Here is a 288,358-nt window from a genome sequence, read left to right on the forward strand (position 1 = left end):
ATAATAAATGAAATATCAAATAAGAAAATCCGTCACCTCTCTATCTCTCTATGCTTCCGCTGTCCAGAGATGTCATAGCTATTTTTGCACAAATACTTTTTTCCTCTATAAATTGATTTATATTTACATTTCATATAAATGGAATCCTATATTATGTTACAAAATACATGTAGGCCATAGTAATGCAAGGTTCCTGTATTTATCCTTTGGGTGTGGCTTGCTTCACTCACCATACTGTCCTCTAGGGTCATCCATGTTGTCACATGGTTTATGACTTCATTTCTTCGTACCACTGCCTAATATTCCAGCATGTGAATACATCATAGTTTGTTTATCCATTCATTGGCTGATGGACATGTAGGTTGTTTCTATCTTTTGGCAATTGTGAATAACGCTACTATGAATGTAGGTGTGCAGATGTCCGTTCATGTCACTGCTCTCTTTATTTCTGGGTGTATACCCAGTAGTGGTGTTGCAGGGTCACGTAACAAATCTATATTCAACTTCTTTAGGAACTGCCAAATAGTCCTTCACCGTGGCTGTACCATTCTGCATTCCTACCAACAGTGAATAAGTGTTCCTATTTTTCCACATCCTCTCCAACACTTTAGTTCTCTGACTTTTTAATAGTGGCCATTCTGATAGCTGTGAAATGATATCTAGTTTTGATTTGCATTTCCCTAATCATTAATGACATTGCATATTTTTTATGTGTTTTTTGCCATTTGTATTTCTTCTTTGGACAAATATCTATTCATGTCTTTTGCCATTTTATAATTGGATCATTTGTTTTTTTATTGTTGAGTTGCAACATCTCTCTATATATCCTGTATATTAAACCCTTATTGGACATGTAATTTCTTTTTTTTTTTAAAGATTTATTTATTTATTTTTAATCCACCCCCCCCACCCCCGTTGTCTGTTCTCTGTGTCTGTTTGCTGCGTCTTGTTTCTTTGTCCGCTTCTGTTGTTGTCAGTGGCATGGGGAGTGTGGGCGGCGCCATTCCTGGGCAGGCTGCACATTCTTTCACACTGGGCAGCTCTTCCTATGGGGGCACTCCTTGCGCGTGGGGCTCCCCTACATGGGGGACACCCCTGCGTGGCAGGGCACTCCTTGCGCGCATCAGCACTGCGCATGGGCCAGCTCCACATGGGTCACGGAGGCCTGGGGTTTGAACCGTGGACCTCCCAAGGACATGTAATTTCTAAGTATTTTCTCCCATTGAATTAGCTGTCTTTTCACCCTTTTGACAAAGTCCTGGGAAGTGCAAAAATATTTAATTTTGAAGAGGACACATTTATCTAATTTTTCTTTGTTGTTTGTGCTTTGGATGTGAAGGTCTACGAAACTTCACATACCACAAAGACTTTAAGATGCTTCCCTACATTTTCTTCTAGTAGTTTCACGGTCTTTGCTTTTATATTTAGGTTCTTGATCCAATTTGAGTTGATTCTTGTATAGAGAGTAAGATAGGGGTCCTCTTTAATTCCTTTAATTATAGACAACCTGTTCTCACAGCAGCGTTTGTTGAAGAGTGTTTTTCTCCTATTAACACAGACTTCGTAGGCTCGTCAAAAACTAGTTGACCATAGATGTGTGAGGGTTTATTCCTGTACTCTCAGTTCTTTTCCACTGATTGATGTCTCTCTCTGTATGGCAGTATCATGCCGATTTGTCCACTGTAGTTTTGTAATATTTTTCAAGATCAGGCAGTGAAATTCCTCCTATGTCTCTCTTAATTTTAGATTGCTTATGGGTGTTCACGTGTACTTTCCCTTCCAAATGATTTTGTAATTATCTCTTTTGATTCTTTAAAGTAGGCTGTTGGAATTTGGATTGATATTGCAGTGAATCTATCAATCAGTTTGGGTAGGATTCACATCTTTATGATATTTAGTTTTCTAGTCCATGAACATGGAATGTCTTTCCAATGATTTACGTCATTTTAACTTTATTTTGGCATTGTTTGGTAATATTCTCCACATAGGTCCTGTACTTCTTTTGTTGAATTGATTGCTATGTATTTGAGTCTTTTTCTTGCTATTGTAAACGGAATTTTCTCCTGGTTTCCTCCTCAGATTGTGCAATACTAGTGTAGAAAAATATTACTGATGTCTTCATGTCGATCTTATTGCCTGCCACTCCAGTAGCTTCATTGTAGACATTTCAGAATTTTCTAAATATAAGATCATGTTATCCACAAGTAGAGTTTTACTACTTCTTTTCTTATTTGGATGCCTTTATTTATTTTTTGTTTTCTACTTGCTTTACCTAGAGCTTTTGTTACAATGTTGAATAACAGTGGTGCTGGTGGGCATCCTTGTCTTACTCCGGTCTTAGAGAGAAAGCTTTCAACCATTCCCCACTGGGTAAGATGTTAGCTGTGGGTTTTTCATCTGTCCTTTTAATCATATTCAGGAATTTTCCTTCTATTCATCTCTTTTGAAATTTTTTTGTAAGAAAGGATGCTGGATTTTGACAAATGCTTTTTTTGCCTTGATTGAGGTGATCATGGTTTTTTCCCCCTCAGTTTGTTAACATGGTGCATTACATTGATTGATTTTCTTATGTTGAACCAGCCTTCCCTAACAGGAATAAATCCCACTTAGTTGTGAGATATGTCTTTTTTTTTTTTAAGATTTATTTATTTATTCATTTCTCTCTCCTTTCCCCCACCCCCCACCCTCCACCCCGGTTGTCTGTTCTCTGTCTATTTGCTGCATCTTCTTTGTCTGCTTCTGTTGTTGTCAGTGGCATGGGAATCTGTGTTTCTTTTGGTTGCGTCATCTTGTATTAGCTCTCCGTGTGTGTGGCATCATTCCTGGGCAGACTGCACTTTCTTTTGCACTGGGCAGCTCTCCTTACAGGGAGCACTCCTTGCACATGGGGCTCCCCTACGTGGGGGACACCCCTGCATGGCAGGGCACTCCTTGCGCACACCAGCACTGTGTATGGGCCAGCTCCACATGGGTCAAGGAGGCCCGGGGTTTGAACCGCGGACCTCCCATATGATAGACAGACGCCCTAACTGCTGGGCCAAGTCCGTTGCCAGTATAAGTCTTTTGATATGCTGCTGGATTTAATTTATAATTACTTTGCTGAGAATTTTTGCATCAGTATTCATTAGAGAGATTTGTCTGTAATTTTATTTTCCCTACAGTGTTCATTTTTGGCTTTGGTATTACGGTGGTGTTGGCTTCCTAAAAAGTGTTGGATTATTTTCCCTCTTCTTCAATTTTTGGGAAGAGTTTAAACAGGATTGGTGTTAATTCTTTTTGAACTCTTTGGTAGAATTCACCTGTGAAGCCAAATGATCCTGGAGTTTTCTTTTTTGGGAGATTTTTGAAGACAGTTTCAGTGTCTTTAAATGTGATTGGTTTGTTAAGTTCTTGTCTTTCTTCTTGTAGTGTCATTGTAGTCTTCTTGTAGAAAATGAAGGTTGTGCATTTCCAGGAATTTGCCCGTTTCATCTAAGTTGTTTAGTTTGTTGGCATACAGTTTCTCAGAATATCATCTTATGATCCTTTTTAGTTCTGTGGGGTCAGTCATAACTTCCCCCTGTCATTGGAAATTGTATTTATTAGGTTCTTTTTTTTTCTTTGTTAATCTTGCTAGGGGTTTGTGAATTTTACTGATCTTCTCAAAGAACCAGGTTTTGGTTTTGATTTTCTATATTTTATTTTTCTCAATTTCATTTATTTCAAATCTAATCTTTATTATTTCTTCTGTTTGCTTTGAGGATTGGTTTGCTGTTCTTTCCTAGTTTCTCTTGTTGTTCATTTTATTCATTTAATTCTTTGAGTTTAGCTCTTTCTTTTTTAATATAGGCTTTTAGGAGTATAAATTTCCCTCTCAAGATTGCTGTTTTAGTCAGCCAAAGGGGTGCTGATGCAATATACCTGAAACTGGTTGGTTTTGTAAAGAGTATTTATTTGTGTTAGGAACTTACAGATACCAGGCCATAAAGCGTAAGTAACTTCCCTCAGCAAAGTCTATTTTACGTGTTGGAGCAAGATGGCTGCTGATGTTTGCAAGGGTTTAGGTTTCCTGGGGTCCTCTGTTTTCTCCACAAGGTCAGCTGTAGACTGTGAGGCTCTCTAGTCTTTGCCTCTCTCCACAAGGTCAGCTCTACACTATCAGATGAATGGCTCTGTCTCTGTACCTGGGGCTCCAGCTTCAGCATCAATCTCCACCATCCAAACTCGAATAATAAAATCCCCCATCTCTGTCCTTTTCCATGCCTTTGATCTGTGAGTTCCCATCCCCTGGGTAGGGGCCATGCCTAATGACATGGCCAAATCAAAGCCCTAGTCATAACTTAATCATGTCCAGGTACAGACCAGATTACAAATATAATCCAATATCTATTTTGGAATCCGTAACTGTTGGAGAAAACAGCGCTTACTGGGACATGGAGATTGATATGACCATAGGCAGAGAAAGAATTTACTGGGAAGCTCTTCCAACAGAGGGGGTCTGAAGAAGAGACTTCAGCCCCCCACCAGCATGGTGGAGTTCTGAAGAGAGACTTCAACCCACTCCTGGAAGGGGGGGACTTGAATTTATACAGACCTTTTCCAGGTGGGGACATGGTAGTTGGTGGGAGGGGATTGAGGGTGGGAGTGAAGTGCAGGGATCAATAGGAAGCCTTAGAGATGAAACTTTTCCCTGATAGTGACTAGGAGATAGTGGGTTAGGGAGTTAGGGAGATAGTGGGTTAGGGAATGCTGCAGGAGCAGATGTTTCTTTGATTTGTGGGGATTTTATCTCCCTCTGATATGCAAGTAGGGAAGGTTTCATTTCCCTTTACTCCTGTCTCTGCTTTCTTCATTTAACCTGTGGGGAAATGCCATGCCCTTAGACACATAAGCTTATGGGGGATGGGGTTAGCCTTTCCCCAGAGCATATCAAGGGAAACTGAGCTATAGCTTGCTAATTATTGGAAGCCTCTAATGTTTCTAACTCTTTATATATATATATATATATATGTATATGTATATATATAATATGTATATACACATATATATATATAGGGATACCTCGGTTTTGGGGTATGTGGTACTGGGCAGGATGGGAGGGTGAGGGGATTTGGGGCGTCGGCTTGATCTGGCTACTTCCTGCTGTCAAGGGGTGGAGAAAAGACCTTCCCTTCCATCTTGTATAGTGGGCTGTCGTTTCAGGTCCCGTTGGGGTTGATATTTTTCATGCAGCAGAAAGACACCATTTACATATTCCTAGGTTGTTGGCTGTTAGATTCGGGGTATGAATCAGAGAAGAAGATGATCATGGGTGACATCTTGGATGGCTGTCTGGATAAACTGAGTTATTGCATGGAAGATGTATGGACCTGCTGATAGGAGGAGTATGAGAGTTAAAATTGTGGAAAGGTTAGGAATTAATTAGGAAATTTGGGTGGTCTGTGAGGTTATTGCCTTCAGGAGTCTGAGGAGAAGGGATAATAAGATTATACATTCAGTATTAAACATTAATGGCATTAATGGTTGACAGTGAAATTACATGGTTTGATGGGCTTATACATATAGAGTTTTATTTGGAATAAAAGACTTCAGATTATTAACTGTGGTTTCATAACAGTGATTTTTTATGGATTTAAGAGTCCCAACCAGTAGAGTGGCATAGACCAGTACGGTGATCAAAATGACCACATTTCCCGCAGTTTATATAGTTTGAAGCATAGGCAGCAACAACAATTATTACTTTCCCTTTTGGGCTTGGAGCAGCTGGCACTTTGACTTGTAGGTTAGACTTAGTTTATTGCTGTAAGGATCTGGTTACACGAGTCCTGTGGCAGTGTTTGCAGCACTGAAAGCATATCTTGCGCCTTCTGAGAGAGGGAGGGGACGGATGTCATCCACTTGCCATCGTGCTGCTGGAGTCTGTGCTCGGCCAGTATGTTTCATCCAGTGAGGTGATTGTTACAGTCATTGGAGTGAGCACGATGGACACTCGTGGGTGCTGTTCATGAGCTGCTGGCAACTGACAGGCAGTTGGAACTGCTGCCCTAGGCACTGCCAGGTCTGGTATCCATGATATTTGTTTTTTTTGGTGGATTCACTCTGCTGCCTTTGGGTTTCAGTAGTATGGCTCTGGACTTTCACGAGGGCATCTGCCTTAATAGTCTCAAGAGATGTTAGAGGAGGGACAGGGACATGGTAGACAGTTGCCTGTTACTGCTGGCAGGTGTTTCAGATGTTTTTTCACAGATTTTTCTTTTCCACAGAGGGCAGTTTACAACAATTCATTGTTCTTGTTTTGTGCTTTGTTTTCCTCTCGTAATTGTGACTAAAACTCAAGTGGTATTTGTTTAGAAAGTTGCCTTTGCCACAAACCCCACCCAAAGCTAATATTGGTACTGGCTCCATCCAGTTCACAGGGTAGGTTAAGATCCACCCGCTTGCTGCTTGAGCCTCTGTTATTGTTTTAAAAGCAGCCTGCTGAGGAAGGGGTGGGCTTTCATTTCCATGCACAACTTTTTCTGATTAACACTTACAATGGTTTTAATATCTGAGCTGAATGAGGGAGGAATTGTTTTCATTACCTTAATACGAGAAAACATTGTACTTCATCAGTTACAACAGAGGGTACAGTTTTTTTGTTTTATTTAACTAAACACCATTTAAGAATGTGGTAGACAGGACTTTGTAGTTTGTTTTAATTATTTGCCTATTTAAGGCTCTGAAGATCCTTATCAATAAAATACATTCTATACACCCTACTTATATAAGTTACTAAATGATTTTGGAAACTGTTTTAAAGTAAATTTTTTAGAACATCTAATTATCATGATTACATTTACAGGTACTTTATTTTAGCAGTGCAGAAAAAAACTCCATTTTTATTATTTTATGAAAACTTAAGATTTTTAATGGAATTAAAATTATTTTTCCCTATTACCACTGTAATATGCAGATTGAGGTGGCTTTTAATCATCAATTTAGTTTCTGTTTAGTAATGATTTTTTGCAATTAGCCATTTGAATATTTCAGTTTTAATAATGCTTTTACAAACTTTCTATAATTATTTATAACCTCATAGAGTATAGTTACTTCATTTCAAGACAAACTCTGCCTTTACAGAACACGTTATTTTACTTAATGCTACCACAATACCTTCTACAACTTGCCTTGTGCATTCAACTTTTGTCTTACGTACTTCCATTCTGATTTCATGAAAACCAGCCATGTTATCTTAGGACAAAACACACTTTCTTGAATAAACTTACTAAATTTCAGTCAGCATTCCTACAAACTTTTTACTTCTTTTAATACCTTACATTTTATTCTTTGAAGAAAAATAAACTTCCTTTTAATTTATGTGAGAACCATTTTTCATGAAGAGATTTGTAGCAGTTTTATCAGTTAAGACTTAGAATTTTCATTACTTATACCTAGATATTAATATACGTGCTTGTTTAATTTTTGGCCATTTGAATAGAGTTTTTTTAGGAATTAACATTACCATCCACAGGTATTAAAATATATATTGCCAGTGAACAAACAGACAAACACAAAAAGAGTTATGGAATGCAGACAGAAACATAATGGTCATTAATTTGACTCATAATTTTTAACTCCTTTGGTATGGCTATTTTTACTGTTTTCAAGATTTTTTTGTAATCAGTGTTGCTTGTAATATGCAATCTTGTTTTTGTAAACATGTTTATTAGTAATCAGCAACAGTTAGGAATATTTGAGCACAATAAATGCAGTTGTCTGCTCTCTCTGTCCATTTGTTGTATGTTCTTCTGTGACCACCTCTATCCTTATCAGCGGCACCGGGAATCTGTGTTTCTTTTTTTGTTGTTGCATCATCTTGTTGTGTCAGCTCTCCGTGTGTACGGAGCCATTCCTGGACAGGCTGCACTTTCTTTCGCTCTGGGCGGCTGTCCTTACGGGGTGCAGTCCTTGTGCGTGGGGCTTCCCTACGCGGGGGACACCCCTGCGTGGTACGGCACTCCTTGCACGCATCAGCACTGTGTATGGGCCAGTTCCACATGGGTCAAGGAGGCCCAGGGTTTGAACTGCAGACCTCCCATGTGTTAGGCGGACGCCTTATCCATTAGGCCAAGTTCGCTTCCCTAGATAGTTATTTAGCACATGTATTTTGGATTATTACTTTTTTAGGAGGGCACTTAGATTTAAAGTTCAGGAGTAATCTAAAGGTTTATTTGTAAGAGGTAATTGTAGGTTTGATACTTTGCAGGGTATCATGAGCGACAGAATATTGGGGTTTGAATGGGATGTGGGTAGGATTTTTTAGTTGAACTGTGAATGGTTTGTGATGGGCAGCAATGGTAGGAACTTTAGTATTTTAGATTTTAGGACTGACAGTTTGATGGAAAAAGGGGGAGCAGAGGAGGGAGTGAGTGGGTCAACAGGTGACTTTTTACTGGATTCAATAAAAGATGGGTTGTGAAACTATTGACTTTCACCATTGAGACTGAGGAGCGAGTTAAGGGTTTAGGGATTTTGGGAAGGGCAGAGTAAGTGGTTTTCATATTAATAAGAAATGAAATTGGCTTACCTGCTACCACCAGAGTTACCTGTAGTTCTGCTGTGGAGATGGGTGTGGGGTCTGCACAGTTTCTAGGGTACCTTTAATCATCTGTTGCTGGTTCCAGAAGGTCTGGGAGGGTGAAGCCAGGGGTTGGGTTTGACTAGGTAACTGATGCCCTTTTGCCTTGAGAGGCCTGGGGACAGTCAGACTTTCGGTGGATTTCTTGCTTGCACAGCGGGAACGGCCTTGGAAGAGGCGCTGCTTGGCTCAGTGCCCAGGCTTTTGGCCTTTGAAGCATGGCCTTGGTGGATTTTTTGGTACTTGCCTTGAGTGGAGTGTGTGTCAGGAACTCTGGAGGGTGGAGGATGTACAGCTAGGTTTTTTGTGGGGGACTGCTGTGGCTCTGACAGGGCTGTTGGCAGCATTTTGTTGGTTTAGGGTATTTGCAAGGGTTTGGGCTGCAAATCAAACGCGTCCTTTTTTCTGGGGATACACAGGTGGAAAGAATGATGTAGAGGTTACAAGACAAAGATATTAGTGGGCTCTGTATCAGGGCTTAAATCTGAGAGTGAGAAAGGATCGTGTATTCTGCCTATTCTTTCAGCTCCCAGAGAGGTGAGAGAGGAGCTGGCGTCTGGTGTGGAGTTAGGAGCCTGCGTGCTGATGGAGGTGGGGGGCTGCGATGCAGAATAAGGGGGGGTATTCTCTGCAAGCACCTAAGAGGAGGGGAGAAGGCAGCATCGACAAAGGGAGGGTAGGAAGAAGGGGTGCAGGGTGAGTCCAGACATAACCCTGGAGGATTATATGGAGGCGGTAGGGGTGTGTGTGTGATCTAAGGGATCAAAGTTGGAGTTTTCAGAAGTTTTAGTGGTTGGAAGTGATGAGGAAGATTTCTGAGGAGGTTTTTGATATAAAAGAAGAATTTGGTAGGAAGAACAGTATTGGCAGAAGAAGGAAAAGAAGGAAAAGGAATGAGTGAATGTAAGGGATATCTGACCATCTGCCAGTGCACTGGATAAAGTTCTCTAAGTCTAGGAGAACTTGGAAATTGAAAGTGCCATTTTTTTGGCCATTGACTTTCATTGTCCAATTTGTATTGTGGCCACACAGAGGTTGAATAGAAAATGAGTTTTTAGGTCTGATGTCTCCTTCTGGGTACAGAGTTTTAAGGTTAAAAAGGAGACAGCCCACAGGCGTGGATTTGGGGGGGGCCAAAATTGAATTCCCCAGTTTAGGTAGCTGGGACGAGACTAAGGGTCTCTAGAACAGAGGAGATAATGAATGAGACAGGCATCCCTGAATCCGTCACGTATCTCCAAGGAAACGGGAAACGGCGCTTGGAGCCAGAAGTCTCCAGAGCCAAGGGGTTTCTTCCCACAAGGATGGAGGTATACTGCTCGCTGTGGCCCTTGGGAAATGGTGAGGATCCTGACCTAGCACTAGGTTTTCCCCTGGGTTGTCCTGGACAGTGGAAAAGGAGAGAGATCGCAGGATCCTCCGGTGGACAAATCCTTAACTCACCTAGCTGAGATTCGATGTCCAGTGTTGGATGAGCATTCAGCCATGGCAGAGGGGAGATTCCTCACTAGTCATTCGGTCTCAACATGACCCCAGTCCCGGGCTTTTGGCACCCAATGTTGGAGAAAAATGGCGGTTACTGGGACACGGAGACTGATAAGACCATAGGCAGAGAAAGAATTTATCGGGAAGCTCTCCCAACAGAGGGGGTCTGAAGAACAGACTTCAGTCCCCACACCAGCATGGAAGGGGGGACACTTGAATTTATACAGAACTTTTCTAGGCGGAGAAATGATAGTTGATGGGAGGGGGTTGAGGGTCCGAGTGAGGTGCAGGGACTAATGGGAAGCCCTAGAGGTGAAACTTTTCCCTGATAGTGACTAGGAGATAGTGGGTTAGGGAGTTACGGTTTCTTGGCATGCTGCAGGAGCAGATGTTTCTTTGATCTGTAGGGATTTTATCTCCCTCTGATATGCAGGTAGGGAAGGTTTCCATTTCCCTTTACTCCCGCCTGTATGTGGTGTCTTTGTTTATCCTGTGGGGTAGTGCTGTGCCCTTAGACACGTAGGCTTATGGGGGATGGGGTTAGCCTTTCCCCAGTGCATATCAGGGGAAACTGAGTTACAGCTTGTTAATTATTGCAGGCCTATAACAATAACCATATCAAACTGCTACAGGTGCCTTGGCTGTATCCCATAAGTTTTGATAAGTTGTGATCTCCTTTTCATTTGTTTGAATACATTTACTACTTTAACTTGTAATTTCTTCTTTGACCCACTGATTATTTAGGAATGTGTTGTTTAGCCTCCACACATTTGCCAATTTACCTTTTTCCTGTCTGTTATTGGTTTTCAGTTTCATTCCCTTATGATCGGAGAAGATGCTTTGCATAATTTCAATCTTTTTATATTTATTGAGAGCTGTATTGTTCCCTGACATGAGGTCTATTCTAGAGGAGGATCTGTGGGCATGTGAAAAGAATGTATAACCCACTGAGTTTGGATGCTGTGTTCTGTATATGTCTGTTAGGTTTAACTTATCCTATTGTTTAAGTTCTCTATTTCCTTGTTGATCTTCTGTCTAGTTCTACCTTATGATGTGAGAGGTATGTTGAAGTCTCCAATGATTATTATAGGGATACCTATTTCTCCCTTCAGTTTTCCCAGAGTGTGTTTCATGTATTTTGAGGTAACTTGGTTAGGTGCACAGATTTTCTTTTTTTCCTCTCCCCTTCCCCTCCCCAGTTTTTTTGTTCTCTGTGTCCATTTGCTGCGTGTTCTTTGCCCGCTTCTGTTGTTGTCAGTGGCATGGGAATCTGTGTTTCTTTTTGTTGCATCAACTTGTGTCAGCTCTCCCTGTGTGCGGCACCATTCCTGGGCAGGCTATACTTTCTTTCGCACTGGGTGGCTCTCCTTTCGGGGTGCACTCCTTGCGCATGGGGCTCCCCTACACGGGGGACACCCCTGCGTGGCAGGGCACTCCTTGCCCGCATCAGCACTGCATTTGGGCCAGCTCCACAGGGGTCAAGGAGGCCTGGGGTTTGAACCGCGGACCTCCCATGTGGTAGACGGACGCCCTAACCACTGGGCCAAGTCCGCTTCCCAGGTGCATAGATATTTATGTCTGTTACATATTCCTGGTTGATTGTCCCTTTTATTAATATTTAATGGTCTCTTCTGTATCTCTTCTGACTTTTTTGCATTTATAACCTGTTTTGTCCAATATTAGTATAGGTAACACTGCTCTTTTTTGGTTACTATTTGGATGGCATATCTTTTTCCAACCTATCACTTTCAGCCAGCTTGTATCCCAGGGTCTAAGGTGGGTCTCTGGTAAGCAGCATATGAATGAAACATCCTTTTTTTAAATACATCCTGTCAGCTTATATCTTTTGATTGGTGAGTTTAATCCATTTATGTTCAATGATTTTACTTTATTTTATTTTAATTTTTTAAAGATTTATTTTTTATTTATTTCTCTCCCTTTCCCTCCCCAACCACCCCCCCTATTGTCTGCTCTCTGTGTCCACCTGCTGCGTGTTCTTCTTTGTACGCTTCTGTTGTCAGCGGCATGGGAATCTGTGTTTCTCTTTGTTGCATCATCTTGTGTGTCAGCTCTCCATTGTGCGATGCCACTCCTTCGCACTGGGCCGCTCTCCTTATGGGGCGCACTCCCCCCATGTGGCACGGCATTCCTTGCGTGCATCAGCACTGCGCGTGGGCCAGCTCCACATGGGTCAAGGAGGATGGGGGTAGACGGATGCCCCATCCACTGGGCCAAGTCCGTTTCCCTGATTTTACTTTAAATGCATTATTAATTACTAACATTTTCTTCGTGTGTCTTGTCAGATTTTAGTCTGTCTTTTTACTCTTGTTGTTATCCTTTCTGCTATTCTTTCTTCTCTGCTCTCTTCCAAGCCTCTCCCTCCTGTCTTTTCTTTCAGGTTCTAAGGCTTTGTTTAATATATCCTTTGAGATGGATTCTTTATTATGAAGTATCTTAGATTCTCTTTGCTTGTGAATATTTTATACCCACATTCCTATGCAAAGGACAGTTTTGCTAGATGCCGAATTCTTGATTGCCAGTTTTTCTCTTTCAGTCTCATAATTGTGTCATTCTACTGTCTTCTCACCTCCATGGTTTCTCATGAAGAATCTGTATGAAGTTTTACTGGGTGTCCCTTGTAAGTGATGTTTCCCTTCTCCCTTACTGCTCTCAGAATTTTCTTTTTATCTCTGACATTTATGACCTTCTGAGTAGAATAGACTAGGTCTATTTGGATTTCTTCTGATTGGGGTACAATGGGCTTCTTGGACATGTAGGTTCATTTCTTTAATAAGAGTTGGGAAATTTTCACCTATTTTTTCCTCAAATACTCCTTTTCCCCATTTTCCTTTCTCTTCTCCTTTTTGAACTCTTATGACATGCTTTTTGAGTTGTCATTCTACTCCCTGATCTCATACTCATTTTTTCCCTTTTTCTCTCTTCTTCAGTTTCAGCTGTTCTGTCTTCAGTATCACTTATTCTTTCTTCTGTCATTTCAAGTTTGTCGTGTGTGCCTTTAATGTGTTTTCGATCTCACCTATTATGTCTTTCATTCACATCAGCTCTTTTTTTTTTTAAAGATTTATATTTATTTTTATTTATTTCTCTCCCCTCCCCCCCCGGTTGTCTGTTCTCTGTGTCTATTTACTGCGTTGTCTTTGTCCGCTTCTGTTGTTGTTGGTGGCATGGGAATCTGTGTTTCTTTTTGTTGCGTCATCTTGTTGTGTAAGCTCTCCGTGTGCATGGCACCATTCCTGGGCAGGCTGCACTTTCTTTCTCGCTGGGTGGCTCTCCCTATGGGGTACACTCCTTGCGTGTGGTCCTCCCCTACGCAGGGGACACCCTGCGTGGCTGGGCACTCCTTGCGCACATCAGTACTGCGCATGGGCCAGCACCAGACTGGTCAAGGAGGCCCGGGGTTTGAACTGCAGACCTCCCCTGTGGCAGACGGATGCCCTAACCACCGGACCAAGTCCGCCACCCACATCAGCTCTTTTTACTTTTTTTTCCCTGAATTTCAAATATTTCTCTGTGCTTGTTCAGTATCTTCTTGATCTCTTCATTTCTTTAGCCCTATTGTCTTTCATCTCATTAATTTCAGAAATTTGTACATCTTGTTAACTAGTGATCTCAAATTGTGCATCTCTTCTGGGGCTTTGATATATTCCTTTTCCTGGGCCATTCTTCCATTTTCTTAGTCTGGCTTGAAAAGTTTTGCCTATGTCTAGGCATCTGCTTAGGGTGCAGTTTACTCAAATGCTCAGTTTCTTTCTCGTTTTGGGATTTAGTGGTAGGAGGCTGTGAGTTAGTCCTGCTCTTTGATTCTTGGTTCAACCTGGATCGTTAGGGTTGTCCATGTTAGTTGTCAAAACTAGGGTCTGGACCCAGTGTATTAGTCATCCAAAGGGGTGCTAATGCAAAATACCAGCGATGTATTGGACTTTATAAAGGATATTTATTTGGGGTGTAAGCTTAGTTACCAGGCCATAAACTGTAAGCTACTTTCCTCATCAAAGTCTTTTCCAACATGTTGGAGCAAGATGTCTGCTGATGTCTGCCAGCGTTCAGGCCTCCTGAGATCCTGTCTTCCCACGGTTCATTTCTCTCCAGGATCAGCTTCTCTGTTTTCACCAGAAGGTCAGTTGTAAACTCTGAGGCTGTCTAGGCATTGCCTCTTTCCACAAGATCAGCTGTAGACTATCAGGCAAATAGCTCTGTCCTCTCCTTGGGGCTTCTGCTGTGTCTAAGGGGCTGTCTCTATTCCTTTGGTGATGTTCTCCTGTGTGTTCATTTCCTGGGCTTCAGCTCAAAAACTCCAGCCATCTTTTCTGCCATGTCGTTTTCTCTGTGAGTCCCCGTCCCAATGGGGCAGGGATGCAACATCCTACTGATGTGGCCCAATCAAAGCCTTGACCATTATTTAATCATGTAATCCTCTGAATCCAATATAATCTAATATGCCCAGAGAAAAAGACCAGTTTACTAACATAATCCAATATATATTTTTGGAATTCATCAGTAGTATCCAAGTGCTGGACCCAGTAATGGCTTGCAGACTTGCTTCGTAGGGCCTTGGGAGGGAAGCTATAAAGGCCAACAAAAGCCTCTCTAACATGCTTATTTTTCATTTTCTCCTGTGTACTACCTAGTTCTGCTAGCAGATGGCACTCTTTGGTAGCCCTTTCAGTTCAGTGCCTGGTTGGAGTGTTCTTGCTGTAACACAGACTGGATCAATGTGATAAAAGTTCATGCCTGGGGATTTTTCCTCAGAAACAATTCTCCAGCCTTCTCTGGTAGCCCCCTCCTTTTTCCTGGGTAGGAAATGATTCCATTCCCCTCTGTGTCCTCAACAGTCATTCCTGTTTAGTAGAGAAGTAGAAAGAGAGGGTCAGATCTCTTTAGTCCTTTGCAGGCTCCCAAGGCCAATGATGGCATGTCTTCTCCAGCCAGGTGGGGCTCATGGGACAGTGCAGACCAAATTTGTGGGTCAAAAGCTGAGCCAGCCTTATGCTGTGTCCCCCTCTCTCATTTCCTGCAGAGGTGCCTCCTCAGCAATCAGTCCTGGCCATAAGAGAGGGAGACTGAGTGTCAGATTTCTCCATTTCAGTTAGGGTCCCAAGGTAAACAACGGGGCTTTTTCACCCAGCCTGGAAAGGGTGGTGGGATACAGCAGACCAGATTGGTGGGTCAGAAGCTGTCAGCCCTAGGCTGTGTCCCTCTTCCTCCCCTTGCCAGGAGTGGTAGATCCCTGGAGACCCCTTTGTGGGTGGCCAGCTCAGAGCCTGAGTATTCTAGTGTCTTTAGTGTGGGGAGGTTCCAGCAGTAGTAGCCCCTCCTTTGTCCCTCTCTGTTCTGGGTGGTGTCCGGCCTTCATCTGCTGTCCTAAACCCTGGAAGATCTTTTTCTAGTCCATTTCACTCTGTCCTCCACCTAATTTTCTGGAGGAGGAGAGAGTCCCATGTCTTTCTAATCCACCATGTTCCCTGAAGTCCTCACTAGTATCTTCTTTTTTTTCCCCCGTCCCCTGCTCCCACCCTGCTGTTTTTGCTGTCTGTGTCCATTTTCTGTGGGATCTTCTGTGTCTGTTTCTGTTTTTGTCTTCTCTTCTCATTTTCTCTTCTAGGCTTCACCAGGATTCAATACTGGGTACCTCGGATGTGGAGAGAGGTTCCCTGTCACTTGCGCCACTTCAGTTCCTGGTTTCCTTTGTGCCTCGCCTTGATTCTCCCTTCATCTCTCTTTCCTGGCATCATCATCTTGCTGTGTGACCCACTTGCTCAGGCCCTTGGCTTGCTGCATCGACCCTGGCTCACCATGCGGGCACTTGGCTGGCTGCATGGGTGCTTGAATTGCCACGCAGGTGCTGGCTTAATGCACAGGCACTTGGCTCCAAGCACCGGCACACCTTTACCAGGAGGCCTCAGGGATTGATCCCAGGTTCTACCATATGATAGGCAGAAGCCCTGTCACTTGAGCCACATCTGCTTCCTGCTAGTATCTTCTTGACATCGCCAGTGAATTCATTCTCCATGGATCTGCGTAAACTGACACTGCATTTACCATATATACTACAGGAATTTCTACTTGATTAGAAGCAACCTTTTTTTGGTGGAATCAGTTCAATCCTAGGCAATCCATTCTAACACATTTATTCACTAATGTTTGTATTAAATATAATAATTACAGGTATGAAAATATTCATATCTTACCATTTAAAAATGGTCCCTTAATAATAGTGTATTTTTCCATCCAATCTTCCTTTCTTCTACCATGTGTGTTTGTTCATTGAATTACTGGCCATTAAAAGTGGGACAGTCATTATGGAGGGATGCAGAGGGTCAATGCTGACTCCCTCTGAAGTTGCTCTTTAGTTGTATTTCAACCAAGGTTTTGGACACTAGCTTAAGAACTGAATGGAGGGAAGCGGACTTGGCCCAGTGGTTAGGGCGTCCGTCTACCACATGGGAGGTCTGTGGTTCAAACCCCGGGCCTCCTTGACCCGTGTGGACCTGACCCATGCACAGTGCTGATGTGCCCAAGGAGTGCCGTGCCACACAAGGGTGTCCCCCGCAAGGAGGGCACCGCATAAGGAGAGCCGCCCAGCGTGAAAGAAAATGCAGCCTGCCTAAGAATGGCACCGCCCACACGGAGAGCTGAGACAAGATGACGCAACAAAAAGAAACACAGATTCCCGTTTCGCTGACAACAACAGAAGCAAACAAATGAAGACGCAGCAAATAGACACAGAGAACAGTCAACTGGGGTGGAGGGGGAAGGGGAGAGAAATAAATAAAATAAATCTTAAAAAAAAAATGAAGAACTGAGTGGAATCAGAATTCTTATTTGTCACAGACCCTACTGTGTGACTCATAGCATTTTAACATCGAGAGGGTCCATGGCACTGATATAATCCAGTGCACTAACTTTTCTTCCCAATACCTATTTGCTGTGGCAGAGCTCCTGGCTGTGACATCAGTGTGAGCGTTGACAGGTCATTCTGTGTGATGCTTCACAACTCTCAGGATTTTGATCTAACCCAGAGTCCTATGAGTTTTCTTTTCATTTTGGACATCAGGAACTATGCTAGAGTCTGAGGTGATCTGCTCAGCTAGCTTCCCTAGGCCCTGTGATCATGGATGGACAGTTTGGTCTCTCTGTAGAGTCAGGTAATTGTAAGCACATGCACAGATGGTAGAACTCCCTTGCATGGTTTCTTTTTTTTTGCTGTGGTTGTTTTAATGGTTTTTTGGTTCTTTTTGGTGATTTTTTAAAAAGATTTCTTTTCATTCATTTATTTCTCCCCACCCCCTTATTGTTTACACTTGCCATCTCTATGTGTCTTCTGTTGTTTCCTTAGGAGGCACTGGGAACTGGACCTGGGATCTCTGATGTGGCTGGGAGGCATCTAATTGCTTAAGCCACATCAATTCCTTGCCATTGTTGTGTCTCTCATTATGTTTTTCCTTTTGTGTCTTTTGTTGCATTGTCTTGTTGTGTAAGCTTGCCATGCCTGCCCAATGTGCCAGCTCACTGTCTTTTTTAGGAGGCACTGGGAACCAAACCATGAACCTCCCATATCATAGGTGGGAGCTCAGTCCCTTGAGCCACCTCCACTTCCCTGGGTATTTGCTAATAGTCCCGTGACTGAGTGATAACTGCAGGTCTGTAGTGCAGAGCATTGGAGCCACATGCCTGGGTTCACATTAAGGCCAGTCCCCTTGGAGCACCAGAGCTTGAGCAGTCCATCTCACCTGGGAGAAATGCACACAGTCGACCCACAAGCTCACACACAGTCTCACAGTCACACCACAGAGAATCACACATGGATTCCCTTAAGCCTCCACACAGCCTAACCTGTAACTCCCAAAAGGAACAGATACACTCCTGGGGACTGCTAGGAAGGACAGAAGTCCTTAATTGAAAATCTTTCATCATATCCCATATCCCCATTTTACAGTGAGGATGGGATCAGGCTAGGTCTACAGCCTAAAGCTTGCAGGAAGCCCCCTATTTTATGTCACCTTTTCCCACATTATTTCTATAAGCCCAGAATACCTACCATTTTCATTTGCTCTCAAGGTCACCTGCAATGGCAGAAAAGAAAAAACAGTGAGGATAGGATCATGTTGTGTGTTTTCAGGTCTTCATGATTTTAAAAAACAGATGGGAAGCAGTGGTAAATTCAAAGACCCCATGAATAAGCTTGGAAACACCTGTGGGGAAGGCTCCAGCTCTTCCTGGAGGATGCGATTTCCAAGTCTATTTACCAAAATAGGCAATTACAAAAGTCTTAGTCAAATAAGAGAAAATGTTGCTCTGATAACTAAAACAACCTTTCTATTTGGTTTATAACCAGATGCTGCCATTTTTAAAGCCCTCTTGTGTCAGGGTCTGTTCATAGGATTCTTACTTTCAGTTCTTCCTTCCCCAAAACAGCAGCTAATGTCTATAGCTATAACATATAGTAAGATCTCTACTCAATGTGAAAAGGAATGTGAGAAAGAAACATTTCTGTCTTAGAAAAAAACAGATGGCCTTACCTCAGCATTAGAGGGAGTCTCCTCATCTGCTCTGTCACTAGTGGGCCCCTCCATCAGGTCTTCCATGGGACTAGAGGGACACAGAGTAGCCGTCAGTACACTGGTGCAGTTCATGCATTACCTGGGGAACTTTAACTAGGACAAGGGGCTACAGTGATCAGGGCTGGTTGGGTAGAAAGCACATGTGATGCTACTTAGACTTCCTTTGTGCAAGAAAGAGAGACTGATGAGAACAAGAAAATTAGAAGTAGAGTCCTTGGCTTCGGAGCATAAAGGCAATCTAGTGAAATAGTTCATCTAATATTGGTTCTAAATTACACACTGAGTCAAACACAGAGCCCCTATCCTTCTGCCCATTTCGAAGCGCAACTAAATTTCCATTATCTCCTTGACATCAAGTTCATTACTGATTTGCCTGTCCCATGTATTTTATAAGATTTTGTTAAATTTCATAGGTTGACATAAGCATAATGAAAATTCCCATTTTAACCATTTTCTACTGGTACAATTAACTCATTCACCTTAATTACATTAACTATTTTTAATATCACCATTAATCTCCAAAATTTCTTCATGACCTGAAACAGAAGCTCTTTATCTATTAAATATTAATCTCATTGTCCTTTCCCCCAAATTCCTATTAATAATCCTTAATTGCCTTCCTTCTTCTGTTTTCCTTTTGTAGATGTTTCACATATGCAGAATCATGCACTCTTTGTCTTCTGTGTCATCTAATTTCACTCAGTATAATCATGTGGATGTCATCCCTACAGTAGGATGTCTCAGAACTTCCATTGCTTGCTATGGCTGAATTCCATTGTATGGATGTAGCCGTTTTTCCTTTTTTATCCATTCATCTGTTGATGGACACTTGCATAGTTGTGAGCATTGGCTGTTGTGAATAATGCTGCTGTGAACATTGGATTGCAAGTATGTGTAGTCCCGTTTTCCAATACACAGATATATATCTATGTGTATATATGTATGTATATAGATTTGTTAAATTGCTGGTTATATGGTTACTCTATATTTCACTTTTTGAGGGATTGCTCAAAACTGTTTTCCACAGTACAGGACAGTATGCCTTGGTGACAGCCTGCAGAGCTTTTAACAGATATTGAACCTTCCTAGGGATGTATTGATACTGGTGCTTGAATTGTGCTTCCAACTAAACAATGAATGCAGTATGCTGAGCAAGAAGAGGAAAGATGGGAGGGGAGGATGCAGGAACCTCAGAAGTATCTTTTCCTTTTTATGTGACTCTAAAACTGCTCTACATAAAGTCTGTTAATTTTTTCAAAGTATGGAAGCATTATTTCAGGACGTGTTTTAGTCAAAGGGATGCTGATGCAAAGTGCCAGGATTCTGTTCTTGCCATAACCTACGAAATTGTAGGAGAGAGTGTAAACTACAATGTGAACTATATTCCATGCTTAGAGAGAATGCACCGAAGTGTTCTCACTTTCATTCCTTAAATAATTATTTGCTTCTCTCTCCTTTCTCTTTGTCTGGATAAAGGTTTGTCAATTTTATCAGTCTTTTCAAAGAACCAAATTTTGGTTTCATTGATCCTTTCAATTGTTTTTCTGTTCTTTATCTCACTTATCTCCACTCTAATCTTTATCATTCTAGTAATGTTAAGTTTGGCTTAGTCTTCTTTCCTCAGGATATGAAGTTAGGTTATTGATTTGATATCATTCTTTCTTAATGTAGGAATTTATAGCTATAAGTCTCCCAATGAGCAGTGCCTTGCTCCTTCCCATAGTTCTTGGCATGTTTCTTTTTTTTTCCTCTAAGAATTTTCTGATTTCCCTTGTAGGTGGATTTCAGAAAATTATCCTATTGTTTATTTAAAATGGGTCATATATTTTCCACTTAATAATACAATTCCAGTTTTACTTCTGTTATTGATTTTTATATCATTTAATTGTGGTAGGAGGGAAACTTCATGTGATTTCAATTTTTTCACTTTTATTGTCTTGTTCCCTAACATATTGTCTAGCCTGGAGAAGGACCCATGGACACTTTAGAAGAATGTGTGTTATGCTGTTGTTGAGTGATGTTCTGTATGTTTGTTAGGTGCCGTTTTTTTTTTGTTTCTTTTGTGTTATTGTTCACATCCTTATTTTTCCTCCTGGTATTCTGTCTTGATAATTGATTCATTCTTGAAAGTGGTGTTTTGAAGTCTTCAACTATTATTTTACAAGTATTTCTTCTTTCAGTTTTGCCAGTGTTGTTTCATGTGTTTTGTGGCTCTGTGCATATGTGTTGATGATTGTTATACCTTCTTGGTGGATTGGCTCTTTTATTAATATATAATTTCTTCCATTTTCTTTTTTTGTAGTTTCATACTTCAAGGTTATTTTTTTTTCTGTTAGTAGTATAGCCACCCCAGCTCCCTTCTAGTTACTTTTAATATGTAATATTTTTATTCACCTTGAAACTGTTTGTTTCTTGGATCTAAAGTGAGTCTCTTTAAAATAGCATAGGTATTCCAAATAATTTTTTTAATATGTTCTGTCAATATCTGTCTTTTAATTTGTGAGTGTAATCTATTTTTTAAAAGATATTTAGATTATGTGATATATAAAAAACATAACAGATTGCCATATGCCCCGCTCTACATCTTGCACATTTTCCCACATTAACAACATCTTTCATTAGTGTGGTGCATTTGTTGCAATTGATGAACATCCTTTGGTACATTCCCTCTAAGCATGGAATATAGTTCACATTGTAGTTTACACTCTCTCCTAAAATTTTGTAGGTTATGGCAAGATACATAATGGCCGGTATCTGTCACTGGAGTGTTATTCAGAGCAATTCCATGTCCCAAGAATGCTCCCCCATATTACACCTGTTTTCCCCTCTCCCTTTCCTCAGAACCTCCAGTGGCCTCTGCCTCAACATCAGTGACACAAGTTCTTCCATTGCTAGAATCACAATAATTCTATAGTAGAATACCAGTAAGTCTACTTTAATCCATAGTTCATTCCCCAATCCTGAGGATTCTGGGATGGTGATTCCCAATCCACCTTTTGTTAAGAGGGGGCTTCGGGAAGCGGACTTGGCCCAGTGGTTAGGGCATCCGTCTACCGCATGGGAGGTCTGCGGTTCAAACCCTGGGCCTCCTTGACTCGTGTGGAGCGGGCTCATGTGCACTGCTGATGCACGCAAGGAGTGCCCTGCCACGCAGGGGTGTCACCCATGTAGGGGAGCCCCTTGCACAAGGAGTGCGCCCCGCCTGCCCAGGAATGGCGCAGCCCACAAGGAGAGCTGACACAAGATGACGCAACTAAAAGAAACACAGATTCCTGTGCCGCTGACAACAGAAGCAGACAAAGAACACGCAGCAAATGGACACAGAGAACAGACAACTGGGGGCGGGGGGAAAGGGGTGAGAAATAAATAAAAATAAATCTTAAAAAAAAAAGAGGGGGCTTTGATCCCATAGAGTAGATGGATGGGACTATCTTGTTTGCATTTGCCGACTCTTTCTGTTCCTTGGGGTAGGCATTGTGCATCATCATCTCCTTGTTGTTTGTCCTGGGTGAGTCCAATGAACTGTAGAGTAGGTGTCGCAACTCTGATAAGATTCAAAGCCCAGCTGGCACATGGACAGCCCAAATATTTAAGTGCTTGTATGTACCCCTTTAATATATTTATTTCCACGCAATTACTTTGAACATCAGGATTTATTTAACCATTTTAATATTCATTTCCTGTTCATCTTATACTTTTTACCCCTCTTTTCCTCCATTGCTGCCTACTTTTGTGTAGAGTTGATCTTTTGTCATAGAACAGTTTGATCCCATTCTTATTTCTTTGTATATTTTTTAGATATTTTCTTTGTGGGGTTATATTGTAGTTTATATTTAACATCAGAAATTCATAATAATCTTGCTTGAGTTGACACAAACTTACCTTCAATTTCAACACTAACGAGAGAAGCTAAAAGTTAATAATTCTTAGATAAAAGTTATTAAACAAAATTTAATCCAGAAATGAATTAGATTTTAAGATATATAAGTGAAAGTGCCTTTAAAGCTAATTTATTCTGAAAATACATGTGCATTTAAAGGCAATGACTAGGGAAACGGACTTGGCCCAATGGTTAGGGCGTCCATCTACCACATGGGAGGTCCGTGGTTCAAACCCTGGGCCTCCTTGACCCGTGTGGAGCTGGCCCATGCGCAGTGCTGATGCACGCAAGGAGTCCCCTGCCACGCAGGGGTGTCCCCCGTGTAGGGGAGCCCCACGCGCAAGGAGTGCGCCCCGTGAGTGCGCCCCGTAAGGAGAAGCCGCCCAGCGCGAAAGAAAGTGCAGCCTGCCCAGGAATGGCGCCGCGACACTTCCCGAGCAGCTGACAACAACAGAAGCAGACAAAGAAACAAGAGGCAGCAAACAGACACAGAGAACAGACCAGACAACCGGGGTGGGGGGAGGGAATTAAATAAATAAATAAATAAATAAATCTTTAAAGAAAAAAAAAAGGCAATGACTAGATTTTGTCAAGGTGGTGGCATTTTTTTCCTTTCATAACAGGGACTTAGGGGTAAAAATTAATAATCAAATACAGAATGAAAAAAGAAAAGGACAGGTAAAATAGAGGTAATGTGAACGAAGACCCATATTTAAGGTTGGGAGAGGTACAAAACCAGGAAATACCCAGAACTAAGCGGCCATATTTTTGAGCATTTTACAGAAAGAACAGGAGAATCAGCTTTGTGAGGTTTGGGAACGCGCTTCTGAATCACAGTATTACCTACAAATTCAAGGGAAAAAAAATCATATAAAATAACCAATAGGAAAAATACGGATGTCAGTTGGCATAAGGCAAAAATGGAATAATTGCAGAGTAACAGCACCACAAAGAAATGAAAAATCATCATTTTGATGTACTTTTATGCAGTACCTTTTGAAAAACAAGGTATAAGGTGTTCAGAAAACAAAGGTGGATGTGAAAAGACATCAGATAAGAAATACTCAAAGAATGAAGGGACAGGAATGAGGAAAGCATATGAAAGAAAAGGAAAATCACTTCAAAATATAATGTAAGACTGGAAGAAACACAGTGACTGATAATGCTTTATAAGAAATAGAAGGTGAAATGAGAAAAAAAATATCCAAGAGAAATTAACAAAGATTGTAAAGATTTGGGGAAAAGTGTCAGAAGTTAAGGATAGGTACAGAAGAGCCAATATGTAAATAGCTGGAGTGCATCTAAAGAGAAAACCAAAGCAGAGACCCGAAAGAAATTTAAAAGTTATCCTTTTTTTTTTTCTGGAAGTGGGACGAATGTGTTGAAGCCATTTAGGAAAAGTGCAAACTGAGCACTGGAAGAGAATGATTATAAGGGCAATATATATTCTAGTCAAATTGATGGGCTTGAAAGAAAAAGAGAAATCCTTTGTGCATCTAGGAAAAAGTAAGTGGCATGAACAGAACATTAGAATCTCATCAAGGATTTTGAAACCATGCATCATATCGAAGGAAAATGGAGTCATTAGTTTTGTATCAAAAAAAATTGACCTGCAAGTATGAAAGTCATGGAAGTTCCAAGTTTTATAATCAGACCGTGGGCCATGTGTAATATTGTTCCAGTGTTCCCTTCCATGTGAGTGAGCAGCAGAGTTCAGTAAAGGAAGTGTTTTAACTATGACTAAATGAGGGTTCTATGAGAGAGGGAGTGTCCTTGGTGGAAGCCACTAGGAAGACTGACTCGGGATAATTCAGGAAGTTCTAACTCTCTTTAGGTTGCTTATCTGTATTTGTGTTTATTTTATTGATAAATATTAAGAAAAACAACTAGTAGGGCCTGTTTCTAAAACTCCCTTTACTCTATCAAACTAAAAACTAAACTTTCACTGAATTGGCTGGTTAGAGAAAGGGTATAAGGGGTTGAGTCATGAGACATCTCCATTTCTTTGCTTTTATGCCTTCTTTCAGTCTCCAAACACCAGCTCCTCTGAGGCTCCCACAAAGACCTTCAGTTCATGCATGGTTTTTGTAGCTGTCAGTACTAGGACCTGAGACACAAACACAGGTTCTGGAATCTGGAAAGGCAGAGAGATGAATGGAGGAGGAAGCTGTACATGTTGACCCTACAGACATCTATAAGCCCTCTTCTCTATATTGAGGAGCTCTTGGATGTATGACCAAGCACCCTAGGGGCTTGTATGGAACGGGTTGCTGTCCCCGGGTAGAAGTTCTCAGGACATCCTTCACTTCCTGTGCCTGTTTTTACCAGCTAGTTCTTATCTCCACTTCCATGCTCACATAAAATATTAATTGCAGCCACCCTTGTGTTCCCCTCAGTTTTGCTGAATTTCCTGAAGTGCCAAAAAGAGAGCTAGAAGAGCAGTGGATTCCATATGCACTTGTTTCCCTTCCCCTCTTCTGACCTGCTCCACATTTCCTCTTCTTTCTCTTCAACTCATTTTAGTTCCCAGATCTCTTCTCTTGAACCTAGTACAGGATAATTTCTGGAACCACACTTGTTCTGAAAAAGTGTTGACAGCTGGCAGAGGGAGAGAAGGAAACATTTATGCGTGCCCCAGTTACCCAGTGCAGGAAAACACCCAGTGGCCTGAGGAAAGCTCACAGGGAGGGGCATGAGTAGAGTTTGGGGGACAGGGCAGACTGTCTCACTGGAGCTGTGGGTTCTGAGAGAGGAGGGGGCCCTCAGCCCTGTGGTCCAGAGATGCTGTGGTGGGCACGGTTGATTCCAGGAGACCAGGTCAGCAGTGTTGTGGAGCCAGTGTGTGAAACAAGGCAGTCAGTAGCCCCTTCACCAAGTCCTCCAGAAACCCTGCCAGGCCTTGGAAAGTACTGGGGGGCAGCTGGACAGCAATCTCTCTCAAATGGGAGCCAATTCAGGTTTTATTCCTAACCCTGGAATTTTGGATTTGGGTGAAGAGCGGAGGCTAGAAGTGAGCTCAAGGATATGCATCCCCCTGTCCCGCACCAGGACACACAGTCACACCCCTCCCCTGCCCCGCACACTCACCAGCACACTACACAGACTTACACAGACTCCCCAGTCCCTGCACACAGAATCCATGCCACCTTAGGGGAACACTGATGCTTACAAGAACTGTAATTCTTTAACTGGAAAATGACTTTCTTTAACCATACTGGAACCATTGTTTCTTCCAGGAGATAGAACCAGAATGATTCTCCAGACAAAGCCAGCAAGAATGCTCTGATTTTCTTATGCAGAATTTTCCTCAAAAGTGAGTGATTTCAGAAAATGTACTGTTTTTGCTTGTTCTTAAGTCATACCCAGTTACAGAAAGGAAAACTCCATGTCAGATCATTCAGTGTAGTGTTTGCTCAGGTACTTAGTTCTCTTGGTGCTTTAGAAGAATAGATGGGAAATGGTGGTCAAGTCAAAGGCCCAGTAAGGAAGTATAGGGACTTCTGTGGAAGGGCACATGCTTTGCTTGAAAATAAATCTCTCAAGTCCATTTTGCTTTGCAATTGCAAAATTCTTAATCAGTGGAGAAACAAATGCTGCTGAGGTAATGATCCTTACCATGTAGTTAATAATCTGTTGCCTTTTGTGATGCCTTTTTAAAAAAGGGGTCAATTTGAAGACCCCAAGCACATTGGGGTTTTAGCCATGAATTACTCAGGGAGTATTGTGGCCTTGGACAAGAGGGTAGAGTGTTTAGAATGTGTGGTTTAACAAGTACAATATAAGCTGCTGCTGAGCCATCCTTCTTACTATAAGAAGAATAGCAAAGACAGTAGGATGAAAGAATTGTGAATCAGAGTGCTTGGGTTTGTAGTTAATGGCAACCTAAAGTAACTTGTAATAAGCAGTTTACAAATGGTACTAAAATTCAGTGACAGTGTCCCTTGGTGCCTCCCATTTGTTCTGTATCTCACCTAAATTTCCAAAATTGCCAGTGTTTTCTTGACGTCTTTGAGATCATTTCAATCTCCATGTATCCACATATGCTGACCAAGCATTTACCATATGTTCTACCATTTTGGCGGACTGAATTCAATCCTGGGCAACACAAATGCTCTGGATTTGAAATCATCTCGTTTTTTTCCCTCAAAACTGAGTGTTTCCATAGTATGTACTGATTTTGCTTGCTCTTGAGGCATCCTGCATTTACATAGAAGAAAATGTTGTGAGAATTCATTCTGTATAGTGTTTGCTCAGATCTTGGTGATTTTAGAAAACCAGATTTTGGTGATTTTAGAAATAGCGGTAAAGTCAAAGACCAGAAGAATAAGTGTAGAGCTGTTTCTGTCCATTTGGTGGTAATTATAAAAGTCTTATTCAAGGAAGAAAAATTACTTCTGAGGAAAAGGCTCCTTACCATACAGTTTATAAGCGAAGGCTGCCTGTTTTATTAGGAGTTCCCTCTCCAAAATTTCTCCTCCCTAAAAATGGTAGCTAGCATTGTAGTACGTCTATACTCAATTGAAAAAGAATGAATCCGAGGAAGGAACATATCTATCTTAGAGAAAAACAGGTGACTTTATCTTGGCATTAGATATGGCCTCCTCATCTACCCTGTTAGCCCGAAGCTCCTCTAATATGCCCACCAAGGGAGCTGGGAGGCAAAGAAACTGTCACCTTGCTCAGGGAACTTGACTTGACTTGGGCCAGGAAGGGGCCTGAGTGTATGGAAGCTGTTGGTTAACAAACGTGGACTGACGTCCTACTCAACATTGCATCATAGAAGAAAGAGACCAAGGAGAGGAGCAGGAAAGAAATAAGAAATAGACTTCCTGGTTTTGTAGTTAAAGACAATTCGTATTAGTGTAAAATAATCAGCAAATAGTCCTGTGGTGCTGTGCTACAATGATTCAATGACAGAGTCCTGTTACTCCTCCGGCCCATTTTGAAACCCAGCTAAATTGCCAGTATCTTTTTTATTCCATCTAAGACGGTTTCTGCCAACATTGCATTTCTCATATATTATATAGGATTTTAAAGAATTACTAAGGTAACATTTACATAACATAAAATTTGCCATTTCAACCACCTTTTTTAGATTTATTTTATTTCATTTATTTCTCTATTCCCCTCCCCCGCATTGTCTGGTCTCTGTGTCCATTCACAGTATGTTCTTCTGTATCTGCTTGTATTCTCATTAGGCGGCTCCTGGGACCTTCCCGCGTGGGAGAGAGGCATTCATTCTCTTGCTCCACCTCAGCTCCCTGATCTGCTGCTTCTCTTATTGTCTCTTCTCTGTGTCTCTTTTTGTTGCTTCATCTTGGTGTGCCAGCTCTCCGCATGGGCCAGCATTCCTGCATGGGGCAGCACTCTGCTCAGGCCAGCACTCTGCTCAGGCCAGCACTCTACATGGGCCAGCTCACCACATAGGTGAGCTTGCCTTCACCAGGAGGCCCTGGGTTTTGAACCCTGGACTTCCTATATGGTAGTGGAGGAACCCAATTGCTTGAGCCACATCCACTTCCCTCATCAATTTTTATGCGCGTAATTCAGTGGGATTAATTACATTTACACATTGTGTTTCCATCACTACCGTCCAATACTAAAGCTTTTTCATCACCCATACATAAACTCCATATATAGCACTCCATTCTCCCTGACCCAATAATTTCAATCTGCTTAGAAGTCTTTGTGAATTTATTCTAGAAATTTCCTATAAGTAGAATCATACAATATTTGTCCTTTTGAGTCTACCTTATTTTACTTAGTATAATGTTTTCAGGTTCATTCATGTATTAGCATGTGTTAGAATTTGATTATTTTCAAAGGCTGAATAATGTTCTATTACATGTATAGAACACAGTTGGGTTGCTTCAACTGTTTGGCTTTTGTGAATATTGGCTAGGGATATTGGTGTACAAATGATTGTTTGGGTCTCTATTTTCAATTCTAATATACCTATTAGTAGGGTTGTAGGTCATATGGTAATCCTTTTAAGTTTTCGAGGAGGCGCTGTGCTGTTTCCAGAGTGGCTATAAAATTTATCATTCCCACCAGCAATGTATGAGGACTCTTATTTATTCACATCCTAGCACTTGTTATTTTCCTTTCATTTTTTTATATTGGCTATCATAGTATAACTCATTTTCATTTCCCTGATATATAATGTCTTTGAATATCTTTTCATGTCCTTATTGGTCATTGGTATATCCTCTGGAGAATTATCTTTTCAAGTCCTTTGCCCATTTTCAATTGGGTTGTTTTTCTTTCTGTTGTTGTGTGTGTTTTTTTAAATTTTTATTCCCTTTTTTTTTTAAGATACATAGATCACACAAAATGTTACATTAAAAAGTATTAGAGGTTCCCATATACCCCCACTTTCCATCCCCCCCATTCCTTCCACGTCAACAACACATTCATTGCATTTGATGAATACATTTTCGAGCACTGCTACATAGCATGGATTATAGTTTACATTGTAGTTTACACTTTCTCCCAGTGCATTCAGTGGATTGTGGCAGGATATATAACATCCTGCATATGTCCCTGCAGTGTCATTCAGGACATCTCCAAGTCCCAAAAATGCCCTCATGTCACACTCATTTTCCTTTTCCCTGCTGTCAGGAACTCCAGAGGCCACTGAGTCCACATCAGTGAGATAATTGCTTCCATTGCTAAAGTCACAATAATTCTACAGTAGAATACCAGTTAAGTCCACTGTAGTCCATATTTTATTCCTCTATCCTGAGGACCCTGGGATGGTGATGCCAACTCCTCTCGATTGAGAAGGGGCTTCTTTCCCACATGGCTGGTGGATGTGACTTTCATGCCTGCAGCTGTATGCTCTCTTGGTTCCTGGGTGTAGTGGTTGTCCATCCTCACCTCCATTTCAACTGACCTGGATAATTCCAATGAACTGGAGTGTAGGTCCTCCAACACTGCTGAGGCTCAGGGCCCAGTTGGCACATGGACAGCCCAGAGATCCAAGTCCCGTGGGCATATAGCATTCACAACCCAAACAGAGGTTCAATAAAAGGGACAGAAGAGGCATGTGTAGAAAGTCACATCTGAGTCCAACTCCATTACACTTAGGAGAACAAGTTCCCAATTAGGGCCCACTGTTAAGGCATTGATCTCTTGAGCTATCTGCCTTGACGATAGGATCAGGGTGTCTTCATAGCCCTCAGGAGCACCACTACCTCGGGTTGTCTAGTATCATCTTTGGCTGTCTATGAGACCCTTGCTGAGACATGCATAAGCACGATCCCTCTGATGACCTCTCAACTCATTTTGTAGTCTCTTAGTCATATAAACTCATTTGTCTTTACCATTTCCCCTTTTAATCAAGGTCTTTTTCCAGTTACATCACCAATCTGCACTTGGTTGTAATCCCTTGGTGCCAGGGAGCCTCATCCTGGGAGTCATGTCCTATGCTGAGGAGAAAGTAATGCACTTATATGCTGTTAGGTCAGAGAGTGGCCATTTTGGAGCAACATGGAAGCTCTCAGAAGGTAAGTCTTAGGCACCCTGCAATACTAGGCCAGGTTGAAATTTCAATGACAAGAGGTCCATAAGCATAAGCATCAGTATCAAGGTCTCATCATTGGACCATCCTTCTTCACTGGTTATTGCCCTTGCCCTGTGGGGATTGTTGGTGTTCCATTGGGGAATGTGTCAGAGCTCTCCAGATGGGAACCCAGCACTCCCTCACTTGTCGTGTGAAACTCTACCCACTGTGTCAGTACCCAATGAACGTACAAACATATCTATACCCTGTATATCCATGCCAAGGTGAGCTCCCTCCCATACATCCCCCATCAGTGACACCCAACACCAGTGTTCCTCCGCTGCCCTACTTGAACCCTGTGTGATCCAAAAGTTCTTCATAATGAAGCCTAATATATGGCCAAATTCAATTAATAGGAAAATGAAATAGTAATTCTTAGTTTAAAAATTAGAAAGGAAATGCATGTTAGTTTAGAACTAAAAAAAGCTTAAAATTTGGGGTATTAAAAAACGGAAAATATTGCAAAAGTATTTTTTGACATTTTGCCTTTTATCACTGTAATAATAGGTGTTGTCTTATATGTACAGTAGCAAGGTTATCTTTTCCATTTCTTCCTCAGTGTCTTACCTCTTTTTTATATTTTTTTCGTTATGTCTTCAAAGAAGTTTTAGGTTACATTAAAGTCACATACAGAATATAAGGGACTCCCATATACCCAACATTCTCCCCCTTCTCTCCCTTCCCCACCAATGATATTTTTACATGTGGATGTTCCATTTGCTACAACTGATGTATAAATATTGAAACATAGCTACTAACCATGGTCAGTCGTTTACATTATGGGCTACATTTTAGAATGTACACTCTTTAAAAGTTTTTAGTGAAATTCAACATGGCCTTTATCCATCGTTGAATGATCATGCAGAACACTTCCATTGCCCCCCAGTTGCCCCTCTTCCATCTAGTCTATTCCTCTCTTCCCCTCCCCTCCTGGCGCACAGTGACAACCAAGCTTCAGTGCTTGAAGAACAAGATTCATAGATACTTGTGACAATGCTGAGGGCTTGACATACTAGCCTGTCCTCCCCCGTTAGGCGCCACCTTGTTCTTGAGAGACAACATCCCCTCTGAAATCATCAGCCTCCCCAGGATGGGGATGCAACACCTTCCTACTCATTGTGTGGCTCTCCATCCATTGATATAACACACTGTGACAAAATGAGCACCCACACACGCCCTAGAAGCCTGCTCCAGGTGCATCCTTTTTCAGATGTCCCACTTCCAAACCCCTAAACCAATAACCCTTCATTGTCATGTTGCTAAAAGGTTTTCTGAACATTCCTGCTGATCTCCTGTGTTCACCTGTTCCCTCTGCCAACATTCCCCCTAGTTCCATGGACTTCCGACCCATCCTCCCCGCCTTAGACCCTGTCAAGCTTGCATTGCCCAACCCGATAGTATCCCAACATCCTTCATATTCCTTCATTGCCCAACTACTCACTTCCTCTTTATCTGGATTTTGCCTGTGTGGGTATTTGCTCACAACCACCTTCTACCTTTCTATTTCCTGTAAGCCTGTCTTCCAGACTCTAGCTCTCTGAGTTGGCTGGATTTGCCTAATTCACATCAGAGTGGTCATGTAATATTTCTCCTTTAATACCTGGCTTCCATCACTCGACATAAGGTTCTGAAGATTCATCCATGTTATCCCGTGTGTTTGTACTGTATTCCTTCTTACAGCTGAATAGCATTCCATTGTATGTGTATATCACATTTTGTTTGTCCATTCGTCTATTGAAGGGCATTTGGGTTGACTCCAACTTTTGGCAGGAGTGAATAATACCACTATGAACATTGGTGTGCATGTATCCATTCGTTTTCAATTCTTCTGGTTATATAGCAGATCTATAGTTAGTTTTTTGAGAAACCACCAGTCTGTCCTCCACAATGACTGGACAATTCTGCATTCCCACCAGCAGTGGAAGACGGTTCCTATTCCTCCACATCCTCTACAACACTTGTAGTCCTGTGTTTCTTTAATAGCCGCCAGTCTATTGGGTGTAAGATAGAATCTCATTGTAGTTGCATTTCTCTAATAGTGATGTTCGGCATCTTTTCAGGTGCTTTTTGTCATTTATATTTATTCTTTGGAGAAGTGTTTGTTCAAATCTCTTGCCCCTTTTTAAATCGTTTTGTTTATCTCTTTATTTTTTAGATATAGGTTTTCTTTATATATGCTGGCTATTAGGCTCTTATCAGATATATGGTTACCGAATATTTTCTTTCATTGAGTAGGCTGTCTTTTCACTTTCTTAACAAACTCCTTTGAGGTGCAAAAGGCTTTAATTTTGAAGAGGTCTCTTTCATCTGTTTTTTTCTTTTTTTTCTCCCGCTTTTAATGTGAAGTTCATGAAGCCATTTCCTATTACAAGGTCCTGTCGATGCTTCCCTACATTACCCTCCAAGGTCTTTGTGGTCTTGGCTTTTATATTTAGATCTTCGATTCATCTTGAGTTGATTTTTCTATAAGGTTTGAAATGATGCTCCTCTCTCATTCTTTTGCATATGGATGTCCAGTTCTCCAAGCACCATTTGTTGAAGAGGCCATTCTCTCCCAATTGAGTGGGCTTGGTGGCCTTGTCAAATATCAGGTGACTGTATATGTGAGGATCTGTATCAGAACTCTCAATTCGGTTCCATTGGTCAGTATGTCTATTCTTGTGCCAATACCATGCAGTTTTGTAGCTTTGTGTAGTATATTTTAAAGTCAGCTAGTGTGATTCCTCTGATTTGATTTTCCTTTTTCAATATGTCTTTGAGTGTTCAGGGCCTCTTCCCCTTCCAAATAAATTTCATAGGTAGTTTTTCCAATTCAATAGAAAGTGCTGTGTCGATTTTGATTGGGATTGCATTAAATCTGTAGATTAGTTTGGATAGGCTAGACATCTTAATGATATTATTCTTCCTTTCCATGAAGAAGGAGTATTCTTCCATTTATTTACGTCTTCTTTGACTTCCTGAAAGTGTTGTGTAGTTTTCTGTGTATGTCGTTTACGGCATTAAATTCATTCCTAGCTATGTGATTTTTTAAAGTTACTACTATAAATGATATTTTTTTCTTGATTTTCTCCTCAGTGATCTTTACTGGTACATGTGTTAGAATTTTGCACAAGTGGTGTTCCGCTAGCAAGTCCGAGAGCACGTGATTGGGTGCTTGACGCTGTCCGTCAAGGGTAGGGCCCCTCCCTCTTGGGGGCGCGGAGTCCCGGAGTGGGGCGGGCCCTCATTGGCTCAGGCGCAGGCGCAGAAGCTCCGCCCCTCAAGTCCCGCCCAGTGCACTGTGAGGCCCCTCTTTTAAGAGCTCGTGGTGTTTGGGGAGCGCAAGAGGACGTGCCGGCGTGTTTCGGGGCCGCAGCTGGGGACCCCGCGGGCAGGAGGGCATGTGTAGGCCGGCGTGGGGGCTGCGGGAGCGCTCGGCCCCGCGTCCAGGGACCCCGCCCGTGTCCCCGGCCCACGGGTAGCAGTTAGTTTGGGGACCCGACTTGGCGTCGGGGCGGGGCGCAGGCGGGCGGGGACCCCCAGAGGCGCGGAAAAGCGGGCGAGCGAGCCTCCCCTTGCTGCGTCGAGGGGGCGCCCGTGCCGCGCCCCCTAAAGTTCCTGCTGGCTCGCCTGCGGGGCGCGGGGGGCGGAAAGTTGTGCGCGGCGCCCGGGGCCTGTGCACCCCCAGGGCCTGTAGGGGACCAGGCAGGGCCGCACCGGGTGGGGGCGCTGCTTCCGCGGGCGGCGGGGGGCGCAGGTTCCAGTCGGGGGTCCCTGCCCAGCCCGACTGGCCTGCGGCGTGGGGCGCCGTGTCAGAATAAGGGTCCCGTGGCCCACGGGAAGGGTGGCCCGCCCCTCCCACAGTCCCACCTTTGCCCCACCATGGCGATATTTTCCCCCACTGTACCCCCTGCCCCCCCAGGGTCCTTCCTTCCCCCCTCACAGTCCTCCTGACCCCCATCCCCAGCATCCTCCTGTACTCCACACAATCCCTCCTACCACCCGCAGAAGGGTTCCCCCCCACGGTCCCTCCCATCCCCGGAAAGTCCCTCCCCCATAGTTCTTCCAACCCCGAGGCCCTTCCTATGCCCACACAGTCTCTCCTGCTCCCCCATAGTCCGACCCCCTGCAAGGGCCCTGCCCCCTCCACCTTTCCTCCCCCCCACTTTGGGGCCTTTCCTGCCCCAACAAAATACCTCTCCCTGCCCTAAGGTCCCTCCCTGCATATGGTCCCTCCTAGACTCTTATGGTCCCTTCTCCCCCCCAAAGTTCCTCCTCCTCGCTTACTGTCCCTCCCCCGCATGATCACCCCTCCCCTGTCACCGCCCCATGGTTCTCCCCCCATAGGCCGTTCTGCCCCTCCCTTGGTCCCTGTGCCTCCAAAATCTGTCCTTTCCCTCTCCATCGCCCCCCCCATGATCCCTCACCCCCACAATCTCTTCTGCCCCCCCATTGCCCTTCCTGCCCCCCCCACTCCTGTTCCTGGATGGTCCCTCCTGCTCCACCATGCTACCTCCACCCCCACAGTTCCTCCCGCCTCCCCAATGTCCTTTGTGTCCCCCCAAAGTCCCTCTTCCATCCCCACGTTCCCTCACTCCCCACAGTCCCTCATGGCTCACAGTTCCTCCTGCCCTCATGGTCACTCCCACCTCCGGAAGGTCCCTCCCACCAAGGTCTCCCCCTCAGGGTCTCTCCTGCTCTTACAAAGTCTCTCCTTCCCCCTTACCTTCCCTCTTCCCCCACAGTCCCTCCTGCTTCCCCAGGGTCCCCCCCCTCTCGGTCCTTCCTCCTCCCCATGGTCCCTTCACCCCACTGTCCCCCCTTCCTCCCCATAGTCCCTCCTGCTCCCCCCACAGTCTCTGCCCCTTGTCCCTCCTCTCCCCCAGTCCCTTCCCCCCAAGGTTCTTCTGGTCCTCTCCAACATCCCTTTTGTTCCCCCCCCATAGTATCTCCCCGCAAGGTCCTTCCTGCTCTGCCATGCTACCTCCAACCCCCACAGTTCCTCCTGCACCCCTAAAGTCCCTTCTTCACCCCCATGGTCCCTCTCACCAATGGCCCTTTCTGCCCCCAATGGTCTCTGTTGTCCCCCACAAACCCTTCTGTCCCGCTCCCCCCCCCCCCCCAGTACCTTCTCCCTGCCAAGGTTCCTCTTGTTCCTCCAAGGTCCCTCCTATTCCCCACAGGACACCTCCTGCTCTGCCATTCTCCCTCCACTCCCACAGTTCCTCCCGCCTCCCCAGGGCTCCTCCCCCCACGCTTCCTCCTTACTGCTCCGTGCTCCCTCTTCCACCCACCCTACAGCACCTCCTGTCCCCCGGGTTCCTCCCCCCCACTGTCCCTTCTGTCATCTCACAGTCCCTCCTCACCACCATGGTCTCTCCTGTCCCTCCTTGTCCCCTTCTGCCCTACTCTGCCACCCCCCCCCCCCACATTCCTTCCTGCCTCCCCTTGGTCTCTCCTGCTCACCACAGCCCTTTCTGCCTCCCCCCCCCATGACCCCTTCTTCACCCCTTTGGTCCCTACACCCCTCCAAGGTCCCTTCTCCCCCTCCACAGTGCCCCCTCCCTCCCTGCATTCCCCTGGGTCCCCCCCATGGTCCACCCCTTTGCCCTGCCCTCTGCCTTCCTGATCCTCTGAGGTCCCTGGGTTGCTTCCCCTTTCAGCACCCCCTTCCCAACCCCTGCACTCCCACCTGGAAAGGTGAGGCTCCCACCTGGAAAGGTGAGGCTCCCACCTGGAAAGGTGAGGCTCAGGGCCTGGCCTGCAGCAGCTGGCTCTTAAAGGGGTTACTGCTGAGGGGAATTGATCGCTCCCAGGGGAAGGGCTCCTGGGAAGGCCCAGGGGGAGCGTGACTGACATCCGGTGTGTGCCTGCAGGGAGCCCAGTGAATGGGGACCCCTGCCTGGAGGGGCCTCTGGGTGCAGGTTTGTGTCCAGCCCAGGAATTTTTTAGGGACCACACCAGTTTGCAACTAAAAGTGTGTGTCCTGCCTCAGGTCTGCAGGTGTGGGCCCATCCTCATCTTAGGGACTTTGCATTCTTTGGGTCAAAGCCCTGGGGGGTCACTGGAGCCTTTCATTTTCTGTCTTTCCTGTTTTACTCCTTTCTGCTCTCTGAGATTACACAGGGCAGGTGAGGTCTGGGTTCTAGGGCCCACTCACACTGTGTCCCCTCCTGGCTGTGGCTGCACTAGAAGCCCTGGGACAGCTTCAGCCTTGGCTTCCCTCAGAGCTCCCCATGGTCCCAGGGACACTCTTTTCCTTTTGGTAGTGGTTACATACCATATAATTTCTCCAAAGTGTTATGATCCGTGACTTTTAGTATAATCACAGTATTGTGCATTCATCGCCACAAAAATTTGAAGACATTTTCAGTACTCTGAAGAGAAAAACCCCACGCTCCTTAGCAGTCCTTCCCCAGCCCTACATAACCACTGATCCAACTTCATCTTTATAAACTGATTTACATTTACATTTTATGTAAATGAAATCATACAATATGTAGTACTTTGTGTCAGGTTTCTTTTACTTAACATAAATGATATTATGATAGTAATATTTTTTAGTGTTAACATATTTGTCCAATTTCAAAGAAAACGGTTATATATGCAGTTTTATCCCTATTTAAATAATTTATTCACATCTTTAAAGATAAATAGATCACAAAATGTTCCATTCAAAAACATAAGAGGTTTCCATATACCCCACTCCCCACCCCCCACCCCCACTTCTCCCACATCAACATCCCCTTTCGTCAGTAAGAAACATTCATTGCATTTGGTGAATACACCCAGTGAATGCCCCATATCACACCTTTTCCTCCCTCTCCTTGCCATCAGCAACTCCCATGGCCATCGTCTCCCTATCAGTGATATATTTTCTTCCATTTCTAGAGTCACAACAGTTATATAGTAGAATACCAGCAAATCCACTCTAATCCTTAATATATTCCTCCATCCTGTGGACCCTGGGATGGCAATGTCCACTCCACCTCTAAATCGAGAGGGGGTTAGATCGCACATGGCCAATGGATGCGATTCTACTGCTTGCTTGCAGTTGCAGACACACTTGGTTCCCTGGTGTGGTTGTTGTCCATTCTCATTTCCCTGTCAGCTGACCTGGGTAAATCCAACGAACTGGACAGTAGGTGTTTCAACTCTGCTGAGGCTCAGGGCCCAGCTGGCACATGGACAGCCCCGAGATTCAAGTCTCCTGAGCATACACCAAGCTCAGCTCCAACCGCAGGTTCAGTAAAAGTGACAGAAGAAGCATGTGTAGAGAGGTCACATCTGAGTCCAACTCCATCACACTGAGGAGCACAAATTCCAAAGTAAGGCCCACTGGGAAGACAGTGAACTCTACAGCCAGCTGTCATGACCATAGAACCTGTGTGTCTCTGTAGCCCTCAGAAGCACCAGTACCTGGGGTTGTATCTACTTTGGCTGTCTCTGGGATTCTGCTGAGCTGTGTGTAAGCGTGACCCTGCTAATGAAGCCCTGACTCATTTTGAAGTGTCTTAGCCATGTAAACTCATTTGTCTTTACCATTTACCCCTTTTATTCAAGGTCTTTCTCTAGTTGAATCAGCAGCTGGTAGTGATAGAATCCCTCTGTGCCAGGGAGGCTCAGGGTGCCTGAAATTAGGTAGTTAAAGGTGCATGTGTATTTATGGATGTACCACCTTTTATCCGTGCACCAGCTAATAGACATTAATATTTTTTTTCCAGTTTTGGCTGCCAGCAGTTGCCGTAGGAATCATTGCATGGGCACAATTTCATTTGTCTTGGATTTATTTCTTGGAGTGGAATTAGGAAGAATTATGGTAAGCTTATATTTTTAAGAAACTGACAAAATGTTTCCCAAAGTGGTGGCAACATTTTGCATTCTCACCAGAAATGTATTAGGGCTCCAGGTTTGCCACATCTTCTTTAACAGTTGGTATTATGTCTCTTGGTTTTAACCATTCTAGTATGTATAGCAGAGGTTTTTTTTTAAGATTTATTTATTTATTTACCCCCCCACCTTGTGACTTGTTTTTTTTTTTTTTTTTTTTGCTGTCCTCTGTGTCAGTTCACTGAGCGTTTTTTTTTTCTTTTTCTGTCTGCTTGTCTCTCTTTGTTGCGTCACCTTTTCTGTGTCAGCTCTCCATGGCGCACCGGCTGTCAGCTGTCTGTGGTGCATGGGCCAGCTGACCTTCACAAAGAGGCCCTGGAATGGGAACCCAGGGTCTCCCATATGGTAGATGGGAGACGGGAGCCCAACTGATTGAGCCACAGCTGCTGCCCTGTATGGCAGATTTTGATATGTATTTTTCTAGTGATGAAAAGAATGAAATGTTTCTTCTTTGGTAAATGTGTATTTACATGTTTTCCCATTTTTTAGGAACTGTTTGACTTTTTTAAAAAAAAACAATAAAACAAATCAAAAACATATAATTCATCCAAAGTGGTCAGTCAGTGGTATTCAGCACAATCACATAGTTGTTCACTGATCACCTCAGTCATCACTAGATCATTTTCATTATTTCAGTAATAATAATAAGAAATGAAAAACAAATAAGAATTCCTCCCCTCTTGATCTCTCTATGCTTCCCCTGCCATCAACAGGTTCCATTTCTGAATACTTTATATTTCCTCTAAAAATTAATTCATGGTTTACATTTTATATAAGTGGAATCATACATTATGTTACACTGTATTTAGGTCGTAGTAAAGCAAGATTCCTGTATTTGTCCCTTTGTGTCTGGCTTGCTTCACTCAACATACTTTTCTCTAGGTTAATCCATGTTGTCATATGCTTTATGACTTCATTTCTTTCTACTGCTGCATGATTTTCTATTGTGTGAATACACCACAGTTTCTTTATCCATTCATTGGCTTATGGACACTTGGGTTGTTTCCAGCTTTTGGCAATTGTGAGTAATGCCATTATGAATGTAGTTGTGCAGACGTCCATTCATGTTACTTCTCTCAGTTCTTCTGGGTATATACCCAATATAGGTGGTATTTCAGGGTCACGTGGCAAATCTATATTCAACTTCTTTAGGAACTGCCAAGCAATTATCCACAGAGGCTGTACCATAATGGTCCTACCAGTAGTAAATAAATGTTCCTCTCTCTCCACCTCCTCTCCAACACTTGTAGTTCTCTGACTTTTTAATAGTGGCCATTCTGATAGCTGTGAAATTCTATCTCGTTTCGATTTGCATTTCCCTAATCGTTAATGGGGTTGAATATTTTTTCATGTGTTTTTTGCTGTTTGTGTTTCCTCTCTGGATAAATGTCTACTCGTGTCTTTTGCCCTTTTTTTTTTATTCCCCCCTCCCCTTGTGGCTTTTTGCATGCTGTCTGTTCTCTGTGTCCATTTGCTGTGCTTTCTGCTGTGCCTGTATTTATTTTATTTATTCCGTCCCACCTTGTGACTTGCTTGCTGTCTGCCCTCTGTGTCCATTTGCTGCCCGCAGTGATTGTGGGCTGGGTGGCACTCTACAGTGCCCGGGCCGGTGGCTCTTCACAGCGTGTGGGCGAGCCTGCTTTCACAAGGAGGCCCCAGGACGTGAACCCAGGGCTGCACATATGGTAGATGGGAGCCCAACTGATTGAGCCACAGCCTCTTCCATTTTGCCCATTTTTCCATTGGGTCATTTGTCTTTTTATTGAGTTGTAACATCTCTCTTTATATCCTGAATATTAAGCCCTTATCAAGCAGGTAGATTTCTAAGTATTGTCTCCCATTGAGTCAGCTGCCTTTTCACCCTTTTGACAAAGTCCTGGGAGGTGCAAAAGTTTTAAATTTTGAGGAGGTCCCATTTATCTAATTTTTCATTTGTTGTTTGTGCTTTGGGTGTAAGGTCCAAGAAACTACCATGTAAGACAAGATCTTTAAAATGTTTCCCTACTTTTTCTTCTAATAGTTGTATGGTATTTGCGTTTATATTTAGGTCTTTGATCCATTTTGAGTTGATTCTTGTATAGAGAGTGAGATAGGGGTCCTCCTTAATTCTTTTGGTTATAGATAACCTGTTCTCCCAGCAGCATTTGTTGAAGAGTCTGTTTTTGTCTGATTAACACAGACTTGGTAGGTTTGTCAAAAACTAGTTGACCGTAGAGATGAGGGTTTATTTCTGTACTCAGTTCAATTCCACTGATCGTTGTGTCTCTCTTTATGGCAGTATCATGGTGATTTGTCCACTGTAGCTTTGTAATATGTTTTGACATCAGGCAGTGAAATTCCTCCTATGTCGCTCTTCTTTTTTAGAATACTTTTGTCTACTCATGCGTACTTGCCCTTCAAAATGATTTTGTAGTTGTCTTTTTTTTGTCTATTTTTGTAAAGTTGACTTTTAATTTTGATTGGTATTGCTGTGAATCTATAAATCAGTTTAGGTGGATTCACATCTTCCTGACATTCAGTCTTCCAGTCCATGAACATGGAATGTCTTTCCAATTGTTTAGGTTTTTTAAAATTTCTTTTAGCACTGTTTTGTAATTTTCTCCGTGTAGGCCCTGTACTTCTTTTTTTTAAATTGATTCCTAGGAATTTGTTTTTTTGTTGCTATTGTAAATGGAATTTTCCCGATTTCCTCCTCAGATTTGTGCACTACTAGTGTATAAAAACATTACTGATTTCTACATGTTGATTTTGCTGCCTGCCACTTTGCTGAACTCATTTATTAGCGCTAGTAGCTTCGTTGTAGACCTTTCAGAATTTTCTCAATATAAGATCATGTCATCCAGAAAAAAAATTTCTTAATTCTTTTAATTCCTTTTTCTTTTCTTATTGCTCTACCTAGAGCTTCCATTACAGTGTTAAATAACAGTGGTGCTAGTGGGCATCCTTCTCTTCTTTCCGGTCTTAAAAGGAAAGCTTTCAACCTTTCCCCAGTGGTTATGATGTTAGATGTGGGGTTTTTCATATGTGTCTTTTATCATATTAAGGAATTGTCCTTCTTTTCATCTCTTTTGAAATGTTTTCATAAGAAAGGATACTGGATTTTGTCAAATGCTGCCTCGATCGGGATGATCATATGTTTTTTTTTTTTCCTTCCGTCAGTTTGTTAATGTGATGTATTACTTTGATTGATTTTCTTATATTGAACCAGCCTTGCTTACCAGGAATAAAGCCCACTTGGTTGTGATATATAAGTCTTTCGATATGCTGCTGGATTCAATTTCTAAATATTTTGTTGAGAATTTTTGCATCAATGTTCCTTAGAGAGATTGGTCTGTCATTTTCTTTTCCTTGCAGTGTCCTTATTTGGTTTTGGTATTATGGTGATATTGGCTTCTTAAAAAGTGTTGGGTTATTTTCCTTCCTATTCAACTTCTCATGAGAGTTTAAAGAGGATTGATGTTAATTCTTTTGAAGTGTTTGTTAGAATTCACCTGTGAAGTCACATGGTCCTGGAGTTTTCTTTGTTGGAAGATTTTTGAAGACAGAATCGGTGTCTTTAAATGTAACTGGTTTACGTTCTTGTATTTCTCGTAGTATCAATGTAGGTTGGTTGTGCATTTCTAGGAATTTTCCCATTTCATCTACGTTGTCTCGTTTGTTTGCATACAGTTTCTCAGAATATCCTGTCATGATCCTTTTCAGTTCTGTGGGGTCATTCATAACTTCCCCCCCTTTAATTTAAAATTTTATTCATTTGTTTCCTTTTTTTTTTCCTCTTAATCTTGCTAAGGGTTTGTGAATTTTATTGATGTTCTCGAACCAGCTTTTGGTTTTGATTTTCTCTATTTTTGAAATTCTCAGTTTCATTTATTTCTGCTCTAATCTTTATTATTTTTTTCTGCTTGCTTTGAGGATTAGTTTGCTGTTCTATTTCTAGTTTCTCTTGTTGTTCGGTAAATTATTTGAGTTTAGCTTTCTTCTTTTTTAATACAGGCTTTTTAGTCTATAAATTTCCCTCTCAAGACTGCCTTTGCTGTATCCCGTAAGTTTTGATAAGTTGTAATCTTGTTTTTGTCTGAATACATTTACTGATTTCACTTGCAATTTCTTCGACCTCCTGATTATTTAGGGGTGTGTTGTTTAGCCTCCACACATTTGTGAATTCACCTTTATCCTTCTGTTTTTGATTTTCAGTTTCATTCCCTTATGATCTGAGAAGGTGCTTTTTCTAATTTCAGTCTTTTTATTTCTTGAGAATTGTATTGTGCCATAGCCTATGGTTTATCCTGGGGAAGGATAAATGTGCATGGGAAAAGAATTAATAACCCACTGAGTTTGCATGCTGCATTCTGCATATGTCTGTTAGATCTAACTCATTTATTACATTGTTTAAGTTCTCTAGTTCCTTGTTGACCTTTTGTCTCATTCTATCTAATGATGTGAGAGATGTGTTGATGTCTCTAATGATTAAAGTAGAGATGCCTATTTCTCCCTTTAGTTTTCCCAGAATTAGTTTCATGTATTTTGGGGGACCTTGGTTAGGTGCATAGATATTTATGTCTCCTATATCGTCGTGGTTGATTGTCCCTTTTATTAATATTTATTGTCCTTCTGTATCTCTTATGACTTTTTGGCATTTATAATGTTTTGTCCAGTATTAGTGTAGCTACCCCTGCTTTTTTTTGGTTACTTTTTGCATGGAGTATCTTTTTCTAGGCTTTTACTTTGCGACAGTTTGTATACCTGGGTCTAAGGTGTTTCTCTGATAAGCAGCATATGGATGGCTCATGCTTTTTCTTTAATACATCCTGTCAACCTATATCTTTTGATTGGTGAGTTTAATCCATTCACATTCAATGATATTACTGTAAATGCATTGTTTATTTCCACCATTTTCTTCTTTGGTCATCATATGCCATATCAGATTTTGGTCTTTTTACTTTCTTGGTTATCCTTTCTTCTATTCTTCCATTCTTTCATCCAAGCCTCTCTCTCCTGTCTTTTTCTTTCAGATTCTAAGGCTTCCTTTAATATATCCTTCAAGATGGATTCTTTATTAAGAACTGTCTTAGTTTCTCTTTGCTTGTGAATATTTTATGCACACCTTCACATTTGAAGGAGAGTTTTGCTGGATGCAGAATTCTTGGCTGGTAGTTTGTCTCTTTCACTATCCCAATTGTATCATACTACTGTCTTCTCACTGCCATGGTTTCTTTTTTTTTTAATTTTTTAAAGATTTATTTATTTATTTTATTTCTCTCCCCTTCTCCACCCCCACCCCAGTTGTCTGTTCTCTGTGTCTATTTGCTGTGTGTTCTTCTTCGTCTGCTTCTGTTGTTGTCAGCGGCACAGGAATCTGTGTTTCTTTTTGTTGTGTCATCTTGTTGTGTCAGCTCTCTGTGTGCGCGGCGCCATTCCTGGGCAGGCTGAACTTTCTTTCGCTCTGGGCGGCTCTCCTTAAGGGGCGCACTCCTTGTGCATGGGGCTCCCCTACGTGGCGACACCCCTGCGTGGCACAGCACTCCTTGCGCACATCAGCACTGCGTGTGGGCCAGCTGCACAGGGGTCAAGGAGGCCCAGGGTTTGAACCGTGGACCTCCCATGTGGAAGGTAGACGCCCTAACCACTGGGCCAAGTCCGCTTCCCTCCATGGTTTCTTATGAGACATCTGTACTAAGTCTTACTGGGTGTCCCTTGTAAGTGATGGTTTCCATCTCCCTTACTGTTCTCAGAATTTTCTCTTTATCTCTGATGTTTGACCTTCTGAGTAGTATGTGCCTTGGAATAGGTCTACTTGCGTTTATTCTGTTCGGGATATGGTTGGCTTCTTGGAAATGTAGGTTCATTTCTTTCATGAGAGTTGTGAAATTTTAAGCTATTATTTCCTCAAATACTCTTCCCGCCCCCCCCCTTTCCCTTCTTTTCACCTTCTGAAACTCTTATGACATGTATGTTGTTGCTTTTTGTGTTGCCATTCCACTCCTTGAGCTCCTGCTCATTCTTCTCCATTCTTTTCTCTCTCCAATTTTAGCTCTTCTGTCTTTGGTATCACTCATTCTTCTATCATTTCAAGTTTGCTGCTGTATGACTTTTATGTGTTTTTTTAATCTCACCTATTGTGTCTTTCATTCCCATTAGCTCTGTTACTTTTTTTTTTCTGTTACTTTTTAATTTCGGATTTCCAATTTCCTTTGTGCTTGTTCAGTATCTTCTTGGTGTTGTTCATTTCTTTAGCTGTGATTTTTTTCATGTCATTAATTTGATTTCAGAATCTGCACGCATCTTGTTAATCAGTTCTCTCAAATCCTGTATCTCTTTAGGGGCTTTGATATATTCCTTTTCCTGGGCCATGTCTTCCATTTTCTTAGTCTGGCTTGTAAATTTTTGCTCATAAGAGACATCTGATTAGGATGCAGGTTAGTCAGATGTTCAGTTTCTTTCCCTTTTCTTGGGATTTGGTGGCAGGATTCTGTGTGTCACTGCTGCTGTTTGATTCTTGGTTCAACCTGGATCATTAGGCTTGTCCCTCTTAGTTGCTCAAAACTGGGGTCTGGACCCACCGTTTGTACTAAAGGAGTGCTGATGCAAAAAGCAGAAGTCTGTTGACCTTTATAAAGGGTATTTATTTGGGGTAGAAGCTTATTTATCAGGCCATAAAGTATAAGTTGCTTCCCTCACCAAAGTCTTTCCATGTGTTAGAGCAAGATGACTGCTGGTGTCTGCAAGGGTTCAGGCTTCTTGGGTTCCTCTTCTCTTGGTTCATTTCCAGGATCAGCTCTTCTGTTTTCACAAGGTCAGCTCTAGACTATGAGGCTTTCTAAGCTTTGCCTCTCTCCACAAGTTCAGCTTGTAGACTATTAGGCAAACAGCTCTGTCCTCATACTAGGGCTTCTCCTGTGTCTAAGGAGCTGTCTGTCTTCCTCTGGTGATGTTCTCCTGTGTGTTCACCTCCTGGGCTCAAGCTCAAAAGCTCCAACCATGTTTTATGTCATATCGTTTTCTCTGTGAGTCCCACCTACCAAGGGGCAGGGATGCAACATTCTTAATGTGGCCTAGCCAAACCTTTGATCATTATTTAATCATGTACATCTAGGAATCCTATATACTCTAATTGCCCAGAGGAAAAGACCAGTTTACATGCATAATCCAGTATTTCTTTTTGGACTTCATCAGTAATGTCCAACTGCTATACCCAGTAATGGTTTGCAAACCTGCTTCCTAGGGCCTTGAGAGGGAGGGTATAAAGGCCAGCAAAAGCCTCTCTAACTTACTTATTTTTAATTTTCTCATATGTACAACCTAGTTCTACTAGCAGATGGCACTCCTTGGCAGCCCTTTCAGTTCAGTGCCTGATTGGAGTGTTTTTGCTGTGAGACAGACTGGATCTGTGTGGTAGAGGTTCTTGCCTAGAGATAAAGAGACTTATAATTTAAACTTTCTCAGAAACAGTTCTTCAGCCTTCTGTCAGCCTGCTCCCTTTTCCTGGGTAGGAAATGATTCCATGCCCCTCTGTGTCTTCAACGATCATTCCCACTTAGTAGAGAAGTAGATCGAGAGGGTCCTGATCTCTTTAGTCCTTTGCTGGCTCCCAAGGGAAACAACGACATGACCCCATCCAGCTTGGTAGAGCTCATGGGACACAGCAGACTAAATTTGTGGGTCACAAGCTGTCAGCCTTAGGCTGTGTCCCTCTCCCTCCCCTTTCTGGGGGTGGTGGATCCCTGGAGACCCCTTTTTCTAAAGTTGGTCAGAGGCCTGAGTGTTCTGAAGTCTTAATGTGGGGGATGGTGCCAGCAGCAAGAGCTGCTGCTTTCAACTCACAGTTTTGCTGTCGCGATTCCCCTCCTTTGTTGGTCTCTGTCCTGGGTGGTGTTCAGCCTTACCCTGCTGTCCTAAACCCTAGAAGGTCTTTTTCCAGTCCATTTCAGTCTCTTCTCCAGCTGTTTTTCTGTAGGAGGAGAGAGTCCCATGTCTTCCTAGTCTGCCATCTTCCTGGAAGTCCTCACAGGTGTCTTTTGACATCTCCAATGAATTCAGCCTCCATGGATCTGCATAAACTGACACTGCATTTACCAAATATACTACAGGAATTTCTACTTGATTAGAGGCAACCTTTTTTTGGTGGAATCAGTTCAATTCTAGGCAATGCATTCTGTCATGTTTCTTCACTCATCTTTGTGGTATAAGATAATTATAAATATGAAACCATCGATATCTTACCATTTAAAAATGATCATTTAATAATACTGTATTCTTCCATCAGTCTTCCTTTTCTCCACGAGGTGTGTTTATTCATTGAATTACTGGCTCTCTATCTTCAGTCTTTAACAGTGGGACCGTCATTATGGAGGGACGCAGAGGGTCAATGCTGACTCCCTCTAACGTTGCTTTCTAATTGCATTTCAACCAAGGTTTTGGACAGCAGTTTAAAAACCAAGTGGAATCTGAGTTCTTATTTGTCAAAGACCCTCATAGGATTTGAGCATCTAGAGGGTCCAAGGTAATGATATAATGCAGTGCACTAACTCTTCTTCCCAATGCCTGGGTGTTGTGTCCAGGCTCCTGGCTATGACATCATTGTGAGAGTTGACAGGTCATTCTATGTGATGCCTCACAACTCTCACGATTTTGATCTAATGAAGAGTCATATGGGCTTTCCTTTAGTTTTGGACACCAGGAACTATGCCAGCATCTGAGGTTATCCTCACAGTTAGCTTCCCTAGGCCCTGTGATCTGGAGGCCACCTAATAAAGATGGACAGTTTGGTTTCTCTGTAGACTCAATTGTAAGCATGTGCGCAGATGGTGCAACTCCATTGCATAGTTTCTTTTTATTGTTTTTGTAGTTGTTTTTTTGGTATCTCTTTGGTTGTTTTTTTGTAAAGATTTATTTTATTTCTTTATTTCTCCCTACTCCCGTGTCGTTTACACTTGCTGTCTCTATCCATCTTCTTTTGCTTCTTTAGGAGGCACTGGGAACTGAACTTGGGACCTCTGATGTGAGAGGTAGGTGCCTAGTCACCTAAGCTGCCTCTGTTCACTGCTTTGTTGTTTCTCTCATTGTTTTTCCTCTTGTGTCTCTTGTTGCATCATGTTGTTGTGTCAGGTTGCCATGCCTGCCTATCATGCAGGCTCACCGTCTTCTTTAGGATGCACGAAGAACCAAACCACGGGCTTCCCATATGGTAGGCAGGAGCTCAATCTCATGAGCCACACCCTGGGTTCACATTAAGGCTTATCCCCTTGTAGCACCAGAGCTTGAGCAGTCCATCTCACCTGGAAGAAATGCACACAGTCATCTCCACAAGCTCATACAGTCTCACAGTCACACCACAGAGACTCACACATGGATTCCCTTAAGCCTCCACACAGCCTAACCTGTAACCCCCAAATGAACAGATCCATCCCTGGGGACTGTGGAAGGAAGGACAGAACTCCTTAATAGAAAACCTTTCATCATATCCCATATCCGCATTTTACAGTGAGGCTGGGATCAGGCTAGGTCAACAGCTTACAGCTTGTAGGAAGCCCCCTATTTCATCTCACTTTTTCCCACAATATTTTGATGAGCCCAGAATACCTACCATTTTCATTTGCTCTCAAGGTCACCTGCAGTGCAGAAAAGAAAACAGAGTGGTGATAGGATCATGTTTTGTTGTGTTTTTCCAGGTCTTGGTGATTTTCAAAAAGAGATGGGAAGCAGTGGTTAATTCAAAGGCCCCATGAATAAGCTTGGGAGACACCTGTGGGAAAGGCTCCAGCTCTTCCTGGAGGAAGTGACTCTCAAGTCTATTTACCAAAATAGGCCATTACAGAAGTCTGAGTTAAAGGAAGGAAAGTGGTGCTGAGATAATTAACACAACCTTTCTATTTGGTTTAAAACCAGATGCTGCCATTTTTAAAGCCCTCTTGTGTCAGGGTCTGTTCATAGGATTCTTACTTTCAGTTCTTCCTTCCCCAAAACAGCAGTGTGTGTCTATAGGTACAACACGTAGCAAGATCTGTACTCAATGTGAAAAGGAATGTGAGAAAGAAACATTTCTGTCTTAGACAGAAACAGGTGGCCTTACCTCAGCATTAGAGGGAGTCTTCTTATCTGCTCTGTCACTAGCAGACCCCTCCATCAGGTCTTCCATGGAAATAGAGGGACACAGAGGAGCCGTCAGTACACTGGGTGCAGTTCATGCATTACCTGGGGAGCTTTAACTAGGACAAGGGGCAACAGTGATCAGGGCTGGTTGGGTAGAAAGCACATGTGATGCTACTCAGACTTCCTTTGTGCAAGAAATAGAGATTAATGACAACAAGAAAATTACCAGAAGTAGAGTCCTTGGCTTTGGAGCTAAAGGCAATTTAAATTAATGTGAAGTAGTTCATCTAATATTGGTTCTAAATTACACACTGACTCAAACACAGAGCCCCTACCCTTCTACCCATTTTGAAACCCAACTAAGTTTCGTGTATCTACTTGACATCCAGTTCATTACGGATTTGCCAGTCCCATGTATTTTATAAGATTTTGTTAAATTTCATAAATTGACATGAGTATAATGAAAATTCCCATTTTAATCATTTTTATTGGTACTTAACTCAGTGACATTAATTACCTTAATCTTTAACATCACCATTGATCTCCAAAATTTCTTCATGACCTGAGACAGATACTCTTTATAACTCTTAATCTCATTGTCCTTTTCCCCTAATTCCTATTGATAAGCCTTAATCTCCTTCCTTCCTGTTTTCTTTTTGTAGATGTTTCACATATGCATAAACATACACTCTTTGTCTTTTGTGTCACCTGATTTCACTCAGTATATAATCATGTTGATGTCATTCATGTATTAGGATGTCTCAGAACTTCCATTGCTTGCTGTGGCTGAATTCCGTTTTATGGATGTAGCAGTTTTTCTTTTTGTATCCATTCATCTGTTGATGGACACTTGCGTAGTTGTGACCATTGGCTATTGTGAATAATGCTGCTATGAACAGTGGTTTGCAAGTATCTGTAGTCCCGTTTTCCAATACATAGATACATACCTATTTGTATATATGTATGTATATAGATTTGTTGGATTGCTGGTCCTATGGTTACTGTGTTTCACTTTTTGAGGGATTGCTCCACTGTTTTCTACAGTACAGGACAATATGCGTTGGTCATAGCCTGCAGGACTTTTCAACAGATACTGAGCCTTCATAGGAATGAATTGATGCTGGCCCTTGAATTGTGCAAACTAATCGACTACTGTAGTATGCTGAGCAAGGAGGGGAGAGATGGGAGGGGAAGATGCAGGTATCTAAAGTATTCATTTGTTTGTGAATCTAAAACTGCTCTGAATAAAGGGTGTTAATTTTTTAAAAATGTGGAAGCATCATTATATCAGGTGTATTAGCCAAAGGGGTGCTGATGCAAAGTACCAAGAATCTGTTGGCTTTTATAAAAGGTATTTATTTGGGGGAGAAGCATATAGTCAGAAGGCCCTACCTAAAGATCCCTCTCAAGGTACTCTAAGAAGTAATTGGTCACCTGAAGTCATTTACCACGCGTTGAAACAAGATGGTGGGCACGTCTGCAAGGGTTGAGCCTTCCTTCTTCCCTTAAGGCTCCATGATCCCAGCTTCCTCCCATCTCACCTGTAGGCTGGCATGAGGCTGAGCTCACAGGGCTTCTCAGCTCCTCTGTTCTCTTCAGCGTCAAACTCTCAGGCTCATCTCTGTATTCTTCTCTGCGTCTTATTCTGTGTTCTCCCTGAGCGAACATCTGTCTGTTCTTGATTCAATAAAGTGAAAGTGAAACCTTCGAATTTAATATAATCAGAGGGGTATCACGTCCACATTAATAGACCAGTTTACAACCATGATCAATATCTCTTTTTGGAATTCATAAATAACATTAAACTGCCACAGGAAGGATGTTTTTCATGTAATGTTCAAAATTAAACTAATGGCCAAACTTTAGGTTGAAACACTGGCCACTATTAGATGTGAAGAAATCTTGTGTTGTAAATGTATCCTTAATTCTGTGATTGTGGCACTTCTGATTTAATTAGTAAATTAAAATGTCCACATGTAAAAAAAGAATATGGCTTAGGCATTTTATGGATTTTCCCTATATATGGGACTGAATGAACTGCAGCCATTATTCTTGAATCGACATGATTTTATTTCCATATTACCATCGGTAGGGCAGTTCCTCGGTGATATCTTCCTGTGCTCCCTCTTCTTGGGCAGGTAGTGATTTTCATGCTACTGATGAACTGGGTGTCATGGTAGTAGGTTTTTTAACTAAGAAACAAATTTTCTCTTTTTAACCTTGAGACAAAAATCTGGGAAAATCATTCAGGATTGAAAGAGCTGTTGACAACTTACAGTCAAAGGTAGGAACATTATTAATACTTTATTTACAGTGAAACTTCTGATCCCCTTATTCATAAGTTGCCTAGTGGACACATGTGAATTAAAGTCAGAGTTCAAGAAAATCTTGTCATTTTATTTTTACATAAAACACCCAACAGATCGATATGAAGGCATGTGAAATTTGCAATAGGTGATGTGCCTACTTAGCTTACCTTATAATTTGGGGCAGTATTTGGAAACTGTAGGCTTGGGAAATTTCAGCAATATGCACAGATGCTAGATCTCCCTTGTACAAAATCTAATACTCCCATTTCACAGTTTAAGGAAAGGCTCCTTGTATCAACATTGAGGTTACTTGATAGGTGTATGTTAGACTGTTCACATGAGTATGGGAACATTTGTCTCTGTGCCTGGGATCCTCCTTCTGAGTTGTGTGTATAATAAACAACCCTGCTACATATGGCTGATGAGGACTGAATGAGTTCCTGTATGTAAACTTTGCAGTGGTAAGATTATTTTCTTGACGTAGTTGACAGTGGCAGTTGTCCTGTGTAAATAAGACCTATGTTTAGGATAAATACACAGTAGCACATATACACACACATACATGCACAATTATACTACTTAGACTTCAACACTGACAAACTGCAACTCCAATTTATGGTAAGCTAGACTCCCCAATGGGAATCCAGCTGATTCCAGGAACTGTAGTAATGTGATCAAAGATCTCTTCCTGAAAATCAGTTTCTCTCACCACATCCATAATCCTCACTCCATGAGTGAAACGTTATCACTGTGATATCTACTCTAAAGCCAACAAGGAAACCCCATCATAGTCCTCTGGATTTCTTTCCACAGCCAGGAGATAACAGAATTTCCTCTGTACTTGAGGCCACCCATAATGAAGGAAAAGAAACGCTGTGAGGTTTGTCTCCTGGTGGGTTCAGTTTCCATGGATTTTTTGCTCTCTTTCTTGCTCCAGAAAACCAGATGGAAAGCAGCGGTCGTGTCAGAGAACACAAAAGCAAGATCAGAAGAAGTCTCTAGAAGAAGCCTTGAGGAATTTTATTTCAAGTCCATCTGGTTGACTATTACAAAATTTTTAATTGAAAGAGGATAATGTCACCAATTAAAAGTCCTTATACCATATGCTTTCCTGTCTGGTCCTATCGACATTGAATGCCCTTGGAACCAGACATCAGCTAGTAAGGGATTCCACTCACACACACACACATGTACACACTACACACACAAGAGGATGGTACCTAAATTCTATGATCTACATCATGTTTTCAAATCTGAACTTGACTGAAAACAAAAAACAGGAAAGCCACATAAGTATTTCAAGCAATAAAAGTAATCCTTATCTAAGAATTGGATGGGTTTTCCTCTTCTGCCTGGCAGTCGGAAGCTTCTCCAGTGTGTCCCCAGCGGGAACTGAGAGGGCACAAAATAACTGTTAGTACATTGGTGGTTTTGCTCGTGAATTACTCAGGGAAACTTTCTTGTTGAGAAATGGCCTCTGTTTATCACTGTTGTTTAACAAGTATGAATTGAGCATTTTATCTTCAAAGAAGCTTTACGTTATAGAGAAGTCATGTACAGAATAGAATGGATTCCCATATACCCAACATTCTTCTTCATTACCCTTTCCCCTTTTAATAACATTTTACTTGTGTATGGTATATTTGTTACAATTGATGTACAAATATTGCAACATTTGTCAATATTTCTATTATGGTTTACATTGTAGACCATACAATTTTATAAGTTTGATGAAATTTAACATAGCGTGTATACATCATTGCAAGATCATGTAGAGAAAAAGCATAAAAGCACAAAAAATAAAAAGGAAAAGAAAAAAGATCATGTAGAACACTTCCACTGCCCACAAAATGCCCCATGTTCCATCTAGTCTGTTCCTCCTTCCCCGCCCCTAGGTACCCATGGCAACCACCAAGCTTCACTCCCTGAAGAACAAGATTCATAGTTACTTGCAGCAATGTTGAGAGCTTGACATACTGGCCTGTCCTACACTATTAGGCCCTGCTTATGCTCTCAAGAGTCTCCCTGCCCTCTATTTGAGAACATAGCAGTACTTCTCAGGATGGGACTCCATCACATTCCCACTCATTATGTGAGTCCCACCCATGACACAACACACTGTGACAAGGCGAACACTTACTCCCTAGAAGCCTGCCTCAGGTGTGCATTCTCCCAAATGCTCTCCAGTAACTGTCCCCTACCTTACTGCCAAAACAACATTCTGAACTTTGTAGTTTCAAGCAGGTACCTTCAGATACCCAGATGTTACCTGGTCCCTCTCCAAATGTCCCCCCTATTCCATGAATAGTCCAACCCACCCTCCTCACTCTACCTCACACACAGACCATCCCTGTAGTGTCACTTCACCACTGACATGCCCATCCACTGAACAGCTACATACTTCTACCTTATCATAGATTTTTTCCCATATGGGCATTTGCTCACAACTTTCTTTTCCCTGTCTCTTGTAAACCTGTCTTCCAGATTCTAGCTCTGTGAGTCTGCTCAATTTATTTAGTTCACTGAACTAAAATTTATTTAGTTCACTTATTACACTGAGGTCATATAATAATTGTCCTTCAGTGCCTGTCTTAGTTCACGCAACATAATGTCTTCAAAATTCACCCATATCATCCCCTGTGTTCTTACTGCATTCCTTCTTACAGCTGAGTAATATTCCATTGTATGTATACACCACAATTTGTTTATCCATTCATTGGTTGATGGACTTTGGGTTGTTTCCAAATTTGGCAATAGTGAGTGATGGTACTCTCAACATTGGTATGCATATATCTGTTTGTGTCTCTGCTTTCAGTTCTTCTGGGTATATACCCAGCAGTGGGATTGTTGGATCATATGGTTGTTGTATAGTTAGCTTCCTGTGGAACAGCCAAAATGTCCTCCACCATGGCTGTACCATTCCACATACCCACCAGCAGTGGATGACAGTTCCCATTCCTCCACGTCCTCTCCAACATTTGTAATCCACTGTTTTTTTTAAATCATTGCCCGTCTAATGGGTGTAGATGATATCTCATTGTACTTTTGATTTGCATTTCCTTAGTAGTGATGTTGAACATCTCTTCAAGTGCTTTTTAGCCATTTGTATTTCTTCTTTAGAGATGTGTCTGTTCAAATCACTTGCCCATTTTTAAAACGGGTTGTTAATTTTTTTATTTTTGAGGTGCAAGAGTTCTTTATATATGCTGGATACTAGGCCTCTATCAGATATATGGTTACCAAATATTTTCTCATATTGTATAGGCTGCCTTTTCACTTTCTTGACAAACTCCTCTGAGGTACGTAAGTTATTTATTTATTTTTTTGAGGAGGTGTAGGATTCCTTTATATATGCTGGATACTTGTCTTCTTTGATGTCCTTTAACAGTGTTGTGTAGTTTTCTGTGCGGAAGTCATTTCCATCTTGGGCTGTGCAGTTCGTCTTTCTTCTTTCATCAATGTAGGCTGCCTGTCTGTTTCTAGGAATTTGCCCATTTCCTCTGAATATCCTTTTGGTTGGCATAAAAGTTTTCAAAGTATCCTCTTATGATACACTTTATTGCTGTGGCACCAGTGGTGATATCTCCTTCCTCATTCTTATTTTATGTATTTGTATCTTTTTTTTTTTTGTTAGTGTAGCTAAGGATTTGTCAATTTTATAGATTTTCAAGAACCAGCTTTGCTTTTGTTTATTGATTCTAGTGTTTTTTCCTAGTGTTTTCTTATTTTTTATTTCATTTATTTCTGCACTAATCTTTGTTATTTCCTTCTTTCTACATCATTTGGGGTTAGTTTGTTGTTCTTTTCAAGTTTCTCCAGGTGCCTAGTTAGGTCTTTGATTTTAGCACTTCTCTTTTAATACAGGCATTTAAGGCTGTGAATTTCCTTCTCAGTATAGCTTTTGCTGCATACCATAGGGTATGGTACTTTGTGTTGTAATTTTCATTTGTTTCAAGGTAGTTACTGATTTCTTTTGGAATTTCCCCCTTGACCTACTGATTGTCTAAGAGTGTGTTGTTTAACTTCCATATCTTTGTGCCTAATCTGCTTCTGTGCCCCTCGCTGATTTCCAGTTTCATTCCATTGTTGTCAGATAAATTATTTTGTATAATTGCAGTCTTTCGGAATTCATTGAAAGTTGTTCTGTGGCCTAGCACGTGGTCTATCCTAGAGAGTGATCCACGTGCACTTGGGAAGAATGTACATTCCAGTGTATTTGGGTGTAATGCTCTGTAATTGTATTTATTTAACTTTCTTTCAATTCTTTGAAAACTAATACAGGTTGAACATACTTTGCCTAGATAATACTTTAAAAAATATTTTTTATTTCCTTTTCAAAGACACATAGATCACACAAAACGTTACATTAAAAAATATAGGAGGGGGAAGTGGCTGTGGCTTGCTTAAACAGTTGGGTTCCCGTCTACCATATGGGGGGCCCTGTGTCGGCATCCCGGGGCCTTCTTGTAAAAGCAGGCTTGCTGGCAAGCTGGGATGTGCTGCCAGTCTGGGTGCCGCAGTGTGCCGCCCAGCCCGCATGGCCACGGAGTGCCACCGGCCCCCAAGCGCCACAGAGAGCTGACTTAGCAAGGTGACACAAGAAAAAGGGAGACAAGCAAAAAACCAAAAAACCAAAACACAGAAGAACTTGCAGCGAATGGACAGAGAGGAGACAGCAAACAAGCCACAAGGGAAGGGGAATAAATAATTAAAAAAAAAACACAAGTTAAATACCGACCCAAAAGTACACACTGTGAATGGACACAGAGCAGACAGCACACAAAATGCTATGGGGGGTGGAGATTAAAAAAAATACATTATTCTGAAAAAACAAAATAGGTTCCCAGATGCCCCACTCCCCACTCCCCCATCTTTCCCACATAAAGAGGTTCTTTCATTAGTGTGGTACATGCATTGCATTTGATGGATACATTTTGAAGCACTGCCACACAGCATGGACTATTATTTAGAGTAGTTTACACTCTCTTCCAGCCCATTCAGTGGGTTATGGCAGGATACATAATGTCCTGCATCTGCCCTGCAATATCATTCAGGACATCTCGAAGTCTCAAAAATGCCCCCGAGTCCAGTCAATGACATAATTGCTTCCGTTGCTAGAGTCACAATAATTTTATAGTAGAATATCAGTTCCATTCTAGTCCATATTTTATTCCTCTATCCTGAGGACCCTGGGATGGCGATGCCAAGTTCTTTTCTTGATTGAGAAGGGGCTTCTTTCTCACGTGGCTGGTGGATGTGACTCTCATGACCGCAGCTGTAGGCTCTCTTGGGTCCTTGGTGTGGTGGTTGCCCATCCTCACCTCCGTTTCAACTGACCTGGATAATTCCAGCTGGAGTGTAGGTGCTGCAACACCACAGAGGCTGAGGGCCCAGCTGGCACGTGGGCAGCCCAGAAATCCAAGTCTCCTGTGCATACTGCAATCCCAGCACCAACCACAGGTTCAGAAGAGGCATGTGTAGAAAGTCACATTTGAATCCAACATCATCACACTTAGGAGTACAATTCCAAATTAGGGCCCACCATTAAGGCACTGATCTCTCGAGCTATCTGCGATGACCGTAGGACCAGGGTGCCTTCATAGCCCTTAGGAGCACTACTACCTGGGGTTGTCTGGTATCATGTTTGGCTCTCTATGAGATCCCGCTGAGACATGCATAACCACGACCCCTCTGATGACCTCACAACTCAGTTTGAAGCCTCTTAGGTCTCTCAATCTATCTTCCAGACTCTAGCTCTCTGAGTCGGCTCAATTTGCTTAAGTCATATCAGAGAGGTCATGTAATATTTGTCCTTTAATACTTGCCTTGCTTCACTCAACATAAGGTTCTCAAGATTAATCCATGTTATCCTGTGTTTCTGTACTGTATTCGTTCTTAGAGCTAAGAAGCATTCCTTTGTATGTGTATACCATATTTTGTTTATGCACTCATTTGTTGAGGGGCATTTAGGTTGATTCCAACTTTTGGCAATAGTGAATAATGCTCCCATGAAACATTGGTGTGTATATATCTGTTGATATCCTTGTTTCCAATTCTTCTGGTTATATACCCAGTAGTGGAATGCTGGGTCACGTGGCAGATCTGTAGTTAGTTTTTTGAGGAACAGCCAATCTCTCCTCCACAGTGGATGGATCATTCTACGTTCCCACTGTCAGTGGATGAGGGTTCCCATTCCTCCACATCCTCTCCAACACTTGTAGTCCTCTGGCCTTTAATAGCCATCAGTATATTGGGTCTAAGATGGTATCTCATTGTAGTTTTGATCCCATATAGTTAATGATGTTGAGCATCTCTTCATGCACTCTTTAGTCATTTGTATTCCTTCTTTGGAGAAGTTCTGTTCAAATCTCTTGTCCTTTTTAAAAATGGGTTGTTTGTTTTCTTATTTTTGAGATAAAAGATTTCTTCATGTATGCTAGATATTAGGCTCCTATCAGATATATGGTTACCAAATATTTTCTTTTATTGGATAGGCAGTCTTTTCACTTTCTTGACAGACTCCTTTGAGGTGCAAAAGGTTTTAATTTTGAGGACTTCCCTTTTATCTATTTTTTCTTTTTCTGCTCCTGCTTTGAGTGTGATGTTCATGAACGGATTTCCTGTTACAAGTCCCTGTAGATGTTTCCTTACATTATTTTCCAAGGTGTTCATGGTTTTGGCTTTTGTATTTAGAGCTTTGATCCATCTTGAGTTGATTTTTTAGTAAGGTTTGAAATGGTGTTGTCCTCTCAGTCTTTTGCATATGGATATCCAGTTTTCCACCCACCAATTTTTGAAGAGGTCGTTCTCTCTCAGTTGAGTGGGCTTGGTGTCCTTGTCGAATACCAGGTGACTCTGTATGTGAGGATCTGTATAAGAACTCTAAATTCAGTTCCATTGGTCAGTATGTCTATCCTTGTGAGAATACCATGCAATTTTTGACCCCTGTTGCTTTATAGTATGTTTTAAAGTCAGGTAATGTGAGTCCTCTGATTTGATTTTCTTTTTTCAATAAGCCTTTTACTGTTCTGGGCCTTTTGCCCTTCCAAATACATTTCATAGGTTGTTTTTTCAATTCAGTAAAAAATGCCGTTTTGATTTTTATTGGGATTGCATTGTCTGTAGTTTAGTTTGGGTAGGATAGCCATGCTAATGATATTTATTCTTCCTTTCCATGAACAGGAAATATTCTTCCATTTATTTACGTCTTCTTTGATTCCCTTGAACAGTCTTGTGTAGTTTTCTGTGTACGTCATTTACAGCTTTAGTTAAAGTTATTCCGATATATGCGATTTTTAAAATTTATTATTTTAAATCATAGTTTTTTTTCTTCATTTCCTCCTCAGATTGGTCATTACTGGTGTACATAATTGTGATTTTTGTACAGGTGGTGTCCCGCGGGCAGGTTCGACAGTACCATGACTGGGCGCCTGGCGCTGTCCGTCAAGGGTAGGGCCGCGCTCTCTTAGGGGCGTGGAGTCCTGGAGCGGGGCGGGGCCTCATTGGCCCAGGCGCAGGCGCAGAAGCTCCGCCCCTTAAGTCCCGCCCAGTCCACGTTGGTGCGGCTCCTCTAAGAGCTCGCGGTGTTTGGGGAGCGCACGAGGACGTGCTGGCGTGTTCTGGGGGTGCCCCCCGGGACCCCGAGGGCAGGAGGGACGTGTTGTCAGCCGGCGTGTGGGGCTGCAGGAGCGCTTCAGGGCCCCGCCTGTGTTCCCACCCACGGTAGCGGTAAGTTTGGGGACCCGACTTGGCGTCGGGGCGGGGCGCAGGCGGGCGGGGACCCCCAGAGGCGCGGAAAAGCGGGCGAGCGAGCCTCCCCTTGCTGCGTCGAGGGGGCGCCCGTGCCGCGCCCCCTCAAGTTCCTGCTGGCTCGCCTGCGGGGCGCGGGTCCCGGAAAGTTGTGCGAGGCTCCCGGGTCCTGGAAAGTTGTGCGCGGCGCCCGGGTCCTGCGCGGTCTCAGGGCCTGTTGGGTCGCAGGGCCGTGCCGGGTGGGGGCGCTGCTTCCGCGGGCGGGGGTGCGGCTCAGGGTGCAGTTGGGGGTCCCAGCCCAGCCTGGCTGGCCTGTGGCGCCGGGCGCCGTGTCAGAATAAGGGTCCCACGACCCACGGGAAGGGTGGCCCGCCCCACCCCCGCCCTCCTTCCTGCCCCCCCCCCCCCCACACGGACCCTCCTAACCCCCCCTCCTGTCCTCCCCATGTCCCCTCCTACAACCCCTCCCCTCACTGTTCTTTCTCTCCGAAAAGGTCCCTGTTCTCCCAAGGTCCCTCCTTCCTTTCAGGGTCCCTTCCCCCCTGAGACCGTCCTGCCTTCCCCATGGTCCCTCCTCACCCCCAAAGCCTCTCCTGTCCCCTCCAAGGTCCCTCCTCTTCCCCCCACAGGGTCTCTTGTTCCTGGATGGTCCCTCCTGCTCTGCCATGCTACTTCCACCCCTACAGTTACTCCTGTCACCCCCACTGTTCCTCTTGTCCTCCCCTCTAAGGTTCTAGTAGCTCAGAGGTCCCTCCTGCCCCCCTATGGTCCCTTCTCCCCCCTTCCCTCCTGCCTCCCAGGCTCCCTTCACCCTCATGGTCACTCCCACCTCCCCAAGGTCCCTTCCCACCAAGGTCTTTCCTCACCCTAGAGGTCTTTCCTGCCCCTTCCAAGTTCCTGCTCCACCCCTACCTTTCCTCCTCCCCTCAGTCCCCCCTGCTTCCCCAGGGTCCCTCCTGCTCTTCCACCATATCTCCTCTTGCCTCATGGTCCCTCCTTCCCCTCATGGTCCCCCCCCCATTGTCCCATCTGCCCCCCACAGTTCCTTCATTCCCCAAAGGTTCCTCCTGTCCTCTCCAACATCCCTTTTGTCCCCCCCCCAGTCCCTCTTGCTCCCCCCAAGATCCTTCCTGTTCTGCCAGGCTTCTTCCACCCCCACAGTTCCTCCCACCTCCCTAGGTCCCTCCCTCTGCCCCATGGTCCCTCCCTCCTCCCCATGGTCCCTCCTCGCCCCAAAGTCCCTCCTCCAGCCGACATTCCCTCCCACCAAGGTCCCTCCTGCCACCCCATGGTCTCTACTCCCCCCCCCCACCAACCCCATAGTATCTCGAACCCCCCGAAGTCCCTCTTTTCCCCCCACCAGTACCACCTGCCCTGCTGCAGTCCCTTTATTCCCACAGTTCCTCTTGCCTCCCCATGGATCCTCCCCCTCAAGGTCCCTCCTTCCACCTCCATGCTCCCTCCTTCCCCCCAGTGCTCCCTCCTCTCCCCCCATGCTCCCTCTTACACCCCACGGCCCCTACTGCCCACCCATGACCCCTCCACACCATGGTCCCTCCCGCCCCCCGCCACCCCCCATGTTCTCTCCACTCTCACATTCACTCCTGCCTCCCCACAGTCCCTCCTTTACATGGTCCCTCTTCTTGCCCAGTGCCCCCTCTCCCCTTCCAAAGTTCCTCTCTCTCTCCTGTGGTTCCCCTCCTCCATGATTCCCCCTGATTACCCCACCCTAAAGTCTCCCCCCTAAAGTCTTTCCCCCCCATTCCCTCCTGCCTCCCCTTCCTGCCCCCCACAGCCCTTCCAGCCACCCCATGACCCCTCCTCCCCTCCATGGTCCCTTCTCCCCCTCCACAGTGCCCCTTCCCTCCCTGTGTTCCCCAAGGTCCCCCCATGGTCCACCCCTTTGCCCCTCCCTCCGCCCTCCTGACCCTCCCAGGTGCCTGGGTCCTTCCCCTTTCAGCGACCCCTTTGCAGGTTCTACACTTCAAATTTTCCTCTGGAGCCAGGCAGAGGTTGTTTGACTTTCTTCTGCACCTGGGAAGTTAAGGCTCAGGGCCTGGCCTGCAGCAGTTGGCTCTTAAAGGGGTTACTGCTGAGGGGAATTGATGGCTCCCAGGGGAAGGGCTCCTGGGAAGGCTCAGGGGGAGCGTGACTGACACCTGGTGTGTGCCTGCAGGGAGCCCAGTGAATGGGGACCCCTCCCGGGTGGGGCCTCTAGGTGCAGATTTGTGTCCAGCCTGGGAGTTTTGCAGGGATCACACCAGTTTGCAACTAAAAGTGTGTATCCTTCCCCAGTGGTCTGCAGGTGTGGGCCCCTCCTCCTCTTACAGACTTTGCATTCTTTGGGTCAAAGCCCTGGTGGGTCACTTGAGCCTTTAATTGTGTGTCTTTCCTGTTTTACTCCTTTCTGCTCTCTGAGATTCCACAGGGCAGGTGAGGTCTGATTTCTAGGGGCCCACTCCCACTGTGTCCCCTCCTGGCTGTGGCTGCACTAGAAGCCCTGGGACAGCTTCAGCCTTGGCTTCCCTCAGAGCTCCCCATGGTCCCAGGAACACTCTTTTCCTTTTGATAGTGGTTACAGCCTTTCTTAAAAGTTTGATTTCTTGGAGTCATGCTGGGTGGAAATGGTTCCTGAACTCCTGCTAAGGTGGTAGCTTGCTAGGGCTGGAGGAGGGCAGCTGGCCAGTGGGGGCCACTGGATTTGGGTGCCTGCTAGGACCCTCTGCACAGACTGGGGAAGGGCGCCTGCTGGTCAGGCCACCTGCCAGAGGCTGCTGAGGGAGCCGAGGGGTGTGCTGAGTATTTCCAGGAGCTCCAGGGAGCCTCTCCTTGGCAGGGAGGTGATTGGGTGACTTGGGAACACCATTCTTGCCCTGCTTTGTCTGCCAAGAGCAATCACCCACCTGGCCTTAAAGGACCCCGGCTGCAGAGGAAGCCTCTGTGTTTACTGTTCTCAGCCTCTTAGAAGAGTTGTTCTCATTCTAGGGGAGCAGTTGAGGGCTGTGGAGCAGCTGCTCTTAGGACAGATGGGCTGGACCTTCTCAACCCCCAACCCCTTCTTTTGTCCCCTGCCCTTCCCTCTGAACTTCTGCAGGTGGTTTTCACAGGGTTGCCACCCTGGAAGGGGGAGAGCCAGGCAGGGCTGCTGGGTGCCCTGTCACTTCCATGCAGATGACCACACTGTTCTCCCAATGCACTGTCACTCAGCAGACCCTGAGTATGACGAGGAAGAATATGATGCTACCATCAGTGGGGAAATTCAGGAAGGTTTTATACCAGAACCTTAGCAATGAAATCTTTGGATGAGGATTAACAGTCCTTTTTTTTTTTTCTTAAACAAAATAATTTAATGATATATGTGTATATTTTTAACAAATCAGTTTTATTGATACTTATTAATAAAGCATACAATTCTTTCAAAGCATGCCACGCATAGTATTTGATATAATGACATAGATGTGCATTCATTACCTCAGTCATCATTAGAATATTTTCATTATTTCCATAATAAGAAAAAGAAACTAGTAAGACAGTTCTTTAGCCCTGTATCTGTTTACCCTGCTAGAAATCACTTCTTTTTCTGGCTGTTCTAGCACAATTATTTATGTATTAAGCAGTTTTATTGAGACATATTCACATACCATACCATCTATCCAAAGTGTATAATCAGTTGCTTTTAGTATAATCGCAATATTGTGCCTTCATCACCATAAAATTTTTTAGAACATTTTCAGTACTCTGAAAAGAAAAACCCCACGCCCCTTTGCAGTCCTTCCCCGGCCGTCCATAACCGGAAATCTAACTTCATTTTTATAAACATATCTACATTTTCTATAAATGGAATCATGCAATATGTAGTACTTTGTGTCAGGTTTCTTTCCCTCAGCATAAGTGATATTAACATTTTTGTAGTGTTAACATACATTTGTTCAATTTCAAAGAATAGAGTCTTGTATATGCAGTTTTGTCCATATTCATATTTCACACATGGTTTTACAATGCTGAAAAATAACTTTTTGGTTACTCTTACCTCTTTTTTGTTACCTCTTTTGAGTAACAGATCACATGTTAAGGCTCCAATTCTCAACTCTTCAGTGTAACCTCACTTTTTAAATTTTAAACCTTATTTTGTAAATTTAATAATTGAATATGTAAGCAATAGTTTCTTAAAAAAGAAAATACTGTTGAATGAAGATATACATTTCTAAATTAAATATATTGGATACATATAAATTTTTTTCAGTCATACATTACAATATATTAGGTTCATAGTAATCCAATCCAGTCATATAGTATTTGTCCTTTTGTGTCTGGCTTGCTTCCCTCAACATAATGTCCTTTAGATTCATCCATGTTGTCACATGCTTTCCGACTTCATTTCTTCTTACTGCTGCATAATGTTCCATCATGTGAATACCTCAATTTGTGTATCTTTTCATCAGTTGATGGACATCTGGGGTGTTCCCAACTTTTCACAATTGTGAATAATGCTTCTATGAACATCCGTGTGTGGATGTCTGTGTCCCTGCTACAGTTTTTCTGGGTATGTACCCAGTAGTGATAATGCAGCATCATGTGGGAAGTTTATATTCAACTTCTTTAGGAACCACCAAACAGTCCTCCACAGTGGCTGTATCATTCTACATTCCCACCAATAGTGAATAAGTGTTCTGTCTGTCCACGTCCTCTCCAGTACTTGTGGTTCTCTTTCTGTGGCAGGGGAGGATCACTGGAGAGGGATGTCAGTGACAGGGGATAACATGGCAGGAGGCTCACCTGGGCATACGTATAAGGCATGTAAATTTATGTTCATGGGGCATTGCCATGGTGGATGGAGATTCATAAAGTAACTGAAGGAATATCAAATTGCCATCTAGGGAGCTCTGCCACATTCTCTAAGACATCAGCCAGAATCCCCCGAGTACAGGAGCAGTGACTAGTGAAGGAGGATGTTCTACTAATGGACACTTGATATTGATGACTGTGCTTATGAACCTTTACACTCGAAATCAAAACTTAGCCTAGTATTATAGGGTGTCTAAGAATTGCCTCCTGGGAGCCTCCTTGTTGCTCAAATTGGCCTCTATCTAAGCCAAACTCACCATGTAAATACATTATCTTCCCCCATGTATGGGACATGACTCCAGGGTATGAGACTCCCTGGCACGAAGGGATTACTACTAAGCACCAGCTAGCAATGCAACTGGAAAAAGACCTTGGCCTAAATGGGGAAGAAATAAAGATGAATGAATTTGTGTGGCTAAGAGATTTCAGAGTTAGGTGAATCAGAGGTCATCCCGGAGGTAATGTTCATGCATGTATCAGCAGGATCTCTTTGACTGCCAAAGTAGATTCTACCCCAAACAACTGGGCTCGTGAGGGTTCTGGAGGCATCGAGACACTTGAGTCAGGGTAGATAGCTCAGTAGTTTAGTGCCCTGCCAGTGGTCCCTACTTTGGAATTTATGTTCCCCAGAGTGACAGAATTGGACTCAGTTGTGGTTTCCCTACACATGGCACTTCTGGTCTTCTTTTTGAATCTATAATCAGTACTAAAGTTAGTCCTGTAGAGGCTTGTGTACCCTGCAGGTTGGTTGTGGACAGGCCCGGTGGGCTGCTTCCAATGGCGGCGTGGGGGAACGGGGAGGTTGCCTGAAATTAAATAGTTAAAGATGCAGATCTATTTCTGGATGTACCACCTTTTCTTATCCATGCACCAGCTAGTAGACATTCGTATTTTTTCTAGTTTTGGCTGTCATACAGTTGCCATAGGAATTACTGCACAAACACAATTTTGTTTGTCTTGGATAGATTTTTAGAGTGGAGTTAGCAAGAATTATGGTAAGTTTATATTTTTAAGTATCTGACAAAATGTTTCCCAAAGTGGCAGCACCATTTTGCATTCTCACCAGAAATGTATGAGGGCTCCAGTTTTTCCACATCTTCTTTAACAGTTGATATTATGTCTCTTGATTTTAACCATTCTAGTATATATAGCAGATTTTAATGTGTGTTTCTCTAGTGATGAAAAGAATCATTAGTTTCTTCTTTGGTAAGTGTGTATTCACATTTTTTCCCATTTTTATGTGCGATTTGCCTTTTTTTTTTTTTTAAAGGCATGCAATTCATGCATAGTGCACAATCAGTGGTATTAGGTACAATCACATAGTTATGCTTTGATCACCTCAGTCATCATTAGAGCATTTTTATTATCTCAATAATAATAAATGATAAAACAAATAAGAAAATCCATCACCTCTCGATCTCTCTGTGCTTTTTCTGCTGTCCACAGATCCCATTTCTGGCTATTTTTGCACAAATACTTTTTTCCTCTATAAATTGATTTATGTTTACATTTTATGTAATGGAATCATACATTATGTTACACAATGTACTTAGGTCATAGTAATGAAAGCCCCCTGTATTTGTTCTTTTGTGTCTGGCTTGCTTCACCATACTGTCCTCCAGGTTCATTCACATTGTCAAATGGTTTATGACTTTTTTCTTCTTACCACTGCATGAGATTCCATCATGTGAATACATCACCGTTTGTTTATCCGTTTACTGGCTGATGGACACCTGGGTTGTTTTCAGCTTTGCAATTGTGAATAGCACCACTATGAATGTAGGTGTGCGGATGTTTATTCATGTCACTGCTCTCAGTTCTTCTGGGTGTTTATCCAGTAGTGGTATTGCAGCATCACATGGCAAATCTATAGTCAACTTCTTTAGGAACTGCCAAACAGTCCTCCACAGTGGCTATACCAATCTGCATTCCTTCTGACAGTGAATAAGTGTTCCTACCTTTCCACATCCTCTCCAACACTTGTAGTTCTCTGACTTTTTAATAGTGACCATTCTGATGCTGTGAGATGATATCTCCTTTTGATTTGCATTTCCCTGATCATTAATGATGTTGAATATTTTTCCATATATTTTTTTCATTTGTATTTCTTTCTTTTTTTTTTAAAGATTTATTTATTTATTTAAATCCCCCCCCCCCCCCCCCGTTGTCTGTTCTCGGTGTCTATTTGCTGCGTCTTGTTTCTTTGTCCAATTCTGTTGTCATCAGCGGCACCGGAAGTGTGGGCGGCGCCATTCCTGGGCAGGCTGCACTTTCTTTTCACGCTGGGTGGCTCTCCTCACGGGCGCACTCCTTGCGCGTGGGGCTCCCCTACGCAGGGACACCCTTGCGTGGCATGGCACTCCTTGCGCGCATCAGCACTGCACGTGCGCCACCTCTACACGGGTCAAGGAGGCCCGGGGTTTGAACCGCGGACCTCCCATGTGGTAGACGGACGCCCTAACCACTGGGCCAAGTCCGTTTCCCTCATTTGTATTTCTTGGACAAATGTCTGTTCATGTTTTTTGCCCATTCTATAACTGGATCGTTTGTGTTTTTATTGTTGAGTTGTAACATCTCTCTCTATATTTTATATATTAAACCCTTATCGACGTGTGATTTCTAAGTATTTTCTCCCATTGAATTGATGACCTTTTCACCTTTTTGACAAAGTCCAGGAAGGTGAAAAAGTGTTTAATTTTCAGGAGGTCCCACTTACCTAATTTTTCATTTGTTGTTTTTTCTTTGGATGTAAAGTCCGAGATACCACCCTGTACCACAAAGTCTTATGTTTCCCTACATTTTCTTCTAGTAGTTTTATGGTACTTGCTTTTAAATTTAGGTCCTTGATCCATTTTGAGTTGATACTTGTACAGAGAGTGAGGTAGGGGTCCTCCTTAATTCTTTTGGTTATAGATAACCTGTTCTCCCAGCAGCATTTGTTGAAGATTCTGTTTTTTTTCCGATTAACAGAGACTTGGTAGGCTTGTCAAAAACTAGTTGACCATAGAGGTAAGGGTTTATTCCTGTACTCTCTATTCAATTCCACTGATTGATGTATCTTTCTTTATGGCAGTATCATGGTGATTTTTTCACTGTAGCTTTGTAGTATGTTTCAAGATCTGGCAGTGAAATTCCTTCTATGTTGCTCTTTTTTTTTAGAATACTTTTGGCTGTTCACGTGCACTTTCCGTTCCAAATGATTTCGTAATTTTCTTTTCTATTTCTGCAAAGTAGGCTGTTCGAGTTCAGATTGGTATTGCAGTGAAATCTATAATATAATCAGTTTGGGTAGGATTCACATCTTTATGCTATTTAGACTTCCAGTCCATGTACACGGAATGTGTTTCCAATTGTTTAGGTCTTTTAAAATTTCTTTTGGCATTGTTTTGTAATTTTCACCATGTAAGTCCTGTACTTGTTTTGTTAAATCAATTGCTAGGTATTTGAGTCTTTTAGTTGCTCTTGTAAATGGAATTATCCCCTGATTTCTTCGTCAGATTGTGCAACGCTATTGTACAAAAACATTACTGATCTCTCTGTTGATCTTGCTGCCTGCCACTTTGCTGAACTCATTTATTAGCTCAAGTAGCTTTGTTGTAGACATTTCAGAATTTTCTAAGTATGAGATCATGTCATCCACAAATACAGTTTCACTTCTTCTTTTCTTACTTGGATGCCTTTAATGTTTTTCTTCTCTAATTGCTGTACCTAGAGCTTCTATTAAAGGTTGAGTAACAATCGTGCTAGTGGTCATCCTTGTCTTGTTCCAGGTCTTAGAAGGAAAACTTTCAACCTTCCCCCACTGGGTAAGATGTTAGCTCCAGGTTTTTCATATGTGCCTCTTTTATCATATTCAGGGATTTTCCTTCTCTTCATTGATTTTTTTGAAATGTATTTATAAGAAAGGAAGCTAGATTTGGTCAGATGCTTTTTCTGTCTTGGTTGAGATGATCATGTTTCTTTTTTCGTTCAGTTTGTCAATGTGGTGTATTACATCAATTGATTTTCTTACGTTGAACCAGCTTTGCCTACCAGGAGTAAATCCCCTTTGCTTGTGGTGTAGAAGTCTTTTGATGTGCTGCTGGATTTGATTTATAAGTATTTTGTTGAGAAATTTGCATCAATGTTCATTAGAGAAATTGGTCTGTAAGTTTCTTTTCCTTCCAGAGTCTTCATTTGATTCGGGTATTATGGTGATGTTGGCTTTCTTAAAAGTGTGGGTGATTTTCCCACCTCTTCAATTTTTTGGAAGATTTTAAACAGGATTGGTGTTAATTCTTTTTGAACAGGGGTAGAATTCACCTCTGAAGGCATATGGTCCTGGAGTTTTCTCTGTTGGGAGATTTTTGAAGACAGATTCAGTGTCTTTATATGTGATTGGTTTGTTAAGTTGTTGTATTTCTTGTAGTGTCAATGTTGGTTGGTTGTGCATTTCTAGGAAATTGCTCCTTTCCTCTAGGTTTTTTAGTTTGTTGGCATACAGTTTCTCAGAATATCCTCTTATGATCCTTTTTAGTTCTGTGGGGTCAGTCATAACTTCCCCCCTTTCATTTCAAATTGTATTTATTAGGTTCTTTTTTTTTCTTCTTTGTTTATCTTGCTGGGGTTTGTGAATTTTATTGATCTTCTCAAATGATTAGCTTTTTTAAAATTTTTAAATTTTTTAATATTTTAAAAATTTCCCCTTCCCCCTTGCTTGCTGTCTGCTCTCTGTGTCCATTCGCTGCATTCTCTTCTGTTTTTGCTTGTCTCCTCCTTTTTTTTGTTGTGTCACCTTGCCGAGTCTCCACTCCGCGGTGTCTCTGTGCCAGGCCGCGCACCGTGGTGTCTGTGGACTGGGTAGCTCTCCTCTGCACTTGGGGGCCCAGCGGCTCTCCACAGCATGCAGGGAAGCCCGCCGTCACAAGGAGGCCCTGGGACGCGATCTGAGGGCCTCCCATATGGTAGACTGGAGCTCATCTGATTGAGCCACAGCTGCTTCCCTCAAATAACCAGCTTTTGGCTTTGATTTTCTCTATTTTTTTCTTTTCAATTTCATTTATTTCTAGTCTTTATTATTCTGTTTGCTTTGAGGATTGCTCTGCTGTTCTTTTTCTAGTTTCTCTTGTTTTTCAGTCAATTTTTGGAGTTTAGCTTTTTCTTTTTTTTTCCTATAGGCTTTTAGGTCTATAAATGTCCCTCTCAAGACTGCCTTTGCTGTATCCCATAAGTTTTGACAAGTTGTGATCTTGTTTTATTTGTCTGAATACATTTACTGATTACACTTGGAATTTTTTTTTTTTAATTTTTAAGGATTTATTTATTTCTGTATCCTTTCTCTGCTCCCCCCTCTGTGTCTATTCACTGTGTGTTCTGTGTGCACTTGTATTCTCATCAGGTTGCACTGGGGTCTGTGTCTCTTTTTATTGCATCATCTTGCTGCATCAGCTTTCCGTGTGTGTGGCACCACCCCTGGGTAGACTGTAGTTTTGCTTGGGGTGGCTCTCCTATCCCAGTGGTCATTCCTTGCATGGGGGGCATTGTTACACGGGGGCATCCCTTAGCGGGCCAGCACACCTTGTGCGCAGCAGCACTATGTGTGGACCAGCTCACTCTATGAGCATAGAGGCCCTAGCCATCGAATCCTTGGACCTCCTATATGGTAGGTGGACCCTCTATCAGTTGAGCCACAACCACTTTCCATATGTCTTCTTTGACCCACTGATTATTTAGGGTGTGTTGTTTAGCCTCCACACATTTGTCAATTTACCTTTTTCATGTCTGTTAATGATTTTCAGTTTCATTCCCCTATGATCTGAGAAGATGCTTTGTGTAAAGTTCAGTCTTTTTATATTTATCAAGAGCTGTATTATGCCCTAACATGTGGTCTCTTCTGGAGAAGGATCCATGGACACATGAAAAGAATGTATAACCCGCTGAGTTTGGATGCTGCTTTCTGCATATGTCTGTTAGGTCTAACTTACTGGTCATATTGTTTCAGTTCCCTGTTTACTCGTTGATCTTCTGTCTAGTTCTGTCTAATGATGTGAGAGGTGTGTTGAAGTCTCCAATGATTATTGTGGAGATGACTATTTCTCCCTTCATTTTTCCCCGAATTTGTTTTATGTATTTTGAAGGATCTTAGTTAGGTACATAGATATTTATGTCTCTTTTATCTTCCTGATTGATTGTCCCTTTTATTAATATTTAATGGCCTTCTGTATCTCTTCTCACTTCTTTGGATTTATAGTCTGTTTTGTCCAGTATTACTCTTTGGTTATCCTTTCTGTTATTCTTTCTTTTCTACTCTCCTCCAAGCCTCTCTCTCCTGTCTTTTTCTTTCAGATTCTAAAGTTTCCTCTAATATATCTTTCAAGATGGATTCTTTATTACGAACTGTCTTAGTTTCTCTTTGCTTGTGAATATTTTTTACCCTCTTTCATATGTGAAGGACAGTTTTGCTGGATGCAGAATTCTTGGCTGGCAGTTCTTCTCTTTCAGTCTCCAAATTGTGTCATACTACTGTCTTCTCACCTCCATGGTTTCTCTTGAGGAATGTGCACCACATCTTACTGGTTGTCCCTTGTAAGTGATGGTTCTCGTCTCTCTTATTGCTCTCAGAATTTTCTCTTTATCCCTGACGTTTGACTTTCTGAGTAGTATGTGTCTTGGAATAGGTCTATTTGGATTTATTCTTTTTTTTTTTTTTTAAAGATTTTTTATTTATTTCTCTCCCCTTCCTGCCCCCTCCCCCCAGTTGTCTGCTCTCTGTGTCCATTTGCTGTGTGTTCTTCTGTGACTGCTTCTATCCTTATCAGCAACACCAGGAATCTATATTTCTCTTTGTTGAGTCATCTTATTGTATCAGCTCTCCGTGTGTGCGGCGCCATTCCTGGGCAGGCTGCAGTTTCTTACGCGCTGGGTGGCTCTCCTTATGGGGTACACTCCTTGCACGTGGGGCTTCCCTACGCGGGCGACACCCCTGTGTGGCAGGGTACACCTTGCATGCATTAGCACTGCGCATGGGCAAGCTCCACATGGGTCAAGGAGGCCTGGGGTTTGAACCACGGACCTCCCGTGTGGTAGGCGGATGCCCTATCCATTGGGCCAAATCCACTTCCCTGGATTTATTCTGATTGGGGTACAGTGGGCTTCTTGGCATATAGGTTCATTTCATGAGAACTGGGTCATTTTCACTTATTATTTCCTCAAATACTCTTTTTACCCTCTTTTCCCTTCTCATCTCCTTCTGAAACTCTTATGACATATATTTTGTTGCTTTTTGTGTTGTCATTGCGCTCCCTGAGCTCTTGCTCATTTTTTTTCCCCTTTTTTTTCCTCTCTTCAATTTCAGCTGTTATGTCTTCCTTATCACTTATTCTTCTATCATTTCAGGTTTGCTATTGTATGACTTTAATGTATTGTTTTTTTTTAATGGTTTATTCCCCGCCCCCTTTGTCTGTGCACTCTGTCCATTCCGTGTGCGTTCTTCTGTGTCTGCTTCTATGTTGTTAGGCAACTCTCAGAATCTGAGTTGTTTTTTTTTTCATCGTGACACATCCATTGCACCTGGTAAGTACATCTCTGAGCATCACTGCACCCCATAGTCAATGGTCCACATCATAGCCCACACTCTCCCACGTTCCATCCAGTGGGCCCTGGGGGGATCTACAATGTCCCGTAATTGTCCGTGAAGCACCACCCAGGACATCTCCTTGTCCCGAAAACGCCTCCACATCTCATCTCTTCCTCCCATTCCCCAAACCCAGCAGCCACCATGGCTACCCTTCCCACACCCATTCCACATTTTCTCTGTGGACATTGGATTGGTTGTGTCCATTGCACATCTATGTCAAGTGGGGGCTTAGATTCCACATGGCTACTGGATACACTCCTCCTGCTTTCAGTTGTAGACACTCTAGGCTCCATGGTGTGGTGGTTGACCTTCTTCAACTCCATGTTAGCTGAGTGGGGTAAGTCCAATAAATCAAAGTGTAGGAGCTGAAGTCTGTTGAGGCTCTGGGCCTGGGTGTCATATTATCAGTCCAGAGATTCAAATTCCCTAAATATATCTAAAACCCCAGCACCAACTACAATTCCAATAAAGTAGCATGCAAGTCTTGTGAAAAGAGATCCCCTCTGAGTCCAATTACATCACGCAGAAACACCAGCTCCAAAGAAGAGCCATCTGCCATGGCAGTGAACCCCATGTGCCATGACCATAGAACCCGTGGGTCTCTTTATTCCTCAAAAGAACCAGTACCTGGGGTTGTATCTACTTTATCTGTCTCTCAGACTCTGCTCAGTTGTGCATAAGGGGATTCCTTCTGACAACCTCCAGACTCTTTTTTAGAGACTCATAGCCTTAGATTCTCATTTCTCCTTTCCATTTCCCCCTTACATTAGGTCAAACAGCATTTTGAAGTCATGTTATTATATGTAGACAGGGATATTCTGCTGATCCGTGTTGAACCTTTAATTCAAGGTCCTTTTCTAGTTGCATCTTCAGCTGGTATGTGGTAGTGATCCCTCGGTGCCAGGGAGGCTCATCCCTGGGTGTCATGTCCCATGCTGGGGGGAATGCACTGCATCTACATGCTGAGTTTGGCTGTGAGAGTGGCCACATTTGAGTAACATGAAGGCTGTCAGGAGGAAACTGCTACTCTAGGCCTTATTCTTATTGCAGGTGTATAGGCTCACAAGCATAGCCATTAGTATCAGGAGCCCACTGTTGGGCCCTCATTCCTTCCTGGTTCTTGCCGTTGTACCTGGGGGACTGCCTCTGCTCCCCCAGGGTCCATGACAGTGACCCCCCGGCCAGGGGCCCAGTACCCCCCCAGCTGTTGTTTTTAATTGTTTCCACTATGAGTATATCTAGACATTACTATATACCCTGGGCATATGCCCTGTATAACTCTCTGTCAACCATATATATCCTGTCAATAACATCCTATATCAGTATTCCTCCGCTGCCATTGTTGAACCACTCTGTGATCCAAAACTTCCTGTAAAGTGAATCCCAACATAATGTCAGCTTCACAAGAGTCTTAGATCACCGAAATTCATATATACAATATACAGTACTTCCCCAGATTCACCATAAAACCTTTTCCCTTCCACAGCGATAATCTCTTAACTGTTCATATCATATTTCCTGAAACTGATGTACAGATTCCGAGACAATAGCTTTCAAACCAGATGACATCTGTGCTTACTATGTGGTCCATACTTTAGGTTGTACAGTTTTCTAAATTTTTTAGTTATCCTATGTTTTGCCTTATGGTTTACATTATTAGTCTGTCGTCCCCTATATGTTTTTGGTGTAATATTACATGTTTTATATTCATCTTCGTGTACTCTCACAAAACTCCTCTCTTGCCCCCATATTTACCTTGGTTCCATCCATTCCACATCCATTTTCCCCTCCCCTTGGGGCCCACACCACCAGCCAATCTCCATTTCCCGAGAAGCCATGTCCAGAGATACTTGCAGCAGTATTCAGGGCCTGACTTTCTCAACTGCCCTAATGCCCTGGGAGCCATCCTTTCTCACTAGAGATACAGTTCTCTCTATTTGACGGCAGTAGACCTCCCCAGGATGTGGGTCCACCCCAACTCTAACTTCTTGGGTTTCTTCCCAATGGTACAACCCACCTTGGCAAAATGAGCCTTCAGCAATTCGCCCAGATTCCGTCGCACATCAGACCATATCCCCTGAGCATCCTAAACAGGTAACCCTCCTACTTATACTTTGATACGATTTTCTCAACATTTTGTTCTCAACGTACACCTGACACTCTCCCATGTTCGTATGTTGCCCCTCCCTCCCCCCAATTTTTTGACAATATTACCCCTCTGCCCCTCCTCAGCCCCCCTCAAACCCACAAAGCCCCACCCGAAGGTAACCTCTTGCCCCCATTTTGTCCCTTCTTTGTGCTCATACTTACCGCCTGCTCATCAGAGATTCCACCCCTACAGACGATAACTCACATCCTTCCTCCACCCCCCGATTTCCTGTAAGCCTCTTTTCCAGACTCTAGCTCTCTGAGGCAGTTTGTTTATTTCATATCATTGAGGTCATGTAGTATTTGTCCTTCAATGCCTGGGTTGCTTCAGTCAACATAAGATTCTCAAGGTTCATCCATGTTATCACGTGTGATTGTAGTGTATTTGTTCTAACAGCCGAGTAGTATTCCATTGTGTGTATATACCACATTTTATTGATCCACTCGTCTGTTGATGGACATTTGGATTGATTCCACCTTTTGGCGATAGTAAACAATGCTGCTGTGAACATTTGTGTACATATATCTGTTTGTGCCCTTGTTTTCAGTTCTGCTGGGTATATACCCAGCAGTGGTATTGCTGGGTCATATGGCAAATCTATGGTTAGTTTTTTGAGAAACCGCCAAACTGTCCTCCAGAATGGTTGTATCCTTCTGCATTCCCACCAGCAGTGGATGAGTGTTCCCCTTTCTTTACATCCTCTCCAGCATTTGTATTCTTCTGTTTTTTTCATAGCTGTCAATTTTATGGGAGTAAGATGGTATCTCATTGTAGTTTTGATTTGCATTTCCCTGATAGCTAGAGATTTGGAGCATTTTTTCATGTGCTTTTTAGCCATTTGTATTTCTTCTTTGGAGAAGTGTCTGTTTAAATCTTTTTCCCATTTTTTAAATGGGTTGTTTATCTTTTTGTTTTCAAGATTTATGAGTTCTTTATATATGCAACTTATAAGCCTCTTATCAGATATATGGTTGCCAAATATTTTCTCCCATTGTGTGGGTTCCCTTTTTACTTTCTTAACAAACTCCTTTGAGGAGCAGAAGGCTTTAATTTTGAGGAAGTCCCATTTATCTATTTGTTCTTTTGCTGCTTGTGCTTTTGGTGTGATATTCATGAAGCCATTTCCTATTACAAGGTCCTGTAGATGTTTCCCTACACTGCTTTCCAAGATCTTTATGGTCTTGGCTCTTATATTTAGGTCTTTGATCCATGTTGAGTTGATCTTTGTATAAGGTGTGAGATGGTAATCCTCTTTCATTCTTCTACATATGGCCATCCAGTTCTCCAGGCACCATTTGTTGAATAGGCCATTCTCTCCCAGTTGAGAGGGTTTGGTGGCTTTATCGAATATTGTATGGCTATATACATGAGGTTCTATATCTGAACTTTCAATTTGATTCCATTGGTCTGTGTGTCTCTCCTTATGCCAATACCATGCTGTTTTCACTACTGTAGCTTTGTAGTATGTTTTGAAGTCAGGAAGTGTGATTCCTCCTATTTCGTTTTCTTTTTCAATATGTCTTTGGCTATTCGGGGCCTCTTTCCTTTCTAAATAAATTTCATAGTTAGTTTTTCTAGTTCCTTAAAGAAGGCTGTGTTGATTTTTATTGGGATTGCATTGAATGTGTAGATCAGTTTTGGTAGGATAGACATCTTAATAATATTCAGTCTTCCTATCCATGAACAAGGAATATTCTTCCATTTATTTAGGTCTTCTTTGATTTCCTTGAACAGTCTTGTATAGTTCTCAGTGTATAAGATTTTACCTCTTTAGTTAAATTTATTCCTAAGTGTTTGATTTTTTTATTTACTATTGTGAATGGTATTTGTTTCTTGCTTTCCTCCTGATCTTGCTCATTATTGGTGTACAGAAATGCTACTGATTTTTGTGCATTGATCTTATAACCTGCGACTTTGCTGAACTCATTTATGAGTTCTAGAAGCTTTGTTGTAGATTTCTCAGGGTTTTCTATGTATAGGATCATGTCATCGGCAAATAATGAAATTTTGACTTCTTCCCTTCCAATTTGAATGCCTTTTATATCTGGTTCTTGCCTCAGTGCTCGTGCAAGTACTTCCAAGACAATATTAAATAGGAGCGGAGACAATGGGCATCCTTGTCTTGTTCCTGTGTTTAGAGGAAAGGATTTTAGGATTTCTCCATTGTAAACAATGTTGGCTGTAGGTTTTTCATATATACTCTTTATCATGTTCAAAAAGTTTCCTTGTATTCAGATCTTTTGGAGTGTTTTTATCAAGAAGGGGTGCTGTATTTTGTCAAATGCCTTTTCTGCATCTATAGATATAATCATGTGATTTTTTCCCTTCAGTCTGTTTATGTGGTGTATCACATTAATTGATTTTCTCATGTTGTACCATCCTTGCATACCTGGAATGAATCCCACTTGTTCGTTGTATATTATTCATTTAATGTGTTGTTGAATATGATTAGCAAGTATTTTGTTAAGTATTTTTGCATCTAGGTTCATTAGAGAAATTGGTCTGTAATTTTCCTTTCTTGTGGTGTCTTTGTTTGGCTTTGGTGCTAGGGTAATGTTCGCCTCATAGAAGGAGTTTGGCAATGTTCCTTCTGTTTCGATTTTTTGGAATAGTTTCAATAGGATTGGTGTTAGTTCTTTCCGGAATGTTTTGTAGAATTCACCTGTGAAGCCTTCTGGCCCTGGGCTCTTATTAGTTGGGAGATTTTTATTGACTGATTTTATCTCTTTGCTTATGATTGGTTTGATAAGATCATCAATTTCTTCTTTCGTCAATATGGGCTGCTTGTGTGTTTCTAGGAATTTGTCCTTTTCCTCTAAATTGTCATTTTTGTTGGAATATAGTTTTTCAAAGTATCCTCTTATGATAGTAGTCTTTATTTCTGTGGGGTCAGTGGTGATATCACCTTTCTCATTTCTTATTTTGTGTATTTGCATCTTTTCTCTTTTTTTCTTTGTTAGTCTCGCTAAAGCTTTGTCAATTTTGTTGATCTTCTCAAAAAACCAGCTCTTGTTCTTGTTTATTTTTTCAAGTGTTTTCTTATTTTCTATTTCATTTAGTTCTGCTCTTATCTTTGTTTTTTCCTTCCTTCTTCTTCCTGTTCGTTTACTTTTTTGTTGTTTTTCTAATTCCGTCAAAAGTGCTGTTCTTCAATTTTTACTCTTTCTTCTTTTTTGATATGTGAATTTATGGATATAAATTTCCCTCTCAGTACTGCTTTTGCTGCATCCCATAAATTTTGGTATGTTGTGTTATCATTATCATTTGATTCAAGGTAGTCATTGATTTCTTTTGAGATTTCCTCTTTGACCCACTGTTTTTCTAAGAGTGTGCTGTTTAATTTCCAAAGTGTGGTGTGACGTCTGGGCCTCCATCCCTTGCAAATTTCCAGCTTCACTCCACTGTGATCAGAGATATTGTTTTGTATGATTTCGATCTTTCTGAATTCATTAAGCCTTTCTTTGTGGTCTAGCATATGGTCTATCTTGGAGAATGTTCCATGTGCGCTTGAGAAAAATGTATATCCTGCTGTGTTTGGGTGTAATGATCTATATATGTCTATTAGATCCAGCTCTTCTAGTATAGTGTTCAAATGTTTTGCTTCTTTAGTGATTCTCTTTTGAGATGTTCTGTCCAGATTTGATAGTGGTGTATTAAAATCCCCACTATAAATGTAGATGCATCTATTTTTTCACTTAGTTTTTCCAGCGTTTGTCTCACGTATTTAGAGGCACCCTTGTTAGGAGCATAAATATTTATGATCGTTCAATCTTCTTGACAGATTGTCCCTTTCACGAAAATGTAGTATCCTTCTTTATCTCTCACAATTGTTTCACATTTAAAGTCTATTTTGTCTGATATTAATATAGCTACTCCTGCCTTTTTTTGGTTGTTGTTTGCTTGTATGATTGTTTTCCAGCCATTCACTTTCAACCTCCATGAGTCTCTGGGTCTAAGATGTGTCTATTGTAGACAGCATATAGATGGGTCATATTTCCTTATCCAGTGTCCCAGTCTGAATCTTTTGATAGGTGAGTTTAGTCCGTTGACATTCAGTGTTATTACGTTCAGAGAATTCTTTGTGGTAGCCATATTTTGGTTGGATTTGTGTTTGTTATATTTTGTTTGTAATATTTTGTTTTCCCCTTCTATTTTTGTCTTTTTTGTTGCTCTTACACTCTCCTCATCTCTGACTGTCCTGTTTTTTCCTTTCTTCCTGCAGACCTCCCTTAAGTATTTCTTGAAGGGGAAGTTTCTTGTTGATATACTCTTTCAGTTTCTGTTTATCTGTGAGTATTTTGAAGTCTCCATCATTTTTGAATGCTAGTTTAGCTGGATAGAGTATTCTTGGTTGGAACTTTTTTTCTTTTAGTACCTTGACTATATCATACCACTGCCTTCTTGCCTCCATCGTTTCAGATGAGAAATCAGCACATAATCTTATGGAGCTTCCCTTGTATGTGATGGTTTTCTTTTCTCTTGCTGCTTTTACAATTTTCTCTTTGTCTTGAGCATTGGATAATTTGACAAGTATATGTCTTGGGGTGTGCCTGTTGGGGTTTATGACCAGTGGAGTGCGCTGTGCTTCTTGGATATGTACATCTGTCTCTTTCCGTAGATTTGGGAAGTTTTCAGTCATTATTTCCTGCAACACTCCTTCTGACCCCTTTCCCTTCTCTTCTACTTCTGGAATGCCTATAATACGTATGTTTGAGCGTTTTGCATTATCATTCAGGTCCCTAAGTCCTATCTGGATTTTTTCTACCTTTTTATTGACCACTTCTACTATCTGTTTGATTTCCAATGCACAGTCTTCCACATCACTAATTCTCTGCTCTGCCTCTTCTAGTCTACTGATATTTGCTGCAAGTGTATTTTTGATTTCTTGAATTGTGGTGTTCATTTCCATCATATCTGTTATTTTTTTGCGCATGTCTGCAATTTCCCCTCCAAGTGTTGTCTTCATGTTGTTAACCTCTTTCATTACTTCATCAAATTTGTCGGTGATAAATGTTCTGAGATCTTTCATTGCTTGTGCGAAGATCTTCTCCCCTTCCTGATTTTTAGTTTGTTGATTGGATTCAGCCATGTTTTCCTGATTACTGGTTTGGTTTGTAGATTTTTGTTGCTGTCTTGTCATCATTTTTCCTTGATGGGTTTAATCAGTTCCTTAGCTTCTTTGTCTAGTCTTGGAGATTAATTAGCTGTTGTTTTTGTGTAAGTGTTATATCTTCTCTTTGTCCCTTTGTTCTTCCTATTCCAATTTCTTATTGCTGGTTAAGTTCACTTTAAAGGAAAGTGTTAGTGCTGGGGAAAGGCAATTGTGTAAGGAAGGAAAAAGTGTAAAGTAGTATTGGTGATATATGTTAACAAAGCAACAATATGAGTTCTGGGAGGATGGAGGTTAGATCGTGTAAATTGTGTGGAGTTATAGTACCTTTAATGAGTACCTTTAATGAGGTAAGTACCTTTAATGAAGTAGACGACTGAATATGGGAGGAATATGGTACGTACTAAGAAGCTATTGTTTTCGTAAGAGAGGGAAAGAGAAAAGAGAGGTAATAGTTTCAAGGACGGATACCAGATGGAAAACTAAACAAAGGTATTAGAAATTAAGAGTTAGACACTTTGTGGGTCAAAGAAAGGGAGGTGGAATATGGGAGAGATAGCAGATGGTGGAGGATATCAAGTTGTAGGGGAAAGGGGATAGTGTAGATAGCCTAAATCTATTCACAGAGAAATGAGGCAGTGGAGGATGAGGAAACCCAGCAAATGTGAGGTGTTTCCTGCAGGACCTATTGTATTGTTAAGATAAAATAGAATAAGAAGAAGATCAGGGACAAGAAAGAGAGGGGAAAAAAAAAAAAAAGGAGACTTTGGGGGAGCCGCTGGGAGAAAAGACTAGGGCATAATGCAATGCCAGGAATCAGAACATTAAAAAACTATAATAAAAAATAGAAATAGAATAAAAATAAAAACAAAACAAAGAAGAAAAAAATGCAAACGTTGAGTGCTAGGACATTCAAGGGCCTCAGAAGAACCTCAGGGCGTGGTGGATTCAGGGATGGACAGTCTGAGGTATTGAGGCCTCAAGAGGTGTGAGTCTCTTGCGTGTGGGCCGTTAGAGTCCAGGGAGCTCAGACCTGGCAACCTTGCGTCCAGTTAACAGGAAGCCTGGGAGCACCACAGTGCATCACTGCCTTCAGGGATCTCCGCAGCTGGATGCCAGCCCTATCGGTGAGGTCTCATCCACAAGCTCTATCCTGTGTTCTGTGTTCTACAATTCACTTACTTACTAGGGTCTGTTGTGTGGATATATCACCAATTGACTTCAGGAACCCTCCCACCCTGTGGTCCCCGGGAACGTCCAACTAGGGGCTCCTCTAGGCTGCAGCCAATTTAATGACTCAGATCAATATCCAGTTCCGGGGGAGGGGCTCCAGCCAGAAATGCTAATAACAGAGTCCAAACCCGAAATTCCCACGCTTCACAAAATATTCCCCTAATCAGCTTCCAAACGTCTGCCACCCCGCGAGACCCTGGTAGCGTCTCTTTGTTGCTATCCCTTTGAGACTGCTGTAGGTCAGCATCCGGGCTTGGGGGGGGTGTGTGGCTCTAGGCGGAAACGCTATTGTTTGTGTCCGCAATCAAAAATTGCCCCCACTTTGCCCTAAAATCCCCGTCTGTCTGCCCAAATTAGTCCACAAGCACTTCCCTTCCCACCAACCCCCAATAGGCCGCCCAGGGCCCATGAACTTCCCAGTACTGCAGAGCCTCCAAAAAAAAAAAAGAAAGAACAAAAACCCCACCGCCGGGCTCGGCCCAGCTCTCTCGGCCGTCGGCGCTCGGCCCGGCTCGGCACCCACCCCCCCGGACGCGGCCGCCGCTCGGCACTCGGCCCGGCTCAGCCAGCCGCCGCGGCGCCAGACGCCTCAGCTCTGCCTACCCAAGGAGGGAATCCTCCACACGTAGCTGGGATGTCCGTATATATTTCACAGACGGATCCTCTCTGTTACCTTCCCTCCAAATTGATGTCCAGACACCTCTGGACCAGCAAAAGTCCCGAAACAGCCCGGTCCCAAAGAGTCTCCAATGCCGCCCAGCCAATTCCCCACAGGAGGTAGTAACCGGGAAGTTCACTCAGCCGCCATCTTGCTCTCCTCCCTCTCCTGAGTTTCTTTTTGTTGCATCATCTTGCTGCGTGTGCTCTCTGTGTGGGTGGCACCACTCCTGGTGGGGCTGTACCTTTGCACAGGGTGGCTGTTCTTGGTGGGGAGGCACTCCTTTGGGGGGCACCCCTGTGCCAGGCAGCACTGCTTGAGTGCAGCAGCACTCCACGTGGGCCAGTCACCACACGGGCCAGGAGGCCCTGGGTATCCAACCCTGGACCTCCCATATAGTAGGCGGAAGCTATCAATTGAGCCACATCTGCTTCCCTTTAATTTGTTTTTGATCTTACCTATTGTGTCCTTCATTCCCATTAGCTCTGTTAATTTTCTTTTTCTGGTTTCACCTTTTTCTTTTTGCTTATTTCAGCAAGTCCTTGATCTCATTCATTACTTTAACCACATTGTCTTTCATTTCATTTATTTGACTTTGGGAATTTGTATACATCTCGTTAATTACTTCTCTCAAATCCTGCATCTCTTGGGGGTTTGGTGTATTCCTTCTTAGTATGGCTTGTAAATTTTTGCTGATGCTAGGCATCTGATTGGGATGCAGTTTATGCAGATGCTCAATTTCTTTCTCTTTTATTGGGATTTGGTGGTGGGAGGCTGTGTGTTATTCGTGTTCTTTGATTCTTGATTCAACCTGGATCGTTAGGGTTCTCCCTGTTAGTTGCTCAAAACTGGGTTCTGGACCCAGTGTATTCGTCAGTCAAAGTGGTGCTAATGCAAAATATGGGAAATCTGTTAGCCTTTATAAAGGGTATTTATTTGGGGTAGTTGCTTATATACCAGGCCATGAAGTATAAGTTATTTCCCTCACCATGCCATGTGTTGGAACATGATGGATACCGATGCCTGCCAGGGTTCAGACTTCGGGGTTCCTCTCTTCTCAGGGTTCCTTTCTCTCCAGGATTAGCTCCTCTGTTTTCTCCTCAAGGTCAGCTGTTGAATGTGAAGATGTCTAGGCTTTTTCTCTTTCTACAAGGTTGGTTATAGACGATCAGGCAAACAGCTCTGTCCCCTCCCTTGGACTCCTGCTGTGTCTGAGGAGCTGTCTCTAATCTCTGGTGATGTTCTCCTGTGTGTTCACTTCTGGGCTCCAGCTCCAAACTCCAACCATCTCTTCTGTCATGTTTTTTCAGTGAGTCTCCACCCGCCAAGGAGTCGAGGATGCAACGTCCTAAAGATGTGACCCAATCAAAACGCCTTGATCATTATTTAATCATGTAAATCTCTGAATAAAATATAATTTAATATGCCAGAGGAAAAGACCAGTTTACAAACATAATCCGATATTTCTTTTTGGAATTCATCAATAATGTCAAACTGCTAATATCAAACCCAGTAATGGATTGTAGACTTGCTTCCTAGGCATTGGGAGGGAAGCTATAAAGGCCAGCAAAAGCTAATTGAACTTATTTTTAATTTTCTCATGTGCACTATCTAGTTCTGCTAGGAGGTGGCATTCTTTGCAGCCCTGTCAGTTCAGTGCCTGGTTGGAGTGTTCTTGCTGTGACACAGGCTGGATCAGTGTGGGCAGAAGTTCTTGGCTGGAGATTAAGAGCTTGTAATTTCAACTTTCTTAGAAACAGTTCTTCAGCCTTCTCTGGCAGCCCCCTCCCTTTTCCTGGGTTGGAAGTGATCCCACTCCCCTCTGTGTCCTCAACAGTCATTCTGTTCAGTAGAGAAGATTGAGAGGGTCAGATCTCTTTATTCCTTTACAGGCAAATAATGGCTGGGCCCCGGGCTCATGTGACACAGCAGACCAAATTTGTGGGCCAAAAGCTGAGTCAGCCTTAGGCTGTTTCCCTTTCTCTCCTGTTTGCTGCAGAGGTCAGTCCTTTTTTTTTTTTTTGTTATTTATTTATTTATTTTTTATTGACTTTGTAATAATATTACATTAAAAATATATATGTGAGGTCCCATTCAACACCACCCCCCCCACCCCACCTCTCCCCCCCCAACAACACTCGTTCCCATCATCATGACACATCCATTGGATTTGGTAAGTACATCTTTGGGCACCTCTGCACCTCATATACAATGGTCCACATCATGGCCCATACTCTCCTCCATTCCATCCAGTGGGCCCTGTGAGGATCCACGATGTCCGGTGATTACCCCCGAGGCGCCATCCAGGGCAGCTCCACGTCCCAAATACGCCCCCACCTCTCATCTCTTCCTGCCCTTCCCCATACCCATCGTCCACCATGTCCACTTTTCCCAATCCAGTGCCACCTCTTCTATGTGGACATTGGATTGGTTGTGTCCATTGCACCTCTATGTCAAGAGGAGGCTCAGATTCCACATGGATGCTGGCTGCCATCCTCCCATTTTCAGTTGTAATCACTCTAGGCTCCATGGTGTGGTGATTGTCCTTCTTCAACTCCATCTTAGCTGAGTGTGGTAAGTCCAATAAATCAGATTGTAGGTGCTGGAGTCTGTTGAGGCTCAGGACCTGGCTATCACATTATCAGTCCAGAGATTCAAATCCCCTAACTATATCTTAAACCCCAACGTTAACTGCACCTCCAGCAGATTAGTATGAAAGTCTTATGAAGGGAGATCCCATCTGAGTCCAGATTCATCACACATAAACACCATTTCCAGAGAGGGGCCATCTGCCCTGGTAGTAAACCCCATCGGCCATGACCATAACTCTCATGGGTCTCTTTAGCCTTCATAGGAACCAATATCTGGGGGTTGTATCTGCTTTATCTGTCTCTCTGACTCTGCTCAGTTGTGCATGAGGGCAATCCTTCTGCCAGCCTCCAGACTCTTTTTTAGAAACTCGTAGCCATATAAACTCATTTCTCCTTTCCATTTCCCCCTTACTTTAGGTCAAACAGCATTTTAAAGTCATGTTGTTTTATGTAGACATGGATATTCTGCTGATCCGCATTGAACCTTCCATATAAGGTCCTTTTCCAGTTGCATCATCAGTTGGTATTTGATAGTGGTCCCTCGTTGCCAGGGAGGCTCATCCCCGGGTGTCATGTCCCACGCTGGAGGGAAGGCATTGCATTTACATGCTGAGTTTGGCTTCGAGCCTGGCCACATTTGAGTAACATGAAGGCTGACAGGAGGAAATTCCCAGGCACAATGTTGCTCTAGGCCTTGTTCTTATTTTAGGTTTATCAGCTCACAAGCATAGTCATTAGCATCAGGGGCTCACTGTTGAACCCTCACTCCCTCCCGGTCCCCCCGCTGTACCTGGGAGACTATCGCTGCTCCCCTAGGGACCACGACAGAGCACCACTGGCCAGGAACCCAGTACCCCCCCTGCTGGGTTTTTAATTGTTGCCACTATGAGTATATCCAATCATTACCATGCACCCTGGACATATGTTCTGTACAGCTCCCTGTCAGCCATATATCACCTGTCATTGGTATCCCATACCAGTATCCCTCCATTGCCATTGTTGAAACACTCTGTGATCCAGAACTCCCCGAAATTTGAAGCCCAATATAATGTCATGGTCCCTTACTAGGGAATGGCATATAGCGATGGGTTTAAAGGATAGATAAAGAACTTGGATAAAGTTAGATAAAGAACTTAGATAAAGAATGTTGACTTGAAAAAATTCCACATCCTATCCTTTTCCCCCCCCCCCCAATTATTCAGCGTTTATTCGTAGGAGTCCTAGACCACAGCAATGCATATATATAATATACAGCACTCCCATACATCCACCACAACACCTTTTTCCTTCCACAGCGATACTCTTACACCCTATTCACATCATATTTACTTAAGGTGATGTACAGAGTCTGAGATATTAGCTTTCTAACATGGTAATATCTGTGCTTACATTATGGTGCATACTTTAGGATACACAGTTCTTTACATTTTTAGTTCTCCTATGTTTTACATTATAGTTTACATTATCAGTCTGTCGTCTCCTATATGTTATGGTGTAATATTACATGTTTTATATCCATCCTTGTGTACTCTCAAGAAACTCCTCCCTTGCCCTCCATTTACTTTGGTTCCACACATTTAACGTCCATTTTCCCTTCCACCTTGGTGCCCACAGTGACAGTCAACCTCTGTTTCCTGAGGAGCCACTTCCAGAGATAGATGGAATAGTGTTTAGGGCCTAACTTGCTCATCTGCAGAGGTCAGTCTTTGACAATCAGTCCTAACTGTAAGAGAAGGAGATTGGGCCTGGAAAGGCTGGTTGGAAACACAGCAGACCAGATTTGTGGGTCAGAAGCGTCAGCCTTAGGCTGTGTCCCTCTCTCTCCCCTTTCCAGGGGCAGTGGATCTCTGGAGACGTCTTTGTGTAAATTTGGCTCAGAGGCCTGAGTATTCTCAAGTCTTCAGTGTGGGGGAGGGTGCCAGCAGTAGTAGCCTCTGCTTTCAACTCAGGGTTTCACTGTTAGGATTCCTCTCCTTTGTCCCTCTCTGTTCTGGGTGGTGTCCAGCCTTCACCTGCTGACCCAATGCCTAGATCTTTTTCCAGTCCATTTCAGTCTGTACTCCAGCTGCTTTATTGGAGGAGGAGACAGTCCCATGTCTTCCTAGTCTGCCATCTTCCTGGAAGTCTTCACAGGTGTCTTTTTTTTTTTAATTAATTAATTTCTCTCCTCTTCCTCCCCCCCCCCCCCAGTTGTCTGCTCTCTGTGTCCTGTGTCCATTCGCTGTGTGTTTTTCTGTGACTGCTTCTATCCTTATCAGCGGCACGGGAATCTGTGTTTCCTTTTGTTGTGTCATCTTGTTGTGTCAGCTCTCCATGTGGGCAGTGCCATTCCTGGGTAGGCTGCACTTTTTTTTGTGCTGGGCGGCTCTCCTTACGGAATGCACTCCTTGCGCGTGGGGCTCCCCTACGCGGGGGACACCCCTGTGTGGCAGGGCATGCCTTGTTCGCATCAGCACTGCGCATGGCCAGCTCCACACGGGTCAAGGAGGCCTGGGGTTTGAACCGCAGACCTCCCATGTGGTAGGCGGACGCCCTAATCACCGGGCCAAGTCCGCCGCCTTCACCAGTGTCTTTTGACATCTCCAATGAATTCAGCCTCCATGGATCTGCATAAAGTGACACTGCATTTACCAGATATACTGCAGGAGCTTCTGATTGATTACAGGCAACCTTTTTTTGGTGAAATCAATTCAATTCCAGGCAATTCATTCTATCACATTTATTCACTAATCTTTGTGGTAAATATAATTATAGGTATGAACACATTGATATCTTACCATTTAACAATGACCACTTAATAATAGTGTATTTTTCCATCCAGTCTTTCTTTTCTCTATCATGTTTGTTTATTTCTTGAATTACTGGCCCTTAACAGTGGGACTGTCATTATGGAGGGACGCAGAGGGTCAATGCTGACTCCCTCTAAGGTTGTTCTCTAGTTGGAGTACAACAAAGGTTGTGGATACCAGGTTAAGTACCAAGTGGAATCTGAGTTCATGCTTGTCAGAGCCCTACTGTGTGACTCGTAGGCTTTTCTTTAAAATTTATTTTTACTTCTCCTTTCCCCCTTGCTGCTTGCTTGCTGTCTGCTCCCTGTGTCCATTCCTTGCGCATTCTTCTGTGTCTGCTTGTATTCCTTTGTTGCATCATCTTCCTGTGCCAGCTCTCCACGGATGCAGGCTGTCAGCTCTGTGCAGGTGCGGGTCAGCTTGCCGTCTCAAGGAGGTCCTGGGAAGCAAACCCAGGGCCTGTCATATGGTAGATGGGAGCCCAGTTGACTGAGTCTCATCCTCTTCCCTGACTCATAGGATTTTAGCATCTGGAGGGTCTGTGGTAACGATATAATCCAGTGCACTAACTTTTCTTTCCAGTGCCTCTGTGTGGTGGCAGAGCTCCTGGCTGTGACATCAACATGAGGGTTGATAGAGGATTCTATGTGATGTCTCACAACTCTCAGGATTTTGATCTAACGCAGAGTCAAAAGGCCTTTCCTTTAGTGTTGGACATCAGAAACTGTGCCAGAGTCTGAGGTTATCTGCACAGCTAGCTTCCCTAGGCCCTGTGATTTGGAGGCCACCTTATAAAGATGGACAGTTTGGTCTCTCTGTAGACTCAGGTAATTGTAAGCACATACACAGATGATGGAACCTACCTTGCATGGTTTCTTTTTTTGTTATTTTGGTTTTTTTTTTTTTTTTTTTAATATTTATGTCTATTTCTTTATTTCTCCCTACCCCCTCATTGTTTACCTTTGCTGTGTCTGTCTGTCTTTGTTTTTTTAGGCAGAAGGACCTCTAATATGACAGGGAGGTGCTTAATCACTTAAACCACCTCTCTTCCCTGCTTTGTTTTTTCTGTCATTGTTTCTCCTTGTGTCTCTTGTTGCATCATCTTGATTTGTCAGCTTGTTGTGGCTGCCCGCCGTGCCGGCTTGCTGTCTTCTTCAGGAGGCACTGGAAACCTCTTCTCTCTGCTTTGTTGTGTCTCTTGTTGCATCATCTTATTGTGTCAGCTTCCCGTGTCTGCCCATAGTGCCATCTCACTGTGTTCTTTAGGAGACACTGGGAACCAAACCACGGATCTCCCGTAAGTAGGCAGGACCTCAGTCTAATGAGCCTTATCCGCTTCCTTCTGTGATTTCTTCTGGTCCCATGTCTGAGTGATAACTGCAGGTCTGTAGTTCAGAGCATTGGAGCCACATGCCTGGATTCACATTAAGGCCCCTCCCCTTGGAGCACCCGAGCTTGAGCAGTCCCTGTCACCTGGGGGAAATTCATACAGTCACCCCCCCACAAGCTCACACACAATCTCACAGTCACCCCACAGAGACTCTTACATCGATTCTCGTAAGACTCCTCTCAGCCTAACCTGTAACCCCCAAATGAACAGATCCTTCCCTCGGGACTGTGGATGGAAGGACAGAACTCCTTAATGGAAAACCTTTCATCATATCCTCATTCTACTTTGAGCCTGGGACCAGGCTAGGTCTCCAGCCTACAGCTTGCAGGAAGCCCCCTATTTTATCTGTTTTTCTTGTTACATACTTTGATGAGCCTAGAATAGTTACCATTTTCATTTACTTTCAAGGTCTCCTACAATGGCAGAAAAGAAAATACAGTAAGGATTGGACCATGTTGTGTTGTGTTTGTTCATGGCTTGGTGATTTTAAAACACAGATAGGAAACAGTGGTAAAGTCAAAGACCCCCTGAATAAGCACGACAGATACCTGTGGGTAGTATTGGTATTAGAATAATATTGAGTCTTACCATCCATGGACAGTGGATGTCTAGACATACATTTAGGTCTTCGAAAATATCATTCACCTATGTTTGCTAATTGTTGAATTGCTTCACCCTTTCATTAAATTCATTGCTAATTGTTGAATTGCTTCACCCTTTCATTAAATTCATTCTTAGGTGTTTTATTTGTTAGAGGCTAAATGAATGGATTTTCCTAAAAAAATCTATTTCTTATTATTTTCGGCTGTATGAACAAAACTGACTTTTGAGTGTATGTGTAGTACAATTCAAGTTTACTTAATGTCTTCACTTGTTCCAGTAGTGTTGTGGATTCTTTGGGATTGAGTATTTAAAACTCTATGTCATCTGTGTATTAGGACAGTTTACTTCTTCCATTCCAATTTGGATGACTATTTCTTTTTCTTGCGCGTTTGCTCTGGCTGAAACTTCCAGTATAATGTTGAATAACAGTGATGAAAGTGAGCTAACATCTTGTTCCTGACCTACTGGGAAAGACTTTCAGTCTTCCGCTTTTGAGTGTGTTAGCAGTGGGTTATGTCAGTGCAGCTGTGAACAGAGTGGAATGTGTTCCCCCAATGACTGTCCACTCAGAGAGCAGCAGAAAGCCCCCAGGATGTGGGGTGCCTGTGAGTGCATTTCTAAAATCCTGGAATAGGAGCTAATTGTCTAAGACCTACATTTTTGTGGTTTTGAATTACATATTTCTTACTAATATGCATGTGTTCCAGTTTTAATAATAAGATAATGATAGTATGCCTGAAATGTTTGTGTTCTTAAACTTTAAAAATTCCGAAAACCCTATTAAATGAACTTTTCTTTTTACAGGTTATTTATAAAATAGTACTTTAACTGGAGCAAGAACCAAGTACTCACCGGAATCCTTGAGGACCATGAGAAGTATAAAGATTATTTTGCGGGATGTTGGTGTATTTTCCTGATGATAGATATAAAGCCATAAGGTGGTAATATTTTATTCCAGATATTAATGACATTGAACCTATGTGATTGTGAATCTAAAGCAATGGAAATTTTTAAAAAATTTGCGGAATATAAACTGCCGTTGCAAACACTAAGTATGTATGAAAAGATTGATATAAAATTAAATAGAAATTTAATCACTCTGTAGGCAAATGACTCAAAGTATAAAAACAAAACATTTCATCATAAAATAAATATAAGAAACTAAAATCTAATGATTGTAGGAATACAGTACATATATACACAAAGAACATAATTTAGAAATGAAATCCAGTGTAACTTACTGAAATAACTTAGATAATTGATTTTGAAAATATATGGACCTTTAGATTTTGGTGATGTGGTAATGTTCTCTTCAAGGGAGGAGTACATATAAAAGAAGTGTCAGTTGGAGAAAGACAAAATAGATAACAAAGGGTGCAATAGAAGTAATGAGAGTGAGGGCCCGTTTATAAGAATGATAGAAGTACAGAATCCAGAAATATCAGGAAGAAAGCTTTCATCCGTCAAAACCTTTCATGAAAAATCTAGAAAGAGAAATCTGTGTTGTTGAGAAAGCTGTTTTGAATCTCACTTTAATCCACAATTTTTTAAAAGTGTACGAATACCAACAGAAAAAAATGCATGTTACTTTCAAGTACCTGTGTAATACAGGGAGAAAAGGAGTAAGTGAAGAGTATCTTACCGCGAATGAAAGCTCTTCGTCATGACTACATGATGTTCTGAAATATACTTTCTGAAAAGAAGATAAAAGGCATTAAGAAAATGAAACAATGTATGATAAGACATCATAAGTTGAAAAAAACTCATAGTGAATGAGAATACCATAATAAGAACAATGGGAAAATAGTTCAAAAGTGAAATGTAATCTCTTAAGAAATAGGGTGACAAGATGATACTTAAGTACAAAGTGAAGGTTAAAAGAATAGAAAGAGCTAAAAAGAAATTAAGTGGAGAATGTTAAAATTCGTAAAAAAAACCTTTCTGAAAAGATGAGGAATGGTACAGATGGTCCAGTATTTGCACTCTGGAGTGCCTGGACCAGGAGGCGGGTGGGGCCATCCCAGTCCCTAGGCCCTGGCTGGGCCCTGTGGTCTGGGTGGGCCTGCATGTGGGTGGTCCTGGAAGCTGCCCCCTTCCCTTTCCTCCCATGATGCTCAGCTGCAGGCTGCAGGCCTTGGCAGTTGGTGGGTGGTCCTGGAAGCTGCCCCCTCCCCTTTCCTCCCATGATGCTCAGCTGCAGGCTGCAGGCCTTGGCAGTTGGTGGGTGGTCCTGGAAGCTGCCCTGCCTCCTCCCATGATGCTCAGCTGCAGGCTGCAGGCCTTGGCAGGTGGTGTCCAGGCTTCAGTAGCCAGGCCTTGGGTGATGGCTGTGGCTCCCCAGGTGCCAGGCCACCTTGAGCTCTGCAGCCTGGGGATGTTTGTGGTAGGTGTTAGTCCTGTGCGGTGAGGAGGGAGCCGACCCTTCTGCTGAGTTTCTTGTCCTTTACTGCACTGAACGTCCTGTGGCAGGAGTGGGAGGTGGTGCATTTGTCTGCCGTGGACCTGAGGGGACTCCAGAGCACTGATTTGTAAATTAACGTGGTGTGTTCCTGCTTGTCCAGGGCAGTCCTGGTTTATGTCTGTTGTCCTACTTTTTCATGTCACTCCCTCTCACTAAGAATATCCTGATGTGACTTTATGTTATATGGTCATGTTATTGGGTGTATAATGAAATTTACTTAAGAAAGTTTGACTTAATGGCTGAATAACTTAATAATTCAGGTAAAAGTTTAAAAATAGGATGTACGATCAATCACAGATATATATGCTTGTACCTGGCTGGCCTATTCATTCAAGGAGGTGAGAGAAATTGTAAGTGGATGTCTAGGAGGGGGTAGAACTGAGGGAATGGACTGGAGAGAGAGTGGCTTACCTTTAGTTGTGTACCTGTTTCAACATTTGATTTGTTTATTAATATGAGCATGTGTTTATTTTCCACAAAATACAAAATAATAAATACAGATTATGGGGAGGGGTCACTCCAGGCATTTGAAGTATGTCCTGTTATGTGCATTTTCCTTCCAGGAGGCCCCTAGTCAGCTGAACATTCCTAGACAATAGGACAAAATTTTGGTTTTATATTCCTGTCCTTTGTTTTTTGAAATGTCATTAATTATTGATTCAAAAAATTAATGACTATAGGGTTATTCTAATTATACTTTTGTTCCTGTATGAGTTTTGTTAATTTGTATCTTTCAAGGAGTTTTGGGTCATTACATGTAAGTTATCAAACTCTTGGACATAGGGTTGTTCATAGTCTTGTTTGAGTATCCTTTCAATGTGTAGGGAACTAGTAGTGATGACCCCTCTTCCATTCCTGGTATTGGTAATTTGTATCTTCTCTGTTTTATGTTTGATTAACGTAGAGGTTTATCAGTTTTATCTTTTCAAAGAACAAACTAATGCTTAATCTGGGCTTAGTTTTCATTTTTTGCGAGTAATGTGAAGGAGTGCACTTGCTGGACTGTATGATAAGTGTATATTTAGTTTTAAAGAAACGGGTAATTTTCAGAGTGACTATCATCTTTGAGCACTAAAGAGAGATCCAACTTCTGTGCATTAGCAACAGCATTTGGTATTGTCACTTTACATTGTCTTAATAATGGTGTAATTTGCATTTCCCTAATTGTTAATTATATCATTGCATCTCTTCATGTACTTATTTCCTATCTGTGTATCTACTGTGGTGAAATGTTTGTTCATGTATTTTACTCACTTTCTAATAGTAATGTTTTTATGATTGAAGTTTGGAAATTCTTTTATTATATTCTAGATAGGAATTTTTTTTTTTTTTTCCTAGAACCATGTCTGGAGTTTGAACCTGGGATCTCAAAAGTGGGAAGCCAACATTCAACCACTGAGCCAAATTGGCTCGATCAAGTTGTTTTTTTTTGTTTGCTTGCTGGTTCTCTGTTGTTTTTTTTTTTTTTTAAGAGGTATTGGAACTGAAGCTGGAACCTCCCATATGGGAAACAAGCACTCTCGCTTGAGCCATATCCACTCCCAATTTTCTAGATATCTGTTCCAGATATCAGCTCTAGATTTCCTAGATATGTGTTCTTTCTTTGTCATAAGTTTGCAAATATTTTTGCCTGTCAGTAGTTTGCCTTTATAATTTATCATTTGCAGATCAGTATTTTAAAGTTTGTTGAAGAACGATGTGTCATTTTTGTTTTTTTATGGATCTCTCATTCAGTGCACTCTTCCTTAGGATTCTGTCTCCATGTTTTCAAATATCAAATAGTTTTGATGATGCCCCAGTATTTCTATTGCCTATTCTGACCACTCCACTGATTCTTCTGCTTCTATGTAAAAATTAAAAAAAAAAAAAAACTTTTTTGTTTTTAAAGTAGCTTTAAATGACATAAATGTTCCATCATAAATATAGGGGATTCCCATGTACTCTACTCCTTCCCTCTACCACACTTTCCCCCATGAACAACATCTTTCATTAGTGTGGTCCATTTGTTACACAGCTACTGCTTTGTCTAATCCACCATGTATCTTGCCGGGACTACTGTGAGAGCTGCCTACCTGGTCTGCATTTTGATCTGCTTGCCACTGTGGTTCTTATCTTGTAGCCGTTCTTATCTTGTAGCCAGAATGAGCCTGTTAAAGCCTGAGTCAGGTCCTGTCCCTTGTTATTCTTTACTGAACCCCCATATATTCCCAGCTATAGTAAAATATGAAGTTCTTATACTGGACTACAATGTGTGCACCAAGTTTTAAAAACAGTTTTATTGAGATATATTCACATACCATACAATCTATGGAAAGTGTCCACAGTTACTTTTAGTATAATCAAAGAGCTGTGCACTCATCAACACAATCAGGTTTAGAACATTTTCTCACTCCAAGAAGAAAAGCCCCATACCCCTTAGCAGTCACCTCTCAATCCCTGTCATCCCTCAACCCCATCCTTAGCTAACAACTAATCTTAGTCCATCTCTATAAATTCCTTTATCCTGACATTTTATATTAATGAAATAGTAGAATATGTTAGTACTTTATGTCTGGTTTCTTTCACTTAGCCTATTGCTTTCTTAAATTGTTGAAAATTTTTAATAGTGAAGTTGTATGTTTATAGAAAATTCATGTAAAAAATACAGTGTTCCCATGTATCTCTCTATTGACACTTGGCATTAGTGTGGTACCTTTTTTAGGATTGATGAAGGAAAATAAGATATTACTGATACCTATAGTTCATAGTTTTCATTAGGTGTTTTTTTCCATATACCATTCTATTATTAACAACATATAATAGTTTCATACATTTGTCATAATTCATGAAAAAATAGCCTTGTATTTGTACTATTAACCCCAGTCCATCATCCACAACAGTGTTCACTTAAACAATCCCGTGTTTTGGCTTCTAACTTTCCTTTCTAGTAAAGTACATGACCTTAAACTCCTCCTTTCAATCTTACTCATAAACATAATTCTGCACAGTTAACTACATTCCCAATAATGTGCTACCATCATCACTATCCTAAATAGAAATTGTGCACAATTCAAGCATCAACTCTACATTTGCTATACCCATTCTGTCCCTGGGTAAGTTCTATTCTAGATTCTAAATCTCTTGAGTTTGCTTATTATAATTAGTTAATATCAGTGAGATCATACATTATTTGTCCTTTAGTGTCTGGCTTATTTCAATGCATATAATATCCTCAGGGTTCATCCATGTTGTCACATGCATCTGGACTTCATTCTTTAATAAAGCTGGATAATATTGTGTTGTATGTATTTACCACATTTTGTTTATCCATTCCTCTCTTGGTGGGTATTTGCTGTTACCTTTTGTATTTTGTGCGTTAACATTGGTACACAAATAATTGTCTTAAATCCTGCTTTCATTTGTTTTCGATGTATATCTAGAAGTGGGATTGCCAGGTCATATGTTAATTCTAATTTAACTTTTTGAGTTACTGCCCAACTGTTTTCCATATTTGGCTCCATTATTTATATTCCTGCCACCAGTGTATAAGGTTTGCTATTTATATACATCCTCACTAGCACTTGGTATTTTCCAATTTTTAAAATAATAGCCATTTTAATGGGTGTGATGTGATAACTCATCATACTTTTAATGTGCCTTTCCCTAATGGCTGATGAATTTGAGCATCTTTTCATATGCTTATTGGCCTTGGAGGTTAGCTGGTGACTGTCTTCCTTGTCCCCTTGTCACTGGCTAATTCTTTGATGTGGAAATACCTCCTCACCACTTGGCTGCTTCCTCCTCCTTTGATCCCCAGCTCCAATCTCGTCTCCTCTGACTTGGGTAAAATAATTTTTTTGGGGATTCCAGGGCTGGACATTGAATCTGGGACCTTGTTTGTGGGAAGCTGGCACTGAACCACTGAGTCAGTTGGTTTATTCATTTGCTTGTTTGTTTTTAGGAGGCACCAGGAACGAAACTTGGGACATCCCGTATGGGAAGCAGGTGTCCAACTGCTTGAACCACATCCACTGCCAATATCTTTCTTACCTGCTCTGTTATCCTACCACTGACCCCTCATGTTGTATTTGCTGATTCTTTAGCTTTTGCTCCCTGGATTGTAAATGACTCCTATAAGGTTTACATTCCTCTCTCCCTGCCCTGGGCCTAGCACAGGGTCACATATACAGTCATCACTCACTCACCATTTAGTAGAGTGAAAAGAGTGGAGGACAGTGCCTGGTGCCTGGCTCTTTCCACCATCTGTACGATGCCTCTCCTGGCAGGGGAGGTGCTTTCAGACCATCACATCTGCAGGACTTGGATGTAGTTGAGACTCGCTGTGGGCTATGAGGTCAGCCCAGCTTGGGTGGAATTGTGACTCCTGTGAAGTCATATTCACAGGGTGTAGCCTAACGTTAGACTTCCCTGTACCTAGATCCTGACATGTACTTGCTGGGTCACTTGAGGGAGAGTACTTGAGATCTTTGTGCCTGTCGCTCATCTGTAAAATGGTGATTAATAAACATACCTAAGTTTTAGACTTTGTTTTATAATTAAAATCTAACGTTAGCTTGCCTGCCTCCTCAAGCAGTCTCCTTCCATCCTTTATTCCTCCGAAAGGAGAGTCATAGACTCAGTGGGTCCTATGCGTATTTTAAGAGAAATTGTCCAGAAATATGTCATATCTTAGGTATATGCATTTTACTATACAGAGCAGAGGTGACTTTTCATCCTTTGTTCGCTCTGGTCCTAGGGCCTTGATGTCAGTCCCACACTCTCTAGGTGAGCTGTGATTTGTCTAAACCTTAATTCAAAGCAAAAATAATCACCAGCTTCAAAACACTAGATATATCAGATGTGTTTTATTGTGTGTACTAGCGATGACTCTGCCCGTTCCACTGTCAGACTCCCCTTCCCTGGGCCCACCCTCTTCACCCCAGGCTCCCCATCTACCAGTACCTTCCCCGAGGCTGCTTTTACCCTGGGCACCCCATCTGTCCTTTCCCTGGATCCACTATATCTTTTTTCTTTTTTTTAAGATTTACATTTTATTTCTCTCTCCTCCCCTCCCACCCTTGTTGTCTGCTCTCTGTGTCCATTCACTGTGTGTTCTTCTGTGTCTGCTTGCATTCTTGTCAGCAGCACCAGAAATCTGTGTCTCTTTGTGTTGAATCATCTTGCTGTGTCAGCTGTGTGTGTGGCGCCGCTCCTGGGCAGGCTGCACTTTTTTCATGCGGGGCAGCTCTCCTTGCAGGGTTGTACTCCTTGTCCATGGGGCTTCTCTACACGGGGGACAACCTGTGTGGCAGGACACTCCTTGCATGCATCAGCACTGCGCGTGGGCCACCTCCACATGGGTCAGGAGGCCCTGGGTTTGAACCCTGGATCTCCTGTGTGGTAGGCGGACGGTCTATCAGTTGAGCTAAATCCCTTCCCAATCTTGAATTCCCATCCCTTAAAGTCAAAACACATTTTTAATATTTCTGGGTCAGGTTTCTACTCAGGTTTCATCTGTCGTGCTGCTTTCCTCACCATATTAACTGGGACATCAAAACTTTAAAGAGTTAAGTCTGGCTTCATCTGTCTCCAATTCTACACATCAGTGGCTTCTTTATACTTGATTTACAGAGAATAGATAAATTATATAAAAGAAAAAGAACCAGGTTTTTAACATTTATTTCTCTCCCCTCCCCCCCCACCCTGTAATCTGCTCTGTTTCCATTCACTGTGTGTGCTTCTGTGACCACTTATCTCCTTATCAGCGGCACCGGGAATCTGTGTTTCTTTTTGTTGCGTCATCTTGCTGTGTCAGCTCTCCGTGTGTGTGGCGCCATTCTTGGGCAGGCTCCACTTTCTTACGCGCTGGACGGCTCTCCTTCATGGGGCACACTCCTTGCGCGTGGGGCTCCCCTACGCCAGGGACACCCCTGCGTGGCAGGGCGTTCCTTGCGCGCATTAGCACTACATGTGGGCCAGCTCCACACGGGTCAGGGAGACCTGGGGTTTGAACTGTGGACCTCCCATGTAGTAGGCGGATGCCCTATCCATTAGGCCAAGTCCACTTCCCAGAACCAGGTTTTATTTCTAAAATGTCTGGAAGACTGACAAGAAAAATGGGAAGGGCAGGAGGCACCTGTGGGCAGCAGTGGACTCTGCTGGCTCCACGTCTGGAGGGGATAGGCCGAGGCTTCCTCTCCTGTCTGAGTAATCTGACTGCTGGGATCCTTCCAGATGACAGCCCCAACCCCCAACTTCTGTAACAAAACTGCAGGAAACAGAGAGGAAATGGAAACCTTAGTCTTTGGGGCTCCATTTGGCTCTAGGAGTGCAGAGAACAGGTGTTGATTTGTATAACACTTTTAAAGTTAACAACCCCTGGTCCAGCCTGCAGGAAAGTGGACAAGGCTGCTTCTTGAGGTTCTGCTGCCTCAGGCCAGCATTTGTCTCTTAAAACTTGTCATGGTAGAGCCGCACGTGGAGAGAAGTGAACGGGCTGAGGGCCCAAACAGTTCTGTCTCCTGCAAAGCCCTGACTCGTGGTGACAGAACCCTGTAGGCAAGGCTCCTCCTAGTGGGTTCATGAAATTAAAGGCTGGGATGGATGTGAATGTAAATCCAGTATGTCTCTGAGAGGTGCCAGGTCCTCCACAGGAAATAAGGGGGCCCTGCTGGGGCACACCCCTGGGTGTTGGGCAGCATGTAGGGCATTAGTGCCTTCATCCACAGGGTTATTCTTAGGGGTGCTGGCCCCTATGTTGGCCATCGGGTGCTTTGGCTCCAGGGCCCCAGGTCTTTAGGCCTAAGCTTACCCCAAAGTGATATGTGGTGTGGGGGCCCCACTCCTTTCTCCTCTTATACTGAGTGCATCAATGTTGGAGCTCAGATCTGTGATCTCCACTTGGCTCCCAAAGCTCTTATGGGCTGCTGAAACCCGACCTGGAGACGACTGGAGTGGTACTGCCGAATGTTGAGCATCGCTGCTTCATGCTGGGGTTGAAATAGGTCACAGCACAGGGCGTGTTGGTGGTGGCTGCAAAGCCAGAGGCATTGCCTGTGGTGGAGGAGAACACGGTGGGGGTGGACCCAAAGGCCAGCTGGAGCCTGGCGTGGCTGCCCAAGGTGAAACCTCTAGGTATCAACCCACCAAAGCTAGCAGTGGTGATGCTCAGGTGTACCTGGCCTTTAGCAGAGGCTGAGGTGGGAGTTGCCAGGTTTTCAAATTGGAAAGAATGGTCAAAGCCGAGGTTTCCAGGAAGCTGCCCACTAGGGACTCCACATAGGAGCTGGGGTGCTGCTACAGGGTTAAAGGGGAGTTTACACTTTGGGGTCGGGCTGCAGAATCCAAGTGTGTGCAGGCTGGGGGTGTCTGTGGCTGAGGCAGCGCCGCCGCTGGATGTGCCTGAAGGGCCTGGTCAGATGGTAAGAAGCTGGCACTGGAGCCAGCAGGAGGCCCACAGAGCAGTGGAGGGGGGAGGGATGTGGTATTCATCAGGGAGACCCGATGGTCAGAGGAAGGTGGGCAGTCAGGGCTGCAGGTGTGCTGGTTGAGGGGCTGGAAGTGGCTGCAGAAGCAGCCTCTGGAAGGCCCGTGGAGTGAGGGTCCCCAGGCCTAGTGGTGGGAGGGGTGTCCATGAGAAGGAGTCAGGGGAGTCCACACACGCCGGAATCACTGAGCTCATTCTGAATATGATGGGATACCTGCGGAGGGAGGAGGTGCTGGGAGCTGTGCGGAACTCAGAACTGGCATCAGTTGTAGCTGTCACAGACTCTGGGATGCACAGGGACTCCTCTCTGGAGTCTCCCCGAAATTGGCTTGACCATGCAGCAGCTGCAGGAGCAGGCTCTGGGCTTCTTTCACAGTTCCCACCTTCTGTGGTGCCGGGATCCAGGGCAGAAGAGGACCTAGCACACAGCCCAGCCTGGTTGGTATCTGATGGTGGGGGTGGCAGCAGGGCTCAGCTAGGTGAAAGAGGCTGAGGGGAGAGGGTGTGCCAGCACGTCAGGTGGGGCTGGGACAGTGAGGAGAGAATGGGTCTGCTGCGCAGCATTTCTTCTGAGGGAAAGGACCCTCTGAGGTGGCTGCTGCAGTGGATCCCAGGATGAGCCCTGGGCCTGGGGAGTCCTTCCCACATCTCCTCAGCTGTGTACTATTGTGGGGGATGCAGAGGCAGCTGGTGGAGGAGCAGTCCAGGAGCAGGCCAGGGAATGTCCTAGAAGGCTCTGAGGTGCTGCATTCTGGGGTGCTTCAGTCTTACCACCCGGGGAACTGTTGATTCGTCCAGCGCACTGTTTCCTTTTCCTGGGTCTAGATTCTCAGCAGTGACTCAGTACCCTAGCTGGTGTGTGTGTTTGTGTGTATGTGTGTGAGAGTGTGATGGCAGCCTCAGGTGGGCCCGTCACCTGTGTGACAGCAGAGGAATTTTACGTTAATGGTGCCTGGACTGTGGAATATGGGTGAGCCATCCCCTAACTTTTTTCTGCTCTGAGGTGACTGAAGCCTGATTGATCTGGATTTTTCTCGGGGTTTTCATGGAGGCCGAGGAGATAGGAAGATGCCCATCCTTGCTCACATTCTTTGTGTATCTGTAAAGCAGCTGGGAGACAGACAGGGCTGGATCTCTCCTCTTCTCAGGGGCAGCAAACCTGGAATGGAGCTCTCTGAGTTCCTGACAGCATTTCCTATGTGCATGGTTCAGAGAGCTCCAGGAGTTCTGGGTGGAGCTGCTTTCTGTGCTTTGGCAGGGAGTTTTCTCTTAAGGCCCAGGTATGGGCAGGAGGGAGGCCAGGCTTGCCCTGACCCTCAAAGGCCTAACGCAGACTCTGCAGTCCCGGAGCCATCGGAACCCTTCTTTCATTGTCCTGATAGGTCTTTGGCCTTGTTAGGAGCACAGCTTGCCCAGGGAACTGCACCCCTAGGATTAGGAATGCCTGAGAATTCAAACTAGGGGGCCGTGAAATGGAAAGTCATACGTAGGTTCCTCCAAGAAACCCAGACCCCAGTGACGACCACAACGAAAAACGCTGTAAGTTGCGTCTAGTTCAGGGACATCATTTGTTTGTCATTGGTTAGAATTCCTCTCTAGGCCACTAGAATTAGCAACACATTTTCAACCATAGCTATTTATGTTCTTTTTCTTTTTTATAAACTTTAACCTCTGAATACTTCGTGTGTGATTTCAAAATATGTTCTGTGACTGAAAGTACAAGAAGAAAAAACAAAACCAATGTCATGCTGTAGCCAAGAGAAATGATTATTTTTGTTCACCTAAAATCCCTGTGTGCCCCTCTTTTAGCTGCTTAATTGTATGTCCTAGATAAAGGCCAATATGGTTCTCCTGTTTTTGACTTTGTTTGGAATTGTTTTCAGTGTTTGCTCTGGGGATAACTTCTCACATACTAATCAGTTAATTTTTTAACAATTCAAATAAAAGGTAGATCCCTCACAGTGATATAGAGTATTTAAACTCCTACTCTTGGTTATACTTGTCATATGCATTCTCTGTACATGTGGTATGGCCATCTACCCCCAAAATGGTCTAATTTCTGCCAAATATTCATTCATATATTAATTTAATGATATCTGTTCCTGAAGTTCAAAATTTTCCTCTTATAATTATTTTTATTCTTCCTGAAGATGTTTCTTTCGCATCTTTATAGAGCAAGTTGTCTAGTGATGAATTTAGATTTGTCTGTCCTTCCCGTTTTCTTTTTTGCCTTGAATCCTTGGACAGGTTTTGGTGTATGTAGTATTCTGGGTTGATATTATTTTATTTCAGCACTTCAAAGATCCTGTTTTACTCTCTTCTGGCCTCTATTGGGTCTGAGGAGAAATGACAGGCCTTCAAATTGTTTTTCTCCTATAATGTGTTATTTTTCTTAGGGTCCTTTCAGAATTTTTCATCTTCGATTGTCAGCCGATATTTTAAATGATGTGTCAGGGTGTGATTTTCTGAGCTTCTCAGATCTGTGTATCACAAGGTTGGGTAGTGTTCAGGCTGTTTTAGCCCATATTTATTCTGAACCATTCTGTGTCTTCTCCCTTCAGCATTTAGCATGAATATTGACTGTCCTACAGGTTTCTGAGGTTCTGTTAACTTTAGTTTAACCTTTTTGCCTGCTCTGTGTTCTTCATTATATCACGTTACTGCTCTGCGTTCCATGTCACTGATTCTTTCCTCTGTTACTTCCATTCTCTTATTTATCCCACCCAAGGAACTTCTGAATTGTGGGTTGTTGTGAACTTAGAAAACGAACATACATAGCATCATACAGGGCTCTCAACGTCACTCTACCACCAATGCCTTACAATGTCAAACATTTTTAATCTTTAAAGAGCATCCTCAAAATATTACTAGTAATCAAAATACCTTATGATGGTGTATTTTTCCCCAAACCCACCCTATCATCATTATTTTTATATGATTTATATGTGAATATGCATAAACAATAGTGTGTAGTGGAAGTTGTGAACTTAACAAAGCAAACGTGTATAACATCATGAAGGGGTCCCGTACATCAGCCCACCACTGCGGTCACCCCTCGGGCTGATGTGTGGTTTGCTGGCTCGGCGGGGGAGCGGCTGCGGTAGGCCTAATTCCGCTGCCCCCATAATAGGGTGGTTGGTCGGGTCCACCGCCACCCCTGAAGGGAGCTCGGCATGGGCGCAGAGTGCCCTCGGGTCTCCCCTTCTCGGCAGCCATGCTTCCGCGGCCGCCCCTCCTCCCGGATGGCGCCACACGATGCCTGTGGGGCGGCACCCTTCTTCTTCTTTCTCCCTGCGCAGGCGCAGGGCGGAAAATTCCAGTCTGCCCTTTTCCCCTCCCCCGACAGCAGCAACAGCCAGGCGTGGGCGGAAAAATCCAGTCTGCCCTTTTCCCTTCCCCCGACAGCAGCAGCAGCCAGGCGTGGGCGGGAAACTCAAGTCTGCCCTCCACCCCAGCAACAGCAGCCACCAATCCCTAAACCCTGCCCCTTCCCCCAGCAACAGCAACAGCCAATCCCTAACCACCACCCCTCCCCCGTCCAGTACCGCCCACTGACCTTTCGCCGGCAACCAATCAGAACAGGGCGTGGCTTCGACCAATCAGCCTTCCCCAGCCCCTATAAAACTGTTGCCTCTCCCTCAGTAAAGTGGACTTGCGTGTTTACCTTGTCTCTGCGGTAGTTCTTCTGCCGTGCACCCTCCAGTCCTGAGAGCCCCCGACAAGGGCCTGGCCTCCCTTGTCCCCAGTTCGTCGCCTGCTTCTCCGGGCGACCCCTTCGTCGCCAGCTTCGCCGGGCAACCCCGTCAGCCGAACTACTCAACCCCTGTGAGACCGATCCCTCGTCTGCTGCCGGACCGACCCCTCGTCCCAAGTGGGACCGACCCCTCGTCCCAAGCGGGACCGACCCCTCGTCCAGAGTTGGACCGACCCCTCGTCCGCAGCCAGACCCCACCTCTACCGACCGAGCAAGCCGCCGCAGTTGGCGCCCAATGTGGGGCAAGGCAACCGCACCTCTACCGACGGAGCAAGCCGCCGCACACTGCCAACAGTGTTCATTGTTACGTGACATTTGTAACAAAATATGAAAGATTGTAATCAAAATCTTACTACTAACTATAGTCCTTATCTTACATTTGGTGTATTTTTCCTCCAACCTACCCTATTATTATTTTTAAAACATTTTTTTTGACAGAAGTTGTAAACTTAGGAAACAATCATGCACATGTGTAGAATTCCCATACAACACCCCTCTAGCAACATACCACTGTGTGATGGCACATTTGTTAAAGATTATGAAATAATATTGGGTAATTATCAGGTTCATAGCTTATATTTGGCACATTTTTTCCATACTCGTACATTATCAGCACAGTACATCTTTGGTATATAAGCATGAATATTACGCTATTATTGTTAACCACAATCCGTAGGTCATTTCAGTTGTATTTTTCTCATGCTTCTCCATATTCCCATCCCCCCTGCAACAGTGATGTATATCTCCTATAGATCACAAAGGACACTCTGTCCTCTGTACCATCAACCAAAATTCTCATCCGCCTCTGTGTTTACTGTGTTAGCCCCTAGATTATTCCCTAGCTGTCTGTCAATTGCCTTTATATCCCTAGACTACACTTTTCAGTCACATTCCCATTTATATAACAGATGTTAATCACTCTAATATATTACCATTCAGCTATATATGTTTTCACCCTTTTACAGTACTTTTAATTAAAACGTCTGTATAAATTAAATATCAGTAGTCCATGTCAGTCCTGCTCTTATCTCCTTGAAGCATCCACTACCTACTACTGAGTCTTCAAGATACTTTACTACATTTTTTTCCAGAAGCTTTATGGTTTTTGCTTTTGTATTTAGGATTTGGTTCTATTTTGAATTAATTTTTGTATAAGATGTGAGGTAGGGGTCCTTTTTCTTTCTTCTGGCTATGGATATCCAGTTCTCCCAGCACCATGTGTTGAATGGACTGTTCTCCCTGAACTGGGTGCATCTGACAGGCTTGTCAAAAATCTCTTGACCCTTGATGTGAAGAGCTGTTTGTATTCCTTGAAAGAATCAGTTGATATCAAAAGTTTGGGAAGTCTAGTATTCAAGCCCCCAGCATTGTTGCAAGTATCTGTAAATCTGGTCCCTGAAGTAGTGAAGATTGATTGTCACTATGGGCCATGAGGGGAGGAGGGGAGAGGTATAGAATAGATGGAAGCAGGGTAACTACGGGGCAATGAAACTGCTCCATAAGATCATGTAACGATGGATATAGGCTTTGTTAATGTACACCAAAAATGTATACAAGTCCATAAACTAAAGTGTAAACCATAATGTAAACACAGGGAAACTAAAAATTTAGAAATTTTACAGTCTGAAATATAAACCGTAATGTAAACCGAAATGGAACCAGGTTTGGAAGCTATGTTTCCAAATCTATACACCAGCTGCAGCAAATATAACATGAACAGGTAAAAAGATCGTTGCTGGGGAAGGGGGAAAGGGTTTCATATTGAATATATGGGAATCCCCTCTATTGTGTATGTGAATTACTGTGATCTAAAACTTTTTTGAAGACAAGGTTAAAAATCAGAAAAAAAAATTAAAAAAAGAGGAATGAATGTAGACACTGAGGAGAAGAAATGAAAGAAAGTGCCTTGCCACTGTACATACAGGGCAACACCTATTACAGTGATGAAAGGCAAAAAGTTAAAAACAAAGCTTTATGATATTTTTTATTTTTATTAATACACCAGTTTATATTTTCTTTATCTTCATATTTCTAAATTAGTATGTGTATTTCTAATCTTTAAACCCATCAGTTTATTTCATTTTCCTATTAAGTGCATTTGGCAATATATTAGACTTCATTGTTCAAGACATTTTGGACCACAGAGAGTTTCACCTATGGGGAGGGGAGGAGCACTGTTGTGGGTTGTTATCAATGTGGGTCACATGATTGGGAGGGTGTTCTCCAGGGCATGTATATAGGGGCCATAAAAATGTTCTGATATATGTTGGGTATTTTTATAGTAGTTACAGTTACAGATGACAACTGAGGGAGTACAGAGTTCCTACTCAGGAGAGCTCTGTAACATTCCCCGATGGAACAGCAGTAATCCCCCAAGTGCAACAGCAAAGACCAACAAGGAAGAATGGTCCAACGATGAGCCCTTGATAATGATGACTATGCTTATGAGGCTGTGTGCCTGAAATGTGAACTAGGCCTAGAGCTGTAGGGTGCCTAAGAGTTACCTCTTAAGAGCCTCCATGTTGCTCAAATGTGGCCAATATCTAAACTAAACTCGGCACGTAAATGCAATACTTTCCCCCAGCGTGAGACATGACTCCCAGGGATGAGCCTCCCGGGCGCCGATAGATTATTACGTCACCAACTGGTGATGCAACTAGAAAGAGACCTTGAATAAAAGGTCAACTCAGACCAACAGAGTATCTCAGCCTACATATAGGATGTGTTAAAAACTGCTGTTTTACCTTGTATAAAAGGGGGAAATGGCAAAGAGAAATGAGTATATATGGATGACAGTCTTCAAAAAAGAGTTGGGGGGGGTCATCAGAGTGGTCGTGCTTACGCACACCTCAGCAGGACCCCAGAAACAGCTTAAGGAGATACAACCCTAGGTACTGGTTCTCCTGAAGGCTATGGAGACCCACAGAGTATATGGTCATGGCAGATGGATTTTGAGTTCTTTGCCATGTCAATAGGCCCTACTTTGGGATTTGTGCTCCTGAGAGTGATAGAGCTGGACTCAGATATGACCTGTCTACACATGCCTCTTCTGTCACTTTTACTGAGCCTGTGGTTCGTATTATGTATGGTGTGTACTCAGGAGACTTGAATCTCTGAACTGCCCATGTACCAGCTGGGCCCTGAGCCTCAGCAGAGTTGCAATCCCTACTCTCTGTTTCAGTGGACTTATCCAGGTCAGCTAACAGGGAGGTGAGGATGGTCAACCACCACACCAGGGAACGAAGAGTGCCTACAACTGCAAGCAGGAGAATTGCATTCATCAGTCATGAGGAATCTATGCCTCTTCTTTATATAGAGGTAGAGTGGACATCACCATCCCCAGGGTCCACAGAATGGAGGAATAAAACATGGATTAGAGTGGACTTACTGATATTGTACTGTGAAACTATTGTGACTAGTAATAGAAGAAATGGTATCATTGACGTGAAGAATGTGGCCACAGTAGATGCTGCGGGCAGGGAGAGGGAAGAGAGATGTGATGAGCGGGCATTTTTGGGACTTGGGATTTTCTTAAGTGATATTGCAGGGTCAGATGCTGGACATTATATATCCTGCCATAACCCACTGAATGTACTGGGGGAGAGTGTGAACTACAGGGTAAACTATTCTCCACGTGGTGCAGCAGTGCTCCAAAATGTGTTTGCCAAGTGCAGTGAGTGTGCCACAATGATGGGGGAGGTCGTTTGTGTGGGAGGAGTGGGGTGGGGGGCTGAGGGGTATATGGGAACCTCTTTTTTTATAATGTAACCTTTTTTGTGATGTATTTATCTTCAGAAAAATACAGATTACAAAAATGATGGAGGTGGGAGTTGGGGACTAGGTTATATGGGCACCTCTTATGTTTTTTTAATGTAACATTCTGTGTCATCTATTAACTTTAATAAAAAGAAATGTGTTAATAAAACAAAAACCGATGGTTTGTGAAACCATCACTTCATTTCCATTGGTCTATGTATCTGTCTTTATTTCAGTACCATGGTGTTTTCACCAGTATAACTTGGTAATACGATTTAAAGTCCAGAAATGAGCGTCCTCCAACTTCAGTTTTCTTCTTTAAGGTGTTCCTAGTATTCAGGACCCCTTAACCTTCCAAATAAATTTGATAATCATGCTTTCCAATTATTTTAAAAATGGTGTTGGAATTTCTATCAGAATTGCATAGAATCTGTATATCAATTTGAGTAGAATTTACATCTTAATGTTATTTAGTCTTCTAATATGTTAGCATGGCGTGTTCTTCCAATTATTTACAACTTTTAAAATTTCTTTTAATAATGAGTTGTAGTTTTCTGTATACAAGTGATTTACAATGTTAGGTTGATTCTTAAATATTGGTGTTTTATCTGTCATTTTATTTTACCATTCTTGACACTTTCGGTTACTTTTTCTTACATACTCTATATTTCTAGACTCTCCTGATTTTTCTTTTCAGGCTGTAACATACCCTTTAATATTTCCTGCAAAGCTGGTCTCTTGGTTATAAACTCTCTCAATTTCTGTTTATCTGTGAATATTCTAAACTCACCCTCAATTTTGAAAGACAGTCTTACCGGGTATAAGATTCTTAACTGGAAATTTTTCCTTCACAGTATCTTAAATATATCATACCAATGTTGTCTTCTTTTTATGTTTTTTAAGAATACCCAGTTTACTAAGGCGAACTTAACTTTATTGTTAAATATGTGGAATGTGGGAAGCACATGTGACTCATGTGATAGGGTCTCTGCCTACCATAGGGGAAGTCTCAGGTTTGGTCCCTAGTGTCTCCTGGTGAAAAAGAAGAGAAAGTGTGCCTGTATGGCAAGCCATTGTCAGCGTGACGAGCCAAATGTTTACACTAAGCCAAGTGCCCATATGGTGAGCCGAGTGTCCTCATGGTGAGCTGAGTGTCCACATGACAAACTGAGTCCCCACTTGGTGAGCCAAGTGCACACGTGGGTGTCTGGGTGGTATACTGAATGCCCACACGAGTGCCCGTATGGCGAGCCAGTGCCTGCATGTTGAGCTGAGTGCCCACACAGTGAGTCAGCACCTGTGGGAGTCATGCAGCAAGATGATGACACATTAAAAAAGAGACAAGGGAAGAGTCAAGGTGAAGCGCAGCAAGAGACCAGGAACTGAGGTGGTAGAATTGACAGGGAACTTCTCTCCAGATTAGAGTTCCCCAGGATGGAATCCTGGTGAATCTTAAAGGACAAAGATGAGAAGAGAATACAAAAAAGAGAAATTGATAAAGAAGATCACACAGCAAGTGGACACAGACAGCAATAACAGCAGGACAGGGGATGTAAAGAAAAAAAAAAAATATGGGGAAAGTAAGGGTCTTCCAGCAAGAGCCAGAAGACCTACTGAACAAATTCTAAAAGACCTGTAACACTCACCACTCTCTCTTGCCTCCATGGGAACTCTGTACTTAATCTTATTGGGTGTCCCTTATATGTTATGCATTGGCTCTCTCTTGCTCAGAATTCTCTGTCTTTGGTATTTGACATTATAATTAATATGTCTTGGGGTTGTACTCTTTGAAATTATACATAAGGGAGTGCGTTGTGCTTCTTAGGTATGGATATCCATGTCCTTTAATAGGGTTGTGAAATTTTCTACCGTTATTTCTTAAAACATTCCTATTACCCTTTTCCCCTTTTCTCCTTCTTGGACACCTTTTACACATATATTTGCACATCTTTTGTTGTCATTTAGTTCCCTGAAACCTTGTTCAATTTTTTCCATTCTTTCTTCCACTGTTCTTTTTTACTTTTGCTTTCAGAAGCTATTTCTTCCAGCTCATCAGTCCTTTTTTCTGCCTCCTCAAATCTGTTATATGACTCCAGTATTTTTAAAATTTCATTTATTGCACCTTTAATTCCCATAAGATCTCCAGTTTTTCTGTATGTACTTTGAAATTTGTGCTCGTCCAGTGCCATCTTTTTTTAGTTTTTTATTAAGTTGTCTTCTCTTTTTAAAAGATACATAGATCACAGAAAATGTTACATTAAAAAATATAAGAGGTTCCCACATATATCAACTGTCGCACATTCATTGCTTTTGGTGAATACATTTTGGAGGACTGCTGCACCACATAGATAATAGTTTACATTGTAGTTAACACTCTCCCCAGGCCATTCAGTGGGTTATGGTAAGATATATAATGTCCAGCATCTGTCTCTGCAATATCATTTAGGATAATTCCAAGTCCCGAAAATGTCCCCACATCTCATCTCCTCTTCCCTCTTCCTACCCTCAGCAACTACCGTGGCCACTTTCTCCAGATCAATGCTCCAGTTTCGACCATTAGTAGTCACAGTAGTTCTATAGTAGAATACCTGTAAATTCATTGTAATCTGTATTTTATTCCTCCATTCTGTGGACCCTGGTTTGGTGATGTCCACTCCACCTCTATATTGAGAAGGAGCTTAGAGCCCACATGGTTGATGGATGCGATTCTCCTGCTTGGAGTTATAGGCACTCTCAGCTCCCTGGCATGGCGGTTGACCATCTATACCTCCTAGCTGACCTGTGTAGTAAGTTCAACAAACCGGAGAGTAGGATTTGCAGCTCTGCTGAGGCTCAGGCACATGCCCAGTCCAGAGATTTAAGTTCCTTGGTATATACCAACCCCAACCAACCATGGGTTCAGTAAAAGTGATATAAGAGGCATGTGTAGAAAGGTCACATCTGAGTCCCAATCCATTAGACTCAGGAACACAAATTCCAAAGTAGGGCCCATTGGCAAGGCAATGGATATATTAGGCTTCATTTTTGAAGTAGTTTTGTACCATGGGGCGTTCAAGTATCGCAGGCGAGGAGCTTCAGTGTTGTCTTAATATATCTAATCTCTTTAGTCATCTCATTGAATTTGTTAAGGTGATTTGTTTGAACATCTATGATTAGTTGTCTCAACTCCTTTATGTCATCAGGAGGCTTACCATGTTTCTTTACCTGGGTCATATCTTCCTGTTTCTTTGCATGGATTGCAGTTTTTGTTGGTATCTTGCCATCTGGCTTACTAGATGTATTTATTCTGGGTGCAGTTTCTCTCTTTAGTTTAGTGTTTTTTTGTCCTTTCTCCCTTGCCAGTTGTGTAGTGGGAGCCAAGGATATAATTGGTGTTGAACGCAGTGGAGACTCAAGCTGCCCTTGTTTCCCAAGGACTGATGAATCTCCTCCCTTCTTTCTCCTTTGCAGGGTATGGATAGTGCCACAGCTGTGTGGAATGATCCAGGGTGCGCAGACCTAGACTGTAGTCACCTAGAGAGACTGAGGAAGCTTAAGGTCCCCTCCCCTGCATTGGCAGGGATAGAGCTGCATGTGTGGGCAACATGCTATGCTGTACATGTGCAAAATGACCATAGTTGCCCTGGTAGTCTTCCCAGTATTCAGTCTGCCAGCCGAATGTTCCTGCAGTTCTCCAGAGAGGCTGGTGCAGGGCCCGCCAGCTTCCTCCCTGGTAGAGGTGGGGTTGATGCCTAGGCTAGGGCTGCAGGCTGATCTCGGTACAAGAAGCCAGTCCCTACGATCACTATGATTTTCATCCAGCCCAGCTTCCCCTCATGCTGGGGGCAAAGTCAAAATGGTGTCCACTGGCTTCTTTCTGACTTGGACAGGTGCAAACTTTACCTGTTCTTAGGGTTCTATTTCAGCCAGCCATATTTACTAATCACTAGCTGCAGTTGGTGGCCAACCATCCTTTCCTTCCCTGTTTTTTGGAAAGGGAGCTTCCAATTCCAGAATAGGCCCTGAAGCAGTCAGAGTAGAATGACTGTAGTCCTGTGAGGCATGGCCTTTATTTTCCTGGAGAGGCTGGTGCAGGGCCCCACAGCCTCCTCCCTACTGGAGGTGGGGCTGGGGTTTAGCGTAGAGCTACAATCTGATAAGAATGGAAAGAAGGCTGTCCTTACATCACTGGAATTTTCTCCTTGTGCCAGGGGCAGAGTTAAAATAGTCGTTACCAGCCTTGTTGCCACCAGTGTGCGCTGAGGAGCGGCCTGGGGGCCTCCCGAGGTAAGGAGGAACAGAGCACAATAACACACAGTAACTCAATAACACACAGTAACTGCTCTGGAGACATAGGCTGGTGGGGCAGGTCTGATTTATTAGGGAAGTGCAACAGCTTATAAGGGCTGGAGTGGGGGTTGAGGGGAATGTGGCATGCGCTGATTGGCTGGGCAAAGGGGACGGAGTGTATAGGTTGCTCGCTCTTGTTGCTGGGGAAAGAAGCAGCTTTCAGGTTGGCGAGCCAGGTAGCGCCGGAGGCCATCTCGGTACAATCCGAGACATTTTGCTAGGCTGAGATGTGCTGCCTACAACACAGCCTCTTTCTGACTTGGATAGGTTCAAATTTTAGCCATTCTAAACATTATACTTTAGACTGCCTAATTTACTTTACTAATCAGTATCTGAAGCTGGTGCCCAGTCTTCTCTTCCTCTGCCTTTTTTGGGAAGTGGAACTTCTGATTGCAGCTGAGGAATAGCTCTGAGATGTCTTGTGCTGGCTCTGGAAGATGGGCGCCAGCCTCTGGGGTGTGGAGTGTTCTACTTATAAATCTTCTCTGCAGATGGGCAGTGTCTCCTTCCATGCTTTCAGGGATGTTGGAGGATGCTTCTTCTGGTCTCCTGGAGCCCCCAAACAGGTGCTTTAGTAGATAGCTCAGCGTGATTGCTAACTGTCCTGTGGCATGAACTGACTCTCGGAACTCCTTCCTCTGGCCACCATCTTGCTGGTTTGTCCCTGAGTTTAGATGTTTTATATGTAGGTCTAAAGTTTCCCTCTTACATCTTTTTGTTGTTTGTTTCTTTGTTTTGAACTATCTTTTCTTTCACTCCAAGGAGAGTATTTACCTTTCTCATTGAGCAGAGACTTAATAACTGCTTTGTCTCATCATTCTTTCTGTGGTTCCTTTGGGGCTGTATCTGCTGATTGTTTTTTTTCCCCTGGAGAACAGACCAGATTTTTTTAGTTCTTTTTTTTTTTTTTTAATTTATTAATTTAAAAAAAAATATTACATTAAAAAAATATGAGGTCTCCATTCACCCCCCCACTGCTCCCACCCCACCACTCCCCCCACAGTAACACTCTCCCCCGTCATCATGACACATCCATTGCATCTGGTGAGTACATCTCTGGGCATCGCTGCACCCCATGGCCTGTTGTCCACACCATAGCCCACACTCTCCCACGTTCCATCCAGTGGGCCATGGGAGGACATACAATGTCCGGCAATTGTCCCTGCAGCACCACTCAGGACAACTCCAAGTCCCGAAAATGCCTCCACATCTCATCTCTTCCTCCCATTCCCCGCACCCAGCATCTACCATGGCCACTTTTTCCACACCAATGCCACATTTTCTCGATTATTAACCACAATAGTTCATGAATAGAATATCATTAAGTCCACTCTAATCCTTACTGTATTCCTCCTCCTTGTGGACATTGGCTTGGTTGTATGATATGGCATGATATCCTGGTTGCATGTGGTTGTTATTTAGTTGTGAGACTTCTGAAAGATTGATTTTGCTAGTTGGGACCTCTTGCTATTCCATATGAATTTGAGGATCAACTCTTTCCATTTCTCCAAAAAAAAAAGACCGTAGAGATTTTGAGAAGTATTGCATTTAATCTGTAGATTACTTTAGGTAATATCTTGCCATTTATTAGGTCTTTAATTTCTTTTCAGTAGTGTTTTGTGGTTTTCATTGTACAGGTCATTCATCTCTTTGTTTAAATTTATTCTCAGGTTTTTTTTTTTTTTTAGGTGCTGTAGTGAATAGAATAGTTTTTTTTAAATATATGTTTTATTTTTTTAGAAGATAAATAGATTACATAAAATTTTATACAGAAATGTAAGGGGTACCCAAATGCCCCACTCTCCACACCTCCCACTCTTCTCCACATTTAACAACTTCTTTCATTAGTATGGTAAATTCACTGCAGTTGATGAACACATTTGGAGCATTGCCACTAAGCATGGTTTACAGTTTACATTTAGTTTACACTCTCTCCCACTCAATTCTGTAGGTTATGGCAGGGAATTAATGTCCTGTATGTGTCGTTGCAATGTGCTTCAGGACTATTTCATGTCCCAACAATGACCCCATATTTTACACCTCCTTTTCCCTCTCCCTCCCTTCTGCTCCTCTAGTGGCCAGTGTTTCCACATCAATGATAAAATTTCTTCCATTGCTTGAATACCAGTATGTCTGTAGTAGAATACCAGTAAGTCCCCTCAATTCCATATTTTATTCCCCAATCCTGGAGATTCTGGGATGGGTGATGACCACTCGACCTCTAATTGAGGGGTGGCTTCAATCCTATATGGCCAGTGAACTGGAGAGTAGCTGCTGGAATTAATGGAAATGGTGTTTTTTTCCTTAATTTTTAAAAAATTTATTGAAGTATATCACTCATACAGAAACATGTAAACAATAAGTTTATATTAATAGTTTTGAGCTTACAAAGGAAACATATATAACATCAACAGGACTCTTATACCTCACCCTACCACCAATACCTTGCTTTCTTGTTAAACATTTTCCAGTAATGATTAAAGGGCAACATAAAATATTTCTACTAACCAAAGCATTTTTCCCCCAACCAACCTTGTTTTGTTATCTTTATCTCATTTATGTATAAACATACATAAACAAGTGTATAATAAAAATTGTGAACCTACGAAGCAAACATGCATGACATATGTATGGGATCCCATATATCGGCCCTCCATCAATACCTTTCGTTATCGTGAGACATTTTTTATAGATTATAAAAGAATATCGAGGAAATTTTACTACTAATTATAATCCTTTTATTATATTTGGTAGGTTTTCCCCCAACCCACCCTATTACTATTTTTTAATGTATTTTTATGACAGAAGTTGTAAATTTAGGAAATAATTGTGCACATGTGCAGAATTCCCAAACAAATCCCTCTATCAGCATACCACACTGTGGTGGAATATTGGTTACAGATTATATGATGATATCATCCAGTTGTTACCATATCGATAGTGTACATATGGCACATATTTTCCATACTGCACCATTACCTACACAGTATACCTTTGGCATAAATGCGAGAATACTACATTATTACTGCTAATCACAGTCCATCTGCCGCTCCAGTTGTGCTTTTCCCATGTTTGTCCTCTCCCACTGTATTGTATATGATCAAATAGTGATGTGCATTTGCTCCTTCTGACAAAGGACACTTGAATCTGTACCATCAACCACAATTCTCATCCACCTCTTGGTTTTCTGTGCTATTCAGTTCCTAGTTATTCTTTAGGCATTTACAAATGTAGACTGTTGAACGAGGGGCTCGTTGGGGTAAGGACGACGGAGACAGACTCACTCCGGAGACGGGTTCATGATGCACGTCTGCTTTATTGAGGAAGTTGCAGCGTTTATATAGCGGTTTGGCTTACGGGGCATAGCTGACAGGTGGAGGGCTCACGGGAGGAGGTTGAGGTGGGGCTGGAGACATTTGGCTCAGTGCTGGTGCGCCATCTTTTGGGTGTGCCCAAAAGCGTGTGGACTAGAGAGAGTGCTCATCTAGTCGCTCACAACACAGCCAGACTGAATGTCTCTGCCGCTCTACCTACATCTCCCCCTCTGTTATTAACTAGAGCCTACTATACTAATTTCCTTTCTTCAGTTTTTTGGGATAAAGCTTGAAGGCTTTTGTTGATACATCAATAGACAATACATATGACAACAATTAAGATTCCTATTATAAGCCATAGCAGAAGGTTGGGAGATGATAGGAGGGACTGTACATGCTCTAGTATTGCAGCTAGTAAAGAGGTGTCTACTCCGGAGGCTCAGGTGTTGTTAATCGATAAGATTTGGGATGTTAAGAGTTGGGTGAGGTTGAGGAACTGTGGAGCGTCCATGTCCACGGGCATAAGAAGAGGCGGATGTCGTACTGCGGTCCAGAGCAGCTGTCTGTGTGCGGAGTTTGTTGTGAAGATCGAGCAAATGAGGAGGAAGAGGGTTTCGGGTGTTGCAGGGGCAGGTGCCATACGTTGGGCTTCTGTGCATAATGATTCGATGTTTCCCCGTGTGATGCGACACGTGGGATGGGCAGGAGTACGGTGTTGATGGCATCGTCTCACAGGGCCGCCTTCTTCTCGCCTTTCTTCCAGGGACAGGTTATTTATGTCGCCTGCGAGTAGAGTGACTGTCTGGGGGGTCATCTTCGGCGGCGGAGGATCGGCCATCTCGTTTTTCGGTGGGCACGGCGAGCTGTATCAATCTGCTGGGGACCCAGATGGGCTGGTCTGCGTTTTCTGGAAAGACACAAGCAGACCCTCATCCCGGTATTAGTAGGAGATGGGGCCCATTCCATTGTTGCGTCAGGGGGTCTTTCCAGCGCACCAAGGGCATTGGTGTGGGTATAGAGTGGAGTCCTCCCCAGTGCTTGTTGGCGGGAGAGAGACCTTCAGAATTGAAAGAAAAGTAATTTAGTGTAATTAGGGCTTTTGTTATGATGTTTTTGAGTATATCCCTAGGGTCCTCCCCCTTTTGTTTTATTATGTGTTGTTTCAGGGTGGCATGGACACGTTCAACGATGGCTTGACCCTGTGGGTTGTGTGGGATGCCTGTATAGTGTTTGACCCGCCATTCAGAACAGAAGGATTGGAAGGATTGGGAGGTATAACAGGGTCTGTTGTCTGTTTTTACACCCCCATTTGTAGAATGGCCTGCAACAAGGCAGAAGTAGCATGACGGGTATGCTCACGAGAGAGAGCGGTGGCAAACACAAATCCGGAATATGTGTCAATAATTACATGGACATATTTCAGTGTCCCAAAAGAGGGGACGTGGGTGACGTCCATTTGCCGTAAGCTGTTATGATGTAACCCTGTTGGGTTGACTCCTTGGGGTTGAAGTGGTCCTGGTGGTAACAGGGGACACACTGCGCGCAGGGGCGAGTTAGGTGTTTGCATTGTTGGTGAGAGAGCGAATGAAACAGCCGCTTGAGGGCATGTGCAGACATATGGAATTTGGCGTGTAAAGTGGGTGCTTGATCAATAGCAGGTGCAGTGAGTATTAATCAATGGATTCGTCTGCTTGCTGGTTCCCTCGTGCTAGAGGGCCAGGCAATCCAGTATGTGCTCTAATATGTTGTATGTACCATGGCTGTGCTCTGTTTTCAAGGATAGCCTTGGTTTGGGTTAAAAGGTCATCTAGTTGGGTTTTTCTTAAGCGGAAGACTGCATGTGGAAGGCTATGTAGGGTTTGTACCACATATGCACTGCCGGAGAAGATATTTATAGGGATATTCTGACAATGATATAGCGCAAGGAAGAGTGCATGTAGTTCTCTGAACTGTACTGAGCCGTCATGGGGGCATTTTATAATCCGATCCATTTGTTTTTGTTGTTTTATGAGTACTACATGGAATGACTTATTGGCGTCCGTAAAGACAGGGGTTTCATTTGGGAGTGGCTTGGACGGCGGGTAAGCGTTCTCATGGAAACTGCACGGCAATTGCTCGAGGGTGGAGAGAAGTTTGTGAGCGGGCCGATGATGATCTATTTGCCCAGGGAATCCTGCTACAAGCGTTTGTATTTCGAGGTTGGTTTGGAGGAGGTGGGTGATATGCTCTCCTGTAAGAGGCAAGATTAATTTGTCTGGCTCCTGGCCGTAGATGCTTTTTGCTGTGTATCGTAATTTTCTCCCCAGTAGGCAAAAGTCTGTTAATTGGGGTATGATTTTGCTGAGACTATTGAAGGAGAGGTGCACCCAGTATAGGGGCTCATTTTGACATAGAACTCCAGTGGGCGTTCCTTGGGTTGCTAATACTATGGCAAGGAGAGGTTTATGAGGATTAAATTTGGCCAGTTCTGTGTTTTGCATTTGGGAATTGATATATTTTATGACGTCTTCAGCTTCAGAAGTGAAGACACGACGACTCGTGGGATTGGGGTCTCCCCCTTAAAGGGAAAAGAGGGGGGCTAGTTTATGTAATGATAGGGATAGATGTGGTCTGATCCAGTTTATGTCCCTGCAGATTTTCTGCAGTTCACTTAATGTGCAGTTTTGTGTTATTGTTAGAGATGGTGACAAGGGCTTGATGCCCTTATTGATACGATATCCTAGAAAGCTGAAGGGCGATTTAGTTTGCACCTTTTTGGGGGTGATTTGCAGTCCCAACTGTTTTAGATTATGGAGTAACACCTTAAAACAGTTTGTTAAGTGATCCTGATTAGGGTGTGCTGTGAGAATATCATCCATGTAGTGGATGATTTGGCAGTAAGTTTGCAGTGGTAACATGGCATTGCCTACGAAATTTTGACATATTGTGGGACTGTTTTTTCATGCCTTGGGGGAGGACTTTCCATTGGTACCACTCAGCTGGCAGAGCATGGTTAATTGCCGGAACTGTGAAGGCGAAATATGGGTGGTTTTGTTTATGCAATGGGATGGAAAAGAAACAATCTTTTATGTCTATTATAAAAATATAACTATTTTCGTGTATAGCTGAGGGATGAGGGACACCCGGTTGTGGTGAGCCTATCTTTTCCATATGAGAGTTGGTGGCCCGCGGCTCATGAAGGAAGCGCCATTTGCCTGTTGCTTTCTTTTGTATAGCAAATACAGGGGTATTAAGGGGGCTGGTAGTGGGCTCTAGGTGCCTGAGGTCTAGCTGTTGTTGGACAAGGATTTTGAGTTGAGTGAGTTTTTCACGAGGCAGGGGCCACTGGTTCACCCAGATGGGTTGTTTAGTATCCCATTTTAGGGTGACTGGTAGGGGTTTCATGATTGTCATTAGTGGTGGAGCAGTGGCCTTTAGGATTGGGGGAACTGGTCGGTTGTTAGGACAGTTCCGAGCTGAGGCATTTTGTCTCTGCCCCATAGGGTATTAGGGAGTTGTGTCAACACCAAGGGTTGGAATTGTCCTGCAGTACCATCTGGGTCTGCCCAAGTTAAGGGTTTTGAAACTTGGCGGGAAGTTTTTAAGCCATCCACTCCCTGAATAATGGGCCCGATCTGTAGGGGCCATTCTGGCTCTAGATCTTTACTACTTAGGACGGAGATATCCGCCCCTGTATCAAGCTGCCCTACTATGGATTTTCCATTGATATCTAGGGTTAACCACGTTTTGTTTTGGGTGATGGGGACCGTCCAATAAATGCCTGGATTTAATCGAGTTTCCTCTCTTACTGGTGGGGCTGAGAGGTGCCCTGCTTCTCATTTAAAGGCAGTAGGGTTTCTCCACGGGCGTTGTTGTGAGACCTACAGTCGCGTTTCCAATGGAGCCCCTTGTGGCACCTAGGACAGATTGGATTTGGCTTGCCAGGAGAGGATTTTTGTGACTGTTTTTGCGGGCATTCTCTCAAAATGTCTAGTAGAGTGACAGTGGAAACAATTGCCTGAGTTTGATTTGGGGGATACCTTGAGATGCTAGGCTAGGGTGGCCACCAACATGCTGGTGGATAGCGAGCCGACGTCACGACAAGCTAGCACCCAGTCTTCCGGTGTGCCCTTGCACAACGGAGCGATGGCTCTACGGCATTCGCCCTAGGCCCCCTCTCATTAAAGGTCCTTTACTAGCATGTCCGCTGCTGTGGCATGGGTGACTTTTCTCTCTACCGCTTCCTTAACTCGGCCAGAAAAGTTAACAATGCCTTCATTAGCGCCTTGTACAAGTTTAGACATTTTAAGGGGATTTCCTTTTGGATTTATTTTTTTGAATGCTCTCATAGTGCATAAACGGCTTTGATCAAAATATTGGAGGGCCCTGTGGCCTGGACAGTAGGAGATGCATATTGGCCCTCTCCTTGTAGGGATTCTGTGGGAATATTAACTCCAGCCCACATTTCTTTCTCCCAGTATTTCAGCCTCATCATAATAGAGTGCTTTCCATTGGATATAATCCCCAGTGGGTAATAGAGCGCGTGCTAGGTTTTTCCAATCAGTGGCACAATTAAGGTCTACATTGAGGTTTTCTAATAACATTTGTGCACATGGACTGTTAAGGCCATCCTCTTGCATGACACGGCGTAAAGTGGTGATTGTTTTTTGTTCATGGGGATACCGTTGTGCTGGGCGGGCAGCAGTGGGGTTTACATTAACAGGATAGAAGTGGGGCCATGATTCTGCTCCTGTGTTAGAATGGGCATCTCGTTGCCAGCAAAGCTGGGAGTAGTTAGTTAACCATGGACTGCTGGTAGGAGAGTCTGAGGTGTCACAGGGAGTGCCCATAGCCCAGGCTTCCTGGGGAGCTGGGTTCTGTGGAGGGGGAAGTTGCGAAGTGGGAAGTGCTGACACGGGGAGTTTTGCAGCAGAGAGTTCCTTTGGCGTGGGGACTCCCATAGCGGAAATTTCCTCTGTAGCGAGTCTCTCTCTCTCTTTTTTTTTTTTAATTTTATTTTATTTATTCATTTTCTAAAAAATATTACATTCAAAAAATATGAGGTCCCCATTCACCCCCACCACCCCCACCCCACCACTCCCCCCACAGTAACACTCTCCCCCATTATCATGACACATCCATTGCATCTGGTGAGTACATCTCTGGGCATCGCTGCACCCCATGGCCTGTAGACCACACCATAGCCACAGTCTCCCACGTTCCGTCCAGTGGGCCATGGGAGGACATACAATGTCTGGCAATTGTCCCTGCAGCACCACTCAGGACAACGCCAAGTCCCGAAAATGCCTCCACATCTCATCTCTTCCTCCCATTCCCCGCACCCAGCAGCCACCATGGCCACTTTTTCCACACCAATGCCACATTTTCTCGATTATTAACCACAATAGTTCATGAATAGAATATCATTAAGTCCACTCTAATCCTTACTGTATTCCTCCTTCCCGTGGACCTTGGCTTGGTTGTGTCCATTCCACATCTATGTCAAGAGGGGCCTTAGATTCCACATGGATACTGGCTGCAATCCTCCTGCTTTCAGTTGTAGGCACTCTAGGCTCCATGGTGTGGTGGCTGACCTTCTTCAACTCCATGTTAGCTGAGTGGGGTAAGTCCAGTAAACCAGAGTGTAGGAGCTGAAGTCTGTTGAGGCTCAGGGCCTGGCTATCATATTGTCAGTCCAGAGATTCAAATCCCCTAGATATATCTTAAACCCCAGCACCAACAGTTCCAGTAAAGTAGCATGAAAGGCTTGTGAAAAGAGATCACATCTGAGTCCAGCTCCATCACGCAGAAACACCAGCTCCAAAGAAGTGCCAACTGACATGGCAGTGAACTCCACCTGCCATGACCATAGAACCTGTGGGTCTCTTTAGCCCTCAAAAGAACCAATACCTGGGGTTGTATCTACTTTATCTGTCTCTGAGACTCTGCTCAGGTGTGCATAAGGGCAATCCGTCTGACAACCTCCAGACTCTTTTTTAGAGACTCATGGCTATATGAACTCATTTGTCCTTTCCATTTCCCCCTTACTTTAGGTCAAACAACGTTTTTAACTCCTGTTATTATATGTAGACAGGGATGGTAGCGAGTCTCTTATTGGGTGGCTCTGCCTCGTCTTAGCGTCAGGTGGTCCTGGGGGGCCGGTAGCATTGGTGTCTGAGCTGATGGCCCCCACAAATTCCAATAGAGGAGAGTGTAGGGCATTAGTATCGGGCGATGTAGTCGAGCCCCACAACTGTGCGAGGGTTAAGGTATAAGGCGGTGCTGCTGGGGAGCAGTCTGCAGGCATTATATCAGGGATAGGGGCTGGTTCATCTTCCAGAGCCCCTGTAAGGCAAGCATGAATAGCTAGGAGCGCAGGGATAAGGCTGAGAGGGAATGTTTTGTTTTCATGACCCTCTGCAGAACGCACGTGCTTTAACAGTTTAGCCCAGGTCTCAGGGTCCCATAGAGACGCAGTCGAGAGCCAGGGATTGAAGTGGACTATCATATCCCAGTACTGGTTAAGTTCTTTTTCTGATATTTTAATATGCCTACTTGCAAGAGAGTGGGCAGGGCTCGAGCCTTCAGAGTCCGAGGGGAGGAGGGGAGGTTACCCATGGCAAGGATCACTTACCCGAGTCATAAGACGACAGGAGCATCGACTGCAACGAGTCCCTGTTTGGGTGCCACTTGTTGAACGAGGGGCTCGTTGGGGTAAGGATGACAGAGACAGACTCACTCCAGAGACGGGTTCACGATGCACATCAGCTTTATTGAGGAAGTTGCAGCGTTTATATAGCGGTTTGGCTTACGGGGCATAGCTGATAGGTGGAGGGCTCACGGGAGGAGGTTGAGGCAGGGCTGGAGACATTTGGCTCAGTGCTGGTGTGCCATCTTTTGGGTGTGCCCAAAAGCGTGTGGACTAGAGAGAGTGCTCATCTAGTTGCTCGCAACACAGCCAGGCTGAATGTCTCTGCCGCTCTACCTACAGTAGACTACCGTTTTCAGCCACATCCCCATTTATGAACTGGCTGTTACTAGCTATGTGTTACTATCCACTCTATACATTTCCACACTTTTACAGTAAAGCGAATTAAAACTTCTATATACAGTAAGTATCAGTAGGCCATCTTAGTCCTTCTCTTGTGTCCTTTAAGGAACAACCACCTAGTATTTATAGTAAATATTACCAGAGGAATCATGTGAGATCTAGGAGAATGCATATTAGACTCCTGTAAGCTCTGTAGAGTTATAACAGTAAGCAAAGTAGAGTACCTATAATGAGACAGTAAACTGAATATGGGGAGGAATATAGTGTGAATTAAAAGGCTAGTGTGTTCAAGAGAGAAGGAAAGAGACAAGAAAGGACAATAACATAAAGAGTCAATATAAAACAAACCAGAACAAAGGTATTAGAAATAAAAAGTCAGAAAAATAGGGGACCAAACAAAGAGAGGTGTAATGTAAGAGAAACAATAAATGATGGAGGATAGAAAGATGTAGAGGAAAGGGGAAAATGTTGGTGGCCAAAATCAATACATACAGAAAAGAGGAAATGGAGGATGAGGAAATACAGCAAATGTGAAGTGCTCCCTGCAGAACCTAATATAAAAAAAGTTTAAAGGAAGAGAAAGGAAAAAAAAAAGGGATGGAGGGATCAAGTAAGGAAAAAAAAAAGAAAGAGAAAAGGGCCTTGGGGGGATAAATAGGAAGGAAAAACAAGAAGACAAACCAGCAAAATACCAGACAAAGTTTCGAGCAAGGAATCCTCTTTGCAGTTAAATAAAATGCTTGGGAATCTGACATTCCCCCTTTCTCCCTTCCTCACTTCCCTCTCTCCCAAGGCAGCAGGACAGCTGCCCGAGAGGTCCACTCCAGTAGGAGATTCAAGTGGGTCCTCGTTGAACCAGCTCAGCACAGAAAACAATGTCTCTTTAATTTCCAGAGAGAGAGCACCCACACCTGACCAGGAACCCCAAGTATGCTATTGGAATATTTTCTGAATGTAACATTGAAAAAAAAAAAATAAGGAAAAAGTATATATATAGGGATCAGGGAAGCAGCTGTACCTCAATCGATTGGGCTTCTGTCTACCATATGAGAGGCCTTGGGTTCGCGTCCTGGGGCTTCCTTGTGAAGGCAAGCTGGCCTGCTCCTGTGGAGAGCTGATGGCTGGCACCCACGGAGAGCTGGCGCAGCAAGATGATGCAACAAAGGGAGACAAGCAGTGAATGGACAGAGAGAGCAGACAGGAAGCAAGATGCAAGGGGGGGCGGATAAAATAAATGATAGCAAGTATATATATATACACAACACACACACACACACACAAAATAACACCTATCACCAGGTCTTGCAGATATTTTCCTTCATTTTCTTCTAGAAGCTTTATGGTTTTTGCTTTTATATTTAGGTGTTTGAATCATATTTAGTTAATTTTTGGATCAGGTGTGAGATACGGACCCTCATTCCTCCTTTTGGCTATTGATACTCAGTTATCTCCATACCATTTGTAGAATGGGCTGTTCTGCCAGAGCTGAGTGGGTTTGACAGGCTAGTCAAAAATTGCTTGACCATACATGTGAGGGTATGTTTCTGAAACATCAGTTTGGTTCCATTGGCTTATGTGTCTGTCTTTAGGCCAGTACCATGTTGTTTTTACCACCCCAGCTAGGTAATATGATTTAAAGTCTGGCCATGAGAGTAAGCCTCTGGCTTATTAGAGTATTTATTCTGCATGCAGTTTTTCTCTTTAAATTAGGGTTTCCTGCCCTTTCTCCCTTGCTGGTTGTGCAGTAGGAACCAAGAATGTAGTTGGTGATGTAAGCTGTGGAAGCTCAAGTTTCCCTTTTAACCCCAAGAACCAGTGAAGCTTCTTCAAACTTTGTCCTTTGCCAGGGATAGGGACCGAGTCACGAGTGTGTGAAATAATCCAAGTCATGCAGGCCTGGACTGTAGTTGCCCAGAGAGCCTGATGAAGTGTCATGCCCCCTTCTCCCCTGCTTGGGGCGGGTATGGAGCTGCATGTGTGGGCAGCAATCTTTGCATTACAGGCCCAAGATGACCGCAGCTGCCCTGGTATATTCCCAGTTATTCATTCTGTGCCAACCAAAGGTACCTGCAGTTACCTGGATAGGTGGGGCAGTACCACCAGTTGCCACCCTGACAGAGGTGGGACTGAAGCCTAGCCTAGGGCTGCAGGTTGATCTGAGTGAAAGAAACTATTTCATACCTTCACTGTGATTTTCAGTCAGGCTGGTTTCCCCTCATGCCAGGAGCAGAGTCAAAATGGAGGTGTCTGATCTCTGTCCGACTTGGCAGGTTGATACTTTAGCTGTTCTTAATATTATACTTTAGCCCACCGAATTTACTCATCAATAGCTGATGTTAGTGCACAATATCTCTTCCTCCCCCAGTTTTGGGAAGTGGACCTTTTGATACCAGCCACGGAATAGCTCCGGAGGTGGCTTGTGCCTCCAGTGGAGGATGGGCACCAGCCTCTGTGACGTGGAGTGCTCTATTTAAGAATCTTTTCTGCAGTGGGACAGTCTCCTCCCTCCATTCCTTCCAAGCATGTTGCAGGATGTTCTTCTGGTCTCCTGGAGCCCCAAACAGGTGCTTTAGATAGTTGTGTGATTACTAACTGCCCTTAGCAGGAGCTGACTCTTGGTCCTTACTCTGCTGCCATCCTGCTGGTTGTCCTTGAATTAGATATTTTATATCTAGGTCTAAAGTTTCCTTTTATATTTTTTTTGTTGTTTGTTTCTTTGTTGTGAACTATCTCTTCTTTCATTCCAAGAGTATTTATTTACCTTTCTCACTGAGCAGAGATTTAATAACTGCTTTGTCTGATAATTCCTTCTGTGGTTCTTTTGGGACTGATCTGCTTGATTTTTTTTCCCCTGGACAGTAGATGAGGTTTTTCTAGTTCTTTATATGGTATGTTATACAATTTGGGATGATATTGTGGTTGCATGTGCTTATTATATAGTTACAAACTTCTGAAAGATTGTTTTGACTAGTTGTGGCCTCTTGGTATTCCATATGAATTTGAGGATCGACTTTTTTCATTTCTACAAAAAAATGCTGCAGAAATTTTCATAGGTATCGTATTTCATCTGTAGATCGTTTTAAGTAGTAATGGTATTGTAACAATATTAAATGTGAAATGTGGACACACTGTATCTTGACATTTACTTAGGTCTTTAATTTCTTTCTGTTTTGTTTTGCAGTTTTCATTGTATAGTTCATTCTTTTAATTTAAATTTATTTTCAGGTTTTTTTTTTCTTTTAGATGCTATAGTGAATGGAATTAAAAAAAGATTTTTTTCAGAATACTTAGGTTTCGCAAAATGTTAACAAATATAAGGAATTCCCAAATGCCCCGTTCCCCACACCTCATACCCTTCCGCACAATAACACCTTCTTTCATTAATGTGGCACATTCATTGCAATTGATGAGCACATTTGGAGCTTTGGCACTAAGCATGGATTATAGTTTAGATTGTAGTTTACATTCAATTCTGTAGGTGGTCGAAGGTATATAATGGCTTGTATTTGTCATAGCAGTGTCATTCAGGACAACTCCATGTCCCAGAAATGCCCCTATATTGTACCTCTTTTTCGTTCTCCCTGCCTTCAGCACCTCCAGTAGCCACTACCTCCACATCAATGATATAATTTATTCCACTGCTAGAATACCAATAAGTCTATAGCAGAATACCAGTAAGTCCTCTCTGTTCCATATTTTATTTCCCAGTCCTGAGGGTTCTGGGGTGAGGATACGTATTTCATCTCTAATTGAGAGGTGGCTTCAGTCCCATATGGGTGATGGATGGAACTATGAAGCTTGCAGTTATAGACTCTCAGTTCCTCTGAGTGGTGGTTGTCCATCCTCACCTCCCTGTTTGCTGTCCAAGGTGAGGCCAGTGAACTGGACAGCAGATGTTGCAACTAATGGAATTGGTTTTTAATGCCCATTTCAGATTGTTCTTTCCTGGTATGAAAAAACAAAACTGATTTTTTAAGAGTTTTTCTTGTACCCTGCACCTTCACTAAATTTATTTTCTGTAGTAGTTTTCTTGTGACTCCTTTGGGATTTTCATTATGGACGGCCATACCATCAGAGAGAAGTGTTAGTTTTACTTTTTCATTTCTGATTTCAATGCCTTTTTCTTTTTTTGTCTAATTACCCTGCCAGGAACTTTGAGTATAATTTTGAATAGAAGTGATAAAAGTGGGCAACCTTGCCTTGTTCCTGATCACAGGTTGCAGTCTTTCATTGCAAGTTTTCATTCTTTCTTACATTGACTACGATGTTTGCTGTGAGTTTTTTGTGTTTATCATGTTTTGGTTGTTACCTTTTATTCCTCTTTTTCTGAGTGATATTATTATGAAATCATGGTAGATATCATCAGAAGCTTTCTCTGTGGTATTAAAGTGATCATATGGATTTTTTCTTCTTGGGATAAGTCACCCTTGGTCATGTGGTATAATCCTTCTAATTTATGTTGTTGGATTTGATTTTCCAGTGTTTTGTTGAGATTTTGCTTCATTAGAGAAGTTGTTCTGTTACTTTCTTTTGATGTCTCTATCTGGTTTGGGTATCACAGTAATACTAGCCTCATGGAATGAATTAGGAAGAATCCCGACCTCTTCGTTTCTTTTGGAAGGCTTTGTGAAGGATTTGTGTTAATTCTTGTTTGAGTGCTTGGTACAATTCTCTCTAAAGCCATCTGGTCTTGGACCTTTCCTTGTTGGGAGGTTTTTGATTATTCAGTCTTTTTGCTTTCATAGGTCTCTAAAGATCTTTTATTTCTTCTTGAATCAGTGCAGGTTATTTTTATGTTTCTAGGGATTTGTTCATGTCCTCTAGGTTATCTAGTTTGTTGGCATATGAATGTTCATAATATTCTCTTATAACCCTTTTAATTTCCACTAGATCAGTGATAATATTCCCACTTTCACTCCTTAAGTAGTTATTTGCATCTTCTTTCATTTCTCTTCTTTTGGATAAAGCTTTGTCAATTTTATTAATCTTTTGAAAGAACTAAATTTTGGTTTCATTGATCCTCTCAATTGTTTTTCTGTACTTTATCTCACTTATCTCTACTCTTTATTATTTCCTTCCTCCTAGTAATGTTAAGTTTGACTTATTCTTCTTTCTTCAAGATAGGAAGTTAGGTTATTGGTTTGATACCATTCATTCTTAATGTAGAAATTTATAGCTATAAGTTTCCCTTGTAGGTATAAGGGGCAGTGCCTTGCTCCTTCCCATAGGTTTTTGCATGGTTTTTTTTTTTTTGTTTTTTTTTAATAAGAATTTTCTGATTTCTCTTGTAGGTGGGTTTCAGAAAATTATCCTGTTGGATATTTAAAAATGGGTCATATATTTTTCACTTACTTGTATAATTCCAGTTTTCCTTCTGTTATTGATTTTTTTCTTTAAATATTTCTCTCCCCCCCTTTGCAGCATTTTTGCTTGCTGTCTACTCTGTGTGTCCTTTCACTGTGCATTCTTCTGTGCCTGTATTTATTTTTAAAATTTATTTCCATACACACCCCCCTTGTGGCTTGCTTATTGTCTGCTCTCTGTGTCCATTCACTGTGGGCTCTTCTGTAGTTTTTGCTTGTCTCCCTTTTTGTTGCCTCACCCTGCTGAGTCTGCTCTCCTCTGCTCTTGCGGGTCTGCAGCATTATGCAGCGCTTGCCGATGAGCCTGCCTTCACAAGGAGGCCCCGGCACGTGAACCCAGGACCTCCCATTTGGTGGATGGGAGCCCAACTGATTGAGCCACAGCCACTTCCCCGTTACTGATTTTTATATAAATCAATTGTGGTAGAAGAGAAGCTTTGTGTAATTTCAGTCTTTTAATTTTTATTGTCTTATATCTTAACATACGGTCTAGCCTGGAGAATGATACAAGGATAGTTTAGAAGAATGTGTATTCTTCTGTTGTTGGGAGGCATTCTATATATGTTTGTTAAGTGCAGTTTATTTATAATATTGTTGACTTCCTCAGTTTCCTTTCTAATATTCTGTCTTGATGGTTGATTCATTCTTGAAAGTGGTATTTTGAAGTCTCCTAGTATTATTGTATAACTATTTATTCTTTCAGTTTTGCCAACGTTGTTTCATGTATTTTGCGGCTCCTGTGCATATATGTTGGTGATTGTTGCACCTTCTTGTTGGATTGACCCTTTTCTTAGTATATAGTGCTCTCCATTTCCTTTTGTTCTGAGTTCGGACTTTGAGGCTGTTTTTTTTCTGATAGTAGTATAGCCTCCCTTCTTGTTACTCTTTGTACATAATACTTTTATTCATCTCAAAACTTTCAGAGTATTCGTTTCTTTGGATCTAAAGTGAGTCTCTTCAAAATAACAGAGTGTTTGAAGTATTTTTTTAAAATACATTCTGCCAATATGTGTCTTTTAATTGGTGAGTTTATTGTTTTTATTATTTTTTGAAGATACTTAGATTACATAAATGTTATATAAAAAATAGTATGGGTTGGAGGAAAAATACATCAAATGTAAGAGAAGGAGTATAGTTGGTAATAATATTTTGACGATGCTCTTGAGTAGTTTGTAATAAATGTTTGACACCAATGGATAGAGTTTGTGGAGGGGTGATGTATGAGACCCCTGTGTGATGTTATGTGTGTTTATTTTTTAAGTTTGCAATCTTTACTATACACTTATTGTGTATATGTGTATGAGTGATATACTTCAATAAAAAATATACATACAAAAAATTTATACATACAAAAAGTATTGGGAAATACTTTGGTAGTAATATTTTGACAGTGCTCTTTAATCATTAGTTTAAAAGGTTTAACAAAAATGTAAGGTGTTGGTGGTAGGGTGACTTATGAGAGTCCTGTATGATGTTATATACATTTGTTTGTAAGTTCACAACTATTACTATACACTTCGTTTATGTATGTTTGTGGGTGTGTAATATATTTCAGTAAATATATTTTTAAAAATACAGGGTTTTCCCATATACCCCACTCCCTATACCTCTCATGTTTCTCCCCATTAACAACATTCTTCATTAGTATGGTATATTTGTTACAATTGATGAATACATTTTAGAGCATTGCCTCTAAGCATGGATTATAGTTGACGTTGTAATTTACACTTTCTCCCAAACAATTTTAAAGATTATATGAAGATATAAATGGCCTATATCTGTGATTGTGATGTCATTCAGGGCAATTTCCAAGTCCCAAGTATAACCCTATATTGAACCTGTTTTTCCCTCTCCCTGACCTCAGAAACTCCATTGGCCACTGCTTCCAAATCAAGGATATAAATTTTTCTATTGCTAGAATCACAAATAGTCTATAGTAGGATACCTGGAAGTCTACGTTAGTCCATAGTTCTATTCCCATTCCTGAGGATTCTGGGATGGTGATGCCCATTCCACCTCTAATTGAGAGGGGGCTTCACTCCCATGAAGCAGATGAATGGAGCTGTCTTGTTTACAGTTGTAGACTCTCTATGTTCCTTGAAATGTTTGTTGTCCATCTTCATCTCCTTTTTAGTTGTACTGGGTGAGTCCAATGAGCTGTGAGTAGGTGTTTGCAACTCTGTTGTGATTCAAAGCCCAGGTTGGACATGGACAGCCCAAAAAACTTAGGTCTCTTGGAAGTACACCTTATAATCTATTTAGTTTGAAGCAATTGCTTTGAAAAGCAGGATTTATTTAGGCATTGTAAATTCATTTCTTTTACATCTTATACCTTTTACCCCTCATTTCCTCCATTGCTGCCGCCTTTTGTGTGTAGTTGATCTTTCATAGTGAAACAATTTGATCCCTTTTTTTTTTTTCTGTATATTTTTTAGATATTTTCTTTGTGGGGTTATGTTGGAGTTTATATTTAACATCAGAAATTGATGATAATCCTTGAATTGACTTGAACTTTCAGTTTCAACAGTAATAATAAGAAACTAAAGGTTAATAATTCTTAGATAAAATACTTATATGTATGTATTTCAGAAATAAATTACATTTTGAGACATTTAACTGAAAATACCTTTGAAGCTAATTGATTCTGAAAATATATGCCCATTTAAAGGTAACGACTAGATTTTGGCATGATGACAGCATTTGTTCCCTTTCAGAACAAGAACTTACTATAGGGGTGAAAATCAGTAATTAGATACAGAATGAAATAGAATAGGACAGGTGCAATAGAGGTAGTGAGAACAAAGACCCATATTTAAGACTGGGAGAAATATGGAGCCAGGAAATACCCATAAGTTAGCTGCCATATTTATGAGCATTTTATAGAAACAACAGGATGGACAGCTCTGTGCGGTTGGGAAAGCTATTCTGAATCATACTACCTACAGTTTCAAAGAAAAAAGCACGTGAAATGACCAATAATAAAAATACCTCGTGTCACTTGACATACAAAAGGGAATATAGGGCAAAAAAGGAATAAGTGCAGAGAAACAACAGTACAAAGAAATGAAATATCTTCATTTTTGTGTACTTTATGAGGTACTTTTTCAAAAACAAGGTATAAGGCATTAAGAAAATGAAGTAAGATATGAAAAGACATCAGAAAAATACTCAAAAAATGAAGGGTCATAAATGAGGAAAGAACATTAAAAAAAGGAAAAAATTACTTTAAAATGTAATGTAAGCTAGAAGAAATACAGTGAATGATAATGCTTTATAAGAAATAGAAGTTGAAAAGAGAAAAACATATTCAAGAGTAATTAACAGAAATTGTAAAAGATTTGAGAAAAAGTGTCAAAAGTGAATGCTAAGTAAAGAAGAGCCAATATGTGAAGTCCATGAAAAGACAAAACCAAAGCAGAGTCCTGAAACAAGTAAAAAATCTGTCTTTTTTTTTTTTTTTTTGGAAATAGAAGGAATGCTTTGAAGCTGCTTATTAAAAGTGTGTACTGAGCAGTGAATGAGAATTATGGCAATATGTATTCCATTAAAATTTATGGGCTTCAAAGAAAAAAAAAAATTTGTGCATTTAGAAAAAGCCGGTGGCATAATAGAAAGAAAATTACAATCTCATAAAGGTTTTGGGAAACAATGCATCGTTTCAGTCCTCATCTCCAAAAAAGCCATTGGATGGATGGCTCAGCAACCTAAGGGCTTGTATGGAAAGGGTTGCTGTCCCCGGGTAGAAGTTCTCAGGACATCCTTCAATTCCTGTGCCTATTTTTACCAGCTAGTTCTTATCTCCACTTGCATGTTCACGTAAAATATTAATTGCAGCTACCTAGTGTTCCCTCAGTTTTGCTGCATTTCCAGAAATGCCAAAAAGAAAGCTAGAAAAGCAGTGGATTCCATATGCACTTGTTTCCCTTCCCGTTTTTTGACCTGCTCCACATTTCCTCTTCTTTCTCTTCACCTCTTTTTACTTCCCAGATCTCTTCTCTTGAACCTAGTACAGGATGATTTCTGGACTCACACTTGCTCTGGAAAAGTGTTGACAGCTGGGGGAGGGAGGGAAGGAAACATTTATGCATGTCCCAGTTACCCAGGGCAGGAAAACACCCAGTGGCCTGAGGAAAGCTCACAGGGAGGGGCATGCGTAGAGTTTGGGAGACAGGGCGAACTGTCTCACTGGAGCTGTGGGTTCTGAGAGAGCAGGGAGCCCTCAGCCCTGTGGTCCAGAGATGCTGTGGTGGACTTGGTTCATTCCAGGAGACCAGGTCAGCAGTGTTGTGAGAGCCAGTGTGTGAAACAAGGCAGTCAGTAGCCCCTTCATACAAGCCCTCCAGAAACCTTGCCAGGCCTTGGAAAGTATTGAGGTGCAGCTGGACAGCAGTGTCTCTCAAATGGGAGTCAATTCAGTTTTATTCTTAACCCTGGAATTTTGGATTTGGGTGAAGAGTGGAGGGTAGAAGTGTGCTCAAGGAAATACATCCCACTGCCCCTCTCCAGGACACACAGTCACACCCCTCCCCTGCCCCGCACACTCACCAGCACACCACACAGACTTACACGGACACTACCCAGACCCTGCACACAAAATCCATGCCACCTTAGGGGAACACTGATGCTTACAAGAACTGTAGTTCTTTCTCTGGTAAATCACTTTCTTTAACCATACTCCAATCCTCATGTCTTCCAGGAGATGGAACCAGAATGACTCTCCAGGATGCTCTGATTTTCTTATGCAGATTTTCCCTCAAAAGCGAGTGAATCCTGGGAAGCGTATGTGGCTCAGGGCCTCTGCCTACCATATGGGAGGATCTGGATTTTATTCCTGTGACCTCTCAGTCAAAAAGAAGAGAAAATGTGCCTGCATGGTGAGCCAGTGCCCGTGTCACGAGCTGAGAGCTTGCGCGGTAAGCCATGTGCCCATGCGAGTGCCTGTTTTGGTAAGCCGAGTGCCTGCGTGGCGAGTGCCCACATGGCGAGCTAGTGCCTGCAGAACAAGCAAATGCCCATGTGGCGAGCCGAGTGCCCATGCAGTGAGCCAGTTCTCACGCAAGCTAGTTATGCAGCAAGATGATGATGCAACAACCAAAAGTGAGTGAATCGGAATATGTACTGTTTTGCTTCCTTAGAGTCATGCCCAATAGCCTAAATGAAAACTCTCGAGAATTGGATCATGCTGTGTGGTCTTTGCTCAGGTACTTTGTTCTCTTGGTGCTTTAGAAGAACAGATGGGAAAGGGTGGTCAAGTCAAAGGCCCCGTAAGCAAGTGTAAGGACGTTTGTGGAAGGGCATTTATTTTGACATAGATCTCTCAAGTCCATTTTGCTTTGCGATTACAAAATTTTTAGAATCAGTGGAGGAAAAATGTTGCTGAGGTAAAGACCCCTACTGTGTAGTTTATAATCTGCTGCTGCTTTTTTGGGATGCCCCTTTATAAAAGGGGTCAGTTTGAAGGTGACCCCACTTGACACTCTCCTCTCCTAGGAAATTGTGTATGTCAAATATAATGCACATAATTAGATATACTTACTTGAAGGCAATGGAAAGAGAAAAAAAAGGTAACATTTGTATCTTAGGCACAGAATAGCGACCCCACCTCATCTCCCTGGTCATTAGGAAGCTACACCATCATTTATTATTTCAGAGCTAGGTGGACAGAGAGTATCTCTGAGCACATTGGTGTTTAACCATGAATGACTCAGAGAGTATTCTCACCTTGGATAAGAGGGTAGACTGGAGTTTTGGATTAACAAGTATAGCATGAGCTGCTGCTGGGCCATCTTCTTACTGTCAGAAGAACAGCAAGGACAGTAGGAGCAAAGAATTGTGAATCAGTGCTTGGCTTTGTAGTTAATGTCAACCTAAAGTAACTTGTAATAATCAGCGTACAAATGGTACTAAAATTCAGTGACAGGGTCCCACGGTTCCTCCTGTTTGTTCTGTATCTCACCTAAATTTCCAAAATAGCCAGTATCATCTTGATATCTTCCAGATCATTTCACCCTCTGTGGATCCACATATGCTGACCATGCATATACCTTATGTTCTATAGGAATTTCTCTAATGAGTAATGACTTTGAATATCTTTTCATGTGCTTATTGGTAATTGGTATATCCTCTGGAGAATTATCTAGTCAAGTCCTTTGCCAGTTTATAATTGGCATGTTTTTCTTTCTGTTGTTGAGTTGTTGGTGTTCTTTTTATATACTGGCTATTTTAACCCTTTCTTAAAATACGATTTGCAACCTTTTCTGTAGGTTCTTTTCACTTTCTTGATAATGTCTTTTGGTCCACAAAGCTTTTGACTTTTGGTAAAGTTCATTTCTGTTTTTTGTCATTGTTGCATATGCAATCCCGTACCTCAGTTTTTTCACCCAAGGAGTAGAATAGTGAATCATCCATGACGTGTGTCTGTGAGTGAGTTAATATATGTAACATGTGTAAATGCTCAGAAAGGTTAATTGAAGATACAATGTCTTGGCTCACATTTGACTTAATAAGACTCAAAGCTGGATTCATACCTGGAAGTGGAAACTCCAGGGTCAGTGCCCTGTCCTTTAAACATGGCTGCTTTGCCAATACACAACTACTTAATTTTAGTCATTTCTTAAATTAAAATGTTTCTCAGAAATGGTGTAGAGGGTCGTGAGCAATTGTGGGCAATATGTATGGTAAGGCGGAAGGGTGTAGTCGTGCAGTGGATGGGTATGACAGTGGGCAGTGATGTTACTGGGTTGGGTGGTGCTGGTTTGTGAGGGGTTAGCGAGGGGAGGGTTGGACTGTCCATGGAAGTGGGGGGAAGGTTGGGGAGGGAGCTGGTGAACACTTGGGATTTTTGGATATGTGATTGTAAGTATAACATTGGGAATGTTATTTTGACAAATATGGCATGAGACGGTTACTAGTTTAGCTTGTTGGATGTGGGGAGCAGGCAGGACAGGGTGCACCAGGGGCAGGCTTCTAGGAAGTGTGTGAATGTTCATCTTTTTATAGTATGTTGTGTCAGTGGGTGCTGACCCACATAATGAGTGGTAAGGTGTGGTACTCCCATTCTGGGCAATCCTGCTATGTCCTCAAATAGAGGGGCTGGAGTCTCTTGAGAGCATAGGCAGTGCCTAGTAGGAGAGGACAGCATAGTATGTGAAGCCCTCAGTGTTGTTTTAAGTAACTATAAATCTTTTCCTTCAAGGAGTAGAGCTTGGTGGTTGCCCTTGGTCCTGAGGGGAGAAAGAGGGAAGAATAAAATAGATGGAACATGGGACATTTTTGGGGTGATGGAATTGTTCTACATGATCTTGCAGTGCTGGATACAGGCCATATTAAATTTCATCCGAATTTATAAGTGTATAGTCCTAATTGTAAACCATAATGTAAATCATTGACCATGGTTAGTCGCAATGCTTCAGTATGTGTGCATCAATTGTAACAAATGTACCATCCACATGTAAAATGTTATTAGTAGGGGAAACAGGAAAAGGGGGAGGATATTGGGTATATGGGAATACCCTGTATTCTCTACATGACTTTTCTATAGCCTGAAGTTTCTCTGAAATTACAGTGAAAAAAATAAGACTCTGGGGGAATAAGTGGAAGAACATGTCACTGAACATGGAAGACAACAGATCTTATATGACAAAAGATATAATGGAAAATTTTTCAATTATTTCAATTTTAAAAACGTTATTGTATTTGTATTTTTAAAACTACCATCATTTCATTTTCTTAAAAATCGTGTTTGATTCTTTTATTGACTTCGTTTTAAGAGAAATTTTGGATCCCAGAAGGATTGCAACTGTTTCAGGTGAGGATCATTGGTGTGAGGTGTCCATGATGGGGAATTCATGGAAAGACGTTCACCAGGTGCATCCCAGTAAGGCATAGGCATGTGGTCAAATGTTCATGTGCATTGTCACAGTGGGTAGACTTTCCCACAGTAACCAAAAGAATAACAAAACCCAGTTCTGCAACATTCCCAAATAGAACAGCAGGAATCCCCAAGTACAGAGGCAGTGACTAGTGATGGAGGGTGGACATTGATGCACCCTTGATGTTGATGACTCTACTTATGAACCTTTACTTTTGAAATTGAAGCTTAGCTTAGTATTATAGGCTGCCTAAGAGATTTATTCTGAGAACCTCCTTGTAGCTCCAGTGTGGCCTCTCTCTGAGCCAAACTCAGCATATAAATGCACTAACTTCTCCCTGGCATGGGACATGACTCCCAGCAATGAGGCTCCCTTGCACTGAGGGATTGCTACGAAGTACCAACTAGCAATTCAGCTTGAAAAAGACATTGACCAAAAGGGGTAAAGCGTAAAGACAAATGAGTTTATATGGTTAAGAGACTTGAAAATGAGCCTGATAATCATTCTAGAGGTTACACTTATACACGTCTCAGCTGGATCTTATTGACTTTCACAGTAAATATTGCCTCAAATAGCTGGGCTCCTGAGGGCTCTGGAGAAATCCAGACAGTATAGACAGGGTGGACGACTCAGGAATTTGGCTCGCTGAGAAGGTGATAATCTTGGACTCAGTTGTGGTTTGCTTACACATGGCTCTTCTGCCAGTTTTCTTTGAACCTATAGTTAGTAATAGAGTTGATAAGGTTATGTCAAAGAGACTTATACTGTTGAGCTTTCCATGTGCCATTTGGGCTCTGAAACTCAATAGAGTTGCAGCACGTACTCTCCAGTTCACTGGACTCACCAAGGACAAGTGACAAGGAGATGATAATGGATAACAACCATTCCAAGGAACAGAGAGTCTACAACTACAAGAAGATAGTCCTATCCATATGCCCCTTGGGATCTAAGCCCCCTGTCGATTAGACACAGAGTGGGCATCACCAACCCAGAATCCTCACGGTTGGGGAATAAATGATAGATCACAGTAGACTTACTGTTATTCTTCTATACACTTATTGTGATTTTAGTAATGGAAGAACTTTTATCATGGATGTGGAGACCATGGCCACCGGAGGTTTTGAGGGGAGGGAGAGGGAAAAATAGGTGTAATATGGGGACATTTTCAGGACATTGGAATTGTGCTCAATGATGTTGCAATGTCATATACAGGCTGTATGTATCTTGTCATAACTTAAATTGTATGGGAGAGAATTTAAACTATAATATAAACTATGATCCATATAGTGGCAATGTGCCTGTATGTGTTCATCAGTTGTCACAAATGTACAACCTTAATGAGGGATGTTCTTAAAGTGGGAAAATGTGTGAAGGGGAGGGTGTTGTGCATATGGGAATTAGGAAAGGGAAAGATTTTCCTGAGCCCTTTAACCTTCCCAACTCCCAGGGCCTTCTTTTGGCCAGAACTTTGAGGGAGGGCCTGGTGTGGCAGATTAAAACTATAATCTAGGCTGGGGAATTAAGAATCAGTGTATCCTGTAGGTCCCCAATTTAAACATTTTAACAGCTTTAAAATACGGGTGGTTAATAATCCTGTTAACAAATTTCAGTAAGTAAAGGAAAACTTCTTGAAAATCATGGAAAGATATTTTCTAAATTATAGTTAAAACAAATTTAAACAAGTATGATATATTCCAGAAGCTAGCATTAAGTATGAGTATACTCACAGTTTTAAACCTCCTGTAAAGGAAGGAAAAAGAATATTTCTGGAATAACCTATAATGGTTTCAATTTTATTTAGCTTAGGTGTAATCTCCCTAAATTTTTAGACTACAATTAAATAAGTTAATATTATATTTACTAAATCTTTAATGTGACGAAAGTTCAAAATTCATTTTTAATGGAATTAATTTTAAAAAGGAAAAGTAAATCTTCACTCTCTTCAATGAATAAAGTGAACTTCCTTGGTTGCTAATTGTAATTTTTTAAAAAAGACTTGTTTTATTTATTTATTCCCCCCCACTTTGTTGTTTTGCACTGATATGTGCTTCCCATGTTTCCTTTTTTCTTTAAAGAGGCACCAGGAATTGATCTCGGGAACCCAGGTGTGGGAGAGAGGCATCCAGTCCCATGAGCACCCTCATCTCCCTAGTCTGCTGCATCTCCCACTGTCTCTCCTCTGTATCTCACTTTGTTGCATCATCTCGCTGTGTCATGTGGGGATTTCATCCACTTTTAACCAGGGTGAGGACCCATCATCCGTCAAACACCGTAGAAAAGCCAGAGAGGTTCATGCCATGTCAGTAGCAGGAAGTAACTGCAGAAGAATGACCTTTGCCCCTCAGTACCCCTTTAAGAATAACGGAGTGAACTCTCTTAAGGGGGGAGTTGAGGCAGTTTAGTACAGGGTAGTGAGGAGAAGATGAGCCACAACATGGCCAACAGATTATAAATATGTAGCCATGAGACCCCGCTGATTCTTTGACCTTGAGGTTCCATTTAGAGCTCTTTTGTGAGCTGAGGGGAGGCCCTGCATATTCTAAACAGTACTCAATTTTGGCCCCCAAAATTGGTGGGATAACCAATAGCAGCTTGGGCCCCTCCCATTAGCCTTAGTAAGGGGAGGAATAATTAATAGCTTTAAAGGTGCCCGTACTGTCAGAACTCACTTTCTCTCTCTATAGAAGCCTATACAAAATTTTAGTGCTTGTTTCCATCCTTTCCATTTCTCAGAAAGTTCTGTTCTTTCCTCCATTTCTCAATAAAATATTTTTCCTGGTCTAACTAAGGAAAAGAGAGATCACAAGCAGGTGTTATAGATGCAGCTGTGAACAGGGTTCTCTTGACTTCCACAAGTGACAGTTCACTCAGTGTGAGCAGGAGAATGTCCCCAGGGAATAAGAAGCCTGGGTATGCATTTCTGAAATCCCAAAACGTTACCCCATTCGTAAGGGGACCAACATTTCGTGGTTTCAGTTTAAATAGTTCTTACTAATTGTAGATATTTTCAAGATGCTCAGTCAGACAACCATGGTGTAATGTGGCTGGCAGGATTTTATGCATACATGAAAAAATTTAAAATATCAGTAAACATTATTATATCTATTCTTTCTTGCTAGAGGCTATTTCTAAAATTAAGTATTGAATTATAGTATGGGCAAAAGTTACTGATAAGTCTTCGGACCATGATATATACATGAGTTACTTTGGTGGGTCCTTTATATGCCTGATAATAGGAAAGCCAATTGTTGGTAAATTGTAGGTCCAATTAAAATGACTCTGAACCTATGTGACTGGGAATCTAAAGGAATGGAAAAAAATAAAAAACGTATCTAAAAATAAATGCTACCATGAAAACCAAATTCTTAAAAACTAAATAAAAAGAAAGTAACTGAAATCAAATGCCTGATATGAATGATAAAATCAATGAAAGTGCAGCACTAAAATGCAATAAGTAAACAAAATTTAGTAATCATAAGAATAAAATACTCAAATATACTTAAGAGTGGATGAAATTCGGAAGCAGGAAGTACGGAGGTAAGCTGCCATAGTTTTTAGCATCCATCTGCCCAATTGGATCTAAGTCCCCACTCCTTTAGAAATGGATTGGGCATCAGCATCCCCAAATACCCAATATTGGGGAATGAACAATGGACTAAAGTAGACTTATTACTATTCTCTTTGTATCATAATCTTACTTTTGTTCCAGCAGTAGAAGAACTTTATCACTGATATAAAGGTATTGGCCACTGGCGTTTCCAAGGGGCGTTTTTGGGACATTGGAATTGTCCTGCATGACATTGCAATGACAGATACAGGCCATTATACACACTTTGTCACAGTCTATAAAAATACTTCGGGCAGAGTGTAAACTAAATATTAGTAGCAGTGCTTCAATATGTGTTCATCCATTGTAACAAATGTACCACACTAATGAAAAATATCAGTGATATTTGGAAGTGTGTGATGGGGTGGCGTATATGGGGATCGCCTCTATTTTTTATGTAACATTTATGTAATCTAAAATTTCTTTAAAAATAAAAATTTTAAAAATCAACTGCCATAGTTCTAGCATTGCAGACAAATAACAGGAGAAAGAGAGAAAGGTTTGTGAGGTTTGGAAAGCTGTTCTGAATCTCACACGGAGGTCTACAATTTCAAGAAAAAGTTCATAGGTAATGACCAGTAGGAAAAATATTCAAACCTTTTCCCATTCATAATTAATAATAGAGGGAAAAGTAATGAGTAACACCATTGGAAATAAATGGTAGATCTTGATCTTCATATGTTTTACATACTGAAAAGTACTTTTTCAAAAATAATGTAAATGAAATTAGATATGAAAGGATATAATAAACCAGATTTAAAAGCTTAAAATTCTGCATCATCTTTCAGTGATGACTTTAGGCCATGTTAAATTTTATCAGATTTTATAAAACTGTATGGCCCAAAATGTAAACCATATTGTGAACCATTGAGGGAGGTTAGTAGCTATGTTTCAGTATTTGTGCATCAGTTGTGACAAGTGTACCATCCACAGATAAACTGTTATTGATGGGGGAAAGGGAAAAAGGAGGAAGATGTTGGGTATATGGGAATTACCTACATTCTGTACGTGACTGTGATGTGACCTAAAATTTCTTTGAAAAAAAAATTGAAAAAATAGTAATACACTAGGAGAATAAATGGAAAAAAATGCCACTGTGCATACAGGATAACAGTCTTACAGTGATGAAAGGCAAAATGCCATAACAAGTTTTTTTCCTTTAAATGTATTTTCATTATTTTTTAATGTCCCAATTTTTTAAAATTTTTATTTTTACTTTTTATTATTTCGGTATTATACTCCTTACATATAAAATGGTCATTATTGTTTCATTTTCTTATTAAGTGAATTTGGCAATTTTATTGACTTCCTTTTTGAAGAGGTTTTAGATCATAGAAGGGTTACAACTGTGGCCGGGATACTCATTGGCGTGAGGGTCAGTGAGTGGAGATTCATGGGAGGAAGTTCTCCCGGGTATATATATGAAGCATATTAACGTGTTCAAATTTCAAATGTTACAGTGGGTGGAGATTCACACCATAAACAAAAGAATATCAAATTCCCATCTGGGTGATCTCTGCCACATTCTGTAATGGAACAACAAGAATACCCCAAGTACAGTGACAATGACTTGTGAAGGAGGATATCCAGTCCATTGAAGGACCTTTGGTATGGATGACTATCCTTATGAGCCTTTGCTCTTGAAATGGAAACTTAGCCTAGTAAAATAGGGTGCCTAAGAGTAAGGGACTGGGAGCCTCCTTGTTGCTTGTGTGGCCTCCCTCTAAGCCAAATTCAGCATATTAAAGCAATAACTACTCCCCAGCGAGGGACATGACACCCAGGGATGAGCCTCCCTGGAACCAAGGGATTGCTGCCAAGTTCCAAAAGCAGTCATCTGGAAAAGAAAAGAAAAAAGACCTTGATGAAAAATGGGAAAAGCTAAAGACAAATGGTTTGTATGGCTAAGAGACTGCAAAGTGAGTTGGGAGGCCATCCCAGAGGGAGTGCTTATGCTTTGGTTGTCACTGACAGACAAATTAGATACTGTCTGAAATAGTGAAGCTCCTCTGGGATATTGAGATATCCAGACACTATAATCAGGACAGATAGCTCAGGAATTTTGCCCCTTGCCAGTGGGCCCTAATCTGGTATTTTTCCTCCACAGTGTGACAGAGTTAGACTCAGCAGTGAGTCTTCTATCCTGCTATTTGAACGTATAATTAGTACTAGTATTGGTTGGTGTACATCCAAGAGACTTAAATCTTCGGGTTATCCATTTTACAGCTGAGCTCTGAATTTCAGTGGAATTGCAGCTCCTATTCTCCATTTCAGTGAGCTCACCCAGGCACACAGGCACACCCACAGGCAAAACGGATGTTGTCGCGACTTTCCTGGGGTTTCTCTGCCGGGTTAGGGCTTCCGCCTCGAGCCACCAAAGGAAGGGGCTCTTAGCAGGGGTAAGGCAGCAGTTTCAGCCACACAGGCACGCTTAGCCATATAGGCACACACACAGGCAGAACGAAAAGAGACTCTGGAGACAGCTTGATGGGATAAAGCTAGTCCATTTATTGTAAAGGGGGAGGCTATCTTATACTCGTTTTTTGAAGGATCGTGTAAAAGATGGATTGGATGATATTGAGTGAGGTGAGACTCATGTCAGAGCTCTAGTGCTGGTTGCCGCGCCCTTATTGGGTCTGTGCTCACTCGGATTCAGTTGCCTTTTCCTGGAAACTGCTGGTTTCCAGTATATGCTGAGTCATTGCCCCAGGCGCTCTTTTGTTACTTTCTTGCTCTTTTGTTCTTTCCCAGCCCTTTGGTTGCCCCAGGCGCCATTTTGTTTTCTCAGGGGCCTTAGGAAGGGGATCACCACACAGGACAACTAAAAGGAAGGAGATAGATGATGGACAAATAACATGTCAAGGAACCGAGAATTGCTGTAAGCAGGAGAGTCCCATTCATTGGATATATGGAATCAAAAACCCCACCTCAATTAATGGTGAAGTTGGAATCATCATCCCAGAGTCCTCAGGATTGGGAAATGAGCAATGGACTAAAATAAAGTTACTAGTATTCTTTGATAGATTTATTGTGATTCTAGCAATGGAAGAAATACCGTTATTGAGGCGTCATTGAACCATGGATGTTCTGGCATTAGGGAGAGGGGGAAACAGGTGTAACATAGGGGCATTTTTGGGACTTGGGACAATGACATTATATATCTGGCACCAGGGAACCAAAAGAGTTTTCAACTGCAAGCAGGAGAATCCCATCCATCGGCCATGTGGGATCTAACCCCCTCTCAATTTAGAGGTGGAGTGGACATCACCATCCCAGGGTCCACAGGATGGAGAAATAAAATATGGATTAGAGTGGACTTCCTGATATTCTACAATAGAACTATTGTGACTCTAGCAATGGAAGAATTTGTGTCATTGAATTGGAGACAGTGGCCACTCAGTTTGTCGAGGTCAAGGAGAGGGAAGAAGAGGTGTCATTTTCAGGACTTGGAGTTGTCCTGCATGATATTGCAAGGACAGATGCACAACATTGTGTATCCTACCATAACCCACTGAATGGACTGGGGGAGAGTCAACTACAATGTAATCTATAACCCATGCAGTGTAGCAGTGCTCCAAAATGTATTCACCAATGCAATGAATATGCCACACTGATTAAAGAGGTTGTGATGAGGAAGGAGTGCGGGGGGGAACGGGGAGTGGGGTATATGGGAACCTCTTATATTTCTTAATGTAACATTTTGTGTGATCTATGTATTTTTAGAAGAAAGACAATAAAAAAGTTTGCAAAAAGAAATCAAGTAATTTGTCCACATTCCCTTGGACTGCAAGTCAGACAGTGTTGTATCCGTGGTGTGATCACTTAAGTCAGTGGAAACTTCCAGGGTTCATCAAGATTTGGGGAAATTGGATGGGAGGGGCTTCTACACAGGAATGAGGAAAGATAACATGGAGGAGCATGACTGCAGTGTGGGGACAGGGCAGAGCTAGCTTTCTGGAGCTTGGGTTCAGAGAGGAGCAGTGTCACCCTGGCCCTACAGCCCCGAGGCTCTGTCCTGGGTCTGTTTCTTTCGAGAAGTGGTTAGTGGGCCTCTATGAGGCAGTGTGTGAGGCATTGAGCAGCCCCTGCACACAAATCTCCCAGAAACCAAGCCAGGCCTTGGATGGTCTTGAAGGGCAAACTACACACAAACTTCTGTCAAATGGAAGCAAATTCAGGTTTTATTCCTAATCCCAGGATTTGTATTTGGGTGAGAGATGGAAACTAGATGTTTGTTCAAGTATATGCTTTCTACTGCACCTCACCAGGTCAGGGGAGCACGTGTAGTGAACCTAGAAATCCAGAGGCTTTGAGGATTGGCAGTCGTCAGTGCATGAAAGAGCAGGTCTTGTGGGAAAAGATATTCTTAAATAGCAAAATCCAGAAAAGAAGATTGCAAACACAAACGCTGAAATGCCATGGTCCTCTAACCTCTGTTATAGAATTAAAATATGAAAAGAACAAAGCAGAGCTCCTTATGTATTTACTTTCTGTTTTGTACTCCTTTGTTCAGCCTGCAAAGTAGCAGATGCAATATAACTGGTTCTTGTGATCCTCTGTTTGGGTGCTTCAGGTGTCTATCTGGACTGTCGTGCTCATCACTCCTGGTAGAGTCTTACCACTGATCTACAAGTCAATATTTAGGAACACAAACATCTGCAAGAAAGTTACTAGAGACGGTGGCACACCCATCCCTTCCTTCTTCAGTTGCGACCAGACTGGCCACCCTAGATCATGATGCTCTTTCTCCTGGGATCCCAGACCGTCCCAGGGCTCTGTGGAGTCAGAGGCCTTCAGCAAGATAGTTCGTAAGTGAGATAGAGGAGGTGAAACAATCCCTTGTCAACTTCTCACTTCCACATTTAGGTGGACCATCACAGCACTCTCCTGATTACAAGAATGTAGGCTTTTGCACATTACATATTATGTCAAGGCCTCAGTCTATGATAAAAGGAACCTGTAACCTCTGTGTGTCTTGAGATCACAGAGGCTGCTTATAATAGAGAACAGGGATTGGGGTTTTTACAGTTTGGATACTTCCAGGAATACAAATGGATTTTCAGTCTCTCTTTTCTGGTGTACAAAGAAAGTGACTGTTCCATCTCAGAGTAAGGTGATCTTCCCTTGGAATTAGATGGGGCGTCATCATTTGTGCTGTCACTAGGAGATTCCTACAGCAGGGCCTAAGGAAGAGCTAGAAGGTCAAAGAGTAACTGTCAGTTCTTTGGGGTGTTGCTCCTGGGTCATTTGGGGAGCTGTATACAACTTGGGAAGAGGCAAGGAAATCTGGAGGCAGAGGGATAGGAAGCCTGGAATGATGAGTTGGTGAGCCATCATCCTTTTTAGAAGAAGGATGGTAAATGAGAAAAACAGGAAACAAAAGAGAAATAAGATACTTTGGCTATGTAGCTAAAAGCATCCTAATGAAAAGTGAAATATTCCATCTACAAATGGTACAAGCCGTGATTTACTGTCATCTACAAGCCGTGGTTTACTGTCACAATCCCATCACTCCTTCTCCCTCTTTTGAAGCTAGGAGAATATTGAGTGTCCTACTGAACTTCCCAAAGATCGTTTCAAACTCCCCAGATTCAGAGTGCTGCTGTGTAGTATTTTTTCTCTTTAAATGATAAGTAGTGTGTTATTGGTTGACTGGTTTTAATTTTAGGGAAAAGAGCCTTTTTCATAAAGGTAATTATAGAGGTTTTGATTATACTCTTACCTTACCATATTAAAAATAGTGAATGTTGACTTTGTAATATTTTTCCTTTCATGTTCTTTTTCATTACTTAGATAAGAGTATTCACTGGGTTATGTGACTCTCCATGCTCACATCAGCCATCCCATGGTTCATTAGAAAGGAGGCTGTAAGCTCAAGAAGAGAGTTGGAAGAAGGGATGAATACTAGGCTATTGACTACTAGGAACTTTGAGTTCTTGTTGGTTACTGTCCCTCGGATGTGTAGTGTTGGAGATTTGGACCCGAAGGTTATGGGGAATGAAAGAAAGAGAAAAGGGAATAGGAAACAAAGAGAAAGAACGGGAGAGCTGGGATCAGGGGGTCTGCGAGTAATGACTCCTCAGACAGCTTTATTGTTTACAAGGGGCTCTTGATATACTCCAGGGTACGTGCCAAGAAGCAGGCATACGTAGCCTACGTGCCAATAAGCATAAACACATAGCCTACGTGTCATTAAGCAGCAACATGTATTAACTATCAGCATTACCCGTAGTCTAAGGAATTAAAAAAAATCTTAAGGTACAAAGTCTAAGTGTTCTATTCACTACAAAAGGTATGTGCTCATCTTTTCTTTCAGCCTTTAACAGCTTCATCCCATTTGCTGGGAACTCTTATTTACCACATTCCTTAGGTTGCAAGCATAGCCATCGAGACAGCACTAGCATGGAGACAGCACCTCTCTCCTTGAGAGGCCACTGTGCCTCAGTTTCCAACAGTGTAGCTCACAGATTTCATCATTTGTAGGTCTTGAGGTGATGAAGTTATCAAATAGATCCAAATATCTCCCTGATTCTTTTCTGCTTGGACGACGTGCTGAGCAGTGACTGAGTCTTGGCAGAGGTTGACCAGCTTGTCATACTGCTGGTTCACAACTTGCGGACTCCGTGAGCTTGCCAGAAACATGGGGATTTCTATGTGCCTTTCACACTGATACCCATGTCTAAATATCTGGTGCTTTTCATAGTAATAACTATGCCTGAATACCTGGTAAAATGCCCCCAAATGCTAACTTAAATTATGGGACCCTTGAGGCTACCAATAAAGAATAGCAGTGTTTAGAAACCCTATAAGCTGTGCACTTCCAGGTGCACACATGGATGATGGGCATCCCTTGCCTGGTCACTGGTGACTCACGGCTTTGAGGTGAGTGAAGGTGAGAAGTTCAGCATATCAACACGGGCACATGGTTGCGTTCACATTTTGGCTCTGCTCCTTAGGTACTTGAAATCTTGGGTCACTAATCTGTGCACCTGAGAATCTCCATGTGAAAGTTGGGGAGAGTAAATATAATCCCAGGAATGATTATGGTGAGGATTTTATGGGTTAATATATGCAAAGTTTGCAGTGGTCATGGGATTAGTTTTTAGAAAATTTGCGATGGCAGTTACCCAGTATTATGTTTAACACATCTCTTAGAAAACTGACACAGAAACTCCCTTCTCCAAATCACATCACATGGAGTAATGCATACACACTTCCTAATACCTGCACACACAAATCAATGACATGTAAAGGGAACACAGCTACTGCTTTCAGGAATGTAGTACATTCCCATAGTCCTTCCCTGGAAAATCACTTTCTTTAACCACACCCCCAGTCCTTATTCTCACCAAGATCTGGAACCATGGTTCCATTCTAGACAGACTTAACAAGAATGCCCTGGTTTTCCTATCATCCAGATTTTTCTACATCAGTGATTCTAGTTAATGTTCCATTTTCATTTGTTCCTTGTGTCACCTGCAATTGGAGAAAACTCTATGAGGATCATATCATGCTGTACCCTGTTTGAACAGGACTTTTGCTTGCTTGCCACAATGAGGAAGCTACATGGGAAACTGGTCGAGTCACGACCCCATAATCAAACATTACAGATCCATCTGGAATTCACAAGCCTTTCCTCGACATCTATCTCTCAATTCCATTTTGGTTGGTGGTTATAAAATTCTTAATCCTTAATCCAAGGAGAAAAAGAAATACAGCTGTGTGACAGGCCCCTGCCTTATAGTTTATAACTTGCTGCTGCCATTCATGGGTGCCCCTTAATTCATTTATCAGTTGGAAGAGACTCCCAGTCAGTGATCTCTGCCCTGAGAAAATTGTATATATCATCTATAATGTAAATGATTAGATGATGTCCTTACATGAAATTAATTGAAAAAGGAAGAAACCAAAAAAACAAAACATATTACTGGGTCACCTCAGACAATGAAAAGGAATGTCACCTTGCATTAGTTCTGGCCTCTTCACATTTTGCGTCATTTGGAAACACCACAATGAGCTGCTCCTGGCAAGCTAGAAGGAAACAGAATAACTCAAAGACAGTAGTGTGTTACTCATGAAATACTGGGAGTATTCTGGTTAGGACAAGATGTGCGTGTATTTAGAGTTGGAGGTTTAACAAGTACAGTATGAGCTGCCTCAGTACAGTCTTCCACGATGAAAGAAGGATGGCAAAGAGCAGGAATAAAATAAGAATCAAAGGACGGGAAGCGAACTTGGCCCAGTGGTTAGGGCGTCCATCTACCACATGGGAGGTCCGCGGTTCAAATCCCGGGCCTCCTTGACCTGTGTGCAGCTGACCCATGCGCAGTGCTGATGCGCGCAGGGAGGTCCCCCGCGTAGGGGAGCCCCACGCACAAGGAGTGCACCCCATAAGGAGAGCTGCCCAGCGTGAAAGAAAGTTCAGCCTGCCCAGGAATGGTGCTGCACACACAGAGAGCTGTCGCAACAAAAAGAAACACAGATTCCTGTTCCGCTGACAACAGAAGTGGACAAAGAACACGCAGCAAATAGACACAGAGAACAGACAACTGGGGCGGGAAGGGTGGGGAAGGAGAGAAATAAATAAATCTTAAAAAAAAAAAGAATCAAAGGTGTAGATTTGTAGCTAATGGCCACCAAAAGTAACTGGCCATAGTCATTCTTACAGTGGTACTAAAATACATGCTATGCTTCAGTGACAGCGTCCCATTAAACTTCGTGTTCATTTTGTATCTCACCTAAGTGGCAGTATGTTCTTGACAAATTCTAAAACAGTTCTGCCTCCATGATCCATATATACTGACAGCAGTTACCATATGTTCTACAGGGATTTCAAGTTGATGATAAGTATCCTTGTTAGTGGAGTGGATTCCATGTTAGACAATACATTTAAATGCACTTACTAATACTTAGTTGGAAAGATAATTATAGAAAATTTGAAAATATTGAAATCTTACCTTCTAAAATCCACCATTTACTAATCCTACTGTAAATAATGCTACTATGAACACTGGTGTACAAATACCTGTTTGTGTCTGTACTTTCAATTCCTTTGAGTACATACCTGGAAGTGGGATTGCCAGGTCATATGGTAGTTCTATGTTTAAGTATTGAGGAATTGTCTAACTATTCTGTAACATTTTACATTCCTACCAAAAATATACCAGTCTTCCTATTCCTCACATCTTCAACAGAGCTTATTACTTTTTGGTTGGTTTATTGTTGTTGTTATTGTTTTAATAGTAGTCATTGCAGTGGATGTGAGGTAGTATTTCATGGTTTTGATTTTTGGTTTGCAGTTCCCTAATGGCTAAAGGCATTGAGTGACTTTTCATGTGCTCATTGGCCATTTGTTTATCTTCTTTGGAGAAATGTCTATTTAGGTCCTTTGTCCATTTTAAAATTGGATTTGTGTGTTTTTGTTGCGTTGTGGAACTCTTCATATATTCTGAATGTTAAACCATTGTAACATATATAGTTTCCACATATTTTTTTTCCCATTCTTCTGGTTTTCTTTTAACTTTCTGGATGATTTGTTTGATGAACAAAAGTTTTAAATTTTGATACAAGATCCTGGTGGTAGTTCTCTCTGTGTGTTCTAAGGTTTTCATAGTTGTACTCTTATATTTAGGTGTATGATCTGTTCTGAGAGGAAAGTGAGACTAATATATATTTACAGAGTTTGTAATATTAATATTATTTAGTACTTCTGATTTTATTCATTTCTTCATGTGGATTTGAGTTATCATCTCGTACCATTTCCTTACTCCAGCCTACAGTACAGCTTTGCTTCCACCCACATCCTTTGTGCTACTATTATGAAGTATATTTCATTTCTATGTTTCATAGGCCCCCAAATACAATAACGTTACAATTACATTTATGTAATTATCCTTTAAATCATTTAATAAGTAATTTTATTACATTTCATAATTCGCAAAATAGTTACCTTTACTTTGCTCTTTATTTTTTCAGGTGGACTCAAATTAAAATCTGGTACTTTCAGTCTGAAAAACTGTAGGTTTTCTAGCAGTCGTATTTGGAATAAGATTCTTTGTTGATAGATTTTTCCTTTCAACACTTCAAATATGTCATCCTATTTCTGTCCATGATAACTGTTTTTGCTCTTCCCACTTTCAGGATTTTCTACTTGTCTTTGTCCTTCAGCATTTTGACTATGATCGTGTCTGGGTGTAGATATTTTTCAATTTGTCTAACTTGGTATTCCTTGATCTTGCATGGTTATATTGATGTTTTTCATCAAATTTGGGGAGTTGGTATTCATTATTTCTTTGAATATTATTTATACTTCTTTCTCTCTTCTCCTTTTGATACTCCCATAGTGTGTGTGTTGGTGTGCTTTTATGGTGTTTCATATTTCTCTAAGACTGTTCATTTTTCTTTCTGTTTTTCAGATTGCATAATCTCTTATCAATCTGTTTTCACATTCACTGATTCTTTTCCCAGTGCCTGTCTACCTTCAAGGCATTCTGACAAATTACATTATTACTGTTATTGGACTTCTGCTCTCCAGAATTTCCATTTGTTCTTTTTATACTTTCTATTTCTTTATTGATATTTTGTTATATGAGACATCAGTATTATAAATTCCTTTCATTCTTTAAGCATGGCTTCTTCTAGTTCTTGGAACATATTTAGAATAGCTTCTTTTAACTTTTTGTCTGCAAAGTCCCAAGTCTAGGCCCTTTCAATAGCAGTTTCTGTTGCCTGTTTTTTTCCCCTTCTGTATGAGTTGTACCTTCTTGTTTATTTGCATGCTCATAATTTTTTTGTTGAAATCCAGGCATTTTATATAATTTATTTTGGAAACTCTTATATTATCCCTGCTTTTCCACCCAAGGCTCTCATTGTTGTTTACTAATTTGCTTGTTTATTTTTTCAGTGACCTGTCTGGGCTAATGAATGAAGACAAACATTTGCTAGTTTGCAGGTTTATTTTCTAAGTGACCTTGCCACTCAGTTTCCCTGAAGTGTGTAGCCTCTACTGTTGCTTCTCAGAGGCCTTGTACATGTTATCAGTCACCCTGAGTCTCCCTACTCCACCACTGACGGTGGTTTGAGCCAGTCTCTCTTTGATTGTGTCTTTCCCAGATTTCTCTGTTAAGCTGCTAGCTTGTCTTCTTGTATCAGTATCAGATAGCTTGTATTCTTCCCTTGATATCAGACACTGCAGGTAGACTCCCCTAATTTCTAGCTTATAGTTCTGTTTTTGTTTTTTTGTTTTTTTTTTTAACAAAGTACCAAGGACCAGGCCCAGGAACCCAGGCCCTCGTACATGGGAAGCAGGTGCTCAAACCACTGATGTGTACCTGCTCCCCTATTGTTTTTAACAACACTGTGGGTCACAAAATGCTCCACAGTATTATCCAATCAAAGTCAGGTCCCATCACAGTGGTAACTTTACAGACCAGAATTTGGGGCTTGCATGACCCCAGGAGTGTTCTATATATGTTATTTCCTTTGTTGTTTATTACTGTTAAACTTCTAGCCAGTCTTTCTTTTCCATTATTGCTTTAATCATACTAAAGGTCTCTTGTTGATTGCTCCCAACCAAAATATCCATTATTTTAGACAGTGCCCTTAGCTTGGAATTGCCCCACTTTGGGTTCCATATAAAGTCAGTCCTCTTAGTGAGAACTATGGAGCTCACTGTTCTTCCAGTGTGCCTCTGCCTCCTGGGCAGAATACTGATGCTACTGTTCTAGAGCTTTGGGTGGGGAGAGTGGCCTGTTTTTCTTAGAAATATACTCCTACTCTATGAGCAGGGTGCTGGGTGAAGGTGGGATACTCTGGTCTTCTTGGCTTGCTTCTCCCAGCGAGGAACTTCTTCCTTAAGCATGAGTTGATGTGAGGGTGATTGTGGCCCAGTATCTGTGGCCTGTTGTGCCTGATATAGAACTTCTTGTACAGAAATAGGGTCTGGGTGGAGGAAGAGCGCTCCCAACTGCTCTGCCACTCCTGCCTGGAATAGAGCTTCTGCAACATGAAGTTCATGGAGATGAGAAATACTGTAGACCTTCCACTCCTGGGATATACCACAACTCTAGAGAGAACACTTCAGTGAGAAGAATTTGTCTTTTAGGCATCTCATGCTTGGAGTGGAGCTTGTATCTTTAAGAGCTGGGGTGGGGGGAAAGGGAGCAGATCATGACTTGAATCCCTGCTCTTTGTACCAAGATGTAATAGATTTTCTGGAAAAAATATTTCTTCATATTCTGTATGCCCTTAGGATCATTTCTAGAGACATTAAATGATTGTGTCTTATATTTTTCATGAGTTACTGTTATTTCAGTTTAACTGGGGAAAAAAGCATGAAGAGCTCTTCACCTTGGTTTTTCAGAAATGTTTCTGGCCCAGAATTTTAAAAAAAACAAACAACGTATAGCATCTATACAATGAAAAAATTTTTTTCATCTCTGGATACTTTTCAAAGAAGTTTATTATCATGGAGAATACATCACCATTTGAAACCTCTTGTGGTCACCTCGTGTTGGGAGGCCATATCTTCCAAGACTTCAAGATGGAAATGGAGACAACATTTTCTGATTTCTTATTTCTGTCCTTAATTGTGGTGGTAGATGTAGGGATAAATAGAAAAGAGAGACCTAATCCAACCTTTTAATTCCTGGCCCTAATTTTCCAGCCTTTTCCAAACTATTTCCTACGTCAATAAATATTTCTATATCCTGACTCTATGACTGGAAAACAACCCTCATGCCATCAACCCACCTTCTCAATATTCTCTTTCTCTATTTTTAAATAACATCTAAATGTTATGTACCAAACTTTGGATCTTAAAATTCAGTGTTTTTCTCCCTCAAAAATCACAACTGTTATAGATCATAAATGTTGTTTTTACTTTCAGTGAATTGTCTTTTTTCAGTAAGTTTTCTTTTTTTAAAATGATTTATTTTTTCATTTATTTTTCTCCCCTACCTCCCCCCACCCCCCCTGGTTGTCTGCTCTCTGTGTCCATTTGCTGTGTGTTCTTCTGTGACTGCTTTTATCCTTACCAGTGGCACCTGGGAATCTGTGTTTCTTTTTGTTGCGTCATCTTGTTGTGTCAGCTCTCCGTGAGTGTGGCACCATTCTTGGGCAGGCTGCACTTTCTTTCGTGCTGGGCGGCTCTCCTTATGGGGTGCACTCCTTGCACGTGGGACTCCCCTCCCCTATGCCTGGGACACATTACACATCAGCACTGCGCACGGGCCAGCTCCACACGGGTCAAGGAGGCCCGCGTTTTGAATCGTGAATCTCCCATGTGGTAGGCAGATGCTCTATCCATTGGGCGAAGTCCGCTTCCCTCAGTAAGTTTTCAATAGCCAAACAAACAATATGGCTGTTTATTCCCAGCTTCCCTTAAGGGTGGTACATGAGGAAAAGTTTCATTATTGCCCAACTATTGGAAGTAGGGAAGGTAATGCATACAGGAATCTTGGGCAAAGAAACCTCCGTAAACATCTCAAAATATTATCCTGCTGTATTTTAGAATTTTTCAGCAAATCACACAGCCCTGGCTGTGTTATTTGGGGGAGGTTGAGTATAAAGGAGTAGAATGGAGAGAGAGTGGCTGCTATAATGAAATCTTAGTTCCTTTTTTCTGTAAAAACAGAGTATAATTTAGAAAAGAAAGAATAATAATGGAATATACTACATCCATATGTTTTCTTTTAAAATAATGATTTGCAAACCTGTTTCTCTTTAGCTTTCAGAGTTTCCACATCCTGTCTAATGAATCCATTGCTCTTGGTCTCTGACATTCCTTGTTCATCTTTTGAGCATTTATAGACTGTTGTGGTTTTACCCTGCTTGTATAGATTTTGGTTGGGCATTTTCATTCTTCTCTGCTTTTTATGTAAACACTGCTTTGATTGCTTCATGCCACATTTTAGAGGATGTCTAAAAGTCAACACCAGCAAAGCCAAAAAAGCAATTTTTCATTTTAAAAGAAGTTGAGAATTAATTACAGATTGTCTTTTTTTATTAGGAAGCCGAAGGGAGTGTTCTCTAAAAATAGTCATCAAAAGAAAATGACAAAGGTTCTGACATGTTTGCATCTTCTCTGATTAGTTTTTCCTAATTTTTTTAAAAAAACTAAGCCCTTTCTCTGTTCAGTAATCAAGTTTGGGATGTAGCCATTCATGCTGGGGTAGGGGGATTGCCTCTTCCTTATTGTTGGCAGTTTTATTGAGATATATTCATATATCGTACAATCCTTTTTATTTTGAACACCTGTATCCTTATTAAAATAGGAATGGCTCAAGAAATAGACCCAATATTCTGGAGAATACTTTACCAAGAGCAAGATTTTTGCTCCTCACTCTAGGGAAAAGAAGAGCTAGAGAACAACCCAACAGTAAGGGTTCCCTCGAGAGAAGCCTGCATCATCTCCATGGATTGCTTCGTGTGGGGGAGCCACAAGTCACCAAACAAGTTTTTAGGACCTTACAGAATAAAAGTTTGGTTTCCCAATGCCCAGGTTCATCTGTTCATCCAAAATAGACACCGAGTCCCAAGAATAAAAATATTCTTTGTGTTTTCCAGGCGTTTTCCCCCTCCCTAAGATTTCCATACCACACCCTTATGTTGTAGAAGCAACTGAGTAATCTCCATGTACCCAAGGGTGTGTAGAAATGAAGTGTGCCACTAAATGGACCATGCATATGAAGTGGAGGTAGATGGCTTTGGTAACTCTGTGAAGCAATGACTGAACCCCAGGCAGGGTTATAGGTGTCTGAACATAGAGCAGCACAGGCAGAAGTCATGGAAGTCTAGTTCCCTGAGGTTTTACAGTAGGTAGGACTTTAAGAACTTAGAGGTAATCCAAATGAAAATAGTGGAAACTCCAAACTTATATGTTATTATGTCTCTACTTTATTATCAATATTTAAGCTTGAAAGAGACTTTGTTACTTATTTTGCACACTTGAGTGTTGTACTGAGGTTAATACAAGCTACACCTCTTAATTTCTATTGCTCTAACCCAACGCATTTTGGACAGAGAGCACTCACCAAAGAAGAAGCTAAATTTATCTTCACTATGTCCCATGGTTGGAGATACATTGTTCTTGAAGGAGTGGAAGCAGTAGTCTATAATGGAAACAGCGTTAGATTGAATTCAGATGTAAATGTGAATTTTGATTTCAGCAAATATAAGTGTTGAATAAGTTTTAAAAGCCCCTTAGCCTTGTTTTGCTTAAATGTAAAATGAAAACAATAATATACTATCTTCAGATACACCTGGTATACCTCCAGGCACATAATTGGAGCCAAATAAATGGGAGTGTTTATAATAATTATTAATTTCTTAATTAAAACTATTACTAATGTTCTGTAAGACAGTGCATCAGCACATTGGGTTTGAGAATGTTCATCCTGAGAGAAATCAAGAGAATTGAAAGTCGATTAAAATATGAAATCTCTAGAAGAGCATAGGAGCTCTAGAAGGAGGTAACTTCAAATTGACGGTAAGGATAATTTAGTAGATGTAAATTCCATATTCCAATTCTTGGGATGTAGTTAATGCTCTTTAAATAATAGCTACTTGTGATCTCCATTTTGGGTAAGAAACAAACGATTTATTTCTCAGCAAAGGAAATATTAATACAGTGACTGAATCTGGGTTATTAGCGTATTGAAATAGTATTAAGCCTAAGGGAAGGAGAAGCTGCAAGAAGAAACACCCAGGAACCAGAATGCCCAAATCAACACCATTAAGAAAGCTAAATAAGATACGGAACACCCAAAATCAAGAAGAGAAGGTTTTCCATGAAAGAGGTCACATAGTCCAGTCAGTGTTAATATGCTGGGACCATGTGAAAAGGCTTCCAAAGGGCTGGCTCAGAGTGCACACAGGAAAGACCCTATTTCTTCAACTACTTAAGAAAGAGAGTGATGCATCTATGCTTAATGTAGAAGTGGAGTAATGATGTGGCTAATCCTAAGTGCCTGGAGAAATATAAATAGAGTCCAGATATTGTGTATATTGCTTTGGTACTGTGCCAATCACACTTCTTACTTTTTAATAAAATTATACTTCTGTAATCCCAGCAGTATTTGAGATAAATAAAAGCACAAGAGTCTTTTCATCATTTTACAGAAAAGGGAAGTGAGACTTAAAGACAGGCCAGTCACAAGTTTGTTCTAAGTAAACTCAGCACGTAAAACCCACTCCCTCCATACCTAGGCTTAAACTGTGTCCAGGCACTAGATGGCCTTTCTCAACTCATTTCTATTTGAGTTTGTTCTCTAAGAATCACTTTGCTCATAATGGAGCACGATGTGCTTTTGTACGACTCCAATAGTACTATCTATATATGTAGCTAACTTTTACCAAGGGCTTTTGTGCTAGGTACTATGCATTATCTTATTTCATCATCACAGTATGAGTGATTACTATTCTTGCTTTATAGATAGGAGAACTGGCTCCATAAGCTCAGATAATTTGCCAAGGTCACAGCTCGTAAAGTGGTAAGTACAAAATCACAGGATGTGGGAGGACACAGTTGACAAAAGAGAAACAGACAAGCATCAGGCAAGAACGTTTTATTCCTCCCTACTACCCCCTACTTATATCTTTTTAAGTAGTAGAGTATACCCATTCCCTAGGTACGGCGGCTTGCTCGGTCGGTAGAGGTGGGGTCTGGCTGCGGACGAGGGGTCGGTCCAGCTCTGGACGAGGGGTCGGTCCCACTTGGGACGAGGGGTCGGTCCGGCAGCAGACGAGGGATCGGTCTCACAGGGGTTGCGCGGTTCGGTTGACGGGGTCGCCCGGCGAAGCCGGCGACGAAGGGGTCGCCCGGAGAAGCAGGCGACGAACTGGGGACAAGGGAGGCCAGGCCCTTGTCGGGGGCTCTCAGGACTGGAGGGCGCACGGCAGAAGAACCACCGCGGAGACAAGGTAAACACGCAAGTCCACTTTACTGAGGGAGAGGCAACAGTTTTATAGGGGCTGGGGAAGGCTGATTGGTCGAAGCCACGCCCTGTTCTGATTGGTTGCCGGCGAAAGGTCAGTGGGCGGTACTGGATGGGGGAGGGGTGGTGGTTAGGGATTGGCTGTCGCTGTTGCTGGGGGAAGGGGCAGGGTTTAGGGATTGGTGGCTGCTGTTGCTGGGGTGGAGGGCAGACTTGAGTTTCCCGCCCACGCCTGGCTGTTGCTGCTGTCGGGGGAAGGGAAAAGGGCGGGCTGGATTTTTCCGCCCACACCTGGCTGTTGCTGCTGTCGGGGGAGGGGAAAAGGGTAGACTGGATTTCTCCGCCCACGCCTGGCTGTTGCTGCTGTCGGGGGAGGGGAAAAGGGCAGACTGGAATTTTCCGCCCTGCGCCTGTGCAGGGAGAAAGAAGAAGAAGGGTGCCGCCCCACAGGCATCGTGTGGCGCCATCCGGGAGGAGGGGCGGCCGTGGAAGCATGGCTGCCGAGAAGGGGAAACCCGAGGGCACTCTGCGCCCATGCCGAGCTCCCTTCAGGGGTGGCGGTGGACCCGACCAACCACCCTATTATGGGGGCAGCGGAATTAGGCCTACCGCAGCCGCTCCCCCGCCGGGCCAGCAAACCACACTTCAGCCCGAGGGGTGACCGCACCTAGGAAGTACTGGTAGGAATTTAGCTCTCTACCTACATCTCTTCTGGGTTCCCCCAAATGCACTGTGACACAGGCTTCATCTATCCATGCATTACCTTTCAAACACTTTACAGATGGGAGAAAAGCTGTATACCCAATAGAAGCCCAAGTCTGCAGTCAAGTCACATAGCCAGAATTCTGATTCTTAAGGCTCTCATTAAGGAATCATTCTCGAAGTCTCTTGCATTTGTATTTTCATACTACATCCTTGATTTGAATTTTACAAATTGTACCCAAATTTGTAAGTCTCACAATTGAAATCTCGTAAACAATTGATTTTGACTCTTCTTGTGATAACAGTGTATATAATGTGCCCGTGTAAAATGGGTTTATCCCCCAGATTCCCTTCCTTCCATTGTTTCACCAGGAGTACTTCTACATTTATATAGGACTGTGCTCTTTGTGCATCATCTGTCTGACATTTTCTGAGGTAATGAAGTGGTCAGGATTAAGTTCAGCACATATATCCTGCAATTGTGCTAAACTTATTCAAGTGGATTAAAAAAAAACATAGATTCCATCTGATGCATGAGCATGTCATCTGCAAATGAAGAGGGTTTATTTTTCTTCTTCTAAACTTGATGTATTTTATGTGTTTTTCTTGCACAGGGTAGAACCTCCAGTACAATATTGACTAGAAGGGGTGAGATTAGATTTCTTGGTGTCTTACTTCTGAGCCCATTGATTCCTCAAATTTTTTAGTTCTTCCATCCCCTCTTTTGGTGACTTCAATTACGTGTTTCTTATGTCACTTGAAATTGTTTTACATTTCACTGGTGATATTTTCATTTTTTAAACATTTTTTCCTAAGCTTCATTTTTGATCCTTTCTATTGCTATGTCTTCAAGGTGGTTAAATCTTCACTTCTTCATTGTTTAATCTGTTGTCAATCCTATCCCATATATCATCATCACAGACATTGTTTTTAGGAAGTTTGATTTAGGTCTTTTAAAAATATTTTCCAAGTCTCTAACTTTTTTAACATATGGAATATAATTATGCCAACTGTTTAATATCCTTGTTTGCTACTTCTAACATCTGTGTCAATTCTGGTTCCTTTTCACTTCCTTGATTCTTTAAATCATCAGGGGTTGTATTTTTCTGCTTTTTTGTATGCCTAGTGATCTTTGATTGGATGGTAGATACTGTGAATTTTACCTTTTTGGGAACTAGATATTTCTCTGTTATCATAAATTTTCTTGAGCTTTGTTCTTGAACATTTTTTACTTTCTTGGAGACAGTTTAATTCTTTTCAGTTTTCCATTTTCTGTTTTTAGGCAGGAAGAAAGCAGACTTTAGTCTAAAGAAGCAAGACCTTTCTACGTACTCTACCCAACGTCATGGGAATTCTCAGGCTTCCCTGTCTTCTGGTTGGAATAGGATCTATTTCCATCCCCATAAGAGTGTGTGGTAATGTTCCTTCTCACTCATTTGTGTGGTCCTTCACTTGGCCTTGAGTAGTTTTCTAAAATGTGTTTGATGATTAGTGTTCAGCTGAATACTCAAGGGGGTTTCTCTGGAGATCTCTGGAGTTCTCTTTCCATGCGTCTCTTTCCCCTCCTCTACTCTTTCCTGTTAATGCTAGCTACCTTCTTCTCATACTTTCAGCTCTGTCTCCTCACTCAAGAGAGCTTCCTATGCTCTGCCTAAATTTCCCCTCCATGAACTTCAGCTTAGACCCACTCAAAGCAGTAATTCAGGTGTAGCAGTTTAATATTATTGATGAATTCCAAAAAGAAATAGTAGATTATGCTTGTAATCTGATCTGTACCTTGGTGTGATTAAGTTATGATTAGGGTGGGGACTCACAGATAAAAGGCATTGCAAAGAACAGAGTTGAGGGTTTCTGACTTTGGAGTTTTGATGTTGGAGTTTGATGCTGAAGACTTAAGATAGTGCCCCGGGAAGTCAGCATACAGAGGAAAGAGAAGCCAGCCCCAGGAAGGAAGGAACCTTGAGCCGAGAGAAAAGCAAGCCCCAGGAATGTAGGAAACCAGGAAGCCTGAACCCTAGCAGATGTCGGCAGCCATCTTGCTCCAAATAGACTTTGGTGAGGGAAGTAAATTATGCTTTATGGCTTGGTATCTGTAAACTCCTACCCCAAATAAATAACCTTTATAAAAACCAACCAGTTTCTGGTATTTTGCATAAGTACCCCTTTGGCTGACTAATACACCAGGTTAATTTTAGAGCTAACCCTATTTGTTTCTTACCTTGAAGAATAACTTTACTTCATTGCCTGATATCCAGTGTCTCCAAAACCTTTGTTTGTTTCTTTTTTTATCTCTTATTCTTTATTTTAAGAAAGAGGGGTTAATCAGATCCCTGTTATTTCATCTTGTCTGGAAGTGGGAGTCTCTTACTTTCTTTTTTCTATTCATTATTAAACTTGTAAATCTCACCTGCATGGTGCTTTGTAAAGTGTTTTGATATTCTTTGTAATTTGCCAAGAGTCAGGTGAAATTAGCATATATACCATACTTCTACAGAATACTTTTGAGTATTTCCATCTTTGATTCTGCCTCCCTGCCCATGAAATTTGAATCTGGAGGAGGTGAGAATTAGTTTAGGAAGAGAAGGTTTGGGGATCCAAACCCTTGTGAGAAAGGTTTGGATCCAGACAAGTGGTAAGCACTATCCTGAACAACACTGTACTGTAGAAATGGCCAAAGGCCAAGGTGCATTACTAGCTGATTATGTTGGAGTTCCCACTGTATTACATATCTGTGGACTTTACCTCATCCAAATCAGATTTCTTGCATAGTGTTTATCAATTAATGCATTATAAATGGAAAGGTCCTGAATTTATGGCATTACCAGATGAACTAGGTTTTAGTTTTAGATCTGGTTTAAGATAATATATTTGCAGGATAAGTAATCTCTCTTTCCTAAACCTCAGCTTTCTCTTTTTTTTCTGGGAGGGAATAAATTGCTTGATTTTTGCAACATAGATTTCTTTGTTGTTGTAAAATACCTTTTGAAGGTAAGTAAACAAAAGGGAGTAGACATCGGAGATCTACTCCCTTAGCTTTTTCCATCCCCAAAACTTTGCAAGTCCTACTTACACTAAATTCTCCATATAAAACTTACTGTATTTGGTTTGTTGTACTTTATTCCCTCCTACAACTGATATTATTTTGTTTTTGCTAATAAAAAAGTGTTGCAGAATAGAATTAATGCCCATAATTTAAATGCAAACAATTTCAGGATATAAATTGAGTTGAATATCATGACTGGACATTTTCCATTGACAAATTATTCTTTGTAAGTTTTAGGGGGAGATGTGCTTGAATTTTCTAACTTAAGGGTGCAGAACAGCTTTGTGGATAGGAATTGTATTACTGATATATTGTTTCTAATACATTTTACAGAAGCAAAATATCTTCCACTAAACAACATCTACTTGCAAGTGAAGAGGGAACAAAAGTTCATAAAAGTGCAATAAAATATTTGTGTTCAGCAGTATGATTGATTTTTTCACTGTGGATTTGTGACCCTAGAAGTTCATTGCTAGATATTTAATATATCAAAATAGCAGAACAAGGAGCTTGTATTAAGAAATGTGTTGTGAAACTTGTGATGTACCAGAGCAAATGGTTTTCTTTTTTTCTGATAGGTTTAATAAAACAGTAGGAATATTGAATTAACTTGGCATAAATTTAGATTGCCTGATGAGAAATTTGATACTGCTTTTGTGTTACCATTTATTGTACAACATACATATTTGGTTTTGTGGATCATCACCCACCCCAGACCCTCAGATTGTCTTGGGTGCTAATGATGGTAATAGGGTTGTGTGTGACTGTGTCTGGGCCTCTTCCTTTGATTTCCTCTTTCTATCATAGAGGAGGAAAAGTTCGCTCTGTAGAAACCTGTCCAAAAGAGAAAACAGGTTATTATAGCTGGCTGCCTTCCCTTCTGCAGTTTCTTTGCTGAAAGCCTATCGCTTTAAAAATTCTTCAGTACTGTAGCACCTTGAAATAGTGTTTTGCCTTGTGATGTTCAGTGTATGCATGAGAGCTTCTTTTTATGATTGAAATAGCCCAGATAGCAGAAAGCCATAAAAGAACATTGTAAATCTACAGTCTCTACATTTTCTCTTTTGAATTGTCTGCTGTTATGAATTACTCTCTTTTTGCTCACATTTTCTTACTTTTTTGCGCCTATAATGAGAAGTAGGTACACACAAAGGAAAAACACTGTCTCTTGAGATTGGTAGGTGGGAGTTAGACAGTTCATGTTGAGAAAGATTAGAAGACTGTGAGCTGGCAGAGGAGGAACAACTTCAGTCCCCATAGTTCAACCAGCATGCATTTTGAGAGTAGAGCCACTAAATGGATGATGTGGCCATAGAGTTTCCAACCAGAGTCCATCTCAGTTCTTAACCATAAAGCTTATAACTGCTGGCTTCTTGGGAATTGCTTTGTGAATTTCCAATCAGAAGGACAGTTCCCAGAGAGTTGTTGAGTCTGGATCTTTGTTACAAAAAGTAATTAAGTGTAAATGAACATCATGGATGGGAAAAAGTCAATAGTTTCCTTTTGATTTGATTTGAATGGAAAAAAGACTAGATTCTTTTCTCTCCTCTACGCTAGTGCAGCAGGGTAATAAGATGGGGAATCAATGGATAGACGTGGGATCTGGCAGAGAGTCCATGTAGACTCTACAACCCCCAAGAGGCTGATGGAAGACCCTCCCCAAGATTCTGCCACTCAGAACAAAAGTTTCCTTGAGGAGCCAGGAGAAGCCCCTGATAGTCCCCAAGAACTTTATCATGGGGCCCTTATGGGGGAATGATGAGAGGGATAATCAGTCAAAACAGCAAAGAGCTGGAACTCCTCCCCTGCCATTAGCAACGGGGTGGAATAATTAATGGCTCAAAAAGTATTATACAGGGTTTCCTGGCCTGTGACCGCCCTGGGGAAGGGGAACTCCCATGGCATCCATTTTGGCCCTGCCTGCCTCTTCCTAGAAAAGCGGGTCTCCTCCTCAATTAGAGCCAAAATGTAAGGAAATTTACTCTGTAGTTCCAGTCACTTCCACAGCTATTAAAGGAATTTCCAGCTTGGTGTACTAATCCTGAATAAAGCCAGCTGCCCAAGGAAGTGCCAGTTCACCAGAAGTATGAATGCCAGTCATTGATCAGCCTGAAATACCTCTTCAAGACAAAGCTAAGTAGTGTCCATGTCAAAGTCAGCTTGTCCTTCTAACTCTAACCCAAATACCTGTTGCTAGGAGAAGGGTAAATCAGACACTGCTTTTTAAATAAATCTTGTCTGTTTTCATCTCTTCAACTTAAATAAGAAGGGCATTGTCTCTTCTCATTAAACTGAAGTAAGAGTACTGTTTTCATCAACTTTGGGAAAATGCAGCCTTTGCTGGCACCCTGCCTTTTCTACTTTCGTCGTCCAGTATCCTCTTAGTGGGACCATATATTCTCAGGATTCTAATTAATTCTTCCACAATCAAAATTTTCTTAACCATATGGGGACTTCATTCAGCTTCGCCCAAGATGCCAGATCTGTCTGCTGCCTCCTGAGCTAGAAAAGCAAGAGGGTTTTACACCTTGCCAGGTAGGGCCTGCAGCCCCTAACCAACATGAAGTAGCTGCAGAAGAATGGTCATCTTCCTTCAGCACCCCTTTAAGAATAAAGTTGTAAACTCTGAGGGGGGAACAAAGCAGAGGAATCAGTTGATGGATCTGGAACCTGTCAGAGTCCAGGTGGACATCAAAAACCCCAAATGGCTGCTGGAACACCCTCTCCAATTTCTGCCATTAGGAACAAATCTTTCTCCAGAAGCCAAGAGACGCTCCAGATATCCCCCAAGGATATTATCATTGGGCCCTCATGGGGAATTGATGAGTGGGGTAATCAGTCAAAACATCAAACAGCGGAACTCCTCCACTTCCATTAGCTAAGGGGTGGAATAATTAATGGTTCCAAAAGGAGGCACAGGGTGGGGAGTGGGTTATATAGAAACATTTTGGTTTTTTTAATGTAACATTTTGTGTGATCTATGTATCTTTAAAAAAAAGCAAAATTTCATTTTCAAAAAAAATCAGGACATCCAACACCTGTCATTACCCCTCCACATTTAAAAAAAAAAAAAAAAAAAAAAAAAAAAAGGCAGCAAGACCTGAATTTGCTCTCTTGCCTTTGGACCCCTGTTCCTTCCTGCCTTCTGTGCCCTGCTCTCGCTGTTTTTCCCCTGCCATGGTCACCACACAAGTAAATCCTGTGGAATTATCATGTATAATGGGAAATTGTAGGCTATCAATCAGCCCTCTTTATCACTTTTCAGTCCCTTCCTCTTCACCTGGGAACCATGGTCTGTTTTTTTCTCCCATTACTCATCCCTCCCTGTCTGAATAAATTACTGACCTAGCTCACCCGATGTACTCTTGAAATTCATTTCTGCAGGATAGTCAAGAACCGCAGCAAAATCCAGTAACAGTAGTGCTTCGTGTGATTTTGTAAGTCATATTTTTAAACATGCTATCGAATAAACCCTTTGCTGTCCTTCACACATCTGGCCTTGTTCTCATGTCCCAATGTATGCTCTTGGTAGTTGGAACATACATAAATTAATAAGGTCTATAGGAAGCCAGCATTTCCAAGCTTTTGAGCTAAGACATGCAGCATTCTTAGTACCCTCCATCCATGTTTATTGATTTTTCTAGTCAAAGAAGATGTTAAAGATAACACAAAGGATAGACCTGACTCATTGAAAACTACTCATTAGGCTTCTGTCTGAATTTTACTCAGAGTGATTCATCAACAGCTGATGGTGAGATTTTTGTCTGGAAAATTCCACCCAGGAGCTTAAAAAGAGATGAACTTCATGACATCTCTGTGAGCTTATGGTAGAAAATAAGATTTTCTGTTTCCATCAGAGTAACATGATTATGTGAGTGCCTTCTTCTCAGGTCCTGATTAAAAGGGCCAAATAAATTTAATAATAGGAAAAAATACATCAATATCTCTTACTAAAATAACAAACATAAAATTGCACCATAAAAATGCATCAAATTATGTAGTTTGAAAAATATTCAGAAATGTTAAAAGCAAAGTATTGGCAAAAATATTCCTCATTTAAATAAAAAGAGCAGGGGTAGCAACATTAATTGCAAACAAAGTATAATTAAATGCCAAACATTAAGTGCACCAGTATCACCTAGTTGTTATTGACAGCACAATATTTAAATATTTTAAAAACTGCATCCATTGCATCAGGTAAGCTAACATCAAATTACATATAATAATCAAAATATGCAGTTGGTAGAAACCCAGATGTTGAAAGGAACACAATACTAATGGAAGACTATTTTTTTATTGTCCTGGAGACATCAGGAACACACAAGTAATAAATAAACCAGTATCCTACAGATTTTTGCCATTTCTTCTCAATACTCATATGTTGTGGGAAACTGGCCTATTAGTTGTTTCCTGTTATTGTACAAGATGTTCTGAGTTGCCTCCTGTTATTGTAAATTACCTTATTGTAGATGTTGCAAGTTATTTCTTACGTTGCAAGTTGCTTCTTGTAGCCCAGAGCTGCTTCTTAGCTTTCAAATAAATAAGATGGGGAAACTAGGGTTGAGGCTCTCAGTTTCAAAAGCTGTGAAATCCCCTGGTCTCATCTTTGTTTCCTCTCTTGTGTCTTTCTTTCTGTCCCTCTATTTCTTCAGTTCTGCGTTGCCTTCCCTTCATGCAGACCTATTGCTGAACTGGTTTCAGCAACTGGCCCCTGAACAGGGACATGAAGGGAAGAAGAGCTTCAAGCTAAAAGGCGTTGTCACGGCACAGAGGCTCGAGTTGTTTAGAAGGCCTTTCAAGTCCTTGGTGAGTAAGGACACTCTCGGGTATTCTAGCAGGGTATGATGGGAAATGGACACAGTTAAACAAAATATCATCCGTGTGTCTGTCTCCTCAATTCCTCAAGGCAGGAGGCGTCAAGGTCAGTGAGTCTCGTATTTTAGAACTTTTACGGATTATAGAAAAATATTGCTCATGGTCCCCAGCAGAAGGAAGTTTAGAATTAGAAGACTGGGGAAGAGTTGGAAGAGAGAATTTACATGTACAAGGTGTCCCACTTCCTTTAACTATTTGGCCCACCTGGACAATTATTTGGTCTGTTTTGGAACCTTTGCAAACAGAAGATGAGGAAGAGAAAACAGGAAATAGAGGAGGTGAGGAAGTTCCTCCCTCTGAATTTTTTTATACTAATTCTAAAGTTATTTTGCTTTCAGCTCCACCATTAGCTGACTTTAGAAAGTCACTTTCCCTCCTGCTGACACGTCCTCCCCCTCCTATGCCTGGAAATATTCAGCAAAAGTTGTCAGCTTTACAACAGGCATTTTACAGGCTAGAAGGGAGGGTGACTTGGAGGCACTTCAAATAACTTTTCCAGTCACTGTACAAGAAAGAATAGCTCGTGGAGTGGCTCCTCAAAATCCGAATGGGATTTATGAGTTCACTCATGAACCCTTCCCATTTAAATTTTTGAAAGAGTTAAAAGCAGCTATGCAACAATATGGTCCAAATTCTCCTTTTACCTATATGGTACGGTGCAGGGGCTGACTGAAGGCTTTAGGCTGATCCCAGCTGACTGGTATGCATTAGAACCCATCACCCTAGGGTCTGGAGAGTTTTTACAATTCAAACCCTGGTGGACTGATCATGGCAGAGATTCAAACTGCTCATAATAGAGCCCATAATATCCCCATTTCCTTGGGTCAGTTAGTGGGGGTGGGGAATAGGGCAGGAGTAGATCAGCAATTAACAATGAATGATCAAGCCATCGCAAAGGTCCATCACTGTTGCTTAAGTGTGTGGGAAAAAATTGAGGCTAAAGGCCAGCCTCCAGTGTCATTTCCAAAAAATATTACAAGGACCTAAAGAACATTACCCTGACGTTGTTGCTCGGCTACAAGAGGCTATCAAAAAACATGTCAATGATTTAGAAGCCACTGATAACATTTTGCAGCTAATGGCTTATGAAAATGCTCATCCGAATTGTCAGAAGGCTATTGGGATTATGATAGGTAAAGTGGATTTGACTGGATATATTAAGTTGTGCCAGGATGTAGGGGAAATGTAATACGTAAATCAGACATCTAGACACCTAGGAGGTATAAATTTAGAGAACCTTTATTTTTCGGCCAGGCACACTCCACCATAAGTAGGCAAAGGGGCCCCAGCTCAGGGGAACTTGGGTTGTATAGGGATCCATACAAAAGGAAGGGGTAGTTTTCGCATGCTTAGAAGGAATTTTACTGGTTAAACTAATTAATTGTGCTTTCTAATGCTGAGCAAGCAAGTTAAGAAGCGGAACATGGGCAGTTAGCCGAGCTATAGGGGGTGTTTTACCCTGGGGCGGGGGCAGATGTGAGGCCGAACACATGTCCGGCTCTCAGGCTGTTGGAATAGACCCAGGTCTCAGTTCACCCTGCTTTCTCTGCTTCATTCCCCACTCCTCTTTGTGACTAAGTCAAACCCTGACTCAGATTCTGTTGTCAGTGGGGTGTAATGGGAGCGCAACACCATTAGTTTAACAGCTTGCACTCTCTTCTGGATGTAGGAGGTGAGGCAATTAATAGCGATGGGGGCTACTAAGAGGCCACTCAATAAAAGAATAAGAGGTCTGGCTACTGCACTGACAGTGGTGGTTACCCAGGGAGGCCAGGAGAATAATTTTTCATACCAATTTGCTTCCCTAACTCGGGCTTCTTCCCGTTCTTTTAATCTATTCCTTACCAAGAACAGGCTATCTCGAATAATATTGGAATGATTAGCAGAGAAGCAGCCAGTTTCCCCTAAGTTTACACAGAGTCTTCCTTGCTTTAAAAATAGAAAGTCGAAGCCTCTTCTGTTTTGAAGTACCGATTCAGCTAGTGACGCTACAGAAGTTTCAAGATAAGTAACAGATTTTTCTAGCGTTTGGAGGTCTACGTCTATTTGTTTACTAAGGGTTTTTTAATTTTCTTCTCCAGTTACTAGAGCGGCGGCACCTACGGTGGCAGACCCTCCAATTCCGAGATTCGCTAAAATAGGGACGAGGAGTACTGCCCTCTTATACCTGTCAAAGGACCTGAGATGCTCACGTCCGCCTTCTCCAGAGTAATAATATACTTGGGGAATGATATGTACTAGGATGCAGATGGCCAGGCTAGAAGTATCTTAACAGGGTTGTGGGGGAAAAGCAGGGGCTGATTCCCCGGGTGCAAGCAAACCAGGTGCTATTTGTGGCTATCCAGTACCAGGTTTCTGAGAAATCATTGTATAAACGATTGACGAACAGGGGTTTTAAAAACGATTCATCAACCCTAGCGTGCTGTGACGCGAAACAGGCGCCAGGTCCCTGTACGTCCCCCAGAGTTAACATGGGTTTACGTCCCCATATGCACCTTGTTTTACTCTCTTCTGTGGCCAGGTAGATGTATAGAGGGTCACTTGAATTGTACATAATGCCATTTCTCCCAGTTTCCACGTAGTAGGGAGGTTGGGGATTCAGGCATAGCCAACAGTCACTTGTGGCATTTGGCTGACTACCATCCAGGAAAACAAAAACAGAGTCTAACATAGTGAGTAAAGTAGATTTGACAGGTTCATGGTTTTTCTTTTCTAATCCTGAGGTCTCCTGGCTCAATCTTACAAGGACCTCGCGATTCAGGCTAATGGGGCTGAGTGGGGGTGGCTCCAGGACAGCCCTCTGTATGGTGAACTCTGTTCCAGGGTCTAGTCCTATGACATATAACCTGAGGCCCCAGGTTCTCCCTCCTACCCAGTGATTATTAAACCCATCCAAAATGTGAATGTGGATCGGGTTATATTCCCCTCTTTTGTCTCCCTTGTTTTTGCCCCTGCTCAGGGTAATAGTTTGCTCCCTAGTGGTCCATGGGGCTAGGGTTTCACAGCCCCGTGCAGTGCAGTGATACTCACCTGGGCGTTACATTCAGGGGGTCCATCTGATGAGCATGCATAAATTTGATCTCGGGATAGCCCTTTCTCCAAGGAACTGCTTCCACATCCCCTACTCCCTACTCCTGCTCTACCTCCCCGACGGTGCCTGTTTACCAAACAGGGCACACAGGTCAAAAGTGAGGATGGGATCTTTGCTGGATGAGTTGGTGCTATTTAAGATGGCCCCATTCTCAGTTCGGACAGTGTTTCAGGTGTAGGTCATTACCCAAAATGAACGGGCAGTTAGGGCTAGGGAAAGTGCTAGGAAGGAGATGAAGTAAAATAGTCATTTTTTTCCAATCCCAGTCTTACCCATGCGTCCCATCTTGAGTCTTAGCGGTTCCTCAGTTTTTATGATAGTCCATTCTTCCTCTGCGCTTCCATTGGGCTGATCTGAGCGGGCTTAAGGTGGGACACGTGTATCCAGTGTTTCTTCCCCGTGACCTTTACCGCAGTAGGAGTAGCTAAGATTATCACGTACGGACTGGTCCACCAGGCTCAAGCATTCCCACCTGGAATTTCCATACCCACACCAGGTCTCCAGGCTGCCCCTGAAAGGAAGATTGGTTAGTACCGGCCAGTGTATTCTGAGTTGTTTGGATTATATGATTTATTTCCATCCGAATTTTGTTGAGGGCTCTTAGAGATGAGAATAAATACTGGTTATCAAATTTGGCGGCCACTTCTAACCCCACTTTGGTCAGTAAAGGTGGAGGCCATCCAAACAGAATCTCATAGGGCATTATGCCTTGTATATAAGGGGTTCACCTGGCTTTTAGGGCAAAGGGAAGGAGACTCACCCAGTTTTCGCCAGACTCCAGAACCAACTTGGTTAGAGCATCTTTCAAGGTGCGATTCATCCTCTCTACCTGTCCCAAACTTTGGGGTCGAAATGCACAGTGCAGTTTCCAATTTATATTCAGGGTTTTTGCCATTTGGTGAGTCACTTTAGCTATAAATGCTGGCCCATCATCAGAACCTATCCTAAGGGGTAGTCTAAATCTGGGTATGATTTCTGTTATGAGCTTTTTTACTACTATTATTGCAGTTTCACTTTTTGTAGGGAAAGCCTCTACCCAACCCGAAAACGTGTCTGTTAATACCAGCAAATAGCGATACCCATACCTTCCTGGTTTAATCTCAGTAAAGTCTATTTCCCATTGTTCCCCTTGGTCTAGTCCTCGGAGCCTTGTCCCCTCCTGAATCTTTGCTCCTCCCCTTTGGTTTACTTTAGCACAAGTTATGCACCTTGTTGTGGCATCACAACAGATTGTGTGTAGATTGTGGAAATGAAAATCTCTACCCTCCAATTCCACCAGTTTGGTGCTCCCCATGTGGGTAGTTTCGTGCAGCCTTTTAACTAATTGCCTTCCCACAGCCTCAGGTAAGTAAATTCGGCCATCTGGTAAACATAACCATCCATCCTCTGTGCGCACGGCATTCAGGCTCTCTCCTCGACCTGTGTTCTCCGGTGGATAGTGGAGCACCACCAGGCTCCATTCTGGTACAGATGGGAGGGTCCATATGGGCGCAACTGGTGATTGAGCCGCTCTCCAGGCCGTTTCATCTGCCAGTCGGTTGCCACGTGCTTGGGGCAATCTCCTTTTTGATGACCTTTACAATGTATAATCACTACTTGCTTGGGAAGCCAGATAGCTTCCAGTGAGGCTAGGATCTCTGTGGTATTTTTGACATCCCGGCCTCCTGAAGTTAATAGTCCCCACTCCTGGGACAGGGCCCCATGGAAGTGGGCTGTGGCAAAAGCGTATCTGCTGTCAGTATAAATGTTGACCTCTCGATTCTTGGCCCATGGAAGTGCCTGGGTGAGGGCTGTGGGTTCAGCCCGTTGAGCAGATGTGTGGCCACTGCTGCACCTGCATACCTGGCTCCCTCCTGAATGAAACCGCTGCCGTCGACATACAGGATATGTTCTGCTTCAGGAATGGGGGTATCAGTAAGGTCGGGTCATAGCCCCGTCAGAGTTTCCAGGAGATGTAGACAGTCATGAGCCAGCGGGGGTCCATCCGTACTGGGAAGCAGAGTGGCAGGATTCAATGCTTCTGTTTTAGAAAAGATTACTGATGGGGGGTTCAAAAGTAGTACTTGATATTGCATTATTCGAGCATTGGGTAACCAGTGAGCGGGAGGAGGGCTGCAGAGAATAGTCTCTACTGAATGCGGGGCTGTGACTACTATGTCTTGCCCAAATGTTAGCTTGGAAGCTTCTTTTGCCAACAGAGCTGTGACTGCCACTTCCCGCACACAGTTGGGCCAGCCGGCTAACACGTAGACCAATTTCTTAGGTATGCCACAGGCCTTCTCCAGGGGCCAGTGGTCTGGGTCAAAACTCCCTTAGCCACTCCCATATTTTCATCCGTGAATAGATGAAAAGGTTTAGTCAGGTCTGTCAACCCAAGGGCTCAGGCACTCACCAGGGCCGTCTTCAGACGCTCAAAGGCTTCTTGCCGTTCGCCAGTCCAGGACAAATGGTGTTCTTCCTGCTGTGGCAGCGTGGAGAGGTTTTGCTATTTTGCCAAATCCAGGAATCCAGAGCCAGCAATAATCCACAGCCCAGAGGAACTCCGACCTGCCGGATGGTTGTTGGTTCGGGGATGTCCAGAACAGCCTTGACTTGGGCCAATGAAAGCCAACGTTCCTCTCTTTCTATAAGGTAACCCAGGTACGTTACCAAGGGAGAGCAGAGCTGGGCTTTCTTTGCGGAGACGCAGTATCCCATCTCTGCCAAGGCACCCAATAAATCCAGAGTAGCCCCCCAACAGTGTCGAGGCTGTCAGCTGCTAGAAGGTCATCATCGACACATTGAAGCAAGGTTATGCTCGGGTATTGTTCCCTAGATAGGGACAGATCCCGCCCCAAAGCTTCCCCGAAGAGAGTGGGGGAACTCTTGAAGCCCTGGGGGAGTCTAGTCCAGGTTAATTGCCCTGTTCCCTCAGTACAGGGAACTTCGAAAGCAAAAACCGGTTGGCTGATCGGTGACAGTGGAATAGAGAAAAAAGCGTCTTTAAGATCCAGGACATAGTAAACAGTGCGGTCGGGGTAGTTGACTTAAGAGCATATACGGGTTTGGGACGGTAGGATGGACACTCTCCACTCTTCGTTAACCTCCCTCAGATCTTTCATGGGGGGATAGTCCTGGCTTCCTGGTTTTAAAACAGGGAGCAATGTGGTATTCTACCGGTGTTGAACTCGGTTACCCCCTCGGGTGAGGACAATGGAGATAAACACACTCCAGAGACCGGTTCAAGGCACGAATCTACTTTATTGCGCAGCATCAGCGGCTTATATAGAATGAATGGCGGGGTGTTGGTTAGCTATTGGCGCTAGCGCAGTGTAGCTTGTGTGTAATTTTTTAATTGGATAGTCTGCTAACAGACGGAGGCAGGAGGGTGGCGCTTGATCGCTTCTGCTCTCTGCTGGTGTGCCATCTTTAGGGTGTGCCCTAAAGTGTGTACGCCTGAGAGTTTGCTCATCTGGCGGTGCGCAGCACAGCGAGACTGAAGGTTTCAGCAGCTCTACCCACACAGCGGGGCTGGCAGAGGATTAGAATACCAGCCTCAAGAAGGCGATTGCTGTGCTGGCTGATTCCCCATCTCGCCTCCTGACTGATAGTATACTGACATATTCTTACGGGGAGAGAGGTGCTCAGCAGTTGAACCACTCCTGGAGTCTGGTGTCATGCCAGGCCCGGAGAATTTGTTTCAGCCCAGACTCCAGGAACTAAACGTTGGAATTCTTATTATAAGACCTCATCCGGGGAGGGCAACTCAGTAGGAGTGAGGGCATATTCTTCAATAAGGGGATGGTAATTAAGAGAGTCTGAGGTTGGGAGCCAAAGGTTAATTTGGCTGCACCACTATGGAAGGAAATAGTGGCCTTTAATTTTCGCAGTGTCTCTCCCAAGCAGGGGATATGGGCAGTTAGGCATAATGAGGAAAGAATGGGTGACTGTGCCGGCTCTGAGGTCTACAGTCCGGGCCGTGGTCCGTGGGAGAGAATCTAACTTTCCTGTAGCCCCTGGATGAGTATTTGCTCAGTCCAGAATGGGCCTGGGTCTGTCTTCAGTGTGGAATAGGTGGCCCCAGTACCCACTAGAAAGGTAACTGGGGTGCCCCCGACTTTTAATTTCACCACGGGCCCTGGCCCCGTCAGTTTAATAGTTCTAAAGCAGGTTTCGGGTTAACTTTTCAACCGGGCACTCATTTTTCCAGTGTCCAGTTTCCTTCCAGTATGCACCCTGATCTCTCTGTAGCCTCGGTCTGCCTGTCCCCAACTTTCCTTGCCCTCCTGGAGGCCCACGTGACAGTCCAGGGGGTGCCTAGCACTGGCCTCAACTAATGAACTAAGGAGAACCTTTGCTACCTTTTTTGTCTTTTGGGTTTCAGAATCCTCCCTGTTATTGTATGCCTTCTGGGCAATTTCCATCAATTCGGACAAAACTTCCCTTCAAATCCCTCTGACTTTTGTAATTTCCTGTGAATGTCAGAAGCCAATTGGGACATGAAAGCTATATTCATTGCTCTCCTATTTTCGGGGGCCTCAGGATCAGTGGGGGTGTAACGCCTGTAGGCCTCTGAGGCGTACTAAGAACGTGGACGGTGACTCGTCTAGTCCCTGGATGGTTTCACTTACTTTAGAAAGATTAGCTGGTTTTCTGACAGCAGCATGGAGGCCACTTAGCAGAGTCTGGAGAAACCGCCTGAGAGCCTCCTAACCATGACCGTCATAGTCCCAACCCAGTCTGGTGGAGGGGAAAACAGGCTCGATGCGTCTAGTGTCATTCGCGGTTGGCTGTCTCGTCCCAGAATGGTTTTGACAGCCTCCCTCTGCGCTCTCTTTCCTCTGACGTAAACAGAACCTGTAATAGCTGTTGACAATCATCCCAATTGGGATTATGAGTAAAAAAATAGGTACTAGGAGAGAGATTAATCCCTGAGGCTTTTCTGAAAATGGGGAATTTTGATGCTTCAAATTGTACAGGTCTATGGAGGAAAATGGGGCATACACTAGAAAAGGCTGACCATCAGGCCCCGCACCTAGACCAGCCTGTCGCAGAGGCAGGAGGGGCACAGGAGGGGTTTGATCTGTTGAGCTGGTGCTGGTGGAATCTGCCGCAGCCTGATACGGGGTACCCTGCCACGTATGGGGGGTCTGGCCACAGGAGGGACAACCTGCGAGCTTGTAAGCTTCGGGATCAAAGGGTAGAGGGAAGTAATGGAAGAGGGAGCTGAGGCATTAGGGGCCAGGTAGGGAGGGGGGGTCTAGAGTGGAGTCTTCAGGTTGTTCTTGCAAGACTGGAGGCTTGGGGTCCTTTTTTTGGACTTTCAGAGGAAGAATTGCATCCGGTCAGCTACTTGCAGCTGCTAGACCTGAAAGACAAGACTTTAGCTTCTTAGGGGTCTGAGTCAGATCTATCCAGGCATCAACGTAGGGCCTCTGGTCGGGGCCGGGTTGGCCATAGATAACACGCTGGACAGCGTAAGCAGTTCAGAGATCCGTAGTTCCTATGCTGGGCCATCTGACCTCAAAAGTGGGCCCCTCCAGCTCACAGAGAGTCTGGAGTTTCCCGGGGTTGACTTTTACGCCGTATCCCGCGGCAGACTTTTTGACTTCCTGAAAATTTTTAAGAAAACAGTCGAGGGGAGTGGACGCACAGGAGGCGGACTGACCCAGGACAAAGACAAACAGTGCAAAGTAGAGGCACAACAGTAAAAACACAGACAGAAGAACACAGACACGAAACCAGTTATACAATAACCAGAATAACGCCGAGGGGTCCCTGAGGGCCCCAGGTGACATCTCGCCCAGAGGCCTGGATGAGAATCTGTAACTGCCTCTGGCAATTCAACAGCCTTCTCCAGATCCAGACTTACCTGAACAGAACAGAACAGGTGGTTCCTAAGGCCAAGCCAGCAGTCCCTCCAGAGTGTCGAGCCCGGCCAGGACATCCTGGGGCTGAGGCACGTCTCTCAGAAGCCTTCCCCTAGGAGTCCTGGCAAGGTTGGCTCCGTCAGATCTCGCTGGGGCCTCCAACTGAAATACCACTTCATAAATCAGACAGCTAGACCCCCAGGAGGTATAAATTTAGAGAACCTTTATTTTTCAGCCGGGCACCAGGTGAGGGTGCCCCAAACTCAGGGGAACTTGGGTTTTATAGGGGTCCATACAAAAGGGAGGGGTAGTTTTCACGCGCTTCGAAGGAGTTTTACTGGTTAAATTGTGCTTTCTAATGCTGAGCAAGCAAGCAAGAGAAGCAAAACGTTGGCAGTTAGCCGAGCTATAGGGGGTTAGGGTGTTTTACCCCAGGGGAGGGGGAGGCTGGTGTGAGGCTGAACCATGTCCAGCTCTCAGGCTGTTGGAATAGGTCAGTTCTCAGTTCACCCTGCTTTCTCTGCTTCAGTAGGGACGGAGGGTCACTATGCTACTATGATGGCTCAGGCTATGGCAGGAGTGAAAATTAGTAAAAGGTTCTCTGGGAAATGCTTTAATTGTGGGAAAATTGGTCATATGAAAAGATTGTTGGAAAAGGTCTGAGGGAAAAACAATGCCACCCAGACAGAATATTTCTGCTCGGAAACCATTTGAGCCCTGCCCCTGCTGCAATAAAGGAAATCATTGGTCTAGCCAGTGTCGGTCTAATTATCATAAGTATGGCACTCCCTTGTCAGGAAACTTCCAGTTGGGCTCACTGGAATGGTTTTTCCTATTTAGCAGAGAAATCCGAGCACTCCCCTGTACTCTGCAGGGCCCTTGACTTTTCCCCACCATGACAGGAAATGCAGCCATAGGTATCCCTATGGCAGAACCTGGTATCTTGCTTCCAGGGGATACCCCTGTTGGTGTAAACACGGGAATAAGGGGACCTTTACCAGTTGGTATGGTTGGACTTCTTGGGAGGAGCAGTCTCACCTCCCAGGGAGTTAGAGTGCATATGGGAGTAATTGACGGTGACTGTCAAGGAGAGATTCAAGTTATGTCCACCTCAGTTCCATGGAAGACTGATATTGGAGATCGCATAGCTCAATTGTTGCTCCCTTATTCTCCTGTAGGAGCTAGTGAGAAAGTCCATAGGAAAAATGGTTTTGGAAGTACAGGAATAGCAGGAGTATTTTTAACTGAATCTTGTCCTGTTTGTGAAGTAACCATTCAGAACAAACTGTTTGACATTTCTATCATTAGTTCTAACCATTGGCCCTCGCTTGGCCATTACAAGATGCATCTATTTCTGTTGTGGGACGTGGCACTCCCAGAGGTCTAAAACAGAGTGTCCAAATTTTTCATTGTCTGGGACCTGATGGGCAACACGCCACCCTGCAGCCGATGTTGCAGACTTACCTCTTAATCTCTGGGGACGTGATCTATTAGAACAATGATAGGCTGAAATCTGTTTTCCCCAGATTAGCCAATATAATAAACAAAGTCCATAATTAATAAGGAAACAAGGGCATGTTCCAGGGTTAGGACTGGATAAGTACTACCAGGGAATTATTAAACCGGTAGATCCCACAGCTCTGAAATAGGTTGTGAGATACCTTGGTTATGTTTACCCAAACCTTTTCCGGGGATGAAATCCATGTTAAGCATCTGGGCAGTGACAGCACTACTGGGACTGCACATGAAGACTTTCATTTGTGCAAGGATGTCCCGACCCCACAGATTGACTGGGAGGTTAGGAAGAACGAATGGAATTACCGTGCCTTTGTTTCCCTCATCATCTGCCCAGCTAAGTGTTTGTGAGCTTTGGAGAGGGTTGGAGCTCTCCCCTATTCCTTGTAAATGGGTGGCGGCGGCCGTAAGAGGCCAAGATTTAGGCCAGTGATATGAGGAGATGACTGTGGCATCAGCTCCGGTGTCTAAAATGCCCTCAAAAGGTTTGCCATTTAATTTTAATTTTAGGGTGGGCCGAATATGAGTTATGGCTTGGGCCCAGAAGACGTCAGAAGAACCAGGGTTTTCGGTGGCACAGTGCAGCCTTTTAAGGTTTGAGTTAATTTGATGTAAAGGGAGGATAACAAGCTGCGCCATTCGTGTGCCAACGGGAATGGGAACTATATTTTGTGAAGTGGCTGCAATTATTTTCACTTCACCGTTAAAATCATTGTTTAGTACTCCTGGGAGGATTTGAACCCCTCTTAAGGAGGTGCTGGCTCTTCCCAGGATAAGGCCGAAAGTGTTTGGGGGTAATGGTCCATATACTCCCATTGGGATGGGGAGAGGACTAAATTCTGGGGTTAATACTGATTCGGAGGCGGCACAGAGGTCCAGTCCTGTGCTTCCTGCTGTTGCCCTCCATAAGTCGGAGATGTAACAGGGTGACGGACGGGTGTGAGTGCAGGTGTTGTGAAAGGGGTTGGCTGAACAAACCGTACTGCCCTGGGGTTTGTTTTGGGAGGGGCCTGGGGCTGGCCCCGATGGGAGTTTCCCGGCAGTGGTTGTCTAATGGGCTGCCCGTTAATATCATAACGAGAACAGCATTCGGATGCCCAATGGAGCCCCTTCTTGCACCTCGGACATGCTGAGGTGGGACGTGGCTGGCCTGTTGACGGAAAAGCCGGCGTGGGGGAGAGTTGGTTAGTCTTGGGGCTCTTAAAAGGGCAGAATTTTGCATAATGTCCTGTTTGATTACAGTTAAAGCAAACAGGTGGATTGGCTAGGGATTTCTTTAGGTCTTGAAAAGCGGCACCAAGTTAAGCCCTGAACACTATTCCATCTATCTCTGGAAGTGGCTCCTCAGGAAACGGAGGTTGGCTGTCACTGTGGGCACCAAGGTGGAAGGGAAAATGAACGTTAAATGTGTGGAACCAAGGTAAATGGGGGGGTAAGAGAGGAGTTTCTTGAGAGTACACAAGGATGGATATAAAACATGTAATATTACACCATAACATATAGGAAATGACAGACTGATAATGTAAACCATAATGTAAAACATAGGATAACTAAGAATGTAAAGAACTGTGTATCCTAAAGTATGCACCATAATGTAAGCACAGACATCACCTTGTTAGAAAGCTAATGTCTCAGACTCTGTACAACACGTTAAGTAAATATGATGTGAATAGGGTGTAAGAGTATCGCTGTGGAAGGAAAAAGGTTTTGTGGTGGATGTATGGGAGTGCTGTATATTATATATATGCATTGCTGTGGTCTAGGACTCCTGTGAAGAGAAGCTGAATAATTAGGGGGAAAAAAAAAAAAAGAAAAAGATAGGATGTAGAATTTTTTCAAGTCAACATTCTTTATCTAAGTTCTTTATCTAACTTTATCCAAGTTCTTTATCTAACCTCTAAACCCATCGCTATAAGCCATTCCCTAGTAAGGGACCATGACATCATATTGGGCTTCAAATTTCGGGGAGTTCTGGATCACAGAGTGTTTCAACAATGGCAATGGAGGGATACTGGTATGGGATACCAATGACAGGTGATATATGGCTGACAGGGAGCTGTACAGAACATATGTCCAGGGTGCATGGTAATGTTTGGATATACTCATAGTGGCAACAATTAAAAACCACAGCAGGGGGGGTACTGGGTTCCTGGCCAGTGGTGCTCTGTCGTGGTCCCTAGGGGAGCAGCAACAGTCTCCCAGGTGCAGCGGCGGGGACCGGGAGGGAGTGAGGGTTCAACAGTGAGCCCCTGATGCTAATGACTATGCTTGTGAGCTGATAAGCCTAAAATAAGAACAAGGCCTAGAGCAACATTGTGCCTGGGAATTTCCTCCTGTCAGCCTTCATGTTACTCAAATGTGGCCAGTCTCGAAGCCAAACTCAGCATGTAAATGCAATGCCTTCCCCCCAGCATGGGACATGACACCCGGGGATGAGTCTCCCTGGCACCGAGGGACCACTATCAACTACCAACTGATGATGCAACTGGAAAATGACCTTATACGGAAGGTTCAATGCGGATCAGCAGAATATCCCTGTCTACATAAAATAACATGACTTTAAAATGCTGTTTGACCTAAAGTAAGGGGGAAATGGAAAGGAGAAATGAGTTTATATGGCTACGAGTTTCTAAAAAAGAGTCTGGAGGCTGGCAGAAGGATTGCCCTCATGCACAACTGAGCAGAGTCAGAGAGACAGATAAAGCAGATGCAACCCCCAGATTTTGGTTCCTTTGAGGGCTAAAGAGACCCATGGGAGTTATGGTCATGGCCGATGGGGTTAACTACCAGGTCAGATGGCCCCTCATTGGAAATGGTGTTTATGTATGATGAATCTGGACTCAGATGGGATCTTCCTTCATAAGACTTTCATGCTAATGTGCTGGAGGTGCAGTTAATGTTGGGGTTTAAGATATACTTAGGGGATTTGAATCTCTGGACTGACAATGTGATAGCCAGGTCCTGAGCCTCAACAGACTCCAGCACCTACAATCTGATTTATTGGACTTACCACACTCAGCTAAGATGGAGTTGAAGAAGGACAACCACCACACCATGGAGCCTAGAGTGATTACAACTGAAAGTGGGAGGATTGCATCCAGCATCCATGTGGAATCTGAGCCTCCTCTTGACATAGAGATGCAATGGACACAACCAATCCAATGTCCACATAGAAGAGGTGGCATTGGATTGGGAAAAGTGGACATGGTGGCTGATGGGTATGGGGAAAGGCAGGAAGAGATGAGAGGTGGAGGCGTCTTTGGGACATGGAGCTGCCCTGGATGGCGCTTCAGAGGCAATCACTGGACATTGTAAATCCTCACAGGGCCCACTGGATGGAACGGAGGAGAGTATGGGCCATGATGTGGACCATTGAGTATGAGGTGCAGAGGTGCCCAAAGATGTACTTACCAATTCCAATGGATGTGTCATGATGATGGGAATGAGTGTTGCTGGGGGGGGGGAGAGGTGGGGTGGGGGGGTGGGGTTGAATGGGATCTCACATATATATTTTTAATGTAATATTATTACAAAGTCAATAAAAAATAAATAAATAAATAAATAAATAAATAAAAAGAAAAGCGGCACCAATGGCCATGCCAATACTTTTAGCAGGGGTAACATTTGCACATAGACGCACCCAATTAGAAAGATCAGTGTTGTGAAATGGACGGATGGCCTGTTGGCAAGGCTCATTTGCATTTTCAAAAGCAAGTTGCTTAATAAAATCGCATCCAGTTTCCGTGTCACCAAACAAGTGTTCGGCTGTGGCTTGCAACTGACTAAGGAAGTCAGCAAATGGTTCTTCTGGCCCCTGAGTTAATTTTGCCAGAGAAGAAGTTGGGTGGTTTTTTTGTGGCAATTTTTTCCAAGCCTTAAGGGCCGCCTTCTGAATTTGAGAAAAGAGCCCAGCGCTAAACTGGGCCTGAGCTGCATTGGACTGGGCGGAACCTTGGCCCATGAATTTTCTCACTGTCCAAGCTTTTGTTTCTTCCCTTTTCTCATTGCGTATAGCACGCCCTCTGGCTGCTTCCTCATAGTGTGAGCGCCAAGGAATGAAATCTCCCCTGGAAAGCACGGCTTTAGCCAGCTGGAACCAATCGTTAGGCGTTAGCTCTTTATCGCCTAATGCCTCTATTAGGGCAAGGGTGAATGGAGCGGTGGGCCCATATGAATGAACTGCCTTTTTAAATTTTTCAATGGTTTTGAAATTTAAGGGACGATATACGTCGGGGAGGGACTGCGCCACCGCACATGAGCGCTCGTCCTGAGTGGGGTGGGTTCTGGTCTGGTGGACCGGGGTTCAGCTTCCCCGGGCTCTGGCCTGCTGGATTGACCGGGCTCTGGCTTGCGGGGTCGAGGTTCATCTTCCCCGGACTCATCAGTACTATTGTCAGAGAGGGCTAACGGGTCTCTGTCCGAAGCGGGAGGGCGGCGTCCAGCAGAAGTGGACCGCCCACTTCGGAGGATAGGGAAGACTTGGTGTGATTGGGGAGAGGATGTGGAACTAATGAGCGTGTGTGTGAGGGTTTCTAGTTTTTGTGTTAAAGTGAGAATGGGTGTGAAATCAGGGAATGGAGGAGGAGCGACAGCAATGGGTGCAAGGAAAGGGGGTGAGAGACCTAGAGGCACGTATGGTGGGGGTTTGAATATAGGGATTTCCCGGGGGGTGAGATCAGGTTGGGAGACAGTTTGGGGGAATGGGTGTGGATTTGGAGGGGCGGAGGTGGTAGCATCTGGTTGGGCGGGGGGTGGTCTCTCCGAAGGTGGGGGGGGGCCAGTGTCCTCATTAAAGGAAATTAGGCTGACTTGATCATCCGGCAGGGCGTAGCGACTGCGGCAACCGAGGGTGCTCAGCTCAGGAGGGTGCCCTGGAAGGGGCTTGTGATCTTAGGATATTTTCTCCTTCTGTAATAATCTCACTAATGTCGGGAAAACGGGGAGAAATGCGAATTATATTAAAGATTAGTTGACAGTAACTGAAGGCAGTGACTGGAATTTTAGAAGGGCCAAACGTTTTATAATAAGTCATTCAGACAGTCACTAACCCTTTTCCAACATCTTTCATCTATGGTCCCTTCTTCAGGAAACCAAGGGCAAGTTTGTATGATGAACTTAAAGAATTCACTGAGACCCTTTCTCTTAACTACAACTCCACGCGTCTTGAGTGCTTTCTTTATCTGGCTTAGATACAATTCATGTTCGGATTGTGCCTGTCCCATGGTGAACAGAGAAGTGAAATTTAGTGAAAACTCTTACCTTAAGTTGCTCTTCCCAGGACTCCCTCCTGGATGGGATCCTTCCCGGATTCCCGGACTTCTGCACCGCTAGTTTTGCCTTTGCTTCGGCCAAGGTGAAGAGAGCTCTCTATCTTGGTGAGGGCGGCGGTTTTCTCTCCTAACGCAGACCACTAGCCCCACGTTGGGCGCCAGCTGATAAAGTAGATGAGCCTCGACCTGCAGGGCTGTGAATGGGGGCTTGTGGTTGCGTGGAGGAAAATAGTGAGCCAGGAGACACGAAGAATGACAGCGAGACAGGGTGATGATCAAGCTGCCAAATTTTACTGAGGGAACAAAACATATATACTCTTGGGAAGGGGAGGGGAAGTGGGAGGGATGGCGGTTAGGGATTGGCTATTGCTGTTGCTGGGGGAAGTGGCAGGGTTTAGGGATTGGTGGCTGCTGTTGCTGGGGTGGAGGGCAGACTTCAGTTTCGCGCCTTGCGCCTGCGCATTACTGTGTTAGCCTGGGCAGTGGCGGGAACAGAGAACAAAGGAGCAGGGAGGGAGAAGAACCAGGAAATGGGCTCCGCTCTGGCGGCATGCCATTGGTATTGCTGATCTCAGCGTATGCCCACACCAATTGTCCCCAACAGACGGTGACTGTCAAGGAGAGATTCAAGTTATGTCCACCTCAGTTCCATGGAAGACTGATATTGGAGATCGCATAGCTCAATTGTTGCTCCCTTATTCTCCTGTAGGAGCTAGTGAGAAAGTCCATAGGAAAAATGGTTTTGGAAGTACAGGAATAGCAGGAGTATTTTTAATTGAATCTTGTCCTGTTTGTGAAGTAACCATTCAGAACAAACTGTTTGACATTTCTAGCATTAGTTCTAACCGTTGGCCCTCTGCTTGGCCATTACAAGGTGCATCTATTTCTATTGTGGGACTTGGCACTCCCAGAGGTCTAAAACAGAGTGTACAAGTTTTTCATTGTCTGGGACCTGATGGGCAACACGCCACCCTGCAGCCGATGTTGCAGACTTACCTCTTAATCTCTGGGGACGTGACCTATTAGAACAATGGTAGGCTGAAATCTATTTTCCCCAGGTTAGCCAATATAATAAACAAAGTCCACAATTAATAGGGAAACAAGGGCATGTTCCAGGGTTAGGACTGGATAAGTACTACCAGGGAATTGTTAAACCGGTAGATCCCACAGCTCTTGGTAATCGTGAAGGATTAGGATATTCACCTTTTCCATAGTGGAAAAGTCTAGCCTCCTTCGACTCCCCAAACCCATTCCTCTTAAATGGACTACAACCTCTCCAGTTTGGCTTGAACAGTGGCCATTAACCCTAGAAAAATTGGAGGCACTTCGTAAATTAGTTATGGAACAGTTAGATAAAGGGCATATTGAAGAATCTTTTAGTCCTTGGCACTCTCCGGTGTTTCCTATTAAGGAAAACCAGGCAAGTGGAGACTTTACAAACCTCTGAGCAGTTAACGCAGTCATTCAACCTATGGGTGCGCTGAAGCCAGGCTTGCCCACACCAGCTATGATCCCTCACAGCTGGCCACTTGTTATTATTGATTTAAAAAATGTTTCTTTATAATACCTTTGGCTCCCCAGGACTGCGAGAAATTTGCATTCTCAGTGCCTTCTTTCAATAACAAAGAACCTGTGAAAAGGTTTCAGTGGAAATACTTCCCTCAAGGAATGCTTAATAGCCCCACCATATGTCAAAATTTTGTGGCTTAAACATTACATCCAGTAAGATTGGCTTTTCCTTCTTGTTATATTGTACATTACATGGATGATATACTGTGTGCTGCTCCCTCTTCCCAGACTCTAGTTTTAACACATCAGGCCTTAGAGAAGAGCTTAACTGTAGCAGGATTAAAACTTGCCCCTGAGAAAATTCAAAAGGTTACCCCTGTTTCTTATTTTGGGACTATTGTTGATAAAAGTACAATTAATCCTCAGAAGGTTCAGATTCGTAGAGATTCTACTAAAACTTTGCAGAAATTATTAGGAGATGTAAATTTTCTGAGGCTCAAAGTAGGCATTTCCACATATGGACTGTTAAACAGCCCCCGGGTTCTAACAAGAGAGGCAGAACAAGAACTAAAACTCACAGAGAAAAAAATTCAGAATGCCCAAGTTGAGCGCATTAATCCAGAACCGCCACTGCAAGTAATTATCTTGCCTTCCTTACACTCCTCCATTGGAATCCTTATGCAACAAGATCATATTGTAGAATGGATATTTTTACCTAACAGTATTGTTAAAACTTTATCTTCTTATGTGGATTTTATGGCCCAAATTACACTCAAAGGCCATGAGCACACTCGGGCCCTTCATGGACAGGACCCTTCTCATATCATTCTTCCACTTTTATACAAGGAAGTTGAGGCTTGCCTCCAGAACCACTTACAATGGCAAATAGCCTTTGCTGATTATATTGGACAGATAATCATTACCCTAACAATCCTGTTTTACAATTCGTTAAAAGCACTCAATGGATTTTACCTAGCATTACTAAGTTTCAGCCACTACTTGATGCCCCTACAGTCTTTACTGATGGGTCTAGAAAGGCACCGTTGGGTATACCGGATACAAAACTAAGAAAATTCCTACTCCTGCATTTTCAGCTCAGCAAGCTGAATTAATAGCAGTACTTAACTGCTTTGCAAGACATACCAGAGTCCATAAACATTCTTTCAGACTCTGCGTATGTCGTCCAGGTTACTCAATTGATTGAAACAGCTCTTATCAAAACTAACAAATCAGTTTCTTTATAAGCTTTTTCACAAACTTCAACAAATAATTGAGAAAAAGTCCATTTTACACCACTCGTGTTCAATCTCATTCAAATTTACCTGGACCATTAGTACAAGGCAATAATGCCGATGATAAATTAGTCACTCCGGTTTTACAGGAAGCTATTCAGTTTCACAACCTAACCCATATAAACGTAGCTGGCCTCAAGGCTCGTTTTCCTTTAACATGGACATAAACTAGGGACATTGTTCAAACTTGTCCATCTTGTCAAATCCTTAATAATCCCAAACCTTTGGACCTGGAGTAAATCCCTGTGGTTTAACTGTTAATTCTCCATGGCAAATGGATGTGACTCCTATCTCCTCCTCTGGAAGATTATGTTATGTCCATGTCTCTGTAGATACTTGTTCAGGATTCATTTGGGCTACGGCTCAGATGGGAGAAACTATTTGACACGTAAGACTGTTGTAGAGAAATCGGGTGTGCGCAGTATCGAAGGCCAGGACATGAGAGTACCGAGAAGGAAGTTGGTTTATTTCGACCGGCCGGGCTCGGCAGACTCTTGTCCTAATAAAAACCGAGCCCCAATTAGAATTTTGGGTTCCCTTTTATACAGAAAAGATATAAGGGTAGGGAGTTAAATGGTGCTTTTGTGAAAGAAAATGACTTTCCTTGTTAAGTGTTTGTCTGAGTACCAGATAAGTTTTGAATTATAGTACCCCTATATTTTAGGTGAGCTTGAATTAGCATATCGCCCACATCTCAGGTGAGCTTGAATTAGCATATTCGGATGCAACCTTGAATACACATTTGTCTTACATCCTTTTTGAACATTCAGAGACTATAGGGCCTATATTACTTATTTGGCCATCTTGGGGACTAGGTACTCTTGGAAACAATTTTGAATGTATGCACAGGCTATATCAAGACAACATTTGTTAGCTTGCTTTGCTGTAATGGGACTTCCCCAGTCTTTAAAAACAGATATGCTCCTGCTAATACCAGTATCTCCCTTAAAGTGTTTCTAGATCCTTGGCGTATTTGTCATACTACAGGACTTCCTTATAACTCCCAGGGGCAGGCTGTTGTGGAGTGAGCAAATCAAACCCTTAAACACATGTTACAAAAACAAAAATAGGGAAGATAGGGAGACACTGTAGGTGCAGTTACACAAGGCATTATTCACTCTTAATTTTCTTAACTGTGGAACAACCCTGGAAGGGACAGCAGCTGAAAGGCATTTCCAAACTAATTCTAAAACTCAAACCCAAACTCTGTCTGAAAAACTTTTAATTTAGTGGAATGATCCACTGACCAATAAATGGTCAAGAGGGAAGTTGTTAACTTGGGAAAGAGGTTTGCTTTCATTTATCCAGGAGATGGAGAACATCCTGTGTGGGTACCAGCTTGTCAGACAAAACTATGCCGTGAACATCAAGAGACAACGAAAGTTCCTATGGAACCCAGAACCTGTGGTCATGCAGATGGAGAAACTGACACTGAAGACTGCACAGCTGGGTCCCATTCTGAAGGTTGGAGTAGCTTCACCTCCCACCTGGGGGTGAGTTAAAAATCTAAAGTCAAGAAGCCAAACAATAGCTGACCAAGAGGTCAGTTGCCTCTTAGATCAGGACTGAGTCCTCGCCTGATATGTACGCTTTGCTAGTTTTCTTACAAAAAGTATTTTAACACACAAAAAGGTTTATAGGCTAGAATGGCTTTACCTTAAGTATTAAACAAAAGAAAGGAAGAAAGGACTGCTTTTGTGTTTATCTGGTTTTTCAATGTCAGTGTGTGTGTGGTAATTGTTTCAGTATGTGCTATAATGGTTTTTGTGATCGTTCATTGTCAGTGTATATTTTGATACCTCCGGATGGTGATATAATTTGGTCAATAAAATTTTCTGAAAGAGCTCTATTAAAAAAAATACTACTACTGCTAATAAGCGCTTATACTACTACCTGTTTAAAATGTTAATGAGATCTTTATAGTTGTAAGTCTTGAATAATAAAATGCATATAGCAAGTAGTAAAAGTATTGTGGTAGCATTCAGTGAGATAATGTATTTCATAAAAGTAAAATAATCCTGAATGAATACAAAATGTGGAAAAACTGTGTGAAAAGGGCAACAATGGACTTTTGCAGTTTTTCAAGGCTTCTGCCCTGACCTGATGGCAATGAATCTGCCTGCATAGAAGAAACCTGTGGCAGTGACCCTACGAAAAACAAAACAAAGAAAAAAAACCCATCAGACACAATGGTATTTTAGGGGCCTGGAAATAGGCAGATAATTGGGACAGGCTGTAAGGTCCCTGCTGTTTTATCAAATTCTTAAATGTTGTTTGGTTGGGTAAGACAAAACTATACTTTCTGCTGTAATTGATGTAGTATAATGTTGTCTCATGTTAATAGAATTTGTAATATTGTTGGAATGCTAAAAATCTTTTATCCCTGACATGTATTAATTAGGAAAGGTCCTTCATGGGAGTAGGAGGACCTCCAGCAGGTTGAGAAAAAAAAAGGCTGGGGGTGGGGGGGTGGGGAAGGGGGGAGACAGGGAGAAGGTGGATATTGACTTAACCTGTGAATTGGATATGGTCAGCACCAATATTAGCCTTGGGTGTGGTTTGTGGCAAAGGTAACATTCTAATTGAGTACCCCTCGGGCTATAGTCATAATTGTGGGGAAAGGAAGTAAGTCCATTATAAAAAAGCAATTGTGTGCAGCATAGGAAGCCCTGCTAAGAGTGAAAAGCTTAACCCAATAGTGTCTGGTTACTCTCAAGACTACCATCCCTATCGAGGGGAGAATTCTCTGTGGAAGAACATCCTGGACACCTGTCAGCAGTGACAGGTAACTGTCATGTCATGTCCCTGCCTACTCCTCTAACATCCTTCTCAGGACTGTTGAGGCAGATGCCTCATGAAGATCCAGAGCCATACAGTTGAGACCTGAGAAGAAGCAGAGTGGCTCCACCGGAAAGGCGAATGTCGTGAGTACCAGACCTTGCGGTGCCTAACCCAGCGTTTCCAGCTGCCTGTTGTTCACCAGCAGTTGTTCATCACCCATGGATGTCCTTCCTGCTCACTTCAGTGACTGTGGCATCAGTCCTCTCCTGCTTTTGGGAAGGGCAGGATGTGCTTTCACTGGTACAGACACTACATCAGGACTCATAACAAGCCAGCTTGTGTTTTCTGCCTGGAAAATGAGTCCTCACAATGATGGACTAAGCTAATTCAACACTGAGTTGTGGCCTCAGGTCCAGTGAAGATGCTAAGAGCAGGACCAATGAAGGCATTGAAGTTATGTGATAAACTTCCAGCTGCCCCACAGTCCAAAATGGGGAAGTAACAAAAATTTGTCATTGCCTATGCCTCAAACTACAAATTGGGGGAAAAGGTCATTTTTGATCAAGTACTGGCCTGTACAGCCTTGCTGGTAAGAAATCTTAAACCCATGAAAGATAAATCATCTTGTTAGTTGGAAGTTTGTATAAATCTGCTGTAGTTATGGATTGTCTAAAATGCTGTTTTCTGATTTGCCATTGTTACTTAAGCGGTAAGCACACAGTGAGCCCTTCAGGGTATGAGGCAGTAAGAAACCACCTAATCTGCCTTCATTGCTTTATATAAACAAAAAGGGGGATATGTTCGGGAAAACTGGCTTACCTCTTAGTTGTCTGTTGTTATTGTACAAGATGTTCTGAGTTGCCTCCTGTTATTGTAAATTACTTTATTGTAGATGTTGCAAGTTGCTTTTTGTTATTGTACAAGATGTTTTGAGTTGCCTCCTGTTATTGTAAATTACCTTATTGTAGATGTTGCAAGTTGCTTCTTATGTTGCAAGTTGCTTCTTGTAGCCCACAGGTGCTCATTTGCTTTCAAATACATACCAGGGGGAAACTAGGGTTGAGGCTGTCCTTTTCAAAAGCTGTGAAGTCCCCTGATCCTATCTTTGTTTCCTCTCTTTTGTCTTTCTTTCTGTCCTTTTATTTCTTCAGTTCTGCCTTCCCTTCGTGTAGACCTATTGCTGAACTGGTCTCAGCACTCATAGAGCATTGGTTATATAGAAATTCCAATACCTTGCAAAGTGCATGTATTGAATTTTGAGAATATATTTTTGGACCGTAATGGAATAGATTTAAAAAAATAACAAAACAAATAACAAAATCAATACTAAATAATTTAAATGGCCATCCCCAAAGTTTTTCAGGGTCATATTATAACTCTTCTTACTAATTCTGTTCAAACATTTAAAAAATTCTTTCAGAGGGATTCTTCATATGGAGCCATTTCCTGTAGTCGCCATACCATCATCAGTCAGGACTTATGATTAATAACCTATCGGGATTCTTTCTGGCTAGTTATGTAGTCAAATGACTCTAGTTCTTGCAGCACAAGAAAATGGGTTAAATTACTGAACCTTAGCAGACCTTCACCAAAGGCATGTGCCTTTGACACAGTTAACTGCTACATGTGTTTCCTTATTTATTCTTATCAATGTCCCTAGTTTCAAAACGTTTTTTCCCTTTGTAACATTTAAAAATAAAATGAAGATGCTCCTAAGTAATTTTTAAACTAAGAGGAAATAAAAATATAAATTATATAATATGTAGAATTGTCAGTAATATGAATATTATATATTACAATTTGAGAGTTTCCAAAGTTGTGCTCAGGGGAATAAATGTCTCAATATACTTTAATGCTAAAAGCAAAACACAAAAATTAAAAAGTAAAAATTGCATTCAAGAGGTTGCAAAAGGAATATCTGAAATTAAGCAGTGATTCACAAACTGCAACCCATGAGCCAGTTTTGGCTTGCATCTGTTTTTGTAAATAAAGTTTTATTGGAATACAGCTGTGCTCATTCATTTAAAATTGTCTATGGCTGCTTCTATGCTTCAAGGGCAGGTTTAAGTAGCTCCAACAGAGGCCGTATGACCTGCAATGACAAGGCCTTTGAGAATGTTTGCTGACCCTTAATCTAAGGTAAGCAAAGAATTATTGATGATAAAATGATAAGCATTATTTGGGAAACATTATCCAGAGACATCAATTATAAATTTTTTTAGCCACTAGAGAACTGTGGGATGTTGTGAATCTTATTACTTTGTTAACATTGTCTCAGCCTCTAAAGCATTGAGTAAAGAGCATTGACTAAACTGTGAATATTAGAAAATCTAATTTAGCAGTGTATGTATTGATAACTTGGAACTAAGATTTATTCCAAGAATGTAAATTATCATAAATAAATATATTACTATGCCTCATCACATCAACTAGATCAAACCAGAGAAAGCATCCTTCATCTCAGTTGATACAGAAAATATTGGTCTTTTTATGATAAAATAATCTAAAAATAAGAAATTACAATCTTGGTATAATATCAAGAGCAACATTATTCTCAAAGCAGAAAACGTAAGAAACATTCCCATTAACCCACACTTCATTAGTGTTTTTTTGTTTGTTTTTAAGATTTATTTTTATTTTTCTCCCTTCCCCCCAATTACTGTTTAAGATTATAAAAACTTTGAAAAGTTCTGGACAGTGAAATAGGAAATGAAAAATAAAAATGAGAATTTTATGTATGTGTGTGTGTGTGTGTGTATGTGTATATATATATATTATATATATATAAAGATTATGTAATTGTATTTCTGAAAACAAAGCAGAAAATTCAGAAAATTAACATTGATATATCCCTATCATCTAATCCTTGGGCCACAACCACAGTTGCCCAATTGACAAAAGGTTCTGATTCAGAGTTATGTATTTTACTTGTCAGGTGTCTATTATCTTTCTGTCTGGAATAGTTCTTTATTGTTCCTTATATATGTCATACCTTGTCAGTGTTGAAAGTTATAAGCCAGTTATTTTGTAAAGTATTTGTTGATATGGTATGTCTGAATTTTTTTATATTAAAGTTTTGCTTCTTTGTCAGGAATATTACAGAAGTAGTCTGTGTAATTTATTTCATCAGATGGCACATATGTTTTTGTTGTCTCATTACTGATAATAATTGCCCTTGAAGAGTAGATTAAAATGGAATCTACTGGACTGTTCATTGTAAAGTTACTACTTTTCCTTTTATAATATTATATGAGGAGGATAGTTTCAGACTAGTAAATGTCCTGTTCCTCGTCTCTCTCTTCCCTCCCTCCATTCCTTCCTGTCTTCCTCCCTTTTTATCATCTATTAGATAAGGAATAACCTAAAGGGAATTGCAGTCAGACCATGAATTTTAAATCATTATAACTAGGCTCAAATATATTCTTATTAAAATCAGAATAGGAACCATTACAATCAACACATTTTTGCCAATGAGAAATGTTTGTATATTCCTGTAGCATAAAAATCGGTGCTTCAGGATTTGGCAAACTATTGGAAAACATTTTCTGTGTCCTTCAGTTATGGAAGCATTTTCCTTGCAAAAAGTTATCAAGGTACTTGAGGAAGTCATAGTCCGTTGGTGAGAGGTCAGGTGAATATGACAGATAAGGCAAAACTTCGTAGCCCAGTTCAGTCAACTTTTGAAGCCTCGGTTGTGCGATGTGCAGTCGGGTGTTGTTGTGGGGAAGAATTGGACCCTTTCTGTTGACCAGTGCTGGCTGCAGGCCTTGCAATTTTGGTGCATCTCATCGATTTGCTTAGCATACTTGTCAGATATAACGGTTTCACCGGGATTTAGAAAGCTCTAGTTGTTCAGACCGACAGCAGACCACCAGTGACCAAAACCTTTTTTTCGTACAAGTTAATCTTTGGGAAGTGCTTTGGAGCTTCTCAGTCCAACCACTGAGCTGGTCGTCACCAGTTGTATAAAATCCACTTTTTGTCGCATGCCACAATCCAATTGAGAAATGGTTTATTGTGTAGAATAAGACAAGACGACACTCCAAATTGGCAATTTTTAAAATTTTGTTAGCTCATGAGGCACCCACTTAACAGTTTTTTCACCTTTCCAATTTGCTTCAAATGCTGAACGTTGAGTTCTTTGACAACTCCTCATTTAGTTGTAAGAGGATCACCTTCGATGATTGGTCTCAATTGATGGTTGTCAACTTCTGATGGCCGGCCACTATGCTCCTCGTCTTCAAGGCTCTCATCTCCTTCCAAAACTGCACCGTACCTTCATCAGCAGTTCCTGGCTGAATGTGCTGTTGATGTTACAGGTTGTTTGCAACCTGCTGTTCTAATTTGCTTTTTTTTTTTAAATTTATTTTATTCTTCCCCCTCCCCCTGCCCAGTTGTCTGTTCTCTATGTCTATTTGCTGCCTGTTCTTCTTTGTCTGCTTCTGTTGTTGTCAGCAGCACGGGAATCTGTGTTTCTTCTTGTTGCGTCATCTTGTTGTGTCATCTCTCCATGTGTGCGGCACCATTCCTGGGCAGGCTGCACTTTCTTTCACGGTGGGCGGCTCTCCTTACGGGGCACACTCCTTGTATGTGGGGCTCCCTTATGCGGGGACACCGCTATGTGGCACAGCATTCCTTGCGCGCATCAGCACTGGGCGTGGGCCAGTTCCACAGGGGTCAAGGAGGCCCAGGGTTAGAACCGCGGACCTCCCATGTCGTAGATGGACGCCCTAACCACTGGGCCAAGTCTGCTTCCCCTAACTTGCTTTTTGTCTAACATCATTCCATATTCCAAAATAAACATAGAATAAACAGCAAGAAATAAGTCATTAGCAAAAAAACAAAGTTAGAAATGCACATTAAAATGATATACAACATAACCACATTTATTTAAGAATATATTCCAATATCAAATGGCAAATTTCAACAATGCAAAACCACAATTACTTTTACACCCACTTAATATTTATCAGTATGATTCATGATTTTCTATTTATATTTTATTTAATGATTATAATTTGTGTCCATATTTATTTTGATGCTCAAATTGACCCAGATTTGGCCCTTGGGAGCCCCTTGACCTTTTCATATGTCCCCATTATTCTTTGTGTGCTTCTGTACTGCCTGGTATTACAATACCATCTTATATTTTCCTTGTCAGCGACCTAGAATCAGCCTTTTCTGTAGGTGTCCTGGCCGATTTTTTGGGAAATTAAAGATCTGGTTGCTAGGTTCAATAATTGCTATTGGAATTTTGCTGCTCCCAGACTCACTCTCTCAATGGAAAGATCTATTTTTATGTATGTATTCATACACATTATCTACATTTAAGTATCTAGTTATATATATTTAAAATCTTGAACTCGTACACTCCCAATCCAACACCCCAGGCTTTATCCTAGTTTCTTTCTCTATATATTTTAAACTCCCTTTTCCAATAATGAGAAAGAGGCATGCATTATCCTTAATTTACTGACATGATTCATCACCCTAATGTTTCCCATTGCTGCTGTCATCTCCTCCTTACTCCACAGCAGGCAGCAATCTTTCCTGACCCCTACATGTCTTCAGTATTGGACTGTCCAGGAAAGGAATCGAAGAGGAAAAGGAAATGCATAGCACACTGCTTGAGAAAGAAGAGATAATTAAGTAAATCGAAATTAAGTGAAATAGAAAGCAAATAAAGCGTATAGACCCATTTCTCATGTTATGCAAAGAAACACATCTCAGTGGTTTATGATCTAAATGTGAAAAGTCAATATAAAAATTTTTTTAAACGAATGTTTTTTTGGAGTAGAGAGAGATACTTCTGGATGTAAAATCAGAGCATACTTTTAAACTATGACAAGAAAAAATAGGAAAGTGTATATTGCAAATAATGTATTTCAACATATATTGCATAAAATTTTCATTATTATATGTTGCACTTTTACAAATCAATAAAAATACTCCAATAGTTAAACAGGCATAGGTTGTATTTGGAAATTCACACATGTTAAAAAATACAAATTGCCAGTAATAATGAAAGTTGCTCAGCCTCTCCAGCAATAAAATAAAATAGTAATAAACCTTTTATATTTTCAGAATAATATGCTGAAATGAGATAATACCTAACATTAGAAAGGTTGGCAAATGTTGATAGTCTAATGTACTGTTTGACAAGACAGAAATCGGAAACACATTTCTGAAGGACAATTAGTATCAAGTGTATTAAGAATATACATAGTTTTTGCCCTGGTAACTTTACCTCTAGGAATTAGCCTTAGTAAAAAATCAGAAGTTAACCAATAATTATGATGGTGCTTTTGTTATTTAACATAGATATATAAGTTAGTATGAGATATATAAAAATTATATTTAATATACATATTTAAAACTTTCTTACAATAAATTGGATAATTATGTACATAGTTGAAATATCATAAATTAATACTTTTTGAAAATCATAAAAGTATTTCATTAAGTGAAGGAAACCCAATACAAATGATCAGTGGACTGTGATTCTGCCTGTGAATGTATGTCCATTTATTTTGGTGCGTGTGCAGATAAATGTACATGTTGATGTAGGTATATCTAGGATAAAATACACCAATATGTCAACTGTGATTTGATTATGGGTTAAGTCAGTTTCGCTGGGCTAAAGTCAAGGTGTTTTTGGGGCCGGTTCCTACTGGAGACTTTGACAAGAGAATCTATTTTCTTCTTTTCAGCTTTTATTGGACACCTGTATTCCCTGGTTTGTGGCCCCTTCCTCCATTCAAAGCACATCTCTCCAATCTTTGCTTCCATCATCATTTTACCTTCTTCTGTGACTCTGACTCCTGCTCCATCTTATAAAGACCTTTGTGATTACATTGTGTCCATCTGGATAATCCAGGTCACATAGCCCCATCTCAAGATTCTTAATGGTGTCTGCAAAGTCCCTTCTGCCATATAAGACAAGATTCACAGATTTTAGGAATTGGAGCATGGGCATATTTGGGGATCATTTTCAGCCTGCCACAACAGCAGCAATTAATTACTATTGTTCCATTGTTATTACAGAAATATAAGCGTTAGTATGGCAATACTCGAGGTGGATTTGATTTTCTTAAACTGTTGTGGAAAACAATATACATTACTAAAAGATACAGGTGAGGAAGAAGGATAGATATATATCTCAGGACCCTGGAGTTCAACAGGGGAGATTTATTGGAATAAGGATATATATAGGAATTCATAAACTATATACTGAAGAGAAAGAGAGAGATATTTAGTAATGTCAACTATTAACATGAAATAGTTGCTTGTTCTGGAAATAAAAAACGTGGATCGTGGCTAGCACCTCATTTAAGCATTGATGCATAGCATGTTGATTGCTACCAAGCACCTGAAGGTATGTTTTACTAGGAACATGTTTCCTTTTAGGAAAATGGTCACTGGGATAGCTACTGATAACTTACCTTAGCCAGAGAGCCATTATCTACACTAAATTTAAAAAGACATTCCCTATTCAAAAAGATCAGAATGTATTGTTTCCTGGCAAATATTTCAAATATAGTGATATGCAGAGTCGTTTTATACACACAACTTTAGAGGGTTTAATAAAAACTATGTCATCATATAAAGTGGAATGTAGATAGTCCTAAAATTATAAAGTATATTTTTCATTACATCAGAAAGTACTTGTGATAATATTAAATGAAGCAAACTCAGTGCAAAATTGCATATACTGTGATCTCAAATGTATGAAAAAAAGCAAGAGGATGTGGAGGCTATATTAAAATAAGTATTGTCATTTCACAGGTGGAATTATGAGTGACTCTTTCTTTTAGAGTTCCTTAGTTTTGCTAAGGAAATATTTTTAAAATCAGAAGGAAAAAAAATCTGTTAAAAGTGTTGAATCAACTCCCCATAAAACATTGACTCCGTTTTGGGGCTAAGGGAAATTTTACTACCCGGGAAGCTTTAATTTTCTTACTCTGTATCGCTTCACAGGAGAAAGAGAGGTGGCAGCCTTTTTCTTTGTGGACACTGGGCAGAAAGATATGTCATTAAATCTACTAAGTGGAGAGAACAATCATTATCTGCCAGGTGACCTAGAAATAGTGGAGATCCAGAAACCCTGGCTATAATTTGCTCTACAAATATTACAGTAAATCAGCTCCCTTATCTCCGTTGGGACATATGCACCTGAAAGGAGGTTTAGCTGTAGCCAGAAAGAAAGAAATACACAACACCTATAAACAAACAACAATATAAATAAAAGGCCCATTTGTCAAAAGTTCATTACTTGATCTCATTGATTTGAAACAATTAAAGCAAGCAAACTCATTGATTCAGAATCTAGGTTACCAGGGTAACAGGTAGAGTTAGGGAATGAGAATTGAGACTTAACATGTACAGGATTCCTATTTGGAATGAAGAAAATGTTTTGGTAGTGGATGGTGGTGATGGTAGCACAACATTGTGAATACAACAGACTGAAATATATATCTCAATGTGATTAAAAGGGAAAATGTTATATTGTATATATGGCAAATATTTTTGAAAATCCATGGACCTACACTACCCAAATAGTGAACCCTAAGGTTCAGTATGTCTTCAGGATATTTGGTTTGTTCTTTTGACTTGGCCTTTCTCCTTTCTCCTAGTATGGCTTGTAATTTTTCACTAATGTCTAGGCATCAGAATATGTCAGTGAATTTACTCTGATGGCTAATTTCTCTCTTTCCTATTGTTTTTCTTAACTGCTCCTCTTTGATATTTGACACAACATATTCTCAGTCTTTAAAATTACCCAGGTTATTTTCAGAACAAGGCCAGGGACTCACTAGTAGGGTGCAAATTTTCTCCCAGGGGTTGGATACAGAGCACATGAACAGTTTTTGTCCAGACAATTTCCAAACCCTCCAGCAGATAATACTAGTCAGCACACACTTCCACTGAAGTGTCTCAGTCATCAATTTCCTGTGTTCCTGTGCTGAATCTCTTGATTCAACACCAGCTCTGTTGACCAAATTCACCAAAGAAAATTCCCCTTACTCTCCCTCCCCTTTTCCTTTTAAACAGCTGACAGGAGGGAAAAATCTGTTCCTCTCTCAGTGTGTTGCAAAGAGCCAGGAGTTTTACCCCATCTTAATATCTTTGGGATGGGGGAGGGCTGCCAGAGGGGCTTGGTAACTCATGTTTGTGATTTTGGCTTCTTCATCTCTCTGTTCCTTACCCTCGTAGGAGTTCTGTAGCGCTGTCCTGATCTGCTAACCCCCAAAGCAGTTCCTAAAACAGATTTTGGCTCTTTCTTCATTGTTTATGTGAGAACTTTCAACTCTGCCTGTTAGTGCATTGCTATCTTTGCACAAATCTCTCAGTTTTCCTTTTAAAGTCTTCAATTTCAAACATGCCAATGTTTGAAGATATGGAGTCAGAAGTCCAGAGAGATCAAGACTGATAGAGTTCAAAGTACAGAATATCAATGCAGAAAGAACTGTACTGATAGAAACCCAGAGAATTGTAACAGTCTTCTTAAGTATTGATCAGAGTGCAGTTTTGCACATAGGAGAGAGACAACTAACCATTGTTATCAGAAAAGATGTGATAGGATTAAAAAATAAAGCATGTGGCAATCACTCAGGACAAGGCATAGGACCTGTTCCTATAGGATAAACTAAGGGATAAAAAACGTCAATATTCACAAGGCATTTCATAAACAAGAGGCTATCATCTTTGTTGTGGAGAATAGCTATCCCTAGATTGACTTCTACTAACACTTTACCTAATCATGAAATCAAAACTCAAAAGGATAAACTGTTTCTAAATAACTTGTTTCCTACAACCAATCTCAAGAACACTTATGGCTGTACGAATATATGCAGCAACGAACAAGATAAAATTCATAATGAATGGCATTCAAGTAAAGATTATCAAAGAGACAGGAAAATATGTCTCATAATAATGGGAATATTCAATGAATCAAAATTTAATCAGAATAGAAGCAGAGGGAACGTTTTCTAACTCATTTTATGAGGTAAGCATTACCTTAACACCAAATTCAAAAAATTTAAGAGGAAGGAAAATTGTAGAGTAATATTTTGCATGAGCATTGTGCAAAAATTCTCAATAAAATATTAGTAAATTGAATCCAACAAAGTGTAAAATAATTACACATCATGACCAAGTGGGATTTATTCCAGGTATGCCCATACTGACTCATCAATCAAACATTAATTAATAGAATTGTCTTAGGGTTCTCTAAGGTAACAGAATTGAAAAGATTCAATTATATACTTACATAGCACAAATATTATGAGAATTATTACAGGAATTGGCCCACACATTTGTGGAGATGGGCAAGGATGAATTCTGTAGGGTAGATCCTCAAGCTGGGAACCCAATGAAGGTTTTTACTGAGTTCATCTGGAGAAGATGGATGGCTGAAATAGAGATGGGAATTCTTCCTTATAACTGCTGAAAACATTAGTTCTCCCTTTAAGACCTTCCTTCAACTGATTGGATTAGATTTTTCCCTTTGTTGAAGGTATACTCCTTAGTTGATTATACATATAATCAGCCATAGACACAATCAACTTACTGATAATTGTAATTTATGAAATACCCTCACAGTAATGATAAGATAAATGCTTGTTTGACCAAAAAACTGGACACCATAATCTAGCCAAGTTGACACATGATCATAATATCACAGTAATTTGCTGCTAAAGGAACTCTGAACAGGATGAACTGGATCAGACCCACAACATTCCATGTTATAATCCAATTGTTTAATGACAAAGAAAAAGAAAGAATTCTGCATGCTGCAAGAAAGACACAATATGTATCATAAAAGGGACCTGAACAAGACTATGTTCTGATTTCCCAGGAGAAACCATGGATTAAAGAAGGAAAGTGTGACTATATTTGAACTGATGGAAGCCAAACAGCCAAACAAGGTGCCTTGCCAGTTGGCCCTACCTAGGTGTTTGTGCTCCGAAGTGTAACAGAGCTGGCCTCAGATGTGACTTCTCTACATTTGCCTCTTTTGTCCCTTTTATTGACCTGAAGTTGGTGCAGGAATTGGTGGGTGTATGTCCAAGAGACTTGAATCTCTGGACTGTCCATGTGCCAGCTGAGCCCTGAGCCTCAGTGGAGTTACTATTCTCCAGTTATTCGGACTCATCCAGGACAACTCACATGGCGGTGAGGATGAACAACCACCACACCAAGGATCCGAGATTGTCTACAACTGCAAGCAAGACAGTCCCATCCATCAGCCATGTGGGATTGAAGCCCCCTCTCAATTAGAGGTAGAGTGGGCATCACCATCCAGAATCCTCAGGATTGAGGAATAAAATATGGCCTAGAGTGTAATTGCTGGTATTCTACTGTAGACTTTGTGATTCTCTCAATGAAAGAAATTGTATCATTGATGTGGAGACAGTGGCCGCCGGAGGTGCTGAAGTCAGGAAGAGGGAAAAAGAGGTGTAATATGCAGGTACTTTCAGGACTGGAAATTGACCTGAATGACATTGCAATGATAGATACAGGCCATTATATATCCTTCCATAACCTACAGAACTGAGAGGGAGATAGTGTAAACTACAATGTAAACTATAATCTGTGCTTAGTGGCAATGCTCCAAAATGTGTTCATCAAATGCAATGAATGTACCACATTAATGAAAGAAGGTGTTAGTGTGGGGAAAATTAGGATGTGTGGGGAGTGGGGCGTATGAGATTCTCTTATATTTCTTTATGTAATCTAAATATCTTTTAAATATAAAAATAAATAATTTTAAAGAAGAACTATATATCCAGGGAAATCATTTTAAAAATGAAGGATGGAATTAGATATTTCCAAATAAACAAAACCTGAGGGTGTTCATCATCATTAGACCAGCCCAACAAACTAGACACTGTAGATGAAATGGAAAAATTCCTAAGAACGTATCAGTAACCAGAGAGCCTGCATTTGCCTGGAAAGGCTGGTGCAGATTTCCCCAGCTTCTTTCCTGCTGAAGGTGGTGCTAGAGCTTAGGCTAAAGGCTGCAAATGGATCTTGGTGGAGAAAAGCCAGTAACTACTGTCACTGTAATTTTCAATCAGCCCCACTTCCCCTCATGCTGGGGGTGGAGTTACAGTGGCAGCTACCAGCCTCTTTCTGATTTGAACAAGCTTAAACTTTATTTTTATATGAGACACACAGAGTGGGACCAGGAGAGGTTTTGGCTCCAAAAGACTCTTTGTTAGTTTTTTTAGTAGGGTTTAGGGGTTTGTTTGGATACCAGGTTAGCTTGAATTAACATACCACCCACATTGTGACTGGATATAAGCTAGAATAGACATTCAGTTTACATCTTTTCTGAATACATAAAGCCTATAGAGTTTATATCACTTAATTGGTCTCCAGAAACTAGGCAAATTTGGATACAGAATTAGATAAGTTTGAAAACACTTATATACACATACAGGCTATATTATTTCCCCACTTGGATGCCTGCTTATGTTAAGCTTTGGCATCATTATTTTCAGAGTTATGGGGTGGGTGGCTCTCTGTGTTTTTACTTGCATCATTTATTAAAGCATGTACCCTAACTATTAATTAGGGGAGGAAGCAGAAAAGTATGATGAGAGCATAGGAGGAGTTCCAGGTGCACACTGCTTTGCTGATTTTTCCCACTAATTTTTTAAGTAGGGCTCAATGATAAAGTTTTTTGGGGGGATATTGGGACTCCTCATGGCCTCAGGAGGAAGTCCTCTTCAGAGTGGCAGAATCTTGGGGAGGGTTTTCCAGCAGCCATCTTGGGAGCCATTGATGTCCACATGGACATCTTGCTAGGTTTCAGATCCACCCACTGATTTTCTATCTTACCAGCCTGCTTTATTCCCCCCTTAGAGAGTTTACACCTTTAATTTTAAAGGTGTGCTGAAGGGAGATTATCATTCTTCTGTAGCTACTTCATGCTGGTTAGAGGCAGTAGTTCCTACCTGACAAGGTATAACACCCTCCCTGCTATTCTAGGTTGGAGGAAGATAGATGTGGCATCTTGGGCAAAGTTGGATGAAATTCCCATATGGCTAATAAGATGTTGATTCTGGAAGAAATAAACTTAATTAGAATTTTGAGAATATATGACTCTACTAAGACATATTGGATAAAAGTTCAGGTGTCTGCAAAGGCTGCGTTTTTCCAAAGTTGATGGGAAACGGTATTTTTCCTTGAGTTATTTTATGCTGTTGGGTAACTTTAGAGAGAAATTGCAATAGACAAAAGGGTTAGGTATAAATTGCCAATTTCAATTTTTATGGTAGGAGTGAAGAATGGGAAGAGGCACTACCCTTTTAGGTAAGTTAAAGGAAATGAAATCAGACAAAGTTTGGTTTTCCTCCCCTCTAACAATAGGCATTAGGGTTAGAGTTAGTGGGAACAGTTGTCTTTGATATATTCACTACTTAGTTTTATTTTTTGATGAGGTATTTTAGGCCGTTCAATGACTGGCATTTGTACATCCCATCAGGTGTTTCTGGTGAACTGGCACTTTCTTGGGCAGCTGGCTTCATTCAAGATTAGTGCACCAAGCCAGATATTCCTTTAACTTTAACAGCTGTGGGAGTGATGAGACCTACAGAGTAAAGTTGTTTTTAGTGGCCTTTTTTTTTTTTACATTTTTGGTTTTAACTGAGTAATTCCTAGTAATTTTTTGACTGTTTTTACCAGGCTTTGGTTTTTTGTAAACCTGGTTGGCTAGGCTGATTAGGGCATTCTTCCCCAGATGAGTGGCTTGGTGAGGTCCACGAAGGACTTTCCACTGCACTGCTACTGGCAGATAGCCTTGAGTATCTTTAACAAGTCATCCATTAATTTCCAGGGTGTATTCCAGGCTAGCTTTAAACTTTGGGTATGGACATTTAGCTTTGCTTTCTGGGCTGAAGTTCCAGGGAGAAGAGCTTTGGCCTCCATGAATTCAAACTGAGAAATCACTGCATAGACTGCCTTTTTAAAACTTTCCTTAAAAATTTAAAACTGCTTTCATTTGTGACCCATTTAATGTTTGGGTTCACAAGACATTCATCCTCTAAATCTGGCTGGCTTGAGTAGTTTGGGTTAAGAGTCTCAAGTCAGGAGGGGAGAAGGGGTTCTTCAGGATCTGACTTTGTGCCCTCTACCTGTAGTAGGGTGGCCAGGTTCAGGGTTTGACACACCCTTATTTGCACCTTGGGGTTTTTTATTAATTGGGCCTGGTATTAATTAGCTATCTACTAGGAAGCCCCTGGTAGCTCCTGCCTCAAGCACATTCTTCTCCTGGTGTGGGGTGAAGATTGAGAGGTTGCCCCCAAGCTAATTTGTTGGCTTTTTCAATTAAAAGGGCTGTTGGCTTCACTGCTTGAAGGCAAGGTGGCCATTCCTTTACCTTACAGACATGTTCATTAACTACTCAGAAAATGAAGTTGACCAGGACTTTTAACATGTTTAATGCCCTTTTGCATATGATTTACTAGGAGTATTACCATAATCCTCGGGCATATATCTAGAATAAGCTATAGGTACAGTATTTAATACTAATTAATGTACTAGTATATGCGTAAGTTTCTCCTTGAGCTCCAATTAATAGCTTTAAGTTTCAGGTTTGCAATACCATACACATTATCTCTCCATGGGAGCAAGCTATAGTGACAATTACGGTTAACTTCTCCTCACAGTACTTTGGTATTCATTGCTCCACTTGATATGTTCTTCACAGAAGCTACAGCACCATTGACCCTAGAGAGAAGCTAGGAAAGTAGGTTCCAGTATTTCACCGGCCTGGTACATAGCACTGTTTGGCACTATAAAACAGTGGCAATTTGGAGGTGATATATCGATTGTACATTTGGCTGCAATGAGTTATTGTTTGCTGCTTCAGGAGTTTGAAACTGCAACAGAGTTCTCATCCACTTTAGGAGCATGAGCAGAGATGTAGTTGATAACTTCATTATTTTAGGGGTCAGTGACCAACCTAGTCAATAACTCATATGGAGAAGTACCCTGCAGTGTATTGAACACCTGGTTTGAATGCACAAGAGAGTTTGACAATGCTGAAGTCTATCTCTTGATTTTTATATACATTTTAAACATTTTTAATGCAATGTGTTACATATTAAGTGAATTTTAGTACTTTGCTTTTTCTACACTTTTACCATGAAGACATTAATTACACACTTATTTTACTTTAGCAATAGAGAAAAACTACTTTTTTTTTCTATTTTTAAAATGTAAAATGAAGATTCCCAGTGGAATTAAAGTAACTTTTCATTACCACCACTTCTATATGCACGTTGAGGTGACTTTCAGAATGATTTTATTGCCATGAAGTTCCTTTTTGCCATTAACATCAATTTAGGTTTTTAGTTAATAATGACTTCTTAGAACTAGCTATTTAGATATTTCACTTTAGAAGATGCTTTTACAAACTTTTTATAATTAACCGCCAATACACAGACTGGTTAATTTACCTTAGATTACAATTAGCAACTGATGGATTTTACTATATGCATTTAAGAGAGGGCAGATCTACATTTCTTCAACTTAATTTTATTAGATATCAACTTAGAAATTTTTTCATAGTAAAGACTTAATACATACAATATTAATTTATTAACTTAGTATTTTATAAACAAAAGAATACCCAATTTAAATAAATTGAAACTGTTATAGTTTATACAAATAATTTTTTTTCATTTCTTTACAGGGAGCCAAACCCTTTTTGATATAAACTGATTCTTAATTTTTTCTGCTTAGAAGAGTTTTGATCTGTTACACCAAGCTCCTCCCTCAGAGCTCTTGCAAAGATAAGGCCCTGGGGGTGGATAAATTATAGAACTCAGGATAATCCTTTTCCCTTTTTTTAAAATAGTTGCTATATTCAGATTTCTATATGACCTTTTGTCCCCTCCAGGTTTTTTAGCTTAATGTGTGTTCTAGAAGTATTTATTACATATAAAACTGCATATTTAATTTTAACAAATTGAACAGAGCTTTTGTTAAGAATTATTTGTTAATTTGATATTATTATCCTGTTGTATGGTGATACATACTGAGCAAATAGGCAGACATGACTAGTTTGACATAGAAACACAACTTAGTTACTTAAAACTTTCATTCTTTTAAAAAACAAGTTTAACTGGAAAACAACATTTGAAAGATTTTCCGTAAGGCTTTTTTTTTAATTTGCACTATGACCATACACTTTTACACAAGAACTTTTTTCTTAATTAATGGCTGATAGCTAAAATGTTTCCAATACTCTAATACAAGTTTTCTTTTCCTCAGAACCTTATCTATTGCCTTGATTTCAGCAGACCCTGGATAAGCAAGACTAATTACTTGTATATTCATTGAAGCTATTAAGGCTTCAGGGAAACTGATTTCTCTCAAGAATTATTACTTTTAGGAACACCAACAGTCAAGGCAGGCTTCTTTTACTTCTCAGTCCTCAGAGATAACAAGACTCCCCTCATGGGCCCTGGACCGGGGAGTGGTGTCTAACCTCGAGGGTTAAGAATTCTACCAGGCAGTAATTTAGCCCACACTTGGAGCCATGAGAGAAAGCAGGTTTATTAACACCAGTAGAACTGAAACAGGGATGTCTCAGACCTGTTTTGTTCCCAAGCCATAGGGGCAGAAGTTGTTAAGAAATAACCATATGCATAGGCCAGGGGTGGGGCTAGACTTGTAGTAACCATAAACAAAGGCAAACTCAGTTTATAATTACCATTACAGTAGCTGAAGTTTAAGGGTTAGGTGAGGCTAGTTATAAAATAATTATAATTAGAGGTAAGTTTAATTTATAATTACCATTACTATAATAAATGTGAGATGGATTTGAAGTAGCCATAACCAAAGGTAAATTAGTTTAAGATTACCATTACAATAGCTGAAATCTAGGCTACATTTACCTCATTGTAAAAATTTCAGGGTTTGTTTTTTTTTTTTTTTTTTTGCCATTTTATATATAAAGGCATTTATACAATGATTTTACCTCTTAGTTTCTAGAAAGTTTTCATTTAAAATGAATTTGGGCACCTTTATTAACCAAGCAACTCAAATAATTTATTAATAGCAACTTTGTGAAGTTTCTGGGTATTTTTTCTTTCAGCAATTATATAAATTTCACTTGTGATTTATGCATTAAATGTACTAGCAAGACAGTATTGAAAGATTTATTTTTAGGTTACCTTTCATCATTATTCAATTCTAAACAGGTAAACTCCTAATCTGATTTTCCAGGCATATGCAAACTGAAAAAGTTAAATGCAGATTTAAAAATTGAACACAGAGTTAAGCACAGATTAAAACAGAAGAGAAAATTCTATACCTTTAGCATTTCTAGGAAATTTTTTTATTTTAATTGATGGCATATGACCTCCTTTTATTTTGATCACTATTTGCACCTTTTATAGGCACAACCAATTTTACACTAATGGAAGTTAAGGTTTATTTTTTCATTTCTTTAAGGAGACACAATGTGAGGTTTTTGGGCCTTGGATCTATCTGTTCTCTTTTTTTATGCTTGTTTAACTGGAATTCAGGGTTCCACACAGACTGCTCTGTGGCCATGCAGCCCAGCAGCAGGCAGAACTTCCTGATTCCTGAGGAGAGACTCCCATGAGAAGCCCACTGGCATGCCAGAAGTCATGCTTATCATTCTAGGAAGAGTGAAGAGACACCCTTTTAGTTGACTCACCTGGTGTCCCAGAGTTCCAGCCTAACCAAAGTTCACCCTTTCACACAGTTCAGTACCACCATCTGGAAGCATGAAAACATACAATGGCACTGAACCAATGGACAAATAGTAAAGAGTCACAGCACACAGAAAGAAACATAAAGTTCATTAATTACACTTTTACTTCTTATTCTTTTGGTATGTGGTTTCCAAGCTTTCAATGATTTCCCATTTTTTATTTTTATTGCTTTTAAGAATTTTGACTGGCACCAAGAGGACTCACACAGTATTAATTCACAGTTTTGGGGAAGTGTCTTGTACTCCGACATGTAAGCTATGGGAGGGGTTTATGAGGGAGGGGAGCTTCCATCAGGACCCCTCACCCATGCTTACCATCTACAAAACAAACTCAATTGCATTCCAGCACCAAAACAAAGAACTCTTTGTGGCCAAACTTTTCCACTGCTCAACTCCTATACAGACTAATGTTCATTACAAAAACCAATCCACTTTTCTGTAACCAAGACCCTCCAAATATATACCAATATCTCAGGATGGGAGGGAGTGGGACTTCAACCCACAAAACCTCCCTCACCACTGCCGTACCTTTAACTTGCAGCTCACCAGAACCAAATAGTAGGTTGGTATAAACCCCAACTCAGATGAAGAGCTCCAGAGCATGCCTTCACTGCTCTTGACCAGATGAGGTTGCTACAGAACTGCAGTTTAGGAGTCTGCTCTTACCCCATGTTCTCCACAGTTAGACACACACAGCCACCACTTTTTTTCTTTTCAGACCTGGAGAAGATGGCTTTCCCCCAACTTCCTGGGAGTCCTAGATCCTTGTGGGGTTGATCAAGCCCCTTTCTAACGTTTAGGTAGGTTTTTCTTACACTATGCCCCCAGGTGACTTACCCATCTGGCATGTGGAGCTTTTCTGTTCTGTGCTCAGGGTTTCCCTTTAAAGCCCTCAGTGCCTCTGGTTTCTTTTGGGAGGGCTTCATTGGAGTCCACAACATCTTTCTGGAGTAAAGGTGTCAGGGGCACCCAAGGCTGGGGTTCACCTGGGCCCTCCCGACTTCCTCAGAGGTATCTGAGTGGCAACAAAATGCTCATGTCTCTGGCCTTTGCAGTGATTCTGGATGAGCCCCCAGAGATGTAGTGGAAGCAGACAGAAGTTAGTGATTGTATCTTGAAGGCTAGAACATAGGAATTCTCTGAGAAAGAAGGTTTATTATAACTGGCCATGCCCAGCAGATTCCTGTCCAAAAACCCAAGCCCTGAGTCAGTCTTGTAGGTTGCTTTTATACAGAGAGCATGGGGGTGAAGCTAGGAAGCAGTGGGTTGAAGGGTAAGGTTTTGGTTTCTCAGGGCTTGGGGTCTTTCTGGGTAATAGGCAGGGAGGCCTGGGTGGTGTGATTACAAGAGGTGGGGTTGCAGTTCTTAATTGTTTGCAGGCACACATGGCTTATGCTGGAATGTTAAGTTTTGTGAGCTTACACACGTATCCCGGGTTCTTCTTGAACACACATTCAGGCTAATACATGCACAGGCTATATCAACAATAGAGCAATAAACACTTTAACCAATATACAATGGTAAAAATAACATTGATTGACTCATGGGCTGATGGAAGACTTGGATAAATCAGTGGCCATTGACCAAGATGGTCCTGATCAAGGCAAAAATTAAGATTTGTGGAGAGGAAGGCAGCCAAGGAGAGAGTCCATTATTCTGGCCCAACTTTAAAGAATCTCAGGACTCAAAAATCTATGTTCAATAGAGATCAACAGCAAGATAAAAGATGGACTGAAAACAGACAGATTATTGATGTCTCTGTAGGGAGCCAATGGCTTACTCATTTTACATTGCTCGCCATGAGCAAAATGACTGGTAGTCAAGCATTTGGCCATCTGAGATGATTCAGTAAGCAGCACGATAAATGTAAACAAACACCTTCAGCACTGTGCAACACACACAGTGAACCTAATATAGATTATATTTATGGTATAATTGCAATGGTATTATTTCACCTATTGTAACATAGATACGACACCAATGTGAAATGTTAATAGTAAGGAAAACTGCGTATGGGAGGCAGAATTTGGGAACCCTGTACTTTCTGCATGATTTTTCTGTAAACCTACAACTTCTCTAATAAACAATAAACAAAGAAAGTATGCCCAGGTAAGGTGAATTCTGCATTCTTGCCTTTATTAATCAAACTTTAATTGCATTCACCACCAAATAGCTTTTATAAAATCACAGTGGTTTCATGTCCACATCCATGAAACTCTAGGGCACTGTTTATTTCCTCATTCTTAACTATTAAGAGACCACCACATACCAGCTGGTGCTGATATACATTGTAACTGAAATAGATCTAGATGAACAATCAAACAAAAAAATATTCCTGTGGGAGGAGAAACAAATTTAGGGGAAAAAAGCCCCACAAAGCTAAATATAAAATGAACTCCAAATTAATATCCTCATAGATATGAAATACAGAATTTAACAATAACAAGGAATAAGTGGCAACCAGAAAGAAATAGTCAGAGAACATGAAAGCACTTATCAAAAGAAAATTAAGATTGTAAAAAAAAATTATAAAGAAATAGAAAGCTTTGGACAAAAATATCATAGAAAATCTATCAGAGGGCAGAATAACAGTAGCAAGCACAAGAGACAAAAAGATAAAATAAAATTTAAAAAACAGAAAGATTTTTCCCCCAGTATTAATGCTATAGAATGTCCTAAACTGAAGATACAATCCCAGTATGCCATGTACCAAGTAAGAATGAGCACAGTGGATGAGAAAAAGAAACATACTTGGATACATTGCTGTAATTTTAAAAGTCTAATATCAAAAAGTGATTCTAAATATATGTGGAGAATATTAAAGCACTTAGTTTGCAATACTGAATGCTGTAAGAAAATGGCACAAGAAAATAAAAATTTTGAAAAGAAATGAGTTTAAAACTAAGAATCTATACTAAACCAAACTATCATTCAAAAGAAAATGCAGAGAAACAAATTTAAGAAATGCTGGCACTTACAAGGTTTTTTCTTGCATGTGCTTTTGTAAGAATTATGCTCAACAAAATAAAGCAAAACCATGAAAGAGATAACCAAGAAACTTGGAAGCAGTAGATTGAAATGTGTAGAGTTGTAAAGGGATATTTCAATATCAGTCATTAGAACATGCCTAGAGAGCAGACAATTCCGACTGGAACAGAATATAAAAATGTCCCAAAAGCTGAACACTAGAGTAAAGGAGCATCTTTACCTTAAGTAATATAATGTAGAGATTGGGAAAATATTGAGGCTTTGGTGAAAATAAATAATACTAGGGGAAAAAAAGACATGTATAATAGAAACTCCAAAAGAACCATAACCTTGAATTTAAAATAATATTGCCAGTAATTTTCTCTGCAATGAAAAGTACTCATGTAATCAAAATAATATTTAATGTTTTTAAAGAACCCAACTAATATTCAAAGGATGTATTGGAAACAGGGTTGGATTAAGAAAACTAGTGACCATCTAATCTATCATTATATGAAATTAGAAGATTGTATGTAAACCTGATAATGTAAAATCACAGAATAAAATGTTTAGAAAAATGGAGATAACAATCAGTAGGAATAACTCAGAACTGAGTGTGATCACTAAGGTATATTAATTAGGAATGGATACATATTGCCACTTTTTGTAAGAATTTAATTTTCCAGTAAAATTGTTTTAGCACCTTTATTGAATGATCATTTATACACCATAAAATCCTCCTTTTAGTGTATAATTCAGTGATTTTTAGTAAATTTGCCAGCATAGACACCCATCAGCACAATCCAGTTTTAGATGATGTCCATTACAACCCTCACGATTGTAATCATTTTATCCTCATTCCCACTTCTAGGTCCAGGCAACTACTAGTCAACTTTCTGTCTCTGTGGTGTTCCCATTACTGACATTTTATATGATTTCATTTTAAGCTGCAATGAAAATCCTCGTATAGACCAATTTACCCATGATTGTAGCTACTTAAAAGTGAGATCAAAAGATAATTTTACATTTAGGTTTTCTTGAAAATTTGCATTTAGCTAGATTTGGTATTAATTTGAGTTCAAATTAAGTCACCCAGAGTGAAAAATATTTCTAAAATTTTAAATGATTTTCATTCATATTAGCTGGAATAGGGCTATATATAGTCACTTTTATGGCTTGGACAATTTTCATGTTTTGTCTTTGTTTACATATAATAGCAGAATAGCTTTGTTTCTCTGGCTTGATCCTTTATGTTCACAGAATAGCCTTTTCTGCTTTTGATGCTCTATGAAATCAAACAGGTGGACAACAAGACCTAAGTGTGAATGGCAGGCCAGCTCAAATTTTAAGGACTGCTTTTGTTCTTCTCAATATAATTTACATAAAATTTTAGTTAGTATCAAGGAGCTCTATTTTCAGTTCTTTTCTTAAAATTCTCCAATATTTAAAAGTATTTGAAGTAATTAATTTGGAACTATAGTGACCGGCAGTGTCTAGAACTCTCGGACTAAAGAATTTACCTAGTTTCTAGTCTTTCTCAAGTCTTTGTCCCAGAGATTATTAACTTCACATAATAAGGGCCTAAAATGTCCAGTCTTAAGATTCAGAATAATAGGGGAGGAGATAGACTAGTGGACATACAATAACCAAAACACATAGGGTATTACAGAACGTGAATTTCTTGCCCTCATGAAGAGGTTGTTGAAGGCAGGTAAATTACTTAAGATTTATGGTTAAGTGTGCCATTCTTTTCCGGAAATTCTTAAAATATCATCTTTTTCATAGCAACATCATTTTCATAAATCAAATAAAAAGAGAGATTTTTAAAGATAACCACTATTGTTGAAAGATAATTTTAAACTTTCTGTTTCTGTGCACTCTCAGAGACTATACATCTCGTAAAAAAATTATTTTCTTCATTATTTATAAGATATTTTAATGTTTTCCTCTTAGTGTTTTTTTGCTTTCAGAGAAATTGATTTTTTTCTGAACTATAGGTTTCCACTTACATTTTTTTTGTAGTGTGTTTAACATCTGGTGTTAGTAATATTTTGTTTTGTTAAATTGACCATCCTTTCCTCCATAGATTATGATTTTGTCTGTAAGAAAAGAAACTATTCCACCTCCTGAAAACTTTCTTTTAATTCTGTCTTTTTTTATTTTTTATTTTAAATGAAATATGTGGTTTTGCATGTTATGTAACGTTAACAGAAATCTGATACTTTGACTACATAAATTTTTGGTTGTCTCACAAACAGATATAAAATAATATATTATTTCTTTTGTAAACAAAAATGACCCTTTCAACAAATATTTTAAAATATTAAAAATTCATGCAACAATTGTGTTGATTTCTGGGTTCTCTATTTACCTATATTATATCTTCATTATGTACAATGTTATTTTGATTACTGAATATATATACTGCATTTTAATTGCCACCTATGATCATTGGTCCACATAATTTTTCAAATTTCATTTATCTTTAATTCCAACTGAAATTTACATCAGAATTTTTCCAAAATAACTCATTAAGGATTTTGATTAGAATTTTGCTGGTTTTGTAGATTAATATTGGAGATAAATATTATCTTTATGGTACTTGATTTTTTCATGTAGGAACATCATAAATCTTTCTAGGTTTTCAGGTTCTATTTTATTTCCCTCACTAAACTCTTATAGATGGCTGAATTCTATGATAAATACCCTAACTTCCTCAATCCTTTGTTAACGTTTAAAGAGCAAACACCAGGGCACAAAACAAACCTACCTAAATGAGTGCATATTTACAATTCTTTCTTTTCTTTCAGATGTTATATCCATGTTAACTGTAGTCATTTTTTTAATGCCGAACAACAAATAAGTCCAAAACTTAGTGGCTCAAACAGCATTCCTCACTTATCTCTCACAGTTTCTGTGGTTCTGGAATTCAGGCATTGGAGAGCTGATTGTGCCTCCACATCTCTCATGAAGTCACAGTCAAATATTTGCTCAGTCTCCAGCCATCTAAGACCATGAATGGGCTGGAAGACACACTTTAAGGTGGCTCTTCTACGTGGTGATTATTAGACAGCCTCAGTTTCTCTCCACAAGGGCCTCCACAGTACAACTTGAGTATTCTCAGGACATGACATTTGGCTTCCCCAGAGAAAGAGGTCCATTTGAATGTGGAAGCTGCAATACCTTTCAGGACCTAGCTTTGAAAGCTATGCATTATTAGCTCCACAGTATTTTTTGGTCATTCAGGCTACCCATATTTAAAGTGGGAAGATTCATGAAGCAAGTTTCATTGGGCCATCTCATACAATGGATACTATTCAGTGTCATACACAAATCTCAATTGTACCATCAGATGAGTTTTGATTCATATATGCATATGCTTGTGCGAAGATCTTCTCCCCTTCCTGATTTTTAGTTTGTTGATTGGATTCAGCCATGTTTTCCTGATTACTGGTTTGGTTTGTAGATTTTTGTTGCTGTCTTGTCATCATTTTTTCTTGACGGGTTTAATCAGTTCCTTAGCTTCTTTGTCTAGTCTTGGAGATTAATTAGCTGTTGTTTTTGCGTAAGTGTTATATCTTCTCTTTGTCCCTTTGTTCTTCCTATTCCAATTTCTTATTGCTGGTTAAGTTCACTTTAAAGGAAAGTGTTAGTGCTGGGGAAAGGCAATTGTGTAAGGAAGGAAAAAGTGTAAAGTAGTATTGGTGATATATGTTAACAAAGCAACAATATGAGTTCTGGGAGGATGGAGGTTAGATCGTGTAAATTGTGTGGAGTTATAGTACCTTTAATGAGTACCTTTAATGAGGTAAGTACCTTTAATGAGGTAGACGACTGAATATGGGAGGAATATGGTACGTACTAAGAAGCTATTGTTTTCGTAAGAGAGGGAAAGAGAAAAGAGAGGTAATAGTTTCAAGGGCGGATACCAGATGGAAAACTAAACAAAGGTATTAGAAATTAAGAGTTAGACACTTTGTGGGTCAAAGAAAGGGAGGTGGAATATGGGAGAGATAGCAGATGGTGGAGGATATCAAGTTGTAGGGGAAAGGGGATAGTGTAGATAGCCTAAATCTATTCACAGAGAAATGAGGCAGTGGAGGATGAGGAAACCCAGCAAATGTGAGGTGTTTCCTGCAGGACCTATTGTATTGTTAAGATAAAATAGAATAAGAAGAAGATCAGGGACAAAAAGAGAGGGAAAAAAAAAAAAAAGACTTTGGGGGATACGCTGGGAGAAAAGACTAGGGCATAATGCAGTGCCAGGAATCAGAACATTAAAAAACTATAATAAAAAATAGAAATAGAATAAAAATAAAAACAAAACAAAATAAAACAAAGAAGAAAAAAATGCAAACGTTGAGGGCTAGGACATTCAAGGGCCTCAGAAGTACCTCAGGGCGTGGTGGATTCAGGGATGGACAGTCTGAGGTATTGAGGCCTCAAGAGGTGTGAGTCTCTTGCGTGTGGGCCGTCAGAGTCCAGGGAGCTCAGACCTGGCAACCTCGGGTCCAGTTAACAGGAAGCGTGGGAGCACCACAGTGCATCACTGCCTTCAGGGATCTCTGCAGCTGGATGCCAGCCCTATGGGTGAGGTCTCATCCACAAGCTCTATCCTGTGTTCTGTGTTCTACAATTCACTTACTTACTAGGGTCTATTGTGTGGATATATCACCAATTGACTTCAGGAACCCTCCCACCCTGTGGTCCCCGGGAACGTCCACCTAGGGGCTCCTCTAGGCTGCAGCCAATTTAACGACTCAGATCAATAACCAGTTCCGGGGGACGGGCTCCAGCCAGAAACGCTAATAACAGAGTCCAAACCCGAAATTCCCACGCTTCACAAAATATTCCCCTAATCAGCTTCCAAACGTCTGCCACCCCGCGAGACCCTGGTAGCGTCTCTTTGTTGCTATCCCTTTGAGACTGCTGTAGGTCAGCATCCGGGCTTGGGAGGGGGGTGTGGCTCTAGGCGGAAACGCTATTGTTTGTGTCCGCAATCAAAAATTGCCCCCACTTTGCCCTAAAATCCCCGTCTGCCCAAATTAGTCCACAAGCACTTCCCTTCCCACCAACCCCCAGTAGGCCGCCCAGGGCCCATGAACTTCCCAGTACTGCAGAGCCTCCAAAAAAAAAAAGAAAGAACAGAAACTCCACCGCCGGGCTCGGCCCAGCTCTCCCGGCTGTTGGCGCTCGGCCTGGCTGCCCCCCCCCCCCTCCCCGCCGCCGCCGCCGCTCGGCACTCGGCCCGGCTCAGCCAGCCGCCGCGGCGCCAGACGCCTCAGCTCTGCCTACCCAAGGAGGGAATCCTCCACACGTAGCTGGGATGTCCGTATATATTTCACAGACGGATCCTCTCTGTTACCTTCCCTCCAAATTGATGTCCAGACACCTCCGGACCAGCAAAAATCCCGAAACAGCCCGGTCCCAAAGAGTCTCCAACGCCGCCCAGCCAATTCCCCACAGGAGGTAGTAACCGGGAAGTTCACTCAGCCGCCATCTTGCTCTCCTCCCTCTCCTGAGTTTCTTTTTGTTGCATCATCTTGCTGCGTGTGCTCTCTGTGTGGGTGGCACCACTCCTGGTGGGGCTGTACCTTTGCACAGGGTGGCTGTTCTTGCGTGGGGAGGCACTCCTTTGGGGGCACCCCTGTGCCAGGCAGCACTGCTTGAGTGCAGCAGCACTCCACGTGGGCCAGTCACCACACGGGCCAGGAGGCCCTGGGTATCCAACCCTGGACCTCCCATATAGTAGGCGGAAGCTATCAATTGAGCCACATCTGCTTCCCTTTAATTTGTTTTTGATCTTACCTATTGTGTCCTTCATTCCCATTAGCTCTGTTAATTTTCTTTTTCTGGTTTTACCTTTTTCTTTTTGCTTATTCAGTAAGTCCTTGATCTCATTCATTACTTTAACCACATTGTCTTTCATTTCATTTATTTGACTTTGGGAATTTGTATACATCTCGTTAATTACTTCTCTCAAATCCTGCATCTCTTGGGGGTTTGGTGTATTCCTTCTTAGTATGGCTTGTAAATTTTTGCTGATGCTAGGCATCTGATTGGGATGCAGTTTATGCAGATGCTCAATTTCTTTCTCTTTTATTGGGATTTGGTGGTGGGAGGCTGTGTGTTATTCGTGTTCTTTGATTCTTGATTCAACCTGGATCGTTAGGGTTCTCCCTGTTAGTTGCTCAAAACTGGGTTCTGGACCCAGTGTATTCGTCAGTCAAAGTGGTGCTAATGCAAAATATGGGAAATCTGTTAGCCTTTATAAAGGGTATTTATTTGGGGTAGTTGCTTATATACCAGGCCATGAAGTATAAGTTATTTCCCTCACCATGCCATGTGTTGGAACATGATGGATACCGATGCCTGCCAGGGTTCAGACTTCGGGGTTCCTCTCTTCTCAGGGTTCCTTTCTCTCCAGGATTAGCTCCTCTGTTTTCTCCTCAAGGTCAGCTGTTGAATGTGAAGATGTCTAGGCTTTTTCTCTTTCTACAAGGTTGGTTATAGACGATCAGGCAAACAGCTCTGTCCCCTCCCTTGGACTCCTGCTGTGTCTGAGGAGCTGTCTCTAATCTCTGGTGATGTTCTCCTGTGTGTTCACTTCTGGGCTCCAGCTCCAAACTCCAACCATCTCTTCTGTCATGTTTTTTCAGTGAGTCTCCACCCGCCAAGGAGTCGAGGATGCAACGTCCTAAAGATGTGACCCAATCAAAACGCCTTGATCATTATTTAATCATGTAAATCTCTGAATAAAATATAATTTAATATGCCAGAGGAAAAGACCAGTTTACAAACATAATCCGATATTTCTTTTTGGAATTCATCAATAATGTCAAACTGCTAATATCAAACCCAGTAATGGATTGTAGACTTGCTTCCTAGGCATTGGGAGGGAAGCTATAAAGGCCAGCAAAAGCTAATTGAACTTATTTTTAATTTTCTCATGTGCACTATCTAGTTCTGCTAGGAGGTGGCATTCTTTGCAGCCCTGTCAGTTCAGTGCCTGGTTGGAGTGTTCTTGCTGTGACACAGGCTGGATCAGTGTGGGCAGAAGTTCTTGGCTGGAGATTAAGAGCTTGTAATTTCAACTTTCTTAGAAACAGTTCTTCAGCCTTCTCTGGCAGCCCCCTCCCTTTTCCTGGGTTGGAAGTGATCCCACTCCCCTCTGTGTCCTCAACAGTCATTCTGTTCAGTAGAGAAGATTGAGAGGGTCAGATCTCTTTATTCCTTTACAGGCAAATAATGGCTGGGCCCCGGGCTCATGTGACACAGCAGACCAAATTTGTGGGCCAAAAGCTGAGTCAGCCTTAGGCTGTTTCCCTCTCTCTCCTGTTTGCTGCAGAGGTCAGTCTTTGACAATCAGTCCTAACTGTAAGAGAAGGAGATTGGGCCTGGAAAGGCTGGTTGGAAACACAGCAGACCAGATTTGTGGGTCAGAAGCGTCAGCCTTAGGCTGTGTCCCTCTCTCTCCCCTTTCCAGGGGCAGTGGATCTCTGGAGACGTCTTTGTGTAAATTTGGCTCAGAGGCCTGAGTATTCTCAAGTCTTCAGTGTGGGGGAGGGTGCCAGCAGTAGTAGCCTCCGCTTTCAACTCAGGGTTTCACTGTTAGGATTCCTCTCCTTTGTCCCTCTCTGTTCTGGGTGGTGTCCAGCCTTCACCTGCTGACCCAATGCCTAGAAGATCTTTTTCCAGTCCATTTCAGTCTGTACTCCAGCTGCTTTATTGGAGGAGGAGACAGTCCCATGTCTTCCTAGTCTGCCATCTTCCTGGAAGTCTTCACAGGTGTCTTTTTTTTTTTTAATTAATTAATTTCTCTCCTCTTCCTCCCCCCCCCCAGTTGTCTGCTCTCTGTGTCCTGTGTCCATTCGCTGTGTGTTTTTCTGTGACTGCTTCTATCCTTATCAGCGGCACGGGAATCTGTGTTTCCTTTTGTTGCGTCATCTTGTGTCAGCTCTCCATGTGGGCAGTGCCATTCCTGGGTAGGCTGCACTTTTTTTTGTGCTGGGCGGCTCTCCTTACGGAATGCACTCCTTGCGCGTGGGGCTCCCCTACGCGGGGGACACCCCTGTGTGGCAGGGCATGCCTTGTTCGCATCAGCACTGCGCATGGCCAGCTCCACACGGGTCAGTGAGGCCTGGGGTTTGAACCGCAGACCTCCCATGTGGTAGGCGGATGCCCTAATCACCGGGCCAAGTCCGCTGCCTTCACCAGTGTCTTTTGACATCTCCAATGAATTCAGCCTCCATGGATCTGCATAAAGTGACACTGCATTTACCAAATATACTGCAGGAGCTTCTGATTGATTAGAGACAACCTTTTTTTGGTGAAATCAATTCAATTCCAGGCAATTCATTCTGTCACATTTATTCACTAATATTTGTGGTAAATGTAATTATAGGTATGAACACATTAATATCTTACCATTTAACAATGACCACTTAATAATAGTGTATTTTTCCATCCAGTCTTTCTTTTCTCTATCATGTTTGTTTATTTCTTGAATTACTGTCCCTTAACAGTGGGACCGTCATTATGGAGGGACGCAGAGGGTCAATGCTGACTCCCTCTAAGGTTGCTCTCTAGTTGGAGTACAACAAAGGTTGTGGACACCAGGTTAAGTACCAAGTGGAATCTGAGTTCATGCTTGTCAGAGCCCTACTGTGTGACTCGTAGGCTTTTCTTTAAAATTTATTTTTACTTCTCCTTTCCCCCTTGCTGCTTGCTTGCTGTCTGCTCCCTGTGTCCATTCCTTGCGCATTCTTCTGTGTCTGCTTGTATTCCTTTGTTGCATCATCTTCCTGTGCCAGCTCTCCATGGACGCAGGCTGTCAGCTCTGTGCAGGTGCGGGTCAGCTTGCCGTCTCAAGGAGGTCCTGGGAAGCAAACCCAGGGCCTGTCATATGGTAGACGGGAGCCCAGTTGATTGAGTCTCATCCTCTTCCCTGACTCATAGGATTTCAGCATCTGGAGGGTCTGTGGTAATGATATAATCCAGTGCACTAACTTTTCTTTCCAGTGCCTCTGTGTGGTGGCAGAGCTCCTGGCTGTGACATCAACATGAGGGTTGACAGAGGATTCTATGTGATGTCTCACAACTCTCAGGATTTTGATCTAACGCAGAGTCAAAAGGCCTTTCCTTTAGTGTTGGACATCAGAAACTGTGCCAAAGTCTGAGGTTATCTGCACAGTTAGCTTCCCTAGGCCCTGTGATTTGGAGGCCACCTTATAAAGATGGACACTTTGGTCTCTCTGTAGACTCAGGTAATTGTAAGTACATACACAGATGATGGAACCTACCTTGCATGGTTTCTTTTTTTGTTATTTTGGTTGTTTTTTTTTTTTTTTTTAATATTTATGTCTATTTCTTTATTTCTCCCTACCCCCTCATTGTTTACCTTTGCTGTGTCTGTCTGTCTTTGTTTTTTTAGGCAGAAGGACCTCTAATATGACAGGGAGGTGCTTAATCACTTAAACCACCTCTCTTCCCTGCTTTGTTTTTTCTGTCATTGTTTCTCCTTGTGTCTCTTGTTGCATCATCTTGATTTGTCAGCTTGTTGTGGCTGCCCGCCGTGCCAGCTTGCTGTCTTCTTCAGGAGGCACTGGAAACCTCTTCTCTCTGCTTTGTTGTGTCTCTTGTTGCATCATCTTATTGTGTCAGCTTCCCGTGTCTGCCCATAGTGCCATCTCACTGTGTTCTTTAGGAGACACTGGGAACCAAACCACGGATCTCCCGTAAGTAGGCAGGACCTCAGTCTAATGAGCCTTATCCGCTTCCTTCTGTGATTTCTTCTGGTCCCATGTCTGAGTGATAACTGCAGGTCTGTAGTGCAGAGCATTGGAGCCACATGCCTGGATTCACATTAAGGCCCCTCCCCTTGGAGCACCCGAGCTTGAGCAGTCCCTGTCACCTGGGGGAAATTCATACAGTCACCCCCCCACAAGCTCACACACAATCTCACAGTCACCCCACAGAGACTCTTACATCGATTCTCGTAAGACTCCTCTCAGCCTAACCTGTAACCCCCAAATGAACAGATCCATCCCTCGGGACTGTGGATGGAAGGACAGAACTCCTTAATGGAAAACCTTTCATCATATCCTCATTCTACTTTGAGCCTGGGACCAGGCTAGGTCTCCTGCCTACAGCTTGCAGGAAGCCCCCTATTTTATCTGTTTTTCTTGTTACATACTTTGATGAGCCTAGAATAGTTACCATTTTCATTTACTTTCAAGGTCTCCTACAATGGCAGAAAAGAAAATACAGTAAGGATTGGACCATGTTGTGTTGTGTTTGTTCATGGCTTGGTGATTTTAAAACACAGATAGGAAACAGTGGTAAAGTCAAAGACCCCCTGAATAAGCACGACAGATACCTGTGGGTAGTATTGGTATTAGAATAATATTGAGTCTTACCATCCATGGACAGTGGATGTCTAGACATACATTTAGGTCTTCGAAAATATCATTCACCTATGTTTGCTAATTGTTGAATTGCTTCACCCTTTCATTAAATTCATTCTTAGGTGTTTTATTTGTTAGAGGCTAAATGAATGGATTTTCCTAAAAAAATCTATTTCTTATTATTTTCGGCTGTATGAACAAAACTGACTTTTGAGTGTATGTGTAGTACAATTCAAGTTTACTTAATGTCTTCACTTGTTCCAGTAGTGTTGTGGATTCTTTGGGATTGAGTATTTAAAACTCTATGTCATCTGTGTATTAGGACAGTTTACTTCTTCCATTCCAATTTGGATGACTATTTCTTTTTCTTGCGCGTTTGCTCTGGCTGAAACTTCCAGTATAATGTTGAATAACAGTGATGAAAGTGAGCTAACATCTTGTTCCTGACCTACTGGGAAAGACTTTCAGTCTTCCGCTTTTGAGTGTGTTAGCAGTGGGTTATGTCAGTGCAGCTGTGAACAGAGTGGAATGTGTTCCCCCAATGACTGTCCACTCAGAGAGCAGCAGAAAGCCCCCAGGATGTGGGGTGCCTGTGAGTGCATTTCTAAAATCCTGGAATAGGAGCTAATTGTCTAAGACCTACATTTTTGTGGTTTTGAATTACATATTTCTTACTAATATGCATGTGTTCCAGTTTTAATAATAAGATAATGATAGTATGCCTGAAATGTTTGTGTTCTTAAACTTTAAAAATTCCGAAAACCCTATTAAATGAACTTTTCTTTTTACAGGTTATTTATAAAATAGTACTTTAACTGGAGCAAGAACCAAGTACTCACCGGAATCCTTGAGGACCATGAGAAGTATAAAGATTATTTTGCGGGATGTTGGTGTATTTTCCTGATGATAGATATAAAGCCATAAGGTGGTAATATTTTATTCCAGATATTAATGACATTGAACCTATGTGATTGTGAATCTAAAGCAATGGAAATTTTTAAAAAATTTGCGGAATATAAACTGCCGTTGCAAACACTAAGTATGTATGAAAAGATTGATATAAAATTAAATAGAAATTTAATCACTCTGTAGGCAAATGACTCAAAGTATAAAAACAAAACATTTCATCATAAAATAAATATAAGAAACTAAAATCTAATGATTGTAGGAATACAGTACATATATACACAAAGAACATAATTTAGAAATGAAATCCAGTGTAACTTACTGAAATAACTTAGATAATTGATTTTGAAAATATATGGACCTTTAGATTTTGGTGATGTGGTAATGTTCTCTTCAAGGGAGGAGTACATATAAAAGAAGTGTCAGTTGGAGAAAGACAAAATAGATAACAAAGGGTGCAATAGAAGTAATGAGAGTGAGGGCCCGTTTATAAGAATGATAGAAGTACAGAATCCAGAAATATCAGGAAGAAAGCTTTCATCCGTCAAAACCTTTCATGAAAAATCTAGAAAGAGAAATCTGTGTTGTTGAGAAAGCTGTTTTGAATCTCACTTTAATCCACAATTTTTTAAAAGTGTACGAATACCAACAGAAAAAAATGCATGTTACTTTCAAGTACCTGTGTAATACAGGGAGAAAAGGAGTAAGTGAAGAGTATCTTACCGCGAATGAAAGCTCTTCGTCATGACTACATGATGTTCTGAAATATACTTTCTGAAAAGAAGATAAAAGGCATTAAGAAAATGAAACAATGTATGATAAGACATCATAAGTTGAAAAAAACTCATAGTGAATGAGAATACCATAATAAGAACAATGGGAAAATAGTTCAAAAGTGAAATGTAATCTCTTAAGAAATAGGGTGACAAGATGATACTTAAGTACAAAGTGAAGGTTAAAAGAATAGAAAGAGCTAAAAAGAAATTAAGTGGAGAATGTTAAAATTCGTAAAAAAAACCTTTCTGAAAAGATGAGGAATGGTACAGATGGTCCAGTATTTGCACTCTGGAGTGCCTGGACCAGGAGGCGGGTGGGGCCATCCCAGTCCCTAGGCCCTGGCTGGGCCCTGTGGTCTGGGTGGGCCTGCATATGGGTGGTCCTGGAAGCTGCCCCCTTCCCTTTCCTCCCATGATGCTCAGCTGCAGGCTGCAGGCCTTGGCAGTTGGTGGGTGGTCCTGGAAGCTGCCCCCTCCCCTTTCCTCCCATGATGCTCAGCTGCAGGCTGCAGGCCTTGGCAGTTGGTGGGTGGTCCTGGAAGCTGCCCCCTTCCCCCACCTCCCATGATGCTCAGCTGCAGGCTGCAGGCCTTGGCAGTTGGTGTCCAGGCTTCAGCAGCCAGGCCTTGGGTGATGGCTGTGGCTCCCCAGGTGCCAGGCCACCTTGAGCTCTGCAGCCTGGGGATGTTTGTGGTAGGTGTTAGTCCTGTGCACTGGGGAGGGAGCCGACCCTTCTGCTGAGTTTCTTGTCCTTTACTGCACTGAACGTCCTGCGGCTGGAGTGGGAGGTGGTGCGTTTGTCTTCTGTGGACCTGAAGGGACTCCAGAGCACTGATTTGTAAATTAACGTGGTGTGTTCCTGCTTGTCCAGGGCAGTCCTGGTTTATGTCTGTTGTCCTACTTTTTCATGTCACTCCCTCTCACTAAGAATATCCTGATGTGACTTTATGTTATATGGTCATGTTATTGGGTGTATAATGAAATTTACTTAAGAAAGTTTGACTTAATGGCTGAATAACTTAATAATTCAGGTAAAAGTTTAAAAATGGGATGTACGATCAACCACAGATATATATGCTTGTACCTGGCTGACCTATTCATTCAAGGAGGTGAGAGAAATTGTAAGTGGGTGTCTAGGAGGGGGTAGAACTGAGGGAATGGACTGGAGAGAGAGTGGCTTACCTTTAATTGTGTACCTGTTTCAACATTTGATTTGTTTTTTATTAATATGAGCATGTGTTTATTTTCCACAAAATACAAAATAATAAATACAGATTATGGGGAGGGGTCACTCCAGGCATTTGAAGTATGTCCTGTTATGTGCATTTTCCTTCCAGGAGGCCCCTAGTCAGCTGAACATTCCTAGACAATAGGACAAAATTTTGGTTTTATATTCCTGTCCTTTGTTTTTTGAAATGTCATTAATTATTGATTCAAAAAATTAATGACTATAGGGTTATTCTAATTATACTTTTGTTCCTGTATGAGTTTATTAATTTGTATCTTTCAAGGAGTTTTGGGTCATTACATGTAAGTTATCAAACTCTTGGACACAGGGTTGTTCATAGTCTTGTTTGAGTATCCTTTCAATGTGTAGGGAACTAGTAGTGATGACCCCTCTTCCATTCCTGGTATTGGTAATTTGTATCTTCTCTGTTTTATGTTTGATTAACGTAGAGGTTTATCAGTTTTATCTTTTCAAAGAACAAACTAATGCTTAATCTGGGCTTAGTTTTCATTTTTTGTGAGTAATGTGCAGGAGTGCACTTGCTGGGCTGTATGATAAGTGTATATTTAGTTTTAAAGAAACGGGTAATTTTCAGAGTGACTATCATCTTTGAGCACTAAAGAGAGATCCAACTTCTGTGCATTAGCAACAGCATTTGGTATTGTCACTTTACATTGTCTTAATAATGGTGTAATTTGCATTTCCCTAATTGTTAATTATATCATTGCATCTCTTCATGTACTTATTTCCTATCTGTGTATCTACTGTGGTGAAATGTTTGTTCATGTATTTTACTCACTTTCTAATAGTAATGTTTTTATGATTGAATTTTGGAAATTCTTTTATTATATTCTAGATAGGAGTTTTTTTTTTTCCTAGAACCATGTCTGGAGTTTGAACCTGGGATCTCAAAAGTGGGAAGCCAACATTCAACCACTGAGCCAAATTGGCTCGATCAAGCTGTTTTTTTTTGTTTGCTTGCTGGTTCTCTGTTTTTTTTTTTTTTTTCAGAGGTATTGGAACTGAAGCTGGAACCTCCCCTATGGGAAACAAGCACTCTCGCTTGAGCCATATCCACTCCCAATTTTCTAGATATCTGTTCCAGATATCAGCTCTAGATTTCCTAGATATGTGTTCTTTCTTTGTCATAAGTTTGCAAATATTTTTGCCTGTCAGTAGTTTGCCTTTATAATTTATCATTTGCAGATCAGTATTTTAAAGTTTGTTGAAGAACGAGTGTCATTTTTGTTTTTTTATGGATCTCTCATTCAGTGCACTCTTCCTTAGGATTCTGTCTCCATGCTTTCAAATATCAAATAGTTTTGATGATGCCCCAGTATTTCTATTGCCTATTCTGACCACTCCACTGATTCTTCTGCTTCTATGTAAAAATTAAAAAAAAAAAATTTTTTTGTTTTTAAAGTAGCTTTATTTTTTTATTTTTTATTTTTTTAAAGATTTATTTATTTAATTCCCCCCCTCCCCCGGTTGTCTGTTCTTGGTGTCTATTTGCTGCGTCTTGTTTCTTTGTCCGCTTCTGTTGTCCTCAGCGGCACGGGAAGTGTGGGCGGCGCCATTCCTGGGCAGGCTGCTCTTTCTTTTCACGTAGGCGGCTTTCCTCATGGGCGCACTCCTTGCGCGTGGGGCTCCCCCACGCGGGGGACACCCTTGCGTGGCACGGCACTCCTTGCGCGCATCAGCACTGCGCATGGCCAGCTCCACACGGGTCAAGGAGGCCCGGGGTTTGAACCGCGGACCTCCCATATGGTAGACGGACGCCCTAACCACTGGGCCAAAGTCCGTTTCCCTAAAGTAGCTTTAAATGACATAAATGTTCCATCATAAATATAGGGGATTCCCATATACTCTACTCCTTCCCTCTACCACACTTTCCCCCATGAACAACATCTTTCATTAGTGTGGTCCATTTTTTACACAGCTACTGCTTTGTCTAATCCACCATGTATCTTGTCGGGACTACTGTGAGAGCTGCCTACCTGGTCTGCATTTTGATCTGCTTGCCACTGTGTTCCGTTCTTATCTTGTAGCCAGAATGAGCCTGTTAAAGCCTGAGTCAGGTCCTGTCCCTTGTTATTCTTTACTGAACCTCCATATATTCCCAGCTATAGTGAAATATGAAGTTCTTATACTGGACTACAATGTGTGCACCAAGTTTTAAAAACAGTTTTATTGAGATATATTCACATACCATACAATCTATGGAAAGTGTCCACAGTTACTTTTAGTATAATCAAAGAGCTGTGCACTCATCACCACAATCAGGTTTAGAACATTTTCTCACTCCAAGAAGAAAAGCCCCATACCCCTTAGCAGTCACCTCTCAATCCCTGTCATCCCTCAACCCCAGCCTTAGCTAACAACTAATCTTAGTCCATCTCTATAAATTCCTTTATCCTGACATTTTATATTAATGAAATAGTAGAATATGTTAGTACTTTATGTCTGGTTTCTTTCAGTTAGCCTATTGCTTTCTTAAATTGTTGAAAATTTTTAATAGTGAAGTTGTATGTTTATAGAAAATTCATGTAAAAAATACAGTGTTCCCATGTATCTCTCTATTGACACTTTGCATTAGTGTGGTACCTTTTTTAGGATTGATGAAGGAAAATAAGATATTACTGATACCTATAGTCCATAGTTTTCATTAGGTGTTTTTTTCCATATACCATCCTATTATTAACAACATATAATAGTTTCATACATTTGTCATAATTCATGAAAAAATAGCCTTGTATTTGTACTATTAACCCCAGTCCATCATCCACAACAGTGTTCACTTAAACAATCCCGTGTTTTGGCTTCTAACTTTCCTTTCTAGTAAAGTACATGACCTTAAACTCCTCCTTTCAATCTTACTCATAAACATAATTCTGCACAGTTAACTACATTCCCAATAATGTGCTACCATCATCACTATCCTAAATAGAAATTGTGCACAATTCAAGCATCAACTCTACATTTGCTATACCCATTCTGTCCCTGGGTAAGTTATAGTCTAGATTCTAAATCTCTTGAGTTTGCTTATTATAATTAGTTAATGTCAGTGAGATCATACATTATTTGTCCTTTAGTGTCTGGCTTATTTCGATGAATATAATATCCTCAGGGTTCATCCATGTTGTCACATGCATCTGGACTTCATTCTTTCATAAAGCTGGATAATATTGTGTTGTATGTATTTACCACATTTTGTTTATCCATTCCTCTCTTGGTGGGTATTTGCTGTTACCTTTTGTATTTTGTGCGTTAACATTGGTACACAAATAATTGTCTTAAATCCTGCTTTCATTTGTTTTGGATGTATATCTAGAAGTGGGATTGCCAGGTCATATGTTAATTCTAATTTAACTTTTTGAGTTACTGCCCAACTGTTTTCCATACTTGGCTCCATTATTTATATTCCTGCCACCAGTGTATAAGGCTTGCTATTTATATACATCCTCACTAGCACTTGGTATTTTCCAGTTTTTAAAATAATAGCCATTTTAATGGGTGTGATGTGATGACTCATCATACTTTTAATGTGCCTTTCCCTAATGGCTGATGAATTTGAGCATCTTTTCATATCCTTATTGGCCTTGGAGGTTAGCCTGTGACTGTCTTCCTTGTCCACTTGTCACTGGCTAATTCTTTGATGTGGAAATTCCTCCTCACCACTTGGCTGCTTCCTTCTCCTCTGATCCCCAGCTCCAATCTCGTCTCCTCTGACTTAGGTAAAATAATTTTTTTGGGGATTCCAGGGCTGGACATTGAATCTGGGACCTTGTTTGTGGGAAGCTCGCACTGAACCACTGAGTCAGTTGGTTTATTAATTTGCTTGTTTGTTTTTAGGAGGCACCAAGAACGAAACTTGGGCCATCCAGTATGGGAAGCAGGTGTTCAACTGCTTGAACCACATCCACTCCCAACGTCTTTCTTACCTGCTCTGTTATCCTACCACTGACTCCTCATGTTGTATTTGCTGATTCTTTAGCTTTTGCTCCCTGGATTGTAAATGACTCCTATAAGGTTTACATTCCTCTCTCCCTGCCCTGGGCCTCGCACAGGGTCACATATACAGTCATCACTCACTCATCATTTAGTAGAGTGAAAAGAGTGGAGGACAGTGCCTGGTACCTGGCTCTTTCCACCATCTGTACAATGCCTCTTCTGGCAGGGGAGGTGCTTTCAGACCATCACATCTGCAGTACTTGGATGTAGTTGAGACTCGCTGTGGGCTATGAGGTCAGCCCAGCTAGGGTGGAATTGTGACTCCTGTGAAGTCATATTCACAGGGTGTAGCCTAACGTTAGACTTCCCTGTACCTAGATCCTGACATGTACTTGCTGGGTCACTTTAGGGAGAGTACTTGAGATCTTTGTGCCTGTCGCTCATCTGTAAAATGGTGATTAATAAACATACCTAAGTTTTAGATTTTGTTTTATAATTAAAATCTAATGTTAGCTTGCCTGCCTCCTCAAGCAGTCTCCTTCCATCCTTTATTCCTCCGAAAGGAGAGTCATAGACTCAGTGGGTCCTATGCGTATTTTAAGAGAAATTGTCCAGAAATATGTCATACCTTAGGTATATGCATTTTACTATTTACATAGCAGAGGTGACTTTTCATCCTTTTTTCGCTCTGGTCCGAGGGCCTTGATGTCAGTCCCACACTCTCTAGGTGAGCTGTGATTTGTCTAAACCTTAATTAAAAGCAAAAATAATCACCAGCTTCAAAACACTAGATATATCAGATGTGTTTTATTGTGTGTACTAGCGATGACTCTGCCCGTTCCACTGTCAGACTCCCCTTCCCTGGGCCCACCCTCTTCACCCCAGGCTCCCCATCTACCAGTACCTTCCCCGAGGCTGCTTTTACCCTGGGCACCCCATCTGTCCTTTCCCTGGATCCACTATATCTTTTTTCTTTTTTTTAAGATTTACATTTTATTTCTCTCCCCTCCCCTCCCACCCTTGTTGTCTGCTCTCTGTGTCCATTCACTGTGTGTTCTTCTGTGTCTGCTTGCATTCTTGTCAGCAGCACCAGGAATCTGTGTCTCTTTGTGTTGAATCATCTTGCTGTGTCAGCTGTGTGTGTGGCGCCGCTCCTGGGCAGGCTGCACTTTTTTCATGTGGGGCAGCTCTCCTTGCAGGGTCGTACTCCTTGTCCATGGGGCTTCCCTACACGGGGGACAACCTGTGTGGCAGGGCACTCCTTGCATGCATCAGCACTGCGCGTGGGCCACCTCCACATGGGTCAGGAGGCCCTGGGTTTGAACCCTGGACCTCCCGTGTGGTAGGCGGACGGTCTATCAGTTGAGCTAAATCCCTTCCCAATCTTGAATTCCCATCCCTTAAAGTCAAAACACATTTTTAATATTTCTGGGTCAGGTTTCTACTCAGGTTTCATCTGTCGTGCTGCTTTCCTCACCATATTAACTGGGACATCAAAACTTTAAAGAGTTAAGTCTGGCTTCATCTGTCTCCAATTCTACACATCAGTGGCTTCTCTATACTTGATTTACAGAGAATAGATAAATTATATAAAAGAAAAAGAACCAGGTTTTTAACATTTATTTCTCTCCCCTCCCCCCCCACCCTGTAATCTGCTCTGTTTCCATTCACTGTGTGTGCTTCTGTGACCACTTATCTCCTTATCAGTGGCACCGGGAATCTGTGTTTCTTTTTGTTGCGTCATCTTGCTGTGTCAGCTCTCCGTGTGTGTGGCGCCATTCTTGGGCAGGCTCCACTTTCTTACACGCTGGACGGCTCTCCTTCATGGGGCACACTCCTTGCGCGTGGGGCTCCCCTACGCCAGGGACACCCCTGCGTGGCAGGGCGTTCCTTGCGCGCATTAGCACTGCATGTGGGCCAGCTCCACACGGGTCAGGGAGACCTGGGGTTTGAACTGTGGACCTCCCATGTAGTAGGCGGATGCCCTATCCATTAGGCCAAGTCCACTTCCCAGAACCAGGTTTTATTTCTAAAATGTCTGGAAGACTGACAAGAAAAATGGGAAGGGCAGGAGGCACCTGTGGGCAGCAGTGGACTCTGCTGGCTCCATGTCTGGAGGGGATAGGCCGAGGCTTCCTCTCCTGTCTGAGTAATCTGACTGCTGGGATCCTTCCAGATGACAGCCCCAACCCCCAACTTCTGTAACAAAACTGCAGGAAACACAGAGGAAATGGAAACCTTCATCTTTGGGGCTCCATTTGGCTCTAGGAGTGCAGAGAACAGGTGTTGATTTGTATAACACTTTTAAAGTTAACAACCCCTGGTCCAGCCTGCAGGAAAGTGGACAAGGCTGCTTCTTGAGGTTTTGCTGCCTCAGGCCAGCATTTGTCTTTTAAAACTTGTCATGGTAGAGCCGCACGTGGAGAGAAGTGAACGGGCTGAGGGCCCAAACAGTTCTGTCTCCTGCAAAGCCCTGACTCGTGGTGACAGAACCCTGAAGGCAAGGCTCCTCCTAGTGGGTTCATGAAATTAAAGGCTGGGATGGATGTGAATGTAAATCCAGTATGTCTCTGAGAGGTGCCAGGTCCTCCACAGGAAATAAGGGGGCCCTGCTGGGGCACACCCCTGGGTGTTGGGCAGCATGTAGGGCATTAGTGCCTTCATCCACAGGGTTATTCTTAGGGGTGCTGGCCCCTATGTTGGCCATCGGGTGCTTTGGCTCCAGGGCCCCAGGTCTTTAGGCCTAAGCTTACCCCAAAGTGATATGTGGTGTGGGGGCCCCACTCCTTTCTCCTCTTATACTGAGTGCATCAATGTTGGAGCTCAGATCTGTGATCTCCACTTGACTCCCAAAGCTCTTATGGGCTGCTGAAACCCGACCTGGAGACGACTGGAGTGGTACTGCCGAATGTTGAGCATCGCTGCTTCATGCTGGGGTTGAAATAGGTCACAGCACAGGGCGTGTTGGTGGTGGCTGCAAAGCCAGAGGCATTGCCTGTGGTGGAGGAGAACACGGTGGGGGTGGACCCAAAGGCCAGCTGGAGCCTGGCGTGGCTGCCCAAGGTGAAACCTCTAGGTATCAACCCACCAAAGCTAGCAGTGGTGATGCTCAGGTGTACCTGGCCTTTAGCAGAGGCTGAGGTGGGAGTTGCCAGGTTTTCAAATTGGAAAGAATGGTCAAAGCCGAGGTTTCCAGGAAGCTGCCCACTAGGGACTCCACATAGGAGCTGGGGTGCTGCTACAGGGTTAAAGGGGAGTTTACACTTTGGGGTCGGGCTGCAGAACCCAAGTGTGTGCAGGCTGGGGGTGTCTGTGGCTGAGGCAGCGCCGCCCTGGATGTGCCTGAAGGGCCTGGTCAGATGGGAAGAAGCTGGCACTGGAGCCAGCAGGAGGCCCACAGAGCAGTGGAGGGGGGAGGGATGTGGTATTCATCAGGGTGACCCGATGGTCAGAGGAAGGTGGGCAGTCAGGGCTGCAGGTGTGCTGGTTGAGGGGCTGGAAGTGGCTGCAGAAGCAGCCTCTGGAAGGCCCGTGGAGTGAGGGTCCCCAGGCCTAGTGGTGTCCATGAGGAGTCAGGGGAGTCCACACACGCCGGAATCGCTGAGCTCATTCTGAATATGATGGGATACCTGCGGAGGGAGGAGGTGCTGGGAGCTGTGCGGAACTCAGAACTGGCATCAGTTGTAGCTGTCACAGACTCTGGGATGCACAGGGACTCCTCTCTGGAGTCTCCCCGAAATTGGCTTGACCATGCAGCAGCTGCAGGAGCAAGCTCTGGGCTTCTTTCACAGTTCCCACCTTCTGTGGTGCCGGGATCCAGGGCAGAAGAGGACCTAGCACACAGCCCAGCCTGGTTGGTATCTGATGGTGGGGTGGCAGCAGGGCTCAGCTAGGTGAAAGAGGCTGAGGGGAGAGGGTGTGCCAGCACGTCAGGTGGGGCTGGGACAGTGAGGAGAGAATGGGTCTGCTGCGCAGCATTTCTTCTGAGGGAAAGGACCCTCTGAGGTGGCCGCTGCAGTGGATCCCAGGATGAGCCCTGGGCCTGGGGAGTCCTTCCCACATCTCCTCAGCTGTGTACTATTGTGGGGGATGCAGAGGCAGCTGGTGGAGGAGCAGTCCAGGAGCAGGCCAGGGGATGTCCTAGAAGGCTCTGAGGTGCTGCATTCTGGGGTGCTTCAGTCTTACCACCCGGGGAACTGTTGATTCGTCCAGCGCACTGCTTCCTTTTCCTGAGTCTAGATCCTCAGCAGTGACTCAGTACCCTAGCTGGTGTGTGTGTTTGTGTGTGTGTGTGTGTGAGAGTGTGATGGCAGCCTCAGGTGGGCCCGTCACCTGTGTGACAGCAGAGGAATTTTACGTTAATGGTGCCTGGACTGTGGAATATGAGTGAGCCATCCCCTGACTTTTTTCTGCTCTGAGGTGACTGATGCCTGATTGATCTGGATCTTTCTCGAGGTTTTCATGGAGGCCAAGGAGATAGGAAGATGCCCATCCTTGCTCACATTCTTTGTGTATCTGTAGAGCAGCTGGGAGACAGACAGGGCTGGATCTCTCCTCTTCTCAGGGGCAGCAAACCTGGAATGGAGCTCTCTGAGCTCCTGACAGCATTTTCTATGTGCATGGTTCAGAGAGATCCAGGAGTTCTGGGTGGAGCTGCTTTCTGTGCTTTGGCAGGGAGTTTTCTCTTAAGGCCCAGGTCTGGGCAGGAGGGAGGCCAGGCTTGCCCTGACCCTCAAAGGCCTAATGCAGACTCTGCAGTCCCGGAGCCATCGGAACCCTTCTTTCATTGTCCTGATAGGTCTTTGGCCTTGTTAGGAGAACAGCTTGCCCAGGGAACTGCACCCCTAGGATTAGGAATGCCTGAGAATTCAAACTAGGGGGCCGTGAAATGGAAAGTAATACGTAGGTTCCTCCAAGAAACCCAGACCCCAGTGACGACCACAACGAAAAACGCTGTAAGTTGCGTCTAGTTCAGGGACATCATTTGTTTGTCATTGGTTAGAATTCCTTTCTAGGTCACTAGAATTAGCAACACATATTCAACCATAGCCATTTATGTTCTTTTTCTTTTTTATAAACTTTAACCTCTGAATACTTAGTGTGTGATTTCAAAATATGTTCTGTGACTGAAAGTACAAAAAGAAAAAACAAAACCAATGTCATGCTCTACCCAAGAGAAATGAATATTTTTGTTCACCTAAAATCCCTGTGTGCCACTCTTTTAGCTGCTTAATTGTATGTCCTAGATAAAGGCCATTATGGTTCTCCTGTTTTTGACTTTGTTTGGAATTGTTTTTAGTGTTTGCTCTGGGGATAACTTCTCACATACTAATCAGTTAATTTTTTAACAATTCAAATAAAACGTAGATCCCTCACAGTCATATAGAGTATTTAAACCCCTACTCTTGGTTATACTTGTCATATGCATTCTCTGTGCATGTGGTATGGCCATCTACTCCCAAAAGTGTCTAATTTCTGCCAAATATTCATTCATATATTAATTTAATGGTATCTGTTCCTGAAGTTCAAAATTTTCCTCTTATAATTATTTTTATTCTTCCCGAAGATGTTTCTTTCGCATCTTTATAGAGCAAGTTGTCTAGTGAAGAATTTAGATTTCTCTGTCCTTCCCGTTTTCTTTTTTGCCTTGAATCCTTGGACAGTTTTTGGTGTATGTAGTATTCTGGGTTGATATTATTTTATTTCAGCACTTCAAAGATCCTGTTTTGCTCTCTTCTGGCCTCTATTGGGTCTGAGGAGAAATGACAGGCCTTCAAATGGTTTTTCTCCTATAATGTGTCATTTTTCTTAGGATCCTTTCAGAATTTTTCATCTTTGATTGTCAGCCGATATTTTAAATGATGTGTCAGGGTGTGATTTTCTGAGCTTCTCAGATCTGTGTATCACAAGGTTGGGTAGTGTTCAGGCTGTTTTAGCCCATATTTATTCTGAACCATTCTGTGTCTTCTCCCTTCAGCATTTAGCATGAATATTGACTGTCCTACAGGTTTCTGAGGTTCTGTTAACTTTAGTTTAACCTTTTTGCCTGCTCTGTGTTCTTCATTATATCACGTTACTGCTCTAAGTTCCATGTCACTGATTCTTTCCTCTGTTACTTCCATTCTCTTATTTATCCCACCCAGGGAACTTCTGAATTGTGGGTTGTTGTGAACTTAGAAAACGAACATACATAGCATCATACAGGGGTCTCAACCTCACCCTACCACCAATGCCTTACAATGTCAAACATTTTTAATCATTAAAGAGCATCCTCAAAATATTACTAGTAATCAAAATACCTTATGATGGTGTATTTTTCCCCAAACCCACCCTATTATCATTATTTTTATATGATTTATATGTGAATATTCATAAACAATAGTGTGTAGTGGAAGTTGTGAACTTAACAAAGCAAACATGCATAACATCATAAAGGGGTCCCATACATCAGCCCACCGCCAACAGTGTTCATTGTTATGTGATATTTGTAACAAAATATGAAAGATTGTAATCAAAATCTTACTACTAACTATAGTCCTTATCTTACATTTGGTGTATTTTTCCTCCAACCTACCCTATTATTATTTTTAAAATATTTTTTTTTGACAGAAGTTGTAAACTTAGGAAACAATCATGCACATGTGTAGAATTCCCATACAACACCCCTCCATCAACATACCACTGTGTGATGGCACATTTGTTAGATTATTAAATAATATTGGGTTATTATCAGGTTCATAGCTTATATTTGGCACATTTTTTCCGTAGTCGCACATTATCAACACAGTACATCTTTGGTATATAAGCATGAATATTACGCTATTGTTGTTAACGACAGTCTGTAGGTCATTTCTGTTGTATTTTTCTCATGCTTCTCCATATTCCGCCCCCCCCCCCCGCAACAGTGATCTCCTCTAGATCACAAAGGACACTCTGTCCTCTGTATCATCAACCGAAATTCTCATCCACCTCTGTGTTTACTGTGTTAGCCCCTAGGTTATTCCCTAGCTGTCTGTCAATTTGCCTTTATATCCCTCGACTATACTTTTCAGTCACATTCCCATTTATATAACGATGTTAATCACTATAATATATTACCATCAGCTATATATGTTTTCACCCTTTTACAGTACTGTTAATTAAATCGTCTACATAAATTAAATATCAGTAGTCCATGTCAGTCCTGCTCTTATCTCCTTGAAGCATCCACTACCTACTACTGAGACTTCAAGATACTTTACTACATTTTTTTCCAGAAGCTTTATGGTTTTTGCTTTTGTATTTACGATTTGGTTGTAGTTTGAATTAATTTTTGTATGAGATGTGAGGTAGGGGTCCTTTTTCTTTCTTCTGGCTATGGATATCCAGTTCTCCCAGCACCGTTTGTTGAATGGACTGTTCTCCCTGAACTGGGTGCATCTGACAGGCTTGTCAAAAATCTCTTGACCCTTGATGTGAAGAACTGTTTGTATTCCTTGAGAGAATCAGTCGATCTCAATAGTTTGGGAAGTCTAGTATTCAAGCCCTCAACATTGTTGCAAGTATCTGTAAATCTGGTCCCTGAAGTAGTGAAGATTGATTGTCACTATGGGCCGTGAGGGGAGGACGGGAGAGGTATAGAATAGATGGAAGCAGGGTAACTAGGGGGCATTGAAACTGCTCCACAAGATCATGTAACGATGGATATAGGACATGTTAATGTACACCAAAAATGTATACAAGTCTATAAACTAAAGTGTAAACCATAATGTAAACACAGGGAAACTAAAAATTTAGAAATTTTACAGTCTGAAACATAAACCGTAATGTAAACCAAAATGGAACCAGGTTTGGAAGCTATGTTTCAAAATCTATACATCAGCTGCAGCAAATGTAACATGAACATGTAAAAAGATCGTTGCTGGGGAAGGGGTAGAGGGTTTGATATTGAATATATGGGAGTCCCCTCTATTGTGTATGTGAATTACTGTGATCTAAAACTTTTTTGAAGACAAGGTTAAAAATTAGGAAAAAAAATTAAAAAAGAAGAATGAATGTAGACACTGAGGAGAAGAAATGAAAGAAAGTGCCTTGCCACTGTACATACAGGGCAACACCTATTACAGTGATGAAAGGCAAAAAGTTAAAAACAAAGCTTTATGATATTTTTTATTTTTATTAATACACCAGTTTATTTTTTCTCTTTATCTTCATATTTCTAAATTAGTATGTGTATTTCTAATCTTTAAACCCATCAGTTTATTTCATTTTCCTATTAAGTGCATTTGGCAATATATTAGACTTCATTGTTCAAGACATTTTGGACCACAGAGAGTTTCACCTATGGGGAGGGGAGGAGCACTGTTGTGGGTTGTTATCGATGCGGGTCACATGATTGGGAGGGTGTTCTCCAGGGCATGTATATAGGGGCCATAAAAATGTTCTGCTATATGTTGGGTATTTTTATAGTAGTTACAGTTACAGACGACAACTGAGGGAGTACAGAGTTCCTACTCAGGAGAGCTCTGTAACATTCCCCGATGGAACAGAAGTAATCCCCCAAGTGCAACAGCAAAGACCAACAAGGAAGGATGGTCCAACGACGAGCCCTTGATAATGCTTATGAGGCTGTGTGCCTGAAATGTGAACTAGGCCTAGAGCTGCAGGGTGCCTGAGAGTTACCTCTTGAGAGCCTCCATGTTGCTCAAATGTGGCCAATATCTAAACTAAACTCAGCACATAAATGCAATACCTTCCCCCCAGCATGAGACATGACTCCCAGGGATGAGCCTCCCGGGCGCTGATGGATTATTACCAGTCACCAACTGCTGATGCAACTAGAAAGAGACCTTGAATAAAAGGTCAACTCAGACCAACAGTATCTCAGCCTACATATAGGATATGTTAAAAACTGCTGTTTTACCTTGTATAAAAGGGGGAAATGGCAAAGAGAAATGAGTATATATGGATGACAGTCTTCAGAAAAGAGTTGGGGGGTCATCAGAGTGGTCGTGCTTACGCACACCTCAGCAGGACCCCAGAAACAGCTTAAGGAGATACAACCCTAGGTACTGGTTCTCCTGAAGGCTATGGAGACCCACAGAGTATATGGTCATGGCAGATGGATTTTGGTTCTTTGCCATGTCAATAGGCCCTACTTTGGAATTTGTGCTCCTGAGAGTGATGGAGCTGGACTCGGATATGACCTGTCTACACATGCCTCTTCTGTCACTTTTACTGAGCCTGTGGTTCATATTATGTGTGGTGTGTACTCAGGGGACTTGACTCTCTGAACCGCCCATGTACCAGCTGGGCCCTGAGCCTCAGCAGAGTTGCAGTCCCTACTCTCTGTTTCATTGGACTTACCCAGGTCAGCTAACAGGGAGGTGAAGATGGTCAACCACCACACCAGGGAACGAAGAGTGCCTACAACTGCAAGCAGGAGAATTGCATCCATCAGTCATGAGGAATCTATGCCTCTTCTTTATATAGAGGTAGAGTGGACATCACCATCCCCAGGGTCCACAGAATGGAGGAATAAAACATGGATTAGAGTGGACTTACTGATATTCTACTATGAAACTATTGTGACTAGTAATAGAAGAAAAGGTATCATTGATGTGAAGAGTGTGGCCACAGTAGATGCTGCGGGCAGGGAGAGGGAAGAGAGATGTGATGAGTGGGCATTTTTGGGACTTGGGATTTTCTTAAGTGATATTGCAAGGTCAGATGGTGGACATTATATATCCTGCCATAACCTACTCAATATACTGGGGGAGGGTGTGAACTACAGGGTAAACTATTATCCACGTGGTGCAGCAGTGCTCCAAAATGTGTTCGCCAAGTGCAGTGAGTGTGCCACAATGATGGGGGAGGTTGTTTGTGTGGGAGGAGTGGGGAGGGAGGATGGGGGTATATGGGAACCTCTTTTTTTATAATATAACCTTTTTTGTGATGTATTTATCTTCAGAAAAATACAGATTACAGAAATGATGGAGGTGGGAGTTGGGAACTAGGTTATATGGGCACCTCTTATGTTTGTTTAATGTAACATTCTGTGTCATCTATTAACTTTAATAAAAAGAAATGTGTGAATAAAATAAAAACCGATGGTTTGTGAAACCATCACTTCATTTCCATTGGTCTATGTATCTGTCTTTATTTCAGTACCATGGTGTTTTCACCAGTATACCTTGGTAATACGATTTTAAGTCCAGAAGTGAGAGTCCTCCAACTTCAGTTTTCTTCTTTAAGGTGTTCCTGGTATTCAGGACCCCTTAACCTTCCAAGTAAATTTGATCATCATGCTTTCCAATTATTTTAAAAATGGTGTTGGAATTTCTATCAGAATTGCATAGAATCTGTCTATCAATTTGAGTAGAATTTACATCTTAATGATATTTAGTCTTCTAATATGTGAGCCTGGCGTGTTCTTCCAATTATTTACATCTTTTTAAATTTCTTTTAACAATGAGTTGTAGTTTTCTGAATACAAGTGATTTACAATGTTAGGTTGATTCTTAAATATTGGTGTTTTATCTGTCATTTTATTTTACTACTCTTGACACTTTTGGTTACTTTTTCTTACATAGTCTATATTTCTAGACTCTCCTGATTTTTCTTTTCAGGCTGTAACATACCCTTTAATATTTCCTGCAAAGCTGGTCTCTTGGTTATAAACTCTCTCAATTTCTGTTTATCTGTGAATATTCTAAACTCACCCTCAATTTTGAAAGACAATCTGACCGGGTATAAGATTCTTAACTGGAAATTTTTCCTTCACAGTATCTTAAATATATCATACTAATGTTGTCTTCTTTTTATGTTTTTTAAGAATACCCAGTTTACTAAGGCGAACTTAACTTTATTGTTAAATATGGGGAATGTGGGAAGCACATGTGACTCATGTGATAGGGTCTCTGCCTACCATAGGGGAAGTCTCAGGTTTGGTCCCTAGTGTCTCCTGGTGAAAAAGAAGAGAAAGTGTGCCTGTATGGCAAGCCATTGTCAGCGTGACGAGCCAAATGTTTGCACTAAGCCAAGTGCCCATATGGTGAGCCGAGTGTCCTCATGGTGAGCTGAGTGTCCACATGGCAAACTGAGTCCCCACTTGGTGAGCCAAGTGCACACGTGAGTGCCTGGGTGGCATACTGAATGCCCACACGAGTGCCCGTTTGGCGAGCCAGTGCCTGCATGTTGAGCTGAGTGCCCACACAGTGAGTCAGCACCTGTGGGAGTCATGCAGCAAGATGATGACACTTTAAAAAAGAGACAAGGGAAGAGTCAAGGTGAAGCGCAGCAAGAGACCAGGAACTGAGGTAGTAGAATTGACAGGGAACTTCTCTCCAGATTAGAGTTCCCCAGGATGGAATCCTGGTGAATCTTGGACAAAGATGAGAAGAGAAGGCAAAAAAGAGAAATTGATAAAGAAGATCACACAGCAAATGGACACAGACAGCAATAACAGCAGGGCAGGGGATGGAAAGAAAAAAAAAATATGGGGAAAGTAAGGGTCTTCCAGCAAGAGCCAGAAGACCTACTGAACAAATTCTAGAAGACCTGTAACACTCACCACTCTCTCTTGCCTCCATGGGAACTCTGTACTTAAATCTTATTGGGTGTCCCTTATATGTTATGCATTGGTTCTCTCTTGCTCAGATTTCTCTGTCTTTGATATTTGACATTATAATTAATATGTCTTGGGGTTGTACTCTTTGAAATTATACATAAGAGAGTGCGTTGTGCTTCTTAGATATGGATATCCATGTCCTTTAATAGGGTTGTGAAATTTTCTACCGTTATTTCTTAAAACATTCCTATTACCTTTTCCCCTTTTCTCCTTCTTGGACACCTTTTACACATATGTTTGTACATCTTTTGTTGTCATTTAGTTCCCTGAGACCTTGCTCAATTTTTTCCATTCTTTCTTCCACTGTTCTTTTTTACTTTTGCTTTCAGAAGCTATTTCTTCCAGCTCACCAGTCCTTTTTTCTGCCTCCTCAAATCTGTTATATGACTCCAGTATTTTAAAAATTTCATTTATTGCACCTTTAATTCCCATAAGATCTCCAGTTTTTCTGTATGTACTTTGAAATTTGTGCTCTTCCAGTGCCGTCTCTTTTTAATTTTTTATTAAGTTGTCTTCTCTTTTTAAAAGATACATAGATCACAAAAAATGTTACATTAAAAAATATAAGAGGTTCCCACATATATCGACTGTCACACATTCATTGCTTTTGGTGAATACATTTTGGAAGACTGCTGCACCACATAGATAATAGTTTACATTGTAGTTAACACTCTCCCCAGGCCATTCAGTGGGTTATGGTAAGATATATAATGTCCAGCATCTGTCTCTGCAATATCATTTAGGATAATTCCAAGTCCCGAAAATGTCCCCACATCTCGTCTCCTCTTCCCTCTTCCTACCCTCAGCAACTACTGTGGCCATTTTCTCCAGATCAATGCTCCAGTTTCGACCATTAGTAGTCACAGTAGTTCTATAGTAGAATACCTGTAAATTCACTGTAATCTGTATTTTATTCCTCCATGCTGTGGACCCTGGTTTGGTGATGTCCACTCCACCTCTATATTGAGAAGGAGCTTAGAGCCCACATGGTTGATGGATGTGATTCTCCTGCTTGGAGTTATAGGCACTCTCAGCTCCCTGGCATGGTGGTTGACCATCTTTACCTCCTAGCTGACCTGTGTAGTAAGTTCAACAAACCGGAGAGTAGGATTTGCAGCTCTGCTGAGGCTCAGGCACATGCCCAGTCCAGAGATTTAAGTTCCTCGGTATATACCAACCCCAACCAACCACAGGTTCGGTAAAAGTGACATAAGAGGCATGTGTAGAAAGGTCACATCTGAGTCCCAATCCATTAGACTCAGGAACACAAATTCCAAATTAGGGCCCATTGGCAAGGCAATAGATATATTAGACTTCATTTTTGAAGTAGTTTTGTACCATAGGGGGGTTCAAGTATCGCAGGCGAGGAGCATCAGTGTTGTCTTAATATACCTAATCTCTTTAGTCATCTCATTGAATTTGTTAAGGTGATTTGTTTGAACATCTATGATTAGTTGTCTCAACTCCTTTATGTCATCAGGAGGCTTACCTTGTTCCTTTACCTGGGTCATATCTTCCTGTTTCTTTGCATGGATTGCAGTTTTTGTTGGTATCTTGCCATCTGGCTTACTAGATGTATTTATTCTGGGTGCAGTTTCTCTCTTTAGTTTAGGGTTTTTTTTCCCTTTCTCCCTTCGCAGTTGTGTAGTGGGAGCCAAGGGTATAACTGGTGTTGAACGCAGTGGAGACTCAAGCTGCCCTTGTTTCCCAAGGACTGATGATTCTCCTCCCTTCTTTCTCCTTTGCAGGGTATGAATAGTGCCACAGCTGTGTGGAATGATCCAGGGTGCGCAGACCTAGACTGTAGTCACCTAGAGAGACTGAGGAAGCCTAAAGTCCCCTCCCCTGCATTGGCAGGGATAGAGCTGCAGGTGTGGGCAACATGCTATGCTGTACATGTGCAAAATGACCACAGTTGCCCTGGTAGTCTTCCCAGTATTCAGTCTGCCAGCCCAATGTTCCTGCAGTTCTCCAGAGAGGCTGGTGCAGGGCCCGCCAGCTTCCTCCCTGGTAGAGGTGGGGTTGATGCCTAGGCTAGGGCTGCAGGGTGATCTCGGAACAAGACGTCAGTCCCTACGATCACTATGATTTTCAGCCAGCCCAGCTTCCCCTCATGCTGGGGGCAAAGTCAAAATGGTGTCCACTGGCCTCTTTCTGACTTGGACAGGTTCAAACTTTACCTGTTCTTAGGGTTCTATTTCAGCCAGCCATATTTACTAATCACTAGCTGCAGTTGGTGGCCAACCATCCCTTCCTTCCCTGTTTTTTGGGAAATGGAGCTTCCAATTCCAGAATAGCCCCTGAAGCAGTCAGAGTAGAATGATTGTAGTCCTCTGAGGCAGGGTCTTTATTTTCCTGGAAAGGCTGGTGCAGGGCCCCACAGCCTCCTCCCTGCTGGAGGTGGGGCTGGGGCTTAGCCTAGAGCTACAGTCTGCTAAGGATGGAAAGAAGGCTGTCCTTACATCACTGGAATTTTCTCCTTGTGCCAGGGACAGAGTTAAAATAGTGGTTACCAGCCTTGTTGCCGCCAGAGTGCGCTGAGGAGCGGCCTGGGGGCCTCCAGAGGTAAGGACGAACAGAGCACAATAACAGACAGTAACCCAATAACACACAGTAACCGCTCTGGAGACACAGGCTGGTGGCTCAGGTCTGATTTATTAGGGAAGTGCAACAGCTTATAAGGGCTAGGGTGGGGGTTGAGGGGAGTGTGGCATGCGTTGATTGGCTGGGCAAAGGGGACAGAGTGTATAGGTTGCTCACTCTTGTTGCTGGGGAAAGAAGCAGCTTTCAGGTTGGCGAGCCAGCTAGCGCCGGAGGCCATCTCGGTACAAGCCGAGCCATTTTGCTAGGCTGAGATGTGCTGCCTACAACACAGCCTCTTTCTGACTTGGATAGGTTCAAATTTTAGCCATTCTAAACATTATACTTCAGACTGCCTAATTTACTTTACTAATCAGTATCCGAAGCTGGTGCCCAGTCTTCTCTTCCTCTGCCATTTTTGGGAAGTGGAACTTCTGATTGCAGCTGAGGAATAGCTCCGAGATGCCTTGTGCTGCCTCTGGAAGATGGGCGCCAGCCTCTGGGGTGTGGAGTGTTCTACTTATAAATCTTCTCTGCAGATGGGCAGTGTCCTCCTTCCATGCTTTCAGGGATGTTGGAGGATGCTCTTCTGGTCTCCTGGAGCCCCCAAACAGGTGCTTTAGTAGATAGCTCAGTGTGATTGCTAACTGTCCTGTAGCATGGACTGACTCTCGGAACTCCTTCCTCTGGCCACCATCTTGCTGGTTTGTCCCTGAGTTTAGATGTTTTATATGTAGGTCTAAAGTTTCCGTTTTACATCTTTTTGTTGTTTGTTTCTTTGTTTTGAACTATCTTTTCTTTCACTCCAAGGAGAGTATTTACCTTTCTCATTGAGCAGAGACTTAATAACTGCTTTGTCTCATCATTCTTTCTGTGGTTCCTCTGGGGCTGTATCTGCTGATTGTTTTTTTCCCCTAGAGAACAGACCAGATTTTTCTAGTTCTTTTTTTTTTTTTTTTAATTTTATTTTATTTATTCATTTTTTTAAAAAATATTACATTCAAAAAATATGATGTCCCCATTCACCCCCCCACCGCCCCCACCCCACTACTCCCCCCACAGTAACATTCTCTCCCATCATCATGACAAATCCATTGCATCTGGTGAGTACATCTCTGGGCATCGCTGCACCCCATGGCCTGTGGTCCACACCATAGCCCACACTCTCCCACGTTCCGTCCAGTGGGCCATGGGAGGACATACAATGTCCGGCAATTGTCCCTGCAGCACCACTCAGGACATCTCCAAGTCCCGAAAATGCCTCCACATCTCATCTCTTCCTCCCATTCCCTGCACCCAGCAGCCACCATGGCCACTTTTTCCACACCAATGCCACATTTTCTAGATTATTAACCACAATAGTTCATGAATAAAATATCATTAAGTCCACTCTAATCCTTACTGTATTCCTCCTCCTTGTGGACATTGGCTTGGTTGTATGATATGGCATGATATCCTGGTTGCATGTGGTTGTTATTTAGTTGTGAGGCTTCTGAAAGATTGATTTTGCTAGTTGGGACCTCTTGCTATTCCATATGAATTTGAGGATCAACTCTTTCCATTTCTCCAAAAAAAAAAGACCGTAGAGATTTTGAGAAGTATTGCATTTAATCTGTAGATCACTTTAGGTAATTTCTTGCCATTTATTAGGTCTTCTTTAATTTCTTTTCAGTAGTGTTTTGTGGTTTTCATTGTACAGGTCATTCATCTCTTTGTTTAAGTTTATTCTCAGGTATTTTTTTTTTAGGTGCTGTAGTGAATAGAATAGTTTTTTTTTAAATATATTTTTTATTTTTTTAGAAGATAAATAGATTACACAAAATTTTATACAGAAATATAAGGGGTACCCAAATGCCCCACTCTCCACACCTCCCACCCTTCTCCACATTTAACAACTTCTTTCATTAGTATGGTAAATTCACTGCAGTTGATGAACACATTCGGAGCATTGCCACTAAGCATGGTTTACAGTTTACATTTAGTTTACACTCTCTCCCACTCAATTCTGTAGGTTATGGCAGGGAATTAATGTCCTATATGTGTCATTGCAATGTGATTCAGGACAATTTCATGTCCCAACAATGACCCCATATTTTACACCTCCTTTTCCCTCTCCCTGCCTTCTGCTCCTCTAGTGGCCAGTGTTTCCACATCAATGATAAAATTTCTTCCATTGCTTGAATACCAGTATGTCTGTAGTAGAATACCAGTAAGTCCCCTGAATTCCATATTTTATTCCCCAATCCTGAAGATTCTGGGATGGGTGATGACCACTCGACCTCTAATTGAGGGGTGGCTTCAATCCTATATGGCCAGTGAACTGGAGAGTAGGTGTTGGAATTAATGGAAATGGTGTTTTTTTTTCTTAATTTTAAAAAAATTTATTGAAGTATATCACTCATACAGAAACCTATGTAAACAATAAGTTTATATTAATAGTTTTGAGCTTACAAAGGAAACATATATAACATCAACAGGACTCTTATACCTCACCCTACCACCAATACCTTGCTTTCTTGTTAAACATTTTCCAGTAATGATTAAAGGGGAACATCAAAATATTTCTACTAACCAAAGCATTTTTCCCCCAACCAACCTTATTTTGTTATCTTTATCTCATTTATGTATAAACATACATAAACAAGTGTATAATAAAAATTGTGAACCTACAAAGCAAACATGCATGACATATGTATGGGATCCCATATATCGGCCCTCCAACAATACCTTTCATTATTGTGAGACATTTTTTATAGATTATGAAAGAATATCGAGGAAATTTTACTACTAATTATAATCCTTTTCTTATATTTGGTAGGTTTTCCCCCAACCCACCCTATTACTATTTTTTAATGTATTTTTATGACAGAAGTTGTAAATTTAGGAAATAATTGTGCACATGTGCAGAATTCCCAAACAAATCCCTCTATCAGCATACCAAACTGTGGTGGAATATTGGTTACAGATTATATGATGATATCATCCAGTTGTTACCATATCCATAGTGTACATATGGCACATTTTCCATACTGCACCATTACCTACACAGTATATCTTTGGCATAAATGCAAGAATACTACATTATTACTGCTAATCACAGTCCATCTGCCGCTCCAGTTGTGCTTTTCCCATGTTTGTCCTCTCCCACCGTATTGTATATGATCAAATAGTGATGTACATTTGCTCCTTCTGACAAAGGACATTTGAATCTGTACCATCAACCACAATTCTCATCCACCTCTTGGTTTTCTGTGCCATTCAGTTCCTAGGTTATTCTTTAGGCATTTACAAATGTAGACTGTTGAACGAGGGACTCATTGGGGTAAGGACGACGGAGACAGACTCACTCCGGAGACGGGTTCATGATGCACGTCTGCTTTATTGAGGAAGTTGCAGCGTTTATTCAGCAGTTTGGCTTACGGGGCATAGCTGACAGGTGGAGGGCTCACGGTAGGAGGGTGAGGTGGGGCTGGAGACCTTTGGCTCAGTGCCGGTGCGCTATCTTTTGGGTGTGCCCAAAAGCGGGTGGACTAGAGAGAGTGCTCATCTAGTCGCTCACAACACAGCCAGGCTGAATGTCTCTGCCGCTCTACCTACATCTCCCCCTCTGTTATTAACTAGAGCCTACTATACTAATTTCCTTTCTTCAGTTTTTTGGGATAAAGCTTGAAGGCTTTTGTTGATACATCAATAGACAATACATATGACAACAATTAAGATTCCTATTATAAGCCATAGCAGAAGATTGGGAGATGATAGGAGGGACTGTACGTGCTCTAGCATTGCAGCTAGTAAAGAGGTGTCTACTCCAGAGGCTCGGGTGTTGTTAATCGATAAGATCTGGGATGTTAATAGTTGGGTGAGGTTGAGGAACTGTGGAGCGTCCGTGTCCACGGGCATAAGAAGAGGCGGATGTCGTACTGCGGTCCAGAGCAGCTGTCCGTGAGCGGAGTTTGCTGAGAGGATCGAGCAAATGAGGAGGAAGAGGGTTTCGGGTGTTGCAGGGGCAGGGGCCATACGTTGGGCTTCTGTGCATAATGATTCGATGTTCCCCCGTGTGATGCGACACGTGGGATGGGCAGGAGTATGGTGTTGATGGCGTCGTCTCACAGGGCCGCCTTCTTCTCGCCTTTCTTCCAGGGACAGGTTATTTATGTCGCCTGCGAGTAGAGTGACTGTCTGGGGGGTCATCTTCGGCGGCGGAAGATCGGCCATCTCGTTTTTCGGTGGGCAGGGCGAGCCGTATCAATCTGCTGGGGACCCAGATGGGCTGGTGTGCGTTTTCTGGAAGGACACAAGCAGTCCCTCATCCCTGTACTAGTAGGGGATGGGGCCCATTCCATTGTTGCGTCAGGGGGTCTTTCCAGCGCACCAAGGGCGCTGGTGTGGGTATAGAGCGGAGTCCTCCCCAGTGCTTGTTGGCGGGAGAGAGACCTTCAGAATTGAAAGAAAAGTAATTTAGTGTAATTAGGGCTTTTGTTATGATGTTTTTGAGTATATCCCTAGGGTCCTCCCCCTTTTGTTTTATTATGTGTTGTTTCAGGGTGGCATGGACACGTTCAACGATGGCTTGACCCTGTGGGTTGTGTGGGATGCCTGTATAGTGTTTGACCCGCCATTCAGAACAGAAGGATTGGAAGGATTGGGAGGTATAACAGGGTCTTTGTTTTTAAGGCCCATGGCACCCCCATTTGTAGAATGGCCTGCAACAAGGCAGAAGTAGCATGACGGGTACGCTCACGAGAGAGAGCGGTGGCAAACACAAATCCGGAATATGTGTCAATAATTACATGGACATATTTCAGTGTCCAAAAGAGGGGACGCGGGTGACGTCCATTTGCCATAAGCTGTTATGATGTAACCCCCTTGGGTTGACTCCTTGGGGTTGAAGTGGTCCTGGTGGTAACGGGACACACTACGCGCAGGCGCGAGTTAGATGTTTGCATTGTTGGTGAGAGAGCGAATGAAACAGCCGCTTGAGGGCATGTGCAGACATATGGAATTTGGCATGTAAAGTGGGTGCTTGATTAATAGCCGGTGCAGTGAGTATTAATCAATGGATTCGTCTGCTTGCTGGTTCCCTCGTACTAGAGGGCAAGGCAAACCAGTATGTGCTCTAATATGTTGTATGTACCATGGCTGTGCTCTATTTTCAAGGAGAGCCTTGGTTTGGGTTAACAGGTCATCTAGTTGGGTTTTTCTTAAGCGGAAGACTGCATGTGGAAGGCTATGTAGGGTTTGGACCGCATATGCACTGCCGGAGAAGATATTTATAGGGATATTCTGACAATGATATAGCGCAAGGAAGAGTGCATATACTTCTCCAAACTGTACTGAGCCGTCATGGGGGCATTTTGTAATCCGATCCATTTGTTTTTGTTGTTTTAGGAGTACTACATGAAATTACTTATTGGCATCTGTAAAGACAGGGGTTTCATTTGGGAGTGGCTTGGACGGTGGTTAAGCGTTCTCATGGAAACTGCACGGCAATTGCTTGAGGGTGGAGAGAAGTTTGTGAGTGGGCCGATGATTATCTATTTGCCCAGGAAATCCTGCTACAAGTGTTTGTATTTCAAGGTTGGTTTGGAGGAGGTGGGTGATATGCTGTCCTGTAAGAGGCAAGATTAGTTTGTCTGGCTCCTGGCCGTAGATGCTTTTTGCTGTGTATCGTAATTTTCTCCCCAGTAGGCAAAAGGCCTTTAATTGGGGTGTGATTTTGTTGAGACTATTGAAGGAGAGGTGCACCCAGTATAGGGGCTCATTTTGACATAGAACTCCAGTGGGTGGTCCTTGGGTTGCTAATACTATGGCAAGGAGAGGTTTATGAGGATTAAATTTGGCCAGTTCTGTGTTTTGCATTTGGGAATTGATATATTTTATGATGTCTTTAGCTTCAGAAGTGAAAACACGACGACTCGTGGGATTGGGGTCTCCCCCTAAAAGGGAAAAGAGGGGGGCTAATTTATGTGACAATAGGGATAGATGTGGTCTGATCCAGTTTATGTCCCCGCAGATTTTCTGCAGTTCATTTAATGTCCAATTTTGTGTTATTGTTAGAGATGGGGACAAGGGCTTGATGCCCGTATTGATACGATATCCTAGAAAACTGAAGGGCGATTTAGTTTGCACCTTTTCGGGGGTGCTTTGCAGTCCCAACTGTTTTAGATTATGGAGTAACACCTTAAAACAGTTTGTTAAATGATCCTGATCAGGGTGTGCTGTGAGAATATCATCCATGTAGTGGATGATTTGGCAGTAAGTTTGCAATGGTAACGTGGCATTGCCTATGAAATTTTGACATATTGTGGGACTGTTTTTTCTTGCCTTGGGGGAGGACTTTCCATTGGTACCGCTCAGCTGGCAGAGCATGCTTAATTGCTGGAACTGTGAAGGCGAAATATAGGCGGTCTTGTTTATGCAATGGGATGGAAAAGAAACAATCTTTTATGTCTATTATAAAAATATAACTATTTTCTTGTATAGCTGAGGGATGAGGGACACCCAGTTGTGGTGAGCCTATCTTTTCCATATGAGAGTTGGTGGACCGCGGGTCATGAAGGAAGCACCATTTGCCTGTTGCTTTCTTTTTTTTTTTTATTAATTTTTTTATTTTTTATTGACTTTGTAATAATATTACATTAAAAATATATATGTGAGGTCCCATTCAACCCCACCCCCCCACCCCCCCTCTCCGCCCCCCCAACAACACTCGTTCCCATCATCATGACACATCCATTGGATTTGGTAAGTACATCTTTGGGCACCTCTGCACCTCATATACATTGGTTCACATCATGGCCCATACTCTCCTCTATTCCATCATGTAGGCCCTGTGAGGATTTACAATGTCCGGTGATTACCTCTGAAGCACCATCCAGGGCAGCTCCATGTCCCGAAGACGCCTCCACCTCTCATCTCTTCCTGCCTTTCCCCATACCCTTTGTCCATTATGTCCACTTTTCCCAATCCAATGCCACCTCTTCTATGTGGACACTGGATTGGTTGTGTCCATTGCACCTTTATGTCAAGAGGAGGCTCAGATTCCACCTGGATGCTGGATGCAATCCTCCCATTTTCAGTTGTAATCACTCTAGGCTCCATGGTGTGGTGGTTGTCCTTCTTCACCTCCATCTTAGCTGAGTGTGGTAAGTCCAATAAATCAGATTGTAGGTGCTGGAGTCTGTTGAGGCTCAGGATCTGGCTATCACATTGTCAGTCCAGAGATTCAAATCCCCTAAATATATCTTAAACCCCAACATTAACTGCACCTCCAGCACATTTGTTGCTTTCTTTTGTATAACAAATACAGGGGTATTAAGGGGGCTGGTAGTGGGCTCTAGGTGCCCGAGGTCTAGCTGTTGTTGGACAAGGATTTTGAGTTGAGTGAGTTTTTCAAGAGGCAGGGGCCACTGGTCCACCCAGATGGGTTGTTTAGTATCCCATTTTAGGGTGACTGGTAGGGGTTTCATGATTGTCATTAGTTGTGGAGCAGTGGCCTTTAGGATTGGGCGAACTGGTCGGTTGTTAGGACGGTTCCGAGCTGAGGCATTTTGTCTCTGCCCCATAGGGTATTAGGGAGTTGTGTCAACACCAAGGGTTGGAATTGTCCTGCAGTACCATCTGGGTCTGTCCAAGTTAAGGGTTTTGAAACTTGGCGGGAAGTTTTTAAGCCATTCACTCCCTGAATAATGGGCCTGATCTGTAAGGGCCATTCTGGGTGTAGATCTTTACTACTTAGGACGGAGATATCCGCCCCTGTATCAAGCTGCCCTACTATGGATTTTCCATTGATATCTAGGGTTAACCACGCTTTGTTTTGGGTTATGGGGACCGTCCAATAAATGCCTGGATTTAATGGAGTTTCCTCCCTTACTGGTAGGGCTGAGAGGTGTCCTGCTTCTCATTTAAAGGCAGTAGGGTTTCTCCACAGGCGTTGGTGTGAGACCTACAGTCGCGTTTCCAATGGAGCCCCTTGTGGCACCTAGGACAGATTGGATTTGGCTTGCCAGGAGAGGATTTTTGTGACTGTTTTTCCGGGCATTCTCTCGCAAAATGTCTAGTAGAGTGATAATGGAAACAATTGCCTGAGTTTGATTTGGGGGATACCTTGAGATGCTGGGCTAGGGCGGCCGCCAACACGCTGGTGGATACTGAGCCGACGTCACGACAAGCTAGCACCCAGTCTTCCAGTGTGCCCTTGCACAATGGAGCGATGGCTCTACGGCATTCGCCCTTGGCCGCCTCCCATTAAAGGTCCTTTACTAGCATGTCCGCTGCTGTGGCATGGGTGGCTTTTCTCTCTACCGCTTCCTTAACTCGGCCAGAAAAGTTAACAATGCCTTCATTAGCGCCTTGTACAAGTTTAGAAATTTGAAGGGGATTTCCTTTTGGATTTATTTTTTTGAATGCTCTCATAGTGTGTAAACGGCATTGATCAAAATATTGGAGGGCCCTGTGGCCTGGACAGTAGGAGATGCATATTGGCCCTCTCCTTGTAGGGATTCTGTGGGAATATTAACTTCAGCGGCCACATTTCTTTCTTCCAGTATTTCAGCCTCATCACAATAGAGTGCTTTCCATTGGATATAATCCCCAGTGGGTAATAGAGCACGTGCTAGGTTTTTCCAATCAGTGGCACAATTAAGGTCTACATTGAGGTTTTCTAATAATGTTTGTGCGCATGGACTGTTAAGGCCATCCTCTTGCATGACACGGCGTAAAGTGGTGATTGTTTTTTGTTCATGGGGATACTGTTGTGCCGGGCGGGCAGCAGTGGGGTTTACATTAACAGGATGGAAGTGGGGCCATGATTCTGCTCCTGTGATAGAATGGGTATCTCGTTGCCGGCAAAGCTGGGAGAAGTTAGTTAACCATGGACTGCTGGTAGGAGAGTCTGAGGTGTCACAGGGAGTGCCCATAGCCTAGGCTTCCTGGGGAGCTGGGTTCTGTGGAGGGGGAAGTTGCGAAGTGGGAAGTGCTGACACGGGGAGTTTTGTAGCAGAGAGTTCCTTTGGCGTGGGAACTCCCAAAGCAGAAAGTTCCTCGGTAGTGAGTCTCTTTTCTTTTTTTAATTTAATTTTATTTCTTCATTTGAAAAAGTATATTACATTCAAAAAATATGAGGTCCCCATTCACCCCCACCGCCCCCACCCTACCACTCCCCCCACAGTAACACTCTCCCCCATCATCATGACACATCCATTGCATCTGGTGAGTACATCTCTGGGCATCGCTGCACCCCATGGCCTGTAGACCACACCATAGCCCATACTCTCCCACGTTCCGTCCAGTGGGCCATGGGAGGACATACAATGTCTGGCACTTGTCCCTGCAGCACCATTCAGGACAACTCCAAGTCCCAAAAATGCCTCCACATCTCACTTTTCCTCCCATTCCCCGCACCCAGCAACCACCATGGCCACTTTTTCCACACCAATGCCACATTTTCTCGATTATTAACCACAATAGTTCATGAATAGAATATCATTAAGTCCACTCTGATCCTTACTGTATTCCTTCTTCCTGTGGACCTTGGCTTGGTTGTGTCCATTCCACATCTCTGTCAAGAGGGGGCTTAGATTCCACATGGATACTGGCTGCAATCCTCCTGCTTTCAGTTGTAGGCACTCTAGGCTCCATGGTGTGGTGGCTGACATTCTTCAACTCCATGTTAGCTGAGTGGGTAAGTCCAATAAACCAGAGTGTAGGAGCTGAAGTCTGTTGAGGCTCAGGGCCTGCTATCATATTGTCAGTCCAGAGATTCAAATCCCGTAGATATATGTTAAACCCCAGCACCAACTACAGTTCCAGTAAAGTAGCATGAAAGGCTTGTGAAAAGAGATCACATCTGAGTCCAGCTCCATCATGCAGAAACACCAGCTCCAAAGAAGGGCCAACTGACATGGCAGTGAACTCCACCTGCCATGACCATAGAACCTGTGGGTCTCTTTAGCCCTCAAAGGAACCAATACCTGGGATTGTATCTACTTTATCTGTCTCTGAGACTCTGCTCAGGTGTGCATAAGGGCAGTCCTTCTGACAACCTCCACACTCTTTTTTTAGAGACTCATTGCCATATAAATTCATTTGTCCTTTCCATTTCCCCCTTACTTTAGGTCAAAGAGCATTTTTAACTCCTGTTGTTATATGTAGACAGGGATGGTAGCGAGTCTCTTATTGGGTGGCTCTGCCTCGTCTTAGCGTCAGGTGGTGCTGGGGGGCTGGTAGCATTGGTGTCTGAGCTGATGGCCCCCACAAATTCCAATAGAGGAGAGTATAGGGCATTAGTATCGGGCGGTGTAGTCGAGCCCCACAACTGTGTGGGGGTTAAGGTATAAGGCGGCGCTGCTGGGGAGCAGTCTGCAGGCATTATATCAGGGATAGGGGCTGGTTCATCTTCCGGAGCCCCCTTAAGGCAAGCATGAATAGCTAGGAGCGCAGGGATAAGGCTGAGAGGGAATGTTTTGTTTTCATGACCCTCTGCAGAGCGCACGTGCTTTAACAGTTTAGCCCAGGTCTGAGGATCCCATAGAGATCTAGTCGAGAGCCAGGTATTGAAGTGGACTATCATATCCCAGTACTGGTTAAGTTCTTTTTCTGATATTTTAATATGCCTACTTGCAAGAGAGTGGGCAGGGCTCGAGCCTACGGAGTCCGAGGGGAGGAGGGGAGGTTACCCATGGCAAGGATCACTTACCCGAGTCATAGACGGCAGGAGCATTGGCTGCAACGAGTCCCTGTTCAGGCACCACTTGTTGAACAAGGGGCTTGTTGGGGTAAGGATGACGGAGACAGACTCACTCCGGAGATGGGTTCACGATGCACATCTGCTTTATTGAGGAAGTTGCAGCATTTATATAGCAGTTTGGCTTATGGGGCATAGCTGACAGGTGGAGGGCTCACGGGAGGAGGGTGAGGTGGGGCTGGAGACATCTGGCTCAGTGCCGGTGCGCTATCTTATGGGTGTGCCCAAAAGCGTGTGGACTAGAGAGAGTGCTCATCTAATCGCTCGCAACACAGCCAGGCTGAATGTCTCTGCCGCTCCACATACAGTAGACTACCGTTTTCAGCCACATCCCCATTTATGAACTGGATGTTACTAGCTATGTGTTACTATCCACTCTACATTTCCACACTTTTACAGTAAAGCTAATTAAAACTTCTATATACAGTAAGTATCAATAGGCCATCTTAGTCCTACTCTTGTCTCCTTTAAGAAACCACCACCTAGTATTTATAGTAAATATTACCAGAGGAATCATGTGAGATCTAGGAGAAAGCATATTAAACTCCTGTAAGCTCTGTAGAGTTATAACAGTAAGAAAAGTAGAGTACCTATAATGAGACAGTAAACTGAATATGGGGAGGAATATAGTGTGAATTAAAAGGCTAGTGTGTTCAGGAGAGAGGGAAAGAGAAAAGAAAGGACAATAACATAAAGAGTCAATATAAGACAAACCAGAACAAAGGTATTAGAAATAAAAAGTCAGAAAAATAGGGGGCCAAACAAAGAGGTGTAATGTAAGAGAAACAATAAATGATGGAGGATAGAAAGATGTAGCGGAAAGGGGATAATGTTGGTGGCCAAAATCAATACACATAGAAAAGAGGAAATGGAGGATGAGGAAATACAGCAAATGTGAAGTGCTCCCTGCAGAACCTAATATAAAAAAAGTTTCTCCTTTCCATTTCCCCCTTACTTTAGGTCAAACAGCATTTTAAAGTCATGGTATTTTATGTAGACATGGATATTCTGCTGATCCGCATTGAACCTTCCATATAAGGTCATTTTCCAGTTGCATCATCAGTTGGTAGTTGATAGTGGTCCCTCGGTGCCAGGGAGGCTCATCCCCGGGTGTCATGTCCCACGCTGGGGGGAAGGCATTGCATTTACATGCTGAGTTTGGCTTCGAGACTGGCCACATTTGAGTAACATGAAGGCTGACAGAAGGAAATTCCCAGGCACAAAGTTGCTCTAGGCCTTGTTCTTATTTTGGGTTTATCAGCTCACAAGCATAGTCATTAGTATCAGGGGCTCACTGTTGAACCCTCACTCCCTCCCGGTCCCCACCACTGTACCTGGGAGACTGTCGCTGCTCCCCTAGGGACCACGACAGAGCACCACTGGCCAGGAACCCAGTACCCCCCCTACTGTGGTTTTTAATTGTTGCCACTATGAGTATATCCAAACATTACCATGCACCCTGGACATATGTTCTGTACAGCTCCCTGTCAGTCATATATCACCTGTCATTGGTATCCCATACCAGTATCCCTCCATTGCCATTGTTGAAACACTCTGTGATCCAGAACTCCCCGAAATTTGAAGCCCAATATAATGTCATGGTCCCTTACTAGGGAATGGCATATAGCGATGAGTTTAAAGGATAGATAAAGAACTTGGATAAAGTTAGATAAAGAACTTAGATAAAGAATGTTGACTTGAAAAAATTCCACATCCTATTTTTTTCTTTCCCCCCCCCCCCCCAATTATTCAGCTTTTCTTCACAGGAGTCCTAGACCACAGCAATGTATATATATAATATACAGCACTCCCACACATCCACCAGAAAACCTTTTCCCTTCCACAGTGATACTCTTACGCCCTATTCATATCATATTTACTTAAAGTGATGTACAGAGTCTGAGACATTAGCTTTCTAACAAGGTGACATCTGTGCTTACATTATGGTGCATACTTTAGGATACACAGTTCTTTACATTTTTAGTTATCCTATGTTTTACATTATGGTTTACATTATCAGTCTGTCATCTCCTATATGTTATGGTGTAATATTACATGTTTTATATCCATCCTTGTGTACTCTCAAGAAACTCCTCTCTTACCCCCCATTTACTTTGGTTCCACACATTTAACGTCCATTTTCCCTTCCACCTTGGTGCCCTCAGTGATAGCCAACCTCCGTTTCCTGAGGAGCCACTTCCAGAGATAGATGGAATAGTGTTCAGGGCCTAACTTGCTCAACTGCCCCAATGCCCTGGGAGCCACCCTTTCTCTCGAGGGATACAGTTCCCTCTATTGGATGGCGTTAGTCCTCCCCAGGATGTGGGTCCACCCCCACTCTCACTACTTGGGTTTCTACCCCATGGTGTCACCCACTCTGGCAGAATGAGCATTTAGACATTCCCCAGGAGCCCGTCCTGCATCAGACCCTCCCCTCCGAGCATTCTAAACAGGTAACCCTCTTTATTATATTTTGATATGATTTTCTCGGCATTTTACTCTCCACCAACACCTGACCCTCTCCTGTGTTCGTATGCTACCCCTCCCTCCCCCCACTTTTGGGCAACGTTACCCATCCGTCCCTCCCCAGCCACCCTCAAACCCGCAAAGCCCCAAGCAAAGGCAACCCCTTGCCCCCCTTTTATCTCTTCTTTGTGTTCATACTTACTACCCTCTCGTCTTAAATTGCACCCCTGCAGACATCGGCTCATATCCTTCCTCCACCCTCCGATTTCCTGCAAGCCTATCGTTCAGTCTCTTGCTATCTAGGGCAGCTTGGTTATTTCATATCATTGAGGTCATGTAGTATTTGTCCTTCAATGTCTGGGTTGCTTCACTCAACATAAGGTTCTCAAGATTCATCCATGTTATCACATGTGTTTGTAGTGTGTTTGTTCTTACAGCCGAGTAGTATTCCATTGTGTGTATATACCACATTTTATTGATCCTCTCGTCTGTTGATGGGCATTTGGGTTGATTCCAACTTTTGGCAATAGTGAACAATGCTGCTATGAACATTGGTGTACATATATTGGTTTGTGTCCTTGTTTTCAGTTCTGCTGGGTATATTCCCAGCAGTGGTATTGCTGGGTCATATGGCAAATCTATGGCTAGTTTTTTGAGAAACCGCCATACTGTCCTCCAGAATGGTTGGATCCTTCTGCATTCCCACCAGCAGTGGATGAGTGTTCCCCTTCCTTCACATCCTCTCCAGCACTTGTATTCTTCTGTTTTTTTCATAGCTGCCAATCTTATGGGTGTAAGATGGTATCTCATTGTGGTTTTGATTTGCATTTCCCTGATAGCTAGAGATTTGGTGCGACGGTTTGCTCGGTCGGTAGAGGTGGGGTCTGGCTGCGGACGAGGGGTCGGTCCAGCTCTGGACGAGGGGTCGGTCCCGCTTGGGACGAGGGGTCGGTCCCACCTGGGACGAGGGGTCGGTCCGGCAGCAGACGAGGGATCGGTCTCACAAGGGGTTGCGCGGTTCGGCTGACGGGGTCGCCCGGCGAAGCCGGCGACGAAGGGGTCGCCCGGAGAAGCAGGCGACGAACTGGGGACAAGGGAGGCCAGGCCCTTGTCGGGGGCTCTCAGGACTGGAGGGCGCACGGCAGAAGAACTACCGCGGAGACAAGGTAAACACGCAAGTCCACTTTACTGAGGGAGAGGCAACAGTTTTATAGGGGCTGGGGAAGGCTGATTGGTCGAAGCCACGCCCTGTTCTGATTGGTTGCCGGCGAAAGGTCAGTGGGCGGTACTGGACGGGGGAGGGGTGGTGGTTAGGGATTGGCTGTCGCTGTTGCTGGGGGAAGGGGCAGGGTTTCGGGATTGGTGGCTGCTGTTGCTGGGGTGGAGGGCAGACTTGAGTTTCCCGCCCACGCCTGGCTGTTGCTGCTGTCGGGGGAAGGGAAAAGGGCGGGCTGGATTTTTCCACCCACACCTGGCTGTTGCTGCTGTCGGGGGAGGGGAAAAGGGCGGGCTGGATTTTTCCGCCCACACCTGGCTGTTGCTGCTGTCGGGGGAGGGGAAAAGGGCAGGCTGGAATTTTCTGCCCTGCGCCTGCGCAGGGAGAAGGAAGAAGAAGGGTGCCGCCCCACAAGGCATCTGGTGGCGCCATCTGGGAGGAGGGGCGGCCGCGGAAGCATGGCTGCCGAGAAGGGGAGACCCGAGGGCACTCTGCGCCCATGCCGAGCTTCCTTCAGGGGTGGCGGTGGGCCCGACCAACCACCCTATTATGGGGGCAGCGGAATTAGGCCTACCGCGGCCGCTCCCCTGCCAGGCCAGCAAACCACACTTCAGCCCGAGGGTGACCGCATTCTCAATTTGGAACATTTTTTCATGTGCTTTCTTGCCATTTGTATTTCTTCTTCGGAGAAGTGTCTGTTTAAGTCTTTTTCCCATTTTTTAAATGGGTTGTTTATCTTTTTATTTTCAAGATATAGGAGTTCTTTATATATGCAAGTTATAAGTTTCTTATCAGATATATGATTGCCAAATATTTTCTCCCACTGTGTGGGCTCCCTTTTTACTTTCTTGACAAACTCCTTTGAGGTGCAGAAGGCTTTAATTTTGAGGAAGTCCCATTTATCTATTAGTTCTTTTGCTGCTTGTGCTTTTGGTGAGATATTCATAAATCCATTACCTATTACAAGGTCCTGTAGATGTTTCCCTACACTGCTTTCTAAGGTTTTTATGGTCTTGGCTCTTATATTTAGATCTTTGATCCATCTTGAGTTGATCTTTGTATAAGGTGTGAGATGGTAATCCTCTTTCATTCTTCTACATATGGCTATCCAGTTCTCCAGACACCATTTGTTGAATAGGCCACTCTCTCCCAGTTGAGAGGGTTTGGTGGCTTTATCGAATATTATGTGGTTGTATATGTGAGGTTCTATATCAGAGCTTTCAATTCGATTCCATTGGTCTATATGTCTCTCCTTATGCCAATACCATGCTGTTTTCACCACCGTACCTTTATAGTATGTTTTGAAGTCAGGTAGTGTGATTCCTCCAATTTCGTTTTTCTTTTTCAGTATGTCTTTGGCTATTCGGGGTCTCTTTCCTTTCCAAATAAATTTCATAGTTTTTCTAGTTCCTTAAAGAAGGCTGCATTGATTTTTATTGGGATTGCATTGAATGTGTAGATCAATTTTGGTAGGATAGACATCTTAATAATGTTCAGTCTTCCTATCCATGAACAAGGAATAGTCTTCCATTTATTTAGGTCTTCTTTGATTTCCTTGAACAATCTTGTATAGTTCTCAGTGTATAAGTTCTTTACCTCTTTAGTTAAATTTATTCCTAAGTATTTGATTTTTTTATTTACTATTGTGAATGGTATTTGTTTCTTGATTTCCTCCTGATCTTGCTCATTATTGGTGTACAGAAATGCTACTGATTTTTGCGCATTGATCTTATAACGTGCGACTTTACTAAACTCATTTATGAGTTCTAGAATCTTCGTTGTAGATCTCTCAGGGTTTTCTATATATAGGATCATGTCATCTGCAAATAATGAAATTTTGACTTCTTCCTTTCCAATTTGAATGCCTTTTATTTCTGGTTCTTGCCTCAGTGTTCGTGCAAGTACTTCTAAGACAATGTTAAATAGGAGCGGCGACAGTGGGCATCCTTGTCTTGTTCCTGAGTTTAGAGGGAAGGAGTCTAGGATTTCTCCATTGTAAACAATATTGGCTTTAGGTTTTTCATATATACTCTTTATCATGTTCAAAAAATTCCCTTGTATTCCAATCTTTTGGAGTGTTTTTATCAAGAAAGGGTGCTGTATTTTGTCAAATGCTTTTTCTGCATCAATAGATATAATCATGTGATTTTTTCACTCCAATCTGTTTATATGGTGTATTACGTTGATTGATTTTCTTATGTTGAACCATCCTTGCATACCTGGGATGAATCCCACTTGGTCGTGGTGTATAATTCGTTTAATGTGTTGTTGAATACGATTAGCAAGTATTTTGTTGAGTATTTTTGCGTCTAGGTTCATTAGAGAAATTGGTCTGTAATTTTCCTTTCTTGTGATGTCTTTGTTTGGCTTTGGTACTAGGGTAATGTTGGCATCATAGAAGGAGTTGGGTAATGTTCTTTCCGTTTCGATGGTTTGGAATAGTTTCAGCAGGATTGGTGTCAGTTCTTTCCAGAATGTTTTGTAGAATTCACCTGTGAAACCATCTGGCCCTGGGCTCTTCTTAGTTGGGAGATTTTTGATAACTGATTCTATCTCTCTGCTTGTGATTGGTTTGTTAAGATCATCAATTTCTTCTTTCGTCAATATGGGCTGCTTATGTGTTTCTAGGAATTTGTCCATTTCCTCTAGATTGTCATTTTTGTTGGAATATAGTTTTTCCAAATATCCTCTTATGATAGTCTTTATTTCTGTGGGGTCAGTGGTGATATCGCCTTTCTCATTTCTTATTTTGTGTATTTGCATCTTCTCTCTTTTTTTCTTTGTTAGTGTTGCTAAAGGTTTGTCAATTTTGTTAATCTTCTCAAAAAACCAGCTCTTGGTTTTGTTTATCTGTTCAAGTGCTTTCTTATTTTCTATTTCATTTAGTTCTGCTCTTATCTTTGTTATTTCCTTCCTTCTTCTTCCTGTTGGGTTACTTTGTTGTTGTTTTTCTAGTTCCTTCAAATGTGCAGTTCTTCAATTTTTGCTCTTTCTTCTTTTTTGATATATGAATTTATGGCTATAAACTTCCCTCTCAGTACTGCTTTTGCTGCATCCCATAAATTTTGGTATGTTGTGTTGTCATTATCATTTGTTTCAAGGTAGTCATTGATTTCTTTTGAGATTTCCTCTTTGACCCACTGTTTTTCTAAGAGTGTGCTGTTTAATTTCCAAATCGTGGTGTGAAATCTGGGCTTCTGTCCCTTGCAAATCTCCAGCTTGACTCCACTGTGGTCAGAGATAATGTTTTGTATGATTTCAATCTTTCTGAATTCGTTCAGCCTTTCTTTGTGGCCTAGCATATGATCTATCTTGGAGAATGATCCATGTGCGCTTGAGAAAAATGTATATCCTGCTGTGTTTGGGTGTAGCGATCTATATATGTCTATTAGATCGAGCTCCTCTAATATACTATTCAGATGTTTTGTTTCTTTGGTGATTCTCTTTTGAGATGTTCTGTCCAGATTTGATAGTGGTGTATTGAAATCCCCCACTATAATTGTAAATGTATCTATTCTTTCACTTAGTTTTTCCAGCGTTTGCCTGACGTATTTAGAGGCACCCTTGTTAGGGGCATAGATATTTATGATTGTTCGATCTTCTTGACAGATTTTCCCTTTCACTAAAATGTAGTATCCTTCTTTGTCTCTCACAATTGTTTCACATTTAAAGTCTATTTTGTCTGATATTAATATAGCTACTCCTGCCTTTTTTTGGTTATTGTTAGCTTGTATGATTGTTTTCCAGCCATTCACTTTCAGTCTCCATGCGTCTCTGGGTCTAAGATGTGTCTCTTGTAGACAGCATATGGATGGGTCATATTTCCTTATCCAATGTCCCAGTCTGAATCTTTTGATAGGTGAGTTTAATCCGTTGACATTCAGTGTTATTACTATCAAGGAATTATTTGTGTTAGCCATATTTTGATTGGATTTGTGTTTGTCATATTTTGTTTGTATATATTTTTTTGTCTTTTTTGTTGTTGTTGTTGGTCTTATACTCTCCTCCAACTTTGCCTTTCCTGTTTTTTCCTTTCCTCCTGCAGAACTCCCTTTAGAATTTCTTGAAGGGGAGGTTTCTTGTTGGTATACTCTTTCAGTTTCTGTTTGTCTGTGAATATTTTGAACTCTCCATCATGTTTGAATGCTAGTTTAGCTGGATAGAGTATTCTTGGTTGGAAGTTCTTTTCCTTTAGTACCTTGACTATATCATACCACTGTCTTCTTGCCTCCATGGTTTCAGAAGAGAAATCAGCACTTAATCTAATTGAGCTTCCCTTGTATGTGATGGTTTTCTTTTCTCTTGCTGCTTTTAGGATTTTCTCTTTGTCTTGAGCCTTGGATAATTTGATAAGTATATGTCTTGGGGTGGGCCTGTTGGGGTTTATGACTTGTGGAGTGCGCTGTGCTTCTTGGATATGGACATCTGTCTCTTTCAGTAGATTTGGGAAGTTTTCAGCCATTATTTCCTGCAACACTCCTTCTGACCCCTTTCCCTTCTCTTCACCTTCTGGAATGCCTATAATACGTATGTTTGAGCGTTTTGCATTGTCATTCAGGTCCCTAAATCCTAATTGGATTTTTTCTATCTTCTTATTGACCCTTTCTACTATCTGTTTGATTTCTGATGTACTGTCTTCCACATCACTAATTCTCTGCTCTGTCTCTTCTAGCCTGCTGATATTTGCTGCAAGTGTATTTTTGATTTCTTGAACTGTGGTGTTCATTCCCATCATATCTGTTATGTTTTTGCGTATGTCTGCAATTTCCCCTCCAAGTGATGTCTTCATGTTGTTAACCTCTTTCATTACTGCATCAAATTTGTCGGTGATAAATGTTCTGAGTTCTTTCATTGCTTGTGCCAAGTTTTCTCCCCTTCGTGATTATTGGTTTGTTGATTGGATTCAGTCATGTTTTCCTGATTATTGGTTTGGTTTGTAGATTTTTGTTGCTTTCTGGTCATCTCTTTATTTTGTCGAATTTAATCAGTTCCTTAGCTTCTTTGTCTACTTTTGGAGGTTAATTAGTTGTTATTTTTGCATAGGTGTTATATCTTCTCTTTGTCACTTTTTTCTTCTTATTCAAGTTACTTGTTGTTGGTTAAGTTCACTTTAGAAGAAAGTATTAGTTTGGGGAAAGGCAATTGTGTCAGCAAGGGAAAAGTGTAAAGTAGTATTAGTAATGTATGTTAACAAAGCAAGAATATGAGATCTGGGAGGATGGAGGTTAGATTCATGTAGATTGTATAGAGTTATAGCTGTAGGTAGAGTACCTTTTATGAAGTAGATGACTGAATATAGGCAGAATATGGTATGAACTACAAAGCTATTGTCTTCATGAGAGAGGGAAAAAGAAAAGAAAGGTAATAGTTTCAAGAGTGGATAACAGACAGAAAACAGGACAAAGGTATTAGAAATTAAGAGTTAGACAGTTTGTGGGTCAAAGAATGGGAGGTGGGGGGTGGAATATAGGAGAGACAGTAGATGATAGTGGATATGAAGATGCAGGGGAAGGGGGATAGTGTAGGTAGCCTAAATCAGTTCACACAGAAATGAGGTAGTGGAGGATGGGAAAACCCAGTAAATATGAGGTGTTCCCTGTAGCACCTATTGTGTACTTGAATTAAAATAAAATAAGTGGAAAATGAGGGACAAGAGGGAAAGAGAAAACCGGGAAAAAAAAAAACACTAATTATAATAAAGAAAAAAAAGAAAGACAAGAAGAAAGGAAGAAAGAAAAAGAGGATAGGCACACGGTGGGGAACAGATAGGGCGAAGAGAGATTCAGGTATACATGTGTCGCAATTACAACACTATCTAAAACAACAAGCAAAGAAACCCCTAAATAACTGTATATATATATATAAAAAAAAAAAGGACTTTGGGGGGCACGCTAGGAGAAAAGACTAGAGGATAATGCAATATTAGCAATCAGGGCGTCAAAAAGAGTAGAAAATAAGATAAAGTGAAAATAAAAACAAAACAATATGAACCAATAAAGATAAAATGCCAACGTTAAGGTCCGGAGCACTCAAGGACCCCAGGTATACCCCAGGGCGTGATGGATTCGGGGGTGGAAAGTCTGAGACACTGAAGACTCAAGAGGTGTGAGTCTGGGGTGTGGACCGCCAGAGTCCAGGGGACCCAGACCTGACAACCTCAAATCTGGTCCACAGAAAGCTTAGGAGCCCCGCAGTGCAACACAGCCCTCAGGGATCCCCGTAGCTGGGTGCCAGCCCCGTGGGGGAAGCCAGATCGGCGAATTCTATATTGAATGTCTGATCTCTGAAATTCACCTAACTCCTCAGGGTATCAGCCTTTGGACAGCTCCCTCCCTGTGCTCCCTCGCAACGGCCACTTGAGGGCGCCTCTACACCACGGCCAGTTCAATGACCCAGATCCCAAGCCCCGCCGGGTGGGGTGGGCTTCAGCTGGAAACGCTGAAAACAGACTCTAAGATCCTAAATCCCAAACTTCGCAAAATATTCCCCAATCTGCTTCCAGACGTGTCCTCCTCCCTCACTGCACCCTACAACAGTCTCCCAATTGTGTCCCCTTATTGTCCAAAATCCAATTCCGTTGCAGATCGGCAGCCGGACCTGTGGGGATGGGGCTCCAGGCGGAAGCCCCCCTGTCCGGAGGCTAAAACGTCCCCCGCTTCACAGGGAAACACCGTCTGTCTCCGCAAATCAATCTGCAAAGGAGTCTTGTCCCAACAATCCCTCACCAGCCAGCCCAGTATCCGCAAATTTTTCAGCACCACAAAGCCTCTAGAATAAGGAAAAAAAAAACAAAAACCCTGGCCGCCGTGGCTCCGGAGCTGCCGGAGCGCCCGCTACCACGGCTCTGCCCACCCAAGGAGGGAACTTCCCGCGCCCAGCTGGGACCTCCGTTTATATATTATAGACGTATCCTCTCTGTTACCTTCCCACCGAATTGACGTCCAGACACCTTCCAACCAGCAAAAATCCCCGAAACAGCGCGGTCCCAAAGAGCCTTCAACGCTGTCCAGCCGCCCCCTGCAGAGACACTACCAGGCAAGCTCACGCTGCCACCATCTTGCCGGAAACCCCTGTAATGTGTTCTTGATCTGGTAGTGTCAGTGGTGAACTTCATTTACTCTTGTGAAATAATCATGATTTTTTTCTGAATTTTTATAAGCAGTAGAAACTGAATGTCCTGATTTGCCCTACCACACGGAAGTCTTATGGCTTCCCAATGATAAGATTTACTTAGATTGAGTTCAGTACTGAGATTGAAATTTTTCTGAATGAGAACCATCTTCAGCCATTATTATGAAACACTGCATGTTTTTTAAATTAGCTTTTGCTATAGGTTTGATAATATTTCTTTGTGAATTAAACCTAAATTTACAAGGCAAAACAGTGCTTTTGTGTGAAATTATCCTCTGGTAAAGTCATTTTGAAAACAACTAACACTGCTTGAATCACAAGTAATGTTAAACTGCTTTCTATACTTCCTAGACTCTTAAAAGTTAAAATAAGAAGTGAGAAATCCAATCTCACAAAAATTTGTCTATATTTTCCAAGCTCATACTACAGTCCTGAAGCATATTTCAGATCTCAATACAAGTGCTTCCACCTAATCTTCAACTGGAGGTGACTAATCTGCATGGCAAAGACATGCTAAAAAGCAAATATCAATAAAAGAATCTAATAGACTTCCAAATGACATAGATACTGAGTTAAAACCAAATGCTTATGACCTGGTATCAGTAGTTAGCAGTGCCTGTCTGTCTGAAAAGACATTTTCAAAGATAAAGTACATAAAATCACATTACAAATCAGCATTAACAGATTAACAGTTGCAATTGATTTGGATAATAAGGATTTCTTTTAATCCAATTAAGTGAAATCTAACCTGCCAAAGAGAAAATAATCCCTTTCTCATTAGTAGACTTGTATTAAAAATAAATATTATTATAATTTCATTTTTTTCAGTAAAAATTTTTGGGATTTGTTTTTCTTTTCGTTATACAACTTTCCTACATTTTGCCTCTTAGTTCACAAATATTGGGCAAAATAGTTATTATCTGGCTCTTTACAGAAAATCTATTGACACTTGCTCTAGTTGGTTTTTTCCAACATCTGATTTGAACTGCCTATGTCTATCTTGATTCGTGTGGATGGAAAGTATGTGCAGGAGTGAGGGGAACTCCCAAAGTACAAATTGAGGATGTTTCTGGAAGCAGAAAATCTTCTGGTAGGCAAGCAAAAATGAACACTCACCCACTGTATACCTGAAGTTCATCTACCTTCAAACCAGCCTCAGAGTAATTATTTCCCTTCCAGAGGAGCCCTTCTATAGAATCACTAATCAGCCCTCTACACTCATAAGTGGCCAACCCCAAGCAGTAGAGAGCCAATAGGCATTTGAAACTTTAAATCAGAGGAAGATAAGGTAAAGTACACCACCAGTCTAAGTACACACCAGGTCTTTGAAGTATTCCTGAAGCCTCACCACTGGTACCTCCTCAGGTTTTAGGACTGTCTTGCACCACTTCTCTGATTGCCAATTTCCTATTGATTATCTCTGGCATCCAGAGCCTCATCTCCACAGGCCCCTGGCAAACTGGAATAGGCAGAGAATTAGCACTACTGGGAATCACCTTCTGCAGACTCTCCCTCCAGTAGCATCACTCTAATACACATGGGTCACACTGACCCCCAGATCCCCAGTCAATCCCCAGATCCAGAAGAATGACTTGTTAACATGTTCTTCATAGCTACCTCCCCTTCTCTGTCTCACTTTCCTGATCATCTTTTCCTTCCTGGGATCACTTACTTCTGAACTCTTCTCTCAGGGTCTACAACCTAGAAGTCAGGGTTGTAAATATTTCCTGCAAAATACCTATCTTGTACCAAAGCATTAAACATAGGACTGGGAGAGTTTGCATAATCTCTTGGCCCAGAAGTCCCCTTTTAGCATTATTTCAATTAAAATTAAAAACAATATGCACTTATGTAATTGGAAGATATAAGTAGTATGAAGGGAAAAATATTAAAACTGAAACTCCACACACTCATCTCTTCACAGATAAGGCTATTAATTATCTTATGATTCTTCTTACAGAAAGAGTAAATGGAGAGAGAAAAAACAACAAAAAGAAAAAAAAAGAGGGAAGTATCATTAGTTTTTGAGGAAAGCCAGCTACTAAATGGAACCAAATATGTTTCTTAAAACTTGTACCAAAAAGAGTTTGATTTTTTAATATCTTCCAATAAGATAACCTGTAATTTTACAGGTGTATTTAAATGACAGTGTGGTACTGGTTACTAATTATACTCAGTTAACTCAACAGGAAAAATACAATAAAATCTTTGCTAATTGAGAATGGTGATTGGCACTGAAAGTCTTGCCATATCTTTGAAGAGAATATTTTTATCTCCAGGGTAGCCAACATTTTTACAAATGAGTCTATTAAAACTCATGTATATGAGTTTACCAGCCAATATTTTCAATGCTTATTGAGCCATGCTGTTAAAAGCTATACATTGTTCCTTTGATTTTTAAAATTTCCTTTTTTTACATTTCTCTTTGATTTTAGTGATACTACTTTTATGGAAGGAATGAAGTAAAGAACTAATGTTTTCTATAAATAGATTCAGCAGCTTTTCAAGTGGGCCACAAATTAATACACAAAAAAGCCCACACAGTATTTTTAGAAGAGAGGTGGTCACCCAGGAAAGGAGGAGACACAGCACTTCTCATAGGAGCTTCCATTGGTGTTTAGAGCCTTGAATTATGCACAGCAACTCCAAGTGATTTATTCTCACAACAGAATCTGCTAGACCTGGAAAGTTTACTTAATACCATGCCACAGTCTTTTTGATTTGATATTTTTATAATCCCTTCAGAAAAATGCACATGCACACACATGCAACTAGGCATTTCCATTAATGGAAATACATAGAAATACTGAGTTTCCTTGTATAAATTCCAGGTCATCAGGTCTATACTATCACTTGTGGGAGAAACAGAAGCCAGTGCCCAGTTACTCCTGGACAAACGTCTCAGATTCCCATTTCCCTTCATTCTGGAAATCCATCTCTTTGGCTACCCACTTGTCTTATCAGATTATGTTGACTGCAGCTTTCTTCCCAATTATCTGAAAACCTCCTGTATTGATTTGCATGCCCCAAATTCCCATTGGCATTTAGATCAATTTCTAGATTCTACTCTGTTTCCTTTAATTTTGTCTCTATCCTGGTATTATACCAAACTGATTTAACTGTGGTTGCTTTCTACTACGTTTCTCTCTCAGATGGGTTAGTTTTCTCTCCTAATCCTTATTTTTCATGTATCTTCTTCTTATATTATCTTCCTACTTAAACTGGTCTGGGTGCTCTGGGTCAAGTCTGACAGGAGAAAATCAGAGTTATTTCCATGGTTCGTAATCTTAATAATGAAGCTGTCATTATTACAGCTATGCTATATGCCTGCTGAAATGGGAGATGAATATCTATGTATGCATGTGTGAGTGAATATAGCTATTTAATATTCACTGTTTTAAGAATTATTGAGAGGCCAATAGTATTTTGGTTAAAACTTAAAAAGTAGAAGTCAAAAATCAGAAATCTTTTCACAAAATAAGTAACATAGGTTAAATACTTTTTTAAAAAGTTAATATTTCCTTTATGATACTTCAGATTCCCCTCACCCGGTGTCAAAATCCAGTGGGTTTAGGACAGGTTGGGGTCAAGACTTTCAAGAGCTTCTGGGAGAAATTCTGGGGAGGCTATGGGGGCCTGGAAGACAGGGACCAGCAAGGTGGGTGCTATGGGCTGAGAGGCGCTTTCGGGCAGAATGCCCATAAAATGATTTTGCTGCACAAAAATTACTAAGTCTGAACCTATAAATTATTATTCTAATTAAGTTATTTGGCATGGGGGGGTCCTAGCATCTCTCTCAAACTTGTTGGATGCCCTTTTAGTATCTGTAATAGCATCTACATTGCCAACTCATGAGTGTATGTGGGTTTGTTTGTGTGTGTTTAATCAAAATGGAATAGTTTGGGTAAACTTGAAAGATAGCTGAATTTTATACCTGGGTTCATACAAAACAAACAGAAAGGTGGCAAAGCTGGAGTTGAGGGCAGAGAAATACCGAAAGTGTAAAGTACTAAGAATTTGCAAAAAAATTATTGAGAAAGCATCAAACAGTCTGGGCTATGGGTTTGATGGCAGCAAAGCTGAAAGCACCAAGGAATAAAGCAGGAACAGTTCCTATCTGATGATATTGTACTGAGGTATACATATGCTATTCTGTAACTGTGCAGTTGGCTGTGCTGTGGGGTCTTTAAGGTGGGGGAGGGGCCCTGGCCCCCACCTGTGCCCCTCCCCCACCCTCTCTGATTGTTCTGGGGCTCTGTGATGTGGGCCTGTATCTCCAGGCAGCGCAGGCTCAGCTCTCAGTACTCAGTGCTGCCTGAGGCAGGTGTGCACTGGGGAAGATGGAGACAGATTTCTACTTCCCAAGAAGCCACAGTGCCCCATGGACGAGCACAAGTACTTCCGCATGGATGGTTGTATGCAATGTGTTCTTACTGTGTGGGTTATTGCTCTTCCTATTTCTGTTCGTAATCCAGATGAATCTATTTGAGGAAGATGGAGACAGAGATGAGGTAAGGGAATCCCAGATCCAACCCCCATCATAGATGGACTCTTGCTTTCTCTGCTCCTTCCACTTCACTAAATCATTTATGTTTCCACAGAGATGGACCCTCTAAGGAAAGATGAAAACCTTTCTTTAGGGAAACAGGGTGAGGCAGCAGAGAGGCTTCTACCCACACTCTTGTCTCCTTGGGGGTGGCAGAGGACACCAGGGTAAATTTCAAGTGCTGTGACTCAGGGTCCCTGGGCTGGGTTATTAGGAGAATATAGGAAATATTTGGGGGAGAAATGTCTCTTAATGTCAGGATCAAACAGCCGCTATGATAATTATTCATCATTCTCCTTCCCAAGTCTGGTGTCTCTGGGTGAAGCTGACCTGGAGAGTGAGACTGAGCCTTGGAAGGCCTCTGGTCAGATGCTAAGCACAAACTCTGGCCTTGGAGCAGAATCTTACAAGGCCCCCCAGGCACCTAAAGATTGGAGATTACACTCTCCTCAGCAGAGCACTGACTGCAGTATCAATAGAGGATCATGTGCATAAAGTACTTTGAGATTTTCAAAGAAGGAAAATCTTTTTATTCTTTAAAAGAATAAAAAGAAAGGAACACAGTTCTTTGCATTCTAGGTAGAAAGTCATATAATTTATGAAAAATGAAGGTCTGCAGTTTGCCTAAGAAATGACAGTAAGAACTGGGTCCCAGGCCCTCATTCTTTCTGGATCAATTCAGAGTCAAGAGAAGGATGTCCTTAGCTGGGCCCACAATCTCAGGATATCACTCTCTCCCCCAAGTCCGCCATCCAATGAATCCCACGAATCACTCACCTGCCATGCTCCACCACCCGCTCTTCCACTCCAATACCACATATGCATCTTATACTGACTCGGTCTGACTTGCCTCCTTTTCTATTGAACACTGGCCCAGAGAGCTCAACTCCACAGTGCCCCTTTGGATTAGAGCCTTCTGTTCTAACAATATCAGGCCTGGAGGACTCAGGCTTGCTCATTTCAGCCTTCTCCTGGAGGCAGTTACCTGACAAGAGCTTGTCTTTTCCACGTTCCCACACTCTGCTCCATAAAGTGTGTCTTTCTCTTCATCTTTCACAGGCCTCATCCTGGGCATACCACGAATGCTGTCATAGGGCATCAAGTGACTTCTTTGGCCTTCACCATTTTCTTCAGGAGCCCCTTGATAGAACAAGGATAGTGGTTGTCCAGGTGGTGTTGGAGAAAGAAAAGAAGGAAGAAGTATTTCCAAGAAAATGCAGATGGAAATGTGGACTCAATCCTGAAAAAACTGTAGATTTACCTGATATTGATGGGGACTTCCCAGGGCCCCCTCCCTTCCTGAGCACAGGCAATCAACCAGAGCAGTTGTATGAGGAAACCATCAAGGCTGGGGAGACCATTGTCTCCAGACCCAAATCAGGAGATTCCCCATGGGCCAGTGATTTTGCAGATTCCCAATTTATCGACGAATTGTTCAATATAAGGAATATATCACCTGGTGAATGCCCCACAATACTGAACCTAATGGGGGAGCAGTATGTAGGGAAATCACCTCTGAAAGTTTATCCTGATAGTGAGCCAAAGCTCCAACTGGAGGGAGAGCCACAGTGCCAGTCTCCTCCTGGCTGTGCTGCTGAAGGGTTCCCCAATTCACCTAGTTTGTCTTCTGAGGACTATGAGACCTGGTTCCCAAATGTGTTTAGAGGAAACATGACCAATTCCCAGGTCCCCTATATCCACCTAGAGGACAGAGGGAGCAACCTGGGCCTGCAGGAGCAAAGGGATTCTAAGGTTAAGACCTCTTGGATGGTCAAAGATGCTAGTTTAAACCTAAATATAGGAAAAGAGGACCCTGAGGATTTCACATTGGAAGAATACCCAGAAAGAGAGTCAGGGTCAGGGCCCTCCCTTGGAATAGAGATGATGGATGACCCTTCTCAGGATGGGGGATCAACAGAGAGTGTGATGCCCCAGTTCTTGCCCCGAAAGGGACAGGGACCTCAAGAAAGCAAACATCGGAAGAGGGTTAGCCGTATGCTACAGTGGATTTGTCTAGGGAGAAAAAGAAATAGCCACCAAGCTGCATTGAAATCAACTAGGTCAGTGTTAGTCTCCCAGCAACTGCGTCCAAGCCGTACTTCTACCATTCCGCCCATGGAGTTGATGACTCCCATCAGGGCCCACCAGCATGTACCAAGAGTGCAAGGTCCCCGAGACTGCCGTCACCACTTCCCCCTGCTATGCTTTATGTCCTGTGTCTCCCCCACCGAATCATAAATTTTCTTCCCCGCCCCCAGCGACATACCACATTTTCTGTTCTAACTTAAAAAAAATTTCTTTAAAAATATATTTCTTTGTTCAAATAAGAGTGTCATATCTGTCTCTGCCACATTTGAGTTGAGGTTTAGGGTATTCCAATAGCTTGAGCTTAAATAAAGTGGTAGTTTTAACACCTATTAGGTGCCTGTTTTGGCCTCTAAAAGAAGCCCATGTTCATAGAGGGAATTTAATACTGACATTGCACATCCACTGCCACCAGGCAGTTCATTTTCACGTGCTCAGATATCTTACATTTAGAATATGTTTTCCTTACATTTTCATTTTAAAAATTTCAAAAAGCATCCATTAAAATTTCTATGAATCTATAAAGTTCATAGAGATCCAATCCCAGTCCTGCCTGAGGAAGTTCCTCCCTATCCTCCCTTTCTTGAGAAGGATGGGATGAATGGGGATACACAGGTTTACTAGAAACAGAAATTGCCATCCAGGAAGATGGGAGACCTGCAGCATTACATATCTCCAATGTGAGAAGGGGAAGTCTGGGGCTGCCTCATTGCTGAGTTCAGAAGTGTGGAAGTAATCTATGTCTATCAATTTATTGTGAGAAGAGAAGACACCTTCACCCAAGTCTCCTTTCTTTCCTGATGAAGATGGGGGAGATGGGCCTTGCTTTCCACTTTTTTTGTTTAGCCTTAATGAAATGGAAAACATTCCACCACTTGTAATTCTTCTACCCCTGAACACACTCTAGAGCTATTGTATCTATGTGTGTACACAGGGAACAGTCAGGGAGTCTACTGTGGGACTTGTTTTCCTCTCAGCCCCAATGAAAAGTTCAATGATCATGTAACCTCTCTCAAGCCCAGAGTCTGGGCAGGCAGGTCCATGAATGGTGATGGCTGCACACACAGGTGTGGTGACCTTGGCTATTGCCTGCTGAACACGGTAGCCCTAGGTGGTGCGTTTGTGGGGACACACAGAGAAATTTCCTTTCTCTGTTCTTTTTTCCTCTAAATGAAAGGGTATGTGATAGAAGGGAGTGGTTCAGAGGAATAAGCCTTTCAAATTGGGATGAGAAGAGGAGAGGCTATTTATAAGCTTGGGCAAGACATCTCTTCACATATTCAAGTGGTTCACAGGTTTGTTTACAGCCATACCATGAGAACTGGATTCAAAAGTGGAAATATGAACACTCACCTCAGGCCTGGGTCAGGTGTCCCCACTGTCCCCTCAGCACAAGTCAACCCAGCTGTAGAGGAGTTCAGGGATGGGAACACTTTCTGAAACATTGTGGCTTTTATCATTTCACAAAATATATACTGTATTTGGCAGGGGTGTGTGTGTGTGTGTGTATGATGTGCTCTGGGATGGATGGTGTAAAGTTGAACAGACTATTAGCTTAGGGCAGTAAGTTTTAATTCAAATTTTAAAAAGTATTATTTTGGGGATGTGTAGGTGCAGATGTGACATATTAAAACACTGTATAGTGTGGACTTAGTAAGGGGTCTGTGGTTTTCCCCTGACTGGCAAAGTGGTCCATGGAACCCCTGGCTTAGGGGATATTTGAACTGGGCAATGATATCACCCATTGGGCGTACTCTATCTGGAGGGGAATTCCATCCCTATCAAGTGTTTGCCAGGATATGGCTTGATGACTTTATTGCGGGTAAAGGAATTACTCCGTCATTAATACTGGAAATGTTCACATTGCCCAAGGAAAAAAGTGGCAGAGTGAGGAAAAATGTGGGTATGGTGGAAATCAAGGAAAGAGAATGAAGAATCAAAAATAGCATTGGGATGTTAGAAGGAGTAGACAGGTCCCTAATCTCCTAATCAAGACTCTCCCCTTGTGATCTTGATGAGTATTGGGGAGTCATGACAGGTTTTTCCCAAGGCCACCCTCAGCTCATGTCCACATGTGGGTCCTGTAGCTTTTCCTCTGGGTACAGTGGTTCTGGGACTTACCTTGGCACCAAAGTAGCCAGGTCTCCATCTGTTTCATCTCCATGTCACCTGTGCTAAAGACATTAAAAGGCCAATTGGAGTTGCTGCTGGTAAAGATGTTATGAAAGGGGTGGGGACTACTAAAGAGGCAAATGTTTTGTGGGGAGGTCCCCATGAATGGTTTATGAAAGAAGCCACCAGAGCTCCCTAACATATCAGTGCTAAATTTTATGCTGATAGGTTGGCAGATTAGAGGCTAATGGGGTACATCCTGGCTTCACCCCAATGCCTCCACATGTCCCAGCTCCTGAACCATAAGCCTAGAAAAGATGTTTTTTCTAATAATTGATTTTTATATTATTTTTTGTTTTTAAATCCCCCATGGGATTTAATCTAAGAAATCTAGAGGCTTGCCTCCTGAGTCTGTGACCCTTCCTTGGCTTTCCTGTCTTTTACTCCAGACCTTCCTCTGCTGGGGCCCTGTGTTATTTCCATTCCTAATTCCTTTACAAACTCTGGAGCTCTGTTACTACTAACAAAAATTATGATCGACTCTACTGTTTTCTGAGTTCCTAATATATTGGGTTAGCAAGTAGTGGAAGTGGATTCCAGAGTCTGGGTTCTCAAATGCAACCTCTGGCTATGATGTTTCAACATCCATGTTTTCTATTTTCTAGATAAAAAAGGAAAGGACAATAGCACATAATAAGCTCCTGCTCTATTGTATCTATATGAAGTTTGAGAAAACTTTTCTTAACCACTGGATCACATTAATCCAAATTATTGGTTATTTAAAAATGTGAGGAACTGTATAATTTTCAACAATTCAAAAATAATCCAAAACATTGATTAATATTAATCTAGCTAAAATGTTGCATTCATACAGATACGATGATGGTTTTGTCTAAAAGCAGTGATAAACTGTTACTTTAGTCACTTTTCCAGATTAACATTATGGAGGATCATTTCCCCATCTAAAATAACTTGGCCATACAAGTGTCACACTCAAGAATCCTGTTCAATCAACTTTCTAGATCCCACTTCAAAGCTGTCACACTGCTGCCTGTGCTTTTAAATTACCATAAACAGATTGTACTTAATTATTAGCAATTAATATTCCACTATCTGTACACATAAAAGCAGAAATCTCCTGTGTAAGAGATTCTAGAAGAATCAGTTCTTATACTGAGAAGCATTTTGAAGTTTGATGTAAACTATAAAACAGTAATTTTTCAAATAACAGTAGAGTCATAGGTATAAAACATTGGATTTTTTCATTGGAAATGAATGGGGAAATTTTATGTAACCCAAATGACAATATATACATTTCCATATCTATCTCTTTACTCATTGATCATACAGACTATTATTACTGTGGCTTAAAAATGGGAGTGAATAGGCAGCATAGGGAATTGGAATAAGCTTTACTGGGTTATAACTTGCAATGTAAGTCCTAGGCAAAATTTCAGAATCCAGAGATATGTACATCATTGTGAAAACAAGGCAGACTGAGAATTTTGGAGTTGGGGGTATTCAGCATCACTGCCACACAGGGAATGTAATATTCAAAACAAAGCAGGATATTGGGGGATTTTCAAAGCCCTGTCCCATCAGGAAGCATCAAGGCAGATTGGCCATAGAAAGAGACCTGTGATGGCAGAGGGGTCACAAAAGGCTGCAAGATGGGCTGCAACTAGACCACTGATTACTTCACTGGTGGTGGAGAGGTCCTCCAGGCAAGGGACACCTCTATGGGGAAAACTCTGAGGTGAGAATTAAGGCAGTATTTTTTGGAACAACCAGGAAGTAAGACATACTGAATTGGTTTATTTAATAGAAGTAGGAAGATTACTAAGGTAGAAAATGCTTAATATGAGTGGGAAGATTACTGTTCTAGGAACTGACAAGCAGTAGTAGGGGCTCCTGTTCTGTTACTGTCTCTGAGAAATTGAACCAGTGACTGAATGTACTTCTGCATCATTTCTCCATGGATGAGAAGGTGATATTAGTTGTATGAACTTCAAGATGCTGTTCTGAAATTCAGTCCAAACATAACCCCAGTTATCGTTTATATACAGAGTCAATTATAGGCAGAAGACTCAAAATAACAGTTTTCAAGAGGCATTGGTTATCAGAGGAGAGGCAAGAAAAACAGACATCTTGAATATGGTGGTGTGAGGACAGTAAGCATGAAAAGAATGGACAGATATTATTGATGGAACAAAACCAGATGCTTTTTCATTTCCAAGTGCTATATTCCATGGGTAATTCCTATTTCTTCCAACATTAGACCAAGAATAAAATATTTAGAAAATTTACTGGGTTTTCTTGCCTTGGTTTTCCTATGTTACTAAATTTAGCAATTTTTCATTACTTTTTATCCATTTATGTGTTTATATTCAGTTCTACATGACAACTCAAAAGCCACCTAATCTGAGCGAACTTGCCAGACCACCCTTTCCTGCATAGGGCATCTGTTTTCATTCGATGGCCTTCTCCTCTGCATTTTTTTGCTTCATAAATCAGGGCACCAACTGAAAGATAAAATATAAACTCTAAATACTAACTCACTAAAATATTAACTTGGAGGGCCAAAATTAAAATTAAAATTGGTGACTTGAACATTTAAAATATGTTTTTTTAAGATTTATTTATCCTCCCTCCTTCTCCCTCCCCCTCCCCCTCTCCCCCACCCCACCCTGCTATTTTTGCTGTCTGTATCCATTCACTGTGTGATCTTCTGTATCTATTTCTCTTTTTGTCCTTTTCTCATCTCTTCTTCTCTTGGATTCGATCCTGGGGACCTCTGATGTGGGGGGAGTTTCCCTGAGTCTCCCTGTCAGCTGCACCACCTCAGTTCCTGGTCTCTGTTGTGCTTCACCTTGACTCTCCCCTTCATCTCTCTTTTGTTGCATCATCATCTTGCTCTGTGACTCACTTGTGCGGGCACTGGCTCACTGTGGGGACACTCAGCTCACTGCATGGGCACTGACTCACTCCACAGGCACTGGCTCACCACACAGATACTCATGCAGGCACTGGCCTTGCCATACATGCACTCAGCTCGCTGTGCAGGCACGTGCATGGGAACTTGTGTGGGCACTCGGCTTGCTGTGCAGACACTGGCTCACCACGCAGGCATGCTTTCTCTTCTTCATTTTCACCAGGAGACCCCAGCGATTGAAGCCAGGTCCTCCCATACAGTAGGCAGAAGCCCTATCACTTGAGCCACATCAGCTTTTCTCAAAATATGTTTTATTGAATTGAAGATGTAAAATGCTCCTATGCTAATAATGAAGAAAATTTCCTCCAATTAATGTCCTGAACAGTAAATATTAAAAACGAACATACACTAGAGCATGAAAGATTTTGCTTTTTTGACACTCTCCTCACTTTTTGTGCAAGATAAGTTAAGATTTTGCTCTCATGTGAAACAATACTTCCTGAAATCACATGTTTTTCTTTCCTTTTTTGAGTTGGTATTAGCTGTGTACTTGGCTATCCAGTTGTTGGAAACTGAGGCATGGTGGTTTCATAAAGGGAGATGTGCTGTTTCCAGGGCTAAGCTTTTAACATAGGAATGCAGCAATTAAGCCTTTTGAGTCATCAGGACAGAGCTGTCCTGGGGCAGGGAGAAATATGAGTAAACACACTTTGTAGTTTGAAAGGAATACTAAATCTTTGTATTTAGAGATAAGTTATTTAATTTACCAGTCTTGTTAATGGGTAGTTACACTGTTTGTTTTCTCAATAGTTTGAGTATATATAATGCCACAGGTAGAAAATAAAGTTGTCTGATGAGTGACTACTCGCAGAGCCCCTAATCCCAGGTTTCTCCTTCTTTCTTTGTTTAACTCTCTCCTTTTCTCTTTCTTTCATTCCTGATACCCTTCAGGTCCAAATCTCCAACATCCAGTTTTCCACTCTCTTGACCTTTGTTTTGCTTATAAAATCTTAATATGCTTCTCTGCAGTGTTCCCAGATGTAATTTGTTTTTGTTTTTTTTAAAGATTTATTTTTTATTTATTCCTCTCCCCTTTCCCCCAACCCCCCATTGTCTGCTCTCTGTGTCTATTTGCTGGATGTTCTTCTTTGTCTGCTTCTGTTGTCAGAGCATCAGCTCTCCGTGTGTACAGTGCCATTCCTGGGCAAGTTGAACTTTCTTTCGCCCTGGGCGGCTCTCCTTACGGGGCGCACTCCTTGCACATGGGGCTCCCCTATGCAGGGACACCCCTGCGTGGCACGGCACTCCTTGTGTGCGTCAGCACTGTGCATGGGCCAGCTGCACATGGGTCAAGGAGGCCCGGGATTTGAACCGTGGACCTCCCATGTGGTAGACGGATGCCCTAACCACTGGGCCAAGTCTGCTTCCCTCCCAGGTGTAATTTGATGCAGTCTCCAGTTTTGCTCATTTTTTATACAGAATAAATAATTTTATCTTCATGGTCTGTATCTCTCCCTTCCTTTTTCTCTCCAGTTCTATCTCTCTCCACCTTTTAGTATCAGCTAGAAATCCATGCCATCTATACCATTTATGTGAAGCAATAAAGTAATACACATTTTTTGTGATAACCTTCATATGGCAAGATCCTGAGTGCCTTCGGAATCATCAGTGCATGATATTCTAACAAAACTTTGAGAATTAATATTTCAATAAAGTACTGTGATAACTTGCAACTAAAATTGGGAGTCCTGACTCCATTGTCATATTGGATAATAGAGTTTGAGGTATGCAAGTTTATTTATCTTTTACCACAGACTGCGTTTGGATTCTGTTGCTGACACTGATTAATCAAATCATTAATACTGTAGAATATAGGGTAGGGCATAGGGTAATAAAAGATTGAGTTTTTAGCTAGTAATAATTATTATTTTAGCTAACAGTATTGTCCTAGGCCTGATGTTGAGTGCTTTAGTATGCATTTGCTCATTTCATTCTTACAGCAATCCTATGAAACAGATATCAGTATAAATCTCATTGCACAGAGAGGAAATGGAATACATGGAGAGCTTTTTAAAAATTCTCAAGACCACAGAACTAGAGTGAGATGGATCCAGGACTTGACACTACCCCGGTTTGACTCTAAAGTCTATCCTCCTAACTTTATCCTTGTTATCATTTGGTTGTATCTATTTTATCTACTGATCTGTTCATCTCTCTGTGAACCATTTGCAAGTAAGTTGCAGACATCAAACCACCACACCCTTAAATACTTTAGTTTGCATATTCTAAAATAAGAATATTTTCCCACACCTAAGAAAACTGACAATAACCTTCTAATTCTATAATCTTATGTAAATGCTGACCAAATTAAAATTTCTTCTTTAGTTTCATTTAATCTAGACTAGTCCCTCACTTTTTCCTTTATTTTTTTGAAAATGATATTGACTTATGAGAAGACCTGGCCAGTTGTCTTTCAGAAATTCCCCTTCTTGTATTGGTCTTATCTTTCTTCCATGTCATTAACTTGTTTTTCTATGCCATGTGTTTTTAGTAAACCAAAAGATTAATCTGAAGGCTTGCCTAGATTAGGGTTGCAATTATTGAAAAGAATATTTCATAGAAAATGTTGAATTTCATGCTGTCACCACTGTATTGTATCAGTATAAATGATGCTACCTATGATCATTTGGTTAAAGTGGTGACCACTTCATTGAAGCCCATTTTTGGTTTATGATTTTTCCTAACTAAAAAATAATCTGTAGGATGATACTGTGGCAAGATATAAATAGTGTATTACCCAGTAATGTTTGGGTGATCACAATAATCCTTGCATGATTCAATTATTACTCTGGAGCTGCAAAGTACATTTTTCTAGCATATCATATTTCTATTATTCCTTTCATATTTCTTGCATTACTCTTTAAAGGAGTGTCCATGATTAATTTGTGATGTTTACCACATGAGCAGGAGTAAATGGTGAAATGTGATTTTTTTTTGTTTCATTTCTGATGTAAATACATTCTCTCTCAAGTTTCAGAATTTAATGTTTAAAATGAAGGTTTGCCCTCATGCACAACTGAGCAGAGTCAGAGAGACAGATAAAGCAGATACAACCCCCAGATATTGGTTCCTTTGAGGGCTAAAGAGACCCATGGGAGTTATGGCCATGGCCGATGGGGTTAACTACCAGGGCAGATGGCCCCTCTTTGGAAATGGTGTTTATGTGTGATGAATCTGGACTCAGATGGGATCTCCCTTCATAAGACTTCCATGCTAATGTGCTGGAGGTGCAGTTAATGTTGGGGTTTAAGATATATTTAGGGGATTTGAATCTCTGGACTGACAATGTGATAGCCAGATCCTGAGCCTCAACAGACTCCAGCACCTACAATCTGATTTATTGGACTTACCACACTCAGCTAAGATGGAGGTGAAGAAGGACAACCACCACACCATGGAGCCTAGAGTGATTACAACTGAAAATGGGAGGATTGCATCCAGCATCCAGGTGGAATCTGAGCCTCCTCTTGACATAAAGGTGCAATGGACACAACCAATCCAGTGTCCACATAGAAGAGGTGGCATTGGATTGGGAAAAGTGGACATAATGGACAAAGGGTATGGGGAAAGGCAGGAAGAGATGAGAGGTGGAGGCGTCTTCGGGACATGGAGCTGCCCTGGATGGTGCTTCAGAGGTAATCACCGGACATTGTAAATCCTCACAGGGCCTACTTGATGGAATAGAGGAGAGTATGGGCCATGATGTGAACCAATGTATATGAGGTGCAGAGGTGCCCAAAGATGTACTTACCAAATCCAATGGATATGTCATGATGATGGGAACGAGTGTTGTTGGGGGGGGGGAGAGGGGGGGTGGGGGGGTGGGGTTGAATGGGACCTCACATATATATTTTTAATGTAATATTATTACAAAGTCAATAAAAAATAAAAAAATTTAAAAAAATAAAAAAAATTTAAAAAAAATTAAATGGCTTAATTTTCAGTCAATGTGCTGAATAGCTGCCATATACCCACTAATCTCTGTTTTATACATAACTGATAAGTTATGATTGCCTATATCAGATTATTAAGTTTTACTGATGAAACCTTAAAATAAGTCTTCCAGGTATTTCATATAAGTCAGTCATATAATATTTGTCTTTTTGAGTTTGTGAATGTAATTAATACCAGTGAATTGTGTACTTGAAATTAGTTAAAATGGGAAACTTTGAGTTGTATATATATTACTACAATAAAATTAAAAAAAAAAAACTGCCAGTGATTTTCACCAATTTATAAATCTGGGAAATTTCATTTTATATTTGGTATAATTTCCAAGAGTTTCATGACTGTTATCTGATTTAATTCTTTAATGATAATGTGAGATTGCGTTGACTACTGGTGAAAAAATATTAAGAATGAGTAAACTCGGAGTCAGACAATGCATAACTAATCCATGGTTAATCCGGCATTGAACCCTAAGTCTTCAGAGTTTTTAAAAAGTTTTCCACTCTAGCATATAGGTTCAACATAAGTTCCATAGACTTGAATATGGGTCCTAGGGCTGCAGGTCAACATCAGAGTTGTGCCAGGTACTATGAGCTGGAATTGATAGGCTGGTTGTTGTTTCATATTTACCAATAGTTTAGATGTGGTCAAAATCACCTAGGTGACCGGATGGCAGCATCTTTCTCTTATAGCTGATATGGCATCAACTTCCCTTATCTTCATTTTAAAATTATGGAATAGTATGGAAAATACACGCATATATTTAAACTTTATAAATGTTCATACTAAAATGTATGATATGGGAATCAGCTGTACCTCAATCAGTTGGGCTCCCATCTACCATATGGGAGGCCCTGGGTTCACATCCCAAGGCCTCCTTGGAAGGTAGGCTCACCCACATGCTGCAGAGAGCCCCTGGCCTGGGCACCGTGGAGTGCCACCCAGCTCACAAGCACTGCAGAGAGGCAACTCAGCAAGGTGATGCAACAAAAGGGGAGACAAGCAAAAATGCAGAAGAGAGTGCAGTGAATGAATACAGAGAGCAGACAGCAAACAAGTCACAAGGGGGGGATAAATAAAAATAAATACACACACAGAAGAAAGCACAACAAATGTACACAGAGAGCAGACAGTATGCAAAAAAAAAGTCACAAGGGAGGGGAATTTTAATTAAAGTGTATGATTAACCATAGGAGTTACATTTCACTATTTCATACAATCAAAAAACATGAAATAACCAGAATGCACAAGAAATTATGGCACATTCATAAGTTTATATTACACAGCATTATAAATAAAGTTGTAAACATATATAAAGCTTTGTAAAGTACATTAACTTTATCTACTCAAGCTGAAAAATATTTATACCTTATGTGGTAACTAGAATAATGACTTCCCAAAGATGTCCATATTCTAATTCCTAGAACTTGTGGATATATTAGATTACATGATAAAGAGGAATTAAGGTAGCCAATAGAAATATGGCTGCTAATTAACCTTAAGATAGGGAGATTATTCTAGGTTATTTGGGTGAACACAGTGGATGTAACAAGGGACCTTGGAGATGGAAGAGGGAAGCAAGAAGGTCAATGTGAGAGTATTAGAATATGAGAAAGACTTAATCAGTTAGAGCTGGTTTTTGAAGTTGGAAGGGGACTGTTTTAGTCAGCCAAAGGGGTGTTGATGCAAAATACCAGAAATTGGTTTGCTTTCATAAAGGGTATTTATTTTGGGGTAGAAGCTTACAGTTACCAGGCCATAAAGTTTAAGTTACTTCCCTTACCAAAGTCTTTTGCCACATGTTGGAGTAAGATGGCTGCCAATGTCTGCCAGGGTTTGGGCTTAGGTTCCTCTCTTCATGGGACTTGCTTCTCTCTGGGTGAGGGTTCCTCTTTTCATGGGGCTGCATATCTCTCCGGACTTAGTTGCTGTGCTCATTCCACAAGGCCAGCTGTAGACTATCAGGCAAATGGCTCCATCTCTCTGCCCAGGGCTTCTGCCATGTGTAAGGAACTGTCTCTTTTCCTCTGTGTTCATCTCCTGTGTGTACACTTCCTGGGCTCCAGCTCCAAATTCCAACATCAAAATTCCAACACCACAAAGTCCAACATCAAAATCCCCATCTCTGTCCTTTGCCATCTCTTTTGTGAGTCCCCACCCACCAACACCCTACTGATGTGGCCCAAGAGAAGCAGTAATCATAATTTAATCATGCCCAGGTATAGACCAGTTTACAAACAAAATCCAATATCTAATTTTGGAATTCATAGCTATATCAAACTGCTACAGGGACTCTAGCCAAGGAATGTGGGCAGTCTATAGAAACTGGATAGAGCAAGGAAATGGATATTCCCCTAGAGCCTCCATAAAATAACAGCCCTGTTGAGACCTGTTTTTAACCTAATGAGGCCCATTAAAAAAAATCTAATTGGTACATCAGTTATAGGAAACTAATAATTTGCAACCAATAATACTCATAGAACATTAGATCAGGGGAGCCTGAAAAATATGTTCGTTTGTTTTAGCATTTTTATGGCAAATTATGAACATTGCTCTTTCAAACACTCTTTTAATAAAATTAAAAAAAAGAATCCTTAAGTCCGAGGTTGGATTATATCAAAAACTTATCTACAGTTATTGGACGCAGTATTCCATATATGCCTGTCAGTTTATGTTCATCAATTCTATTATTCAAATTTTCTATATCCTTTCTGATTTTTTTTTTGGATTGCTTGATCTAACAATTACTGAAAGATGGTATAAAAATAATTGACTGTGGAGGTGAATTTATCTATTCTGTTTGATAATTCTTTCAATTTTTGCAGTATATACTCTTGAGACTACCATTATGTGCATTATATTTCAGGATTGCTTTTGTTTTCTTCCCAGAGTATTTAATCTCTTTTGATTAAGAAGTGATCCTCTCTACCTCCCCTCAAACTTTTGTTTTTTAGCCTATGTTGCCTTAAATGTCATCATAAAGTACATAACTGGATTTGCTTAATTCCAGTTTGTAATCTTTCACATTTAACAAGTGCACTTAGTCCATCTACATTTCTTATAATTCTTTCTGCTGTTTTTACTTCATGATTTCTATTTTTCTTGCTTTTTCTATGTTTCTTCTTTCTCCATTAACTATTAGATTTTTCATATTTTTTATTCATATAACCACATTTTAGTGTTTATCATAGAAAGTCAAGTGTTTTTAAGTTTTTCAACTCTAAAGTTACGTAATAACTTATGCTCCTCTTGAAGAATATGAGGACATTAGACCTTAGACTATTTTAAACATTTTAACTCCTTGTTTGAGATATCACTTGCATATTTTTGATCTACCGTTTTTTAACTTGATAGTACATTTTCATTTATTCTGTTTGGGATTAATTGGGAATTTGGATTCTGTGGTTTGCTACCTTTAATCACTTCTGAACATTTCTCCATTATTTCATCAAAACATTTTCTCTGATCCAATAATTTTCAGTTATTCATTTGAAACCCCTAGTAGCTGTATTTGAACATCCTCATTCTCTTCTCCATGTTCAATACACTCCTTTTAAAAATATTTTCCATCTTTCTGTTCTTTTGGTACTTCATTTTTGGATAATTTCCAGTTCTATCTTTCAGGCTGTTAATTTATTCAACTGTATTATGTCTGCACCTAAACTGCTTTTAGCCCTATTTAGCTTATTATTGCTTCAATTATATATTTCATATATATTTATAAATCATAATCATATATTATATTTCAGTTATAAAAATATTCATTCCTAGAACATTCTACTTTGTTTTTCAAATACTCTTAGTCACTATACATTACCTCAGTGTTTTTAAAAATATTTATATATTAAAAAATACTTATTTTATATTGTGTTTGACAGTTCCAATATTGGAATTTATAGGTCAGATTTTACTCTCTTGTTTCTTTTGATTGTTATTCATAGTACATTGTTTTCACCTGAATCTTGTATTTTTGCTGTGAGCCCATATTTCTTGGAATTTTAACACTGTGAATACTTTTCAGCCTGGGATGAACATGGGTTCTTTCAGAGAATATTTCCAGTAGTTCTTGCTATATGACTGGTAGCACCACCAAAATGAGACCATTAAATCTGAGGAACTATTCAAAGGAAGGCTGTTTGTGGTTATTAGTTCTCAAAGAGAAACATTTTTTAATTTTTAACTTTTTTTTGTAGAGACATATACACAACTCAAAATTTCCCATTTTAACCACTTTCAAGTGTGCAGTTCAGTAGTATTAAGTACATTCACATTGTTGGACTTTTCCCCCTTATAGTGACAGAACTTGAGATAGCCAGTCTTCTTGCAGGCCCCTGTTGGTAGAGAAGGCAAGGGAGCAGAGCTTTTTTTCTGATCTATCTTGCATTGAAATGTCTAGCCCTGTAGGGGTCACAGGCTTATAAATGACTGTCCTGTCATATTCCTCATCTTGGAGGTGGGTCCTGGTCTTTGTCTCTGTTCTCTGATATTCTTCTGAGTCCATAAAATCTAAGCTTAAGTTTCCTGGGTTCAATAAATCCCTTAAATGCAAATGTGAGCTTTTAGTTATTTCTGTAGGTTCCTGCCTTTCTCTGGATTTTGGCCCAAATATGCCCTATGTAATGTATTGAAGAAGATATTTTTATATTTCATCTGGAAATTTTAGGGCAAATTAATTTTTATTCTATGATTCTATTTATCATTATCTTATTTGATTGGATAAGTTTTCCTTATCATTTTTATTTTATTTTTGCATCCCTGCCTTGGAAGTTATACGTTCTAAAATTTCAAAATATTCTGAAATTTAAAAAATGATAACATACACATTTGACATGAATTCTAAAGCAATTCATATCCTTTTCTCCTAAGAATACAAAGATTAAAATGCTTTTATATGTTATTTGACTTCTGGCATTTTAATTTTACTCCCCGCCCCATCCAACCAGAAATCATTTTTATTATTATCTTATATAGTCAACCCTTCTTTAGATGTAGCACTGTATCCAGTACATTCCTTTCTCACCACTCCTTCTTCCAATACATTTCTTCCTTCTGAAATTAACTTCTTTTACCATGAAGTATATCCTTAATTAGAGGAACTCTTCTCTCTTGTTCTTGATTTAAAATTGCTTTTGTTTTTGTTTTTTTTTAATTTTTTCCTTATTTCAGAATCAAAGTTAAGCTGGATAGTGATTATAAACAATTTTCTTTTAGCACATTAATTTTATTCCCATATATTCTGGACTCCATATTTGCTACTAAAATATTAGTAAAGGTAAAATTTCTATTTTTAAAGAAAATTACTCTGTTTCTTTCTCTTTGACTATTTTTACAAACTCTTCTTTGCCTTTTTATTCAGCAGTTTAATTTCAATGTGGTCAGGTGTACATTTTACTTTTTTTTTCTCTATATTTTATTAAATATGTTTCCCTAGTCAAGAACCCTTATCTTTAATCAGTTATGGGAAATTCTCAGTAGTAATCTTTAATATCAGATTTTTCTGTTTTCTGGATTCTTTTCTTCAGATACTTTAATATGTTAGACCTTCTCCTTCTATCTTCAAGGTCTGTTAACTTTTCTTCCTTGTCTTCTATTTAACTGTGTTCATTCCTGGGTAATTTCATCACATACATATTCAAAGGTACTAAACCTGTTCTGAGGATGTATTTTTTATTTCCAGAAGTCTAACTTCATTCTTTTTTAAATTTCCCAGGTCTTTTGTGATTATGCCTTTTTGATTATAACTTATGCCTTCAATTTCTTTTTCCTATTAATATAATTATTGATATTTAAATCTATCTGACATGTCTTTTAAAGAGTTTAGAAAGGAAATACAAATATTTTATTAAAGAATTTATAGAAGGACATACACAAACACAGTAGTTCTCTGTATGGTGAAATTACAGTGGATTTTTCATTTTGCTTATTTGTTGTAGTTGTTTTTACTTTATATTTACATTGCTTATGTAATAACAGATACCCTTCAAAGCCAGAGAAAATAACTAGTTTTATGGTGCCAGGTTACCTATCATACAAACATCCTGATAATAAATAAATGTCAAATATCCAAACCTACCATATGACAATCTACTGAGATCATTCAGATACCTAAACTGATTAGGGATCAGGCATAACTGTTGTTTAATACCACACATTGGATATCAAAAAAAAAAAAAAAAAAGAAGTCAAGGCTTTAAAAAAAGACACACTTCCTAAGATATTTTCAAATACATTTTATATCCACCTCTAAAGTGTTTTCAAGCCAATGGAATGTCTGTAGCTTTCAGAATATTGTGCAATTTTCCTTTTCATATAATAATATTTCCCATTATGCATAATCTAACTGCAGTATGATTCTGCATAATTTTCAAGCATTTTTAACAACCTACTTCATGCAATTTTAGAAAAGCACACATAAACATACAGCCCAGAGTATACACCTCTGATTTATACAAGAGGAATTATCCATTTAGCTTTTCTACAAAATGCTTTAGGCTAAAGAAAATAAGAAACAATTTGAAAATTGCATAAAGAGAAAAATCATTGTGGCATCTTCCAGCTAACAATTTTCAAAAATAGCAAACCTTTTTTTCCTTATATATTATACTCCTATGCTTCAAGAATTCTTTACAGTCATTCTGTAAGTATTTATATTGAAATTTATGAAGCATGCATATTAAGACAATGAAAAATTCACCAATTTTGATTAGTATACTTCAACAAAAAATTTTTTTAGCTTAAATGGCCAAAGCATTACTTCACGTACATATAAATTTTATTGGACCCAGAAGCTGGCAAGTTTGTTCAAAAGTGATTATGGACAGATTTCTGAAACAAAAGAAAGGCTCAATAGCAACTTTAAAAGAAAAATCTTTGTTCAAAGAATCATTTTAATGTCCCACATAGTGAGAACTTTCTTCCTTTTCTAGTTGTAAAGTGTTTTTTTTTTTATGGCAACGTCCATATTTTCTTGAAATTCTTTAAACGTATTAGTTATTGGAAGAGATACTACACTTGTTTCTAATAGGAAAATCCATATGCAGGCACTCAGTTGAAGGAGTGAGTTTAAATTCAGTAGGTGGAATGGAACTGCAACTAGTTGCAAAAATAAGATTATCTTTCATTGTTGTTGCAGATTTACAATTTTCAATACCTTGTAAGTAACTGTTCCAAAATCCCAAAGTTTTATGTTAGACAATGGGTAAACTGTATAAAGATCACTAAGATTTTTCACAGAAAGATTATAAGGTTTATGATAGAGGATGCTGCAAAATACTTCTGGAGAAGTCAGAATTTTCTCTAAAATGCAGAGTTTTCAGACCCTGCTTAAAACTTTCGAAAGGTGTTTGGGCTCTCTTAATTACATGGTCGAAAAGTATGTCTTTTACCAACATATATTTATCACTTAATGTCTAAGACATCCAATAAGCTGTATGTAGTTAGAGCATTCATTTATTGCTGAGTTAAAGTCAACCATATTTGTTGTAGTATTTATCTTGGGCATTAAGGGACAAGTTCTTTGACAATGACCCTTCAAACAATGATGAGCTTTCAAGATGCTGCATTGAAATACTCAGAAACTCTTGTTTTGATCCAGGATGCTCTTGGCCAAATTTATCATTTTCTTTTACATAGGCTATGTCAATTGAGTATACAGGATTAAAGCTTTGATTTCTGAATCTATCTAAGGCACTATTCCAAATATTGGCTTTGTTGATATATAATCTTTTAGTTTTTCTTTTAATTGGGAATCCTAACTCTATTAATACAGTTTAAAAACTCTTCTAAATTTGCTGCCTTCCCTTCTTCTAACAGGTTGATTCCTTGCTCCTTTCCAGACCAGTGGGACTTCCAGGGGTGTTCTTATTAGATCTGGGCTCCAGGTGACTGAGTAATTTCGGTGATGACTCTTCTAAGAAACAATCAGTAATATCCATGTTATTTGAATTAGGCTAAGTGTGCTTTTTGGCTTCTTTTGAAATCCCCTGAATTGTAGATGATACCTTCCACTTTCCAAACACTCCCATTTTGTTCCCTTGATTGTGGTGAGCAACTGTCTAAGTGGGTTCCACTAGAACCACAACATTGACAGTGTTTTATTTCTCATTTGCTGTCAGGTGCATTCTATTCTTGCCCTTTACAGCGACATCCTTGGACATCACAAGGCTCATGGTGCTGCAAGAGCTCTCAATAAGCATTTTCCTCTAGTTCCCAAGACACATCTTTTTCAGGAATATGAATTCCATTCTCAACATCTCTTCTGAAATGTATCACTATCATTGCATACATGCATCTGAAGAAAAACACTCCTGCGTTTATTGCTTGAAACTGTAAACCGTTTCTGTGAAACCAAGCATTCTTACTACAAGGATTTCATAATATACTATATGTTGGACTAGGCTCAATAAATACCAAATGGCACATGGTAAGGACTGTCTATAACAATTAGATGTAATTATTTGAACAGGTTGATGGTTCCAAGGAAATGACCCAAAATTGACAGTAATCTGGAAAATACATTCTCTCTGAAGGCCACATGGAAAATAATAACTTTTTACATCGGAGTGCAACATATTCAATTAAAGCACCAGATTCCTGGCAAAGACAGATTTTCAGTTTACAACCTCTCTTCACTTACTTCCTGATGTCTTCTATAGAAAACCATAAACTCCTTCTTCTTGACCTCTCTGTCAAATTCCACTTGACATCAACGAGGTCTGTGTGTCACCAGATTAATTTTCATTCATTTTACAACGCGGTTTTGGCAGAAGTTCCGGGACCAGGGGTAGCACTTTTCCATTCTCGTGCCACGGGACACGCCAACCGGCAGCAGCCCCATCCAACGGCCAGTAAGATTCAAATGCCCTTGCAGTTTTATTTAAAATGTTTTGTTTTTGTCAGGTCTGCTGACCATATGGGCTACCCTGCAAGAAGCAAGCTCTCAGGTAAGTTATATCCTTTAGTGTTCAGTAACGTTGTGTTTTGCGCGATTGTTGTTACAAGACTTTTATCCTTTAAAGGAGGTTTGCATCTGTCTCTCCCAAATGTCTTTAATGATTATCACTGGCCCTTTTATGTTCATTTTACAGATTGGCAGTACCCAGAGCGTGCAAATTTGAAACACAGGCCTGTAACTTCTCAGGGAAGACTGTTTTCCCAATCAGAATTCAACCTTAGAAATTTACCATTCCCTCTCATTAACTTGTACCATTTGTTGGATGATTGGTCATTTAGAGGATTTTCTCTGATTTATTAATCACCAAAATGTACTGCCTTCATCTGTGAACCTGAATGTTAACACCCTCTCCTCTCCAGTATTTGAATGATTTTAAATTCTAAGCCCTTTGATTTTGAGACTAGTAACTCTCCATACAGCTTCTATGGATTCAGCTCATTCACTAGATCATCTGGTTTCTAGTTTTCTTGTGACTTTTATTCTTTGAGGGAGACAAATGCATTCATATAGCTATGCACTTTTTTTTTTGCTTTTTTTTCTTTATTTTTAAGGAAGTTTTATATTATATAAAAGTTACATCAAAAATACAGGGATTCCCATATACCCCACCCCTCTCCCATTAACAACATCTTTCATTAGTGTTACAATTGATGAACAAATATTGAAGTGTTGCTGCTGACCATGTTCTATAGTTTACATTATGGTTTACACATTACACATACAACTTTTAGATTTTGGCAAAATGTATAATGGCCTGTATCTGTCACTGCAGTATAATGCAGAACAAGCCCAATGCCCCTCAAATGCCACATTTTATACCTATTCCTTCTTCCTCCCCTCAGAACCTCTGGTGACCATTGCCTTTATATCAGTGTTACAAGCTCTTCCATTACTAGAATAATAAAAAGTCTACTTTGGTCCATAGTTGCATTCCCTCCTTATGTTTGTTCATTCCTCAATCTTGAGGATTTGGGGATAATGATGCCCACTCTGCTTCTGATTGAGAGGGGGCTTAGATCCCACAGGGCAGATGGATGGAACTGTCTTGCTTGTAGATGTAGATACTCCGGGTTTTGGGATGGGAGCTGTCCATCCTCATTTCCTTGTTAGTGTCCTGGGTGAGTCTGATGAACTGGAGAACAGGTATTTAGCAGCAACTCTGCTGAGATTTGGGCATATGAACAGACCAAAGATTTAAGCCTCTGGGACATAAATTTAATAGGTGTAGTGCTAATTATAGGTTCAAATAAAGGGGCAAAAGAACCAAGTGTAGGGAAATTATAAATGAATCTAACTCTGATTCTTTGAGGAGATGGGTTATCATATATTTCAAGGTAAGGTCTATCAATGGGGTGCCAATTTCCTGGGTTTGTCTGCCTTACTTATTGGGTCCAGATGTCTCTAGACCCCTTTGGAGCACTCCTCCTTGAGGCACTGTTTACTGTGGCAGAAGTGAGATCTTTCAGAGAGGTGAATAAGCACAACCTCTGGAAATATCTCTTGATTCACTTTGAAATCTCTTAGCCATAAGAAATAATTTGTATTTAGTATTTCCCCCTTTTGGTCAAGAAGCATCACTAATTGGTGCTTGTTAATACTCCCTTGGTGCCAGGGAGGCTCATCTCATGTCCCTTATCAGGGGGAAGGCATGGAAGTTATGCTTTTAGAAGAATGCTTGCTGTACTTCTTCTAGAATTTCTCTGCATTTTGTAGCAAGGTTTTTAGTCAATATTACAGAAATGGAAGTCCATGGTGGTTGTTATTCAAATCCCTAATAGAAAGGGCTACTTTTCAAGAAGCAGACTTTCAGTCAGATGAAGTGGATGAGAAAGGCCAACGACCACTTCACTGGGATTAGACAGAGGTTTGTGCAAGATCATTTCAACTCCAATATTCTATGATAGAAATTTTACTTTATACTTCATATAGGGATGAAATTGTCAATTGTGTACTAATAAACTGGATCTCAAACAAATGAGCAAAACAAAAATAAATAATTCCCCCAAAGCACTATTTGTAGCATTTGCTAATTTTCATGGTATAAACACTGCCACTGATAGCCGATTCGTGGATATGGCCAGCCTAGTCTTACTATTATGAACCAGTTCCAGTACATCACTGCATTTAGTATATATTCTCAGATATGTATTTGTGATAGAAATGATATTTTCACTTTTTCTTGGCAAAAGATATCCTAAATTTGAATTTCAGACTACACTTCAGAACAGATATCATCAAACTTTTTAAAATAAAGGGCATGGTAATAAATATTTTAGGCCTCATATACTTTCTGTTGCATATTCTTTCTTTACAACCCTTTAAAATGAAATGACTCCTCCACAGCAAGCCCAAAGCTGGATTTGATCGAGGGCTATAGTTTGCTGGACCCTGCTCTGGCAGCTTGTGATTATTTTGCCTTATAACAAACTGTGGTTGAGCTTTCTTAGAGAAAATAAGAAAATCACAGTCTCTATTTCCTAATGTCTTGTACCATTTGTGCAGTTATCAAATCAAGAAATTTCTTCTGGCATCAGTGAGCTGGCATAGGAAAAAAATACATGCTTTAAAATTTCATTAAGAAACTTCCCATAAAAAAATGAACATAGATATTGCTACCTTATTATTATAGAAATATTTTCTGACCACCTTCAGTTATCAGTTTTAAGATTTCAGTATCACTGAAACAAAATTGATGAAGACACAGGCCATTGTAAATTGAATACAGAAAATTCCACTTCCTATCAGAAATAAAAACTAAAAATGAGATCAAATGAGACAAAGGGGCAACTGGGAGAAGGAAAATGGAAAAGAAAATTGTTTTTCCTTTACCTATAAAGTGAGATTAGGTAGCAAAATTGAGATGGTTGTCAGAATAAACAGCAAGAAATCAGAGCATAAATCACAACGTATATACTATTCATTAGCTGATAGCTGGGTTAGTGTATTTTAACTCAGAATTAATTGCTAGTAGTTGCTTGAGTAGTTGAGTGATGTACCCATTTTTTTTCTAAGTAAGTAAAAAGCTTTAAGAACCAAATCAGCAATTCGTTTTATAGTTCTGAACTTGGTCATCTCTTAAAGGCTCAGCAAAAGTGTTTGCTATTGCCTTGTGAATATTGAGAAATAAATATCTTTCTTTCAGAATGGTGGTGGTTTGCGTAACACATATATTCTAAATCAAAATGAAATTTTCTATTGCCAGCAATGGCTGCCTTATAGAGATATCTCTAGGTTATTAAATAGGGATAACTAACTTCTATGATGTATTAGTATCCTTGTGATAAAGCTAGTTTACCTTTAAAGAATATTCCAGGTAAAGAAGGTACCCATTTTTTAACTCAGAAAATATTAATTGATTTCCTCTTTTGTGCTAGACAGTGTTTCAGGCACTAAAGATAGAGCAGTGAATAAGACAAAGCCTATGCTTTCATGGCATTTATAGTCAGAGATATTGGGTGGAGAGTGGGAGGGAGAAGAGAGAACAAAAATAAATATATAATATACCAATTGGTGATCAGGTCTAAGAAGATAAACATAGAAGGATGGAGAAGTTCTATCTGATATGATTGCAGCAAAACTCTGAAAGATGGTGAGGGAATGAGCCATTTGGATATCTGCTGGACAAGAGCTCTTGGGAAGAGAAACAGTAAGGGCCTGATGAATGAAGAGTGAAAGAAGAGATGCAAGATTGTGGAGATAGCTGGGACAGTACTACCTAGAGCCTAAAGGATTTATTCTGAAGGCTAAGGTTGGCTTTGAAGTATTCCAAGTAGAGAGGTGTGGTGTTTAAAGCTGTATGTACCCCAGAAAAACACGGCCTTCAATTTAATCCATTCCTGTGGATGTGAACCCATTATAAATAGGACCTTAGGATGAGAATACTTCAGTTCATGTGCTACCCGCCTAAATCAGGATACTCTTAAGTCTACCACTGGAGTCCTTTATGAGAGAATGAAATTTAGAGATGTAGAAAGCCATGGCAGCAAGAAGCTAAAATCAACGAATCCTGGAAAAGAAGGGAAAGACCTGCAGTGCTGCCATATGCCTTGCTGTATGACAGAACAAAGGATTGCCAGCAACTGATTTTCAGGAAGAAAGCACTGCCTTGATAGTGTCTTTTTGTTGTTGTTGTTTGTTTATTTTATTATTTATTTCTCCCCCACCCCCATTCCTCCCATTGTCTACTCTCTGTGTCCATTCACTGTGTTTTCTTCTGTGTCTGCTTGTATTCTCATTAGGTGGCTCCAGGAACTGATCCTGGGAATTTCTGGAGTCAGAGAGAGGTGATTACTCTCTTGTGCCACCCCAACTCCCTGTTCTGCTCTGTCTTCTTATTTTCTTTCCTCTGTGTCACTTGTTGCATCATCTTGCTGCACCAGCTCTCTGCATCAGCTGGCACTCCTGTGCAGGGAGGCTTTCCTGCACTGGGTGGGATTCCACACAGGGTGACACTCATGCGTGGGGCAGCATTCCTGCATGGGCCAGAATTGGTGTGGGCCAGCTCACCACGTGGGCCAGCTTGTTCTCACCAGGAGGTCCTGGGCATCGAACTCTGGACCGGCTATATGGTAGATAGGAGTCCAATTGGTTGAGTCACATCTGTTTCCTGATAGTGTCTTGATTTGGAAATTTCCTCCTCAAAACAGAGTAAATCAATTATCATTGTTTAACATGGCCTATTTCATGGTATAGATCTGCCTAGGAAACCAAAACAGATTTTGATAACAGGAGTGGGGTGCTGCTATTGAGAAAAGAAAAATGTGGAATGGGTTTTGAATTGCATAATAGGTAGAGGCTGGAAGAATTGTAAGGCATTTGATAGAAAAGGCCTTGATTGCTTTGACAAAACTGTTTGTAGAATATATATGCTAAAAGTACTTCCCATGAGGACTTTGAAGAAAATAATGAATGTGTTATTGGGAACTGGTGGAAAGGTGATCCTTGTTTTAAAGTGGCATAGAACTTGGAAAATTGAGTTCTGATGTCAGATGGAAAGCATAACTTGAAGACTATGAACTGGGATATTAATCTGAAAGATTTGCAAGCTAAATGTGGACAGTGCAACTGGTTTCTCCTGGCAGCTTCTAATAAAATGCAAGAGGAAAGGGATTAACTGAGAATTGAACTCCTGGGCACAAAGGAACCATAAATTGATGGTTTGAAAAATTCATATTTTCTGGAAAACCAGTCCCCAGACAATAGTTCTCCAGGGGATGATTTAACTTAAAATGGAGTTAGTCAGCAATTTCCATGCAACTCAAAATTGGGGGTGCCATTATGCATAAAGGATCTATGGAAAGTTATTTTATCTGATGGTTTGGGACCCCATGTACTACATGCAAAAGTGCCAGGTTTTTCTGTGAGATCACTGTGAATAGAACCACTGCCAACCTGGACGACAAAGGACAGAAAAGGGACAGAACCATGGAAGCTGAGGTCTAGATCTAAGACGTCTTCTCAGGCCAAGAGAATGGGCCCACCCATGAGTGTGGAAAGGATGGTTCTTCCCTGGCTCTCGGAGAAGATGGACTTTCTGCACCATTGTTCAGGAAGAGTGCTGCCACACCAGTGTTCTGAGAGGGTGGAGCTTGTGCTCAAAAATTTGCAGAGACCTTGGCTGCCATTCAAGTGCTTAGAGAGTGTGGAGTCTTAATCCCAGGGTTCGAGGAGAGGATGGCTGCTGGGCAAGTGATTGGAAGGGGTGTGGCTGCCACTGCATTCTGCGTTTATGGATTGGGAGATTACATATCATTAAGATGTCAGTACTACCCAAAGCAATTTATAGATTCAATGCAATCCCCATCAAAATTCCAGCAACAATTTTTGCAGAAATGGAAAAGCCAATCATCAAATTTAAATGTAAGATTAAGGGGCCCCAAAGACCTAATGCCATCTTGAAAAAGAATAAAGTTGGAGGACTCACACTTCCCAATCTTAAAACATACTACAAACTCTTGGTAAACAAAAGAGCATGGTACTGGCACAAGGACAGATATATATACAAAAGAAATAGGATTGAGAGCTGAGAAATCAACCGTCAATCAGTTTATGGCCAACTGATTTTTGACAAGGTGGCAAAGACTCCTCCGTTGGGAAAGAATAATCTCTAATGGATCTCCATTAAAAAAAAAAAAGGCAAGGAAGTCTCCTACTTCACATCATATACAAAAATCAACTCAAAATTGATCTAAGACCTAAATATAAGAAAAAACTATTAAACTCCAATAACAAAAATTGTAGAGAAGCATCTTTAGGACCTTGTGCTAGACAATGGCTTCTTGGACTTTATACCCAAAACACAAGCACAAATAGAAAAAATAAATAGGACCTCATCAAAATTAAAAACTTTTGTTATTCAAAGGAATTCATCATTTTAGTAAAATGACAACCCATATAATAGTAGAAAATATTTGGAAACCACATATCTGATAGAGGATTAATATGCAGCATATATAAAGAAATGCTTCTACTTAACAAAAAGACAAACAACCCAATTACAAAATGGGCAAAAGACCTGAACAGACATCTCTCCAAAGAATATATACAAAAGGGCAGAAAGCATATGAAAAGATTCTCAACATCATTATCAATCAGGAAAATGCAAATCAAAACCACAATGAGGGAAGCGGACTTGGCCCAGTGGATAGGGCATCCGCCTACCACATGGGAAGTCTGCGGTTTAAACCCCCGGCCTGATTGACCCATGTGGAGCTGGCCTATGCACAGTGCTTCTGTGCACAAGGAGTGCCATGCCACGCAGGGGTGTCCCCCGCATAAGGGAGACCCACGCCCAAGGAGTGTGCCCCTTAAGGAGAGTCGTTCAGTGCGGAAGAAAGTGCAACCTGCCCAAGAATGGTGCCGCACACACGAAGACCTGACACAGCAAGATGACCCAACAAAAAGAAACACAGATTCCTGGTGCCGCTGATAAGGATAGAAGCCATCACAGAGGAACACACAGTGAATGGACACAGAGAGCAGACAACTGGGCAGGTGAGAGGAGGGGAAGTAGAGAGAAATAAAAAGAAAAGAAAACAAAAAAACCCCACAATGAGATACCATTTCATACCC

General features: G+C 41.8%; 1 long non-coding RNA gene, 2 other non-coding genes and 2 pseudogenes across 4 annotated transcripts; 1 reads left to right on the plus strand and 4 right to left on the minus strand.

The window, feature by feature from the left end:
* Positions 1-87,914: 87,914 nt before the first annotated feature.
* Positions 87,915-216,036, plus strand: LOC131276945 (uncharacterized). Of its 2 annotated transcripts, none has more exons than XR_011647770.1 (3): positions 87,915-88,044; positions 129,275-129,675; positions 214,837-216,036. It is a non-coding gene; the product is annotated as an uncharacterized lncRNA (long non-coding RNA). The 2 variants fall into 2 exon arrangements; XR_009184160.1 differs by having other exon boundaries at positions 129,275-129,491.
* LOC131276959 (U7 small nuclear RNA) lies at positions 106,125-106,186 on the minus strand. Its single transcript, XR_009184174.1, has one exon. It is a non-coding gene; the product is annotated as a U7 small nuclear RNA (small nuclear RNA).
* A 16,357-nt stretch (positions 216,037-232,393) lies between the features above and the next one.
* On the minus strand, positions 232,394-232,455 carry LOC131276971 (U7 small nuclear RNA). Its single transcript, XR_009184185.1, has one exon. It is a non-coding gene; the product is annotated as a U7 small nuclear RNA (small nuclear RNA).
* A 46,766-nt stretch (positions 232,456-279,221) lies between these two features.
* LOC131276646 (G2/M phase-specific E3 ubiquitin-protein ligase pseudogene) lies at positions 279,222-279,784 on the minus strand (annotated as a pseudogene).
* A 16-nt stretch (positions 279,785-279,800) lies between these two features.
* Positions 279,801-281,039, minus strand: LOC139436146 (G2/M phase-specific E3 ubiquitin-protein ligase-like; annotated as a pseudogene).
* Between the last annotated feature and the right edge of the window lie 7,319 nt (positions 281,040-288,358).

Source organism: Dasypus novemcinctus, chromosome 30, assembly GCF_030445035.2.
Source record: "Dasypus novemcinctus isolate mDasNov1 chromosome 30, mDasNov1.1.hap2, whole genome shotgun sequence".
Taxonomy (NCBI): Eukaryota; Metazoa; Chordata; class Mammalia; order Cingulata; family Dasypodidae; genus Dasypus; species Dasypus novemcinctus.